Source organism: Phoxinus phoxinus (assembly GCF_949152265.1).
Source record: "Phoxinus phoxinus genome assembly, chromosome: 10".
NCBI lineage: Eukaryota > Metazoa > Chordata > Actinopteri > Cypriniformes > Leuciscidae > Phoxinus > Phoxinus phoxinus.
In genome coordinates, this window is record NC_136885.1 from 11,826,331 (window position 1) to 12,102,339 (window position 276,009).

The 276,009-nt window shown below is 38.9% G+C and overlaps 6 protein-coding genes across 12 annotated transcripts; 4 read left to right on the plus strand and 2 right to left on the minus strand.

Annotated features, from left to right (window-relative positions):
- Window positions 1-80,711: 80,711 nt before the first annotated feature.
- LOC307005764 (C-C chemokine receptor type 5-like) lies at window positions 80,712-90,375 on the plus strand. The gene is made up of 3 exons (XM_079626216.1): window positions 80,712-80,945; window positions 84,298-84,381; window positions 87,804-90,375. Exons 1-3 carry the CDS (start codon window positions 80,939-80,941, stop codon window positions 88,817-88,819), a joined length of 1,107 nt encoding a protein of 368 aa, XP_079482342.1. The 5' UTR covers window positions 80,712-80,938; the 3' UTR covers window positions 88,820-90,375.
- Window positions 90,376-92,365: 1,990 nt separating this feature from the next.
- On the minus strand, window positions 92,366-101,957 carry LOC307006007 (uncharacterized protein). Its single transcript, XM_079626592.1, has 7 exons — window positions 101,868-101,957; window positions 101,053-101,386; window positions 100,781-100,891; window positions 100,510-100,619; window positions 99,812-100,022; window positions 99,121-99,246; window positions 92,366-92,472 (listed from the first exon to the last, which is right to left on the minus strand). Exons 2-7 carry the CDS (start codon window positions 101,315-101,317, stop codon window positions 92,450-92,452), a joined length of 846 nt encoding a protein of 281 aa, XP_079482718.1. The 5' UTR covers window positions 101,318-101,386; window positions 101,868-101,957; the 3' UTR covers window positions 92,366-92,449.
- Window positions 101,958-113,590: 11,633 nt separating this feature from the next.
- tcaim (T cell activation inhibitor, mitochondrial) lies at window positions 113,591-131,754 on the plus strand. 7 transcript variants are annotated; one of them, XM_079626088.1, is made up of 12 exons: window positions 113,593-113,782; window positions 115,112-115,157; window positions 115,278-115,410; window positions 115,902-116,052; window positions 116,703-116,765; window positions 118,014-118,269; window positions 121,252-121,374; window positions 122,665-122,762; window positions 122,858-122,949; window positions 123,886-124,118; window positions 125,953-126,084; window positions 130,277-131,754. In XM_079626088.1, the coding sequence occupies exons 2-12, from the start codon at window positions 115,126-115,128 to the stop codon at window positions 130,500-130,502; spliced, it is 1,539 nt and encodes a 512-aa protein (XP_079482214.1). In that variant the 5' UTR covers window positions 113,593-113,782; window positions 115,112-115,125; the 3' UTR covers window positions 130,503-131,754. The 7 variants fall into 7 exon arrangements, with proteins under 7 accessions (XP_079482216.1, XP_079482214.1, XP_079482217.1 ...); XM_079626085.1 differs by having other exon boundaries at window positions 113,614-113,782; window positions 116,700-116,765; window positions 130,277-131,749; XM_079626089.1 differs by having other exon boundaries at window positions 113,671-113,762; window positions 130,277-131,749.
- Window positions 131,755-135,900: 4,146 nt separating this feature from the next.
- Window positions 135,901-172,902, plus strand: trim71 (tripartite motif containing 71, E3 ubiquitin protein ligase). The gene is made up of 4 exons (XM_079625957.1): window positions 135,901-137,448; window positions 160,362-160,529; window positions 166,629-166,763; window positions 166,906-172,902. Exons 1-4 carry the CDS (start codon window positions 136,732-136,734, stop codon window positions 168,355-168,357), a joined length of 2,472 nt encoding a protein of 823 aa, XP_079482083.1. The 5' UTR covers window positions 135,901-136,731; the 3' UTR covers window positions 168,358-172,902.
- Window positions 172,903-178,342: 5,440 nt separating this feature from the next.
- Window positions 178,343-198,079, minus strand: cnot10 (CCR4-NOT transcription complex, subunit 10). The gene is made up of 19 exons (XM_079625948.1): window positions 197,905-198,079; window positions 197,320-197,414; window positions 197,073-197,234; window positions 195,683-195,833; window positions 195,426-195,565; window positions 194,188-194,274; window positions 193,931-194,014; window positions 193,688-193,805; window positions 193,279-193,428; window positions 192,958-193,163; window positions 191,301-191,422; window positions 190,828-191,007; window positions 190,571-190,651; window positions 183,900-184,013; window positions 181,549-181,679; window positions 181,425-181,460; window positions 180,357-180,484; window positions 180,132-180,207; window positions 178,343-179,970 (listed from the first exon to the last, which is right to left on the minus strand). Exons 1-19 carry the CDS (start codon window positions 197,921-197,923, stop codon window positions 179,804-179,806), a joined length of 2,247 nt encoding a protein of 748 aa, XP_079482074.1. The 5' UTR covers window positions 197,924-198,079; the 3' UTR covers window positions 178,343-179,803.
- Window positions 198,080-214,427: 16,348 nt separating this feature from the next.
- Window positions 214,428-222,687, plus strand: LOC307005895 (uncharacterized protein). The gene is made up of 7 exons (XM_079626404.1): window positions 214,428-214,550; window positions 215,704-215,804; window positions 215,991-216,185; window positions 218,592-218,687; window positions 218,817-219,000; window positions 221,600-221,800; window positions 221,917-222,687. Exons 2-7 carry the CDS (start codon window positions 215,706-215,708, stop codon window positions 221,955-221,957), a joined length of 816 nt encoding a protein of 271 aa, XP_079482530.1. The 5' UTR covers window positions 214,428-214,550; window positions 215,704-215,705; the 3' UTR covers window positions 221,958-222,687.
- Window positions 222,688-276,009: the final 53,322 nt, after the last annotated feature.

The window sequence follows — 276,009 nt, forward strand, 5'->3', positions numbered from 1 at the left end:
GTACAGAGAGAAGCAGACAGGGAAATAGTAGAAACTGATGTTTATTCAACAGTGGCATGGAGTGGAACAGCAGATGAGATTGGTGAGTATGCAATGGAGAAACAGAACAGGATGATGAACTTTGCTGGATGATTATATAGATCTCTGTTAACAGATGGCGGGACTGGATACGGTAGCCGATGACTGGAGAAAGAAAACGGATGTTGGGAATCGGAGATTCAAGGGTGAACTTCAGGTATGGAATCTTCAGGTGAGTAGAGGAGTCTGTACGTTCAGGTAAGGACGAGACCAGACAATGAAGTGAAGGGGAAGTGTCTTTTTATGGTGTGAGTGATGATGATGTGCATGTGCGAGGAATCAGAAATTCTGGGAGAGTGAAAGACAGGGCGGATCTTGCTGATCTGGTGAATCCGTGACAGTATTGTCCATAAACACATATACACCATCAACATGCAACATGCAACACATTAATAAACATATGAAACTCCAACACTCTATCCACTCTACACCAACACTCTATAACACTCTAATCCTGGTTCTTCATCACAAGCATATACGTAGATGCATGGTTTTAATTTTACATCTTAAAAAATTTACATTTAAATATAAATAGATTACTTAATATCATACCATTCTAAAGTTTATGATCAGTAAGCACTAAGCATAATTTATAAAGCATTCAATTGATCAAAAGGGACAGTAAAGACATTTATAATGTTAAAGATTTCTATTTTTAAACAAATGCTGTTCTTTTGAACGTTCTATTCATCAAAGAATTCTGGGAAAATGGTATCATGGTTTCCACAAAATTGTTAAGAGGTGCAATATTGTGTTTTTAACATATTAATATAGTAATAAATACTTTCTTGAGCATCAAGCCACAAATTAGAATTATTTCTGAAGGATCATGTGAAATATACACTATATTGCCAAAAGTATTGGGACATCCCTCCAAATCATTGAATTCAGGTGTTCCAATCACTTCCATGGCCACAGTTAATAAAATTAAGCACCTAGGCATGCAGACTACATGGGTCTGCATGCCTAAAGAATGGGTCGCTCTCAGTAGCTCAGATCATTCAAGCGTGGTACCATGATAGGTTGCCACCTGTGCAATAAGTCCATTTGTGAAATTTTATCACTAATAAATATACACTACTATGTAAAATCACAAAGTGGTGTCAGCGCATGCTGAGGTTCCACTTTGGCCGGAGTTTTTAGAAATAATCGTTTTCTGTGATAAAAACGGGGGTTTCGTGTAAATGATAGGCCAAACCGCAGGGAAATATCTGCGTCTTCCCTTCGTGTAAACGGGGCCTAAGACAGTGGGCCTCCCTTTTTCACAACTTACCCAATGGCGCCCCCCTCCCCCCCCCCCCCCCCCCCCCCCAAAAAAAACACACAAATAGCAATGTCAGACTCTTAACTCCTCTTAACTTTTATCATTGTTTGTGTTAACATACAAAGTGCTGAAAAGTGCAGTTAGGCCTCATTTACACTGTCTATCAGTGAAATGTGAACCAATTCCGATTTTTTGCTCATATGTGACACAGATCGGATGTCTTCTATGACCGTGTAAACAGGAACAAAACGCATGCATTCGGATATTTCGAGAACGGTTTCAGGCCTCATTCATATGTGGAAATAAATCAGATATAAATCAGATATGTGCCAATGCGACTGGCATGTAAACAGGCAGATCGGATTTTCTGAGGCGGTTAAATGACGAGAGCAACCCCCGACGCACATTTGCAAAGGGACGGATGGCCCGACGAAACATCGTAGGAGAGGAATGTGGACAAACTTTGACACATATCAACATATCAAAGGTTGGCTTGCTTATCCTAAAATTTCGGACTAATATTACTAATATTACTTTCGGACTAATAAAGCCAATATTTAAACACAATATGCTCCCACCAGTCCTGAGATCTCTCTCGCACACAATAACTGAAGCAGCATATGCAGGCTGCAATGATGGCACTTTTCGTCCTCCTCCACCTCAAAATCATGGTGATGTTTGGCGAACTTTGCATATTGCAGAGCTAGCAACAAGCATATTTCGTGTTCGTCCATCTGTGCAAGAGAATTTAACCCTTCAAGCATGCGCAATGTTTCAGATGGCAAGTGTAACATGACTAGGATACAATTGAAAGAACGTGTAAACGGACGGTCAAAAAATCGGATAAAGTAACAAATCAGAATTGGGCATCAAGACCTGTATTGTAAACGAGGACTTATTTTAAGAATAATAACAATTTAACTTTTTAAAATTAATTATTAGGCTATAATTTTAACCACTCGCCGCGCCTTCCCTGGTATGCCCTGGCGCCCCCCTGGGAAGGCGCGCCCCACACTTTGAAAACCCCTGCTCTAGAGTAGTGGAGACGTGTTCTCTGGAGTGACGAATCATGCTTCTCTGTCTGGCAATCTGATGGACGAGTCTGGGTTTGTTGGTTGCCAGGAGAACGGTACTTGCCTGACTTCATTGTCCCAAGTGTAAAGTTTGGTGGAGGGGGGATTATGGTGTGGGGTTGTTTTTCAGGGGTTGGGCCCCTTAGTTCCAGTGAAAGGAACTCTTAATGCATCAGCATATACATTTTGTGACAATTTCATGCTCCCAACTTTGTGGGAACAGTTTGGGGATGGCCCTTTCCTGTTCCAGCATGACTGCGGACCAGTGCACAAAGCAAGGTCCATAAAGACATGGATGAGCGAGTTTGGTGTGGAGGAACTTGACTGACCTGCACAGAGTCCTGACCTCAACCCGATAGAACACCTTTGGGATCACTCCTAAACCTTGTGGAAAGCCTTCCCAGAAGAGTTGAAGTTGTTATAGCTGCAAAGGGTGGGCCAACTCCATATTAAACACTACGGATCAGGAATGGGATGTCATTAAAGTTCATGTGCATGTACAGGCAGTCTTTTGGCAATATAGTATATATTTCATATATACTTTTTTCTGGATACTTTTGTTAGTTATTTTGTTACTATATCTGTTACTATCAATATCCCTTCTGTGTCTTGCATTAAACAGAACTTAATATGTGATAAATACCTGCTGTACAGTAATGCCCTCCAGAACACAATGTGCTCCAGGCTTACAACTCTCCCATTTCTAGCCCTCAGTAGATTATAGAGGTGGTAAAATGTCCATTTACACAACCCTGCGGGGCATGCTGGGGGTAAGAGGCACACTGTCTATTACACGCTAATGACATCAGAGGAAATCTGATTTCAAGAAAAATCTGTGAGAGATAGGGAGAGTGAGTATAGGCTGCAGTAATGGCTTTATGATTGGGCCGGTTCACAAGTATCGTCTTCACACACGCTTAAAGACCACACACACACACACACACACACACACACACACACACACACACACACACACACACACACACACACGCATATTCTAATAGCCATGATTTCCTGGGACACATTATCAGTGAATAGAACTAAAGAAAACTTGGTGTTTCAAAAACAATAAAGAATTTAATTACAGAACTATATGTGAAGGTTTTAGGATGCATGTAAAAGTTTTAATGTGATTTTTTTATATGCCAATATTTTTTCAAAAATACTTTTTTTTTTACAGTAATTGTTAAAGCAAGTGTTACGTGCTTAAGAATGTATACGGGATGATACTGTTGCCATGTGTGCGGGTAGCAGAAACAACCAGGAAGACCAGAATTAACGTTGAAAACTTTTAATTTGAAGAGGTATAAATTACATTACAAAAACACATTATAAATGTAAAAGAAAAACGAATAATCAGAAAACAAGAGTGTCGCCAAATCAATGAAATAATCAAAACATAATTCCCATAACTATTTAACCCAAACCTCCAAAACGTCTCAGGTTACAACTGTAACCTATGTTCCCTGAGAACAGGGAACGAGACAATACGTCATCGACGCTTTGGGGAACACCTCAGGCGTGACAGGTGTCTGAAATCACAATCAAATCACGGCAATCACATTGACCGGCGACAGCCCGTGAATCATTAATGTGAATGATTAACGTGCGACCTGGAAGTATATAAGGGCGCCTTGCAAACATGACAAATCATCCTTCGTCTGAAGGGACTGTTTGGTAGGCAGGCCCCGAGGCATGGCAGGGAGACGTATTGTCTCGTTCCCTGTTCTCAGGGAACATAGGTTACAGTTGTAACCTGAGACGTTCCCTTTCGAAGGGAACTCGACAATACGTCATCGACGCTTTGGGGAACGAAATACCCACTCCGCCATGCTGAGGGGAGTGCATGCCAGGAGGCAGTGACAACTGTCAGAACCAGCAAATTCAAATGAAATGCAAGAACCATTCACCCTCAGGTCACACTGGGCTGTCAGTGACAGCATTCCCTACGGTCATAGCCCAAGCTATAAGCCTAACAGGAGGCCCTCCAAAATGATGTTTTACCAGAGGCCTACCTAGGCCTGCTCAAAGGCCTAGGACCACAACTTCAATTTTAGAAGGGGTCCCTTCTAGGGAATGTGGCTAGGGAACCCGAGGGAACCCCAGCCAGTCACTATTCGGGGAAACTACCACCCGAAATGCCACCAGGACGGCCCGACCTGGTGTCACTAAGTCGGACACTTCAGTCTGGCCAACTTCCTGTCTGTCCGGAGACAGAGCCTCTGGACATTTGCCTTAGGTAAGGCATCCAAACCGAGGGACTGCGAAGCTGGCAGTGAACCACTCGGCCCGGATCTCAGAGACGGGATATCCCGGAGAGTATGACTCAGCATAGTGCTTTACAACCCTTGCCAGCGAGGGGAGTTTCTCTACTCGATCCACGGATCTACCCAGTGTTTGTGTTTCATAACACCGAGGAGGCCTGTGAAGGCCTAGGTTGACGATTCCAAGGGGGCCTGCTAAGGCCAGCCAGCTAGGGACTCGCCTATCAGGGAGGCCTGGTCGGGCCTACTAGCTGATAGCGAGTCAATTCTGCTACAAAGGTACACTGTTGGGAATCATACTATACCAACATAACTATTGGGTCCACCCACAGGAGGCCTAATATGGCTAGCTACCTGGTCGCGGCTTTAAAGTATGTCCCACAATGTTGGGACTCACCTCCGAGGAGGCCTGTTTAGGGCCTACTACCCATCAGTGAGTCAACTGCCCGAACCACCAAGGCCAGCCACATGAGGTGAGCTGGCCTACAGAGCCCTCTTGGGGGCTGCCCATTCAGGAGGCCTGCTGAGGCCTACTACCTAACGGCGCAGCCTACGTTGGCAGATAAGCTGTTTACACAGCGCCTACAGCATTCTGGTACCTAATCACATTGCCCATGGCAGTATACTCAGCAAGAGCGCTAGCACCCTTTAAGCAAGGGGAGTACAACATACGCCACTCTGCCTCAATGGAGGCCCCAGAGTCAGGGGCCTACCATCTGTACGCATGGGCGTCAGCACATGGCAATGCTCTGGCTTCAAGGGAGCGTACTTCGTTACCAAAAAAGAAGTGAAGGCTAGAACTTTCCGCTCAACCCGAGCCATAGTGGTGCGAGGTAGGATAATACAGAACTGAAAGTGAAGGACTCAGACCTACCCTGTATCACAGGGGAATACTCTCCACCTCACCCTGAGGTTTACCAAGGTGCGGGACTGCCAGTGGCTCTAGGGGTGACAGAAAATGTATCTGTGCCCAACCTAGGGGAGTGGGGCTTGTTTGTGAGCCAACCACCTACAACCCGACGCTCGAGCAGTAGCTCAACGAGGTGAGTGAAGCCTATACTGGCGGCCCAGATCCGATTGCTAGTTCTGCACGGCAGGGTCGGGCAGACAGACCCAGTCTCTTCATGAGGTGAAAGACGGCCTAACCCTGCTCAATAAAGACACATTGTACAGGGGAGGCCTATTTGAGGCCTAACCCAGGATCTTTATAAACCATGCCTCTGCACCACGCTGCATTACTCTTGTCGCCCCAGAATGCAGAGAAGGGGGCGGGCCTTGGCCTAACGACTCCCATTGGAGGAGGCTGTCATACAGGGATGCTAGGAACCTATATTCACAAAGTGAAGGTTCAGAGGCAGAAATGCTTAAGCAGAGCGCCTCCACTATCCCTGGCACAGCCTAGGCCAGCTACAGAGGCGGCCCTGGTGAGGCCACTTGCGAAGTGAAGACTTACCAGACAGTTATTTATGAACATGGGGTCTACCACCTTTACATGCCTGAAAGAGGCACTCTCACTAACCAAGCAGAGGCGGGCCATCAGAACGTTGTTCTAACCATGAGCCCAGCCTCAGGCCTGATGTAGAAAGCGTCTGGGGAGTCAGGAGAGGGCTAAGATATAATCACGCCCTCAGGGGGAGGTGATCCATGCCGATCCTGTTGCAATCGTGCTGGATCACCTCTCTCAGATCCCTCTTCTTGCGGGAGTTGCACCTCTTCTGCAATCTACTCCTCCACGGAGGAGGCGCACGAGAGGCAACACTGGCTCTCTGGTCCTGTCTAAGGTCCCCGGACCATGATGGGCCAGGCCCTCCCGTCTGTCTGGGTGTGGATATGGATCTCAGCGGTATGTAGGTCCTAATACAGCTGGGCGCGCCCTCGCCTCTCTGAACTTTCCAGCCACCGCCAACACGGAGGTGCCGAAAAGCTCAGAGGGCGAAACCAGTGAATCGAGGAGAAAGCCTTTCTCTCTTCTCCCCAATGTCGGCCAGGTTCACTCCGTGGCGCAGCTCAGTAACCGCCTCAGGGGCCCCACCCGATTGGCCTGGTGTACCTGCAATAACGCCATGGTGTGCAGGGTAGCACCGGCCTGACCCGCTGGCGTGTATGCTCTGCCATTAAACTGGCAGGATTGGAGCTCTCAGTGTCGACGCCTGCCAGACACGAGATAGTTGCAAACATCTCGTCAATGGGCGGCATCGACACATACCCATGCTCTCCTATCACCCCAACATCAGTGAGACTAGCCCGCTGATGTCGGTGGACATGGGCAGAGTATGGGTTCTTCCATGTCCTCTCGATCTCAGTATGAGATCGGGAAGAAATGAAAGGCTCACCTGAGCTGGTGGTTTTATGACCGGGGAAAAACCGCTCTCATAGTGAGCGATTTTTCCCCCAACGTGCAGCCACGGCAGCTGAGCCTGCTCGCGGAGCGTTTCCATAACACCAACCAGTTCAGCATACACAGGGCAGGGTGGCTGAGAAGATTCAGGATCTATTTTTCCGATTACCTCATCAGCCATCTCCTGTTTGTCCAGAAAAGCACTCACTGCTTACTCTCGTCAGCCGCCACATCGTCTGAGAGGATTATACCCCTCTCAAGGCGATCGGCGGGCTTCATCTGGGATCTTTCAGCCAGACGCTGAGCCCTCTTCTCTCAAGGAGAGGGCCAGACGAGATCGGACCGTTCTCAAATAAAAAAACGCTCGCAATTGTACAGGCAGTTCCCTCAGGAACTGCCTGTGCGCGCTCTTCCATCCCAGACAGAAAACGCACAGCTGAAAACACTCAGCCTTCTCAGTGCATTTCATAATTACCTTTTGATTTTCAAAAGCGGTTACAGACAAAACAGTCCCTGAAGACGAAAAGATGATTTGTCATGTTTGCAAGGCGCCCTTATATACTTCCAGGTCGCACGTTAATCATTCATATTAATGATTCACGGGCTGTCGCCGGTCAATGTGATTGCCGTGATTTGATTGTGATTTCAGACACCTGTCACGCCTGAGGCGTTCCCCAAAGCTTCGAAAGGGAACTAAGAAAAATGCAGAAACAAACCCGAAATCTTCAGCGTATACGCCGCCTTAAATAAACTACGCTGACTAAATAAAAATAAATACAATGCGTGGCGATCACTCTCCAACTAACTAACAGAAAACAATGCTATCTACCGTGGTCTTTAACCCTTATGTGCTGTTGGGGCTGTTTTCAGCCACTATGGGGTATTTTTGAGTCTTATTTTGGCCATAACTTTTTCCGTGTTTCAGCAAATGGAATGATTTTTGGTGACAAAGCTTATTTTTACACATATTTTAGGAAAATGCTTTGAAAATTTAAAAAAACTTAACAGTACACTCTGGGCAAATTCACTACCCTTTCGTTATGTTCGTGGCTGAAAACAGCCACTACTTTAAACTGCTGTAAAAATTGATCAGATAAATATTTTTTTGCCATTTTTTTTGCATAAATCTATTAATCAACATCAGTCCTGTTCAAAACTACTAAATGTTTTTAAAAAAATCAAGATTTTAACTCTTTAATTGCCAAATTCATAAATTATGTCACTGATTTGGGAGGGGAAAAAACACAAAATTACTTATTTTCAATATAAAATGTGATTGTGGACTGGATTTTTTTTTACCTTTTATCACAGTCTTGGACATGTCAAAGATTAGAAACAACATTGGTTTTGATGCATTGTTAGTTTTTGTGCAGCATCAGATTTAAACTTTTTCTCCCTCATTTACTGTTTGTGGCTGTTTTTGCCCCATTGACTTCCATTATAACCACATTTTTTGATTGCAAAGCCATGACACCATAAAATCATGCATTTTTGATTGTTGGTGGTTTTCCCTGTTGGGAAGAGGTAAAATTTGTAATTTTTACTGTTGATAACCAGGTGGCACCATTAACCCTTTAGGTAGGCCTGTGCAAAAAAAAGCTTAGTTTCTGGCTTTTACATGGAGTTATATGGAGTATAATATCATAATAAAGTGTGTGTGTGTGTGTGTGTGTGTGTGTGTGTGTGTGTGTGTGTGTGTGTGTGTGTGTGTGTGTGTGTGTGTGTGTGTGTGAGTGAGTGAGTGAGAGAGAGAGAGACCTCACCTTGATGCGTCTGAGAAAATCAAAATATGCAACTCAGCTCTCAGAACTACATGGAGTAAACAAAAACAAAAAAGGTGTATTTATGCATCTGCCTTTTGATGGTGAGAAATGCAGACTAAACAAAAACTAAGCAAGTGTATTTAAACACTTGCATGCAAGCCTGCTGGTCATTTGATGGTGAATAGAGCAGCAAGCAACATGAGAAAGGGCTTGACTTGTAGTGAAGTTTTAGAGATGAGTATGCAGCCTGACCCCTCCAGCGAGCTGCAGGATGTATTGTCTTCTCCCTCTGACACCACAGACTCAGGAGAGGCAGATCCTGATTTGGATGTGGCACCCTCATCATCCTCTCTAGCTTCCACTGAAGGCGAGGAGGATTCGGAGGATCCTGGGTCTGGGTGGATTGGGAGAAACGGCGAAGTGTGGTTTTCCACCAACGCGGAGACAACTCCCTTTCTTCAGCCTGCCAGAGGCGTGACTTCATGGCCGACGAGATGATTGACCTCATTGTCAGCATGACCAACCTCCAAAACGCAGAGCTCTGCTGATTTCTTGAATCTTGAGAGGGACATGGTGGCTCTAAAAATCGCACGACCACTGCGATCATCCCACAGGCAACGTGTGGACTCCTCTCTGGACCTGTAGACACCGGCCATAATCAGTAGCCCCATGTAGGCACGGAGATCTGTGGAGTCCACCCCGGTCCAGTTTCTCATTGTGCGGCGCCCGTAAAAAACAGATTGAACACAGAATCAATGTTCTGGACCCTTGCGATGGCATAGCGCGTCGGCCATGAAGTCACGCCTCTGGCAGGCTGAAGAAAGGGAGTTGTCTCCGGGTTGGTGGAAAACCACACTTCGCCGTTTCTCCCAATCCACCCAGACCCAGGATCCTCCGAATCCTCCTCGCCTTCAGTGGAAGCTAGAGAGGATGATGAGGGTGCCACATCCAAATCAGGATCTGCCTCTCCTGAGTCTGTGGTGTCAGAGGGAGAAGACATGCATAATCATCTCTAAAACTTCACTACAAGTCAAGCCCTTTCTCATGTTGCTTGCTGCTCTTCTCACCATCAAATGACCAGCAGGCTTGCATGCAAGTGTTTAAATCCACTTGCTTAGTTTTTGTTTAGTCTGCATTTCTCACCATCAAAAGGCAGATGCATAAATACACTTACTTTGTTTTTGTTTACTCCATGTAGTTTTGAGAGCTGAGGTGCATATTTTGATTTTCTCAGACGCATCAAGGTGAGGTCTCTCACACACACACACACACACACACACACACACACACACACACACACACACACACACACACACACACACACACACTTTATTATGCTATTATACTCCATATAACTGGAATGTTAAAGGCAGAAACTAAGCTTTTTTTTTGCACAGGCCTACCTAAAGGGTTAATGGTGCCACCTGGTTATCAACAGTAAAAATTACTAATATTACCTCTTCCCAACAGGGAAAACCACCAACAATCAAAAATGCATGATTTTATGGTGTCATGGCTTTGCAATCAAAAAATGTGGTTATAATGGAAGTCAATGGGGCAAAAACAGCCACGAACAGTAAATGAGGGAGAAAACGTTAAAATCTGATGCTGCACAAAAACTAATGCATCAAAACCAATGTTGTTTCTAATCTTTGACATGTCCAAGACTGTGATAAAAGGTAAAAAAAAATCCAGTCCACAATCACATTTTATATTGAAAATAAGTAATTTTGTGTTTTTTTCCCTCCCAAATCAGTGACATAATTTATGAATTTGGCAATTAAAGAGTTAAAATCTTGATTTTTTTTAAAAACATTTAGTAGTTTTGAACAGGACTGATGTTGATTAATAGATTTATGCAAAAAAAATGGCAAAAAAATATTTATCTGATCAATTTTTACAGCAGTTTAAAGTAGTGGCTGTTTTCAGCCACGAACATAACGAAAGGATGGGAATTTGAACAATGCACAAGGAATCCTATTTATAGAGGCCAACAATCAGTAGAAGACAAACTCAGGAACACAAACGAAAATGAAACCTAAATGCTCTAGTTGGGCTACTGCATACAACACACCACGTTTGAATTAGTGTTTAATCCAGCCATCGGTCACACGTACACAATGCATTTAATACGAGTTTCTAGTGATCTAGCTCGTAGATAGTGATCTAGCTCGTGATCATAGTAATAATAACAAACCCAGAAGGAGTGTTAATCTCTGAACCATTGCATAAGCATAAACATAAACATTAACGTGATCTTGGTTTCGACAAACAGCTCAAGGCGTGGGTGTTGGCTGAGATCTGGCGCTGATCTTCCTCGCTCCTTGTCAATGGGCCCTTTAAACCGGCGGAACGTCAGTGGATTGGTGGAACGTCAGTTCTGATATGTAACGTCGTGACGTCACATATCTGATTGGCAGCCAATGATCACAACGAATGGAAACAAAAGCACAAAAGAAAAAGAGAAAAATACTCAAACACGTGGAACGTGACACAAGTCACATTTATTATAAAGCAGCTTCAAATTAATAAACAAGAAAATAAGTGTTAATGTTGTAAAGTTCAACAACTTAATGGTAGGGTAGGCAATTTTCGGAGAGGCTAGCAATAGCAAGCTAGCTTTGAAAGCATAAGATCCCACCCTCTCTTCAGAGTATCTCCAAAACCACACCTCCTCCAAAACACATGAACAGGAGGGCACAAAGCGTCACAAGAGACGGCGTTAGACTTCCTCCTGTCTCAAAGCATATAAAATTACAATAATAATGAATATAAACAACTTAAAGAGCACGAACCTGTACCACCTGACTGCCACAGATCATTTCACTGTTGATAGTGTTTCCATTGTAACGCATAAATTTGAGTCCTGAACTGCTCAGAGTATAACTGTCACCGTTATGTTCAGTTAGTTTCTGTTTTCATGGACGTCTGTCTAACTCTTACAATGATTAGCTGTATCTGCAGGACATTGATCTCTTGCATATTAATTGCAACAGTATGATGTCCACAGAAATATGCTGTGCTAAGGTTTCGAGTCGCACATGAATAAATAATGTGGTTTCAATAGCATGTCAAATCAACAAAATATGACAACAATGTGATGGTAAATTTAGTGTTTAAACGTTGTGCGTATTATAGGGCAGTATCCACAGGAGTAAATCACGCACATCTTATTTTCATTACGGGTGCTGGATCACAAGTATGATCCATGTAGTAGTAAGTAACAGATCCGCACACCGAATAAGCTCCCATTCAAAAAAATGTATTAGTGACGTTTCGGGCCTACATGGCCCTTCCTCAGACTAACAGGAAGTATACAAACAGTTACCTTTTTTAAAGTCTGTATCACGTGATCACACCATCACACAAATTGGATACACCCATCAACATACATTGATATTTACCCATTTATACATAGTGTCCAACACAGATTAAGAATTAAACATTTACATATTTACATATTGATTCCCCCTGTTAAATTGTCTAACATATATATTTTAACCATATCTCTTATTCCAGTGTAAAAAACACATATCAGATGGTATATCATTTAATCAGAAAATTACATCATTTAATCAAAAAATACAAGGCAGCTGTTTTTTCAACATTACATTCTTTGTACAGAAAAAAATAAGAAATTCAAAGAGACTATATGTATTACCATTCAAAAAGACTTTCCGTACGTCAAGAAAACCATCTATGAAAAGACATAGAGAATCAAACACATTATTCAAAAATCCATATTAAGGTAAAAGTCAGATGGGGATTCTGACAATTTTTAAACTTGATCAGACAAGTAAAAAAGCATCTGTTATAAACTCACCTATTCGGTGTGCGGATCTGTTACTTACTACTACGTATTATAGGGCAGACCTACATCATCTAAATAACATCCATCATATTGAGCTTGCTGTCATGCGTTTAGAGATGGCTTTCTACATAAAAGACCGATTCAATGCTACTAGCCAAGCGTACAAGGTGGCATGAAACCTACCCTTTGGAACCTTGTGTCACCTATGATGCCTTAATAAGTTCAGCATAAAACAGAAGTTGTATTTTCTTCCCTATTGTGACATGTCAGACAGCTTCTCGGACAAGAAAAAATGTAGGGTGGAACTTGGTTTGTGTTCATTGGGAATTGATTGGATCGTGGCATCGTTATGGTTTTCTATTGCTGTGATTTCATGCGAGTGACAGGTCGTCCCACCCCCACGCCGAAAAACACAACATCAGAGAAGAGATGTCACTGCAAGAGGGAGGGGAAGCTATTTTGATTAAAGATTATGAGGGAACTTGAACTTTAAAAAAAATAAAAAATAATGATGTGTATGGATAAATAATTTATAACAAATACTGCATTTTTGATTTCATACTGACTTCATTGGCAGCTCATTAGGTTTAGTGTAGGTTGTAAATTATGATTTTAAAATTGATTGATAAAAATAGATTTAAGAGCCAGTCATTTTAATATAATATTACAATATTAGGGGAACACTAATTACCATAATGCTGACTTCAAATGAAACACAACACATTTATACTTATGTAGTGATTTTATGTTAACTTTTATTAATAAAAATAATAATTTGTTGAAAAAAAAACTGCTTATATTTTTAGTTCACAATTTCACAGTCATTTTACAGTATTTTATTTACATCATATTTCCAATACAAAATATTCCAATCAGGCTCACTGGAAATACGTGCCCGTGGCAACATTTCTACAAAATAATTATTATTTCTTGGATGTTTCACAACGCTTTTAAAGTGAAATGTCCAGTGAGTGGGGCTAAAAGTGCATTCAGTTTTTGAATCTGTCAACTATCAATGTGTCATTATTACATTGGTCATATGCCGCAGTCCGGAAATGAAATGTCCGGTGAATGGCTCTAAAATGTTACCACATACACGAAACTCTTCCCTAAGTCTAATCGATAGTGTTAACAAAAGCAAACATGAGAATGTGAGAAGCAAACACATTTGCTATAAAGCAACCATGCATTTGCTTGTTTCAAATTTGAGGTCTTTTATCGTGACTCGTGTTTCACGGGACTCGTACCCAAGCACTCGGCATGTGCAATGCAATGCTGTACCAGGTGAGCTACCATAAAAGTTTATTTTTCAAAATGTATTACTTTACCAGACAGCAATTTAGTGTCGGCCCAGATCCGGCCCACATCTGGTATATGTGGATTTCACGTGTACCAGATATGGGCCGGATCTGGGCCGACACTATGTTGCTGTTTGGGTTACAAATCATGTGCATTATGATAAATGAGTTTTAAGGTCATAGCATAGTATTGTGCAAGCGATTGTGTGAAAATAGATATTTATTGATCGATAATCTGCCCTAATCATAATTTGTGTCAAAAAGGAATAAACGTGTGTTTTACAGCCTCCAGTGTTTAGTTTAGCTCGAAACTGCAGTGAATTTATATGTGTGTATGTTTTTGGAGTTTTGCAGAAATGTAGGTAGAGGTACGCGTTTTCAATCGACATAGGTTGCTAATTTCTGTTAAAGCTTCTAATATCCTGGCTTTTTTTGATGTGCTGTTGTATAACTCCTCAATCTTATTTACAACACACATCTGTCAGGATCACGAATGGATTTCTCCATAACAGTATCCTCTAATGTCTATTTTCAGGTTTTTGAGGACACGGCAATCATTGCTGACTAACATTCATTTTTAACGTTAATGACAGCAGTGTCGCGTTCCCTTTTACTGCAATTACAGAACAGGAGGAATTGTCCTCAGCTGAGGTTTCAAATTTGTCTATTTAATCCCACAACCGCTCTTGAGAGAAACCTTATTTGATCTCTCTTTTTCTAAGAGGATCGGATCTTTACGTCTCTCCGCATTCCGAGGTAACGGGCTAATTTCCGTATTTAAATATTCATGTATGCAGACGAGGCAGGGTGAGTGCGTTTACACCTACACAGGGTCTGTGATAGACAGACGGTTTGTTTTACAATGAGCTTCCCCCCTGAGGGAGAGAGAGGCTAAAGGGTGGATTTCGTTCTGAAATAGCAACATTAAGGAGGCATTCTGGGGCCGCAGATGAGAAGAGAGTTTGATTGAAGGTTTGTCGTGGTGGGTGATGGTGGGGGTTGCAGGCAGCAGAGGCCGAGAGAATCGAGTGATGAGTACAAAACCACCAGCAGGATTTATCCTGGATTATGATGAAGAGTCTGAAAACTGCACAGGCATGGAAAGAGGTTTCTGTCTCTCTCTCTCCTCCTATCTCTCTCTCTCCTTCTGCCTTCTCTCTCGTTTTTCCCTTGTCGCTCTTCGCTGGGTCAGCAGAAGCATTTGGAAATGAAATGGGTTTCTTTATGGCAAGTTTACAAGGAGTCTCTCCCTGTTCTGAAAGCATTTTTGGAGAACACTTAGAGTTAATTAAGGTCCAATAATTTGCAAATGGACTGTGGATTCAGATGCAGACATTTTTCACCCCAAGCTTTCTGCTGGTGTACTGAGAGAGAGGTTGTTTTATAGTGGGGGTTTGCAAAAGAGATTGTCCCCACTCCGTGTTGTCAATAGGATACAATGAGAACTACAGCATTAGACTAAATTTGATTATAGACACATTACACTGGTGCCTGTCAGACTTGCATTCCAGAGTGCATGACCAAACCAGGGCTGTCTCATAAGTTGCTGTAAGCGACTTTTAGCCTTCACCGCTTTTGTGGCATTCTCACTTCACATCGGCAGAATATGTCAAAGCCTTGGCAATCTCTTGATATTATCATGCGTTTGAATGGTGCACAACACCGAAGTGGCATTAACCACAATATGCTTAATTATTTTGTTTTGCAAAAAATAGGCTTCAACATCCCTGTAACACTACATAGGACAAGTAGTTTGGAGGATGGATGGATGGATGGATGGATGGATGGATGGATGGATGGATGGATGGATGGATGGATGGATGGATGGATGGATGGATGGATGGATGGATGGATGGATGGATGGATATAAAAACAGCTCTCACGTTTGAAACAGCTCTCTAAAAAAAATGTTCTAGAAAAGTTTGCTTCGGCTTGTAAACACCTTCAAACATTGTTTATTACATAATAGGTACAGTAGGTGTGCTCTGTGACCCACAAGTGGACATTTTCTGCAGTTCATTTCTTCTGTTCATTACATCTAGGTCAGACAAAAACATGAACACACTGGAGAGCTTCCACTCCTCAATGAGGTTTGTTTTATAGGAGTTATTGAAGTTGTCATTAATTGAAAGCGACACTGACACAGTTTTCTTAACTGCTCAAATCTTCTGAAGCTTTGTGAGAGTGAATAGAAAGTAAAAACGTCCTACATTTGCGCCAGAAACATACTTTACGCAAGTATGCTACAGATGCGCAGACTTGGTCAACGCACTGCTAACACACAATTAGTGCAACATACGTAACATGCTTTTGCGATGTTCTGGTGGAAACAAATAGTTACTGTATATGTGCAAGCTTTCTCCACCTCCTTCCCCTGGTCGTACAGTTGTTTCATAATTAGCAACATCTATACATAACATCGGTCAGGCTCTCCGGCACTTTGACATCAATTTTATGGAATCCGCAATGCATCCTGGAATGCTTAATCTGTATTGAAGAACTTTCCATGTACAATGAACAGTTTTTAAATGCTTAAGCATTTAATCAGGGGTAAAAGTCTGTGCATTTTAGTCTAAGTCAAGGTCAATGAAACGTAGTCAAAATTTTCTGTCATGCTGCATAATGGTTAAATCGATAATTATTTTGCTCGAAATTATAATCACAACGATTGTTGTCATTTGATAAATGTATATATACATTTTATCAGAATTATTGCACTTTTACCCATAAGAATATATTTTGAGAATGTCAACTCATAGAAATTGTTTATTTGACCTCATCTAGTTTCGTGATTTCTTATAGGCTATTTATTATTAAATTAATGTTCTCAACATTATGAAAGCAAGAAATGTATCTCTATTTATCTTTATAGAGGCATGGTGGCCATCTTGGCCAGAGACGAGGGCTCAGGCGTGGTGGCGGCCATCTTGGCTGAGAGTTCACTGGTTGGAGTCAATGTATGTGCTGTCCAAACACACCAAAGAGCTGTGGCGACGATCATGTCAAGTCAAATCAAGTCATCTTCATTTATATAGCGCTTTTAACAATGTTGATTGTTTCAACAAAATACTTGTCTTGCCTATAAATTTTAATACAGAATTGTATTTTATTTTATTTTATCACTTCGGGGTAGGTAAGCGAACCGAATTTTCCCACAACGCTTTATCTGTAGAGTGGTAAAGGGATCCTCCATATGGAGAGGCTAGTTGGCACTTCAGCACTGCGTTGTCATCGGGTCCAGTTAAAGGTCCTTCGTCAGATCTGGATCCGGCAGGCTGCGGGAAAACCTCGGGATAAACAAAGACACTAAAATTAGCGTAGATTCCATTCTTCTTATGATGTAACGAGTACATCAGGATTTAAGGGAAGTGTTCCCATCATGAACACTGTATCCTCAGAAACAGTCTCAGGTACAGCGGCCACCTTGTCTGAAGACACTGGCATGGTTGACCTGGTTGTTTCAGGCTGGGCAAGCATGACGGGAACATTCTCTGGCTGGGCAGGCACGATTGGAACAATCTCTGGCTCGGCAGGGATGGCGTGAAGAAGTTCAGGCTCGGCAAACATGACATGAAGACCCTGGAAGGGTGGTCTCGGCTGAACGAGACCCTGGAAGGGCGGTGGTTTCGATGGGACAAGACACTGGAAGGGCGGCGGTCTCGACGGGACGAGACACTGGAAGGGCGGAGGTCTCGACGGGACAAGACTCTTGACACAGTGGGGAGACAGGGACAGAAGGGAGATCTGGGACTACTTCCTCAACGGTGTAGGAGGATCCACTCAACCACAGAATGTAATCAATGTAACTTTTTAAGGAACACGTGGTGGCAGCAGCAGGTGGCCCATCATTCCATGGCACCCGATACGCGAGGAACTCCTCGATATAGTCCTCGATGGGGCGGTGATCCTGGGTGATGGTGAGGAGTAGGTCAGCAGGATCTTGTGGGTCTGGGTGTATGCCCATCGTGCTGCAATCTGTCATGTTCTAGTCTTCTGTTACGGAACAGAGGACCCGGAGACAGAAGGTCAAATGATTGAGTTTATTTCCAGCAATGGGTAGACAAACAGGATAATGGCCAACACAAGCGAGAGGAGAGCACAGGACTCAGACGCTGGATAGGATCTCTGGAGAAGAACATAGGAGAGGATCGCTGGAGGTAAACGGGAGATAAAAGGTCATAGAGGTTTCACACACATTGGTAAAACGAGACTAGACCATGAGGGAACACAAGGTAAGTGGCTTTATGGTAAAGTTAACGAAGGAGATTGCCGACAGGTGCAGGTGATTGTGAAGGAGGTGCAGGTGTGGGCCAAGGAGGATGCTGGGAAATGTAGTGAAGGAATTAGTGACCGTGACACCCTTCAGAGCATCTCCAAAACCATGCCAAAGCCAAGCCACGTACAGCAGGGAGCAATCACGAGAGACAACGTTAAAATACCTCATGTCTCAAAGCACAAAACATATATAATGAATACAATAATATACAATAATAATGAACATAAACAACTTAAAGGGCACTGACCTGTACCACCTGACTGCTGCAGATAAATTTCACCGTTGATAGTGTTGCCATTGAAACGCATAAATTCAAGTCACGAACCACTCTGGCAATAAGTAACGTCACGGGTTTCCATCTCTTACAAATTAAGGTAGTAATATGGCATGAACGCAGCATAAGCTCATTGTTTTTGGTTCTGGAGGGACTGTAAAAGGTGGCTGCTGTTTCGGTTGCGGTGCTCGGTGACTGACGTCTAGCTAACTCTGCATAGCATGAAACACGCTGATGTCAGAGCGTGCAGGGATAGAAATACATACGTTGACAGGCAAGTACTGTAGGTCATCGTATGGTTAATCGTATCACAATGATTGGAGAGACATTTTATGGTCCTACACATTCCACTGACAATATATATGCATATGAATACTTTAGACACTTTTAACCAGCATAAAAAATAAAAATAAAAATCTGGAACAAATCACCTACCCTGCCTTTAAGTAAAACACCGGGCAGAAAATGTATCCTTTTAACAGAAAATCTCTGATTGGGGGATTTAAAATATTGACATCTGGCAACTGCAAGCATGAAAAATCATAGTGGCTTGTTAAAAACAATCTGTAGCCTAATATGTTGTCCCCTCTTTTTCGACAAATCAAAGAGAGGTACGAAAATGTATTTTTTCGTCAACGATATTGCATGTTGAGTCACAGTTATCGTTCAATGATGCCGGTGTCATCTCACCATCGACTATTATGCTGCCTTCGTGTGCTATTGGACATTTCCTACTTCCCAATTCTGAAGTGATTACGAGATATGTGAATCAAATCTAAATTAATCCTAAATTAAATCTGTTCATCATATAAAGCAATCTAGTCTCTTTAGTAAACTTAGAGTAAACCACTCAATATATATTTACATTATTTTACCCTGTCTTTCTGTGAAACGCAGTGCTGAAGTGCCAACTAGTCTTTCCCTATGGAGGATCTCTTTACCACTCTACAGATAAAGCATTGTGGAAAATTTGCGTATCTACCCCGTAGTGATAAAATAAAATAAAATCCTGTATCAAATTTATAGGCAGGACAAGTAGTTTGTTTAGGCTTGGTTTGTAGAGAATTACAAACATGCGCACATATATTCAAACACACATAACTATAGAATTAATTATTGATGTGCACGTGAGCGCCATCAGCGTTTCTCACAGGTTCGCGTTTAAAGTCTGTGTAGAGAGAACGGTGTCGTCTTAGCGGCCTCTAATTTAATAACAAATTATCCTTTCGACGGAAGTGAATCAATCAAAACTAACTTTAGCTGGGAAATAACATTATTCAAGAACCGCTATAAAGCCAAAACAACCTGTTACCTTAAATTATACGTTTATCTCTGTAAAGCAGCTTTGAAACAATCTACATTGTTAAAAGGCAAAGCGCTATATAAATGAGGATGACTTGACTTGACTTAAAAGCTTTGGTTGAGTGGACTTTCAATGGATATACCAAAATCATGAAAGAACATTATATGTTCTGAAAATGAACAGAAGTCTTGTTGGGTTTGAAACAACATGAGGGTGAAAGATGACAGAATCTTCATTTGTGGGTGAACTATCCCTTTATAATTTGAAATATAAATTATTTGTGCCTAAATGTTTGACTTGTAATGTAGGCCTAAACTATATGCAATTAGTACTATGTATACGGTAGCATGTAGGATTTTAAATACAAATTTCTGCTTAAACAAGCAGTTAGCTGTAATGGGATAGAGCTGAAAATTACTATTGTAATAGACATAGCACCCATGGTATCAATGACTAACTATAAACCATTTATTTCCAGTTTAATTGCCATTGTAATGCAAATATGTGCCCTACGCCTGTGGTGGATCCAGTAAAACCCCTCTGTCTGTTCGTATTTGAGTCTGAGTCTGGCTAATGTGTCCTCTCAGAGGCAGCAGCCTAACAGCATATTAAAGAGCAGAGCCCAGTTTAACCGGGCCGGGATGAGCTGTGCATGTGGGAGAGAAGAGACTCTGAGGCTGCTTTATAGCAATTAGATGTTACGCTGCTTTTTCCTTCTCTTGCCATCCTCCTTTTTTTCCCTCTCTCGTCTCCATCCCCCCATTTATCTAGCTTGTTTTGCCTCCTCCAATGTACTTACGCCACAACCAATGTGCTTATGCCACCAACACAGGGATCAATTTATCCTATTGAATGAAGCCTGTTTCCACACTGTCCTCTCTAAACGCTTATGTGTATGTTTAAGCTTATTTGCTGGTTGGCAGTTTTTGCACATCGTATGATTTTTGAATGAATTTTAGACATTGAGATTATAAATCTGGACAATTTACACACACACACACAAATACACTGTTCCTTTCTAGGTTTTGTGTGATTAATCGTTTCCATTTCTATTTTAGTGACAATGTCCTATACGCTGTACACTGTAAATACTGCGTCTGTGAAGCTTCTTTCTTTTAACATAATCAATGACATGGGCCTTATTCCCAAAATAGCATTTCTCTGTCAGCTAAAAATAGCTCGAAATAAAACCTAAAGAGGAAGCAAAGCCTGGAAGAGAGACCTACCTTTGCAGTGCACAAAGAGCTCTGCTATTGATAGTCCTTTGCAATTGCAACTGTCACTAGCTCTGTTCCAAGACCTAGCAAGCTGCCTATTATGGCTTCTAATGAGAAGACTGTTCAAAATGAGGTAACTGAATTAAGGGAGCTTCCACGTTTGCCGTTGTCCAAGTCCGAGCGCTATTGTTCCCGTTGCCCCCCCCCCAAACTAAACTTGATTCTATAGCGAAACCTGGTGCACTTACATTCATTGTACATCATCACAAACATCCACGCCACACGATAGAATACAGAACGTGGTCAATATATTGTGTTTTTTATTAATTTGGTGCTATTATGCGCAGCAGTGTAAACGACACTTGTGTTTGCTGTTTTGTTGAACTTAATACATCGTCATACAGCTAAAACGCGTCCCCTGGTTACTTTTCTTCCTGAACAAGTGCGCACCCGAGTCCGTGTTGCTTTCACATTCACGTGAGTCGCGCCAAAGTTCGAGGGCAACCAAACTCAGACCACCTCCTCCAGGTAGTCTCCGGTTCGGTACCCCGGTGCCTGGTCCGCATGACAGGTTTTTTTACACTATCAATTTTTTTATGTGAACCGTGGCATGTTTCGAACTAAACTGCCAGTGTGAGAGCACCATAAGCTGCCATCTACCTTGTTTAGGTGGAATTGTAATGCTTTTCTGTCTTTTGTGGAGAAGACAATTGTAGACTGCATTTAAACAAGCTCAATGGGATAGGCTTATGATGATAATACACCAATAATCAATTCAATACCAAAACCTATCTCATAAAAATTCGGTGTTAAACAAAATATTTCGCCCAAAATTTGTGAGCTATAAGGTTTTCATATTAGGATATCATAGTTCAACGATTTAGTGTTTCTGAAACCGTAGCTTAAACAAACATTCGCAAACAGCATCGTACATTTGTGTTCTGCGATCTACAGCTCTCAACATGTGTTTAAAAGCATATAGTTTCTTGTTGCTAGTATGTCATGTGGACTTGACTAGATCAAGCTCTTGCAACCTACTGTATTGTTTTTCATTCCATATAGCCTATATACATATTTCATTCTCCATATTTTAGTTTGTCAAGTGAATTACATAACTATTTTTGAAGAGTGTGTATGTGCAAATCAATATTTGTAAATAAAGCATACGAGAGAACCAAGCGAAGTAGTCCTAGCTAAGTAGTCCTCAGATGCCAGTAATCTGACATTAATTTTATCTTGAACCGATTATTTAGCACAATTTATTACTCCATCTCCTGCGTGATGTCATTAACGATGGTTTATTCTATTGAACCAAGGTGTTCGAAAGATGGATGTGCAACTTAGTTACATGGTTTCGGGAAAGGAAACAGACATTTGTAGCTAGTTAAATTCTCCAACAATGCATCATGGCAGATATTAAAATGTAAATGGAATAGAGTTGATCAGAAATATTATTAATCAACCCAGGCTCATTGGGAAAATGTGCCTGGTGACATTTCTGCAAAATTATATTATCTGAAACAGATAAACAATAATCTGGCAACATTGTATTACATTTGGTTGTTTTACATAGTGTGGCAGTTCGGAAATGAAATGTATTGAGTGGCGCTAGAGGGTTAATGCTCTATCAAATTTTAAAATAACATACAACCTACACTAAACTCTACCCTAAACCTCACTAACCTGAACTTTAGCTTCAAGTGTACTAAAACTTCACATTTTAATTCTGTGTGATGGACAAATAAGAATCAAATCACTGAGGGTGCATCTGAAATTAGTGTGGGTTCTCTTGTAAAGTGCAGATGTAATGTAGTAGAATAGCAATTACAGTGAGACATTTAAGATCATTTACGAGTCATTACTTTTACAAATCATTGGAATAGAATTTCAAAAATATTTCGATACGAATATTTTTATATGAATGCAATGTTAGTCTGCATTTACATTGCTTAATGCGTATTCATTTTGACATGCCGTATTTTTGTCCTGTGTTATGGTTATCCCGCAGTGAATCCCGCGTTTATATCTCACTTCCGATATTTTGCAGCGTGGCATTGGCCGCTGGCATTTTAAGTGGGTAATGGTTTCTGATTGAAGTAAATGCCTTTGATTGGCCATTGCGTTAAAGAGATCAACAAATGTTGTCTCTGATTGGCTACATTTCACATCGATGCCAAAACGTGTTGTAAATAAAACAATTTGACGTTCTCAGAGCCAAAACACATAAGCACTGGATCGTTTGCCGAATCTGTTTCGCCAATATGATATTATTGCAGTATCACCTGAGGCTGCTTAGCATTTGACTAATGTTTTTTTTTACCAATGTTTTAATTATATATGAATTGGCGGACCCCTTGCTGTACCGCTGCGGATCCCCTGTTTAAGACCCTTTACTTAAAGTAGCTCTACTGAACAAATGCCTACACATGTAAACATAATGGACTGTAAGATTATTTAGAGTTTGAATAAATCCGGGTTGTTTTTATATCATTTCCTTATTTCGCTACAATCTAATGTCTTTGTTTTATTTCTGTCTGTATATTTACTGAAATCAGAATCGTTCTCACTCTGTTAGACTAAATGTAGCTGCAGCAGTCTGGATTTGTCACAAATCTCTTATCGTACTTTGCCAGCATTATTTTGTCAGCTAGTGGTCATTGTATATGAAATTATTTTGATAGTACATCGCAGGAGATTTGGATGTTATGAGGTAGCCTGTCATATTGTTTTCTGTTGTTTTCTGTGATGGGTGACATATCCTGGCAATTTAAGTGGTTTCCATGTCGATTGTGGTGATCTGTTAGTTGGTGATTCCTCATAGCTATTATAGGTGGACTAGCTAAACTTTTTTTTCACTATATCTGTGTACCCACACCCCCTCATCCTCTCTCTCTCTAACTCTCTAACTCTCTGTCATTGCTTTGCCCTCTTGTGAGCATTGGGTGAAGCATGCCAAGTTGCTCTGCCAGGATGCCATGTGCTTGGCACAGAGGAGAGCGCCTGTGAATCAGCCTTTTCTCTGAGCCGTACCCCTAGTACTGCAGTGGGAACCGCACGTACACACACACACACACACACACACACACACACACACACACACACACACACACACACACACACACACACACACACACATAGCGGGAAAGAATTCAGGACAGTACTGTTCTCTTTCATGCTTTATTTAGCAAAATCATAACACTACATAATGCTCTGTTTGTCATATTTGGGATTTAGCTTGTAAACGTCTCACTGATGCGATCACAACTGTCAGAAAAGAAAACATTTCAGATCAAATTATGTTCCCCTCAAACGATAAAGTTATGGAATTCATGTTTTCTTGAAAAAAGCCAGGCATTTGTGCATTTGGTTTTAGGGAAATCAATGGAATTCAAATGATTATTTCAGGCCTGTCACTTATTTTTCAATTGTATTTAATTGCACATTCCTAGTTATTAACTCAATCAATATGTGTAATTTATGTACACAGTGGCCTGTTATGCAAAATAGCACATTTTCACAATCATCAAATAAACTGTGATCTGCTACAGATACTGTAAGTGTAGAAGTGGCATTATTGTGTTATTACATTGGTATTACTTTTTAATAATGCTGTAATTACATCAATATGGCATCATACAAATCTTTAAACTATTCCACAATATATAACTATATTTTAGGTCATCTTTTTCCAAATCTTAAATCAAATTAGGCTATAGATATCTAAAATGATATAAAGATCTAGAGCTAAAAATAAAACACTCAAGGCCCTCTCTCAGGGGCAGCAATGACCCTGCTGTAATTCTGAGATTCATATTGATCTTTTTTAATAGAGAGATGATGAGGCTTCTATATGCTCATGCATTATCCCTTGCTAATAAAGACGCTCTTGCCAACACTTATTTGATGCTTGAAATGAGCATGTGTCTATTGATAGGATCATGTAAAAATTAGCTATATCAACATTTGTGGACCCTAGAAAATACTGAGCAAATATTATTTTAGACACTAAGTGATCTGTTATTTGCCAGACTTAAATTTTAAATCTTAAATTTGCTAAAGAATAAATTATATTTACCAAATAATATTAACATTAGCAGTAGGTGAAAAGTTGATTTTGCAAGATGAACACTGAATATGTTAAACACTAAATTGAAGGAAACGAGAATGAGAATACACACATACAGTACAAAAGCACACACGTATACTGTATCACAAACTAACAGTGATGGACAGTAACAAAGTATTTTACTTTGGGACTGTACTTAAGTACATATTTCAGGTAGCTGTACTTTATCAGAGTATTTTTTTTTTTTGAGAAACTTTTACATCACTACATTCCAAAGCATAATATCATACTTTTTAGGATCCCGATATGCTCAGGTCGAAGTTCTTTTTTGTTCTTCGCTTAGATGTAAAATGAAGTTTGAAATTCGTGACCGTCGATATACTGTTAGCGAACATGCGACGCTAACAGTAAAAATACGCATTGCGCGCTTTCCTCTCAATGACAAAATATTCATAGGCCTACAACAAAATGAGAAAACAGCAAGCATTTTAATAAAGCATAAGAAAAGCATCTGATCAAGCAACGTGGATGTTTGTTTGCACGCGCTCTGCAATTCGGCACTCTTGTAAAGTCACATCACGTTTATTTATATTTCATTTTATACAACAGATTGCTTAAAATCAAGCAGCTTTAGCGTATTAAACATGGACAGTGTCAGTGTTTTGTTTAATCAGAAGTACAATTTTCTACTATAAAGCGACTTTCCAGTGTGTTCATGTTTTCACTCGCAGACGTCTGACATTGATGGACTGAACAGGAGAACTAAACCGGAAAAGATTAGCACGTCAAAGAAGGCGGAGCTTCAGAGCACACTAACTATTACATAATCGCCACAGACCAATAGTAATACAAGTGTTTATCAGCTAAAGCAAACTTTTCCGGAAACTCCTAATTTCAAACTTTGTTTTGGCCTGATTTTGTTTGAAATGACGCCACATCAGTTCGCTCTTCGATTTCGCTTGAAGTATATAGGGCCTTAACTACATTTTATAACATAACAAAACATATCATTCCTTGTTATTTCAAACTGAAGTAATCGACACCTTCTTGTGAGATCCGATTCCTAAACACAATGTTCTTTACAATGAACCTGTTGAATCGGTTCTCAAATCACACTGACTGATTCATTCACGAATTGGGCCGATCCGATTGCAGCTGTTCTCAACACAACAACTCACTGATTTAATCATCCAGTCAAAGAGCAAGTCTTCAGAATCACTGAATGTTCATATCTGACTCAAAATGAGCCTAGAATCGGGAGATGTGTGTACGACTAATGGTACAGTAGCCATATCACCCAGTAGCCCAAGACTGGTTGCCCACTGAAGCTAAGCAGGGCTGAGCCTGGTTAGTACCTGGATGGGAGACTCCTGGGAAAACCAGGTTGTTGCTGGAAGAGGTGTTAGTGAGGCCAGCAGGGGGCGCTCACCCTGTGGTCTGTGTGGGTCTTAACACCCCAGTGTAGTGACGTGGACACTATACTGCAAAAGAGCGCCGTCCTTCGGATGAGATGTTAAACCGAGGTCCTGACTCTCTGTGGTCATTAAAAATCCCATGTCCTTCGGAAAAGAGTAGGGGTGTAACCCCGGCATCCTGGCCAAAATATACCCAGTGGCCTCTGTCCATAATGGCCTCCTAATCATCCCCATATACTGATTGGCTTCATCACTGTCTCCTCTCCACCAGTAAGCTGGTGTGTGGTGGGCGTTCTGGCGCAATATAGCTGCCGTCGCATCATCCAAGTGGATGCTGCACACTGGTGGTGGTTGAGGAGATTCCCCCTTCTATGTAAAGCGCTTTGAGGTCTCAGAAAAAGCGCTATATAAATGTAACAAATTATTATTATTATTACAAATTATTACAAAAAGTTGCTAATGCTGAATTTCAATATTGAATATTGATTATTGTAAATGAAAATCAAATGGACAGGTAAACGGGCGAGCTGTTTAAGTCAATTGTCCAGTTTTATATTTTATACCATATTTACAGTACATAAACAAAATTCCTTTGGTATATTTCGTAATTTTCACTTGCTTGCTCACTTGAATAGCAACGTTTTGATAGTCTATGTTTTGGTAACTGTACTGTTTGGTAACTGTAACTTGTCTGTACTGTTACTCAAGTACTTGATTTGTGTACTTCATCAACACGGCAAACTAACGACACAATGTGCTGAAGTCATGTGCAGTGATCTGTAGTTGACTCATGTCTAGCATGATGATGGCTGCTATTGGTCATTGCTTTCCAACCAGTCCTGCGGGAGCACTTGGCCCGGCTTTCTCTGGAAACCTGTCCAGTATTCTGGGAAGGTGGCAGAGGCTGGGGAAAGGGAAAAAGGCTGAACAGAAATGCTGACTCATTTTAGAGCTGATAAGGGGGAGCTGCGAGACTGGAGACGTGAGTGAATGCAATTTCCTCTACGGCTCAGAGAAACACTCATTGGTTCAGCAGGGGTCAATAGGATGGCTGGTATGGAGATTGCACTTCCAGGCAAGTCCAGTCTGGACACATAGACATTTACCAAAACCCATCACTTGCCGTAAGTGCTTCTAACCATTCACTTGCGATCCACGTTCCTCTCCCTCTACAAACTTCCAGTTCTCTTCCTACTTAATGCAAATAGAATGGAGGCGTGAAAATAAACTTAACAGCAATTTTACATGCCCTATGGACGTGCCACTCTGTAATAGCTCGTGTAAACGTGAAAGCTAGCCCAGATCTCTATTATGACTCAGAAGATCCAAAGCAAATGCTAATGGATGCTTTCTGTTATGTAATTTCAATGAAACCACTGTCCTGGAGGCAAAATGGAGTCTGTTAAGAAACCTCAGACAAAAGAAACAACCCCAAGGGCGCTGATTTTCATATTTTATGTTAGTACATCATTGAAGTGTAACAGTGTATGATACATTATTACAGGTTTTTATATGTTTTTAACGCTATTATAAAGAGAGATATCATAGAAATATACTTTCAATTACGATTTGTGATTTAGATTACAGACCACTGGCCTGCAAATGTTGTTGGTTAATAATTGTGCTTTGGAAACAAAGGGGTCTTTCAGTTTCAATTTATTTTGATGTTCCCTTTAACACATTCTGTTGACTATAAGTAAAGTTACACCAACATGTCTACTAACTCTCATTAGAGTGCTAGTAGACTAGTAGGGTTAGATTAAGTTGACATCTAGTTGCAAAGATACTTGTTGTCAACAGAATGTTCAAAAGGGAACATCAAAAATAGTGTTACTGTTCTTTCTTAAGTTTATAATTATGTTATACTCTATGTATTATATATTATGTTTTTGTACATGAAAAATATGCTTTTTAAATATTACATGAAACAAAAATAGGGTTAAATCTATTAATTCCTACAGCTGGTATATGCAAATGGTTATCTCTACCATCTCTGTTCCTGGTGCTGAGAATACCACGAGACAAACTTTTTTTGTGTAAGCATGAGGTCTAGATATCAAGTCAATTTTAATTTATGTATTACTATTAATCTGCAATCCAAGTTACTTCATAGTTAACATATTCTGCTACAGTGTAACATGTATTCCTTTTTTTAGTTCTTTCACATCACGCTTGTTGTGTTTTATGGGTTCCTTGCTCTTCTAAGCGATGTTGTTCTCATTAAAATTAATAGTAAACTCCTCCAAGGCCAGAAGGGGCGGAAAAAGAAAGAAACCACAAAGTGATATGAGAGGCATAAAGGAATCATTGGTATTTTGCCATGGACAACATTTAAATGCACAGTAATAGTAGACTGTCTGCTTAATATCTGCTAACACTTTATTTTGATGCTCCTCAACAGATATTCTACGGACTATAAGTAACTTGCAAGTTCATGTCAACTTATTCTACTAACCCTAACAGTCAATTAATAATCTACGTACTTATAGTTTTTAGAATGTCTACTATTGAAATAAAGTGTAACTATATAAAGATTGAATTCTGCTCAATGATGAAACTGACCAAATCATAATCAAGTATCCCAGAGAGCTGTGTAATAAAAAATAAAATATACTCTGTGACATGCACTCATTGCTATTCCTGTAGCCATTTCTCAACATTCATGTGTCATTATGCCTGACCATTCAGAAAAATTGTCTACCATTCTTTCCTTTTTCCAGACACAGTGTAGGTAGCAATTTACAAAAGAATAATCAAAAATTTGTGAGGAATCATTTGATTTATTTGTGACCTAATAGATTATTCATTGATTATAAAAAAGCGAAGAGCTCAGTCTGTTCATTCTAGTTCAAAGATGTGTCCTTTGTTTCTCTCTGTTCTCTTTCACTCCCAATGTTTTTCCAACTGCAGTGGAGTTTGGCTTTAAATAGCTGAGCTTTGACAATTGTCTGTGTGCTACCCACACACACACACACACACACACACACACACACACACACACACACACACACACACACACACACACACACACACACACACACACACACACACACACACACACACACACACACATACATCCTCTCATCCTACTCAGGAGCAGGAGGGTTGAGCTGGGCCTGAGACATCTGGGTGGATCTCAAACAGGCGTGTGGGCAGCCATGCATTTCAAGAGCCAGGGAAACTGACAGCCTGCTCTTTACTTTTCAACACACTCACTCTCTCTCTCTCTCTCTCTCTCTCTCTCTCTCTCTCTCTCTCTCTCTCTCATACACACACACACACACACACAGCCATACTGGAAATCAGTTAATGTCTATATCAGACTGTAAGCCACATTTAACAAGCCCTCAGTGAACGATGAGCCTGGTGTTTGCGCTGGCTTCAGCATCTTGTTGGAAATAAGCTGCCCCTAAAACCGGAACTTGATTCCAACTAAACCTACTCCATGAGGCGTTAGTAAACAAATCTAGCGCTAATTTGCAGGACATATATCCACACTACACAACCACAAGGGGTAAATTGCTAACTCATTGCCACTAGCAGTGTTGGAGAAGCTTTAGTTTCAATATAGTTTGAAACTGTAACTTGTCAAGCTAAAAGCAATTAACTATTTTTTCCATCTTTGACAAGATTTTCTGTCATTTATGACACAACATTTCCATTGACACGTTTTTCCAGCTTTCCATGTTTTCACTGTTATATGGTAGGGGGCGCTGTTACTTATCTTCTGAAAGAGTACAGCATCTCCGGATCCTAAAACAAGCGAATAAGACGATCTGCGTAAACGAGAAGGAGCGGATAGAAGATCACTTAAGCACAATTAAGCTAACGTGATCATTATACGTTCAACAGCATAATCAAAACTACCTTATGTTACCGAATGAAATGTGATGTCAAACCCACAAAGGGTATATGACTGCAAGCTTTAGGCGTCACTTTTTAGAAAGAGCTAATAGTTATACAGTCAAGCTGCACTTTTGAAAAGTAGTTCATTATACTCTACAGGTACTAACAAGATTTAGTACAGTAACTACACTGCAGCTATTTAAAAATATATATATTTTGCAAACAGTATGTGTGGTTTCGGCTGGTTCTTAATTTGATAATAACATTTAGAATAAACTTTATTGCATATTTTATTGGGGATGAATCATCAACAAATGATGCGTTGAGCATAATTTGCATATATATATATATATATATATATATATATATATATATATATATATATATTTCTTGTTATTTCAAACTGAAGAAATTGAGACCTGATAACTGTGTCCTATTTGTGAAAGAATCATTCTTTTGAGACAATTCCTTTCTATTGGTTCACAACTCCCACTGAACTATGTATTATATTGAACTGATAAATGATCCAGTTGCAGCTGCTCTTGAGTGAATGACTCACTGATTTAATGATCTTGTTTGAGCGAATCTCTCTGAATTAGTCATGTTCTTTTCAAAATCAGCCAAGAACTAGGAGCAATTTGATTCTCAGCTTGAGTCTGTGAAGGGATTTAACTGATGGTGCGAAAAGTAAGTTAGTGATGTTGAATTTCAGGATCGTTTACTGTAAAATAAAATCATATTCAGGTTTTAAATGACTGGAAGTTGCGTGTGAACTACGTAAATCTGCTGTAAAATGTAAAGATCTGAAGCTCATTGTATGAAATGCTTGCGTACTTCATCCACCACTGATAAATTTACACTAAAAACAAGCATCAAAACTAGAAAACATGATGATTTACGCAACAGCATAAAAATGTGGATGTACAGCAACATTTAACTAAATATTTAACTACAATAAAGAAGACTGATGATGATTTACTGTATTTATTTGATCCTTGAATCGTTTATTTAGAAGAACCATCGGTAAAAATGTATAATAACTGCACGCTATTAATCATTAATTAAGCATTAGTAAACAGCTAATTCATCATTTATAAAGCATTAACAGACATTAATAAGCAGTCCATAAATACAGCTATAAATGCTTTATTCTTGATTTAAAAGCATATCTATAATGTGTTTAATAATTTTATTTTCATACTTTATTAATGATCTATTTATAGTAGGCTATAGCATTATTTACACACCAGTTATTTAGGAGTTGTCAGTGGTTCATAAGATCTCTTAGAAAGTATAAGTAAATGACTAATAAATTATTTAAATGTACATTCATACATCTTATTATTCAAACATATAGTAATAGTTACTTGGTGTGTCAATAAATGCTTTATTAACATATATTTATACCTGTATTAACCCTGTAAACTATTTTTGTGAGCTCATCTAAAGTGAGGACTATTCATGCCTTGTAAAGTATTTACAAAGGAGATTTAAAGGCAGTTAATATTTCTATGTTCTGTATCACTGTGTTGTTTGTTTCTTTTTTCTGTTTGGAAGACAAATGAGTCTTTAAATCTCCTTTGTAAATGCTTTACAAGGCAAAAATAGTCCTCACTTTAGATGAGCTCACAAAAATAGTTCACTGACCAAAACTAAATGCTTTATAACTACCTGCATTTACTACATTTACTTACAATTTCTAAGTGATCTTATGAATCACTGACAACTCCCAAATAACTGGTTTGTAAATAATGCAATACTTCATTTAGAAATGATAAATAGATCATTAATAATGTATGATAATACAATTATTAAACACAGTATATATATATGCTTTTACATCAATAATAAAGCATTTATAGCTGTATTTATAAACTGCTTATTAATGTCTATTAATGGTTTATAAATTATGAATTAACTGTTTACTAATGCTTAATGAATAATTAGTAGCGTGCAGTTATTATAAAGTGTTACCGAACCATCTAACATGAATCAGATATTATGTATAAATATTTGCCTTGGATCGCTCAGCCGAAAAGCTGTGTGTAATTCCCTGTGTGACGAAACACAACAATTACATCTTGTTGTAAAAGCTACTTGTTACTGGACAAACTATAGTGTTTAAAAAACAGTTCTAATGTCACATTACTGACATATAGACAAGACAAGTAGTTTGTTTAGGCATGGTTTAGGGAATTACAAACCTGCGCACATATATTAAAACGCACATAACTATAGAATCAATTCTTGATGCGCACGTGAGCGCCATCAGCGTTTCTCACAGGTTCGCATTTAAAGTCTGTTTAGAGAGAACTGTGTCGTCTTAGCGGCCCCTAATTTTATAACTAATTATCATTTCGACGGAAGTGAATCAATCAAAACTAACTTTAGCTGGAAAATAATATTATTCAAGAACCGCTATAAAGCCAAAGCAATCTCTGTTACCTTAAATTATACGTTTATCTCTGTAAAGCTGCTTTGAAACAATCTACAATGTTAAAAGCGCTATAAATGAAGATGACTTGACATATAGTTAAGCTAGTAATGTTAATCTGCGGAATTAACTTCTGCACACCACTCTGCTATCTTCAATGATAAGCTATGGTGACCCTGATGTCCAGCCTCTGAGAAAAAGCACCGGTGGTCTCCATCTTTTCAGAAGTGTGAGCATAAACATTAGCAGCATCTCTGCCGGCTCAGTGGGGGCTTGGGGCAGACAGATGGAATCTATTAGAAAAAGAGCTGGTCTATGGAGCTTGTGATGGCTTACACACACACACACACACACACACACACACACACACACACACACACACACACACACACACACACACACACACACACACACACACACACACACACACACACACGCTCTATTTAGACTGTAACATTTGCCAAAGGGGATGTCACATGATGTAGTCAAATCAATGGAGCTTCCTCATTCGCCATCACAGGAGGAAATGTATATTCCCACATTCTCTTTCTTTCTCTTCTCCATCTGTCTCTTTTCTCTTTCTTCATTCATTCACCCTCTGTGGTTCTCTTATAGATCATATAGTGTAATAGATGATGTTTTCCATTCAAATGGTTCTTTGCAGAGGGAAAATATCAAAGATGCTGGGACTAGTCACAGTTTTTACTCTTTTACTTCAAGTCTTGTCAATAAAAAAAAGCTATTTCACTATTATTGTCCAGGAAAAAATATATGGTTCATCGGACACGTATTAACCAACAGCGCGGCATGTTTTCAGACTATAATGGACAAGCTTTCACAATGGAACTTGCCATTAAACAATTGAACAGTAAAACATTTAAGGCCCAGATATTCTCACAGCAAAGATATTTTTCATTCATCGCTTAGGGATTAAAGAGAAGTTCAAAATACCTGAGCTTCGGTATACTGTTAGTGAACATGAAGCAGCCCTTATATGAATATGTGGACAAAATCAAGACATATAAAAGGACTGGTGAGAAACAGCAGTTAAGAAAGCATAACAATCTCTGCAACAAGCTCTGCATTTCGGTTGCCTCAAGTTGTTTCAAACCTGTATTAATTTATTTCTTCTGCTGAACACAAAGAAAGATATTTTGAAGAATGTCAGTAACCAAACAGTAGTCTGTACCCATTGACTTCCACAGTATTTTTTTTTCCTACTATGGAAGTCAATGGGTACAGACTACTGTTTGGTTACTGACATTCTTCAAAATATCTTTCTTTGTGTTCAGCAGAAGAAATAAATTAATACAGGTTTGAAACAACTTGAGGGTGAGTAAATGATGACAGAATTTTAATTTGAAAGTGAACTATCCCTTTAAGCTGAATATTTATGTAATGTTATCCGTGTTATATTTAATCTGCAACAACAACGTGAACTTTTATAAAGATCCGTCTGACCATTAACTTTTAAATGCATCGTTATGCATGAATATGAGGAGAGTCTCCGCATTAATGACCCGCATTTCTCTCCGATATAGTAGGAAATGAAATGTGGAGGATTTTATCTTTGAGAAGATGATTGACAGGTCAGTTTACGTGACAGGATGCGTGTAACTAAGCGACAGAGAGCAACCGTTAAAGACGCTATTTTATGACGTGACAGTATGTCCTAAAGCTTGTCTACTCTTCTACTACACACTCAAAAGTATCTACTTGTTCTTCACAAAAAGAGTACATACTTTTAGGTTGTAGGTGAATTGAGACGCAGCAAACGTCCAAATCAAAGAAGGCGGAGCCTCAGAGCACATCTGTTATTGATGACATTGCTACGGACCAATGGTAGCTTGAAAGTGTTTACCAGCCAGGAGTGCGTTTCCCGTACAACGATGTAACTCGCTGCTTAACTACCATAGTACAATGCATCGTTGAAGAAATCAACTAGGTCACGACTGTATCCTGAAACCATGTTGTCTCTAATTTGTTGTTCATCCACGTTGTTTAATGTTGTCATATGAGTAATAACTGCTTTTAATTAATACGTTTAAATTTAAATTAATGCTATATGTTTTGCTATAATTTACGGACATGGCATCTGAGGACTAATTCAAATTTTTTGCTTTATTTTCAGATTCAATAGGCTCGTTCTTACGTACTAGCATGTAGGCACATGCATGCGCACAAAAATGACGCTTCAAATCTCGACAAACTAAAAGACGACCAAATGACATTTGTATGTATTCGAATTTATTTTGCTCAAGGTGATGATTTATTAAGTGCACATGTCATGCAAACAAAACCTATTTTTCTAACCACAGCTCAAGAGCTGTTGTTCCCAATGTTCGTTGAAATTATGGTTTCGGGAAACACCGACTCATTGAACTATGCAGATAAAGACATAACTTGCTGCCATATTTGACTAACGATACTGCTGTACAAGCGGTTGCAAGCAGTTGTACTCCGGAAACAAACTCCTGATTTTGTTCGAAATTACTTCTCACTGGTTCATTCTTCGATCTCACTTGAAGTATATCGGGGCCTTTCTGAAAAACACAACAAATAAGGAAAAAACAAGAATGGTTTAACATACAAAAATCATTCACAAAAATCATCCTAATTTAAAAGGATAGTTTATCCAATCCAACAAAAATTCTGTCATTATTTACTTACCTTCTGTCATTCTGTTCGACTAGGGCTGCTTGATTTAGAGCAAAAGTCATAATCACAATTATTTTGCTCAATATTGAAATCACGATTATTTAACAGAAGATTATTGGTGTGTGGTACAATATGATCAAAGTCTTATTTCATGACATGAGTCATTTTAAAAGTCAGTGAAATTTCACAATTATCGATACTTCAGCAACAACTATAGGTTAATTAATGCAAGAAAAAGTCCTCAAAACAGTTACAGAAGACAAGTAAACAGTCAGCAATAAGAGCAAATAAACTAAATTACAAACAAACTGGACAAAAAATACAACAAAAAAATCTACAAATTAAATGAATAGTGCTTTAGGTTTTTCACGATGTACTAACAGTGGTATTCAGATAGGTAATAGCCTACAACAAATTGAATAAATTAATCACATGTAAAATAACACTGTTGCATGTATAATCCTTATTAAAACTACAGTTTATTCATTCAAGAGAATTGAGTGTTTTATCTTTTTCTTTTGTTGTTGGATTAACCATAAGGACTGCAGCAGATTTATTAGGCTGTTGTCACTTTAAGAGCTAATGCATGGATCCAATATATTATAACACACGTGCTCTTTCTCAGTGTTTACATTCACATAAGACATAACTGACCATGTTCACGAGGATACTTTCCAAAACTGCATTTCGACATATTTGTGTTTAGGCTATTTGTTCGTATTGGTGCATATCCGAAGCCCACAGTATACTTTGCTTATGCGCGTTCCGCCCCGTCTCGGAGCGTGCGCACAGGAGGCCGCCTAGGGAACAGTATCTCTTTCGTGGCTAAATACGCTTTTAATAACAGTTTAATATCAAGCACATCCCCCAGTTTAGCAACAGTAGACTGCATTATACGGCTGATTTGGATGTCAAGTTTGGGCTTTTAGGGAGGAGCGAAAGTGCACCGCTGTGAAGGAAAGGAAGCTGCGCTGGATGAATGTGGCAGCGGCACAATGATCATTTTACTTCAATTATCTTGTTTTCATAATCGTTGGAAATCGAAATCAAAAAAACTATTACGATTAATCGCACAGCCCTACAACAACAACATTTCTCAAAATATCTTCTTTTATGTTCCACAGAAGAAAGTCATACATTTGGATTGGCATGGGTTTGAACTTAACAGACATTTTAGGTGAACTATCCCTTTAAATTGGTTTTGAACTACACTAGGTGTTACATAACAACTGCTTGAAAAACACACATTTGTGTAATTGACTTTTGACTCCTCACCTCATAGTTACTGAGTCCTTCACCATGTTACAATCAGCAATGGTCTCCCCTATATGCTCCATACATATCTTGATTCAATCTGTCGCCGCTCCCTCTCTATCCCTCCCTCTGCTGTTAATTCTCTTCCGTCTTGCTGTCTAACCTCACCACTGTCTCATGATACATCAAAATCAATAGGGCCATCACAAAGAAACGCATATATGGCCAATTTCCTCCCACCATCCCCCACATGCTTTTATTCTCCTCCATCCTTGCATCAAACTCCAGTAGTGCTGGCTAATCATATCCCTTCTCTGGCATGGCGGAGAAGACAGGAGGCAGACAGACGTTCCTATAGGGTGTGCCCGCTGCCAAACCGCCTGAAACAGCCTTCCTTGTGTATTTCAGAAACACCTCTTTAAAAGACTGAGAATGAACTGAGGGTAGAAAGGCAATCTGATGGCGTGAATGAACACAGTAGCCACCGGGTTCATGCACACATACGTACACCGATGCATGCAATGCTTCTTAATGCCACACATGGTGCATTTAAAATCTTGACATAGGGAGTATTAACAAGGTTAATAATTGCTAAAACACACACAAATATGCAAACGCACACACTGTTAGTGTCAGTAGCGTGGGGTGGCAGTGAGGCGTGTAAATGCGTTCACTTTGTTGGGGGTAGGGGGAGTAGAACCATATTCAGTCTTTATTTTCACACACACGCACCACAGTCTTTTACAAACACTTTTAGAAACGCTTAAATCTTAAGCACTAAGACATGTGAATTCAAATGCGTGCTACTCAAACCATTTAGACACACACGCAAAGCTAGGAAACGCACATTAGAAACGACCAGAAAAAGGCATGAGAAGCCTAAATTTAAACAGCTGACAAATAGGTATATCAAGATTTCACGTTGTCAAACAACATTATATATACAAATGCAATTAAACACATCACACTTGCCCTCCCACACCCACCTGCCAATCAAATTGCCTGTCATCGGGAGCCTTGATGGATTTTGGCTGTTTTACTGCAGGGATTTATGTCAATCAAACATGATACAATACGCCCAACCGACTCGCATCAAATTATCTTTAGCTTGCTGCCCAAGGTGCTCAGATATGTCACAACACCCATGGTTTTATTTAATCCCAGGGATCAGGTTCAATCTCTATAATCCTGACTGCATACATGTTGAAATTTGAGCCCTTTTTGCTTTGACCTATCGAGTTCTGATTCGATAAGTTCTGGATATGGAGATATGGCGTGAGGAACTCTACCGTTTGTGCTGATCTCTCCGAACATATTTCTGTCATTGATTTTAGAGACTGCCGAAGACAGTGATGGGTGATGGGACAGCTAATGTAGCCATTCATGCATCTTCACACACCGATCCACGCACACGCTCAATTCGTTTTCCGACAGATAAATAGACGAGAAGACACCTTCGCGAATAGAAAAGTGCTTTTAAGAAGCTATCTGGTTTTCTTTTTGCTCAAAAGCCAAAGCGGAAAACCCCACCCAACAAACCCAGATGCAAGAACGCAGCCGCGCACAGTCGAAGCCACACATTCTGCGTACAGTAACTGCACTTGCATGTCATTTCCTCCAAATCATTTCTGGTCTAGAAAATACAATGACTGTGTCATGATTTGGAGGAAATGATTTCTAGTCGGTGAGTAAATGAAAGACTATAATGAAGCACGTAGTGAGAAACAGCCTACGTCATCATGGCGTCAACCCCTAGGCACATGATCCCTCAATTTAGTGCCATTAGCATTGATTTATTTTTTATCTGCTTGAGTGATAACTTACTATATCAAATAAGCTGTTTTTGCATGATAGACCCTCACTTTCTAGTGCGCACAGTGACTCTACTGTCATGTACACCAATTTTACCCCCACCGCAAGCTCGCACATGCTGCTTTATCAGCTCATGCACAGCGCAGTGATGGTAGCGTGCTCATTCTAGCATGTCTCGATGACTTATCCTAATCCTTATGTCTTAGGCAAATACCAATAGTTGAATCAATCTCCAGTGTGAAGGCATTCCCCTTGTTTCTACTCTTTTTTTTTTTTTTTGCTAGAATTTTAATGAAGACAAGGCGGGAGCTCCAATCAGAAGGTGGGAGAGACCACTCACAGTCAGACGGAGGGTGTCGGCGATCGTATAGATGGAGAGTGCTCACGGCTTCCTCTCTCCCTCCCCTTTTCCAGTTCCCCCTCTTGTCAGCGCTCTCCCGTGGGTGGTACAACCTGGCAGATTACAAAACACCCCTCCCATGTGTCTCCCTACTCTCTGTGCCAGGGTGAGGCTACCGATCGCATTCTCCTGGAGCGTGTGAGTGTGTGAGTGGAGGTAGGAAGCAAGGATGGAGAAAGAAACATAGTTAGTGAACAAGAGCGAGAGGAAGGAAGTATGAAAGAGTGTGTGTGTGCGATCAGAGCTGGGAACGCTCATGGAAGCGACGGGACACAATCAACACAACTGTCTGCAAAGATCATGAGGGAGTCCGATGGGTAAGTGCAGGCGCCAAGCACACACACACACACACACACACACACACACACAGACATACATGTAATACACACACTCATTGACATTGTCTATGTGTGTATGCTCTAATGCCTGAGGCCCTGCAGACCACACTTCCTTTATTTGGAGTGTGTGTCTTGTGCACATCACCGGTGATGCCCTTTAAAAGTGCATGTCCTCTCTGTATAACGGTCTCTGTATCACATTTTTGTGCCAATCTGTCCACTGTAGCGCCACACTAAGAACAGTGACTTCTCTGTCAAGCCGTGATGTGGACGAGGGACTGTCCCTTTGGGTTCCCTCAAACAATGAGACTTTTCAAAGATGCCCTCGGAATTTTTCAGAAAATACGGAAAACGCCTGTGGCCGAGAGAAACGCACACCTTTACGCGATCAATTTTATGGAACACCGCAAAGGCTGTCCAGAAATCACTGCGCAAGCCCTGTTCACACCGCAAAGAATCGGAAGCGGTTCACATGCAAATACATATATACGGACACGTATGTGTTCATACAGTACGCACTCATTCTCACACATACACCGTTGGGTGAGATAAAGCAGTGAGTATAAAACCAGCTGAAGTCATTATGAGTATATAAGTCGCCTTTTCATCTAGGCGAAGGTGCAGGAAGCAGCTCCTCCATAGATGCAGAGAGATTCTGTAAGCCCTGCCCTATGGAATTGATAGAGCCATTTAAGGCTAGGAGTGAGAGACAATGCAGAGACCCCGTAGATAAAGTTTAGCCTCTGTGCTTAGCTGTAGTTTTAATGTGGGGAAACCTGGGAGGCCAATGTCTCTAAGAGAACTAGTCAAAGGTCAGGTGTGGTCGCACTGTCTAGGCGGTAGTCGACTCTTCCTGTTGGCCTGCATACAAATGAACCTTTATCAAAATACGATCTGTGCTACAAATTCACCGTGCAACGTTTAATATTCACATCTATGTATCTAAAATGCTTTTTGTGTATGTGCTATCGGAACATCTATGTGTCTGTGTATTTAGGTAAAGGAAATGTATGTGTGCTATGCATCTCTGTGTGTGTTTGTCAGTGGGAGGCTTCATTAGTGAGCTGAGGGAACTCAGGTACATTAGCCCGCGTCTCTCACCTGCGTCCATCCTCACAGGAGTCTACTCTGACATTTCCTGTTCTCAGCTTACCATAATGCGAAAGGCCATTTGCCCCGTACTACCAAACAGCATCCACAGATATGCACTTTATCGCAGATATGCCAAAGAAAATTGTCTTACTGAATGTATGCTCATTTCTGATCATTAGTGACTATGAAAAGTATTTACCATTCAGCATGAATTTAGTTTATCAAAAAATAAAAATTGTCTTACTGAATGTATGCTTATTTCTGAGCATGTATTTACCATTCACCATGAATTTAGTACTAATTTCTGTACTAAAGCAAAGATTGCTGAATTTCTCTGTATTGAGTTGAGCGTTACGTATTTAGCACAAGGATGTCAGTGTCAGCCGACTACATTTCCATTATTCACGGACACGTATGCGTATCACGGGCACATATGCAAGTGTGCGGTGCACATTTAATGCCATCTTGTGAATAGAATTGACAAATGATAATGGTAACTTGATGATGTAGAATGAGCCTCATAAAGCAATAAGATTCCGCCCGGCGTGTAATTCATACATGGGTTTGCATGATGCCCTGAATAAATGGACCCTATTGTGGCACCTAGCTGCTCTACAAACAGCGATTTGGTTTGGTTACGCTTGTGCATTTCTCTGCTCGCATGTTCATCACACCCTGAAGAAACACTAGCATAAAATTTCAGCATATTGAACCCTTTCAAAATGGCCATAGACCGAATTATATTCAGGCCTGTTTCTCATTATCTTAATTGTAGATGACTCATTGACATCTGTCAAGGTTCATTTTAAGCCATGTTTAAAAGCGACTTGCATTGCTCCCTAAACAAAACATGATTTAGCTCTCATACACATTATTTGGATTGTAGTGCTTGTTCAGTGTACCATTTGGACTCAGTTGCGCTCCATATGCTCACTGTGGCTTTGGGTGTGGTGCGTACGCAACCGAATGCTGGACTAACCGTGAGGATTTACCTAAGCTGTGTGTCTGCGAGCGGTTGTGTAACGCTGTTGGTTTTTTCTTGTATAAGAGGCAATTAATGTAATTTGTAAATGAGCGGCACTGCAAAGCAAAGGATGCATTTAAGACCAACTATTTCTGACTGATACCTTGTTATCTGGGATATATGATATAGAGACCCCCAAGCATGCATGGCTGACTTTTATTCCAATGTCAGAGGCCATTATAGCAATACTAATGAGTAACAGTGTTCATACTGTATATACAGCTGCTTTAGGGTGCTGGAAATACGTATTTGTATTTGCAAAAGACAAGAGTGTAAGACAAAGACAGACAGAAAAGGGGAACATTTTTTTTGTATTATCCGTCTTCAGTATTCTGCATTTACTTACACGATATATATATATATATATATATATATATATATATATATATATATATATAATCTATATATGATTGAGCTTTTTGGATCGTTACATAATAATAGCATTAATCTATCTCTATAATACGAATCCATCCTTGAGGATCCGCTCACAAAATGGCCGTAGAGGCAGAGCTGCCCACAGGCTCTGTGATTGACAGAGAATTCCTCCGAGGATGGATGTGCGCTATATGGTGAGGAGCTCAGGAAGTGTGTAGGCAGAATCACCAGCGCACCAGGGAGGTTCCTCGTCTTTGTTCTCTAAACCATAACCGTTAACAAAGGCAGTTTGAAAGCAATTCATTTTCTAATTAATGAATTTTCCGTCTATGTTTGTGCAATGCGAATTAGGTTAGACGCGTTTTAAAAGATGTCAGGAGAAAAAGGTGTGTGTGTGTGCAGTACCTGTACGTAAAGCGAGTGAGTGTCGTTTTCTTTGTATTGACTGAGTGGAGGTTTTGCGATCAGATTGCATTACATGTTGAACATTCAAGGTTTCCTTAACTCGTTTTTTTTTTTTTTTTTTGTACAGTGTTACAATGGCCAGTTTTATAAATGACACATAATTAATATTCATGAATTCATAAATTAGACATTCATTTCAGTGATCTTTCTATTGGAGAAACAACATTTTTGCAATGCAAAAGCACATATTAGAACTGATTTATCAGTTTAATTTTCTCTTTTTTAAATTTGATAAGTTCTACCCATTCATCTAGTATTTCATGTTATCACAGTCATTTTAATATACAAAATTATTCAGCTACTACATTAATACAGTAATCAATCACTGGATAAACACATTTATATGACCAATTTTTGTCTCATAAAAGTAATTAACCTCCAACAAGCCTCTTTAAAATCTCTTTAACACAACAATTGCCCCTTTAAACAAGAGTGCTCAAAGTGGCAATAAAGTATAGAAAACCCCCCATTTTAATCTGCAGAATATTGATTTAAAACAAGCCATTATTATTAACGTCAATTACGTTATTATGAAAATCGCCTTTACGTGAAGGAATGTATTGGCATGCATTATTCTATTGGTTAATCCTCAGCACAGCACTCGCTAATACAAAATTCTATTCAGCGCCAGAATAATGCCGATATCAGACAAAAGCTTCTCAGCAGAGCAAATGCACAATACCAACGCTGATTAGTCTATTAAAGAGATAACATGCCTCCCATCCCCCTCCACCCATCTCTATCTCTCTCTTTCTCTCTCACACACACTACCTCATTTTTCTCATTGATTGGTTTCCTATGCCGGAATTAGCCTCCTATTTCCGTTCCTGAGCTACATGCTCTATCCAGTGGTTTTCAAACCTGGTCCTGGAGACCCCGCAGCATTGCACATTTTGTAGGTTTTACTTTAACACACTTGATTCAGATCATTAGCTCGTTGGGGACTGAACTGTGTGAGGAAAAAAAAACACTACTTTCTTTCTCTATTTTCATACATTTATCAAGCAGTTTATTCATAGTATACTGGGATAATATCTCTTTACAGACACAATCCAATTTGAATATATAAAAAAATAACGCGATAAAAATGCAAATTTTGTAGTTTATTAGTAATATTTATTCTGTTTTTTTAATTTATTTTTATTTTACAAAATAATGCAATGCATTTCAATTATCTTTACATTTAGTTGGTCAGCAAATATGCTATTAATTACAATTAATGTCATACATTAATCGGCATATCTATCGTTAATGAAATTATAGATATAGTGTTCAACAGAATGATGGCACATTAGAGAGCAAGCTGACTAGAGGCCGTTCTCTCTTTGCTTGCTCTTATGAATTCTGACACTCATCCATGATAAAGCAATGCAGCCAATATTCCATGTAATGGAACCATTAAAAGTTATTAATAATACAGGGAGGGTGATTGTGTGTGTGCGTTGAGCGTCTCCCCGAGGGCCTCGTAAAACAGACGTGCTCTATATCCACACTATGCGGTGTGTGTAGGGTTTCCCTCCATTTGTTTCATTTACATGCACACACGCACCAGCATGCGTTTTCATGTACATACTTGCACCCAGGCACACGCACGCGTGTCATGTGACCCGCATTGGAGTCTCCTCTGAGTTCTTTGTGTGCAGCCTCTCACGCTGTCACACTCAGACACACCACACACGCGTGTTCCTCTATGTGTGTGCATGTTCTCTGCTGCTCCTGCATATCTGCACACACACTCGCTGCGTGGGCTTTGTGTGGGTGGAGAAAGTGGAGAACAATGATGGGTTCTCTTGTCTGTCTGGTCGCTCGCATCAGGATGTGTGTGCGTGCACCTGTGTGTTTGTGAGTCTCCAGTGTTCTGATGCACTTACACACGAAGGTAAGCACTTTCTTCTTTTATACTTTGCTGTCTTTCACCTAGTTTCATTTCCTCGAAGACTCCTGTAAGATTTCCTGTGTAGTACTACACTTGATGCTGCACATGGTTTGCTATTATATCATTTTCTTTAGATTATCAGCGAATACGAAATGAACGATGGAGGTTTAAACGACAAAATTCAGTTCCTCAAGAAACAATTCCGACGACTGCCTTTGTCTTCACACTACCTACATGCCACATGATCATGCATTTCTTAAATATAAGATGGAATTTTATCATGCTGGGAATTTGCTGGGAATTAACTATTGATACATTTTTTTCATCTCTATCCATTATTCATCCTCAACGCTCTCATGACTGTAAGAGCAGTCATTCATTTACCATAATGTGGCAGGACCAAACCATGTCGCTGATTGTGAAGCGCTTCCCAAAAACCCACATTCCATCACACTCGTTTACCGAGGGGTTGTCTGGCCTTTCCGCTCTCTCTTTCTCTCCTCCGTTTCTCCCTCCTCTCATTGTCCTCCTCAACTGCCTAGCGGAAACGTGCCGAATCCGCGCTCACCTATTTCCATATCAAAAGGTGAGGTATCACCGCGGGAGTTACTGGTGGGAAATTTTCGTAATTATTATGACAAGGATAATATTAGTTCTGTTTAACAAGGCTGAGTTTGATTGAGGTTTAATTGAGCTATTTTTATAGGTTTCACCTTGGTTTTATCTGTTCGTAGCTCTACCAACTGTAAGAGCCTTTATCAGAGAAGGGGTTTTTTTTTCCAGCTTTTCAGATGCCGGTGCCAGAACTAAGAGGAGGTATTGTGCACCATTCTTATCTGAAGAACAGGACTTGGTACACAACACAATAGTGTATGCTCGCCTTTTGTTCTTTATTAGGAGCAAATCCTTTGCTTTTTGGTCCATTTGACTCACACATGTTTAGCTTTGTCTGAAAAAGCTGATTCACGAAAAGAAAAGAATGCAGAAGGAAAGAATGTAATGAACTACAGTGAATCAAAATGTATTAAAATAGTAGATACAGATTATTTATATGCCAAAAAAAAAAATCTTCTAAGATGAATTTGATGTAAATTTGGTGTATTTGCCATATATATATATATATATATATATATATATAATTTTACATATATGGGTTAAATGATTGATTTTGGACTCAAGGACAAAGCACAGAATCGACTAGCCGGGAGTGGTGATCCACTTTAAATGAAATACAACGGCCGTATTTCTCAATGCTTTGTAGATCACGGAGTCATCGGTTCTGTGTTCAGTAGAGTGGAAGAATTTGGCTTGAACTGTAGACTCAGCCTCATATGAACTCACTCCATCTCTTCCCTTCAGTTCATCTCTCTCCTCCTCCCCCTCCCATCCACTCCCTTTACTTTCATTTCTACAGCTTAGCATGCTCCAAAAGGGTCAGGAGCGTAAATCACACTACAAATCCATGTTAAAACTGCTGAAGATTTACTCGATTTTATCTTCAGTAGGAGCTATACCTTTTTCTGCCCGAGACAGCGCGCCTAACAGCGCGTCAGGGGAAATTGGGATTGAGAAATTGATGTAATATTCAGTTTCTCAGTTGCGCAGGGGAGGGTGAAAGCCTAAAACTAGTGAAATTTATCCAACATCTTTTTGTGGGTATTAATTGGGACAATTTAGTATAGCTTTGAAAGGGTTTTTTTTAAATGCGTGATTTCTGCACCACTAGCATCAACAAACGGAATAGCCAATAGAATTAATGTTTTCATAATGTCAAACAGGTTTTTTAAACACTCACCAACTGTCATTGGGCAGATATAAAGCTGCTATTGGTTAAGCCGACAATAAAATAACTATTTTACATTTTGGCGCATTGGTATATGATTTAATTCGTACGTTTTTGTGAGATCTGTTTGCGACCAACTGAAGTTTAGGTTGAGGTTTACGGCCAACATCGTGCTTACATTTCTTCTAAAAAGCGTATTTTTATATGACTGAAATCGTACAAATTCATACGACTTCACCACTAATGTGCCAATGCATGAAATAGCTACATTTTAACATGAGATTGGGTTGGTTGAGCAATGTTGCTAATTTCAAAATTCACCTATGAATGGCCTACTTATATGAGACTCTTTTCTAAACTGGGAGCCATTTTCTCGTAACGTTCTACATGGAAAAAATTTTAAATATTCATTTCTTCTAAGTTGTTGGGGCTACTGGTGTGGGGTGAGTTTTCCAAAAGCAACTATGATTGCAAGTTCCGTTGTTATTAACATATATCAATGGAACTTGCGACAATATAGCTAAAAATGCTCAAAACACTGTTCTTTGACTCCACAAATGTGCAGGTCCAAATCCCAAAGAGTTCTAATTTGTCATTTATGAATAATATTAGATGAAAATTGTAAAAACAATCAATATTTATGCATTGAAATTGCATTGCCAGTGTATAAGAGGATTAGTTACATGGCATTAGTGTGCTGTCGACATCATGAGTGTGTCGACACTCGGATTATGACATGAGGATAATTGGCATTTTTCATGGAATGCCAGAAGACAAGCTGTGATGGTAATAATGAAATTGTGCACTCGAGGCAAAACAAGCAAACAAAATGGACATCAGGTAACAAAGATGAACATTTTGTCCTAAATCAGTGTTGATATGCCATTGAACTGTTCTCCTGCGGGTTTATGTGAAGCGTGGATCAGAGCAGATTTCGGAAACGGTTGCCGTGAAACCTGAATTGCCGTGGCTCTCTAATCCAGAGAAGAGCTCTTCACGCGCTCTTAATATGTGTGCTTTAATCGACGGCAAGACCTGAATAACCGCAGCTTTGAAGTAATTCTGTTCCGCACTCCCTCTCTGGCTCTGCACTGACCCTTTCTCCTCACCGTATAAAAAACAATTGCACATTCATATTCGCACAACTAACCTTCACACTTTATCCGTGCAGCCATCAAACACATTAGATCCTGCTCTACTCTGCACAGTTGTGATAGAGTGACACACAAAGGGCTTGTAGCACTAGTTTTCACAGCCTGTTTTCTACAGGATGACATTGCTTGTGCCCGCGGCAGTCTTAAATGGATTTCACACCCATACCTCCTCAGTGGGGGATTTTCTGCTGCTGGGCCCAAACTTAGCCACAAACTGTCAGCAATTCTACATTTGCTGCTTGAGGATAACAGATGCTTCCTTTCCATGATTTCTGACTGCGGAATGTATTCAATAGGGTGTATTTTACTAGTATTAGTAGTATCATTCAAATATGGGCACTTTTGTTCCTGTGGACATTTAGAAAATCACTTTTCACACTGTCATTATTTAATTTGTCCACGAACAATGTCAAACAGTGGACTGACATGCATCACAAGAGAATTATGTTGCTTTTGTCATAAACATCCTGATATTTTTCACCACATCTCAAGTTGTGTTTGATGATATCCTGAAAAGATCATATAGGGGTGTTACTCAAAGGCAAGGGAGGCAGTATGTCCTCAAAAAAATTTGATTAGAAAATAATTGATGTTACAAAAATAAAACAATGCAAATATTACAAAATGTGACATTAACCCTCTGGGGTCGGCAAACGCGCCGGCGCGTTTTGCTGATTTTTATTCACATAGCAGCAACATAGACTTAAAATATTCCGTCATTTATGTTCATACAGACTTAAGAAATATGAAATAATAATCTGTGAGATGTCTACTTTTGTATGTGTCCACTTACAATCAAAACAAAACGTTGTGCTTTTGTAAAATGTAAGGTGTATAAATCACTCGTTTTTCTAAAGTAGCACTGTTCAATTGTGACACCAGCGGGTAAAGTTACCGTGGGACTCGTGCTTCCCCTGAGCCCATTGACTTTTAACAGACGCCCTAAAGCGTGCGGTGGGTTTGGTGGGGGGTAATTGAGAATTAATGGGGTAAAGTCACATGAGAGAAGGCAATGGGCTATGATTGGGTAATATTGGTTATAATTGGTTATGATTGGTTAGTGCGATAAATCCCGCCTCCTGTTTTCTTGCGCGTTCGCAAATCGGCCTTGAATGAAGACACTGATGGAGTTAATGGAAAGACTACTTAAAAAGTAAGTAAACAACTCACCCAATTAGATATCACTGCTTTATGTCACGTCAAAATCGAACTTGAAATTGCCTGGAAACATGATGATTGTGGGGGTTTAAGTAAGCGAACAGATTGGTAGCCTACATTGTCGTGTCTGTGACCAGTGTTACCGAGCTTCATGACTGATGAAAATAAGTTGACTTTTGAAAAGAGCAGCTGAACATTAGTTCACTAATAAAATATATTGTTTGAATTGTTACTGCCTTAAGTTATTCTTTTGGAATAAATGTAAAAATGTGCAAAAACCCTAAATTGATGTGATTTATATGAATTATGTGATTTTAATGAATAGAACATTAATTATATAGTGTAAAATGACCAAATTGAATTGTATTTACTATTAATGTTTATTTCACCAGGAAAATGTTAACAATAATCTGCAAAATATCAATTAGATATAAAGGACAATGGAAATATTTAAAACTCATCTGACACTAAAATCTGTGGTTATAATTATATTAATAAATCAAGTTATTAAAACGAAGTTATATATTGTAATACTAACTTAAAATCAACCTTTTGACACAGTAAAAACGCACTGTAATGATATTTCACTGGTTCTGATGGAGAAAACAATATTGTCACCTTACTGTTTTTAACGCGTTTTACGCGCGTAACGCGTCTTTGCATTGACTTAACATTGAAATCACTCGCGCCTGACGCGCTATTCGCGTCCGGTGTGAACGCACCATTAGCATTTTTCATATGGAAACCTGCTTTAGAAAAGGGAATCTCCAATAACAGACATTTACTTTTCCTTTGATCATTTCACCTGTACAAACACACACATATACACGCGTTCAAATGCATATACTCACCATTTATCCATTCAGATTTTCTTAATTCCCTCTCTCTGAGAAACAGACTTCAATCGACTCCCGTCAGACTGGAATATAACTTAACAGCGGATATGAGATGAAAAATAATCCCTTGAGTGTCAAGGGTTCTGGAAGGGGAGGCAGATGAGGGAAGAGGGGGGAAGAATCAAGGTTTAAAATGTTAATCGCAAGCGTTCTGTCAGGTCTGTCTTTAACACTCTTGTCATGTGTGTCTTCAGTTGTTTCTCTCCTCGGCTCTTTCTTCGGTTATATTCATCACACTGCACTGAACTGCTCACATGAATAATTATCTTTTAAACACTATTACACTCTGAGTCACTCTTTATGTAAAGCGATGTGTTGATCTAGATTGCTCCAGTATGGCAAACTATATTTTTACACAATTTAGAACAGGCAGCAATCATTTGCTCCATGCCCCTGGGTGTCACAATAATTCTGTAAAATTAAAGTCTCCTTTTTGGCTGCTCCAGTTTCTCATCCTAATTTTAAAAGGATGGACAGATAGTCTTTTATCAGCTTCCACTGAGCTGTGAGCGCTTCTTTACTCTGCTAGAGAAATATCTGAAGATCTCAATTAAAATCATCAGTGTGATGCAATTAATTGTAATTATCTCTGTGAAAATGCTTTTTTTCACACTCATTCGTTTATTCATTCTACCTTTTTTTTTTTTTTTTTGTAAGAATTCCCAGTCATGGATTCTTGTCTTTAAAATAATTATGTTAACAGTCATTTTTATGATCAAAACAATTATACTCATGTATGAATCATAGACAATATCAGCTCGAGGAATACCATTTCCTGTAATGCAAGAAGCGAAGCCTCACAGATTGAATCAGCTTGCAGGAAGCCAGCAATTATGTGAAAGAAAGAAGGTTAATGTACTGTACACTTAAGCGTCTATCAGCCTGTAGTCCACACCACAAACCATCTTTTAAAGACACTAATGGCGTTCTGTCAAACAATCAACATGCGTGTGCCTCGTAAAGGAAAAACAGCTGTGCTAGGCAGTCTAGCTGCTCTCTCTCTGTGTGTGTGTGTGTGTGTGTGTGTGTGTGTGTGTGTGTGTGTGTGTGTGTGTGTGTGTGTGTGTGTGTGTGTGTGTGTGTGTGTGTGTGTGTGTGTGTGTGTGTGTGTGTGTGTGTGTGTGTGTGTGTGCGTGCGTGCGTGCGTGCGTGCGTGTGTGTGTGTGTGCGTGCGTGTGTGTGTGTGTGTGCGCGCGCAGCCGTCAGCTGATTCGATAGGCATTCCACAAATACTAAGTCATACTCAGATCTATCTCAGTCTATCTCAGAAACTTAAGATCAGTTTCAAATCTATCTATCTATCTGTCTGTCCGTCCGTATATTGTATAAATACACTCTAAAAAATGCTGGGTTGTTTCAAACCATTTTTGGGTAAAATATGGACAAACCCAGCCGTTGGGTTAAATTTTTACATTACATTTTTAACCCAACATTTGGGTTTGTCCATATTTTACCCAAATTTGGGTTGAAACAACCTAGCATTTTTAGAATGTATAATGTATAAATCATTTTTTTCAAGAACAAACGAACAAAATATTTATACATTATATTTTATACGGACGGATGGACAGACAGACAGACATTTGCTGCGTCTCAATTCTCCTACTTATATTAGGCCCTAAAAGTATGTACTCTTTTTGTAAAGAAAAATGATATAGATACACTCTAAAAAAAATGCTAGGTTGTTTCAACCCAATTTTGGGTCAAATATGGACAAACCCAAACGTTGGGTTAAAAATGTAATTAAAAAAATTAACCCAACGGCTGGCTTTGTCCATATTTGACCCAAAATTGGGTTGAAACAACCCAGCATTTTTTAGAGTGTACTATTGAGTGTGTAGAAGAAGAGTACAATCTTTAGGACTATCACGTCATAAAATAGCGTCTTTAACGGTTGCTCTCTGTCGCTTAGTTACACGCATCCTGTCACGTAAACTGACCTGTCAATCATCTTCTCAAAGATAAAATCCTCCACATTTAATTTCCCACTATATCGGAGAGAAATGCAGTCGCACGTTGATCTGCCAGTCGCAGGTCTTTAATGCAGAGACTCCTCATATTCATGCATAACTATGCATTTAAAAGTTAACGGCTAAACGGATCTTTATAAAAGTGGCAGATGAAATATAACACGGATAACATTACATAAATAATTTTTATCAGCTTAATTGTTGATTATTAGTCACTCAAACCCCTTTACCATTTCCTCTCTACTTAACCGTTGGTCACGCACATCCGCCATGTTACACTTTTTACTCATGTTTGTACTTCCTCCTCCAAAGCGCAATGGGTTGTGGGCAATATTAGCCGTTATAGTGAGCACGGATCCACACTTCAAAAATCCACCAGAAATAGTAGACCATCCGGGGACTTCTGGCATACTCTTTTCAACATAATATGCGGACACACTTATTATAATATCACATAATGTTTAGGATGGATAGTATGGACTTTGAGACGCAGGGAGACCTATTTATCAATCGATCTATTTGACAAAATCAGCATAATAAAACAATACAATTAATTATTTAACGAACATAAGTGAACAAACTCTTTGGGGGAACATTTTAGGGGATTTCCCTAGAAACACAAAACAATATTTCACATTGAGTGATCGAAAGATGAGTCATCGCTGCATCCGATGTCACACGATCACAAATCATGAGTCCATTAGTGAATCTTCTCTTCATGACAATGATAGCCTGACTAATACATTCATGTGATTCTAGCAGTGCAAAGTGAAGGGAGAATTATTCATGGTCCAGTTTGTCAGCTTTTGTCCTTGAATCGTTTAGTCAATTAATAAAGAACGGGTCCGGAACAGCACCGAGCAGACAGCTGGAGAAAACCTGCGCTCGATCAATGAGTGTAATCATACGGTTTAAATCTCATATCGAGCCCGAGTGCGAGTCGGGTGATTAATGACACTGTTAACTCTGAAAAACGAGTCTGGCTCCGGTTGACCCTCCCCCTCATGGACAAAGCCAGAAATACACCGGTGTCTTCTTCTACTGTCTTTCTGTTTCTGTGTTTATGTCCTCTTACTCTACCTTTCTCTCTCTCTCTTGCTCTCCGCCTGCTGTATCTCTCTCTTCTCTGTCACTCTCACTCCGTCAGGGTGAAAAAAAGTGCTTCAAACCTGCTGATCAAATTGTTTGGAATATTTTTTCCCCCTTTTATGTGTATTCAAATGTGTGTTAGACTGGAAGTGCTGTCTCCTATATTTCCCTCAAGCTAAAGCGTCCAGGATTCCCGCACTGCATTTCCGAATCATTTCATGCACATTTAACCTTATATTTAAAACCAGTCAACCGAATCTCCCTTTAGAAACTGAAATTGACATTTAAATATTTAATTACAGCTCACCACTTTTTAAATCAATTTCAGAGACATTATCCCGTACATTAGTTTTGATTTGTTTGCTGTTTTATAATTCAGTATAATTGTGTCAACAATGAGTGTCAAAAATATATAATAGTGCCTGTGTGATACTTTTATCTGCACAGTAAAGTTTAAACAATAATGTTTCTTGTGTTTTTGTGTGTGCTTTTTCTGCAGAGTGGAACTTCTTGAATGATGTTACACAAGACCGAGTGGATCCTCTAAAGGGTAAGCATTGCAATAATGATATCTAATTTTGTCCATATTTTAATTATTTTTTGGCATAAAACCAACCCATATGCATCACTGAAAATCTCATAAACAAGTGATATCAATTTCTAACTATTTTTAGTTGCACTTTATTTTAAGGTGTCTTTGTTACCCTGTAATTATTCATTTATTACTACATTTATTATATGATTATACTATTTATAATTATTAATTATAATATTTATTATTGCATATTAAGTACTATGTGTACAGGGTTAGGATTAGGGTTTGGTTTATGGTTAGTTGCATATAATTAATTATAATTTATAGTTATTACTATAGTAACAACATGTAACGTATATAACAATGACACTGTTAAATAAAGTGTTATCCTATTTTCTTGTTGTTTATGCTTTCATCATTATGAACAAGCTGAAAAAGTATCAGCTGACACTAAAACGCATACTGTGCTTATTGTTGTGTGAAGAAACACATCAACATTTTAAAGCTACACTAAGACATAATGCAAAAATTATAATTTTTACTGTATAAAAGTGTAGATTCATACTTGTCTGTATGAATCTGCAACAATACCTCCATATGATCAATGATGAAGTAACTTAAAATAAAAGTGAAACCAAATGAATACAATCTAATTCATATATAAAGTAATATAAAATTCTGATTTAAGTTATACACTAATAGTAAAACTTATATTAGTTATAAAGTATAACTTATATGAATTATTAATACTCGTATAATATTATTTACATATATTTGCTCAGATTTTTTGGTAACACTTTGCAATAAGGTTCCATTTGTGAACATTAGTTCATACATTAGCAATACATTTGTTACAGTATTTATTAATCTTTGTTAATGTTAGATAATAAAAAAATACAGTAGGTTATTGTTTGTTCATGTTAGATCACAGTGCATTAAAACAAATACAACTTTTGATTTTAATTATGTACAGTATTAGTAAATGATGAAATGAACATTAACAAAGATTAATAAATGCTGTTCATTATTAGTTCATGATAACTAATGCAATTAACTAATGTTAACTAATGAAACCTTATTGTAAGTTTAAAGAGCTACTATATATATATATATATATATATATATATATATATATATATATATTACAGTTCTTCTCATCTATGGAGTGTAAATTAGTAGAAAAAACTAATTTATAGCTAAACTTTACTATAGTCTAGGCTACATACTAAATAAATAAAGTGAAAGTACGCATTCCTTGTAAAGCTAGAAAATCAAATGTGTGCATAAACGAGTTCATGAAAATGTTCTATAATTTACTCTGTGAATAAAAGATCCCATGTTTGCTTTGTCATCTTTCCGCGCGCGGGCCAGCTCCGCAGCAGCAGTTTCTGTGGAGAAGCTCAGTTGTGTTTCCTTTCCTCTCTTTGTTTGGACTGACAGGTAGAAGAGTGGCCGCGTGTCCATTGTGTCACTGTGTGTGAGAGCGAGTGTGTGTCTTTGAATGGTGTGAAAGCACCGGGCTGGCATGCCTAGAGATCTTTTCAGCAAATATAACCCCCGACAGCATGCAGGCTTCCTTTCGTTTCTTTTATGTCCTCGGTCTCTCTCTCCTCGCGTTGTTCACCGGTAATCAGATTATCAATCAAATAAATTCAGTCTTTTTCACAGGCTTTGGTTAAATCTTCTTGCTTCCTGTGACTGAATAAAAGTCAAGACTGAATAGAAAATACAAACTTTCAATCTATTCACATTTTGACAGCTATTTGTTTATCTCAGTGCATTACATGTTGTTGGTTGATCAAATATACATTTTCCTGAAAATCTTAGAGGAAGTTCTCAGTTCATTGCTGAGCAAATTATAATTCTAAAAAAAATTAAGAACAGATCCTAATTTGTCAATTTGCAATTGTTAAACCTCTAAAATGTACAAATAAATATTTTAGAAGCTAAATCACAGTTAATTCCAAAGTCCTAATTCAATTTGGATTAAAAAGTGGTAATAATTATTCAATAGAACTTAGTAGTTAATAATTTAATCATGATTTCAGTCATGCAGAACTTTAATTGTTTAGAAATATATTATCCAACAAAAATATAAAATTACACCTCATGGTAACACTTTATTTTATAGTGTCATTGTTACATGCTACATGTAGTTACTATAGTAATAACTATAAATTATGCATAACTGCATGCAATTAACCCTAAACCAAGCCAAACCCTAATCCTAACCCTAGTAAGTAAGGAGTAACTTAATATTACTCAGTACTTAAATGTATAATTACAGTGTAACAAAGATACCTTAAATAAAGGGTAACACTTTATTTTAGTGTCCTTGTTACATATTACATGTAGGCCTACTTACCATAGTAATAATAGTAAATTATTCATAATTACATGCAACTAAACCTAAACCAAACCCTAATCCTAACCCTATCAGTCTTAAATGTATAGTTTCAGTGTAACAAAGACAGGGTAACACTTTATTTTAGTGTCCTTGTTACATATGTCACATGTACTTATAGTAATAATAAATTATGCATAATTAAATTTACAATCACAACCTAACCCTCAACCAAACCCTTATCCTACCCTAACCCTATAGTATAGTGTACATGTTGTAAATTAAAATTACTCTGTACTTAAATATATAATTACACAGTTACAGGTACACCTTAAAATAAAGTGTAACCAAATAAGGTGTAACCCACTTTATTTTAAGGTGTAATTATACTTTTAAGTACTGAGTAATATTAATTAACTGTATACTATGGGGTTATGGATAGGATTAGGGTTTGGTTTAAGTTAGTTACATTTTGCATAATTTATATCTATTACTAACTACATGTAACATATGTAATAAAGACACTGTAAAATACAGTGTTACCAAATATAATTCTAAGTTTTTTTTGTTTTTGTTTTTTCGGTAACACTTTACAATAAGGTTCATTAGTTAACATTAGTTAACTACATTAGTTAACGTTAACTAATAATGAACTGCACTTATACAGCATTTATTCATCTTTGTTAAGGTTAATTTCGACATTTACTAATACTTTATTAAAATCTTGTTAACATGAGTTAATGCACTGTGAACTAGCATGAACTAACAATGAACAGCTGTATTCATATTAACTAACATTAACAAAGATTCATAAATACTGTAACAAATGTATTGTTCATGTTAGTTAATACATTAAATAATGTTTAATAAATGAACCTTATTGTAAAGTGTTACCGTTTTTTCAAATATAATTTTAGAGCAGCTGTTAAAAGCAGAACATTTAATTTTTTTAATACTTTATTTTACTGGCATTTAGTTGTTTTTGCTCTTGTGGTTTCTGTTTGCTTTTGCATCATGCTAAGCTGTTCCTTTATGTAGCCATTTCCATCCATCGTTTTTTCAAAAACACAAAACACACCTTCATCCATTTCCATCCATTTCTACACTGAACGACCGAAGAGCTCCGAGCAAATGCCTTGTTGGACCGAATTTTTTTAATGCCACTAAAATTGCAACATTATTTTTGAACCATTTACCAACCAATTGGCCATCATTAGCCATAACTGCTAATCGTTACATAATGCAGTTAATGTTGTGTGCCTCGTACATCGTGCTAGAGCGGCTTTTCTCTGATCCGCCCACTGTAATGGGTCTGCAGTCTCCTGTCAATCAAAATCTACTTCTCCAAGATGACTGATTTTTATCATGTACTGTGCGGCTCAACAGATCCTTGTCGTTATGGATTTTTAATAGCGATGATGATAAGGCAAGATGTTGATGGGGGAGGAGGGGAAGGGAATGGCTGCAGAATGACTTGCATTTTGTGAATCCCACAGGGAGGCCTTTAGCGGGACTAATTAGCAGAAGACAACTTTAATGGACTTTCTCAAGCATTCCCAGTGAATGTCCTCGCCGTCCGTATGCTCGGTTTAGCAGGGCATGAGCTAGAAGGTTATTTACCTAATATATTTTTAATGCAGGGAGTAAATTATATTACACCGTGTATTTTTTTATTGCAGGGAGTCCCAGCTTTTAAAAACGCATTATTTTTGCCAGTTCGTTTAACAGAAATGCATTGAATGTGTGATCACACTTGTTTAATGTAACCAGTGATTTTCCCTCTTGGATTCAGTGGACACATAGTTGTGGTCTGTTGGTCTGGAGTCACGACTGGATTTGTTCATAAGCTTTTGTGAACGGGTCGATAAACAGAAGGGTTGGTGAACTGTGTTCCGAAGTGCAGTATAACTGAGGAAGAGTAACTCTCTCCTTTCAGATTCATGCCATGTCATCGAAGAGAGTACTTTTTCTTTTTTCTTTTCAAATTGCAACACAAACTCCTTTGAGTTATGTACTGTCTTTTCAATTACATTTTTTAAAATAGTTTTTTTGATCTGTCATTCCTTTTACTCTCTTTTGTTTTGTTTTTTGATCTGTCGTTCCTTTTACTCTCTTTTTTTGTTATTTGATCTGTCGTTCATTTTACTCTTTTTTTGTTTTGTTTTTTGATCTGTCGTTCATTTTACTCTTTTTTGTTTTGTTTTTTGATCTGTCGTTCATTTTACTCTTTTTTGTTTTGTTTTTTGATCTGTCGTTCCTTTTACTCTCTTTTTTTGTTATTTGATCTGTCGTTCATTTTACTCTTTTTTTGTTTTGTTTTTTGATCTGTCGTTCATTTTACTCTTTTTTGTTTTGTTTTTTGATCTGTCGTTCATTTTACTCTTTTTTGTTTTGTTTTTTGATCTGTCGTTCATTTGACTCTCGTTCGATTTGTTTTCATCTGTCATTCCTTTTACTCTCTTTTTTGTTATCTCTTTTACTGTCTTTCTCTCTTTTTTTGCTTGAAACACAAAGCCCTTTCATTTTTTCCTTTCCTTTCCTTTCCTTTCCTTTCCTTTCCTTTCCTTTTCTTTCATTTTCTTTCCTTTCCTTTCCACAACAGACAACAGAAGTCATAAAAGTGCTGCGACATTTCTTTCCTCCTATGACTTTGTTGTGCTGCATGAGAGGACCAATGTAAATGGAATCTCTCTTTTTGTTTTAATCTTGCACTCTCACACACGTTCACACACACACACACACACACACACAAACAAACATCTATCTCTCTCTATCTCTCTCTCTCTCTCTCTCTCTCTCTCTCTCTCTCTCTCTCTCTCTCTCTCTCTCTCTCTCTTTCTCTCTCTCTCTCTCCCTCTCTCTCTCTCCCTCTCTCTCCTCTCTCTCTCGTTCTCTCTTTCTGACTGCAGTGCCACGCCTGCCCAGCACACAAATACTCTCAGACCTGTCTGGATACAGACGGATCCAGATAAGCCCCAGCCTACGGTTACAGGTCTAGGCCTATTTAAGAATCTCCATTAGAATTTAGAATCAGAATTCATATTTGCATAATAGGTTGGGGATGGCAATGTGACTAGAAAGTATTTCCATAAGTGAAATTAGACAAAGCAGAAAGCAAACGTAGCATTTAGCATTGCTAACCGTTTTACGCCGAACAGCAGCGTATAATGTGTGATAAAGACAGCCATTTTGTGTGTCGAGTCTGTGTGTTGCTGTCTGACTACAGCAGGGAACACAGAAATGGAGAAACAGCCGTGCAGCGTCGAATCAGATCGGCTTAAGTGTGTCTATCTGCATTCTGTTTTTTAATGATTGTAATTATTAGATTTAGTCTTTAGAATCTTTAATCGAATATTTAACATCTGAATGTTACCTTGCAAACAATGGGAAATGTGTTTGAAAAAGTAAAAAAAAAGGAGATTTGTCTCTTTTAAAGGCATTGTTGTACAAAGCACACATTCTCGGGGACTATCACTGCATGCCATGCGTTTTCCGACAGTCTGGAGATCACAAGGCCGTCAAAGAAAGTTTGTGTGTGTGTGTGTGTGTGTGTGTGTGTGTGTGTGTGTGTGTGTGTGTGTGTGTGTGTGTGTGTGTGTGTGTGTGTGTGTGTGTGTGTGTGTGTGTGTGTGTGTGTGTGTGTGTGCTTTGTCCACTTGCAGAGGAGTTGTTTAATGTATGAATCACGGTCCAGACCAGTAGCTCGTCACAAGATTTCACTAGTAATGAGCAAACTGCCTTCCGGCTTAACAGATTCAAGAAATTGATCCGCTGACTGTAGGTATTACATTATTTTCACAGTTAATTTATTTCTTATCATTAACATTTTGCTTTTCCCTTTGATTGATTGGGTTGATAGTCACGGACAGTTTGATTTACGCTTAAAGATGAATCCGAAACGGTCACTGCATAGTAGTAAGTTACAGAAAATTCACTCTGGCCTGATTACATTTACCAATTAACAGGTCATATTTACAGTCAACTAATAACATGTCTAAGCATGTTTGAAGCTCAGCAATTATTATTAGCTGTTGGAAATTAAACTATATTTGGGAGTAAAGTACATTCATGTTTATGAATCATATTGAGGTTTTCAAAATGGCATCCTTGGGTCCCTAAAATGTCCGGCAACAATATTATTATTATTTTTTACCCCAAAAGTACATAGGGTTAGATGGACTGATCTTTTTTTTCCATTCCGCTTTTCAATGCAGTTTTGCCTTTGGCAGCTGCAGTGAATGTGATAAGAGTATAAACCGCATAGCTGTTTTTTTCTGAAGCTTTTAAAATGACCATCAAACACACCCACACACACACACAAGTTTGTTTTGCTATACTTGTTGTGAGGACATTCCATGGGCGTAATGGCTTTTAGTTTAATTACTCTTCCCTTGAAAAAGTAAAGTAACGGATTACTCTGAATTTTTCTCTTTTTTAATTACTGTTACTTCTGATGTAATTTAATAAAATTCTGTATACAACAATTCTATATAAAACAATAGTAGATTTAACATCAAAATATAATGTTAAAATGTAAGTTTTAAATGTATATTGTTTATTTAAAAGAAACAAACGTGCAGTTTTGTGTCTGTCCTTGTATTATTCAACTGGTTGCGTTTGATACGAGATTTATTAGTAATAAGTAATCCAATACTTTATTTAGAGAGAGTAATTAGTGCATTAATCTAATTAAACTGTAGAAGATTTAGTAGCTAGTAATTCATTACTTTTTTCGAGTAACACTGTAAGGAATAATATTTGACTCTTTAAATGACTTCATATATTAGTATTGCATCTTCTGATTAGAGTTGTATTTTGGCAGAGCGTCAGAAAGACACGTCCAGCATGTGTCTGATTCTGTGTCGCTGTAATGGTTTGATTGATCCTTCTGTTAGGTTTCCTGCTGGGACTTCGAGATATGTTGAAACGGCTAAGTAAAGTCCCAGAATGCGGGCAGGGCGGACCAGCGCTCTTGCTGACTAAGCCTAGCTGTCAGGAGAGCTCAGAAGCAACGGGTCGGTCTGTCAGGGCTTTGATGGCGTGTCTGAGGAGGCAAGGCTTCCTGGGATTGTGCCATGGAGTCCTCCACAGAACTCGGCTCAGGGTAATTTCCTTAAGAGCTTTAATTACGGCCAGGAGCCATTAATGTTTGGGCCAGCGTTTAGCAAGCAGAACAAGCATGACAAACTGTCCATGATTCCTGTCTGAGGAGTTGTTTGCTTAGCAGAAATTCGTAATGTTCTAATTGGGTGTAGTTAAGCAACAAAAGATGCAGTACACTACAAAAAAATAAAAATAATCCATGGTTAAAAAAACGGCAGTCGTTGCCATAAAAGGTGGTTTTGAAGATTCAAATGAAATGTACAGTTTTAAAATATATATGTATTTTATCAATTTAAATAATGCTGATATCGAAATCACGAAAAAAAAAAAAAGACAAAAAAAAGACAACCACCTTAAAAACAGAGGTGGTAAAGAGAGAGCCTTTTCTCTTACAATACAAAACACAATAACACAAATGAAACTAAAATAAGGCTAAAACAGTCATTTAACAAACAGGGGATGTAATATAAAACTCTAATGTGAATACCTAATAGGAAAAAAAATACGAATAAAGTTATTTCAATAAAAAAATATGTCCTATAGCTGTCACACCGGGAATTTTGGGAATGTCAATTTATGTTTTTTTCCCTGTAAAATGACAAGATGACTTGTTCTTTTTCACTTTATCACGTGAAACGTCCCTTTATGTATTACAGTTTTAGTACTACTGTGGATTTTTGGACATACGGAGGAATTACCCTGATATTCTTGGAAGTATTTTAAACCACCATTCAAATATCATAGTACTGTACATGAATTTATATCAAACATTATGGTATTTACCATCATTGCACCACATATCACTGTAAAAAGTACAATCAACTTGGATGTTTTTAGTCATTTCAAAATAAATTACATTAAACTGACTTATAAAAAGTTGAAAATTGCTTAGCTTATTTTGATGAGCTAAAGCAATGTTAAAACATAAGTTGTCATAACTTATTGATTATATATATATATTTACAGTATACTGTGCTTTATTCGTATCATGTGTCTGCTATAGTTGTAAAAAAAATGGCAGATTCTTTCACATATTATTTTTTATGTGTTATATGTAGTGACCACTGACCACTTAAAGTACGTACAGTATATTGAAATATGTTGTTTTTGATGTGAAACAAATTGCATGTATTCTCTTCAGATGTTTATTTATGCATCTGTTACTTACTATACTGTAAAGAGTGTTTTGTCAGGTAATCTACAATTCTGAAAGCTTTCATTATAAAGTGCACTTGCACATTTTCGCATATTGTAACGTACTGTATATACAGTAGGCTATAATAACATGTGAAAGGATGAGACATTGACGGTATGCAGCGTGTGGGATGTGTGTGAGATAACTGAGTTAGTTCTGATGTACCAGACAGACTGTCAGAAGAACAGCTGGTGCTTCAGAAGGAAATGTCCAGAGCGCCGTCCATCAAGAGCACTGCACAAACATCACTGCAAAAATACCTCTGAGTTACAGTGACTCTCCATTATCAAGATCCTTCATCTCTATATGAGGAGGAGTTGGGCTTCAGTAGTCATTATTCTTATCCGCATTAACAACTCAAAACAAAATGGAATAAAACTAAATTTCAATTGAAATACAAATACAAAAAAATTTGTCACAAATGTTGTTAAAATGTTTTACAGCTTGAAAGATAATTGCCATAAATACTTTGGTCACACTTTAGATTCGGTTCCAATTCTCACTATTAACTACGACGTTTGCCTCAATATACTCCTATAATTATTGTTTATTAATAGTTAGGTAGTTGTTACGTTTAGTTATTGGGTAGGATTAAGAATGTAGAATATGGTCGTGCACAATAAGGCATTAATATGTGCTTTATAAGTTCTTATATACAGCCAATATCATACTATTATGCATGCTAATAACCAACTTAATGGTGAGAATTTGAGCCTAAACTAAAGTGTAACCAATATTTGTATAAATTATATTAAACATTAATACATAAACTTATTTATAACTGTAAAAACATCCAACATTAGTTAACTACATTAGTTAACATAAACTAGCAATGAAGATTCTTCTAAAGAAAGCATTAATTAATTAAGACATTATTAAAATCAAAAGTTGCAACTGTTAATATTATTTAATGGACCTGAGATAACACGAACTAGCCATGAACAATTGTATTTTTAATACCACTTTTTTGTTATTGTATTACTACTTTATTACTATTTTATTACTTGTTGACTACCGCTAATGAAGATTTATAAGTAATGTGCAAATGTTTTACCTATTTTTATGTAATACAAGTTCATGTTAACTAATTGAAACCATATTGTATATTGTTACCAAAACGATTATCTCATTATTAAGTATTAAACTGTTATTTAGCTGTTTCAAAACGTATCAAGTATCAAAAGCCCCACACTGTTTGATGTATTAAATAGTTTGGAGTTGTCCCATCTCATTCGCTTAATTTCCAAAAGATTCAAATCAGTCACTCTAGCACAGGAGAGAGCTGCACGGTTGAAGATATCAGAGGAATTAATATTAAATGCACACAAATCGTTGAGGTCAATTCGAAAATGAAACTTTATTAAGGGTATTAAAATCCTCAAAGACTGCTGGCAGTGAGTAGAGAGAGCGCATGATTAGTTCTGCTTGCCTTAAAGACGGATCACATGACACTTTTGAACACAAAAGCTTATGCTTTTACAGTTCCCTGCCCAAAGTTTTAAAGCGTGCCTGCATGTATTTTCCCTACGCACATGCCTTGGTCTATTCTTTTTATGGCTTCAACTCTGCGCTGTGACAGTCTGTGTTTGAAGGACATTGGCAGACATCCAAAAATCTCACGGCCTTTTATTGAAACCTTAAAGGAGTTCTTGGCTCAAAAGGCCTTATGTGGGCTTTGTCGCAATTAGATTGACCATAAAGGGCATGCGAGCTGATGAAACAGGATTAGAAGAGGGGAACGCATTGCCTGGATATTATATGTTCATCTGTGCAGGAATTAACATGGATTAACCTGCGATGGATAGAGACGGGATAGTAGAACAGTTTAATAATTGAGTCACATGAAAAAGACGTTTTTTTTGTGAGAACAAAACTCCATTGAATTAGTTCAACTCACTTAAGTCTTTGGACTGAAATCAGAAACATAAGTGGCACACTCATAAGACCTCAACCCTGGAGGTTCTGCTGTAACTGGGCTGGAATTGTCAGGAAGTCCACGTTCCCCGGTGTGGTGAACACAGTAATTGTGCCTTTTGTTCTCGCGCTTTGCGAGGAATATTAACAGCAACTTCAACTTATGGAACTCTAATGCATATTAGTATGTGCTTATTCATTTGTCTGACAAAAACAACAACTTGTATTTAAACTATTATACGGGAAGTGACAATAGATTGAGGATGGATGGATGGATGGATGGATGGATATGGATGGATGGATGGATGGATGGATGGATGATATGGATGGATGGATGCATGGATGGATGGATGGATGGATGGATGGATGGATGGATGGATGGATGGATGGATGGATGGATATGGATGGATGGATGGATATGGATGGATGATATGGATGGATGTATGGATGGATGGATGGATATGGATGGATATGGGTGGATGGATGGATATGGATGGATGATATGGATGGATGTATGGATGGATGGATGTATGGATGGATGTATGGATGGATGGATGGATATGGATGGATATGGGTGGGTGGGTGGATATGGATGGATGGATGGATGGATATGGATGGATGATATGGATGGATGGATGGATATGGATGGATATGGGTGGATGGATGGATATGGATGGATGATATGGATGGATGGATGGATGGATGGATGGATGGATGGATGGATGGATGGATGGATGCATGGATGGATGGATGTATGGATGGATGGATGGATATGGATGGATATGGGTGGGTGGGTGGATATGGATGGATGGATGGATATGGATGGATGGATGCATGGATGGATGGATGGATGGATGGATGGATGGATGGATGGATGGAGATGGATGGATGGATGGATGGATGGATGGATGGATGGATGGATGCATGGATGCATGGATGCATGGATGGTCCGTCCATTAGTTAATATTATTTAATTAACATGAACTAAGAATGAGCAATACTTCTGCAGCATTTATTCATCTTAGTTAATGTAAATTTCAACATTTACTAATACATTATTAAAATCAAAGGTTGTATTTGTCAACATTAGTTAATGCATTGTGAACTAACATAAACAATACATGAACAGCTGAATTTCTATGAACAAACATTAACAAAGATTAATAAATACAGTAACACATGTATTGATCATTGTTAGGTCATGTTAGTCATGTTAATTCATTAACTAATTTTGGAATCCGGAAAAAATTATAACAAAATTACATAATAATTATACATTTATACACATGTCCTAGGAATGTATTGCTATATTCAATTCAATTAATTTGTATTGCTTTTTTGATAATACAAACATTTTCAAAGCAGGTTTACAGAAAGGTGACTGTGCCAGTTGTCTTTAAGTTGTATTTTAATCTAAATCTGATGTTATACAACCAGTCAAGGGTGCATATATGATGCTTTTTCTCTTATTTTTTGATTGACAGGTGGATCCGCACGGAGCGATGGATGATGTGTTTAGACCTCTATGATGGGGCAGGGCAGCTGGTGTTGTGAATCAGGCCGCCGTGGTGAAAGGGTACGGCTTCTTCACAACACCAGGGTCTCACCTCATCACACACCAACGACACCATTCACACACTCGCGCACACACCTGACTGAGTGAGAGGATGCCGCTTTCCCATGTCATAAAAATGAACCTGTTTCTGCAGATGACAGATGAAGTGTGTGGAGTTATATTCTCAATCTCTGCTCTGAACTTTCAGATATTTTAGTGTATTATGTGGCTCATGTGTTTCATAGTAGATCATGTCAGCAGACTGAATTCTTATATTGGACAGGTAAGTACAGTGGATTTAATTAAAATGACACTGTTGATATTAATGACATGAATTTAATATCACTGTGAGACTGGAATTTCATTTAAATGTTTTAGCAATGAAGGTAAACTCTAATTTCTTGCCATTAAAATGACTTTGGAATGTATGGGGCAGAAGTGGATTGGAAATTATGTAATATGTAGAATAATAAAAATAAAAGTGAATGACTGTGTGGATTTTGTTTACTTAAAATGAGATAAAAGATCATTTTTTATCACATTTTGTTACTAATTAAATTACTAAAATCTAAAGGTCAATAAAACAAATAATAATAATAATAAAGTCCAATTACCTGGTTTGGACTTTGTTTTGTCTTTTACACGTTTTGATTTTCTATCATTGTTAATTTTTGTAAATATAATTATTACTGGTTATCACATTAAATATCACATTACATTTATATATTATCAAAGCCATAAATGCAGAACATATTCTACCAAGTAGTACAGTACATTGTTCCTGGATCAATATCTTTGTTGATCCTAGAACAACATTCCATTCAACCAATCAGATTTGAGGGACAAGTTTACAGTTTATGTCAAGTTTAGGCTTACAAACAGGGTTAGGTGCTTCTACATTGTGTTATTCACCTGTCATCTCCCTCTATCATTTTAGGGATAGATTTGGGGTAGGGTTAGGTTTAGGGGTAGGGATAAGCTTACATTTTCTGACAGGAATGTTGTTCCAGGATCAACAAAATATGAAATGCATTTAATCTGTCAAAATCAATAGATACATTTTAAAAAATGTAGACAAAGATGAGTACTTGCTCCCTCTGGTGGATTCAGACCATATTAACCTCACCATTCAAAAGGAAATGTTTCCCTATACATCCTACTGGGCAAAAAAAATAAAATAAAATAAGAATCCAAAAATTACAAAAATGACTACACACCAAGCTATGAATTGTCTAAACCACAAATTATTGGGCAGGAAATTCACAAAATGTAAGCAAATGCACTACTTAAAAAGTAATTGCTGTCTCAGAAATACATCAACGACGGATTGAAGCTTTTGGCAGAATATGGGAAGTGTGGAGTGATTAATCACAATGAAAAGAGTTATATAAATATAATAATAATAAACAATATAATGAATGCATCTCTAGCACAGTGAAGCATGGAGGAAGGGGTGTCTGTGTAGAGAGGCTTTTTATCTGCTGGTATTGGTGAGCTACTTGAAAAGTCATTTAAGTCATTTATAGCAGAATGGCTTGCTTCCCGCAAACGAAAAGTTGTTTTCTAAAGAGGAATGATTATGTGGTATTTTTCAACTAGACAATGCCCCTGCCCAAATTGCGAAGACAACTAAAAGTGGCTTGAGAACAAGTCCATCAGCCTAATGTTTTGGCCTGGTCAGAGTCCAGATTTGACTTTTTGGCCTCAAATTAAACTCAAAAGAACTGGTTCCTTGAAATGTTTCAACCACTCATGAACTCTTTTTTTAATTGTATATTGTAGATCGGTACAGAGTCAGAAATGCTGTATCTTTGTATGTTGAAGCTGCCGTGACAATGCAATTTCCTGTAAAGGATCAATAAAGTAACAACAAACAATCAAACAAACTGTTTGAAGCCATTAACATTGAGTGGAACAACACTGACTCCTCTTCCTGTAAAAAGCTGTCCGCAAGTTTACCCACACGTTTAAAATATTTAAAGGGAAGTACTTGTGAAGTTCCTGATAATTTCCTGACCAGTGATTCGTGATTAAAATGGTTAAGACCATTTGTGTGTGTGTGTGTGTGTGTGTGTGTGTGTGTGTGTGTGTGTGTGTGTGTGTGTCTGATATATAGTGCTGCTTTGAGGTATGAAATGTCCAGTCCACCTCCTCAATCTAGTAATAGCATTGCATCACTATTGTTTCCCTGAGGGTTTAGACACACACAGACATCAACACACCTCTCTCCTCTTTCTCCTGTGAAGAGGTGCTGATACCACTGTTGACAGGACCATCACAGCATCTGTCTGGCTCAAGTCAGGGCCACCCTCCAGGGCCCTATAAGTGTGAGCAAAAGGCCTTGCTCGAAGGACAGGTGTCTCTCAGGGTCCAGTCATGGATGCGGGCATTGTCTCTGCAGAAGTAGCCCTACAGGTATATCAAAAAATATCTGATTTGTGAATCCTGCTCTGGTCATTGGAGAGTGACCAGATCTGTTCTGACCCTACTGAAAAATGCAGGCAAGATGTCTGGCGGCGACCCAGGACATGTCCTCATGGCATGTCTGCCTGCAGCTCGCCAATGGCTATGTCCTATCCATGCTGACAGTCAGTATTATGGAATGTACAGAAATCTAAGTGTTACTTAATTCTTACAGTGAACGGATCAGCATTTTACACCTTCATCTCGCAGGTTTACAGAGTTCCCAACAAGTATTCCTGTATTGGCATGTTGCAATGTGTTACAACAGCAAGTTTCTGCCAGAAACTGCATTCCAGAGGAAATAAAGTGGGGCTCGTGCGAGGGAGGCAAAGAGGTGATAAGCACAAAATAAAAGGTAAAAAGCAGCTATCGAACAGTGAGCTGGGCCTCTCCTGATAGCAGTGGAATAAACCATATCGCCCACTGATCCTCTGACCAACGGCATGCCTCTGTAGAGCGCACAAACAGCTCGAAGAACGCCTCTGTGTTGTCCTCAGCACCCATCTTCTGTAACGGGACGTGTGGAGGCGGGGCAATGCTTGTTGGAGAGGTGCCAGTAGCCCCCTGGGCCAGTACACTCCGCAGAAGCTGTCGATCCCCCTGCTGCTCCTCGAAGAGAGACTGAAACCTCTGGATGCTCCAGGAGAGCCTGATGTTGTGCATGGTGGATGTTGGCGAGGGACTTGACTAACTCACCCAGCGGCGTGGACTGGACAGCGTACTCCCTCAAATGCTCCTGGGTTTCGGCACCAATGTGAAAAACTTTTCTCTTCCCGGTCTAGAAATGAGGCAGGCAGGGTCTGAGAACGGTTGTGCAACAGATCTGTCTTTATTAACACACTCCTTGATAAACAAACAGAAAGCATGAGGGCTTTTTAGCCATCACGAAAGAGTTTCAAAACAATAATCCTTTCCTCTGGGTTAAGCACGAAACAGCATGTTTCACAGGCAGCTCTCCTTCACTCTCTCCAAGCCCAGCTTTTTATCCTGTCTCTTGATTGCAAAATGAGAACACCTGTTAGATGTAATTAACGAGAGGCGTGTCTTCTGTCTGCAGCAGCCAGTCGCTTAAACCACACTCCACCTTCCACAGATACGTAACAAAAACTTTTAAGCTGGCTATTATTAAACCGCTTGTTAAAAAAACACAACTTGATCCTACAGGATTAGTCAATTACAGGCCGATCTCGATTCAACCTTTTCTGTCAAAGATACTAGAAAAGGCAGTATCCTCACAACTATGTTCCTTTTTAGAAAGAAATGGTATCTGCAAGGATTTCCAGTCAGGATTTAAACCGTACCACAGTACTGAGACAGCTCTCGAGTCACAAATGATTTGCTCTTATCATCCGATCGAGGTTGTATCTCTCTATTAGTGTTACTAATAACATTCATTTGAAAAGACTCGAAAATTGTTGGTATTAGTGGAATTGCATTGGCATGGTTCAAATCATACTTATCTGACCGTTATCAGTTTTGTAGTAGTAAATGAAGAGATGTCATATCGATCACAACTTCAGTAGAGAGTACCACAAGGCTCAGTACTAGGACCGTTGCTGTTCACTCTGTACATGCTACCTTTGAGAGATATCATTAGGAAGCATGGCATTAGTTTTCACTGTTATGCTGATTATACTTTGCTGTATGTTTCTTCGCGCCCTGACTAAACTTACCAATTCACAAAATTAACGGAATAGCTGATATAAAAAAAAATGGATGACTAGTAAATTCATAGTTCTGAAAAAAACGGAAATTCTAATTATTGGACCAAAAACCTCCGCACGTCAAAACCTAGAATACTGTCTAGAATTTGATGGATGTTCCGTCAAGTCTGAGCCTGAGTTTGCTCTTTGATAGCAATCTTCTTCTTATATAAAAACGCATTCTTCTATCTGATCACAGGACTTCCTGCTCAGCTACTGTTCGGACGCTTTTGCTTACTGCTCCGCGCTTTGCTCTATCGCTTTTATATTTTTATATTTTATCTTCTTTTATCAACTAATTTCAACTCCAGCAAATCAGCACAGTGCTCAAACGCTTGGATTACAACAAAAAAGCTGAATTATTTTATTCGACCAGCCTCCCACTGAAAGTTTACATTCCGGGGAAGAGAAAACACAACTGCATAAGGATAAGAGAAAATGCCTCTTCTGGAATCTACTTGCTGCAGCAATTGCCACAGACTTTTACAAAGGATTGCAGTTCTTGAAACAAAGTTATTTGCGGGACCACCAAACCAGACGGAACACACAACAGAGCTCCGTCATGGACGCCCTCAGCATACAGCCGGTGAGTTTCATGAATCTACTGCTCCTCCACAGGCCATACTGAGTGTAGAGAAACAAGCCGATCGACTTACAAATCGATGGCACTATCAGGGAGCGAGACCCAAAGGCACTCGAGACATCAGATTGTCACGAGTATCACATATTGCCGCAATAGCATCCTCTACCCCAGACACGGCTCTGACAAGGATTGCAAACACTGGTCTCCTACCACCGCCTATACATCTTGAGAATAGATTTGAAGTATTAATGAATGTAAATGGGGAATCTCCAAACGTGATGAATGTGATCGAACACAGACTGGATAAGCCAGTAGCTAACACTGATGCTAACCTGCGCTCAAGGTCGAGCAGACAGCGGCACTCAGCTCAGAGCCTAGCCGAGCACACGACTCTGATAGTGGGTGACTCCATTATCCGACACACTAGTAGCAGGGATACAACTACGTGCTGCCTTCTACAAGCAACAATTTCTGATGTAAACAGGGAACTTGAGAACATTCTGATGAAACATAAGACTGCAAATCGACTCATCATTCATGTGGGGAAAAATGATATTCATAAAGAGCAGTCAGAACTCCTTAAGAAGGATTTCAATGAACTGTTTGAAACACTGAAAAGACTGAAAGTACAAACATTCATAAGTGGACCACTCCCAGCAAGAGGAACAAACAGGTTTTCACGGTTGCTTGGGCTTAATACATGGCTCCAAAAAACCTGCAATATAAAAGGAGTGAACTTCATTGACAACTTCAATCTTTTCTGGAGTCAGAGGCAACTGTTCCAACAGGACGGCCTCCACCCAAACAAACTTGGTTCAAGAGTGCTAAAGGACAATATCTACTTCTCCCTCAATCATCCTTCTGCAGTGTGTGCCAATCCACTCAACCTGAATGGCACACACACACCTGGATACAGTATGAATGACCACAGGACTTCACTCCAGCACCTGAATGGACATGCGGTTGACACGTCACACAAGGACAATGATAACACCACTCAGCCACAACAACTTCTGCTCACGGACACAATCTCAGCTGAGCCCTGCCCACAGAGCTCACCACAGATAGACTGTGACATACTAGAACTGCTCCAAGATTCAGCACCCAAGGACGACTTCCTGGAAAACAGCCAGGGAAACCAGGACAGCATATTACAGCCTCCGATAACACCAGAACAACAGCCCCTCTCACCAGACACGCTATCTCTATCTCCACCATCTCCACTTCTGGGCTTCTCAGAGAAAATGGAAAAACTGGTCTATGCTGGAACCAAACTATCCCACTCTTTTGCAAGCCCACAGATATCAACCAAAAAACAGCAGGCCCTAAAACCACCAAAGCCTGCAGGCCCCGCTCGCCCTCCCCCTCCTCCTGCAAGAGTTCTTCGGTCTCTGCCACAACGACAGGGCTCACACCCTCCTCCTTCTGCTCGAGGTGAACTAAAAACAACTGATACCAGCTCTCAGTGATATGTGCCGGGTCCCCGCTATGATAACAGTAACTTTCTCAAATGTTTACAGAACAAGCGGGAACCCTGTGTGCCTGTATCTTTCTCTATTGCTGTTCGATTACATGATAGAAAGTCTAAGGCCTTCAAAAGCCGTACAGCAAACCCATCTAATCTGGTGCCTATTACACGCCAAACTAAGACTGCTGTGTGTACAAAAAGTAAGACTGTCAAGTTAGCACTTTTAAACATCTGCTCACTTAAAAACAAATCACTTCTAGTCAATGACTTAATAACCACATACAACCTGGATTTTATGTTTCTAAATGAAACTTGGCTAGAAGACAACTGCAGTGCAACTGTCCTCAATGAAACATCCCCTCCTAACTTTACTTTTATGAGTGTCTGCAGAGCGGGTAGGAGAGGTGGGGGAGTAGCTGCTCTTTTTAAAGATGTCTATCAATGTAAGCAAATATCATTTGGTAATTACCCGTCTTTTGAATATCTGGGTATTGTGTTAAAAGGTGCTCCACGCATTTTACTTATAATTGTTTACAGGCCTCCAAAATACTCTTCAGCCTTTTCTGAGGACTTTACAGAACTGTTATCAACCATTTCCTCAGAGTTTGACTGTTTTGCTATTTCTGGAGATTTTAACATTCACATAGACAATGCAGAAAACAATATGGCAAAAGAAATCAAAACTGTTTTAAAAACTTTTGATCTGACTCAGCATGTACATGGACCGACACACAATCGTGGACACACTCTAGATTTACTTATCAGTAAGGGTCTAAACATTTCATCGATTGTTATTAAGGATGTAGCACTGTCTGATCATTTCTGTATTTTCTTTGATATATTGATCTCTCCTGCCATTGAAGCTAGATCTGTGTCTGTCAAAAAGAGATGCTTAAATGAGAACACTAGTGTACTATTTATGAAGGCTATATCTTCAACACCAAGCATATCTGCTGACTCTGTTGATTTTCTCCTTGATTCTTTTAACTCAAAAGTTAAAAGTGTAATTGATGATATTGCTCCTGTGAAAGCCAGGAAGAGTGGTAGACAAAAAGCACCTTGGAGAAACTCAACAGCAGTGCAAAATATGAAAAGACAATGCAGAAAAGCAGAGCGCATGTGGCGGAAGACAAAACTTGTAGTCCACTATAACATCTACAAAGACACCATCCATGCTTTCAATATGGAATTAGGCAAAGCTAGACAGACTTTCTTCTCAAATATTATTAACAGCAACTTAAACAACACACGCAATCTTTTTGCTACTGTAGAGAGACTGACAACCCCCCCGAGCCAGATTCCCAGTGAAATGCTCTCAGACAGCAAGTGCAGTGAGTTCGCTTCTTTCTTCTCTGAGAAAATCAATAATATCAGAAAGGTGATCAGCACATCCTTGAGTTGCACTGGGGTCAGACAGATCAGACCACAACCTGAGAAAGTAGTTACTATGTCTGATTTCAAAGAAATTGATGGCAAAATTTTAGAAGAAACCGTACAGCACCTTAAAACATCAACCTGCGCCCTTGACGCTCTTCCCACATCTTTCTTCAAAAGTGTGTTAAACAGCTTAGAAGCAGATCTGCTAGAAGTGGTAAATGCCTCACTTCTCTCTGGAAGTTTTCCAAACTCCCTGAAAACTGCAGTTGTCAAACCCCTCCTGAAAAAGAGTAATATGGATAAGACTATATTAAGCAATTATAGACCGATCTCAAATCTTCCTTTCATTGGCAAGATCATTGAAAAAGTTGTTTTCAATCAGCTGAACAAATTCTTAAGCTCGAATGGATACTTTGACAATTTTCAATCTGGTTTCCGATCGCATCACAGCACAGAGACAGCGCTCATAAAGATAATTAACGATATTCGCTTAAATACTGATACAGGCAAATTATCAGTGTTGGTGCTACTCGACCTCAGTGCTGCTTTTGACACTGTCGATCACAACATACTTCTTGACAGGCTGGAAAACTGGGTGGGTCTTTCTGGGATAGTCCTAAAATGGTTCAGGTCATACTTAGAAGCGAGAGGTTATTATGTGAGTATAGGAGACCATAAGTCTGAGTGGACATCCATGACATGCGGAGTTCCTCAAGGCTCAATTCTTGCGCCACTCCTATTCAACCTGTACATGCTTCCAATGAGCCAAATAATGAGAAAGAACCAAATCTCTTACCACAGCTATGCAGACGACACACAGATCTACTTAGCCCTATCGCCAAACGATTACAGCCCCATTGACTCCCTGTTCCAATGCATTGATGAAGTAAACAGCTGGATGTGCCAAAACTTTCTTCAGTTAAACAAAGACAAAACTGAAGTCATTGCGTTTGGAAACAAAGATGAAGTTCTCAAGGTGAACGCATACCTCCACTCTAGAGGTCAAACAACTAAAAATCAAGTCAGGAATCTTGGTGTGTCTCTAGAGTCAGACCTTAGCTTCAGTAGTCATGTCAAAACAATAACCAAATCAGCATATTATCATCTGAAAAATATTGCAAGAATTAGATGCTTTGTTTCCAGTCAGGACTTAGAAAAACTTGTGCATGCTTTCATCACCAGCAGGGTGGATTATTGTAATGGACTCCTTACTGGCCTTCCCAAAAAGACCATAAGACAGTTGCAGCTCGTACAGAACGCTGCCGCCAGGATCCTAAGCAGAACCAGAAAATTTGAACACATCACACCAGTCCTCAGGTCTTTACACTGGCTTCCAGTCACATTTAGGATTGATTTTAAAGTAGTATTACTGGTATATAAATCATTTAATGGCCTAGGTCCTAAATACATTGCAGATATGCTCACTGAATATAAACCCAACAGATCACTCAGATCATTAGGATCACATCAACTAGAAATACCAAGGGTTCACTCAAAGCAAGGAGAGTCCGCTTTTAGCTATTATGCCAGCCGCAGCTGGAACCAGCTTCCAGAAGAGATCAGGTGTGCTCCTACAGTAGCCACATTCAAATCCAGACTCAAAACACATCTGTTTAGCTTTGCATTTACTGAATGAGCATTGTGCCACTGTTCGATATTAAAGTTTTAGTCTGAGAAAGAGCTAAGAATGTGAATGCTGGGCTAAGGAAAGTGAAAAGAATGTGCAAGTAAATGAAAGAAAAAAGAAAGTTGATACAGGGAAGTCGTAAGAAGATTGAAAGAGAATAGAAAGTTGAAGATTGAAAGAGAATAGAAAGTTGATAGATGGTAAGAAGATTGAAAGAGAAAAGAAAGTTGATACATGGCAAGTCGTAAGAAGATTGAAAGAGAATAGAAAGTTGATAGATGGTAAGAAGATTGAAAGAGAAAAGAAAGTTGATGCATGTAAGTCGTAAGAAGATCCTTTTAAAAGAAAGATCTATAATAGCTACCGGTCGATATAAAATACGTCCGACTGTTTGCACTGTATTTTTTTTTTTTTTTTTTTTTTTTCCAAACTGTGATTCAGGAAGATTTTATTAATTTTTAGGGCTGTCTGATTGGAAGAGATTTTGAAGGGGAACGGGAGAGCTTCACTCCGACGAGGCGAGTGAAGATTAGCTATACTATGGAGAGTATAGAGGTTCGCTGTTTGTTTAAAACAGCAAAAGTGAAACGTGCTCTGTGGGGGCCCAGTGGGGCAATACTGGTGTGGTACACCACCCCAGCAGAGGACGTCCCTGGATTAGGTCCAGTGGCACCGCAAACCTGCTCAATCGCTTCCATCTCAGATAGGGGTGATTATTAATTATCAGGGCTGTCTGATTGGAAGAGATTTTGAAGGGGAACGGGAGAGCTTCACTCCGACGAGGCGAGTGAAGATGATCTATACTACGGAGAGTATAGAGGTTCGCTGTTTGTTTAAAACAGCAAAAGTGAAACGTGCTCTGTGGGGGCCCAGTGGGGCAATACTGGTGTGGTACACCACCCCAGCAGAGGACGTCCCTGGATTGTAGGTCCAGTGGCACCGCAAACCTGCTCAATCACTTCCATCTCAGACACGGTTTTAATTATTCTTTTTTCTTTTGATTATTTTAATTTCTTCTATGTAAAGCACTTTGAATTACCACTGTTTAGCTTTGCATTTACTGAATGAGCACTGTGCCACTGTTCGTCCGACTGTTTGCACTGTATTTTATTTTCTAAACTGTTTTAATTATTCTTATTTATTTTATTATCTATGTAATTATTTTTATTTTTATTTCTTCTATGTAAAGCACTTTGAATTACCACTGTGTATGAAATGTGCTATATAAATAAACTTGCCTTGCCTTGCCTTGCCTATCTTAAAAATATATCTAAATGATGTCATATTCTCTCAAATGCAGAACAGTTAGTTAATGCATTTATGACCTCAAGGCTAGATTATTGTAATGCACTACTGGGTGGTTGCCCTGCACCCATAATAAACAAACAACAGCTGGTCCAAAATGCAGCAGCTCGAGTTCTTACCAGAACCAGGAAGTATAACCATATTCGCCCGTTTCTGTTAACACTGCATTGGCTACCAAATAAACATTGTATACATTTTAAAATATTAATGATTACTTACAAAGCACTAAATGGTTTAGCTCCCCAGTACTTGAGCAAACTTTTAACGCATTATAGTCCTTCACGTCTATTGCGATCTCAAAATTCTAGTGTTTCTAGCCGGTTGATAATACCTAGAATATCAAAATCGACTGCTGGCAGTAGAACATTTTCCTATTTACCACCTAATCTTTGGAACAGTCTTCCTAATATTGTCCAGGAAGCAGACACACATTTAAATCTAGACTAAAAACACATTTTAACCTATCATACACATAGCACATTATCAACTTCTATAATTTAATGTTAGGCTGTATAAAGGTCAGCCGGAACAGGGAACACTTCCTATAACACCTGATGTAGGCCTACTCGTTACATCATAAGGATAATATATTATTACTAATATTAGTCTCTCTGTTTATCCCGACGTTTACCATTGTCCAGGCCATTTCCAGATCTGATGAAGGACCTGCGTCTGGACACGATGACAACACAGCCCTGAGGTGTCAACTAGTCTCTCCCCTGTGAAGGCCTCTTTCCCTACCCCTTACCTCTGTACAGAAAACATCAAAATGATTCCAGTTCGCATGGATCCGCGAAAATGACTAAAAAGTATGTATTATGCAAGCCAGGCAAGTAATTTGGCGATGTCAATTTGTAAAGAAAGACTATGCCTCTGGGCGCATATATATATTCAAACGCACAGACGTTTACACGGAGATGATAACTTTTTTTCAAAATTGAATTTGTTAATACATTAATAAGATGGACCTCTGTCCATTTAAGCAGGACTCTCGGATACAAAGGTCAAACCTTATCTAACTAAGGAATAAAATACTCTCACACCGATGTTAATCTATATGTAGGACGCATTACAGTTTTCAATTTATGCATAAAAAACTATTATATTACAAATGAAAGGTTGTGGTGGCAACACAATTATATCACTGAATAAGAGTCAAATATATAGCAATTGTCTCAAGAAAATGCCAGCAGTCATACAGCATACAAAGTGGATGCAGAGTGTAACAATGAAGGAAAGACATCCTTCCTCCTTAATAGATTTGACTTCCCCAATGTTATTTCCCTTAGGCCAATGGGAATATTGTCAACCATATGGCAAGCCGTTTTAACATTTAATCCTTAAAACCTAATAGTATCTATTTTCATGCTACTAGTACTTATTTTTTAGATACTAGTATCTATTTCATTAAGTACTGGTACTTATTCATTAGCTACTAGAGCTTATTCTGTAGGTACTAATGCCTATTCTTTAGATACTAGTGTTTATTCATTAGATACTAGTTCTTATTTATGAATAGTCTAGTATCTATTTATATCTAACTTGTTGTTTAGTTACTAGTAACATTTAAGATCAAATATATCCTTACCAAGTCTCTGATGTCCCCAGAGTGTGTATGTGAAGTTTTAGCTCAAAATACCCCACAGATAATTTTTACAGCATGTTTAAATTGTCATTTTTTGGAGGCTGAGAAAAACACATCGTTTTATGTGTCTGCTTTAAAGGTGAATGAGATGCGGTTCCACGCACAGGGGGCGCAGCCTAACCAGCTCCCTCAGAGCCAGGACAATCTCATCTCACAGAAAGATGACAATATCAAAACAGAAACTCACAGTAACGGTGTTCCAGTCGGACAATAATGTCCACAGAGCTAGAGAATCAGCCTGTTCTCACCCAAATGCGTCTCTATAGCACGCAGTGTGTTTATCGTGCAATTTATACGCGAAAATGAGTTTTTACATGGATATGATACGCAGTTTTGCGCGTGCATATGATACGCACTTAATTTCGTGATATACACACGCACCCCACACCACTAATCCTACCCAAGCGTATAATACACACGCACCCTACCCCACCCTAAACCCAACCATGTGCTATCCATGCGTATACTATGCACGTAAAAACTCATTTTCGCATATATATTACACGATAAACACACTGCGTGCTATATAGACGCATTTGGTGAGATCGGGTTGAGAGAATATATGCTGAATAGAGATTGAACAGGTATGTTTATTTTAATTACGTTTATAATTTATATGTCATCTGCTCCACTATTAATACAAGCCTGCTGTAGTTAACCCCGTCTGAATGACGGCCAAAATATACTGATGAGTTCAATTAAGTTTATTGTACATCACACAAAAGATGAAGCGTTAGTTTTACTGCAGAAAATCACTGTAAGAATAAACACAGTATAAGAAGTGTGCCTTAAAGGAGAACTCCGGCGCAAAATGAACCTTTGGTCTAATTACACATTCTTACCTAGTCAACCGTTATCTGAGATTTGTTTTCATGATTATCGAATGTAAATAGTTTTATCTCTAAAAACAGTTTAGCCTATAACGCTAGTATATTGGGCATTGAGTAATGACAAATAAAAATCGCTTGTTAATACCACTAACAAGGGTCAAAATAGCCCCACACTAACACGGTAGCATAATGAGGGTCCCTACCTTCAAACCGAAGCATTGAGAACTTTGACAGTGTCCAGACAGTTTAATAAGAAGATATTTTATACATACAGTCAACTTCACGTATACAGGGAGAAGCCATCGTTGAAAAACAGACTCTCTCAGCCGATCTACGAACGCCGATCCAAGTGCGCTGGACCATATGAGATTCTACACAGTTCAGCGCACTTGGATTTATAATATTATTATAAATTAATATTAAACAGATTCCTAATCTCTGGGGGTTGTGGTTGTTTGGCTGGTGGGTATGAACCGGTTTTTGCTGTTGTTTGGATTTTATTATTAATAATAATAATAATTTGTTACATTTATATAGCGCTTTTTCTGAGACCTCAAAGTGCTTTACATAGAAGGGGGAATCTCCTCAACCACCACGAGTGTGTAGCATCCACTTGGATGATGCGACGGCAGCCATTTTGTGCCAGAATGCCCACCACACACCAGCTTACTGGTGGAGAGGAGACAGTGATGATTAGGAGGCCATGATGGACAGAGGCCACTGGGCATATTTTGGCCAGGATGCCGGGGTTACACCCCTACTCTTTTTCGAAGGACATCCTGGGATTTTTTTTATTGACCACAGAGAGTCAGGACCACGGTTTAACGTCTCATCCAAAGGACGGTGCTCTTTGGCAGTATAGTGTCCCCGTCACTATACTGGGGTGTTAGGACCCACACAGACCACAGGGTGAGCACTGTACATTCAAAACAATAAATGTAAAATTAAACATATATCTTTCCTTGCGTTCATGTTAACCAATTAGCTAGATAAACCAACAAAACCAGTTACTTACGGAAAATCAATCTTCTATAGCCTTAGTTTAGCCTACCCTGGAAATCCAGAGTTCTTGCGAGAGCATAATTTGAATTTGCTCAGCGAGTAGCTCTGGTGTCGAGTAATAAAGCTAATTAAATATGCCCCTCTATCTGAGCTGCACCAATCACATCGGGTTATCTGATATAGGCGGGCCAGAGGCGAGATGACATTAGTCATTAGTAAACATTGCAAGATGGTTCGAGCATTAGAGAGGAAGATGGTAGGTACCGACCGGTGGCTTAAATGCCAACACTACGCCAGTCAAGAGAGCTCAGAGCCGCTACTATGGAAGTAAAATAATGCCAAATGTTTTTGAAATAAAAAGCCTGTTGAATTGCATTACTTGCAAAAAATATGCATTGCATTAAACATGCTTGCATTTTAATGCATTGTATTTTTAGGGCTTACATTTTTATTGGCTGAAATTCAACATGGTTGTATATTTAAGCTGTGAATATTTCAATTCAAAACATTTCAAACAAATTTTCATTAATACAAATTCAATAATCCATATTCACCTTTCATATTTTACTTCCAAAATATTCAAACTGTTTAAAAATACAACCAATAATATTCAACAGAAAATTTTCGGAAATATTCCGCTTTACAAATTCGCTTCCACAAATTCAGTGGTTCAAATTCGACAGTAAATTCAACATTGACATCCAGGAACTGCAGGAAAAGCAGTAGATTACCGAGCATAATCTCCATCTGCTGTTATTCAATCTCACCAGCAGGGAGTGCAAGCGCGTCTTGTTGACGAAGACCAGAGCAACATTTCTAGAGAGAGGGGTTAAAATTTAAGGGATAAGTATAAATTAAAGGTTCCAGCTGTTCGCACGACTATAAAAAGTCAGTGCATTACAAGCAGTGGTGTGAAATTGTGGAATGGGCTGTGCACAGAACTAAAGAAATGTCCAAATATAATCCAGTTTTTAAAAAAAGGTACAAAGCAATGGTTTTCAAAAAATATAGAAAAGAAGAGGGCCTTTAAACAGTTGCAATATGTGTTCATTGATGTATGTGTATTGTTTGATTGTGTGTGTGTGTGTGTGTGTGTGTGTGTGTGTGTGTGTGTGTGTGTGTGTGTGTGTGTGTGTGTGTGTGTGTGTGTGTGTGTGTGTGTGTGTGTGTGTGTATATATATATATAGAGAGAGAGAGAGAGAGAGAGAGAGAGAGAGAGAGAGAGAGAGAGAGAGAGAGAGAGAGAGAGAGATGTTTGTTTGTGTGAACGTGTGTGAGAGTGCAAGATTAAAACAAAAAGAGAGATTCCATTTAGTGAGTATAAGATAAATGTGATCAATATAAATAAGATATAAATATTTGGTAAATGAAATAATAATAAAAAAATGTACTAAGTTATGGAAAAGGGGTAGGATTAAATAAGTGTATACTTCTTCCTACTCCTTTTCAGACATGTCTATGTTGCCAAATGTTACTTATTGTTAAAACCTACTAGCATCTACTTTCAGGCTACTAGTAGGCCACTTATTTTTTAGATACTAGTAGGCCTATCTATTCCATTATGTACTAGTACTTGTTCATTAGCTACTAGCATATTCTTTGGATACAAGTACCATTTTAAAAGTTATTCATTAAACTAGTTCTTATTTTTTAGACACTAGTACATATTGACTAGACACTAGTACTTATTCATTAGATTCTAGTAACTATTAAATTGGTAAGTACTTATTTATTAGATACTAGTAGGCCTACTTATTCATTAGTTACTAGTATTATTAGATAGTCTACTAGTACTTATTCATTAGATACTAGTACCTATTAAATAAATACTAGTATGAAGAAATTTTATTTCAGACATATCAAAAAAAGAAACCAAACAAAACCAATCAAAACATCAAAAAAGTTTACTAAGAAGTTGAATAAGCAAAACTTTCAATTAAAGATTACATGTTAAACCGGCTTGCCATAGGCGTACTGCATTTAGCTGCGGATTGTGAAAAAAAAAACATGTTGATATCAAGTCCGAGTTCATGAGTTCGCCTACCAATCGTATAGAGGAACACAGCTTTCACTCTCAGCCAAACTAACATTACTAGCCAATCAGAAGTAGAATGCGGCGGGTCTTGGAAAAGTTGTGGTTGGGAAGATCCAGCAGCTTCAACCGAGTCCTACGCCGGAGCGGAAACGTCACGTTGGAGAGTAGCAGGCAAACACAGTCGGCAGGATGGAGAGTAAGTTTATGAAGCATGCGTCCTAATTGATAACGGTATTAAAACATAAATGGCGCTGGGTGTGGATAGCACCACCCATGATTTTATGATTTTGGGGTGTGTAAGGGGGATTTATTATTTTGTGTTTCCTAACGCTTTACAACAAGGGTGCGTGTGCTACCATTTGCAAATGTAACACATAGCCTATTACATTTTAAATTTGGTATCATTAATTAATCAATATCTTTTAAAGCATACATTTTTTTACTATCTTGAAATACATCATTAGAAATGTCAATTTTTAACTAGGAAGGCAATACCACTTTTTTCCAGAACTAGGCGATACTGATACTGGGTACTTTCATTTCACTTTCATTTCACTTTCATTTTTGGTACTTGTCAATAGTGTATTTTCACTGTATTTGTCATTTTTAAATATTAGTTAGAGAAAAGGAATATGAATCATATTCATTGATTTATTTTTGTTTAGCAAATATATATATTTCCTTCAGTTACTTTCATGCTTAATTATGCATTTTAAAATGTATTTAGCCTCTGTATCACTGTTCATTCTGCTCTATCATATTTTATCCTTTCTGTAGAACAGCACATTTTTATTGGCCTGGTTGCGTCAGTGGTTCGATACCAGTGAAATATCACAACAATGCTATTTTAGGCTACAATTTTGATACTGCAAAAACTACTAGCATAAGTAATGTAAATTTAAAACATTATTAAAGACAAGTAAACAGACAGTAATAAAATAAGGACAAATAATCCAATTAAAAATGGCAAAAAAAATTCAGGTCTAACCTTGTTTTTCAGGAACAGAATTTGAATAAAGTAGGGTAATCAAATGTACATTAACACTGTCTTCACTGTATAAATATAGACATATTTGTTACTAAAGTTACAAAAGTAATTAAATCGAGAGCATTTGTTTGCATGCTATTTGTTTGATTAACATTAAAAACACAGCAGCAGGTTTATTAAGCTGTCCCTTGAAGACTATGGATCCAATATAATGCACGGATCCAATATTCTGTGCATACATTTTATTTTTTTAACTGTTTACGTTCACTTAAAACATTTTAAGTGTTTCCGTTCACTTACGTTTACTTTTACTACGTTCAGTAAAACAAGTATGTTTACTAGGATACTGGCTAAGACGGACATTTTTAGGGTGTGCGATATTGACAAAAAAAAGTATATATCTATATTTTCTGAGATTTTATAAATAACGATGTTTAGACAATATTTTGTTATTGTGCTTTGGCCTAGATTTTTTTCCTTTTATGGAAATTTTTACCTTTATAAATCCATTTGTAAAACCTAATTATATGCATTGCACGCACCATCTTTTGTGTCAATTTCCTAAATTTAATCAAATTGAATTATAATAATAAGACACTGTTACCAATCAAATTAAAATAGTATCAACAAAATTAGTTTTGCAATGGAGAGGAAACAGAAGCTGTATTTGCAGTTAGATGCATTTACACATTTAATGCAGCTCAGAGGGACATGAATGCATTTAAATTGCAATTACAAAAGCATAAATAATGTTTTGAAGTTTTATAGTGGCCATTACATTATTTAAAACAGTAATATCCTAAACTAATCCTAATCCAAACTATATATTGTTTGAAAGCTTACAATCTCTAGTTTTTGGTGACTGATTTTTCAAAATAAATTACAGAGGAGCCGTAATTTATCAATTTGCAACAAGAATATTTTCATATCTAAGGCGTGTTCAGGCCTTTATTTTGAAATAGTGATGACCATGAAAAATCATGAAAGATTGGTAGATCCCTCAGTTTGTTTTCATGCCAAGAGTTCAAAAGATGGCATACATTCAATTATTTCAGAAAAAAAGTCTGAAAATGTTTTAAATATAAAGAAAAAAATAATAGATTCACCATTTGTGATGTGGCAGCGAGATATAATGCACATACGTGTTCTTTTTATGATTGAATTAATTTCAAAATCTGCCAAACTTCCAACACTACTTCTGAATAGGATGTCTACTTCATAAATTGTATGAAAATTGTAAAAATAATGGTTCAGATCACTCAAACAACATACATATGGAAATGAAGGCGCCCTTATATGGTAATGTCAACTAGTGAAAAAGTTTGGTACTGCGCCCAAACAAAATCTCACTGAAAGCTTATTTTTTTACATATCAACCTAAAATTTGAAACACAACTTGTTCAGATTTTTGGCTTTGATTTTTTTTTTTTTTTTTTTTTGCTGTTTTAGGGTCCACCAGGTTTTGAAAATATATATTTTATATAAAATATGCATAATTAAATTTTTAACATTGTACATTTTCATAAACTCAAACTTCTATCATTTTTTTTCTGTTTAACTTTCTTAATTTATTTCACTTCTACAAAAATCTCCCAAGTGTCTTCTTAAAAACAAGACCAATCTTTCTTTCAAAGAAAACCAAAGCATTCTTGAATTACAACCATTTAAGTTCGGAATGTGCATTTTCATGTCTATAAAAAAAAAGGGGGGTGCCTGTTAAGGGGTTAAAACATAAAACGATGAATATTGATGATACTTTAAATGTGAAATTAAAACAGTTAATGTGTGAATCATTAAGATTCAACTGATTCATTCAAACAGCTGATTCATTCAGGAACGTATCATTTGATTATCTTAATCTATTTTATTCATTGAATCATTGATTTGTTCAAAAAAGCTGATTCATTCACTAAGGAAACACCGCGGTGTGTTGCTCAGAGACGCACTTACAGTGCTGTGGCTTTGTTTGGACTATTTCCGTTGGCAAAATAGAGCAAAAACAGGCAATATAATAGTGTCTAAAATATAAGTCACTCAATATTGACTTGTTTGTTAAACTTGTATAAAACACACATATGTGGGGAGATGTGGAATGGATAAAAATAAGAGGACTTGAATACGCCCATTAATGGCATGTTTGAGTCATGCTCTTAACAAACTATGTTTTATTTCCTCTTTACATTTATGAATAATAAATGTGTATCAATTTAAACTGTACAATACTAAACTGCATTTTTTTTTATTGTTTGCTGAGGCTAAAGAGGAAAGTTGACAGTGAAAATAGGGCATACACAGAAGAATGGAGAGACAACTATGCGTTCATCCTACCTAGTTTTGTGACTGCAAAGCCGTCAGGCATCTTATTTGCAACGAAGTTGTCGCTTTCGTCACATTTATTATAGGTTTATGAAGATTGTGTTAAGTTCACTTAAATTAAAAGTTGTTACATTTTTGAAGCCTATAAATGTTAGAAAAAAGTACAGCTTTCAATTACACTGTAATTTGAATATATGAATATATATATATGACTTTTCATTTTGTTTTTTGTGTGCCATCCAAGCTACATCAACAGATATCTATGCTGACTACTATAACTATAAAAGAGAAGAGATTCCTGGAGCCCCATGCTACAATTGCAACACTGGTAATACTTTGATTGAGGCAAATCATATTCAAATAATGTTTGTTTTTTTATTGCCAAATATATATATATATATATATATATATATATATATATATATATATATACATCACTATATTGCCAAAAGTTTTGGGACGTCTGCCTTTACATGCACATGAACTTTAATGACATCCCATTCATGATCCGTAGGGTTTAATATGGAGTTGGCCCACCCTTTGCAGCTATAACAGCTTCAACTCCTCTGGGAAGGCTTTTCACAAGGTTTAGGAGTGTGATTATGGGAATTTTTTACCATTCTTCTAGAAGCGCATTTGTGAGGTCAGGCACTGATGTTGGACAAGAAGGCCTGGCCCGCAGTCTCCGGTCTGAGGTCAGGACTCTGTGCTGGTCAGTCAAGTTCCTCCACACCAAACTCGCTCATCCATGTCTTTATGGACCTTGATTTGCGAACTGGTGCGCAGTCATGTTGGAACAGGAAGGGTTCACCCACAAAGTTGGGAGCATGAAATTGTCCAAAATATCTTGGTATGCTGATGCATTAAGAGTTCCTTTCACTGGAACTAAGGGGCCAAGCCCAAACCCTGAAAAACAACCCCACACCATAATCCCCCCTCCACTAAACTTTACACTTGGCACAATGCAGTCAGGCAAGTACCGTTCTTCTGGCAACCACCAAACCCAGACTCGTCCATCGGATTGCCAGACAGAGAAAACGTCTCCACTGCTCTAGAGTTCAGTGGTGGCGTGCTTTACACCACTGCATTGACGCTTTGCATTGCACTTGTTGATGTAAGGATTGGATGCAGCTGCTCGGCCATAGAAACCCATTCCATGAAGCTCTACGCACTGTTCCTGATCTAATCTGAAGTGGCTGAGTTGCTGTTGTATGGGGTTATTATTGTTGCAATATTCCAAATAAATAGATTAATATTCACAAATAAATGTAAAGAGATTCACAAAAATGTATCGAATGCACAAATTAATAGGTTAAGATCCACAAATAAATGTAAAGAGTTTCACAAAAAATGATAAAATTCACAAATAAAATGAGATTTGCAAATAAATAAAATATTTACAAATGTTTTCTTATTTTACAAACACAACTCTGCCTGGCATTTATTTGTGAATCGGTTCCTGTGCATTTGTAAATCGCTGCACACATTTGTGAATCGGTTCCTGTGCATTTGTGAATCCCCTCACGCATTTGTGGATTTTGAAACAGTTCTAGCGCAGACGTGCAGAGAAATCCACAAATAAGGACTCCACCCACCGCCTACTCAAGCCAATCAGATAACGGCCACATCGAGCTGGCCAATCGTAGCACGTTATCGCTTCAACCAATCACGTTAGGTTTTACGCTCGGGGCGGGAAGTGGGAACTTCAACTGATTCTTGCATCAATGAAAGGAGCACTGGAGCGCAGTAGTAGCGCTGAACTGTGTGTGGTAAAAACACTCTGTTTTCAAAAGATTGTTGGAGTTTAAGGCCTCTTTATATTTCCATCAGGATACACTCAGGGAATTATGATAATCAGAGATCCCGAGCATCATGAACAGTCTCTACACCGGCAAGAGGCGCGACACAGCGCGTCAAAGGCAAATAGGCACTGTCTGTTCACTGCTGCCGCTGCAGTTTCAAATAATGTAAAACTAGCATGTTTGAAATGTTAACACATATTCCCTATGTGACGTCTGCTTAGCTTTATATGCATAATCGTGCTCTTAACGGCTCTGATCGTAGCCTGCTTATTGACTAGTGCTGGTTACTTAAATCATATTTCGTGATAGTGTACTGGACGCGGGGCATTCATTGATAGTAAACGGATGCCCGCACTTCTGATGTAGCGGCTACTTCACGCAATTAGGACAAATGTTTTTGCACATTCGCTTTGCCCAGTGTAGATTGCCTCGCACAGGGTAGACACGATGCATGACATTATACGATTTTGCCTTTTAAAGCACAATCGCAGTGACAAATAGCAATAGGATATAAATAAATGTAATGTAGAATACCAAATATAAGCCCAAATGTATAAATACAAAAACATTTGTCCTAATTGCGTGAAGTAGCCGCTACATCAGAAGTGCGGGCATCCGTTTACTATCAATGAATGCCCCGCATCCAGTACACTATCACGAAATATGATAGTAACCAGCACTAGTCAATAAGCAGGCTACGATCAGAGCCGTTAAGAGCACGATTATGCATATAAAGCTAAGCAGACGTCACATAGGGAATATGTGTTAACATTTCAAACATGCTAGTTTTACATTATTTGAAACTGCAGCGGCAGCAGTGAACAGACAGTGCCTATTTGCTTTTGACGCGCTGTGTCGCGCCTCTTGCCGGTGTAGAGACTGTTCATGATGCTCGGGATCTCTGATTATCATAATTCCCTGAGTGTATCCTGATGGAAATATAAAGAGGCCTTAAACTCCAACAATCTTTTGAAAACAGAGTGTTTTTACCACACACAGTTCAGCGCTACTACTGCGCTCCAGTGCTCCTTTCATTGATGCAAGAATTAGTCAGTTCCCACTTCCCGCCCCGAGCGTAAAACCTAATGTGATTGGTTGAAGCGATAACGTGCTACGATTGGCCAGCTCGATGTGGCCGTTATCTGATTGGCTTGAGTAGGCGGTGGGTGGAGTCCACCTATTTGTGGATTTCTAAGCACGTCTGCGCTAGAAGTGTTTCAAAATCCACAAATGCGTGAGGGGATTCACAAATGCACAGGAACCGATTCACAAATGTGTGCAGCGATTTACAAATGCACAGGAACCGATTCACAAATAAATGCCAGGCAGAGTTGTGTTTGTAAAATAAGAAAACATTTGTAAATGTTTTATTTATTTGCAAATCTCATTTTATTTATTTGTGAATTTTATAATTTTTTGTGAAACTCTTTACATTTATTTGTGGATCTTAATCTATTCATTTGTGCATTCGATACATTTTTGTGAATCTCTTTACATTTATTTGTGAATATTAATCTATTTATTTGGAATATTGCAACAATAATAACCCCATACTGTTGTTCCCAATTGCTTCCACTTTGTTATAATACTATAACAGTTGACCATGGAATATTTAGAAGTGAGGAAATTTCACGAATGGACTTATTGCACAGGTGGCAACCTATCACAGTGCCATGCTTGACTTCACTGAGCTACTGAGAGCGACCCATTCTTTCACAAATGTCTGTAGACGCAGTCTGCATGCCTATGTGCTCAATTTTATACAACTGTGGCCATGGAAGTGATTAGAACACTTGGATTCAATGATTTGGAGGGGTGTCCCAATACTTTTGACAATATAGTGTATATATTATATTATATTATATTATATTATATTATATTATATTATATTATATTATATTATATTATATTATAGACTCATCATTGTGTTCTCTGTGTGCCCTCCAAGCTGCAGTGACAGAAGGCTATGATGAGTACTATGACCAAACCCAAGAAGTGATCACTGGAACCTCATGCAACAATGTCAACGCGAAGGCCTTCAGTGAGGTTTTCCTTCCCACCCTGTACAGCATAGTTTTCATTGTTGGCTTCATTGGAAACGGCCTGGTAGTGTGGGTCCTGATCAGATACCGTCAAAAAAAGAATATGACAGACGTGTGCTTCTTCAACCTAGCCCTATCTGACCTGCTCTTTCTTGTGTCACTCCCTTTTTGGGCTCACGGTGCCATAGACGAGTGGATTTTCGGCAAATTCATGTGTCATACCATAACAGGCTTCTTCATGATCGGTCTCTATGGCAGCATCTTCTTCATGGTCCTAATGACATTGGATCACTATGTCGACATCGTCCATGCCCACAGTCTCTTTTCCAGAAATCGGTCTGCAAAAATGCGTTTGATTCTGGCCTCATTTGTTTGGATGCTCAGTCTGTTTGCATCCATCCCTAATATTATTTTTGCCAAAGAGAAAAATGATTCAGGCATCAAAACATCCTGTGGAACCGATTTTCCTGAAGGTACAGCATGGATGTCATTGACTTACCTTCAGATGAACCTCCTGAGCTTGATTATCCCCCTGATTATTATGAGTTTTTGCTATTCCCGGATCATCCCCACTCTGCTCAGCATACAATTACAACAAAGACACAAAGTCATCAGACTCATCCTGGCTGTGGTTGCAGTTTATTTCCTCTTCTGGACTCCATACAACATTGTCATGTTTCTCATGTTCCTGCAGAGGAAAGGCTACTTGCTTTCTTGCAGCTGGCATACTAATTTGAGCCTTGCCATGCAGTGGGTGGAAACTATCGCCTTAAGCCACTGTTGCCTCAACCCTATCATCTATGCCTTTGCTGGACAGAAGTTCAGAAGAGCAGTCCTTAAAGTCCTAAAAGATCAGTTTCCATGTTGCTTCACCAATTGCACAAATTTGTCTCGACAGTTATCTGAACGCAGAAGCTTCTGAATATTCCTCGACACAAATTGCATAGAGCAAACTTGTTCCTCCAGAGAGTTGTTTTCATTCTGAGTAGTGTAGCTTATATTTTTACCATCCCTAAGTTCCCCCTTTTTATTGAATGTATCAAGTTTATCTTGAAAGTTGTCTTTGTTCTCTTTTTTGACACTTTTGTTTGACAATAATGATGTATGTTAACCTTCACAAGGATGCAGACGCACTGAAAAGTATTCTTTGTTTAAATTAGCTCAAAGTTACAGTTGTTAATATGTTTCAGGAGTTATGAATATGAAAAACAGTCGCTTTTTTTGTTTGAAATATGAGTGTCAGCCGCTCCCATTAAGAAAAAATCTTCTGTATGGTTGTCATGAAAATGCTTGACAAAACAACGTCCCTCAGGGCTTTTAGTTCAAAAGCATACATATTTGGAGAAAAATTTATAGATTCTCATATGTTTCATACTCATGTGATTATGTCAAATTTCTATACAGAGGAGTAATATTTATTCCATTTTTACCCAAAATGCACCAATGTAACCATTATGAGCGCTAGATAATCTGAAGTACTGTTTTCAATTCATACTCACAGCCTGAGGCACATTTATGCACAATTATGGTGAGTTCAAGTCCTCCTGGGAAGTCGTGTTTTACGATGGTAGGTGCGTTCAAGTAACTTTAGTCGGAGTGGTGTACTTTCTCTTAATTATTTACACAAAAATACAGCAAGGTTCTTAAACACTAGTTCTAGAAAATTAAGAACAAAGAAATGTGCATAATGTGTACTTTGTTTTTAATTAATTTATGAAGCCACTGTAATCTTTATCGATACATAATACATTGTTATATTATAATGCCATCATATTCTGTGCAGGCAATTATCTTACTTTGCTGTAAATATAAAAGCCTGACAATATCACTGCTAAATACCCATAAGTATTGTGGTATTTCGCCATGTTTCTCACAGACAAGTCCCCACCTCGTAATATTAGGGCTTAACGAAAATCCAGAGCTTCCCACTCGTATTTACGACATTCCAGGAACTCCCTGACATAAACAAAGCTTCCAGAGATCGCTATAATATTCAGATAGACACTTTTGAAATATGGTGTATGGTTTACTACTAATTAGGCTACTGCATAATTGTATATGTTGTGCCGTAAAGCAAATTATCTGTGATTCTCGTAAGATTTGGCGGGCACCACCTCTCAAACCTGCATTACTGGTTTTGCCAGCAGCCCTATACCAGTTCGTTTACCATCGAAATGACTTTGAAGCTGTTATATTAAATTTGTGCCCAAATTTTTCTGAATGGTTTCATGCATATAGTCGTGTTAATAGTGTCCTATATGAACATATTCTGCATTTATTTTCCCCAGGTTTTTTTTTTTTTTTTCTTGAAAATCGTATTTGAATGTGCGGCAACTATAGTTGCCGGTGGGCAAATATGTTGTATGCACCCCCTCAATGTAAAATATGAATAGGAGGAGAACATTTGGCATCATGGAAGAGGTGTTAGTGAGATTCTTAAATCTTAAAACACAACAAACAATAAATCCATTTGTCTTAACCCTTGTGCGCTGTTCGGGGTCTTTTTGACCCACATTTCTTACTTTCATTCATGGATAACATGGATAATTTGACACGGTTTAGTGTAAGATTTTTGCACATCTTTTGGAAAATGCAGTTTTTAAAGTAACAAATTATCACTTAACCAGTAGATGGCTATTTGCTATTTGACTAACTGAAAGACATCTTTTCACAATTTTTTCCAGTTGTATTCATATACATAGCCTATTATGAATTAATAATAATATGTAGATATGAATCTAACTGGAAAAATTTGTAAAAAATATGTCTTTTAGAGCTCTGCAGCCATCTACTGGTTAAAGTGATATATTTTTTTACTTTTAAAACGGAATTTTCCGAAAGATGGGCAAAAATCTTACACTAAACCATGTCAAATTATCCATGTTATCATAATGAATGAAATTTAGAAATGTGGGTCTTTTATAAGGTGAATTTGACATAAAAAAAAACTGTGTTTTTTTTTATATCTTAAAATATTTTTCTATATATTAAAAAAACATTTTTTACATTTACACTCAAAAGTTATTAAAAAGTGCTCTATATCAGAGTCAGCTAACTTTTTTAGTCGAGGTTCACTTAAACTAGGTTAATCAAGAGTAGTAGGTCATCCTGATACTTTTTGCCTACTGTTTTAGGAATACTATCAATTTGGACATACTATTCTCACATACTTTTTTTCACATTTACAGTAGGGATGTAGGCATATTCAGATGCAGCATCAGAGTATTTAAAAAAATCTCACTTAGCTGTCAAGAGGACTTGCTGTAGTTATGAATGTGCTATATTACCTATCAGAATCCTTAATCCCTTACGAAAAATATGTTTATTCAAGTGTGCTATTAGTATACTTATAAACTAAAAAAAAAATATATGACAGTATACTTTCAGTGTACTTTTTATTCACTTCTTAGAAATATACTTAATTGCACTTAAAGGATAATTCCGGTATTTAACACCTTGAGTCTATATTGTAGTTTGTTTTGGATGAACAAGAGTGTTGAACAACATTTTTTTGACAATGGTTCCTCTCTCGAGTTTTTGACTATAATAGAATTGGCCATGGACCCATTTAACATTGGAGTCAATGTGCATGTCCGAAAATGTCATTAAAACAGCCAATAATGTTCGTTTACAAAACTGTTAAACTCACCGAGTGGTTAGTGGTGTTCGTTGATGATTATAAACAATATATCGTCGAAATATATGATTCCAATCCGTTTATTTTGCTATAGTGGAACTATTTTTTCAACAATGGGATTTTACAAAATGACGAATAAAACACGACAGAAACTGTATTTCGCAACACTTTTTGTTTCTGGAACATCAACTAACATCACTACCCTGCTGAAAAAAACAATAGAAACCATTACAGAAATTTTAATGGATTCCACTACAAAACCATTACAAACCATCAGCTGTTAACCATTAAAACCATTACGAAATGGTGTCCATTACGTAGTGTGTTTTGGGCCATATTCCATTAGGATCTATTGGTTTGTATAGGTTTCCAATTTCCATTACAAATTTGTATTGGTCTTGATTTGCACATATTTAATGGTTTCCATTACAGTTTTGTATTGGTCCTGATGGTTTCATTACAAATTTGTATTGGTCTTGATTTGCACATATTTAATGGTTTCCATTACAGTGTTGTATTGGTCCTGATGGTTTCATTACAAATTTGTATTGGTCTTGATTTGCACATATTTAATGGTTTCCATTACAGTGTTGTATTGGTTAAGATTTGTATGTTTAATGGTTACATGCTTTTAGCTATTAATAATTAGGACATTAATTATAGTTTTTAATAAATTAATTTGAATTATTACTACAATTATACACAATTGATATAAACTGCACACCAACTTTTCAATAGCTTACAGCACAGGTTTTGTTTAGCAAAGAATGAAGAACATGCACCTGAAATTAAAATGATATACATTAAGACCTGCTTTTGTACTCAACCCAGCTGGAAATAAACATCGGACACAAAACATTATTATTACATTTTATTATTCACAATTCTTCTTTTACATTGGTACATTGTGTGGCTTCACTGGGGCTGACTGATTAGACCTGCAAAAAGAAAGGAGAATTCATTAGGACAATGTACCTCTTAAACCACATTACCAGTATATAAGATTATCTATACATTACGTAAGGGTTAATGCCCGACGAGGTGTCCATTGTCAGGTTTTAATGGACGACGGCGAGGTGTGAACCGGCCAACGCGCAGCGGAGGACCTGACAATGGACACCTCGAAGGGCATTAACCCGCTTATACCATGGTCACTTGCCAAATAACACATTTTTAAAACATTAGTTTATATTTTAATTAGTTTTACAATCGAAATCTAAAGTTACAAGTTACAAACAATAACTTGGTTTCCTTGGTTACGCCTGACAGTTTATTTAGGTGTCCTCTATCACTTTTTAACGGACACCCTGCAGCCAATCAGAATCGAGTATTCACCCAGACCATGGTATAAATATTTATATATTCATTCAACATCTTTGGGCGTACTTTGCGCAGATTCAAGATCTTTGTAAACTTTGTCCACTAGTCATGTAATGTTCAGCATTACAGTCATCTTTTATTTAATCTTCTCCAGGTGTAGGTTTTAAATTATAAAACAGATAGTTCAGGTTAGGTATGCACCGAAATCAATTGTGTGGTCTGTTCACACACAATCTCTTAACATAAGGATGTTAAGAGGATAAAAGCAGGTTCAAAATTAGACCCCATTGAAGTCAATGGGGTGCACATTTTAAAAGAGGATAACACAGTGTAGGCAACACCGATTTTTGTCGTTGTTCTCTGTATTGACAGCACTCCAAATTTACTAAAAATTGACCTCAATGTTAAAATTGACCGGAGTTCTCCTTTAAGAGGATCCTAGACTGTTGATATGTGTTGAATAATATTTTTTAAGTGAATATGTGATGCAATCTCGTTTTGGTGAGTGACAGAGAGGAGTAGCTCACAGCTCGAGCACGTTAGTTAGCCGTGGGCTAAAGCTACCACGTCTAATGTTATCAACTCATTGTATCATGAGTTGAGACAATGAGTGATTTTTAAGTGTCGATGTGTTAAACAACTGTCGAAAAGTTGGATTAACGTTAATATGTAATTTGAGATGCGCATGTATATGATTTGTTATAGAAATGTTCAATCAGAAATTAGTTATTGTACGTTTGTGTTTTGCAAGGCTGGGTTTTCTTGTTCTCCGTTTTTTTCCTATGTGAACGTGATCGGCAAGTGTATCCTGTTTTGTGCCATAAATAATCATTTGGAGATGAATCGTCTGCCTAGTCAAGTGGATGCTGTTAAATGTGCATAAACGACGAGCTGACCAGTGCTCCTGGACCCGTTTCCCATTTGAACCGTAATTTTAAACCATCAACTGGTAGGATATTTCCCATTTTCTTTTGTTTTTTAGACTCAAAAGACTTTGATTCGTGGAATTGGTTGATTTTATTTATTTTTTGCTTCTGAAATGGAGAGACTTTGTTTTTTTGTACTTGAACTGATCGAGAGTAATGATGGGTCGTTCGCGAATGAGCGAGTAACCCCAGAGTGCAGTCTGGACGATGGGGCGGGGCGACACTTCTCCGCCCACCAACAATTTCATTGGTTTATAATACAGCAATCTTATTGGAGTAGACACTTGAGGCATGAGCATGCGCATTCCTTTATGTGCGAGACTGCGAGTTTATGAATGATCTTCTACGCAGTTTGGCCGTGGCTACTATGCATGGCGATTTCAGTAACGATCAATTAAATAATGTTTTTATTAACTTAATACGAGTTAAACAGTTAATACGAAATAATAAGTTAAATGAAGTTACTGTACAACAAACAATCCCTTCAATGCAGACCGTCGTGTAATAGCCTATACGTGCTGCTAAATCTGGGGAACGAATTCTTCATTCGTGGCCACGATACCTAGGTCTATATCAAGTGAAGTCAAGTAAAAAAAAATTGTATAGCGCTCAATTCACATCGTTTTATAGCAGCTTTACAAAAAGTAATATAGGCCTAAGCATTGATATTGAGCAGTTTTAGAGCTGGGCGATATAAAGAAATATGTTGCTGATATAAATCATACGATGTTTTAGATTTAGCTAAATTATATTTATTAATTTACCCAGCAGATAAGTCAATGGCACTTTAAGTGAGCAATGATCATGACTGCATTAAATTACTAGCATTGCAAGGAGAGATAGCCTATTAGGCTGATAGTAGACAATATTTTCCGAATGTCATGCAGGGCTGCATCATTTTACATCATCAATTTATGCTACTTCAATTTTCCATTAGGATTGGTGAATAGAAACAAACTCGGGATTTTACACTAGCCTACATAATGATAATTCACTGTATTTTAGTAAGACACAGTTCCGAAAGCGACAAATAAGACAATAATTTAAAAACCTGCAGTACTGAAAAGTGACAAGTGAAAAAGTGATTCTACTAAAACAGATATTATTATGTCGATCTAGGCCTATAGCAAATATTATTATTTATGTGCTCAATTTAAGTAGGTATAAATAAGTAACTATTTGAAGTAGGCTAATGTTAGGCTATAGGCCTATGCAAAGATTTACAGCGGTGTTTTTTTTTTAATAGTTAGGCTACAGATAGCCTATGCCAGTGTTAATATTGGAAACTATTTTTTAACAGGCAAACAACAAGGAAATATGAGTTTGCCATTAAACATTTTATTTGCACTTTGTGCCAAAAAATGCAAGCATTGGAGAACTAATCTCGTTTAAAAAAATCAACAAAAAACGGTCGAGCTTTAAATTTAAAAAATGTAAATTTAAAATTTTAAATCAGCTGCTTGCGTTCGGGTTTGTCAATGTCTTTCCTTTAAAGGGTTAGTTCGCCCATTTAAGACATGAGGTTGTATGCAATCCTTACCAGCACTATAGTGCATACACACTGACCCACTCTGTGGTCACCTCTCTGGTCAGAGTTCTGGCCGCTGGAAGTTTTTCAAGAAAGTAGTCCTGGTTAGTTTCCGGGGCCACAAAACTGCGTTTTTACGTGAAAAAATTATTTGCGTTTCAAAGCTTGATTAATTTACATCACAAAAAACACGCCAGACAAAATTCATACCTCAGTTTTAATCGGCACTATTTTCTTTCCATTTCTATCAATCCGCGCTGCTGTCAACGACCACACTGCGCACGTTCCAGGTAAGGATTGCATACAACCTCATGTCTTAAATGGGCGAACTAACCCTTTAATACAGCGATTCATCATAATTTGCGTAAAATCCCGAGCTTGAGCTGATCCACCGACCCTGATGGAAATATGAAAACAACTCTAGCCTACACTGAGGTGCTGTCACCAAGCGTTCGTTTTTAAACAATAACTTTGTCTATTCTGTGTCTTAACAATAAAACATTAGCCAATAGATCTTAACAAAAATTACCATGGTAAACCGATAATAAGATACGATTAGAGTTAGCATTTAATATTTCTTTAATATGGACAAATCATTCACAAAATAGTACATAAAGAATGCGCATGCTCAGGCTTGAATCATCTAGGCCAATAAGATTGCTGTATAATAAGCCAATTAAATTGGGGGTGGGCGGAGCGACACGTGTCGCCCCGCCCCATCGTCCAGACTGCACTCTGGGGTACTACGAATGAGCCGGTGTTGTGCCAAATTTTTTCGACTCCCTGCCAGAATCTGACTCCCCCTCACGTGCACGCGCAATGACGTCACTTCACTTCACGTTCTTTTAATCTCCATGTCAGTCTGTCAGTTCCCTCCACACATTTAAATGTAGGCTATTTACAGTAGTTAGTTTGTGTGTGTGTGTGTGTGTGTGTGTGTGTGTGAATTAAGTAAGGAATAATTGACGACAGGCCGTTGAATTATTAGAAAAATAATGCACACCCGAGGTGGTAATGCGGTCACGACACGAAGCAGAGTTACACCTCGGGTGTGCATTATTTTTCTAATAATTCAACGGCCTGGAGTCAATTATTCCGCTTATACTACAGTTACCACACCTCGAAATATTGTTCAGATGATGTATTTCAAGACGTTTGTAAAGTTTTTGTCATTAAAACGCTCTTGTATGTAGGACTAATTCCTTGCGCATCTAAACCCATCCTCCGTTGCTGATTCCAGAACGTCATTGTAGAGTTAGCGGAGGTTTGAGCCGCTGATAGCAGAGTAATGCTGGACACACACTTAACCACTATATATATGAAAACCTTTGTTCCTTTATGTGCTATTATAATTTACTCAGAAATGATTTACTATGCCTTTATTTCTGTTCTGTTTTGGGTCAATTCTGCCACAGTGCCACAGCAAAAACAGTTTATAGAAAACTGCAATAAAAGTGCAATTAAATAAATTGCATACATTCCAAAAAATGCTAACATGTAACCTTTTTATGTAGCATTGTTGGATCATGTTATCAAATTTTGTTTATAATAATTTCAAATTAGATATAGTAAGATTTATAATGTACAAGCCTGATTGTTAAGGGTTTTTTCTTTTCATGTCAGAACCATAGCGTCAATGATGATTGACAAATTGCATAGTTTGGATTGGCGGTATGGTTCTGTTCTGGGCTAAAACTCCCTGCATATACATGCAATTCAATAATTTTATGAATACATAATTTGAGAAATTAGTCTGATTCAAATGGGAAAGACCAAACACTGACTGGACGAGACGGGGAGCTGGGGATGGAGGAAGGTTATTAGCTCCTGAGAAACGCGACTTCTTTATGGATTCTGTGATAGGCGTCGTATACCTGAAGAGACGTGGATCAGCTGAGTCAGCTGATGTGAGCTTGAGACTACAGCTGATACACTGGCATTGAGAAACCATGTGCAGTCCATGATAGATCATTAGTTCTTAATATAGAAATAACAACATACTCTATTATGTAAATCTAACAAGTGCATAGTATTTACTGTGTAATTGACTTCCATCAGTGAGTGGGGAATGTGGTCAACACATTAATGGTGAAGTAAAAACTTTTAATCAGTACTCTTGGCCAATTCCCTAATACTTAGGATAAAGGCCCCAGGAAGTGCTGTCGCCTTGGTTTTGATGTGGCAGTGTGTCACATGCCCATGATACATGAATACCTTTTTCTCTCATGAATGACCTGTTATCAATGGAATAGAACTACTCCACAATTCTTTTTGTCCATCCAATGTTCATTGATGATTTTCCCCATTATAAGAGTTGTTTAAAAGGTTGGATAACAATTATAGTGATTTTGTGTCACTTTATATGCCTATAGTTATATGTTAATCCATAAAAGGAACAAAGGTTTTCATATATATTTGCTTCTTTTTTCTTTTTGAACACTCAGTACCATAGCAGTTGTCCTTAATGTCCTTAAAGATGCAGTCAAGAGAAGAGACCTGCTGCACCAGCTCATAAGTTATCTCCATAAAAGAGGTGTTGGGACTTTTTTCAAACCTTTTTTTCTTCCTCAGCCATGAGATCTAATAAACAGTTGTTTTTGTTTTTTTGGCAGGTGCACGTAGGCCTACTGTATGGATTAATTTAATTTTAATTTGATCTAAGAGCCGGCTCTTGTAGGTGAACGTCGGTAGCTGGCTCGCATATATCTGAAGAGCTGACTCTATTTAGAAAAATATAGCCAAATTAAGCCAATAGAAATTAAATCATTATGTAATAAAAAAATAATTAATGATTTTAATTTTATTTAAAATAATTGACTAATTCAAAGAACAATAAAAAAATAATTAGGCTATATAGGCCTAAAGGCGCACACACATTCGTTTTAGTGATGGACAATTCGGCTCTTTTTCGTGAGCTGGAATCGGTATCGGCGAGTACTTGTACCCATGTACCGATCCAATACCATTTTCATAAACAATAACGTTACCTAGTTATTGTTGCACGCTAGCTTTGCTTAACGCTGCAAATCGGAGATCAAGTCTTCTTCGCTGCTCTAAACAGTGGTTGCCCGCGGCAACACAGGGAGTTGTGCTGTGTCGCCACAAGCAAATAGAAATAAGAAATAGAAATAGAAATAGAAATGCACGCGCTAGCAGTATGTCCGCTGTTTGGCAATATAACCGACAAAATTATCGAGTTTATTGTTCTGGATTACCAGCCACTGTCAGTTGTCAAAAACGTTGGATTTTGCCGCTTCATTGAACATTTGGAGCCCCGGTACAGTTTGCCTGGTCGGAAATACATCTCTGAAACAGCGTGAACACAGTTCATGTAAACTAAAAGATGTGCAAACAATCAGCTTTACTATCGACATCTGGAACTGCGACGCGACCCTGCTGTCTTTACTGAGTTTGACAAGCACACTGGGCACAGTGATGCCGTCATCTTTAAGTTTTAAAGAGATTGTTATCTTAAATTATTCATATATAATTTTTTTGATTCCTAGATTTATTTGTTGTACTGTTTTTTTTATACAGTTAAGTTAAATTGTTAAATTTTTACTAAAATAAACATTCACGAGTGTACCTTTACTTCTTCTCACCGCTGATTCCTGATGGTTTAGGACAATTACACCGAGTCGCACCCTGTCGTGTCAGAGAATAGTACACCTGCGAGCGTCAAGTATAAATTCCTCATCCATTAGGGATAATGAAATTCGTTGCCAACTCTTTTAATAATTTTATTTTATTGATTCGTTGTTGCAGCCCTAAACATTTCTATTACATTAAGAAATAGGTATTTAAATACTTACCACTAATAGTTTTTGTCCGGTTTATGTCACTGATCTTCTCAGCCAGGTATTTTCGGACACTTAGGAGGCGCTTATTGATGTCCTCTGAGGTGTGACCCCTTTCCTTCAGCCTCTGAGACAGACACTCTGTTTGGAACACACACATGCATGCACGCACACACACACACACACAAATAAATAAATACATTTTTTAATTCAAGTACTGATCATGACTAATGATTTAACAAATAATTTGTAAATACAAAGTGTTTTGTGTACAATGTGATAATGGAATGACTATAATTCGAGGATGAACTGGGAAAAAAGAAGCACCAGGATGCTTCTCAGAGTAATTAAAACATAATTTAATCATTTTAAATCTGACCACACAGGAAATCAAGTAGCATATGATGCTTGAGAAGTCAAATCTGAAGTCATACAGAGACAACTTAAGGAGGTAGAGCACACAGAACCACAAAGCTCCAGAGGCCGGTTGCTCCAGCTGGACATAAACCCGGTTGTCATTTTAGGCAATCAATAACATGTGAGAATGAAGCGAGGATGCGGCTTGAAAATAATGTTTTATGCAATGCACGCGGTGAGTCACTTCAGGAGGAGGCGACGCGTGCATTAATGTTGCTAAACAGTGACATAATGCACAGCGCATTGTGTTGAGATTTAATTATATTCTAGCTAAATCTGACAGTTTTACCTTTGACAGCTGATATCTTTTCAGGACTCAGAGGTGGTTTTGCCTCAGCAGATTTTTTAGCGTTGCATTTCATGCCGGTAACGCTCCTCTGTTTGAGGACTGTGGTACCCCATATAACAACAGCCAGGCTCTTACAGAATTTCGAGTCACCCTCAACTCTCCTCACGACGTCCCATTTTTCTGTGGGTATCATGACTCCATGTCCCAGATCCTGAAAAAAAAAAAATATATGCATAAGAACATTTTAGCTCATTTAAAAGTAGAGGTCGACCATTATATTGGTTTTACTGATTACTTGGCACCAATAGGTAGCAGGTAGCTCAGGGGACCATGGCGATGCAGGTAGTTTGAGGAGTCATGTAGGACTAGCCTCCGTGGCCTTGACTCTTGGCTCGGCCACGATGGATGGAGAAGTATGTACTTTTTTGCGTATTCCGTGGTCGGGTATTATTTAAATGAGGAACATTATGACTTCATAAGATCCGGAAAAATTGTATTATGAATTTATAATGTATGACTACCATGCTGTTTCATTGTGATTAATTGTGCAGCCCTAGTTTTAAATAAGTATACTAATACCACACCTGAATAAAAAACTTTGTAAGGGTATACAGGGATAACCTGGCTTCTCGGGACTCCCCTGCTTCGCATTAAAATGATAGGAATATGTAGAGTTTGTTTTACAGTCTACAAAATACCTTGCCATCCCTGTGTCTTTGCTCCTCTGCTGGTTCTTCTGGACCGTGAACTGGCTGCTGTGGGATGGGAGTGTGGCCTGCAGAAGAGGTCTGTGGCTCCTTTTGTGTCACTGTAATATCAGAGTAAAGGCCCATTCACACCAAGAATAACTATATTAGTTGTTTTTATCAATCACCACCTATAACTTACATTTGAATGGATCCAATTCTTTCTAAGAACTTTAAAAAAATGCATGTAAAATTAATAGCCAAACAGTTTTGAAATGCTCACTTTTGAGTATTGTAGCCGTTTGGTCCTCTGCTGGTTCTTTTGGACCGTGAACTGGCTGCTGTGGGAGTGGAGTGTGGCCTGCATAAGAGGTATGTGGCTCCTTTTGTGTTACTGTAATATCAGATTAAGCAACAGTTTTTGTAGTTTTGTTGCAATAAAAATAGAAAAATAACAGGCTATAAGTTGCCTTTAAAAGTGTCCAATTCTTTATAAGGACATGATGATCTAATATCTATGTTAAATTAATAGCCAACCAGTTTGAAAATGCTCACTTTTTTTGTTTTGGAAGAGCTCCTCTTGGAGATGAAGGTTTAACCGCCTTAGTTGCTGCAGTTCAGCTTTCGTGTCCCTATTCTCTTCTTTTAAACATTTAATTTTTTTCTCTTTTTCTTCATCACTCATCTCCTCCTCTCGCATCCTTTTTTTGATGTTGTAGTACTTGTCTTGCAGTTCCTTGTGCACAGCCATGGGGACATACTCATTGTATGTTTCATAACTGCTCTGGACAACTTTTTTTTTTTCTTTTAGGATTTCCATTAAATTTTTCCTTTTTTGTAAGCTTTGGACTGCTGCCTTTTTTTTTGTCTTGTCATTTGTCTTGTCACACTATAAAATAAACAAAAAAATAGTTTGTTAACAGAGGAATTTGTGGTAAAAAACGTCCCTGAAGGAACGACCCACCCTCCGATGCAGCTATCGACAACTGATCGTCGTGGGGAGCACCAAAGGAAACGACTGGTACACACCTCGAAGTAGATTGGCCTCTCTAGCGAGATTCCTATAAGTCGGTCTGACATTAATCATAGTGACCAACTGATAGGGAACTACATTTCCCATGATGCTATTCAGATAATTTCACCAATCAGAAAACCGAAACAAGCATAACGCAAAGTGTGTAATGTTGTGATTCACCTCATAGCTTTGATTGGTTTGGTTCATGACTTGCAACACCACTTTAATGGAGACTATTTTTAAATCCCTATGGGATAAATGTATGGAAAAACTACCTCTGAAACTACGCTGCTGAAAAATGTGCAGCAATAATGCACTCAATTGTATTAATTTAGAGATGCATTACATAGCTTACAGATGGATTCGTGGAGCTTCTGGTAGATGACCATTCCTCATCACTGTTGAGTGGGGGTATTGAGATTCTCTCACGTTTTAATTCCTCTTCAGACTCTGAAGAATAGAAGAAAGAAACTAAATACAAGTAACAACAAACCAACAACAAAAAAACTCACAAAAATAACTAGGCTAGTTCTTTGTCAGTCACCAGTAAAGATGTTAGTGGTTGTTATCAGAATCTTTTGCAACAGTAACTGTAATACCCACATCTATGTTTCCAGCAGTGCAACAAATATTTTTACTAATATAAGTTAATAAAGATACAATTAGGGGGGTATAGACAAGAGTAGCTGGAACATCAACTAACATCACTAATCACTCGGTGAGTTGCACAGTTTTGTAAACGAACATTATTGGCTGTTTTAATTGCATTTTCGAACATGCACATTGACTCCAATGTTAAATGGGTCCATGGCCAATTCTTTTATAGTCAAAAACTCGAGAGAGGAACCATTGTCAAAAAAATGTTGTCCACCACTCTTGTTCATCCAAAACAAACTACAATATAGACTCAAGGTGTTAAATACCGGAATTATCCTTTAAGTATACTTGACTTATACTGAGAGAAAAGTCTATAAGTATATTTGGCCTATACTTGTACTCAATCTTTTGATCGAGATATAAAGTACTTAAAAGTAAAATACTATAAAAATGTATTTTAAGTATTTTATTTTAAGTATTTTGGCTTGTAGTTGTGTTTATTCTTTTGATTGAGGAGCCTATTAAATACATAGTAAATATTAAATATATAGAACAAATGTATTAATTACATAAATACATTATCAAATAGTTTTACATACTGTCCTATAAACCTACATTGTTTGAAAATATAGATTTATAGAGAAAACAGTTATGTTCCTAATTCTGAGTATCTGAATTTGTGTAGGCTAGACCACTAGTAGTGTACATAAAAATGTACTTCAAATGTACTTTACTCTTTCCCCGCCATTGACTTAATTTTTTCCAGCTATCCAGGTTTTCACAGGGGTGCTGAAATTGTACAGCTATGAAGAGCATTGCAGTTATCAAGCCTAGAAATGACCAGGGCCTGGACGAGAAGTTGTGTTGCATGCTTAGTTAGGAAAGGCCTGATCTTCCTGATGTTGTGTAGTGTAAACCTGCATGATCTTTGTAATGTGGTCTGTGAAGGTCAGCTGATCATCAAATATTACTCCAAGATTTATGACCGACCTTGATGGAGTGATTGAGGATGAATCTAGCTCAATGGTGAAATTGTGCCGTAGAGATGGATTGGCAGGAAAGACTAGAAGCTCAGTCTTTGCCAGGTTGAGCTGCAGGTGATGTTCCTTCATCCATGCTGAGCTTGAGATACGTGAAGCTACTGTCGGATCATCTGGTTGAAATGAGAGGAAGAGCTGTGTGTCATTAGCATAGCAATGGTAAGAGAAACCATGTGCCTGTATGATGGGTCCCGGTGATGTGGTGTAAATGAAGAAGAGGAGGGGTCCAAGAACTGAACCTTGAGGAACACCAGTGGTCAGTTGATGTGCTTTGGATACCTCGCCTCTCCATGTGACCCTGAAGGACCTACCTGTGAGATAGGACTCAAACCAGTGGAGTGGAGTTCCTGTGATGCCCAGTGATGGGAGGGTGGACAGAAGGATCTGAGGATTCACATTGTCGAAAGCACCAGACAGATCCAGGAGAATGAGAACTGATGAGCTTTCGTGATCCGCAGGACTTCTGTGACCGACAGTAATGCAGTCTCGGTTGAATGCCCTTTCTTTAGCTTAAGCAAATATAAAATAACGTGATCATCATACATTGAACATATGAATTCAAAACTGCCCAACATTACTGGAAACGAATATGAAGCTTTGGTGGTGTTGTTGGACTCGATCTACTCCATCTGTGTTTTGATCATCATTCTGAATCCCATTCGGACAAAGTTTTTGACAAAAATAGAATTTTCTCCGCTTTTTGTTTAAAATGTTGATTTTTTATTCATCTTACCCACATTCAAATGTTGATTAAAAAAAGGATGCATGAAGCTAAAATCAAATGTTTTTAAAAGGTAAAGAGTTTAAGTAGTTATTTCAAGTATAAAAAATAATACCTAAATATGAACATAGTGTAGCTGTCACAGGTCCGGGCTGCAGCAGAGAAGAAACAGGTTCTAAATGCAGCTTTATTACAGTTTTTCTCGATTGCTTAAACACTATAACCAGGCTTTTGAACTAAAATTTCAAAACCATAATGACATTTATCAAAAAGCACACCCATTTCCCTAAACTATAAACACAAATCCCTTCATTTCTCATTGCCTACACCATGTGGTCATTTAGAAAGCACTAGTATTCAGTATTGTTCACTCAAGTCAGCACAGCTTTAGCTCAGTTAGCACACAATTGCCCAGGTGAAAACACTAAGAGTCAAAATTTAACACACATCAATCAGATCCTTCAATAGATAGATATAAAAGGGCCCGAATCAGTTTATTTAGTTTTGGAACAATAGATCCAGAAAGACATGAAGAAAGAAGTCGAGGAGGGATAGGAGGAGGAGGAAAGGTAAGGGGAAGGGCAAGAAGACAAGTGGTCTCGGATGAAATTCAAGCCACTTTAGTTGACCATGTCCTTGTCCATGATATGACTATGAGGGAGGCTGGGCTATGAGTAAGGCAGAATTTGAGCCACTTCATCGTCACCTCCATCATCAGAAGCTTCAGGGAGGTGTGGTGGCAAACACATTTCTGTCACTGAATAAGAGGCAAACATTTCCCATTGTCTTTGATGAGGTTTATTTTCTACCAAGAAAAGGCCAGCAGTCGTACAGTCACACAGAGTGCCTGCAGATTGTGACTGTCATGATTCTGCCATCTAGTCCTTGTCTTTCTTTAAGTCTTGAGGCAGGATCATGACAGACCCATGTTTTATGTGCAAACACATGGCCTTGTTGGGCCATGTGCTTGTGTTGTCTCGTCTTCTAGCCCCGCCCTCCTTGTTATCCTCGTTTTGTCATTATTGCTTTACCTGTGTCACCTGTTATATTATCATTAGTCTCGTCTTTATTGCTTTACCTGTGTCACCTGTTATGTTATCATTAGTCTCCCTATTTAATCCCCTTGTGTTTGCTTTCCTGTGTCGGTTCATTGTTAATCCTTGTCAAACCTTTGTCAGTCTGTGAGTATCTCGTGAAGAGCTGTTGTCCTGTTGCACCATTGCCTGTATTAGTTGTTTGTTTTTTCTTGTAGTTATCTGTCACAGTCTAGTTAGTCTCCATTGTCCTGTCTATGTTTTGCCCCCTCGTGGGTTTTGTTTTCCCTGTTATTTGTTTAATAAATCGTGTTGCCCTGACTACTGTCTGCGATTGGGTTCGTACTTCCTCACCACCATAACAGTGACAGTGAAGGGAGAGCATCCTTCCTCCTTTATAGTCTTGACTCCCAGACTGTTATCTTTCCAGGCCAATGATGATTTTTCAACCATACGTGGAACATTCTTAGACTTGTTCATCATATTTTATCCTTTAGTGGAGGCCCTCCTGTCACGACCTTTACCATTCCAATACAATTCCATATTTGAATAAGGTTTGTGTGTGCTCTATTACTGTCATATGATGGTCACACACATACGTAAGTAAATATATATATAAAAAAAATTAGAGGAGAGAGTAAAAAAAAAAAAAAAGTACTTTTACAAGAGTACATGAATGAATAAAGATTATGCCAATGTATCCATTGGTTGTGTCTTTTGTGTTCATCATGTGAAAAGGTTTGTGAGGGGGGGAACCACAAGCAACACAACTTAACAGTTTTGGAAATATTGTTTTGAATTTATTACACCAGTGTGTAAGACTATGTTGTAGTGTGTGTGATTTTGATGGCTTGTGTGTCCAGTCTGAGGACAAAGTTTGGTTTTTCAGCAATAGTGAATGGTTTTGAGTGTAGAGCTTCATTTTGACCTGAAAATAGGATGTTTGGGGAATTGGGTGAGACGTTATGGATTTGTGTTTACTGTTTTGAGAATATGAGGCATAGTTTCAAGAAATGTGTTTAAGCAATCGAGAAAAACTGTAATCACAAACTCAAACTAACAGAAATACTCAAAATACTCAGAATTCTAATACACAGAACATAACAACCAACCAAGCTTACAGTGCTGTCGACAAACAACTAGACAGGACTAAACTCAAGCTTAAAGGCACACTATGCAAGATTTGTACCAACCCATTTAAGCCCACCGGCAACTATAGTTGCCTCAGTGGATAGTTGTCATTTTCCTTTTGTAAGTATTTTTCTAGATGTTATCCATGTTTAATGTCTCAATGACATGCAAGCAAACAACCAAGTAAAGGATTTCAAGAAGAAAAAAAAGGTATTCACTTCCTTCCTGTCATATGAGGCTGTCAACTTCCTATCCCTACTTCCAGGAAGCATGGCAAAGGCAAACCCTCCCAAAGAAAGGTCATTTTCATGTTAATAATAAGATTTTTTTGTTGACATATATATATCCACATAATCATGAAGGTCTAGAATCATCCAAACAAAACACATCTTACAAGAGATCTATAATTTTTTGTATACTTAGTCAAAAGTCCAAGCCTTGTAAGTACATATATCATGGGAAAATGGATTATACTGTGTTAATAGGTTAATAAATCAAGGTTATTGGTCTTGTTTAGTGCATAAACATAACTTAACCCTTTAAATGACATCTGTATGCACTGTTATTTTTGATATTTGCCATTTTGTTATTTGTTTTTTTGTTTGTTATATAGATATAATGTTTTCTTCATTCTATTTATTTGTATTTATTTATTTATTTTCATTTAACTTTTTGATACACAATGCCCTGGTATGGCTGCACTTTGTTCTGAACTATGTTCCACCACTTTAACCCTTGTGCGCGTTTCGTTTGTGGTTTACAGTCGGGCTGTTTGGAGTCTTAGAGACCCCAGGCAAAAAAATGTAATATTGTAACAAAATAATTGTTTTTTTTGTTTTTGTTTTCACAATGTCATTTTACTCAGTTTATTAATGTTTTTACTTCACATTTGGACATTTTTACTCCACAAAATGTATATAGATACACTGTAAAAAAAAAATGCTGCGATTATTTAGCACAACTTAAAATCCAACATTGTTTCAACTTTAAAAAGTATGTGTTCAAGCTTGACTTAAAATATTAAGTTTAGTTAACTTAAGTTTAGTTTGGTTAAGTTGGATATTTAAGTTATCTCAACAAATTTTAACTAATCGCAGCCACATTTTTTACAGTGTAGACAGAGGTTTCACTCTTTAGATGTCCATCCATCCGAGAGTCCAAAATAACTGTATATAAGACTTAAGGAACTCTATGTCAAGTGGATTAGACCCAGGGAGAAAACCGGCAAGGAGGTGGGTGAAATGGTAATTTTAGTATCTTCACATGCTCTCTCCTGAACTCCAGGTCTAGGTCGTCTGGGAACGGGACCCTGGGACTGCAGCAGAAATCTTGTCATTGGCTGATCTCTTTGTGGCTGCAAGGAGGAAGAATCAACCTTGGGCCTGGAAAACTGGTAGTGAGTCTCGACGGGCCCAGTTCCATCAGAAACCAGTGGCTGGATCGGGTATGTCTCCCAAGGGTGATTTTCCAGAAATTAAACCGCATAGAATTTTAAGAGGACCAGCCGTTTGTTTCCAGTGCGGACACAAGACCAGCCTATGCACACAATTCAGCTAAACTTGCTTATTTATGCTATGTTCCTAGTGGTGGGGCAGCAAAAGTAAAAAAGCCAAATGTACTGCTACAGACAATTACAGTGACAGTAAATGGTAAAAAACTAAAGGCCCTAGTCGATACTGGGAGTGACCAGACCCTGGTGAGCAGGAAATTTGTGGCTCCATCTTTAATGAGGTCCTCTAATAAATTACCCATCTTCTGCATTCATGGCAAGGAAAGAACAGTGCCCACTGCAGACCTATTGAGGTAGAAGATCAAACCTACCTGTTAGAGGTAGGGGTAGCAGATAATCTTCTGTATCCCATAGTTTTGGGTCGTGATTTACCAGTACTCCTAGATTTAGTCCAGCCCTCGCAACAGTGCAATGTGGTGGTATCAAGAGATATGTTAAAGCAGCCAAGAGGAACCAATACAGATTCTTTCAACTGACATTTTATGTTGCAGACTTGGAGATCCCCAAAATAAAAATTAATCTCCAAGCCAAAAGCGACAAGCAAAGCTTGAATATAATGCCTCCCGATTGATCGATTGACACCACATGTTCAGCTGCCTACCAATATAATTCAATTAAAATGGAAAGATGCCAGTCTTGCTGCCTGCGAGAAAGCAAACGAGGAAAATGCAGGGGAGAGGACTCACAAAAGACAAGGGTGAGTGTTATTTATTTGTCTAGGGCATACTCTACCATCAGATTGGTGAAACAGCTGGTGGTACCACAGGGAGGGGAAGTTGTCCTTCACTTGAGCCATTCAGTTCCCTGGGCTGGCCACCTAGGGAAAAAGAAAACCACAGCAAGAATCAAAATACACTTACTGGCCCTGTCTGGAAGTGGATGTTGCCCAGTACTTTAGTAAGTATCTATCAAGCGTCCATCGAGAGTGCCCCTCCAGCCCCTTCCTGTAATCAGTACACCGTTCAAAAGGCTGGGCATGTATATCGTTGGCCTGGTGGAAAAGAGCCATGCAGGTAACCGGTTTCTACTGGTGATCACCGATTATGCTACGAGGTACCCAGAGGTATTTCCTTTAAAGTTTATCAAAGCCAAATATGTCGCAACTTGTTTAGTTTAGATATTTTCCAGAGTTGGGTTGCCTGCCAACATTCTCAGTGACTAAGGGACCATGTCCAATCTCCTGAACCAGGTCTACCAGTTGCTGGGTATCAAGAGTTTGCGTACGACAACCTACCAACCTCAAACTGATGGACTCACCGAACAATTTAATCAGACGTTAAAACAAATGCTTGAAGTCCGGGGACCTCTGACATTACTTAAAGAAGTCTGGGAAGGATACCACGGTAAGAGTGAGCCTAATAAGATTCTGTCTTATGTCTTGCAAATGAGGGAACGTCTGGAGAAAATGAGGGCATTGGCCCAAACAAACCTGATGGAGGCCCAGAAGCACCAAAAAGCATGGTATGACCAAACGTGTAAGAGGGTTCTTTGGTCGGAGAAAAATTGCTTGTGATGCTGCCGAGTAAGGAGAGTAAGCTGTTGGAGTAGAGTTGCTGGAGGATGGTAAGCAAGTGATTTCAAGAACCAGCTAAGCCCCACCACGTGTGAAGTGGTCACTCCAGGGCAAGATCGTGCTAGTCGAGTACTTCATGTAAACCATTTAAATAACTGGGTATCTCGACCTGAGAGCACAAGTTATGTTGATTCAATGGGTGAAGGAGGAAGGGTAATGGGAGGACCAGAGGCCTCATTTATAAAACTTTGCGTAGGATTTGCGTCAGAAGTGGCGTACGGATGAAACATAGGACGTGCGTACGCACAGAAATATTCAGATTTATAAAACTGTGCGCATGCACATCCTACGCAGTTTTCCCTTAATAAATCACAATCAATTCTAAATGTAGCGCAGCTTTTGCGGCTTCATGTCACGCCCATAGTTGCCCATAAATAGTCTGTGAAACGCCCACAAGTTAATATTCATATCATGGCAAACACAGAGAGGAAATAAAAAAAAACATAACTTCACTCAATGTGAAGTAGAAGTTATTGTTGGCGAGGTGGAAAAGAGGAGAAATTTTTTGTTTGGAGGGCACAGTGTGGGCATACTAATGCCAAAAAGACACTTGAGTGGCAAAAGGTTGCAGACGCCGTAAATGCTGTAGCCTCACAACCTCGGACCGTGGCCGAAATAAAAAAGAAATGGTCGGACAAGATCAGCCATGGTGCGTCATTACGCATTGTGATGGGGCATTTTATTTCCATCCATTTAATTGCATCTGACAAGCTACAGATGTCGGTTATAATCTAGGTGGAAATGGGAAATAGTTCAGTGCAAATGTAATTTCTTGCAGCTTTCTGAATGGTTGAGACATACGTCATATCATACGTTATTTTATCAAAAATAAAACAAACTAAGGCATATGCATGAATACTCCGTAGCTGATGAAGACATTTTTACTATGAAAACAACTTTCCCCAGTGGACAATTAATACATCTATCTATCTATTTATCTATCTATCTATACATCTCCCTAATTATCTATCTGTCTATCTAATTGCATCTATATCTGCTCCGCCAGACGGACACATTGACGAGAATATCAGTTTTGTACATTTTGTTCTGTTTACCATATTATTTATGAGGATGAATTGCATAACATGCCAATATTATTGCAGAACTTATTTCACTTTTCTTTTTGCAAATTGCAAATTGTTAATTTGCATTTCTGTTGTAATTTTCGTTTGATTTTGTTTGTTTTACACTGCAGATCGATCGAACGGGTGTTCGTAGGCTGTTAATTATACGACTTGCTTTGCGAAGTCTTCATGTTATTTATGAGAGGCAGTATTGCCATTTCTTTTACACAACGGTCTACAGTTTCACACACTTTCACGTGTTTCTTCCATCTGCCGACGGTGTCGCCATTTCTCATTTCACCCGTTTTTGTGCGTACGCCTGGGTCAGAGCTTGCATGAAGGACCGCACATTTTCCTGTGAAGTTTGCTTTTTATAAATACCAATTATTGCGTAGAGAGCGGCGTACGCCTTCTTTTGTGCGTACGCAACGTTTATAAATGAGGCCCCAGCACTTGCCTCAACCAGTAGCTTGAGATATCAATCTGGAGCATCTGCCTGAAGATCAGCAATCCCAGGTGAGAGCTCTATGTACCCCTGAAATCTTCTCTGAATATCCTCATGATGTTATATCATGGCCAGAGGAGAACTGGCCCCCCGACTGAGCCTGGGTTCTCCCAAAGTTTTTTTTCTCCATTCTGCCACCTGATGGAGTTTTGGTTCCTTGCCACTGTCACCTTTTTTCCACCTTTGTTCCACCTTTGTTGCCATTGGCTTGGCTTGCTTAGTTGGAGACATACAATTTTACATTTAATTTAATATTCAACAATAATATTGATCTGCATTCTGCCTGCATTGACACAATTATACAAGAACTGAACTGAGCTGTACGATGACATCACGGTTTACTCCAGAGCGCTATATATATATATATATAAACTAAATTAATAACTTTTTAAAAAACATCACTGAACTTAAGCTGGACTGTGATGCTATTTTCTTCTGGAAACAAACTTGTTTGCATTATTTTCCTTTTATCTCCTTTAAGCTGCTTTGAAACAATCTGTATTGTAAAAAGTGCTTTATAAATAAATGTGACTTGACTTGATATTAAAGCCTGATTCAGCTGTTAGACATTTGAGTTACATAATACCTGAGAGACTCCAAGACGCCTTGAAGGAGGAAGTGAACGTTATGCTGAGATAAGGAATTATTGAACCCTCTAAGCGAGTGGTGTCATCTGGTGGTCCTAGTACCGAAAAAGGATGGGAGTATCTGATTTTGTATTGACTTCCGGTACTTGAACTCTGTATCACAGTTTGATTCATATCCTACACCCCATATAGATGCCTTAATTGATTGACTGGGCAAAGCCAAATACCTGATGACCATTGATTCTGACGAGCATTCAGGACACCATGGGGGCTATTCCATTTCCGAGTTTTACCCTTTGGCCTGCATGGGGCACCAGCCACCTTTCAGAGGCTTATAGATCATGTATGATGGCCTGTGGCTTTCATTAGCCGCAAACTCTTTCCAAGGGAAGTTCGCTATTCTACACCAGAGAAAGGGTGTTTGGCAGTTAAATGGGCCCTAGACTACTTGAGATATTACCTACTGGGAAGGGAGTTCAAATTAGAAACGGACCATAAAGCTCTTATATAGGATAAGATATAGGCTATCTCTCCAGTTGTTGGAAAAGATGAATGATACCAATGGGAAGATCACACGGTGGTCTCTGGCTTTCTGGTTTACAGTCGAGTATGTTCCCGGCAAGTCCAATGTGACTGCTGACTACTTCTCTCGTTGTATATTGGCCATCTGTTGGTTATTAGTATAAATATAAATATATATATAATGTTTTTGTTTTTTTAAAGATTGCGCCAATATTGCAGTATATTTGGAATATATTCATGATAGTATAGAACAGTACAAATCTACAAATGTTCAGAAGGATGTATATTGGTAATATTGGGTTATTTTTTTCTACCCAAATCCTGGGTTGACCCTTTTTTGGGGGTTATTTTTTCAGTGTTTGGGTAGTTTTTGTGTTACCCAGCTCCTGGGTCAGGCGTAACACACCCAATGTTTGGGTCGATGTTTTGTAACCCATATCCTGGGTCAGACGTAACAACCCAGTGTTTTGGTAGTTTTTGTGTTACCCAAATCATTGGGTCGGGTACAACAACTCAGGGTTTGAGTTATTGATTGCGGGGCTTTTTGCGACCTCTTCAGGAGAGAGCAGCTAAGCTCCATGGTGTGTGTCTTCGGTAAAATACAGGTTTGTGTAAAAAATGTAGGGCCCGAGCACCAATGGTGTGAGGACCCTATTGGAATTGCTCTGTTTATTGTATCTGAAATGCCTGATGCCTTACATAAAATGTTATGATTTTATTCCACAACAACAAAAGATACAGAAATGATTGGGAACTGAAAATATGTTTTCAGAACTGTACACTGATTGTTTATGGAGAGGTTATGGAGTCAGTCACAGCATATTTCGGCTACTAGTGAAACGCAGGACAGCAGTCTGAAGTTAGAAGTTCCCCCGCTAAACATGATACAAGTGCCGCACTGTAAAAAACAAATACATCCCCAAGTCAAAATTTTCTAGTGACTGATAACATCTAAATTTTTTACTTAGTCTGACATATTATTTCTCATTGAGCCAATGTTAACAGACTATTGCAACAATTAATTCAATTTATTTTACAGAATTTCACTTGGGCCAATTAAAAAATTTAGATGTGACCAGTCATTAGAACATTTTGACTTGGAGAGGTTAAATTTTTTTTACAGTGCGGCACGAGATCCACCACTGTTGCGGTGGAAACGGGACAAGGTCGATTACATTTGAATTACTTCTAAATTTTAGATGTTTACTTCTAATATTTCTTAAACAAGCTTAAATGTATGCAATGTGTGTTAAAAACTATATAAAATGTTTAGTTTAGCCTTGTAAGTTTAGAGGATTTAAGTTTATCTGTAAACATAATCCATGTATGACGTAAAAAAAAAAAAAAAAAAGATAAACAAATAGATAGTAGCCTACTTTAGTAAAAATAAATCAAAGTATGATTGATTAAATCCACCCATTATGATGGATTAAATAAACAACCCAATTTGCTGGGTAAAATGAACCCAACGTGTTCTGTCCCATAGCCTACTTACCCTGCCCTTGGGCTGAAAATAATTTGGGATTTTTTTCAACCCAGTGTTTTTTTAGAGTGTAGGGCAGGCCTACAATTCAAATAATACAACAATAGAAAAACAAATAGCCTAATATTAATCCCATAACAAGTGAGTAGCCTGCAATGCAACATCACATAAAAATCGAAAGTAGGCAAACATTAATCCATTTTTTTATGTGTTCAATTGACTTTGTGGTAAATGTTTTTGATTTTCTAAGAAAGAAAGAAAGACAGAAATATCGCAAAATAACCTATAGATGGCACTAGGACTGTCTGAATGCTCATTGGAATACACAGGAAAAGATGGACTGACGATTAGTTCTGCCTGGTTCATGTTTACCAAAGATAGGCAGTTGATTACTCCTGTCGGGATGATTGGCCTGAACCACTGTCTATGGCCTGAACGGAGTACAAGAGTTCAAGCTGAGTTTTAACCACAGCGAGCGAACATGTAAGATTGCATAATCACAGGTAATTCTATGGTGTTTTGGACATTTTTATCTCATGCTGACATGAATTGTGTGTGTGACTGATTAAGTCTTGGACAGTTGTGTGTATTTTAAGAGCGCACATAGTTTGTTTTTTCCCTTGTTTACAGTGTTGATCAGTGTTTATGTGCTGACTTTAGTGTATTGACTGCTGATTAAAACTAAAGTGTGAGTAGTATGCTGTCTTAGGGTGGAACCTTTTCTCGTCGTGTTGTTTATTTTTGTGAGTGACTGTGATTACACTACCCACACAGTATGTAGGTCAAGAACACACACGTCTGCACCTCCTGACTGCTAAGTCCAGTCAAGCCTTTATTGTTGTTCATCCATAATATATATAAAGCGTGAACCTAATTCGTTTTACTGTCATTGTGATTATGGTGGCGTGTACCTGGTTTTTCAGAATAAGAAATTAAATAAAATATAAGTTTAATCCATGCATACATCAAATAAGTCTAATTGGCCCCATAGAGTTTGGATTTTTGGTATATGAATAAAATAAATTATTCCGTTTTCCAGCATCTTTTGTATATTTGAACCCTTTCCAGCAGTGACTGTATGATGGACAAACTGAGGACAATTGAGGGACTCAAACACAACTATTAAAAAAGGTTCAAACATTCACTGATGATGTAGAAGTAAACACGAGCACAGGGGGTGAACACTTTTTGAATGTAAATTGTACTTAATTTGTATTCTGGGAAACACGCAAGTATCTGCTGTTGCTTCCGAAGGGCAGTACAAAAAAAAAAACTGCCCTTTTTTTTTTGTAAAAAAACTTTGAGGTCATCAATTGTCCTCAGTGTGCAAAGATGGATCTCAAAATCATGCAGTCACTGCTGGAAAGGGTTCAAATATGCAAAATATGCTGGAAAACGGAATCGCAAGAACAACCATAACAAAACAAATACCAGTCGTGGATCATCAGGTAACGATACACAGTATTAAGAATCAAGGGTATGTAAACTTTTGAACAGGCATGTTTTTATCAATTCAGCTATTTTTTGTCTTGTGGACATCTTTTATCTGACATATCTTATTCAGGACAGTACTAAATAAAAAATAACATGCATTTTGTATGATCCCTCTTCTTTTGTTAAAATTATTCGCATTTTCATACGTTCTGCAAGGGGTTCATAAACTTTTAAGCAGCACTGTATTTAGACACACTTTTTACTTGTTTCTTTTACATCATGGGGGGAATGATTAATTGATTCTGCAGACATGCAGTATAATGATTCTCCTCCTCTAACCTGTTGAAGAGAGTCTGTCATGCTTTTCTTTTCTCATGTGCCTTGATTTCTCTTGCCAGAAGTAAGTAACGTGATGTATGTGACCAGCTTCCTGCGTTATATTAGGTACGTTTTATCCAAATTAAACAAAAAACATATTATGATCCGTATAGACAGCTGAAAATGTACAATGTTTTATTATTCCTGTCCTCATGCATCCAACCAATATCATTCTCATTGTTACAGGCTTGGAGGTAGATGCGTTTCTGCTCATGTCATTCAGAGGAGGAGTCTCTCAGGAGCGGATGCCATTAATGCCCTGCGGCCCTTTTACTTCGCTGTACATCCTGATTTCTTTGGCCAGCATCCAAGAGAGAGAGTAATAATATTTAAATAATTATATATTATTATATACACAAACATTTTCATTTAAAATGCATCATAATAATGCTTGTTATTTGTAAATATGGTAACACTGTACAATAAGGTTTCATTTGTTAACATTACGGTAGTTAGTTGTCATTGTGATTTATTAACTAACTTGAACTAACCATGAGCAATACATTTGTTACAGTATTTATTAATCTTTGTTAAAGTTAGTTCATAAAAATACAGCTGTTCATTGTTTGTTCATGTTGGTTCGCAATGCATTAACTAATGTTAACTTTTTATTTTAATAAACTATTAGTAAATGAAATTAGCATTAACTAAGATTAATAAATGCTGTAGAACTATTGTTCATTCTTAGTTGGTGTAAACCAATGAAACCATATTGTAAAGTGTTACTATACATTTTTCCCCCCGTTTTCCACATTTCTCTGCAGAGCAGTTGTACGGAGTTTTTTGTTTGTTTTGTTTTCTGTGTTATAGGAAGTGAATGAAAACTCCCTCCAAAGGCTAAATGGTTATCTGGAAAATCTTCAAAAGCCTGGAGCGAGATCCCCCAAACCCACAAACCTCACTTTTTATGTCAGGGACACAAAAGAAACGGCAGACTCCAGCGGTAGTCTGATAGCCTCAGGTAACACCAGTTCACCTCTGATTCACAGTCATTTTTACAGTCTCCTGAAGCCATGTGATAACATTGTATGAGGAACAGATTGTAATTGTTTGTTTTCCTTACTAAAGTCTTTAATTCCCTATTTTGACAGTATTAAGCAAAGTTTTCATTCAAACGTTTGGTGTCTAAAATATATATATATATATTTTAATGTTAATGGTTTTATTCAGCAAGGATACAATGAATTGATAAAAAGTGACAGAATGTAAAAAAATGTTTTTATTAATTTATAAAAAAAAAAAAAAAAAAGTTTCCACAAGAAATAGCACAACAGTTTTAAACATTGATAATAATAAGAAAAGTTCCTTAAACACCAAATTGGCATATTAGAGTGCCACTAAAGACTGGAGTAAGGCAGTGTGTCCACCAAAGTGTTTTTAGCCAGCTGAAAATGGCAGGCGCTCTTCTGAAAACGCCTACAGTGGGTCAGTGCTTCGGTGGCGCAGTGGTTTGGTTGCTATGTTCGGTGAAAGTGTTACTAGCTTCTGATAGTTTATTTCTAAATATAAAAATATCGACACAATGTAAAGTACTTGTTCTGGCCCATCTTTTAAATGTTTTTGTTCTGTTGTTGTGTTTGTTGTTGTTGTCTGTTGCCGTTGTTCAAGCAGGATGTGGTGGTTGGTCGGTGTGGTATTTGTCCCGCCTCTCCTTCACTCTGATTGGATGTCTGGGTAAAACGTTTTTGAACTCTCTGCGTCCGGAAAAAAACGCCAAGCATTCAGCGTTAAATAGAAGCTCAGTATGGAAGCTTGTTTCCACCACAGAATAATAAAAAAATACAAAAGGTAATTACGACTTTTTATCGTACATTTCTGACTATTTTTCCTCGCAGTTTTGAGTCAACATATTTCAATTCAGACTTTTTTTCCTCACAATTGTGAGAAATAAACTTGCAAATCCACGGAAAAAAGTCGAGTTTATAACCCGTAATGATTCTGAAAACGAACCCTGGTGTGATTGCTCTGTTAGTGCGGTTTATTTGAACGCTACCATCAGAGCCCTGGTGCACATCAAACAAGCGGACCAAGACCCATCAAAAGGTTTCAAATTAACTTGTGCGGTTTGAGTGAAATATAAACGCAACATGGATCAAAGACATGTAAACAAACCAAAAACAGGACATGATGTCACAAGATGCAACCCTAAAAAGGAAGAAATGCTCAAGCATACCTGTTTTTTCTCATAATAGTCGTGATGTTACACTTCACATTTCGGTACAGGCATCAGAACCACGTCTCCTCGCAACAGATCTTCGCTTGTGTGTGTGACGGGATTTATTTCTGCCACTGTTTTGACTCCTTTACACATTTTATAAGCTCTTCACGAGTTCTAAGCTACATACAACGAGCGCATTTATCCCAGGATGTTCAGTAAGTTCTGTCATGAAATATATGCAAAAGCTAATCAATCAGGTTGTAAACATATCCCTGTGCATTTAGGTTCGGTGTTAAAATGCCAATGTGAACGCTAGGACTACCGGTAAATGTTTTGATTTTCTTTCGGTCCGGACTAAACAAACCAAGCAAACCAAACTACAAGTGTTAACACACCATAAAAGTCGCAGAAACAAGCTTCCATAGCTCAGCGCCTCGTCACATGGCGTTTGCAAACAATTGAGAAAATACGTTGGCCTTGGGAGAAAAAAAAAATCCTTTTGGTGGACACTCAGCCTAATGGCTGCTGACAATTCCTGTGTTTTGCCATCACAGGAATAAATTACATTTTAAATATATTGTAGCAATGTTTCACAGCATTACTCTTTCCAATGTATTTTTATTCAAATGTATGCTGCCTTGCTAAGCATAATGTACTTTTTTTTTCAAAAACATTAACAAAAAATCATACCGACCCCAAATGTTTGAATGGCAATGTTCTGTTTCCAATGCATGATTTTAATTGAAGAACCCTACACTTCCCAGGATTCCGGTCGGTGAGTTTCACCCTGCAGTCTAAGGATGTTCTGAGCACAGTGCTGGATGTCCTGAGGTCCTGTAGCCTCTCGGTTGAACACATGCAGGATGTGCTCAAGGCTAAGACCAGGAAGAGCTCAACACAACAGCCTGAAACGGCTTTCTATCGGCCTATCAAATGGGACAAGACGTATTACACTTTCACTGGCTTCAGGGACCCAGAGCAGGAGTTAGAGCAAGCCAAGAGAGTGGAGCCCACACTGAGGTATTGAGAGAGAAAGAGAGAGAGAGACATTTCCTTCGTGCCAATTCACATTAATCTTTCTTTTTTAAGTCAGTTTAGGTTGCTTATTCACTCTTTGCACTACCACATGGCCATTTTTGGATGAACTGAACCGGTGTCAGACCACCTAACTGCTAGACGAGTGCTAGAGGGGTCCTATTATGCCTTTCCACTTTTTTAACTTTAGTTAGTATGTAATGTTGCTGTTTGAGCGTAAAAAAGATTTGCAAGGCTACAAAGCTCAAAGTCCATTTCAAAGGGAGATATTTTATTTAACAGAATCCTCTTTTCAGGAACTACAATGAACGTTTGGACAACAACGTGATTTTTCAGTCACAATGTTCCTCATTTAAATAATCCGCGCCCACGGAATAAGCAAAAAAGGTGCGAGGCCTGGTTGAGCTGCATCAGAGAAGGCTATGTCAAAGAGACACTGTTTTTCAATGTTTCCAAAACTCATTTGTTTGACGTTCCTATAAGGCTGAAGAACTTAGAGTGGTTCATTTATTTTAAACACCGTTCCTGAACATTATAAACACAACGTTTATCTGTGCCCTGCACATTTTATGGAGAACAGCTTGTTTTCTGTTGCTTTGTAAGCTCTCGCTTTTGTAAGACGGTTCACTGCTCCTTAGGAAAATGAACCATGGTTTTGTGATCGATAACTTTCGATAGGTTTGTGTTACCTTAGTTTTCCGACAAATATCATGATTAAATGGTGGATAACATCGTACAGTATCTATAATGTATAAGAAAAGTACAAAAAACATGCCACTCTGAAACGTCCTGTGAAATCCGTGCTTGCAAAGTCTCTGCATGAAATCCGTTCTGCATGATCCTCTTGTTCGTTAACATTGTCAGGGTCTGAATCGGGCTCGAATTGGTTTGAAATTGACGTTATCCTTATTCATGTTTACATTAGAGAAGAACTTGCAGTTATGGAGGGGCAGGACATTTTTTTGAAGTGGTGCCAATCTTAACACACTAGGCCAGGTAACCAATCACAGCACATTTCGTATTTTGGCGGAAGGGGCTTCATCGAAATCGGGGTGTTCGAGCCAGACTGGGGAGAGAGGAGCTGGAATAATGTAAAATATGTGAAAAATAATGTGTTTTTTGAACAATCAAACATAAAAATATAGTACACCCCAAAAGCAAAATCAAGACTCAGGGTTCGAACAAGGATGAGTACTGGAAACCCCTTAAAACCAGCCATTTTTATGAAGAAGTACTTGAAAAGTGCTTGAATTATTGAAAGACAATATATATATTTTTTTTTTTTAATTTTATTGATAAAACAATCTTTTCACAGAGAATTAAAACTCCTGTCCGTCTGATATATATATATTGCATTGCAGTCAATGCATGTGCTGCACTTTGTTTGTACCATTTTGTTCTATCTATTTACCTTATTTAGAATTTAAAAGATAATAAAGAAAGATATTGTTTGATAAATGAGATCTCTGATTGTAGTCCTTGGGAAAAACAAAACAAAAGTAGTGCTTAAAGTCCTGGAATTAGATTGTACAGTGTCTGTACGAACCCTGAAGACTTTGTGAAAGGGCATTATGGACCCCTTTAATGTTCAATTTGAAATGTTGTTGAACTCACGAGACACAAGTGGGTGTATCACAGCGGTTAGAAAGAGCCCAGCTGGCACCTTTAGTGTCACACCAGAATCCTTGTTTGTGTTTTTACATTTAATCATGTCCGTATCCATAGAACAATTCTTCTTAAGCCATCATTTGTATATTACTATCTAATGTTTTTTTTTGTGCCATTAAGTACAATGAGTAATGTGTACATTGAACCACAGATGAGCCCAGGCTCAACAGAAACCCATAGCCTGAGATTGAAGCATTGGAAACACTGAGGCTGTGAAATTCAATGAAAACCTTGGCACACACTTTCAACTGTACAAAGCTTACTGTATCATATTTGGTACGCAAATTCATCATGATCAAAACTTGTTGTACTCAGTCTACTACATGCCTTCTGTCTTCTAATTGATAGTTCATACTTTTTTTAGCAAGTTAAAGGCCTTTTTAATATAATTCTAAAAATGTCCTCTTTTAGGTTGTGGTTTCTGTGTCTTTCTGCAGTGAAATTTTTAATGATTTTTATAAAGTATATAATAACTTTTATATTGTTACTAATATTTCAAGTCGAACATTTACTGGACTGAAGTAACTTGGGTTTACTTCTATTGATACTCGATTCTGATTGGTCGATCGCACCATCCAGCGGTGGTTTTGCCTCCCACAGTAAAAACTACTGAGCTTCAATCATAAAACTAAGCATGTATATAACAACATAATTAACATATTTTTGCATCGTGTAAGTAGTCTGCTATACTGTTATGAAGGTCTCATCGATTTACATAAGCTATTAGAATTTCATCTTGCTTTGTGGCCATGTAAATATCAGCAACTGCACCATATTTTATGCTCAGTTTGGGCCTTTGAATAAAACTGAGGTGTTTGTTTCCCTCAAGTATGTGCTCCATATTCTCACTATATCATACTATATAAGCCATAAAAGCCTGATGTATAAAATCTGATACTCAACAAAAAACAGATAAGATTCAATAAACTGTTCCATTTCAAAACATGTTATTTTCCTGGTTATTATTTTATATGTGAAGCTTTACAGGGTTAAATCTGAACTTGATTATTGTTTGCTCTAGTGTTGCATGGTGCAGCGATAATGGAATTGGCTAAATCTTATCTGACCCATTTTAGAGGAGGAGCTTTGAGCTTTGTGACAACTTTAAGAAAGGTTTTTGGACACTTTTGGAAACCTGAAGAGTATTGTCAAATACTACATGTAACATGAAAAAAGAGCTATTATGTCAGACAAAGTTCATTGTCAATATTCTTTAATGAATCTGGGATACTGTATGTAATGTTTCATTGAACTCAAGCTGAAACGTTGTTTCACTTTCTTTCTTGTGTTTATCTTCAGTTTCTGGCTGAGAAACAATGAGCCGGAGGCCACAAAGAAACAGAATGCCAGTCTTCCACGCCGTGAGGAGCTGAAAAGATTGAAAAGACTGCTGATTCAGAAACTTGGTTTGTTGGATATCAGGTCAGCTCTAACTCAGACTAAGGTGCACTTATAGTCTGTAAAGTGCTTGGTCATTTTTAATCACCAAGTATATTTTAGTTTAATGTTAATGCTCAAGACTAGCAGCCCTGTAATCGATAATTCTTCAGTTAATGGTGAACTTGAACTCCTTAAAACCGTTTAATCAATGTTAAAACATTTATCACATGTCACCCTGGAAAGAGTACGGTCATTAGTCAACCTGTAAGTGACATTTTGGTTATAATGTCTGTTGGTGTGGCTTGCTTATATATATATTTTTTATTTTTTTTATTTGGAGTTAGCTAGCAAGTTGTCAATTAACTTTGAATTTATAAGATTAAAAACTTAAAACTATTCTCAGATGAAATAAAAAAATAAATCAAAAAGTGACTACATCATTTACAAATAAAGTACTAAATATGTTGAAAATGTGATTTTTAAGAAGTAAAATAAGTTGTTTACTTTAAATCTATTATAGAAAAGATTTAACCAAGACATATATTTTGAAAAGAAATGAAACAATTCTGAAAATGATCTTTAAAATTAGGGTCATGTAAAAAGACACACACACACACACAGACACAGACACACACACTCAAATTAAAGCTTGATTTGATCTTGATTTTGTTTTCTTTAAAATCATCCAAGCAACTGCAGTTCACCCATATAATTAATGGTTCAGTATATTCATCAAGATATGGAAAACCTCTCAAATATACACTAACATACATTTTTTTTTTATCCTTTTAGTGTACTAGGATGTATTCAGTTGATCAAAGGTGATGGTAAATTCAAATGCTATACAAGATTTCTATTTCAAATTAATGCTGTTCTTTGAAACGTTCCATTCATCAAAGAATCCTGAAAAAAATGTATTATGGTTTTCACAAAAATATTGAGCAGCGCAAGTTGCGCAACTGTTTTAACTTTTATGATAATAATAATACAATCTTTCTTGAGCACCAAATAAGTATTAGAATGGTTTCAGAAGGATCCTGTGACACTGAAGACTCAAGAAATGGCTGCTAAAAATGCAGCGTTGCATCACAGGAAGAATGACATTTTAAAATATTCTAAAACAGACATTTTCACTATCATTTTCAAATTGAAAATGAAATGCAACTTAAAAAAAACAACCATATACTTTTAAACGGTAGTGTATGTCTGCTAATGCAGGTATGTGTAAAACTAAGTGGTTGACCTGTTGGACACAGTATCTTGTGTTGTGTTCTTACATCCAGCTGTCAGTGTTCACCATGTTTAGTCGTCATGTGATTCTCTGTCCTGTAGGTGGCAGCGCAAATGGGGAGTTTCACACAAATGCTGTCAGCTGCAGAGTCTGGTTCGTCTCTCCACACAAAACCCTGAGGCTCTGCACCACCTGAGAGGTAACCATGGAAATAGAATTTATGAAATGGGATCAGATGGATTAAATGTTCAGTGGCACAAGTATTTACTCAATTTCCTCTCTCCCAAAACATAGGACACACAATAGTTTTTACTGACCAATCAGGGATGAATGCCTCAGGGCATGTGATGCTAGGAACAATGGATGTCCACCATCAATGGTCAAAGGTACAGCTTTTTTATTAAACCAGTGTCAAGGTAATATTTACTTTTAAAAAAGCTTAAATGGATAGTTCACCCCATAATGACAATTCTGTCATTAATTTCTCACTCTCATGTCGTTCCAAACCCGTAAGACTTTCACTCATCTTCAGAACACAAATGAAGATCTTTTTGATGAAATCTGAGAACTTTCTGTCCCTCCATAGACAGCTACGCCACTACCACTTTGACGCTTCAAAAAGTTTATAAAGAGATCGTAAAACTAAACTAAATTAATTGAGTGGTTTAGTCCAAATATTTTGAAGAGACTTGATCACTTTTTTATGATGAACAGAGTGAATTTAAGCTTTTTATTCACATTTAAACATTGATCAGCGAACATAAACAGAAGCTCAACTGAACCTGTTTGACGTGCAAGAATGAACCTCATTGGTTCATGGGGAAGCTCAAACGTGCTGCGTAACACGAGAGTGAACCTCATTGGTTCATGAGGAAGCTCAAACGTGCTGCGTAACACAAGAGTGAACCTGATTGGTTTATGCACGTCAAGCAAACATGCTTGAGCTTCCGTTTACCACAACTGATGTGTGAATTGATGAATGTTTATATGTGAATAAAAGCCTTAATTCAATTTGTTCATCATATAATAAAGTGATCGAGTCTCTTCTCAAAATGTGGACTAAACGATTCATAGACTAAAGCTCAATTCATATGGATTAGTTTTACGATCTCTTTATGAACTTTCTGAAGCGTCAAAATGCTCGATTTCATCAAAAAAGAACTTCATTTGTGTTCCAAAGATGAACGAAAGTCTTACGGGTTTGGAACGACATGAGGGTGAGTAATTAATGACAGAATTTTCATCTTTGGGTGAACTATCACTTTAAAATATCATGGCAAACATTTATGCTGACTATGAGGCTCGTCCATGTGTATCCTCAGCTCTTTGAAAGATTACAGAGTTACAGAAGCCTGTTCCAGCAGTCGGATTGGCTGAAGGAGCGCATCAGTCACCTTCTGGGAGGGATTCAGGTGATCCACATCAAGCGGTTGGGTCCAGCTCTGCCTCTGGAGGAGCACTACAGCACCCTCAACACCTTCCACAAGAGACTGTTGCCTCAGCGCCTCTACCTGCACCCCCGCAGCCTGCAAGGCCTCACGATGACCTTGGAAAAGTAAATACTCGTATACTTTCAGTCCAGCCATTTGCTCATGTGTGGTTCCTTTGTTTACAACCTTCAACTATGTAGGGCAGGGTGCTCAGAAATGCACTAGATCTCATCACTAAAAGCACGATTGAGCCTCAGTGATAGCAACAGTGCTTACGGGAAGACAAATCTTAGTTAACGTGAAATCAGAGTAGTTACTTTTTTAATAAGTGTCCCTGGATTTGTCCATGTTTTATGAGGGCATGTATTTCAAAAGAAAACAAATCGGTAACTTTTTTTTATGGTCCCCTTAAGACATTTTACTAGCTAGTAACTTTGCAACTACATGTCAATTAACTCTCATTAGAGTATTAGTAGACTGCATGCTTAATATCTGCTAACACTTTATTTTGATGCTCCTCAACAGACATTCTACTGACTAAGTAACTTTGCAAGTACATTTCAACTTATTAGTAATACTCTAAATCTCTACTTATACTCCGATGACAGTTAGTAGACATGTAGGTGCAACGCTACTTATAGTCAACAGAATATTTAAAGGGGACCATCAAAATTCAGCAACTGCACCAAAATGAATTACCAAAAATTCTTGTATCAGATTGTTGGATCAGGAAATATTTTCTCCACCTCTGAACCAACTTTTTTTAATTCAGAATTTTTTTGACATAGTTTTTGTAAGATATATTTTTTTGTGTGAAAAAAGTCTTTATGCTCAGCAAGGCTGCATTTATTTGATCAAAATAAAGTAAAATAAGTATTGTAAATTGTAAAATATTATTACATTTTAAAACTAATGTATTCCTGTGATGGTAAAGCTAAAATATCAGCATCATTACACCAGTCTACCATTACTCCAGAATTTGTTGCTCAAGAAACATTTCTTATTATTTTTATGCTGAAAACAGTTGTACAAAATGTTATTAGTAGAAAGCTCAAGAGAACACCAGTTATTTAAAACAGATTTGTTTAGTAACAGTGTTAAAATGGAAATCTGTTGTAACATTGCCTTTACTGTCATCTCAATTTAATGCATCCTTGCTGAATAAAAGGATTAATTTCTTTTTTTTTAAACAAGCATGCAAAAACAACCTTTGAACAGTGGGATATTATAATTAAAAATATAATAATAAAAAATGATATAAATATAATAAAAGGCAATAATTTAATAGCCAATGAAATCTGTATGGGTAAAATCTAACTGCCCTAACATTGTGGCCAAAAAGGCCAATTCTCGATTGACAGGCTTTAAAGTAGCTGAAGATCTGACATAAATTGCAGATATGATATTATAGTAGATGTTTTATTTGTGTCCTCCCGGTTATTTATTTAATTAGCTATTTTCTTCTAGTGCCATCAGCCAATCAGAAACCACCCGACTTATGATAACTGCAAAAATAATTACAGTATGTGCTTAGAGTTAACAGAACGTATTGTCCGTTTGTGTGGCCGCTTACATGGTTATCATTGTAGTAATAATTATGAATAGGCCTTTAGATTCATCAGGCGTTTGTCTCAATTGCATTTGGTGCAGCAAGTAACATTACTAAAAAAGTATTATTGTAGCTTTAAATGGATTGCTATGGGAAATATGTATTGTACAGAATAGTATTCCACTGAAAGGATAAGATACAGATAAAAATGAAACAGAAGAGAGACCATTCTGGACTGTTAACAACAGATTGTAGATGAATGGCATCATCTTAATTCCTGCGGTTTTCTTCTGTTCTATTCATTTCTGTCGTGTTTCTGACTGATACATCCTCACTGTTCACTGAGAAGGCTTTGTGCTGCTTAATGTGCCGTCAATCATTGTTTTTACTATTCTGTTCTGTTGCCATAGTGACCGCTCCACCCCCCGCCTGCATGAGATGGGCCACTTCATCATCCCCACTATGTGTGACACCCTCCAGCTGCAGAACTTCCTCCAGAGCCAGGCCCAGGAGGCCCGGAGACGCATGCAGCGGAAAGACAAGTGAGTGCTTGACCTATCGGTGCTCATTAACATGACATCACAATTGACCATTTACCGTGTTAATGGTATTAAAGGGATAGTTCGCCCAAAAATGAGAATTCTGTCATCATTTACTCACCCTCAAGTTGTCCCAAATCTGTATGGACCCCATTGACTTCCATGGTATATATTTTTTTCTTCCATACTATGGAAGTCAATGAGGTCCATCAACTGTTTGGTTACCGACATTCTTCAAAATATCTTCTTTTGTGTTTAACAGAACAAAGAAATTCATACAGGTTTGGAACAATTTGAGGGCAAATGATGACAGAATTTTCATTTTTGGGTGAACTATCCCTTTAATGTGCATGAATCATCAGTAAATTATTCTATAGACCAAACATGTTTGTTTTCATTATTTGAAATTGAATCCATTATTTTTAACAATCCAATCCCAAGTCCCGATGGATAAAATTGAACTACATTATTTGAACTATATGTCCTGTTACACTTAGAAAAACATCTCAATAAAGAAATGAAGTGTTGCAACAGCTGTTTTATATTTTATATGAAATAAAATATAAAACAGCTGTTGCAACACTTAATTTAGCATAATGATTGTTTTTAGACACTAGAATTGTTGTCTTTGAAATTCACACCACCATTTGCTCAAAATATATTTATTTTCTTTTTTTTTTAGTTTAAAAGAAATTAATACTTTCAAGGACACATTAAATTGACAGTAAAGACATTTATAATGTCTTTATTTATAATGCCTACGGATGTTTTCTGTTTCAAATAAGTGCTGTTCTATTGAACCTTCTATTCATCAAAGAATACCGAAAAGAAATTGTATCATGTTTCCAAAAAGTATTAGACTGCACAACATTGATAACAATAAGAAATGTTTCTTGAGCAGCAAATCAGCATATTAGAATGATTTCTGAATAATCACATGACACTGAAGATAGAAGAAGAAATGGCTGCTGAAAATTCAGCTTTGCCAGTTTAAGAATAAATTACATTTTAAAATATATTCATATATAATAATAAGTGGGGTTTTTTTTATCAAATAAATGTGGCCTTGGTGAGTATAAGCGACTTAAGATAATATATATATATATATATTTATATATGTATATGTGTGTATGTGTGTGTGTGTGTGTGTGTGTATGTAATTTTAATTTGTTTTAATCTTATCAACCACAAACATTTGAACAGTAAAGTATGTTGGACTTTATTCATTACTATTTTAGAATGACTGGTATGATTACTGGTATATGTTAAGATAGTAAAAAATTAAATAAAAAATATAAACTTAACTAATAAGCAAACCTTCCAAAATGTCTTCAAATAATGCATCTTGAAAAGTTTTGTCTCGTGGCTCTGATGATGTTTGGTCTTTTTTATGCATAATCAATACAAACACAAGACAAAATAACTTAAGAATTATTTTGGGTTAACTTCATTTTGTAACACTTTATTTTACAGTGTCCTTGTTACATATGTTAAATATACTTACTGTAGTAATAACAGTAAATGATCCATGATTACATGCAACTAACCCTAAACCTAATCCTTCCTAACCCTATAGTAAGTGTGACATGTGGTCCCACTTTATATTAGATGTCCTTAAAGGTAGGGTAGGTCAGAATTGTCTAAAAAAAACTTTTATTCAAATTTGTTTAAACTGTCTTTATATACCAATGCATAATTAAAATGCAAGTACTCTGAAATAGAGAATATAAAAAACCGAGTGACTCTAGTGTATTTAATCTAAAATAAACACAGCTCATTAATTCCATTCACTCCCACCTAAAAACGGGTGCGCGAGTGCGCGCACGTGGGCAGAGCCAGTAATAGCGGCGGTAGTCATGGCGACGGAGAGTGACAGTCGCGCAAGCCAATCCTGTGATTCGTCCCGAATGGAAATAATGAGCTGTGTTTAATGAAGATTAAACGGTCTAGAGTCACTCGATTTTTATACTCTTTTTATCAGAGTACTTACATTTTAATTATGCATTGATATATATAGAAAGTTTAATCAAATTTGGTAAAAAGTTTTTATATAAATCCTACCTACCCTACCTTTAACTACTATTTAATTACGTCAAAAAATAAGTACAATGTAATTATTGTGTTGATACTGTATTGCAAAACACTTTTGCTGCTATTGAGGTGGGATACAGGTTAGGTTAGGAAATGTTTGGTGGTCTGGGTTGGGTTAAGGTCTGAGGGAGGGGTCAACAGTGTCATTTTAGATGTAATCACATAAATTAATGAAATAATGTAAAAACACTTATGTGCACAATAAGTGCATTGTACCAAATGATTAATTTGAATGTTAGTACATAGTAGTTAAAGACACCGAATATAAAGTGGGACCGAATATGTTGTTAATTAATATTACTCACCCGTGTTGGGGAAAGTGACTTTTAAAAGTAATGCGTTTCAATATTGCGTTACTCCCTAAAATGTACTAATGGAAAGTAATGCATTATGTCAATTTTGTCTTTTCTTATCTGGGCTGGTTCTATTTTTGGCTAATTTAAAGGCCCTTTGAGTGAAATGAATAAGCCTCAGGCTGAAGGAAATGCAAATGTACAGTAGAGGGCGCAGCTCAAACAAACCTTTCAGATGTGCTGCCATTCTGGACCGCAGAGGAATAGAATGCAAGAGAATAAAGTAAATGAAAAACAAATTAAACACAAATGTAATGTTAGTAATTTTCGCTTATTGATATGATTGAATTGGATAATCAAGGGTCGCAGTAGAGGTACAATGTCAGCAAAGACATACACACAGTACAATGTCAGCAAAGACATTGGTTAATAAAATTAGATTAAATACATAAAGTATGTTTGTGTAATTTAGCATTGAATTATTGCAGGTTTGGGTAATATTGTGAGTTTGCATTTTACTGTTTTTATTCATTTTGAGGAATACTGGATCTGTTTGTGTGCAAGTGAGATGAGTAAATGCCTGTTTACTTTTAGTCTACAGTAACCATCATGTTGCACACTGAACTTACTCCCAGTTCCTCCTCTCAGCATGGGGACAAGAGAGGTGTCAGTCGATAAATGGGAAAACAAAGTGACTTGCGTTACTTGTTTGAAAAACTTTGTTGTAAATATATGCATTACAAGTAACTCGCGTTTCTTCAACACTGTTACTCTGTACTTAAATATATAATTACACTGTAACAATGAAGTGTTAAATAAAGTGGGTTACACTAATTTTAAGTGTCATTGTTATAGTGTAATTATATATTTAAGTACTGAGTAATGGTAATTAATGTACTTACTATAGGGTTAGGATCTGGTTGAGGGTTAGTTGCATGTAATTATGCATAATTTACTGTTATTACTATGATAAGCACATGTAACATATGTAACAAGCACTCTAATATAAATGTAATGTAATGAAATGTAAAATGTAAACTTTTATTTTAAGGGGTCCCTGTTACAGTGCAATTGACCGTTCGCCCCCCTTAGTTACTGTCGCTATGTCCGACAAGCCACGCCGCTCTCATGCCACGTTCTCACGCAGTGAAAAATACATCGCGGAGCAGAGAGGACACCGACAACACACTGACAGACAGGACAGAGCAGGTTACTTTTTGGTTACTTTTGATATTAAACATATTAAATAAAGTCTTGTCTTTCAAATTTGGTAATTTTTTAAAAGAAATTTAAACAATAAATACCGTTTTGTGGCTCTTTAATGTGCCGTGACAGATCGCTGTAGAGCCTCAGTTAAACTAGACTTCCTTCTAGTTATTTTATAGCATCAAATATACATGAATGAACATAAGAAGGAATGTTGTTTTAACTTTGGAAAGGCGTCAGTACACTCCGTTTTTCAAGTTAAAATCTTCCCATGTAAATCTACTAATTCTCCTGACTGTTTTGTCGGACAAAATGGCGGATGCCGAAGTATGATTGGTCAGATCACCTGTCAATCAAGCTCCCTGCGAAGGGTCAATTATACAGTTATGTACTGAATAAAAACAACTTGTACTTACTATAGGTTTAGGAGTGTTTGTTTAATGTTAAGTTACTTGAAGTAATGCATAATACACTGTTATTACTATGGTAAAGACATGTTAAAAATGTAACAGGGACAGTGTAAAATAAAGTGTCACCTATTTTTGTATTGTAGCCACTGTTTAAAACCGTCTTTCATTAAAATGCCAAATGCTCCATGTATGCAGGTTGGAGGCAGAGGAAGAAGACCTGATCTGGAGTTGTCTGCAGGATCTGTCTCTGCGCAGTCTGTCTAAAGAGCCCAGCGTGTCGAGCAGTCAGATGATCCCCTGCTGCAGGCGTCTGATGGAAGAGAGGTCTCCTCAGATGCAGGGCCTTCGTCTCTGCGTCTCTCACTTCTATTCAGTCATGCAGGATGGGGATCTGTGTATTCCCTGGGACTGGAAAGGCTGAAGAACGCTGCACTTTATTACTCATGTAGTCACTGTAAGATTTTGAGATTTTGGAAACGGCCTATTGTGTAGGCATACTTATAAATGCACTTTGGTTCTGAAATAGCTGCACATGGTGTTGTGCTTTTTAGTCATTGGGCCACAGTAATGTGATGTTATAACTTACCACAGAAAGTTGATTATTGATTATTTTCACTGCCAACCGTATACATTACTCGTGAGCATAACACTTAGAAAAAAACATGGTCATAAATTTGTAAAGCATCATGTCTCAATCAAAATAGCTTTTGAAAGTACTCATAAGGCTCTTTTTTGCCTTGAAACAATCAGTCGCTGTATTTTAACATGCAACTTTGAGTTATTATACACACACACACACACACACACAGGTTGATTCTGGTTTTCACTGTGGTGCTAGATTGATGCTCCATATAAGTGACTGCTTGAGTCTTTATCATTTCAAGACCTGAATGTTCCTGATTCACAGGAGATAAACTCATGTAATGCTGCCACAATCTAAAATGCAGTCAAAACTCTAATAAAGTGTTTTGAAAAAATGATTTGTTTTTCTAAATACTGAGTGTCTATATTCACAGTATTCAGAAATGGAAAAGTGTTCTCTTGTGTAGAGTCTGTTATCAATCCTAAATGCTGTAATACTGTCAGTTTTTAGATGTGCGTCTATATTGTTTGCTGCTATTGCATTTTAAAGCTTTATAATGTGACATCTGTATGTATAATAAATATCCAACTGTGTAACCACAAAGTTCAAACAATGGTTCAAGTGTTCATGGTTACTATTGTTATGTACATATTTGGTTTACAATGTTTTTGAAGATTTTGTTCATTGTGACAGTCCATGAATTTCCCACTCTAACAGATATGATATGTAATAATTCAGTTGTGTCAATATGAATGTGTATAATACTAATATTATTTTATCACATTTTTATTCGTATTAATGTTGAAAACAACCTTTCTGCTTAATGTTTTTGTGAATATCACAATAAAGCTTTTTTAGGATTTTTCAGTATCAATTTCTTTTTTCCCGTACCGACCCCAAACATTTGGTTCATGAGAGTTTCCACAAAAATGGTTGTCAACATTGATAATAATAACAAATATTTATTGAGCACCGAATCAGCATATTAGAATGATTTCTGAAGGATCATGTGACACTGAACACTGTTTAGCTTTGCCATCAGATAAATAAATTATATTAAAAAAATAAAAGTTATTTTAAAGTGTAATGTTTCACATTGTTGCTTCTTCTTTTTTAAGACTTCTTTCAAAACATTAATGTCAATTATTCTAAAACTTTAACTGTTAGTGTAGATGTTAAAGCGTCTCAAAGTTGAACTTGCAGGCACCCGCACATTTTCGAGAATGATCTCATCCCTGCATGACTGAATGTGAATCATCACTTTCAACTGTCACTTGTGAGTGTGTTCATGGTCTGCGTCGCTGTACTGTCTGCTTTCAGACAGATTTACACAGGAGGATTGAGACAGAGGTTATCAGCAAGCAGATCACAGTCCAGCCAGAAGTATTTGCTTCCCTGTGGGCAGGGAGGATTTTCTGGTTTCTTCTCATTTTAGTCATTATTCATCAAAAACTGCCTGAAGTCTGTAATTATCATTAAGAATGAAACTGTTTGAAAATACTTGAATGTCTACTAATCAACCGTTGTTGTTGTTGTTGTTGTTGTTGGAGCTGCAAACAAACAACCAACACTGTAAAAAAATCTAACCTCCAGTCCCCAATTCAAAAATTTCTAGTGACTGTTCACATTTAAATGTTTCAATTGGCCCAAGCGAAATCCTGCAAATTGATCAAATTAAATTTGCTGTATTTCAATTGGGCCAATTGGAAAATGTAGATGTGACCAGTCACTAGACAATTTTGAGTTGGGGAGGTTAGAATTTATTTTACAGTGAATTTCATATTGTAGATAGATCTATCTATAGATAGATAGATGGATGGATGGATGGATGGATGGATAGATGATAGATAGATAGATAGATAGATAGATAGATAGATAGATAGATAGATAGATAGATAGATAGATAGATAGATAGATAGATAGATAGATAGAGAAATATAAGTTATTTAAATTTTTTATAATATTTCTCAATATTACTTTTGATCAAATAAATGCAGCCTTGGTGAGCATAATATATTTCTTTCAAAAACGTCTTAATTTCAACATTTTAACCAATTTAGTAGGGTCTTTATTGAAGGATTGGTGTGTTTTTGTATTCCAATACTTTGCCCCAAAGGCCATACTTATGGAATAATTTGGGTAATATTATTGGGTAATAACGCAATAATATATCTTTCTGCCAACATGTATTTTCAGCGGTGTATTTCAAAGCAATATAGTGAAAGCTATCTTGGAGACTTTCACACGCTAAACAAGAGACTGATTATCAATTAGTCAGGACAACAGTGATCCGACAGGGTACGACAGGACAGGACTCTTTGTTAGGTAAGTGGATATAAATGTAATCCCGTGATTAAGACGGGCCTGCAAGAAACCCCTGCTGATAACGAATCTATCAATTGCATTGTTGAGGTGTAAGCACATTAAGCCAATCAAAAATGGACAATCATATAGTTACATTGGGCTACGTCACAATACAGTCACAAAGGAACATTCACTCCTGACCCCAAAGATGATTTGGACTTTAATAAAACAATCCATTAACATGTCCATGAATTAATTGTCAGAAAAATCGAATTCTTTCTAATGAAACTATTTGATCCTTTAAGATAAAGTCACCTTTATTTTTTATAGCGCTCTATTATCTTTCAAAGCAATTCAAATTCTGCTGTAAAGCAGCTGTAGCAAGTTAAGAGTATTGATTAAATTCGGTTCAATAACTGTGTAAAGTTAATTATGAAACAACTTTATGATCCTTGATCCAAGATCTATGATCCCTATATATATATATATATATATATATATATATATATATAGGGATGTATCAAATATGATACTATGAATGTTGAATGTAGCTCATGATATATTTACAGTATATACTGTATATCATGAGCTACATTCAACATTCATAGTATCATATTTGATACATCAGGCTTTTATGGCCATTATAGGACAATATGGAACAAAAAAACTCCCAAATGGAGTAAAAATATGCAATTTGATGATATTTATATGAGCAAAAAAGTAAGAAATTATGATAGCTTGTAATGTAAATACGTGCTCTTTAACAGTATAGCAGACTACTTACACAAAATGCATATAAATATCATATATCATCACTCTTTATCTCCTAATGATATGTCTTAGCAAGATTACATTTAAATGCTTTAATGATCAAAGCTCTGTAGGTCTTTAGAATTATACTAAAAGGCCTTTTAAAAAGTACACTGTAAAAAAAATCCATCTAAAAACTTAAGTTTAGTTTAATCAACTTGGTTGTACAAGTCATTTCAACTTAAATTAAATTATAAATTGCTTTAATTATTTTGATGAGTTAAAGTAATGTAAAAACACCAAGTTGCCATGACCTATTGATCGTATATATATTTAAATATATATTTTTTAACAGTGACTATAATTCAGAAAAACGAAGGCATGTAGTAGATTGTGTACAACCGCAAAGTTTTGATCATGTTGACAATTAAGAAATTAGCGTTATATGGTTTATAGGACGAGCTATTTCCTGAGCCTGAGAAAGAACCAGCGCTTCATTACACAGATCCACCCTCGCACGTACACATAACCCCGGGCCACATTGCCTGTGGTCATTTCCACCATGTGACATGACCCTTTCCTTGCTTTGCTTGGTTTTGCTGAGCCTCTGCCCTCACCCAACCCCCCGTTTTCCTCATGTAGATCAATGGAATGTCCTTGGGATGGCCAGAGCGCTGCAGCTGAGTGTGGGCAGCCTCCACTACCCCTAATCCCAGCCATAATAATGGGGTCAAAAGGTCCCTCCCAAAGCCCTGTCTTTCAGCCTGGCATCCCACTGCTTTATTGGGCAGCCTGCATCTGGAGCCTAAGCCCCACCGAGAAGCTTCCTCCCTTGTCACAAGAGCCACCCCAGCACCCCGTCCTAAGTGCCCATAAATGCGCACAAAAGCCAGTCCTACATGTGGTAGCTATCTATTACAGGAGGGGCCCTCAGGAGGCGTATAGCATCGATTACAAAAAGGTTGAGATTGATTTCATAGGTTCAGGTGTGGGTGGGAAATTAGCATGTACTGTTGAGAGATGGCGGCTGGGAGATTTAATGAGAAACAATTAGAGAACAAAGGGATCTTCATGTCCTAGAATGTGTTTACCAACCTTTTTTGTCCTATAACCCCACGGCCACATCAATAATGCTCAATCAGCCCTTCATCGACACCGAAACAGAACTGTGTTCCTTTTAAATAACATTACACTGTCATCGTCATTATTAGCTGAAAAATCATGCTCATTGTTTTATTTAAACAAAAAGAGAAGATAATATAATAATAATAAAACATATATGCCAGCGATGTTGCTAAAAAAACAACTGAAATATGGAAAATAAAATAAAACTTAAAATATTATGCTCGATACCATTTAGCATTGATTTCCCTTCAAAATAGAGCAGACAAAATCATGAGTCATTGTTTTATTTAAAAAAAGAAGATATAGCCTATTACAATTAAAAAACATGTAATATTATTAAAAACAATCAAAATATTAAAAATATTAAAATTAAATAAACGTTAACATAGCCTTTTTTAACAAAATGTTTTAGTCATTGTGTTGTGTTTATTTTCATTTTTTTTCATAATATTGTAATATAAGATTGTATTGATTTTTATATCAGTTTTAGTTATTTTAGAAGCCTGTATCAAATGTACCCAAATTAAAATTAAAATGTTGTCTTGACAAGCTGAAATTACCATCAGTCAAACAAGTTACATTTAGCAAAGGAACCTATTCACATTTGTAAAGGCAAGGAGCAAGACACATGCAGGAACATGACAAACATGGCTGCAGTTCAATACAATATATATATTGACAGAGAGAAACGTAAGCTGTGGTATTTCTGTTGTTTCTTAAAATACGTAATACAAATAAATTAACTGAAAGAGGGTCTGGTTTTTCCGCATGCGCAGATACATAAAACTACAGCAAAAGACGAAACCATGTAAAAAAACGAAATATATTCTATAAAAACAACAACAAACAAAACAAAAAACTACGGGATAAATCCTAAATAAGATATTATAATTAGTCTCTTTGAGTTTGAGCACCAGGTATTCTGCTGCCCATTAAAAAAATGATTTTTTTGGTCACTGAATATGTAGGCTACTATTTGATTAGTCAATGCCATGCTTAACCCCGCCCCCTCGCAACACAAACCCCGCCCCTCTAAAGTGTTCTCAGGCGGAAGTGCGCGCTGGGCTTTTTTAGTATGGACGCGTTCTCTTGATGGTCACGCGCTGCAGAATTGTCGTACGCGCGAGCGTCATTCCCAAAGAAAATGAATGCGGATTGAAGCGGCACGCGAGGAGAGAGCGTTTGTTTTGCGCTGCAAACGCGAGACGAATATGGGCATTTGCATTTGAAGCATCGGGAACGAGTGGAAACCAAAGGTTGAATGGTTACTTTATTCCCCCAACCAAACTGTTACTGTTAGCGGACTCTGAGAAGTTAAAGGGGCTTTTTCACCTTCAGCCTCATCACAGTAACAGGATTTTTGAGGGGCGCTCCGTGCTAACGAGCTACATGGGACATACTTTGAATTATTTAATTGCGGCTCGCGCAAGCGCGAATCGAGAATAATGACGCGCAGATGGTAGACTAAAGCGCGTTCATGGAAAACGGACATATTTGCGTTTGGAAAGGGAAAAACTGACAGTGTATCGAGCGCGTTTGGCCCCTCGTCATGCGGCGGTGGGGGAGGATCGGAGCAGGGACCTCGCAGCGGATTTCATGTTTCGCAACAATGTTAATGCCCCACAACGAGGGATTATAAGGCCCCAGAATGACACTTGCTTTCCAAATGGTTAAAGTGCACTCGAGAAGTTGCGTATAGAGTTTGTTCTGCGAGCGGCAACAAAACCAGAGCGCCCAATTTAAATGCATCAAACGGGAATGCATATATCAAGTGTCGTTGAATGTAGCTCACAGTGCAGCATGTAGCCTACACTCTATGACTACATTACTTGCTTTGAATTGATCAGGGAACCATTTCGGCAGCCTCCGTGTGTCTTAACGCGTCTTTATGTGTGAAGTTATTCTGTGGTCCTCTGCACAAATGGCGTCTTTCCCAGACTCCGACCTGCAAACATGTCCGCTGTGCAAGGAGCTGTGCGGCTGCTCTGCTCCGATCTCCTCCAATTCATCTACCTCCTCCTCTTCCTCGCAGACCTCCAACTCATCTACCTCATCCACCAGGAGACTGCACGTCCTGCCCTGTCTGCACGCCTTCTGCAGGCAATGCCTGGAGGGCCACCGGAGCCCCGGTGACCCTCTCAAGCTCAGATGCCCCACATGCGACCAAAAAGTGTCTTTGTCGGAATCAGGCGTTGACGCGCTGCCCTCCTCCAACTTTCTGTTCAGCAACCTTCTGGATGTGGTGGTCTCTGCTGAGGAACAGGGCAAGAACGGGCGGACTTCATCGGTGGTCCATCATGGTGGTCTTCTGAGACCCCAGCACCTCTCGGACCCTCAGTGCAGCTCTTGCGATGAGGGGAACCCCGCTACCTCTCACTGCCTGGACTGCCAGGAGTACCTGTGCGATAACTGCGTGCGGGCCCACCAGAGGGTCCGACTCACCAAAGACCACTTCATCGAGGGGCTGATGGAGAGCTTACACCTGGCCAACCGCACCATCAACTCCAACACCCCCGTCAACATCTCCCAGTCCTTCCATAACAGCTTCTCCATGCTGAATGTGTTCCAGGAGAGGGTGGAGTTCTGCCAGCAACATGATAACGCGGTGAGTTTGATCTACAATTCACTGCACGTTCCGATTATTTTGTCTAGTGGTTAAAGATCCGAGCTGCTCACTGGAAGGTTGTAGGTTCGAACCTCACACGGGTTGCACCAAGAACCGTCACTGATGTTTCCACACATTCACTGTATACGTGCTTTGTATAAAATAATCTGCTATATTGGTTCTTTTAATATGAACAGTCAGGTACTAAATGTTGTCATGCACAACTTTGCGATCAATGATTTATTCAAGATTTAGGGGATCATATGGAATAATTTAAAGTGAACCGTTTAAAAAAAAAAAAAATCATATTGGTTGACCACTAATCTGGGGGTTATGTCATCTAAAATTTATTTGCAGGTTACAAGCCTGTAAAATTGTTATTGATAGAATTCCGGAGATAGAAAAAAAGACATCAGCCAATTAATTTTTCCAGCACTAAAAGTGTAAGTGTTTCTAGAAATTAATTGAATTTAAATCAGCTTTAAGATATTATATATACATCTTAAAGCTGATTTAAATTCAATTCATTTCTGCATACTGGGAAAACTTAAATTGAGTTTTTATATATATATTTATTTTAGTATAATTTCAGCTTTTTTAAATATGTAATTAGATAATAAATAATAATGAAAACAATCATTATGAATTTAAATTATTTAAAATGATTAATGTCAACGATTAATTGGTAACACTTTACAATAAGGTTTCATTAGTACATATTTAAACTAGACAAAAATGCACTGGGAACTGATATGAACAAACAATGATCAGCTGTATTTTTATTAATGTTAATTGAGATTAATAAATGCTGTAACAAATGCATTGATCATTGTTAGTTCATGTTAATACATTAATGTTATAAATGAGACCTTATTTTAAAGTGTTACTGATTAATTTATGCCTTTACATTTATTTATGCAGTTATTTTCTGATCTAAATGGTTTCAAATATCTATAGGGTTGGTAAGCATAAAATGTGTAGGCCTATTTCTAACTTGATAGTGATAAGCTGTTGTATCATAAGTTACTATTTATTCAAACCACTAGTCTTATTATATTGAAGTGCAATTGTATTGAAATACACAATTGTGAATAATATCACTTCAAACACTGATCATCTCCATTTATGTATCAGTTCAAAGGGTTCATATCTGTTTTTAAAAGGTCCATGTCATTTCAAGAATTCCTGACCATGCATCTGTTTGAAGGTTTTAAATAACAGGCCCTTTTCATGTTGGAAGTTATTCTTTCAGACTTTGATCACCCTGTCATGATGCTTTCTTGAAATCACAGCACTTTATATTTCTTACCAGTGTTATGGATTCCAAAGCAATATGCAGAGCAGCTGCGTATAGTATAGCTTCAGGCATCCATATGTTTTCTAGATTGATGTGAGAGCTCTCACTGCTGTTTCATCGTTTTTTTTTTCCTCCAGATTTTTTAATACGGGACATGCTGTTCTCTGTTATTGCCCAGTGCCGCACGAACGTCACAGGCGTATATACATTCACTGTTTTTACCTGTGGCCTTTGCACTGGACTTCACACTGGCATAGAGAACCCAGATTGTTAGAAAACAGAGTCTTGTCTTGTCAACACTAATTTAATGAGAAACATACTTATTTTAATTCGGAAATCATTTTTCACAGGTGTTAGTAATTTAGCATACATGTAGAATTTAACTTTTTATATATCATTTTACTTATGATTTATATATATGTGTGTGTGTATGTATATATATATATATATATATACACACACACACACACAATTTAAGTTTAGATTTTTTTAGATTATATAATTTCAGTTTTGAGAAAAAAAAATAATCGTAAGATTTCAATAATAAAAACATAATCATGATGAATTTAAAATGTTAATTTATATGATTAATACATGCTATTATATTTATTAATCCAATGTTTATTTCTGATCTAAATGGTCTCAAATTAAAGTCTGTGTACACATGAATGTGTTTTTTATCTAATTAACTCGTTCAGTGTTTTTTTTTTGTTTTCTTTAAAAAAAAAAAGTTGCTAGTCACTGCAAGCATTTTTGACAATTTTCACAAAATTGAATATCGGAACATGCATGTATCAAAAGAATGAACAGAGCCTCTGCTTTTAAATAACAAAAAAAAGTTTACATTTCTCAGTTAATTACAAAGAAATGGCAAGTAAAACATTGAATTAAACGTGAAATTTTCGATTAGAAGGACTGAAATATTATTTTCTTGTAAAACTCTAATCATTGTGAAGTTGACATGTTATCAACATTTCATTTGTCGGTACCAACACTAGTCAAATTTCACAATTTTCTGTACCAAATTTGTAGCAATTTTGTTTTAATATTTTTTTTTATTTAACTAAAATTTTAAATAAGTAAATTATATTAGTTCATTTTTAATGATAATGATTATAAGTAAATAATCCATTGAACAATATTTGAAAGCTACATTCTAATGTGTTAAATAAACATTGCATTAAAAGTATCTAATGACAATGTAGTAAAATAATACAATGAACAACAAAGAAACATAATACGGGTAAAATAACAGGTGACAGGTCTGTTGCACTTACACTGCAAATTTGAATACTGTTGTCCCTTCTGAAAATTTGCACTGTATACTTAGCAGTATGAAAAATAAAACTTTATTTAAAATATGAATGGATTATACAGAAAGCTGTCAAAGAGCACTCCCTCTATAATCAATAAGGCTGATATCACTTGAGTTCATCCGCAGTGCATGCTCACTGAAAAAAAACGGTCTTAGTTACACTTACTACTTCTGAACAATAATGGTTTTACTGCGTTGTTCAATTCTACATTCCATATTTTCCTTCAACATTAACAAAATAAGTATTATTAATATTCAATATGCCATGTTTCTCTTTGAATATATTTTGTACCTCGTAGATTAACTTTTGTTGGTTTGTCTGCAAAATAAGCCTACATAAATTCATCACATATGTGTATTTTCTCCATGTGCTGGGAGATTTTATAGTATGTTAATAAGTCTGTATGCCGGTGGCATCAGCTGTGTTAAGCACTCATCCTGCTTCCCTCACATATAGTCCACAATGCACTGGACCAGCCAGAAACACATCACACCGTCCATCAGCGTCCACACAGCAGGACTCTGGTTTCGCTGAGCTGTAAACAGCATAGCTTATTCATGTTCCTCTGACATTATGATCAAATTAACTGATTTAGTGCCTAACTCATCATGACTAATAACATGACATAATTCAGTGTCGTATCCGTAGCCTACTGAGCATGAAGTGATCTCGGTAGCCAAGGCCATATTTTCCAGCAATAATTTCTCTTATAGGATCAATTTAATTGCATAATTGAGATAGTAGCTATAGATTTATGTGGCGTGTTGTTGGCTTCATAGATGCATATGTGCTGTTTATGGAAGAGGAATATAGAGCAGTGTGTGTATGTATAGAAATGATTTCTGTAGAGAGTGGAGTTAAACCTCAGTGGGGGGGAAACCGGAAGCTCTTGTTCTGAGGCGGTCTGTGGAATGCTATGACATCAGTTCCCAGAAGCCACCTGGGAGACCAGTGCGATTCTTAATCATTGTCTACATCTCTGTCTGGTTGGTTTGGTTAGAGTGAACCGACCTGGCCATTAGATGCTTTTTACATTCCTGTTTCTGTGTGTGTGTGTGTGTGTGTGTTTTACGGTGAAGAAATCCTCCTGGTCAAAGGTCAAACAGTAGTGTGTGTAAGCGCACTGGGCTGGTGGGTAACACCCAGCCCCATCCTCCTCCTGAAGCGATTTAGAGTTTACATTTAAAAGCGCCTTCAGCCATCATGACATCTGCTCCTTTACTTAGACCTATTTACACAATGAAATAGGAAGGCTTTTTAATATTTTTGAATCGTAAGTCTGCAGATGTGAAACATTTTGCGCTCATAAGCCTGAATATGCTGAAACCCGATCTAAAATCCTCATGTTCACCTCTTTAATTAATGGAAGGACTAATGGTGTCCATCTCTTTGTTTGAAAGTAATTGCCTTTGCATTATTCATGCACTGTCCACAGTTTGCACTATCGACTCCTTTTGTTGCGTAAAGTACTGGTCTATTAGGATACATTTACACTGCAAGCATAATGCCTAGATGCAATACACTTCGTCTTTTTTTGTCTCACCCATTTACATTCACTTAAGGCATAAATGACTAAATGAGAATTCTGTCATCATTTACACACACTGTGATGTTGTTTTAAACCTGTATGAGTTTCTTTGTTCTGTTGAATGCAAAATAAGATATTTTGAATAATGTTGGTAACCGAACAGCTGCTGGAGCCCATTGACTTTCTTAGTATGGAAAGAAACCATTTTGTTACCAACATTCTTCAAAATATCATCTTTTGTGTTCAACAGAACAAAGAAACTCATACAGGTTTCAATCATGGTGAGTAAATGATGACAGCATTTTCATTTTTGGGTGAACTATCCTTTTAACAAGGTCTAATATATCTGGAGAAAGCTGTCAGCATGTCCCATTCATCTCAATCAGATAATGTTTTAGCGAAAATGAACAAAATGTCGATTGTAAGAACATATTTTAATTTTTGTATTTAATTCTGATAATTTTCCATGAAAACTATGACCCAATAATAAAATGCCTGTTACAGTTCTTTTTAGGGCCCAAGCCTTGAAAAGGTGAAGGCCCTATTGTTTTCCTTAGGATTCTTCTTCTTTATTATTATTTTACTACCTTTTGAGCACTTTTGGGGGCCTTAACGTGCTCAAAAACTCTTGAAACTTTGCACAAATGTCAGAACCCGCGGCCATCAGGGCGTGGCAGGGGGGCTCGTCAGCGCCCCCTGGAACGCGGTCCGAAAACTTGGTCCATAAATCAAACACGCTTGCATGGAATAATATGAAACTCGGTACACTTATAGATCTCATCGGTTCATATATTTAAGATTTAAATCCGTCCTTCGTATGAGACGTTAAACTGAGGTCCTGACTCTCTGTGGTCACAAAAAATCCCAGGATGTCTTTCGAAAGAGTAGGGGTGTAACCCCGGCATCCTGGCCAAATTTGCTCAGTGGCCTCTGTCCATCATGGCCTCCTAATCCTCCCCATATATACTAATTGGCTTCATCACTGTCTCCTCTCCACCAGTAAGCTGGTGTGTGGTGGGCGTTCTGGCGCAATATGGCTGCCGTCGCATTATCCAGGTGGATGCTGCACATTGGTGGTGGAGGAGATTCCCCCTTCTATGTAAAGCGCTTTGAGTGCCGAGAAAAGCGCTATATATAAATGTAATAAAGTATTAGACCTATTATTATTAAATCAACTTTTTCACTCACCAGCCAATTTGGCCACTAAATTAAGTAATGGCTATACAGAACTTCAACTAGCCAGAACAAAAATATCAGAAATAAACCAGATTATCAAAATTGCTTATAAATATAAATATTAGTATTATTAAATCTGAAACGGAGTTATTGAAAGACTTTCAGGTTTACAACAGTCTATCGTTATTTGCAGTGTAAATTACCTTGTCAAATAAAATTGTAATAAAACAATTTCTTGTGACTTCTCTTATAAAACATTTATTTCATTGTAATTTCCGAATATAGCGCACTCCAAGGTGAATGTTTAATGATAAACGCATTGAAGATCTGGACAGACTGTCATTTCATAAAGTGATCAGCTGTTTCTTCAAAGTCAGTGTACAGAATTCAGTGTATTGAAGCTTCTCCTCATTGACATCCATAAAAAAGTAGCCTCAGACATCTTTGGCCCTATTTTAACGATCTAAGTGCATGGTCTAAAGTGCAGGGCGCAAATTCACTTAGGGTCAAGGCCGGACTTACCATTGGGCTTGACTGGGCTGCAGCCCATGGGCCCTGCCCAGTAGGGGGCCCCCTCCCTTACCAGTTTTCATTTGTTTGTTTTGTTCGGTTAACTTGTATGCCAGATATCCAGAAATGATTAGCCGTATTTCCACTGTCTGGCCATGTGCGAGCGAGGGCTATAATCAGCCCAAAGTAGTGACTTGAGCACTTGAAAACAAAATCCAATACACTTTAGTGCGCACGCACACGCCACACGCGTCTTTCCGCGCTCACAGAGTAGTTTGAAAGACGGAGGGGAGCACAGGATAAAATACCCGGGCCTTAATATCCTCCGACTGAGAGCTTCGAGGCCATAATCAAACGGCACAACCTGATATTAATCTTTATTTCACAAAGAATAACATGCGTGTTGATCCATCTGCCCCATTGCGATCGGCTACTTAACAGCTTCAATGCTTTTAGTCCAAAAGAGCGCACATTTAGAAACATCTGGATAAATTATCATATGTCTCATTGCTTTACTGAGAATGATACTTTCTATAATATATTTTTTTTCACTAAATTATGTGCTCTGGAGAGTTTTGAGCGCTCTCTCCATTGCCATCACAAACAGGAATAGGCATATAGCCTACATAAAATGCACTCACGGTGGTTGAGCGCGGTAATGTTAGTTTTAGGTTCGATATTCGCCGGACATTTATTTTCCTTTGCAACTGTTCTATATAGGGTCGGCAGTCTTACGAAGATATATCAATAGCAGAATTACAGTAACCATTGTATATCGACATTAAATATTCATTCAAAAGCACCTACGTGCGCTATAGCTGCATATGCTTTGACGCGTTTCCACAGCGCATGATGCCCAAGGGAACATCTGCCAATTACACCAACTGCGTTAAACGCAGCCTATCATTTTTATTATTTAAAATTACTTTTAACATTTAAAAACAGACATTTTCAAATTCCAAAGCTTGAAGAAGGTTGAATGCCTGTGTCTGTGGGTGGAACTGTGGGAGGGGTAGTAATGTGGACTGGTGTGCATAGCTACACCATGGTAACACTCTTGTCCCAAAAAGTATTGCTATACAACGATATTCAATATGTTGTCCCACGGTGAGTAATTTTTCCCTGTTGCACCTACACAAAATGGGTTCCCTCACCTGCCAAATCCCACTTTAACCACTGATTATGATGACTACTTAATATTAGCCTACCACTAAACTTTGACTATAGGCATGTTTCATATTAATTGTTCTAAGAACCTCAAAGCATATTTATTTTGTAGCGTAAGTAGGGCCCAAACATAAACTCAAGCCCAGGGGCCCCCAGCACCCGAAGTCCTGCCCTGCTTAGGGTGTGTCCGAATCCACTTTTGCTAGTTTAATGACGGGAATTTATGTGTGTTAAACCAATCAGAGTCTCATCTCCCATTCCCTTTAAATGCCAGTTGCGCTGGCGCCCATGGCGGATTCGCTATTTACTAGGGCTGCAACGATTAGTCGACATTGTCGACAACGTCGACAATAAAAAATTGTCGACAAATATCTTTGTTGTCGAGTAGTCGTTTGATCTCACGTGACCAATGTATGGGCCTGCAATATCACATTTTGACCGCTACGACGCTGTAGCGCTAGAGTGTAATGCAGCCGTTAAATGCTTTTGCGGTAGAAGAAAAAACAGCGCGAATTACATAGACAGTAAATAAACGGCGAATTATGGCGGAGTGTAAACGAGTTCGGACCAGTAAGGTGTGGGAAAGTTTCACAAAACTGCCAACTAAAAATGCTGTCATGTGCAATACATGCAAGGCTGAGCTTGCGTTTCACGGGAGCACAACATATGTTGGAGCACTTAAGAGAAAGCATCCCGGATCAAAAGGAGCCGGTGAGAGGTGAGTGTTCAATCTCCAGGTGAAGCTAACAACTAACTAGTTGTAAATCTCTTTATTAGAGAATGCAATACTACCATTAATAAAAGTGATAATATTAAAAATTATAATATAAATACAGTAATGTGATTTATTTTGCATAGAATAAAGCTTGATCGAGCTTAGGAGTCAGTCAGGGCTGTTTTTATTATTGTAACACTATTAGGTAAATACGTTAGCTATTACATTAATATAAACACAATGAACTAACATGAACAAAAATGTTAACAAAAATTAATAATGTTACAAATGTGCTGCTCATATTAGTTAGTTCATGTTAGTAAATACATTAATGTTTACAAATTAAACTGTTACCTTAGTGTGAATTGCTTCTAGATTTCAAACTAAACACCCAGTAAAGATGATGACTAAACAACAGTTTAATCACTAAGAGAGTTAAAATAAAATGTTTTTTCTTTGCAAAAAAAGATCTTTTCTTTGCATTCCTGCAACATCCACTCCAGCAGACAGGATCTTCTCAGCTGCAGGAAACATTTGCTCACAAAAAAAGAGCAAGCTAAACACGTGAACATGTTGACATGCTGACCTTCCTTCATTTTAATTCAGCACTTATTTGAAAATCCAAAAAAGCCAGTGCAGAAAGGACACGAGTTACTTACTGCTTTTCATTAAACTAACTGAACACTTGGTTTTAGAAATAAAGCTCTTAATACTGCTGCCAAGAGATATTTACATTCAAACATATTTTTGTCTGCAATGCAGCTGATTTATTTTTGTTGACCTGTTTAGTTGGAGGTTCATTAAAGTTCATTAAAACACCATTTCAAAAGCCATTTTCATTATTTTTTTTTTTTAAGATTATAATATGTATAACTCAATGTTTTAACTTATTGAAAAGGCTGAATAATCATTCCAAACTTACTGATTAGTCGTCAATATAATCGACGATTAGTCGATTAATCGGTCCAATAATCGTTAGATTAATCGATTATCAAAATAATCGTTTGTTGCAGCCCTACTATTTACATGACGGAATTTGATAGTGGAAAGATCGAGCGCTTCTCCAGAGCGCAAATGGAACTACTCGTGCGCGAGGTAAAAGTGCGCAAGCATGTTTGTCCCTGTGTGTTTAATAAGCAGTGTATGCGCATTGTGGACCCGCCTATAGGCGCACATTATTAACGCGCTCTTTAAATAACTAAATAAAATATCACGCCATTGACTTTAGACCAGGTTTCAGTTGGTCAATGGCGCAGTCTATTTCTGTTGCCTCAAAATAGCAACGCGCTAACAATGCACCTGAACACACTTCGTTTTCAGACCAGCACACCCTGGGCGCGCAAATGCATTTGCTATTTAAACAGCGTGGAGCATGACGTGAAAATAACAGCGTCAGACTGAAACTTGCAAAAAACACTTGCGTCGCGCTTGGCTCCATTGACATTTTCATAGTGTCAGGGTGAAAATTGAGGCTTTAAATCATAGGATGTTCAGAATAGTACTTAGTTTGTGCTATATGTTGACTGCCTGCTCTTGGTTAGTGGAAGCATGGGAAAGCATATCTGAAAGCTTGTCTTCTTTTGCTTAAGGCTCTAGGTTAGGGGTCATCCCAAATAGGCAAAATGGATTCTATGTGGGATTAGTTGGGTCAATGAAGTACCATAGAGACCAACCCCTTCCCTGCTCCTCTTATGTGAACTATCCATCATTTTTCTGACATGAATGCAGATTCCTTTCCCTTTAGTTTAGTTCCCAACACGAAGTCACTGGAGCTAAGGATGAGTTGATTTGCTGGACATCTTCCATGTTTCCATAATGTGATCATGCTTGCTTTTGGCCTGTGCTGAAAGTTGATCAATGAGAAAATATTAGAATCAAAAGTCTGGTTGTGTAAAACTAACTTGTCGCTTAGCTGAGCAACACTCTTTAAACTTTTTCTTTTTTTATATGCTATACATTACTGTTCAAAAGTTTAAATGAATACTTTTATTCAGCAAGGATGCATTAAATTAATCGAAAGTGACAGTAAAGTTTCTGTAAAGTGAAAGTTTTCAATTTCAATAAAATCTGTTCTTTTCATAAAGGAAATGTATCACAGTTTAAGGAGCACAATTGTTTTTATCATTGTTATTAGTTAAAGCTTCACTGTGTAGGAATTACTCCCATCTAGCCGTGAAATTACCAACTGAATCTTACTTTCTAGCCCCTCCCATTCCGAGGGCGTTTTAACAAAAACACTCTCGCATTTCTAGTCCGTACAGTTTTATAAAGAGCATCTTTAAGAGAAAGAGCACGAAGTCACTGGAGCTAAGGATGAGTTGATTTGCTGGACATCTTCCATGTTTCCATAATATGTGATCATACTTGCTTTTGGCCTGTGCTGAAAGTTGATCAATGAGAAAATATTAGAATCAAAAGTCTGGTTGTGTAAAACTAACTTGTCTCTTAGCTGAGCAACACTCTTCAAACTTTTTCTTTTTTGATATGCTATACATTACTGTTCAAAAGTTAAAAAAATTAAATGAATACTTTTATTCAGCAAGGATGCATTAAATTACTTTCTAGCCCCTCCCATTCCGAGGGTGTTTTAACTCCTACGTATTACGTATCCTACGTATTATTTCAAATCTGCCGGCAATCGCGAGTAATCTCCCCCTCGCATTCGTCACGGTGCCACTGAGTGTAAAAACGAGAAAGGCGAAGCTTGAATTTCCAGGTATGTCCCTCTTTGGCTAATGTATTTTCAAGATTGAGGCGCAACATGGCTTCTGCCATCCGAGCAGCTTACCCGTATGTATTATAAATGGCAGATTCTACGCTTACGAGAATACTTGATTAGTTGGTAGAGGTAATTATACATTAATGAGCACATATAATTTTGAAAGAACAAAGTGTTTTTTGCTAAGAATCAACTTAAAAAATGACAGTGTAGCTTTAAAAAAAAATCGTATTACCATCAAAGGCAATGGAAAAATTGCCAATTAATCAGGTTTTACACAAATGATGACAGACTCTTTCAGCTGTAAAAATTACCAAATTAAACTGTGATACAGAAAGGCCCATATGTAACCCATCAATGTTTTATTGCACTGATCTAGAACACGTTGTTTAATTCCTCTCAGGAACTCCATTACCTTGTTTTTTTTTTTTTTTTTTAACCATATTCATTTGAACTCATCTCAGTGCTTTGCTCTGGTGGTCCACTCCTTTAAAAACGAACTGGACTCCCGGGAACCAAGACGCAAGCCATATGCAAGAGTCTTTCAGGGGTTAAGAGGAGTTTGCAGAGTGGGTTTTCCTACTACTGAGGCAACATTTAAGAGGAATGTGTGTCAGCACATTATGCAGTAGATCCCTCACTGATACAACATCTAGCTATCTATAAGACTTCCTCTATATATTTTCCCATTTGTAGTCAAAAACACTCTCGCGTTTCTAGTCCGTACAGTTTTATAAAGAGCATCTTTAAGAGAAAGAGCTTCACACATGGTTTTAACATGGCATACTACGTTCCATCCTCCCCCAAGCCCTTCATGAAAGCATTTTAAAAGTGTCTGGCCAGAGGCTCTGCCCAGAGCTGTAAAGCAGGATGCAGTGAAAGAGCAACATATGTCTGAACATTTAATGCTGTTAGAGGAAGAAAGACAGATGTAGCCAGTCAGGATGGAGAAAGGGAGTGCACTCCGAAGGACCCACTGTGGAAACTTTTAGTAATTCCACCAGTCAAAACAGTCCGCAGCAAATTTTACCAGACGACCCACTTCTCCGTCTAGACTTCAGCTGTTTTATTTCAAGGCTCAAACAGCAAGATTTTTTTATTAAGAGTTATGTAGCTGGCCATTTGTCACATTGAGACAACAAACAGACCTTTTGGTGTCATGGCCAGTCCATCCATTGGACAGCCGATGAATTTTATAAGCCTGAGATGGTATTGGCCTGTATGTGAGCTCGTTGAATTTATTGCTTCATTCGTGGAGCTGCTGGAAATGCCAACCTGAAATACAGTAGTGTGTGGCACTGGACAGTGATGCATTCTAACGCAAGCAATTCAAGGGCCTTTCCAAGTCTGACATCATCATTACAGCTGTTCACCCTTCACCTCTGACATTTCTACTTGCGTATGTGGAAAGTAGGTCTCCTTGGATGTGTGTGCCGGCGTGAGCTTTGAGGGGTTAGACGGCAATCCAGATGGAGTTTCTTATCCCCATTTCCATAGAATACATACCAGCAATGCCACATGGAAGCACTTTCATAATTTTCAATAAGAAACCTCTGGCAGCTCATCAGAGAAGCTGTTATGGTATGCCGACTATGTTTTAAGATAGTGATGGGTCTAGAGGTCTTTTTATTATTTGTGGGTACTGGACTAACTTCAACTTTGATAAATTTTTTTGATCTGCATACTGCCACATGGAGAACAAATACAATTGAATAAATACACTTTAAATTAGAGTCCAATTCTCACTATATTAACTATGACTTTTGCCTCAATAAAACTTAAATTACCGCTTATTAATGTTTGTACTGCTGTCAATCTGAGAACGTTCATCCAGTTGTGTACTGTCAAACAGTCCTGTCATAATAAAGGCAAAATAAATATATAATAGATTCGTTTTTAAGTAAAGAAATGTAACAAAAAAATACAGGAATATATGAAACAAACCTAATATTAAGGCTAATTAAAATAAATATTTAGAAACTGTGTGTAGATTTAAGGGAAATTAATGTCAATAGAAAACCTGTACTTGGAGTTGATTTGTGAATTTATTGGCCTATGTTATGCTTTCCATTTATCAGTGGCAGCACAGCAATTGAAGAGCTCATTGGGTCTCATTCACCATTTCATATTTGTACACATAGGATAATGTTAAGTAATGAAGCCCACGAGACAGGAGTAGCAAACTTAATCCATCTTGTTTACTGATCACTTCAGTTCTCCACACATTGTCATTACAAAACACTTCAACTGTTCATACTTCCTGTTTCAAAATAGTTGTCAACAATGCAATTTACTCATGAACACAACATTTTTCCCTTTTTTAAAGAAGTTACATCACCAATGCAAACACATCCACACATCAGATCCAGAACAGCACATCAGATCTTCGTGACATACACTTCGTACACCATGCATGGTCAGATACTCGGGAGGCCGTGGAGCCATACGCACACGTTGATCTGATAATCACGCCAAAGCAGCTGATACACACACATTCATAAGTCAACACCATTGCTGAGTATTTTCACCTTAAAACGGCAATGAACCATAAAGACGATCTCAAAAACACGGTTTGAAATTGCTGCCGTTTCTTACGTCACAAACTACCTTGTTAACCAGTCATGTCAACGTGCGGGCATGCTTTAGCATATCATCATGACTATGCTGCGAAGCAGGGGAGTCTCAAGAGATGCCAGGTTATGGAAATATGAAAAATCGATAGCAATCGATAGCGATATAGCGGGTGAATATTTATGTATATGATGTATATTGTTATAATGAACTATATGCATTTCTCCACTGACTTTCTGAGTTGTTTAAAGTGTTTTGAGAGCTGATTTTTAGAAGGCAGCTGTCTGTCTCTGAGATGGCGAACGGGAACATGGTTTGTGTATTATTACCAACACAATAGCAACAAGCAAAAGGCTCATATTAATTACTGTTATGTGTCTGACATTGTAGAAAGCGATACATGAAAGACATTACCATTCTAACACATCAACTTGTATACGAGCCTGTATAATTCACTCTTCCTCTTCTTCTTCTGAATCAGTTTCTTGTTCAAACATACATGGCTGAATTAAACCAGTATTTCCACTTGCCATTGTGCAGCGTTTACTACTGTAAAGTTGACCGAGTGGATCTCTGAGCTGGTGTGAGTGGAGGCGGAGCTATTTGCATATTTATGTATCCGCATATACGAAATGAAGCAAGAGTATAGTTACATTCAAGCTATTTTAAGGCATGAACAAAATAAATTTCACAGGAAAAAACATTTAAATATGTAATTTGGGTGACCAAAGATGGGGTACAGGGGTACTTTAACCAAATAGCTTCCGGACATCACGTTTAGGTCTATGATATGAGTGTGTGTGTAGGAAGCAGTGTTCTCAGCCGGAGAAGTTGTGCATGGAAATGCAGCGTGATAGAAGCAGTCCATGTCTTTCCATCACTAAAAGAGCATATGTCTTTTGGCAATCTTGAGTGGATCAGTAAACTTTGTGTCCCATAGGAACATTCAAGGTGTTCCTTACCTTTATCACCCTGCTGAAAACAAGGAGTGTGAGCACGGTACACCTGGAAGAATTCAGTAACCTGTGGTATGTAAGCCATGGAAACCTCACAGGTGACAAATATTCCTTCCAGAAAAGCAGCAAAAGCAGCAGATGTAAACTTAACACCGTTTTCAGTAACAATACTCAATGGATTTCCATAGCAGCTGAACACTGACCGAAACTAAACCACACAATCTGTAGTGGTAGTGTGAGTAAAGGAGACCTCATTTGCTGTAATAGTTCAGGTTTATAGCAAACCTGCAGTCGGATGTAGCAGTGTCAAATAGGGCTGTCACTTTTGAGAAAAATCTAATTCGAACGGATATCAAACCCCCCGCCCCCATCCAAAATAACCCCCACCGTAACGGAGATTCAATCACAAATTTATGAACAGTCTGACAGTCATAAACAGGAAGCACTTCACAAACAATAACGTGACAACTTAAACAGCAGCAGGATTGCTAGAAACACCAATCTATCAACTTGATCTGGGGGCTGTTCCATAAAAGCCGCTTAGAAAAGCGGGGATTAAAGTCCAAAACCCGACTTGAATAAACCTAACAAATAAGTTGGGGCTAAAGCGGTTTCATAAAAGGTAATTCAAGTTCACGCAATCCCACTAATTTGATCCAGGTTTATCTAGTCTAGATAACTGCGTGTGCACGCGTTTCTTAAGCAGCCCTGGAGGTCGATCATAGATCAAATCGATCCACCATCAAACTGCATATATTTTGTGCTGTTTTATGCGTTTGAGACATGGTGTTTGCAAAACTTACATTTCGCCGGAATATTCTCCATCTGAAAATCTTAGAAAGTCGTGCAAATATAGTTCCATTTTGCTGTAAACTTCACATTGAACGAGCGCTGCTGCGCGCATGCGCGCCAAATCGGAGCGCAATAATTCTGACTAATATACATTTTGCTTGGAAAATGAATAGGCTATGCAATATTTTATAACACCAGAAATATCTTCTAATTATAATAGTTTATCTTTAGGATGTTGGATCAGTTGCAGTGAACTTATATCTCATTAAACTCATATATTTTATACTTATAATAAAACAATTGAACAGAAGTAGGCCTAATTCAGGGAAGAAATTAAGAAACCAAATATAATAAAGATACAAAATATAGTTTTGAGTTTAGGACCTAAGCTACTTAAAAAAGATGACTTATACTTATTTAATTAGAATGCTGAGAATTACAGCTTTTAAAGCAATCTTTTTTTTTTTGGAGAAAGCAAGAATGTTTGGTTAGATTTAGTTTATACAGTGCATTATGGAGAGGATAACATGAAATTAAGAGCAAAAGTATAAATTTTGAAAAGATATGTGCAACTCTAAAATCAAAGAATATTCCATAAAATAAAGGAATACATATTAGCCTATAACTAAATAACCTTCCCTCCCTTAATTCTAGTTATTTGTTATTTTATTTATTTACTTATTTAATATTTAATATTTAAATAATATTACTTTAACTTATTATGAATTATGTGTCATTATAAGAGTTTGATATAAATATGTGAATGTTTGAAGTGTCTAACTATGTACTTAATGGTTGTTCTAATTGTTTTTATGTGTTGGTTGGTATTATTACAAGAAAAAAGTAGAAGTAAAAATAAGATTTATTGGGGGAAAATATTATGTCTTTAAAGGAACTGTCCATTTGTATAATTGTGTTAATGTATTTGAATTGAAAGACATAATAAAGTACATATATATATATATATATATATATATATATATATATATATGCTAAAATATTGGTTGTTGGACATTAGATGTGCCTTATTTAGAATTTTAAACCTACTATTTAGTGTATTTTTAGGATAATAACTGTAAAGGGACTATTGTAATGGGGTAAATCAAGTGTAGGTTAATACAATTAAGCTTAGATTCATCTTACCAGTTTAAATGTATACTGTGCTTTTGTAATTATTTCTTTTAAATGTTGTTTCATAAATTTTTTAAACTATCTAATTAAATCACAAAACATTCAGCCAGTAAGAAAAGAAAACCTGTAGGATATATATATATATATATGTATGTATGAACCCCGACATATATATGTTTTTAGGTCTATATTGTCTAATTTATGATTGTAGCCTTAAGTTGATTTTCTTTACTGTATATTTATTTTTGGACTTATAGTGGTTAATAGTCAAATAATGGTATGAGAGATTGTCAGTAATTGTGTTCCTATTGGTCAGTGTTAGAGGATCTGTGCAACAACTGAGGCTTAGCCTGACAGTTAGCCTGCCCTGGACCAGGCTAGTTTCCCAGCATAAGTTGCCAGGGTAACTGAGTTTGAACTATTTTAAGTTTGCTTTATGAAACAGAATCAACCGACAATAAGTCTGACTAACCAAAATAAGTCTGGCTTATACTCTAATCTTGGTTTATGGATCAAGTGCGGCTCTCTTTTTATTGACCATGTTCCCCGCGGTGGAGAACACGCGTTCGGAGCGCACAGACGTGCCTGGCACACACGTATTTGTGCGTCAATGTTGAGAGAAGAACCTTATCTTTAATGGTTACTTTACAATCTACGGTGTAGAACCCAAAATATTTTCAGACACTACTTTTTAGATGAGTTGGGGTCTTAATTGTCCGCTCAGGCTAGCCGTTCTGTGCGTTATCTTCCATTTTCAAAACAGGGTGGCTATGGGCTATTATTCGCTTGATTTGGTCATGGGCCTATGCTACAATATGTTTAGAGCGCCCGCTACTGGATGAGATGACAAACAATAAAATAAAAAACAAACGGTCTAATGGTTATTTATAGTTCAATTGCGGATATTTCACGTCATGTTCGAATGCATATTCGAATATCGAATAAAAAGTGACTGCCCTAGTGTCAAATGGTCATGGTCCATCTGGCAGCGGCAGCGGATGTGTGTGACTTTACAGTTGTGTCATTGAGCTGACAATCGTGACAGGAACAGACAGCATCATGAACCTGAGCCATCCTCAAAAGCAGTTCAAACACAATACACACCTTTTATACGGACTACGTTTGAACGCAGATTTTTTACACAGTTCAGATCAGTTTTGTTTTGGAGATCAGTTGCTAGCAAGTAAGTTATTTTCAGTTTAATGCTTTCACTCTTAAAACCTAAACGAGTGGAAAGGCCAACATCAACAAAGGATTGAGGCCTGTCACTCAAAGTATAATCTCATTGATACAATCCAATTCCAGTGCCGTTATAGCATGACCACTATTTCTGATACAGTGCTTTCATTATTTAGTTTATATGTGAGGTTACGTGTTAGCAAAGCTTGACTGTTGACTCAGCTAATGTAATGTCATATATTGTTGTGCCAGCCTTTCTTATGGGCAACTAAAAGTGCAAAGGAAATACAACTCTTCATTTAGTAAAACCAGACCAAACCTCAGCCACCTGCACGGCATGTCTGTACAAACTCATTCACGCTTCACTAAAACACTTCACACGCGCACTCCGGAATCCAATGTGCCAGAGGCCAGCTGATTTTGTTTTTGCCCCTCGTGAGCAGCCAATAAGGCCATTTAAATGGGCAGACACCTCCCACAGCGGGTGGAAAGGTGGAGGGCCATGTGGTTCTGTGTGTAGAGAGAGAGAAAATTTTGTCCATGTGTGTTTTGGGAAAAGAGAGAACCTCAAAGGGGATGTGTGACTTCCCAGAAAAAAAGATTGAAAAGCAGAGGGCAGTTTAAGTTTGCCTGACGGTTACTTCATAGTGCTTAAATTAGCGTGGTCCTCTGTGGTCTTTAAACAAAGTTTTGCCCTTTAGCCTTGACTTTAAACCTACCATTGCCTGTCATTCTAGATTTAATGCTGGTGTATATAATTTAACTAAAAATATTTAGATGGGAAACGTTGTGGCTATAATTTAAAAATGCATTATTATAGAATTGTTGATCTTGAAAGTTATATTGTCATTCTTACAGCATATGCATCTGCTTTTTTTGTAGCTTTTGATATGATGGCAGTTGTTCTGTCAAACATGTCTGCCATGGGTAATCCCTCTTCCTCAACTGGACTTTGTCATGGTGAAAAACAAAGGAAAGTTGGATTTAGTTTCTTGCAAACCTTTTTTGCAACCGAAGAACACTCGGTCATGATGAGGGTGCAAATCACTTTAAGATTCACAATCCAATATTATGATACTTGGACCATGATCTGCTACATAGTATTTTTATTTTGTGATACACAAATTATTAAGATACACTTCAAATGTCTTGTATTATACTGCAGTAACGTGGCATCACTTAAAAACAAAATCAGATCAGGCATGTTCTCTGTCATGCCATAAAGCTAAAGTGAACCCATATGTGTGCTCCAATGTGGTCAAGGCATTGCGAATTTGTTCAGATACATGTATTTTCTTCATCTTTATGCATTTTGCAACAGTTTACTTTTGTAGTTTCTAATGCATGCATCATGATTACAATTGCTCCTCATATGCATGGATTTGAATAAACTTATAATTATTAGTCTTCAGCGCTAGTAAAAATTTTGTCAGCTATTTTTAATTTAGTCTTAGTCCTGTCAAATGGACATTTTAGTCGACATAACCCCGGTTTCACAGACAAATGCGTAAGCGTAGTAGTCCAAGACTACAAAGCATGTTTGAGCTGTTTTAACTGAATGCAACTTCCACTAGCATATCTACAAATATGTCAGTGCCATTGTTGTCTCAAGATGCAGACCAGTAAGTTTTTTTTTTTCCTCCTAAAGCACGTTTATAAAAGCTACTTAAATGTCCTAATTAAACTAGGGTCTAATCCTGGCTTAGTCTAAACCTTGTCTGTGAAACCAGGCTTAAAAATCTGAATATTTTAGCCTAGTTTTAGTCAATTAAAACATTTGTTGCATGATGGTTAAATTGATCATCAATATTGTTTTGCTCAAATTATAATCACAACTGTCATTTTCAACTTTTTTTGAGATGTATTTTTTACAAAACAAGATGCACCTTCAGTTTTTTTTTTCTTAAATGGTTTAAGGTTTGTTTGCAGATTTAGTCACGAACATGCAGACTGACTGAATGACACTTTTAATTAAGCAGTCTCAAATGGAGATTGCTAAACTCCAGCTCACTGTTTGTCTTTGTTTTTAGAATTAAGTGGCGCTTCCGCATTGTAGAGAGAGCGCAAGCGCAAAGTTGAAGTAAAACACCAGGCAGAAAAATAATGAATGAAAGCTCGTAGTAGAGGCTTGTACAGCAAAACTACGAGTTTTTGGTAAAGGTTTTATATTTTAACTGTTTTTGGCTCGTCTTTTTTTGTCAACGATGTTGCATGTTGATAGTCACAGTTATTATTTAGTGACGTTAGTGTCATCATTCTCTTATGATCTTAGTCATAGAAAAAAAGGTAATTGACGATACATTTTTCGTCATGGTTTTTAACAAAATTAACACTATTCAGCAGCACATACTTTGTCTTGCAACATTTTTGGCACATGCATGAATCATTAATAAGAGGTGGTGTATTAGATTCTGATACATAGAGATTCTGGCTTGTGATTATTTTATTTTGTGTTGGTGTGCAATTACAAATTACATTTTAAGGAGGGACCTAAGCCATATCTAAGGACTAGAATGTCAAAACTGGAGATTTGGTGGTGAACCTTTTTGGCCCACCCAATATTGCGCTTTTTTTTTTTTTTCTCAGAGAGAGGAAACTCTATCTTTTCACACCTGTTTTAAAGGAAAACTGGTGGATGCCACAGGCACAACAAGAGGCCCCAATCCTGAGAGAGTCAATGGGTGTGGTGAAGATGCAAAGATAATAGATGTTAATGCATAGACAGGAAAAGGAGCATGAGTATTGTGTCAAAGATTCATATACCAGTCCTTACAGTGACAGTTTTAGTGTAAAGAAGCCGCCAATCGGAAAGATGTTAATCTGTATCTAGCACACTAGAGGAAAAAATGCACCAGCCACATAGCCATTGAAAATCCCATGCCCTCATGCGGTTTTCCACATCACCGGGGACAACAATTTCCCATTAAAAATGCAAATAAGTAATAATGGCAAAAAAATGTAAAACCGTTCGCCATTAAAAATATACTTTGGACTTAACAATTGGTGTGAAGTTATTTTGAACAAAATCAGAGTTTGTTTGGAGTCATTTTGGGGAGTTTGAAACTGCTTTCCAAAGTAAACTTTCAAACTACCATTCGGTCCGTGCCGATTGCGTAATAGTTGGGTGTGCTCTGCGGCTCCACATTCTTTGACATGGACATCTTCTCAGGTTCATTTATTCAGTCTGTCGAGGAAAGACGCAAGTAAAATATGAACACACTGGAGAGCTGCTTTATAAATAGTACATTTACATTTATGCATTTGGCAGACGCTTTTATCCAAAGCGACTTACATTGCATTATCCTATACATGTATACATAGGTATGTGCAATCCCCAGGGATCGAACCCACAACCTTTGCGTTGTTAACGCAATGCTTTTAACACTGAGCTAAAGGAAAGCTAGTTTTAGTAGTAGATTTTTTTTTTTCATGTTTAATACTATAAACCTGCTTGATTTAAAATAGTATATTGTTCTATATAAATAAATGTGACATGTCCTGAGCTGACTTACCTTGAGTGCCACTATGTTCAGATGCTTTCTTATTTGCTGTTTTCTCACTGCTGAGTATTTTGTCATTGAGAGGAAAGCATGCATCACATATTTATATATTCATATAAATGCTGCTTCAGTGCTTCCAGCAGAGAGGATAACAAAAAATAACTTCCCCATGACTATATTGGGGCCTTAATGCAAAGTGGCTGGATCCATCAGCTGCTGCTAATAGAGTTGTGCTACACATTGTGCCTGAGAAAAGCCATCGGAACATGGGAATCCTGGGTGGTAGGTTTCCTCTCCGCCTCTCTGTTGCTTCCTGATAATTCCAGTCACTCTGAAAAGCCGCTTCCCAAAAAGTGCTTCCATGTGACCTCTGTTCGCACTAGCGCAGTTGTAGCATCTGGTCCACAGAGAGGGGACCCGCTTTTTACGAGCAGGTAACTCGAGTGGAATCGCGACTCTAGATTTACATGCAGCTGCTGCAGCCGTATAGCCGAGTGAGATATAATTAGCGTTTGATCTGGTCTTTGGTAAAGTCATTAGGTTGCAGGAAGGCGGTCGAGCGGGGTTTGAAAATGAATACTGTACCCGACACTGAGCTTGACCCTAAGGAAGGTGAAGAATTTGTTTGGGTGAGATGGAGTTCAGGTCAATTACACGGTTTTGGACTTTAGTTATTAATCTAAGGAAATTGATCCTGAATGGATTTATCCAATGCATTCTCTTAAACATACTATATTTATTTTTTACCATTTTTTTATTTGTATTATTTGGATTTGATATTATTTCATATGTATTCATTTATTTTCCTTAAGTTAGAAGGTTTTTCTTTTGATTGAAAGTCTTGTTTATTTGATGTCAAATATCTTAAAACAACAATGAAGTGACTCCCAAATGGATCAGAGGATTGACAGAACAATAGACTTCAAGCAATCCATCAGCAGGCTGTCGGAACACAGGAAACCCGAAGCAGGGCTGAGTTCCTGTTTTGGGGGAGATCTTTTACTTTGTCAAGTTATTTGAAAGACTTCAGATTCTTTTTTTGCGTGTAATGGCATTCTGGTTTAAATAAAATGTTCAGTTTGTGGCAGAATTAAAGTAGTCTTGATTATTGAAACTATGCATGAATGGAAGTAGCATTTTGTGAGATTCTCTACATATTTGCTATGAAACCATTTATTGACTAGCTTGTCTGAATGATTAGAAAGCAAAACCTTGACAAAACACAATGTAAACAGTTAAAGCACAGCACGTCGTCAGGCTAATTTTAGATTCAAAATTGTCAAATATTAACTTTTTTTTTCTCTAAGTAAACTAGTTACCAGTAGGCTAATTGACTAGTTGGTGTTGGACTATTGGGACTCATCCCTAGTAGATATAAAATAAATTTAATACATTGTAATGAACAAGTAAATAAGTTCATTTTTAATCTTTTTGCTCTTGAGTTAAATGTGCTGGTTTGAGTGCGCTTCTATAACCATATACGTGATAAACACATCTCCCTATTACATGTAAACATTTATAGTCTTGGCAGTTGACCAATGTAACTGTTTATGAGCTCTATGGTTTTAGTGTAAGCATGGCCTTTGCTTTCACATACACTGATTACATCTCACACACTGCCTGCTTCCTTTTCACACTTGTTGAATTACATTTTACATTTATTTTATTTGTACTATAAATCCTAGAGGAACACATTTACAATTTGGATCACACTGCATGTCAGACTTGCCTGCGGAAACCATTGCCGTTTTGGATTCAAATTAAGTCTTTCAAGCAAGTCACATTTGTTGTTTTTGTTTTAAATTCCTTTTTTAGTCATTTGAAAAATTCCAGCATCCTTTATTATTATAAGGGAAATATTTAAATATTGTAGCTGTAAGGCAAAACCAATATTTTTCAGGAAATGGAAAAAACTATTTTTTTTTTAAATGAAACCCTGCATTATCAAAGTTTATAATGTGGCTTTATATATGGTGAGACACTTGTCATATTAACATGTTACCAACAAATAAGTTCAGAGGGTTTTCGATCAGCGAATTTCTGAGAACTTTGGACATGTTTTGTCATTAGAACGGCAGTAAGTGCATCGTTTTACGTTTTCATCAATGTACAGGTTATGAAGTTTATATGTAAATTAAAGATTTTCTAAAAAGTGACCTTAAAACAAGATTCATAAACGTCAGGATGTTTGTATCCAGTCAATCCCCTGCCAAAAACACATTAAAGGAGGATTATCGTCGTCATTATCACTGCTTGAGTCTTCGACTGCAGTACATTGCATGTGAATTTCTTCGAAGACTCTATAAATTGTGCTGCAAATCCGTTAATTTCACACCGTTTGTATTTCCGTTCACAGGTGCTGCGTTTTTTCTGCGACAGCTGCTCCGTGCCGATCTGTAGGGAGTGCAGCCTGGGCAGACACGCAGGTCACAGTTTCACCTACCTTCAGGAAGCACTGCAGGACTCCAGAGCGCTGACAATCCAGCTGCTCGCAGACGCACAGCAGGGCAGACAGGCCATACAGGTTAGTGGACAAACAGTCTCTAATAAACGGACATCAGCACAAACACCTGCTGGCTATTTTCTTTTGTTTATCATTCCTGCTGTTTTACTTAAACCTCAGTGTCTTTTTACCAAGTGCAACAAGACTTCCACTCGCTTCATTTTCTTTACTCTGATTACCAAAAGTAATAAATAAGGACAATAAATAGATTTACAAATATAATTGAGTGTTGTTTAGTGTGGTGACTTTACAGTCCGCTGTCATTGTCATTTCTTCAGTGTCATGTTGAGCTGTTGTCTTTACTGCAATTCACATAACAATGTGGGGTCGGTAAGACTTTTTTTTTTTTGTAAGGACGTAAAATTTTATTTCAAGAAATCGTTAAATTTATTATACAAAAAAAAATCTCAAAAGAAGACTAGACCCTGATCAGGGTTCTCACAAAAATATTAAGCAGCACAAATGCTTTCAATATTGGCAATATTGATGATGATGATGAAGATAAGAATAATAAATGTTTCTTGAGCACCAAATCACTATATTAGAATGATTTCTGAAGGATCATGTGACACTGAAGACTGGAGTAATGATGCTGAAAATATAGCTTTATCACAAGAATAAATTACATATAGTAAAATATATGAATATATATGTACAATTCATCCATCTAGAAAAGTTGTACCAATACCTAAATCAAATATTTTGTTAAATTTACTGACCAAGAAACTTTTTATTTTAAATTGATTTCATTTAAGTGCTTTAATAGTAATGCAAGTTATTATATCTGCTTTAAAAACGTATTGTGCAACTTCCCTATTATGTCAACAGTAAATGTAGTATTGTAAATGTTTTTTTGTCCATTTGTTTTATTAAAGTTGTATTTAGTCTCTAATATTCCATTCAATGTTAATTATTTCCTGTTTATTTTCAGTGGTAGTGGTCATTGTTTCATTGTCACTGTGTGTTTTTATTTTTATTTTTTTGGACACACACATAATCACACTTACAACTTACATGGCCGTAAGTGAGGGTCCTTCCCTGTTTTTAAAAAGAGGCTGTAGAATCAAGCTGACTTTCTATTAGCATCACTGTGCGCGTCACCCCCACTCGGCCTGAATGAAGAGAATAGAAGAGGGACACTGGCCCAGTACTCGGTCACTGCCTCTATTCACACCCTGATGGCCCTTGCAGGGCGGATCATTAGTCGCACACAGAGGAAATGTTTCTATTTCTCTCAAAAGTAGCGCTGCGGGTGGGGGAGAGAACGGCACCCATTAGGACTATTCAAACCCATCCTTCTTCAGGGACATGGAGTCGGTTGGCAAGGAAACTCGAAGTGAATTTGAAAGTGAAAGGCAGAAGAGATGGGTTTCAGTTAAAGGCACTAAAGAGAATGAATTCCAATGGCAGTTTATGCTTTTCAAACGTGCCGTTTACATTTGAATACTTCCCCCGACAGTTTACCCACACTTGACTTTTTTTTTTCCCTTCTCTAGTTTATACAAAATATCACTAAAGGGGTCACACTGCACTTTTTGTTTCATTGACTTCCATTCAAACGAATGCGGATGTGTCAGACCCGGAAACGCAAGCTCATGCAAAAAGTTTTGCATTTTGCTGTGTTCCAAAATTCAAGTTTGGCGAATTCTGAGCTGCGAATTCACATCACGTGAACACGTGTGACCAGCAGCAGATTGATGCGTCATGGCGTGACCTCTTGGGTGAACTACAAGAACGATATTTTTTGCAGTAGAGTAGTTTTTTTTTTTTTTTTTTTACATTTTGAGTGTATTTCTATGTTGAATTCATGTTTTTTTTTTCTTCAATCTGAACAAAACACAGTGCAGCAAGTAGTAAAAACAATTGTGAACATTGTGCAACAAAAATACAAATAGTGCAAATGATTTTCACAAGCTATATAAGTAATTACAAAAACCCAACTGATGATCTCTTGGCTGTGGCAGTTATCTCCGTCGAAATCGATTCCATCAGGAAATTGTGTAGCGACTCGTTTGAAAACATACATTTCAATGCCTCAGCCGATGTTTACCGCTGCTTTATACTTGTTTTTGGTTTGTGTTATGCCAAAGTTATACTTTGTCAGAGAGTGCTCTGCAAATCTTTTTTTTTTTTCATGCATGCAAATACTTTCACAAGAAACATTCTAATTGGTGGTTCAAAAGACCAAAACCTATGTTTATTGGTTGATTAGATGGCTGTTTAACCAATTGGGCACAGGGGTGGGACTAAGCATCAATAATTGTTCCTGTTTGGCTCAGATGCAAAAAAAACTGCATGGGTTTCTCTGACGAATCAATGCTAATCAAATTCAAAATCAGAGCCTCTGATTTGTCTCTGATCCAACCGAGACAAATGTGATACAACTGAAAAGCCTGGAAAATCCTTTTTAAAGCATACAGATTGGATTTGTGATTCAAAAGTTATTAAACATTTAAAAACAATAGTTAATATAGCGGACGGGCAGCTGTATCGGTCTTTAAGGGTTAAAATTACATGAGATTGAATAAATTATAAAATAAATAAAAAATTTGGGTGAATGATCTATTTTAATATTCGTACAGTGACGTCGATGTAGTTTTATTTTTTACATAAATTTATTTCTTGAATGTTACCATTTACAGTAAATAAATACGCCTACTGTAGATGCAAATATTAATGCACTGTTTATTTAAATTTGTCTCGTCTCGGAAGTTAAAATAATAAAATGTTGGTTGTATCGCCCACCCCTACTTTGAACTAAATGGTCTGTCGCTCATTTTTTTCTTTTGTTACATTGTAAGGCAAACATTTTTAAATGGGGAAATTAGTTTAACTTCTCAGTGACTTGCAAAATAGTCTTAAAAACCAACGTGAAAAAGAATCGTGATAAGATCAATGATTGTATTGTCATATTGTCCACCCCTAGTAGTATATTTGGAAAGTAGTGATCTAGTATTCCATTCCGAAGATAGCCCATGCGTTTACAATTATCTAAACCTCTCCTAAAGCTTTATCAGGCTCAGCCTTATAGCATCAGCTGAAAGAGCCTGACCTGTGTTTTCATGCGCTTGATTGGCTGCTTGTTCTAGTGTGCCTCTAATCCTGTTACTGGATGGTGTTAAATAGGAAGCCTCTAAACGTTTATAGGTTTGAAAACGCATGCAGAGTTTAACAATGGCTTCAGCCCGAGGTCGTAATCTCTATTCTGGGAGCACGCTGCCCATGAAGGGCCCGCTTCATAACCAACCCCTGACAGCTTAGTCTTTCTTAGCGCTGCATAATCTCATTTAGTGGATTTTAGCCTGTTATTTTGCAGCTGCTTATTTCTTCCCCCCCATTCCGTATCTGACCCTTGATTGGTTTGCATTCGATTGACAGCTCAATCTTAGAATCGGGAAATCTTGGAGGACAATTGCAAATATGGAATGTGGGATAAAAAAAGAATTTGCTAACACATTTGCTAACAAAATATACAAATAATAACTATATATAAATATATATATTAGGGCTGTGCGATATTGAAGAAAAATGCGATATGCGATAACTCCTTAAATAATGCGATATTCGATATGCGATACGATAATGCTTAAAGGGTGTAAAATAAACTTAAATTATCTTTAAAATATATTTAAAATGATATAACCTACATGTGTTTCACATTCTTTTTATGACAAGAAAACATCCTGATAACTTCTGAAAGTGAACATCAGTGTTTTACTGTAGCATAAGAAGTGTTATTTTAACATCAGTGTAAACCACAGGGTTTCAGGTTATCCTACATTAGGTTTATTTAATAAAAGATACTGAATCATAAAATATAAAAATAAAACATTGCTTAGTTTTCACTGTATGAATGAAATATATCCTGATACTTATTAAAGCTAAAAAAACTTTGTCTTTTGTTCATGACCCCATTTATTGCAAGCTGTTGCGATATGCATATTGCGATATATACATTTGCAATATTTCGATATATTGCACAGCCCTAATATATATATATATATATATATATATATATATATATATATATATATATATATATATATGTATATATGTATATATGTATATATATATAAATATATTTTATATCAGATAATATACGGTAATGCTGCAGAATATTTTTGCAACACAAGAGGACAATGCCAGACAAAGATTTCAGTGCAAAGACTATTATTATTATAAGCATTATTATTGTTACATTTGTGTCCAGAAAGCCTGAAATTTGAATGATTTTGTAAATCATTTGTGTAAAGCTGTTATGTTTTCGCTGAATGTATAAGACCCCTGGACCCTCTTTGAACCTTTTGGTTTGGTTCAGATTAGGTAATCTGGTTTTCTGCTCCACAGTAAATGACATTCTTTCCCACACTTTTTTTTGGTATTTCCTCTCAATGTGTGTGAATTTCAGGTGTCATCACAGATTAGATTTTGTATGATCAGTCATCCATAATCTTTGAAATGACACAATGCTTGAGTTGATAGTGACCAAAAAGATAACTTGGGGTGCTTTACACTGGCAGTTTAGTTCGAAACAGGACGACGTTCACATGGAAACTGGTAATGTGAAAGCTGTTATGTGGGTGCAATGGAACTGTAGCTCTATTGGCATGAATGTGAAAGCAACTCGGACTTGTTTTAGAGCAGGTAAAGCACTCAGAAATCATGTATGGGATGGCAGTGCTGATGATTTGCTTCGGATGCCAGGGAGAGAGTGCAGAGTGAGTGCAATCATAGCCACAAATGAATGGCTCGGAATCAGCTTTCTCCTCAAAAGAGACCATTTGCAAGCCTTCATGTGATGCACATACAGTGTACGCTGTGTCGTTCACAAATTAATTTAAAAAAACCCCCAATACATTCACCTGCGTTCTGTTTTGAATCATCCGCCATGCACGTTTGTGATGTAAGATTGAACACAAATGCGCCAGGGTTCGATGGAATCAAGTGAGTGTGAAACGAGACCAATCACACTCGGGCCGCAGAAAAAGTGCCCAGTGTGAAAGCCCCCTTACATTAAAGTGCAATCCCTGAAAGCTCAATCGGATTTGGATGTAAATTAAGATTATGATATGTTAGGATGGCAGTTTAGATGTTAGCTGACATGCATAGGTAGGACTGTGCACAGATTGCGGTTTAAGCAGATGTTGGAGGTCATTGTATTCAGGATAGTTTTTATCCCTCTTTTGTGTGATATCACAAAGGGCGCCTTTATTATTTCTTGGAGCCTTACAAATGAAGACATTTTAGCTGTTTTGTTTGGTGGAGGAGAGTTTGTCATTTATTTTTATTTATTAGTTTAGACCTTTTTGCTGTAATTTTATATATTTTCGTGTTCTTTTAGGTGGTAAATAATTAAATTGCAGAACAAATGCATGACTTTGGAGCCATTGGCTCATACAGCTATGCACTAGAAGTGAAATGACTTTGACAGTTGTCAAGATCCAAATTCAAATGTTGTAGTTTGTAAACCATGACAACCTAAAGAACCCAAACTTCTGAAATGCCGTTCATATGTGTATGGATTAATTAATTAGTTGATTTAGACCAGGCCCTCAAGATCTACTTTCCTGCGGAGTTTTGCTCCAACCCTAATGAAACAAGCTAATCAAGGTCTTACTAGAGAGGTACAGGCAGGTGAGTTTAATCCAGGTTGGAGCAGGAAAGGGGAGCAGAGTTGAGAACACCTGATTTAGACATTAAGGTTCACCATCGTCCAGCATAGTTCGTTCTTCATAGCTCTTTAGCCTCTGTGTGCTTTTTGTCGAAGACTGTTGAAGATAGACCTTCTAAAGATGTAATCAACTAACAGCTAATTGACTGAAGAAATTTAATGAATCCATTATTCATCACAAAGTTTTTGGGTTATCTTGCTACTGTGTTAAATTAATGCAAACTTTAACTTTTCGGCAAAGTTACGTTACAGTCTGTGCCCTGGAGCTATTTATAGAAGCAGTGAATTGTACAATCAGCTATTTTTGTGCAGTCTTAATATATCAGTTTTTTTTCTTTCTCATGACTATTTCAAATAGTCCAAAATGGAATAAACCCTGTTTTTCAGTTAATTGCAAGGTTCCCCACAAGGGAGCATGTGTCTAATCCCTTTCTTTTCATTTCTTTCAGCTGAGCATCGAGAAAGCACAAGCCATTGCTGAACAGGTGGAGCTGAAGGCTAAGGTTGTGCAGTCCGAAGTAAAAACGATCACTCTACGTCATAAGAAAGCTCTGGAGGAGCGCGAGTGTGAGCTGCTCTGGAAGGTGAATGAATGAACATTTAATGCATGGAGTATAATAATACCTTTTGAAAGTCTGTCTTCATATTTAAGTATAAAATATAGTCCTGACTCTGCTTTGAAATACTTTTTGAAAGCTTCAGCAACCAAATTTGTTTCCTGCACAGGTGGAGAAGATCCGCCAGGTGAAGGCAAAATCACTTTACCTGCAGGTTGAGAAACTACACCAGAATCTCACCAAGCTGGATAGTACTATCGCCACAGTGACGCAGGTTTTAGAAGAAGGCCGTAGCATAGATGTCCTGCTAGCACGCGAGCACATGTTAAATCAGTTACAGGAGCTTAAATCCCTCCGCTGCTTCCTACAGCCCCAAGAAGACGATCGCATCATGTTCACCCCTCCAGACCAGGCTCTTCTTATTGCCATCAAGTCCATGGGCCTCATCAGCAGTGGAGCCTTCGCCACAGCTTCCAAAGCTCATGGTGAAGGCCTCAAGAGAGCACTGCAAGGAAAGCTAGCTTCCTTTACTGTCGTAGGCTATGATCATGATGGTGAACCTCGGTTGTCCGGTGGTGACAGCGTCTCAGTTGTGCTTATGAGTCCGGATGGTAATCTGTCCAGCGCAGATGTTTCTGATCACCAAGATGGAACGTACACAGTCAGCTATCTGCCCAAGAGCGAGGGTGAGCATTTGCTCTCGGTGCTTGTATGCAATCAGCACATTGAGGGAAGTCCATTCAAAGTGATGGTCAAGTCCGGTCGCAGTTATGGCGGTGTTGGCTTGCCCATTGCAACCTTCGGAGGAGAGGGCGATGGGGACGGGCAACTGTGTCGTCCTTGGGGCATCTGCGTGGATAAGGAGGGCTACGTGGTGGTTGCTGACCGAAGCAACAACCGTGTGCAGATCTTCAAGCCTTGTGGCACGTTCCACCACAGGTTTGGCACTTTGGGCTCACGACCGGGCCAGTTTGACCGCCCGGCTGGGGTCGCCTGTGACAGCCAGAGGAGAATCATTGTAGCAGATAAGGACAATCACCGCATCCAGATTTTCACATTCGATGGCCAGTTTCTTGTAAAATTTGGCGAGAAGGGAACCAAAAATGGGCAATTCAACTACCCATGGGATGTTGCCGTCAACTCTGAGGGAAAGATCCTGGTTTCGGATACACGCAACCACCGCGTGCAACTCTTTGGGCCTGACGGGACTTTCCTTAACAAATACGGATTCGAAGGTGCCCTCTGGAAACATTTTGACTCGCCTCGCGGTGTGGCTTTTAATCAGGAAGGCCACCTCGTCGTGACCGACTTCAACAATCATCGGCTGCTTGTCATCAGGCCCGATTGCCAGTCAGCACGCTTCCTTGGGTCCGAGGGAACCGGAAATGGCCAGTTCTTGCGCCCACAAGGCGTAGCCGTTGACCAGGAGGATCGTATTATCGTGGCTGACTCCCGCAACCATCGCATTCAGGTGTTCGAACCCAATGGCAACTTTTTATGCAAGTTTGGGACTCAAGGGAGCGGCTTCGGCCAAATGGATCGCCCCTCTGGTATAGCCGTTACCCCTGATGGAATGATTGTGGCTGTGGACTTTGGAAACAACCGAATCCTCGTGTTCTGACCTTTTATTGTTTGAAATACGAAACTGTAGCTGTGGACAAATGGAAAAGGAGATTTTGCACATCTATCATGAGCAAATGCAGTTTGATCTTTGCAGGGTGACAACAGTTGTGGATAGTTTTGTACGATTCTCAGTGATTGTGTAACACCAAATGCTTGCCGTTACAGCACAACAGTTTTGACTGCTGCAAGCTGAGTGTTTTGCTCTTGGTATGTGTCTTCAAATCCTGTTTCTTTTTTTTTCTCAGGGAATTTCTTGCATTCTTGAAATATTTTCTCTCTGCATCCCACCTACCTCATCTAGCTTATGTATGAATGTACTCACGTTTGTGCAGAGACCTAGTCCGTGAAGTTTTATAAAGAAACGTCTACCTCAGTGGGTTTTTTTTTTGTTTGTTTGTAAAATGTGAGGGGAAAAAAACAAAACAAAAACAAAATGAAGCAATGTTTGGATATTTGCACAGTTCGCACAATTTTTTTTCCTGATTGTTACTGTGCAAAGAACGCAAGTTATATCCCTGAATGTTTCTCATAGCGATGGACAAAAACAGAGCTGCATGTTTTGGCAGAAACATAAGGATAACTTTTTGATATATCTACTGCTATGTTTCCTTTTTTTTGAATTTTCGTGTACATTTTAAATCGAACTTCATCTTTATCTCGTACCTCATCTAAACCTCTTACCTCATTTACCGTATTATACCTCTGGGTCCATGAGCCTCATTACACATTTACCTCACTTTACGGTCTTTTCCATTTGAAAATTATGCAAGCAGTTACCAAAAAATAATTTTGTATAACTAATGAAAGAGACTGCTAAACTAGGCAAATTATCTGAATTTAGTAATTTAATAGGACCCTCATGATGTAATCAAGAGTTTGCAACAAGAGAAATGCAACTGCAGAAGAATAGATACCCATGATTATTTTAAATGTGTTATGATAAAAAAAAGAATGAAATTGAGGATGTTCTTTAAAGAATATCTTCAGATCTATTTTATTTTTGGGGTGGGGCAAATTGAAAGAATGTAGACACTAAATGGAATATCTAAGTGTAAAAATGGCCTAGCCCTTATCTTTGTGTTTCTATTATTATTTTTTATTTTTTTTGTCTCTTCATATGAACAATTTAGGCAAGGTAAAATTTGTTCAAATAGAGGCACGTGATTGACATAACTGGCTAACAAGGATATAATCCAGTTCCTCTCATACTTGGGAAACTTTTTATAGTGCTTTTTCGATGTTGGATGTATTTTGAGGCCAAGTTTGTAAGTCTCATTAGAAACCGCTGCATTAGATCACAAGTTGGTTTTTGATGTTCTATTGATTACAGCATGGCCTACAGTGCTTCCTGTGCCAGTTTAAAGAAAGATCTCCAGGGAGACCATTTACTCCGTCAGTGTAACATCATTTGAAAACACTAAGAATCAATTGAACCCAGTTTGAAATCGAATAGTTTGTGCCTGACTTGTGGGTAACCACTTTAAAGCGTTGTTTGCTTCTGTGTTCAATTGATTACAAGGAAAAAAAGAGGAAGCAAAGCATTAGTAGGAAAGAAAAATAATATATAAATATATAGCACTGGTATACAGCAGAACAAAAGCACATGGCTCTCCCATTATAGTCTGCCTGAACTTCTTATGAAAGTTTATGACGACAGGAAAGTATCTCTCACCAATGTTGTCATACCTCAGCAAGTTATATGAAGTTATGCAAAGAGGCAATGAGAATCATTAACCACTAAATTCAGAGTTGTTTATTTGTATGTTTCTGTTCTCGCGGGCATCATGTGCATGTGTTGGATATTTTGAAGTGGGTGAACTGTAAGAGTGTGTGTGGTACCCACTTGTTGTCTGGACCGTACATGCATGGCAGGCCCACTTACAGAACCAACCCTTTTGAACCTTTGGGGTTAATTTGCATGATGCTTTCCATTTTACACTTGAGGTAACATTTAAAATCAGAAATTGTGGGAGAGCTGGATGACCTATTGGAAAGTGGTCATGGTGCTTTGCCCCAGTGTTTTCCTGTAGGTTGCAGTTATCTTGTGTCCTGTCATAAGTATTACCGTTCTTGCATGTAGTTGCCTGTGCCTTTTGTGATGCTAGATAAATCGAAATCGAATGTCTTTGCCAAAGGGTGACTAGGAAATAGGCAAGTGCCAAAAATGATTCTGAAAGTCACGATTGCATTAAGCGTTTGCTTTTCATTTATAAAGTGTATCTTTCTTTACTGGTCTTTTCTTTATGTATATTACCTCAATATGAACTTAATATTAACATCAAATTGTGAATCATCAGGCATATTTATGTTGCAGCTTAAACGAGAGATGTGCATTTTATGGTAATGTTGCTTTTTTCTACACATGGTAAGAGTGGAAAGCAGTCAGTTAGATTTATGAAAATTGATAGAAATCTGCACATTAGACCACAATAGAGGAATACAAGGACCAGCGTGGGTAACGGAAACCCATTTGATGGATGTAAGAAGCTTATGCAATAAAGAATGAAAGATTTGCTGCTTCCACCAACACAGATCTTCCCTGTCTTACAGTATTAATATCACACTTGATCTGATTAGTATTTAGCTGCAAAGTTTTCTCCCTGAATCCCTGCTCTCTTTAAGAGGGAACTTTTTTTTGCATGCTGTAAAGGTCCTTGAAGACAGGTGGATGTTGGAAAACAAGGGGAGGGAGGAAGAAAACATGGACACTTTTATAATGTACCGAGAAAAAAAAAATCAATTTACGTGAATATCATTCGTTTGGTCGTGGTGAATGGTTGACTATATGATTGTACTATTTCTAGATAGCTTTACAGAGTAAGAGTAAGGTACCTCATTGAGCTCCATTCAGATGCCTTACCACAGCTTCTTAGCTTTAGCATCAGAACTGGAAAACTGCCAAAGACCTCGTTCAAATGAAACCTCAGTGTGTGGATGTATTTATAAATCGATTGTTCACGTTTGCCCAAAGATTAATATGTTTGGCATCGATCATTCTTGTATTTCAACACACTGTCAATATCTTAACATAGAGGCGAAGCGCTCGCAGAACACGTCCCTGGATGTTGGCTTTTGTGTGTAACACGAGTTTTTGAGCAGGTGCCCTACAGGACCAAAGATGGGAAAATGTTTGAATCCAGCTCCCACAGTTAATGATAAACTGATCTTCATCTGTGTGGTGGTAGCGTTTATATTTGGCAGCCGTTTTGTGGGTTGTGATGACGGAAGCGAGATCAGTAAGCCACTATTTAAAACCCCTTTAGCAGTGATTTGGATACTATTGAAAGTGTAAGTTCTACTTGGAGATACAATTCACTTTTGTAGGACTGATACCGTATGTCATCTACATACTTTCTGCCTCAATGGACATGAAAGTCGCTGTTATCAAACTCAGTCGGTGTCTTTGAATTTCAGATCATTGCAGGTTTTTCTTTTTTCTTTTTTTTTGGACCTCTGGTCTCTAATTGTACGGGTTTTGTCACCATTTCTGGTGTATTCCAGCTTATGACTTCTTACTGGGGAAAACAGAAAATGTAAGTTCAGAATTGTGTGGTCATAGACCCTTTTATGATTGTATTATCTTATGAAAAAAAAAAGATGTGTATACACATTAAAACACCTCAGGTAGCTTTGTAGAGATTTGAGATTTGATTAAAAATTCAATATTTGTTTCTTACAGTTTGATAGTGAATCATTTGTTAGTACCTCATGAGCTTTTTGTGTGTTGTTTTGATGGTAAAAATGCTGTTATTGAATTCCATGGGATCCTTTTCAACCATGTCACAGTTCAGTCAATGAGGGGGTGAACAATTCATAACCTTAATACCAGCATGTCTTGGTTTTGTGTTCTTTACACAGTCCTATCTTGATTTTTATAACTATATAACCCCATGATGGATGGATATACTATGATTAAATGTGTTTGCATTCAAAGGCTGCTACAAAATTCATTGCCTTGAGATGATCAGAAATGCCTTAAGGCTTAGAACATTGGTTTTCGAGAACTTTGAGGGCAACAGCCTGTCTCAGAAGACATTTAGACCCTGTGTCCCTGGCACTGAAATTTGATATGTACATCAATACTTTCTAAACTCCCTTAAGTCACAGTGCTTTTAAGAGGCTTGGCTGTGAGACAGGCTAAGCAAAGAGGTGTGGGGAGATTCTGCCCCAAAGCTCTCACCTGGAATCAGTTTTGCCTTTTAAAATACAACGATTAGGGTAGAATCAAAGTAGCAAATGCTGATTCCAGGTCAGTTGTCCTGGATGATATTGGCTTAGGAGCCCTCTAAGAGGCCCACCACTCTCTCCATCTCTTTCTGTTTCATAACCCGCCATCCCACCATCGGTCACCCTCTCAACCAAAGCAACAGAACAGTCATTTATTACTCTGAATAAGACTGACGAGACTATATGAAATATTTAGTGGTCTGCAGTCTTGTTCTTTCGTCTTTGTGGACTTTAAACATTTCCTATGCATTTTTTTTTAATTATTATTATAAATGTTTGGTTGTTTACGAATAAAGTTGTACCTCTTTGGATCCTGTATTTGTGGTGAGTGTTTTTACTTTTTTAATAAAGTAGAAGTAACAACTGAGCCATTGAATACTAAACTCTGATTTTTAAATCCTATAAAGCCTACTTTATGAAAATCATGCTAATTTAGATTAGATATGATAATGTAAACATAACTTGTTGCATTGCCCATAATAAAAACTCCAGAGCTTTGATCATAACTAAGTTTAAATGTCAAAGACATTTTATTGGGTAATATAGAGAGACAATGACATTTATATCCATGCATGTGTTATACTGTTATAAAAATCTTGTTGATTTATGTTACAAGCTAACAGAATTTCAGAAAAGGTCACATTGGTGAGCGGTTTCAAAGCACTAAAATAAACTCCAAAACACCATTTGGGCCAGATTTTGTTCAAAATGACATCACTGTTTGTTTTACCCAAATTCCCTTTAAGAACATAAGGGCTTTGACTGCATATTTTGATTGTTTCTCCTTAGTTGATTAAAGGGCACCTATTATGACATTTAAAATGTTCCTAATGTTGTTTAGGGAGTCCCCAACAACAGTTTTACGTGCATGCAATGTCAAAAAACACTTTTGTTTTCGTATGATATGCATTTATTTTTACCTGATTTGCTCACCGACTCCCAAATGATTAGTTCAACGACTCGTTTTTCCAAACCCCTCCTTTGCGCGACGCTAATCTGCGTTGATTGGTCAGATGACCCAGCAGTGTTTACAGAGATAATACTTATTGTCTTATCAGTCTTTGTTTGCATTAGCCCGATGCATAAACATAACGCTTTTACAAAAAAAAAAAATGCAGTTACGTTACTACGAGGTATTACTCTATTCTTTAAGACAACTCCGAAAACAACGACAAACACTTCACATATCTCAATACAATTGTCATTGAAGACCTAGAAGCTAAACGGTGCTTACACAACAAACAAAATAATTAAGCATGCTACATAAAACATAAAAGCAACAATTATTAATAACACTTACAGGTTGTGATACGGAGGGGGAAGCTGATGCAAATACACCTGGAACTGAACCTTCCTTCAATATCAGCCGGCTCGCGAATCCAAGTTTGATTGCATTTAAAAAGCAATCGTCTTCAAAATGGTGCGAACAAAGCACAAGGCTCGGACTATACTTCTGTGGTATAGTTGTATATATGAATTGTAGCCACTTAGTCTTCAAATGCTCCTCCTTGGGCAGATGAAAAAAGTTGGCTTTTGAGCCGCACTTCAGAACACAGCGTCTCGTCGCCATGACATTTTCCCTGGCCTTGGAGCGCAATAAGTGGGCGTATCGTATTCAAATAACTTGACAAGTTGACGTCATCTAGTCAGAGAAAAAGCTTCGGTCTTCTAACGATTCATAAAAATGACTCAGAGTCGACTCTTACTTTTGAAAGACAATAACTTTATATACGGTGCACTTTCATATTTTAAACTTTGCAGGATGTTTTTGTTCACTTAGATCTATGTTACACACTACATGAAAGGTACATTTCAAAATTCCATAATAGGTGCCCTTTAAATTCCGCAGTTTGTAGGTACTACATTTGATGAAGGGCTTACTTGGTGACCATTTCTTAAAGTACATTCTGTAAGCGTGTAGTATGAATGCAATCTGGACATAAAGGACCTTTCCAAATACCCACTCTTGCGGTCTTGGCTGCTCGAGAGTGCATGTATGTAACAGGAAGTAAGTGCAGAAAACAGTCCCAGGTCTGAGAAGTGCCAAAGTGCAGTACAGTACACTTAACACACACTAAATCCACTTTAGATCTTTGAGGTTAAGCTTATCCCGTCATTTATCACATTCAGGAACTTATTGGGCACGATTTTGCATCAGGTCTATGAAAAATGTTCAGTGTAAGTTTAATTAGATGTTATTTAGGCCCGGTTCCACAGACAAGGCTTAGATTAAGCCAGGCTTAGGCCTTAGGTCAATTAGGGCATTTAAGTAAAGCTTTACTAAAAGGCGCTATATAAATAAACTGTGTATTTCTCTTCTGTAAAACACTTTTTTTTTAAACACTGTGGAAAAAAAAGTGGCTTTTATGAACATGTCTTAGAAAAACAAATACATCACTGGTGTGCATATTGAGACAAAACAATGGCACTGACATTTTAAGATGCATCAGTGCAAGTTGCTTTCAGTTAAAACAAACATGGATTTTAGTCTAGGACTAGGCGTAAGCCTTGTCTGTGAAACTGGGGGATAATTTGTTTGCTAAATGTGGCACATTTTATTGGTGCAGATATATGTAGTGTTTGAAAATGAAGCACCACAATCATGCAGTGATAAAGTGTGTCCCATTGAGTAAAGCAAAGCAGTGCTTCTCAAACCTGTCCTGGGGAACCCACACCATTGCACATTTTCATCCTAAACCGTATGTGAAATTAAAATAAGTCTGTCTCAAAGCATATTATGTTGAAAAGAGTATGCCAGAAGTCCCCGGATGGTCTATTTCCGGTGGATTTTCGAAGTGTGGATCCGTGCTCACTATAACGGCTAATATATTACCCACAACCCATTGTGCTTTGGAAGAGGATCCAGTTCAGAACTACAAACACGGCGAATATGAGCGACCGATGGTTGAGTAGAGCGGTTAGATAAAGGGGTTTGAGTGACTAATAATCAACATTTAAGGCGTTGATTAAAATATTTATGTAATGTTATCCATGTTATATTTCATCTGCAACAACAATGTGAACTTTTACAAAGATCTGTTTGGCCATAACTTGTAAATGCATATTTATGCATGAATATGAGGAGAGTCTCCGCATTAAAGACTAGCAGATCAACATGCTACCTTACACGTTTAAGACGCTATTTTATGACGTGATAGTTTGTCCCAAAGCTTGTCTACTCTTCTTCTACACACTCAAAAGTATCTACTTGTTCTTCACAAAAAGAGTACATGTTTTTAGGGATTAGTATAAGTGGCCGAACTGAGACGCAGCACAAGTCTCTTTTTCTGTGTATACTAAGCTGAGTTGAATCAGGTGTGTTAGATGGAGACATACAAAATGTGCAGCGATGAGAAGCATTGGAGTAAACAAAAATCGTCTTCAAAAAAACCTCCAGAAATACAGTACAGTGGTCAAGTGCAAAAACCGCAAGTGTGGGTATTTGGACAGGCAATACATCCAAAGTTGGCATTGTTATGTGACCTATGGGTGAGATTTTAGCGCAAACCCCACCCCACAACTGCTTTCATTGGTCAACTAAAGCAGTCACCTGTCTAAAAAAAGGTCAGATTTCATGGACTCAGTTTAGAGTTCTGAAAAATTATGAATGGATCTGATCGCGACAAAGAGAAATGCAATCCGTCTGGATGTTCTACCAACGGTTTACTATAGTTAAGGTTAGGGTTTTGTGTAGGCAATCAGAACTGGGGAAAAGCAGTTGGGTCAGTTGGGATGTATCTCCTCCATTTACAAATCCTCTCCAGAGACCTTATGGGATAGTAAAGTGCCCTTTGGATGTGCACTTAAAGAGATAGTTCACCCAACAATGTAAATTATCCCATAATTTACTCACCCTCAAGCAATCCTAGGTGCATATGACTGTCTTGTTTCAGCCAAACACAGTTATATAAAAAAATATCTTGGCTCTTCCAAGCTTTATAATGGGAGTAAATGGTACCTTGGCTTAGATTGCCTTTAAAAATCCATCATAAAAGTAACCCATATGGCTCCAGGTGGTTAATAAAGCCTTCTGAAGTAAAGCGATGCGTTTTTGTAAGATGTATCCACTTTATAAATTATAAACAGTGGCTTCCGGTAACAGCCGAACGAGAGTCTAGTTCCAGTGGAAGAGTGACCTCTGACCCAACGGATGACGTAGGATGTAGGTGAAGTGTAAGCTTAGGTGAGAGTTGACGCCTCTCGCGGTTCAAACAAATAGGGCTGGGCAACAAATACAAGCCGCACCGACATTTCTAGTGACTTTCAAATGTGCTCTGAACGAAATCCACTAGTTCGTGCTCATGGTCAAAGGAATATACTTTTGCTGTGTCCCAATTCAAAGGCTCCTTCAAATGTAGCCTCGAAATGCGCCCTTCGTTTTGCAGGAAATGGAGTTTATATATATATAATATATATAGCGGTTCAAATGTTTACTTTTATCTTATCAAGATATGATTTTATATAGTATAAACTCTTTGTGTACATAAATGGAGCAAGGTTAACATATTTACACAGGTTGTGAACCCCGTTTTGTTTGCGTTAACTTTTAAAAAAATGTCACAGTTGCTAGGCAACAATAACACTCTTCCATAGGCTATTTACCAACGCTCAGTCTGAGCTTTGTGGCCTTTGAAGTCCGAGTCCTTCGAAGGTTGCAGCCTTTGAACGTGGAAAATAAAGTATACCCGGGTCTTAAAAATGGGTGTCAAAAGGGAGACAGGTTTTGGAACAAAGCAAACTGATTATATTCCTGTAGATAAATTGTTTTTGTAAATATAGTGACAAATCCAATAAACCTTTTTCAATGTAGTTTAGAAATGTGCAGTCTGAGGAGCTTTCTTTGTTCTGAATGACGGTGGAGTATTTCGCTGACAGCCAAGGAACACCCCTCTTGCTTGTGATTGATGCAAGCAACCTCAGGATGCCGTATACGACATTTGACGACTGGAAGGGAGGTATTTGAGGCCATATCTGAGCTTTCATTCGTTTACCTTTAATGAAAGAGACCATGGAAAAAGATCTTTTCTCTGATAGCATTTAAAGACAAGGTAATGGTAACTGCACTTTAAATCACTCTGTGAAATATTTGTCATCTTGTTTAAAGAGTACTATCACAAGGAGTCTTTGTTTTGTCTAAATTACTTAACAAAAGCCTCTTAAGGCCACCAATGCTGTTTGAGAAATGGGCGTCCCTGCATACCAACAGGTCAAAGGTCAGAACGGGGCAGGGCGTAGCCCAGAAGGTCAGCTTGAGCCTGCAGGAAAATGTTTGTCGTCTGGCAGATGGGGCCATTCCGGGTGTAAATAACGATAAGAGGTTCAATTGGGCTGGAATGTTTAATTCAAAGTTTTTGGAGTATGTTATCAGTCTATTTGCATGATCCAGATCCGTTCACATACATTATGGCTGCCTTTAGTGAGTGAAACCACTTATAAACAGCTTAAGTTCGCAAATTATTCTTCTCCCCTCTAAGTCAGCCACAGATCACGGATAACCAACAGGCATTTGCCAAGGGCAGGGGTTCCCGAACATTTTTATCAGCTGAAGTATCTCATTCGCACATGTATTGTTGTTATATATATATATATATATATATATATATATATATATATATATAGTGCGACACTCACTCACTAATGCTGCCTTCACGTGCAATCTGAACACGTCTACTTCCTGTTCCTGAAGTTGCGATTACGAGCTTGTCGCATTCAAGTGCTTTGTTGTTGGAAAGAACAGGAATGGAGGACACCAGGTTAATTCTTGCATATTTATTGGGAAAATCTTATTTCAGCCAAAATAAGATTTAGCGTCCCGTTCATTTACAATCATATAAACATTCAATCGCTATCTAGTCAGCTTGCTGACGATTCTTGAACTTCGGTCAAATACAGGCTATTTCCGCTGTGTATAAAAACATACAATACACTTCAGAGGATTATTTATATTTGTAAATATGCTCTATTTTAACAGCAAGACAAGGAGATGTAGCTGTTGTGGAAAAAACTAATAAATACAAGTCACAGCAGCAATATTTCTCCCCTCCGCTATGTTTAAAATTTATGGCTCACTCATCTCGGGAACGTGTCATTTTTTTTTTTTTTTTTGGGAAGCACGTTGCCACACCCGTACACATAGCTCAGATTCACGCTTCACATCTATATCATTCATCTTCGGCCGCTCCAAGGGGTCACCCACCTACAAATCCCAGTTTATCCTTTAAGGATGCATAAAACAGCATGGCTATAAATAAGAACACTTGCTCAGCTGTATTTATTATAAGAAACCAACAGTTGACCTCTGACCTCTGCCTGCATTTGCACAGCTTTCTTATCCATGATGCAGTAAAAATAGTCAAAATGTGTTTTTACGAACATGAAAAAGCCTCTTGGGGAACAATCTATTGAGCTGCGTTTTGGCACTGGCATCTGGCTGGAAAAAAACCCCATAAAGGCTTAAAGAAGAGCTCTTTCTCGAGTCCAAAGCATCATTGACAGGACGTCAGATCAGAGAAACAATGGGGAGAGATGTGGGTGGAAAAAGAGGGGGTGTGGGGGCAGAGGGATTTAGCATAAGAAAGACCCTGCATGAGAAAGGTGATGGGCCACCCTAAGGAAAAAGGGCAAAAAAGGAGAGACCACACATGAAAGAAAGCCGACATCTGTCCACCCACGCCAGGGACGAGCTTTAAGAAATCAGGACATTTATTTGAGTCTTATGCACCAGTAGAGAAGGAATCAAGTTATACAATTGAGATATTTAAAAGCTTCTACATGTTAAAGGACTGTTTTATTTTTTATTTGCCATGACTGATGTCAGACAAGTGTCCATGATTTTATGCTAATTACATCTTAACAGTGACCTTTGGTCCATCGATTTTTAACATCCACGTGATCTTGATTATCGCAATATAAGGGCTCCATGCAGATTTTCCAGAAATAATTTACTCATAATCTGTATAATTTCATATATGGCAGTTCGTCACTGACCCCATTAATGTCACACCACTAACAAGTGTAAATAAAATTTATTTATAATTTCATAGACCCCAAAACACATACATATTTCTAACCGACTGCCACAGACAACCAGTCTACAACTCTCTTGCTTGTTTTTTCCCCCCCATCATCCATCTTGGTTGCTGCAGCATCATAAATAAAATTAATAAAAAAAAAAGAGATGTGTTTGTGCATGTTTTTAGGGGTTTGTGTCAGTGGTATCACTTGCGCTGTACTTGTGTAAAGGAGGAGGGGGTCTGTATGGGCTGTACTGGCTGTGATGACTGGAAGGGAAGTGGTTTCTTACGGAGGTCTGGGGAGGAGATGGGCATGACGGAGGGGAGGAGCTGGTTCCGTTTGATGATCTGTAGGGCCAGCTGTGTGTTTCCTGTGGAAGCAACAATTACAGTTTTAAACCATTAATCAAAAAAAAAAAAATAAAATTTGACAAATGATTCCAGGTGAGGAAAGGTGACCAGCCACCCTCAAGAAATATAGAGACATTTCTCAGCAGGCACTGTGTGATTAAAACCTGTGCGAGTGACTCACCGTTCTGCAGTTCTAAGTAGACGCCCAGTAAAATGGCTTCCGGAGGAATCTCCTTAGTGTTCACCATTGACGCAGCCTATATAACCGGGAATCAGAAAGCAAATGGATTGGACAGTGTTTAAAAACTGTATGCATGTAGTGTCCAGATAGATAATTGCATTATTGTGGTTTTTCAGTGGTAAACTACACAAAAATGTGAGTGCTTCACATGAGATGAATGTTTACCTGATGGAGGCACTTGCGGGCTTTCTCGTACTCACTCCTCAAACAATACGCACTGCCCAGGTTGAAGAGCATTGTGGCCCGGGCAGAACTTACTGAGCTGGGGTAACATAAAGGTGTCTGTTTCCCTGCTGTAGAACACCAAAAATAAATAAATGCATACATAATAAACCAGACTATACACTGTCTTACACATCTTAATGATCTCGGGTATAATTGAGGACAATTAATCAGTGCATGTTATTCTGATTGTGAAAGTTTTTAAATCATATTTATAAAACAACTTAATAATAATTAAAATTATGGTATACGGTTAAATGGTAATTTTTCTCTGCTTGGGTGAAAAGTAGAAACCAATTCTACAAAAGTGCAAAGGAATTATTGGTAAAACTATTTTAGTGTCCCTGTTACAAGTACTTACTGTAGTAATAACAGGAAATTATGCATAATTACATGCAACTAACCCTAAAGCAAACTAATTATATAGTAAGTACATGTTAATTAATATTATTACTCTGCACTTAAATGTATAGTTACACTGTAACAAGGACACCTTAAAATAAAGTGTAAATGAATTATTTTATAAAAATCTAGTTTAACTTCTTAAATAGATTACAAAAAGTTTAGATTTCTAATATTTCTGTTTTTGAAAACCGTAACAATATATTGCACCTCAAATACATTATGAGTGTACAAATTTTATTGTTTAGCTTCAAAATGTCTTTAAAAATACTTTATGGTGAAATGTTATCAAATATTTATAATGTTTTCACAAATTTGTTTCACTAACTTACAAAAAATATAAATATTTGTTTTTCTTTTTTAGAATAATAAAGATCTACTACCAAACTACCTATTTAAGGCTGTCTTTAAAAGAATTGTATCTTTTTAAATGAGGCTTTTCTTTTTTTTTATGATACCAGGACAGCTGTAGAACACAGATACTATTTACTTTATACCCCCCAAAAAATATCAAAATTATTTTTAATTCAGAAATTAAAAACATTTATCATACAAGAGGTATACATTTATTTTTTTAATTAATTAATACATAAAAATAAAAACACTTACAGGACTCCACAGGCTCCAGATCTCCTTTATCAGAACCTGTCATTAACAGCACAGGCACATGTCAGAAACCACACATCACATCCTTCGACATTTGTATGTTTTGATTATGTGCTCATTTTCATACCTTGGTCTTGCTCGGTGGATGACACACCTAACGAAACGTCGGTAACGTTCTCTGGATTGAGATGTGCAATGGCGTCGGAGATTCGGTCCAGAGAGATCAGGGCTTCAGCAGCATATAGGTGACCCAGGAACCTGAGAACACACGCACCACACAACTCATCAAAAATGTATTATTGATCAGCTAAATACATTATTTAAAGCCACTTCTCAAGACAAAGACTAATGCTAAACTGACTGCTTTACACTGCAGCCGCTGATACCCCACTTAGTCTCAGCTTCATCTGTGTCTGAGAAATCTAGCTGGAATAAACCAAACCAGACCCGATTACGATATCATGTTCTGGACAGTCCAGGGGCCTCATTTATAAAGCTTGCGTACGCACAAAACGGGGCTGAAAACATGCGTACGCCAGTTCCTGCGCAAAAGGTGGGATTTATAAAGAAAAACTTGACGTGAAAGTATGCGCACCTCCACGCAAACTCTGACCCATGCGTACGAACGTTTTGGAGACGGAGCAGTTTGGCGACACCGATGGTGAGCAGGAGTTAAATGTCTTTTTGGTCACTTTTAGACAGAAAATCTAAATAAATTTATACATATACAGAAAGATAATACAAATATAATTTCACTCACCAAGACTATCACTTGAAGCAAATATCCACACCTTAAATGTCCGCGCCAAGCGAGCGCGTTGGGCCGTTTAGTGAAACTGACGCATATCTAACGGCAGATGAAGTAAAACTGTAAATCTTCATTATGAGTCCTAATCATAAATAGGCTACAGTGCGTGTTCTCAATAACAGTTTAAATAAAATAATGATTTAAACTATGTTTTACTTCTGATATAAACATTTAGATGCCATTCTCATTAATGAAGTTAAACTACATGACATTTACTGAAAAGTTAAAATACATATATATTCAATAAATAGCCTATAAATATTTGTTGTAGATGCAATGCTTTTGAACACTTTTCCTTTGGCATGCTGTGTTTTAATGTTTTAACTACAGAGATAATTGCTTATCATGATAATAGCAGATTGTGCAAATATAATGCACAACAAGGTCTATCTGTTTCCATTACTACTATAAATCAATTAAAAATACTATTTGGCCAGTGGAATGTAATGTAATGTGACGGCACATCCTTATTTCATATTTTCCTAATGTCTTGTATATTAAACATGTTATCACGTGGATGAATAATCATATGCAAATGATATGCAGATGATGATATGCATAGTAAAACTAGGCGTTGTAAGCTCCATATATGGTTATTTTGGGGAGGAGACGCATGTGCGCACAATCTTCCGCTGAGTGGGATTTATGAAGTGAATCCTGCGCAGGTTCTGGCGTACGCACGGTTTTATAAGTCTGAATATTTTTTTGCGCACGCCATTTTTGCCTTTTGGGCGCACGTACACTTTTAGTAAGGATTCTACGCACAGTTTTATAAATGAGGCCCCAGGACATTTACAAAACAGCACGTCAATTTAGGGGGACAACATTTTTGAAAAAAAGGTCTGCAAAAGAGCAGGGTAATGAACTACGGTTATGTTCACACTTCAAATGTCAGGTCCAGACTCCAGACCAGAGTTTGATTGCTCCCCCCTCTCCTGCTGTATTGTGAAAAATATTATTATTTGGGATTAAACCACGGTGCGTTTGCATCATCAAAGCAGCAGCTTTAGCAGTTTACTCCGGTTGCTTGGTAATGACGACAAGAAGGAGAAGGCGACAAAATGCATAGCGTTGCTCACCTCACTATTAGATTTTGAGCCTTTGGTTTTGTTTCGAATCATATGTTATAAACAGTGGTTCATTTCAGAGTTTTAGTACAATTTCACATGAATTGTACCCCAGACCACCAGTTTTAGCAAACTTAGGTTTGGAAAACAGTTCACATCATCCAAAATAATTGAACCTGGGTGCACACCAAAAGTGCTAATGTAAAAGCACCTTAAAAATAAAACCATAAAAAAATCTTCGTCACTTGAAATAAAATAAATTAAACAAATTAAAATGTAAAAAAAATAAAATAATCTAGTTGCTGTGGAAACATCTAATTTTCATTTAGGTTAAGTTGATGTTAACTAAAACTGAATTAATAATTAATAAAAACGATATACAAATGACAAAACAAAATGAACACTACAATAACACTGTAAAAGAATAAGGCATTTTGTAACTTTTTTTGCAAGGAAAAACATAAAATAAAATAAAAAACTGGTTGTACCACACATCAAACATCCCATTACTCAGGACTGGCCATTTTAGGAGGGTAAATATTTGCTGAATGCTGTAAGTGGACCCATAAAAGATGTAAATCAGCCGGAAGAAGAGAGACTCACTTGAGCGATCCTGACAGCTTCGTCTGATGCAAGAGCTTTTCTGCGTGGTTAAGAGCCATTAAGTTGTCCCCAAGAGCAAGAGCCACATATGCACTGCAGGCTAGAATTGAGCACCTGTGAAGAGAGACGGGCCAAAGAGAAGTAAGCAGATGAAACTAACCCAACCAATGTGTCATCTGCCTCACGAGTAGTGTAAACGGGGTCCAAATAATTTAGTGATGAGGTGAGTAAAACGCATTCAGGTAGTCAGTTTAATTGCAGATTTTTTAAAATCAAATTTAAGACTTTAAAACTTAAAATAAAATACTATGTCCATACAGGGTAAAAAAAATAAAAACATACAATCTCAAAATAAAGTATGCATCTATAACATACAAGTGTACTTGACGCTAGAGCTCGATCACGATTCTCTCACTATTATGAAAAGATAACTAAATAATAACATGTAATATAATAGAGGTTCTGACAAAATGACAATTGCTGCAGTCTTTAAAAATATTCAGTGAATTATCTTTTTTTTTGGGGGGGGGGGGGTAGGTTTGAATGAATGAATGAATGATTCAATGACTTACCTCAAAGACTTCAACTTGTCTCATTACTGGATGAATCAGTGTCTTTTGAATGAATCTCATGAATGAATGATTTAACGATAAAAAAATGTAACAGTCCCTTGTTGAAACTATGTAATTGATCATTTTATTTGAAGCATCAAAATACTTTCAAAAGAATCGTTGTAATTTAGGAATGAGATTGCATGGGTGTTTCAATCAAGATCGCGATCTTTAAACGATAAATCGTGCAGCTCTACTTAACGCATTTTCCGGAATATCTTGCATTTTGTTTTATCATCCGAAACATGCTGTGACTTATATTCCAAAGTTAATTATATCATGCAATTAACGCAAATCAATGAAACATGCGACCATCGCACACATTTGGATTTGTGTTTAATTAAGAGTTTATTTAAAAATGTTTTGCATTTCTGAATCTAATAATAAAATGTGACTTTTTCTCAACAATGCAATGCAGTCGTGTGTCTCTGTGAGTTTTTCATTTAATTAACAAATACATCTTATTGTGTCCCCAAAAGACCAACAACAAGCAAAAAAGTTTAAAAAGATAATTATATAAATGATAATTAAGATTTTGATATTTGAATTAGTCTACACTTGAAACTTTAATGGCCTGGTTTCACAGACAGGGATTATATTAAGCCAGGATTAGGCCTTAGTTCAATTAGGAAATTTAAGTAACTTTTATAAATGTGCCTTAGAAAAAACATTACTGGTGTGTATTGAGACACAGACACAACACATATTTTAAGATATGTCAGTGCTTATGCTTAAACCAGCTCAAAAATGCATTTTAGTCTGGCACTAGGCTTAACTCTCGTCTGTGAAACCGGGGGTAAGACTTTTTAAGGACCACCATCACATTTAATTCAGATTGAGCGAAATCGGATCAATTGCAGTGTTTACATGAAGGCTTTTCAATCTGATTGAGCCATCAATCAAATTAATACTATTTTATTGAATGCAAGCATAGCTAATGATCAATATTTGCTGTAAACAAATAATTTGCATTAACACAATGCATTCCAAAAAGTAGGGACTAAAAATGCATACAATGACAGGAATGCAATTGTTTACAGATGGAAATACATTTGTTTAGTACCTAGGGGTGACCAGGCACTCCACTAAAGTCCATCCTAACTATATCCAGCACTAATTTATTACATTTTAACAGCTCTCCTATTATGACTAACATTAACTATGCATTAAAACAGGTCAAATTTATATCAACTTCTGAATAAAAGTGAGTGAAATCTTTACTGCCTGGTGAGTTTTAGGCCTTTTTGCTTATAGAAGAGTTTTATTTTCCATAAAAGTCCTTTTGTTTGCAATTCGTTTACCTTTTATAAATTCAGTCTTAATGTGAACAGGCCACAAAATTGTGGGCACACATGAACTACTGCACGTTAAAACTAACTTTAATGAAAAATTATTTGAATATAATATTTGCTTAGCTTCCTAAACGGCAAGCTTCGCTGACAGGGGAAAACAGAGAAATGCTCGATGCACTGAGTGGCTGCCTGTGACACAATAGCCAGCAGGATTCCAGGAAGAGCCCTTTGAGTAAATGGTGCTCGGGCTCATAAAAGTGTCAGTGTATCAGGGTGTCAGTGCAGGGTCAACACAATCCACACACCACACCCCTTCCCTTCACAGCGAACCACGTCCGGCCAGCCCTCTGGAGCAGACTGTCCCGCTGGATCAAAGATGAGGGGGAAGGGGAGAGTGTGGGATGGAGGTGGGGTTGAGGGTCTAATCAATTCCCGAGGCAAAAAAACAGAGTAATGCGAGAGTGAACTGTGAAGTGGGGGTGTAAAATAAGAGGAGTATTGTGGGCTGGCCGGGGGAAGGGTATTCACAATTATAAGTATAAAAGGTATGCTGCCTGAAGCAAAGCTTGCTGCCAGAGGAGTCTAACAGAGACTGTTGGTTAAAATAATGGAGGTTAACTGGCTTTACTGCAATTACTAATGTAACTAGCAATTGTTGCATTTTATGTGATTTGTGAACTAAATAATTCTAAACCATTATGAAAACACTATGGAAGACAACAATACAAAAAAAATATGAATATGTAAGGTTTGGTTTTAGACAATTCAAACTGACGGGAGCTAATGTTAGCCATGTTTGGAATAGCATACTACAATTTGTGAATAAAATCTGCCTGTAATAATTTATCCCCGGAAGAATCAAGCTGTCATTTTGTTTTGTGTTTTAAAGATTTTTCTAGGCTCATAATTTACATGTCGCAAGTTAAGATGTTGTTACTCAAAATTGGATGTAAAATATAACGGTTTAAAAGGGTTTCTACAGGTTATATCAAGGTAAACTTAAGACTTTTTAAGACCAAGTAAAGGAAATTTAAGGAATAAAAGGAACTCAATACGTCAATATGTCGTCTAAATGTAAATGTCTAGGGAGAAACACAATGAGTTGTATTTTGCAACCGAGTTTGAAAATACAACTTGCAACAGATATCCATTACTTTTTCATTTATTTCACAAAAAAAGCTTGAACTCAACCCACTAGAAAATGAAAATACAGGTGAAACTCAAAATTAGAATATGGTGCAAGTTCATTTATTTCAGTAATTCAACTTAAAAGGTGAAACTAATATATTATATAGACTCATTACATGCAAAGTGAGATATTTCAAGCCTTTATTTGTTATAATTTTGATGATTATGGCTTACAGGTATGAAAACCTTTTCACAATATTCTAATTTTGAATTTGGGGTTTTCATAAGCTGCGATCCATAATCATCAAAATAATAACAAATAAAGGCTTGAAATATCTCACTTTGCATGTAATGAGTCTAGATAATATATTAGTTTCACCTTTTAAGATGAATTAGTGAAATAAATTAACTTTTGCACGATACTAACATTTTCAAGTTTCACATGTAACTTTTACTGTACTTTCTGATCACACTGCAAACAATTAATGTTATTTCTGTTCTTCCAGTACAACTGTCTAAAGAGTCTTATCAGGATGCATTTACTGGAGATACAAAATGACACGAGATATGAAATCAGAATGAAGTAAGAAACAAAAATCTACCAATAGGCTCAAAAAAATCACCTTAATTCAAAATGCTAAATGTAATGCCATGACTTTATGAATTTAAGACCTTTCTGTTCTCATTTAAGGCCTTTTTATACAAAAATTAAGACTTTTTAAGGCCTGCAGAAACCAAGTAACATAATTAAACATGCAACACGTTGAGGTCATTTGATAAAAAATTTAGGATACCATTGCTTCAAACTTTCACAAACTAATTTTTATATATAATAAATACTGAATATGTTTCTAACAATGTACAATGTGTGTAAATATGACAAAAACATTGAGAGATTTTAATTCAGCCCAATGAAGGATTTGGTTTTCTGTGGTGGCAAGTGCCCTAGAGGAAGACGTCTGTGTTTTCTTACTCTGTATTTCTGTCTTGTTTTCCAGTACAAGTTTCACCACTAGAGGTCGGTAATTCAAAACAATCAAAAAGACGTAGCTTGATGACGCACTGACGGAGATTGGAGTCATGGGAGTTGTCGTCTTCACCTCCACAACCGTTTTTGCTTTATATGTTTTATCATTGGCGACAGAACCAGCAGCAAACGATAATTAATAATTGTGGTCCATCACAGATGTGCAAAACAAACAACTGTTGCTTGCTAGTTGCTACCAGAGATCGTCGGCTTTGGCGCGATAACTACTACTTTCTGGATTTTGTCAAGCAGCGCACTGTGTTTCTACCGACAGCTGAGGGTAGGGACAGGCAAAACTGGTTAAAATTGTGGATTTCTCTGAATTTAAACATTGTTGGGAACATGTGGGGCAATAAAAGAACACAATTCAACAAAACATAACATTGTTCTAATGGTTTTTGGATATTTTAATGCAAAAATCTTACATAATATACCTTTAACATTCATAAATCAATTTAAAAAAAGCAGAAAAACCAAATTAAGTTTTTTAATCTTAAAGCTACAATATGTACGTTTTTTCGTCCGCTAGGGGTCGCTAACCTCTTACAATAACAAAGGCGTATGTTTATGACGCAGTGACAGATGAATGATGGAACTAATAATGTTAATGGATGAGTGAAAACATTCATGTTTTTAACATTACAGTGGTATGAAGCAGGTCGCGATTGCTAATAATAGACAGATATCACACGCGAGTCCCGCGGATATAAAGGAAAAAGGATATTTGATTCTACTGAATTACCCGCAAGTGCTGAATTACTACTCGCACAGGTCAGTTTATTTGACGTATTAAACTTGTGTGGTAACGCAACGCTGTTTCACTTGTTCTAACGTTACAGCATTTGAGTGTGTTGAAAGTTATAATGTTATTCTATGTGTTAGTTCGTTTGCTATATGAAACTAGCAGCTTACTAGTAAGCTAGATCAACATTAGAATAACATACAGATTATGTTCTAACATTTCATCATGTTGAGCTATATATACCATTGATTTGTTTTATGTACATTTGCTCACGTGTCTAATAAAGAATGTTCAAGAGCGGTGTCGCAGTCAAGTCGTGACTCGTGGAGCTCTGTCAAGTCCAAGTTTGTCACGGACGTGGAGCTCTCGGCATCTCGAAAACGCCACGCCGATATTGAGCCTCATTTTAGTTCTCCTTTTTGGTCCCAAAGTCTGCTTGCCATGGTCCATAATGTTTGAAGAACATTGAAAGAAATAAGAACAGCGTGCCGCTAAGCGTTACGCACTTCGCAGTTGTCCACGTCTGTCGCCATGGTTACGGCATGGCTATGGCATTACGAGCGGAAAACCGAGGATAGCGGGTATATTGCGTCATTGACAGGCAAATTTTTTTTCCGGGACGGGCCATTATTTAAAATTGGAATTTCTCTGAAATAAAAAAATATTTTGAGACTTTTGGGATATTGTAAGTACACAACTGCAGGAAATATATCATACTGTGCAAGTGATTTTTGGATATTTTATTACAACATTCTTACATATTGTACCTTTAAACTAGAAAAGAAATCTGCCAATGTTCTTGTTTACTTAGAAGCATAAACTCTCTTAATTTTGATTTAACATACGACTTAAAGGGGGGGTACAATGGTGTTTCATGTATTCAGAGTTGTTTACAGTGTTAAAGAGATGGATTCTCATGCTAATAATGGCCAAAGTTTGAAAAGTTATTTTGAACGAATAACAGAGAATTTCTGTGCTGAAAATCATACTTCCGGGTTGCAACACGTTTCGGCTGTTTTTTTTCTATCGTAGATCTAATGACGTAGACCAGAGTGGAACTCCTTATATGAGCATTGCTCTCGGAAAAGCGCGTTCACGCACACGTCGACCAGAGGAGAGAAAGACCGCGCTCATCGACGCGCTACTACCGGAAATCATCATCAGCAGCGCTAAATAGGAATGGTTGATGTCAAGAATGTCTCCAAAAAAGTGTGTTTTGGGATGTGAGGGAAAGTTTACCTTGTTCAGCTTCCCAAAGAACCCAGTGTTACTGGAACAGTGGATGCAGTTTGTATTTCCGGGACAGCAAAGGAGTGTGGCAAGTGCGGTTTTGTGTTCTGGTCATTTCAGTGACGAATGTTTTATTAACAAGCCCCAGGTCGTCGCTGGATTTGCAAACCGGTTGCAATTCAAACCTGGCGCGGTCCCAGTGATAAAACACCCCATTCATGTAAGTACAACGGTATCAGATTTATTTCTTGTGCTGGAAATCCCCGCTTGACGGTTTTTTCCGGATAGAATCGGAAAGCTGTATTTTTAGTTTATAAATATGATGAAACTAAAGACTTTTTGGAGATATGAAGGACGCACTATTACTCTATAGGTACTCAAGATTAACATGAGATTGACTAAGTATTTTACCCCCCCTTTAATATCTAACGTAATTTTGCTTCTCGAGTAAAAGCTTCTTGATTTAGGAATTTAAGATTTTTGTACAGAGCAAGAAAATCTCTTTTGCACTGGCTGACAACATTCGTCAAGCAATGGGCTGAGCCAAATCAAATGTGTTAAAGCAATCTTTCAAATCATCTTCAGGCTCTTTTTTATATGAAGTGAGAAATTAATTCCAGAAAAGTCTCCTGTAACCTCACCTTAGATTCTCCACCTCCTGCTTTCTCAAGGGTGATGAGGGAGCAGCAGGAATGAACTTGTCTCCCTCTTGGGTCTTCCCACTGTCAGTCAAAGAAAAAATCCAAGTCACCAGATCATCACTATCATCAAAGGGTGAGAAGAGGGTATCTGACAAGTTCTGAAACGTGTTCAGCAAATTCAATCTTCAACTGTATTCAATCTAGTCTGGGATCTGTTTTGCCAGCATCTGGGTTTGCATGCATGCATGTACATGTACCTGCAGGCATCGCTGGTCTCGCTGCCGCTTTCTGTGCTGCCCGGCTGACTGCAACTCTTGGAGCCGTTGTCTGGTTTGCTGTCGTGCTGCTGGTGCTCAGGCAGCAGGAGCAAAGCGTTACGCAGACAGATTGCTGCAAACTCCATACTGGCCACTGGGATTGCTGCTGACTGGCCTTCACTGCACACACACACAGGTATGCAAACACATTTTAGCATGGAAGTGCATCAGAAATACTTTTTAATAAGATGGAAACCTAAAAGGCGTGATGCACATTTGTATGGAGTCACTTGATATCTTTGAATGCTACTCCTGTGAAGAAGTGCACCAGGATGACATCTTCTGGAGAGACTCTGACATTACAGTACTTTCACCAATTTGAAATCTAGTTACACCCCTCCAATCAGGCACACAATCTCACACGGCTACTTTTCTAATGCCATGCCCCATTAAGTTAAATCAATCTTCCTCACCTGTAGATGGTGTTTTGTGTGGACTGTGATGCTAGAACAATCTTGCGATGGTAGCCCTGCCCAACAACAGCCTGCACAATCCCCTTTTTACTGGGTAAACCTTTTGTTTCCTGCTCCGTGCTCTGAAGGAAACAACAAAAAGTTTATTTATCAAAGTAACAACTTCAAAATGACATGGATGTTATAAAACCTCAAATGATTCTCAAAATCATCTACTCATTAACCAAAGCGTTTCCTACTTTAAAAGAAATTAAAGACTTGGGCTGCGTTTCTCAAAAGCCTCATGATCCAAGTTGATCTTAGAGACCATAAAAAATACATCACCGTCTAAAATCCTTAATGCAATTTAGTGTGGAAAATATTATTTGCAAATATATTTTACTTTGGTGTCATTTAAGTATTTGGGTGTGAACAGGCCTCTACACGAGGCAAACCAAGTGTACAGTACGGTTCAAAAGTTTGGGGTTGGTAATTTTTTTTTTCATTCTAATGTTTGAGAGATTAAGCTTAAAGTTGCATTCATTTCATCGAAAATTGAATAAAAAAGCCACATTGTGATTTCTTTTCTTTTTTTTACCATTTAAAATAACAGATTTCTACTATATTTACAATGTATTTTTTTCCTGTGATGGCAAAACGGTATTTTCAGTAGCCATTACTTCACAACCAAAATTATTTTGTTGCTTAATATTTTTTGTGAAAACCAAGATACATAAACTTTTATGAAAAGCATTTATTTGACTAACTAAAGTTACTTTTTTGGCTACTTTGTACTCTGAGCATCAAAGATAATTATAATGTAATTATAACTACATTTTTTAATAAGTATATGTAATCTTTACTTTAATACATTACATTTGTGATGAGTAATGCAATTACTATTCACATTTCGATGGCACCTAACTTTTCCTGCTACAAAAGATGTGATGTCGCCATCTACAGGGCATTAAAGGTACTATATCTTCAACAAGGCTACTTTACGTGATATGAGTGCATTAGAAGGAAGTTGCTGAATTGCAGGTGTTTCATAAGAGATGAGAACACGACTGCAGCCGGTGATGAGGCTGAAACCAGCACGTCCAGTGAAAGTAGACTGACTATTTCATTTGACTAAACATTATTTTATGTATCTGTTATATTGAAGAGACCTTATTGAAGGATATTGGTTTACTAATGCCATTTCTGAGCACTTGAGCTTAACTGACACGAGTGTTTGCAGACATTTAAGAGGCTGTTGTGTCGACCTTGATTTATTGAAATTTTGAGGTGTTTAGAAAATACACATGATTACTCTCCTCACAAATCAACTGTTTTTTTGTTTTTTTCACTGGCATGTCTCTTAGTTGTTGAGAGCTAGTGCATCTTTGAGCCTACATTCAGTGCGAGTAAAATACCTAAATACGGTTAAAATCAGGTAGACTTTTACTCAAAAGTGGTATTGGAATTGGTGACTTAACTTGTAACGGAGTCGTTTCCACTGTAAGGTATCCATACGTTTACTTGGGTATTGTTTTCCGGTACTCTTTACATCTCTGTCAATCTTACCAACCCCAAATTTTGAATGGTAGTTTAAGTATACACATATTCCAGCCACATTTTGAAAAGCAAGGGGTTCTTTCATTTTACATTTTAAAAAAACGTGTGTTAATGTCAGTACCCCTTTATTAGCTGTGATGCAGCACTCTGCGAGCCTGAGCCAGAGTCGAGGGCTGGAGTGATACACCTGCACCGCCTCCATCAGACACTCAAACGCTGCCAGCGGTCGCCCGATATGAAGTAACTGAATCCCACAGTTATACAGCAACTCATAGCGCTTATTAGCTAACAGAGCACACATGGGGATGCCCGTGAACATCTTAGCTGCTGTGGAAAAAAAACAATAAAACAACATTAATTTAAAAAGGCAACACTTTTTTTTCCTATTATGAAATTTACATCTATTATGATCAGGCATGTAGAAGGTATTAATTTCTCTTACCCTGCCCATTACCGCCATCACCAAGCTGGGCGCATGTGTTGTCATTTTCTTGAAGTGCTTTTTTAAAGTAAAACAGACCCAGGTTGTGCTTCCCCATGGCAAAATGGATACAACCAAGATTATTCCAGAACATACACCTCACACATTCACCTTCAATGGAGGAAAAAAAGGACAAATCTGAGCCAAAACATTGCAGAAGAGAAAACCTTTTGACTGGAACATTTACTGAAATTTCTAAAGTGAATTTTACATCTCAGACACCACTTCTTGGAATAAACAGATTTAAATGATTAAATGAGATTCACATGCATCGATTAAATGGAAGAGAATGGAATGGGATCCATTTTTTTCGTTTTAAAGCACATGTGGGTGGTTTTTAACTATGATGCACATTACAGAAGTCATGTACCTGTTTTTAAGGGTCCTGGATGCTCTGCAATATTTGAACTGTTGAGGAGTTTCACAGCTTTACGATAATTTCCCCTCAAATACTCAAAATTACTCTTCAAGAAGAGTGAGGGCGCAGACTGAGGGAGGAATGTGTAAATACAGACGATCAACAAAAGTTACATTACAAGTGTATTACGAAACATGTGCAGGTGTACCTGACCAACATTTACAGTATGCATGTATTGTGTGAATGTGAACTCACATTTCCAGATGTGTTCATTACAGATTTGATTTCCCGTTTGCAGGCCTTGAGTGACTTCATCTGGATATAGGCTCGTACTTTATACTGCACACACAAACATATCCAAAACAGCTTGATTTGTAGACAATGTTGCAAGCTGATCAGCATTATATTGTTTTATGTATTAGTTTAGAACTAATTAACTGTGCAACTCTATTGCAAACCATTATTATGTCTAATCGGGAGTGCTGTAACATTCATTATTCATCTGCTCTCACCTGGTGCATCTTTGATTTAGCTGCCTCGATCATAGCTGTGAACTCTGCCTTCAGAGCGGCGGATTCCTTATTCATGCTGTTGGCGCTCTGTAAATGACACGTGATCCAAAAAGTTGAAGTTGAGAGAACAGAATCTGGAGCAACAACTCCATTTAGCATCTCACAAAGTGTCATTGTTTTTAACCCATTCTTCATTTTCTAGGGCAGAAACTGGTGAGCTACAGCCAAAGGTTTGGTTAACCAAAAATGTTTGTTACTCAGGCAGATACAAATATAATAAGGCACACTACTGGTCAAAAGTTTGGGGGCAGTAAGATTTATTTTTTGAAAGAAATTAATACTTCTATTCACTAAGGACACATTAAATTGATGAAAACTGACAGTAAAGACATGTTACATATTTTTATTTTGGTAACACTTAAGTTCTCATTAGTTAATATCATTTAACGCATTTAGTATGATTGAGCAATACATTTTTATTTATTAATCTTTGTTATAATTAGTTAATAAAAATTACAATTGTTCATTCATGCTATCTAAGGTCCATTAAATAATATGAACAAATACAACTTTTGATTTTAAATATGCATTAGTAAATGTTGAAATTAACATGAATTGAAATTAATAAATGCTTTAAAAATAGTTTTCATCATTATGTCATGTTCATTAATATAGTTAACTAATGTTAACAGATAGAACCTTACTGTAAAGTGTTTATTTCATTTATTTCAAATAAGTGCTGGTCTTTAAAAAAAAAAGTTTGCAATCAAAGGAATAAATACAATTTTAAAATATATTAAAATCAAAAATTGATATTTTAAATTATTTATTTTTTTAAACCACCCCAAACCTTTGAAAGGAAGTGAATTTGGTCTATTACCCACAGTAGCATTCTCATTGTAAACTATGCCAAAACATAGCATAATTAAAACATATCAGTCATTTCTGAATTCAAGCTTATCAATAAAAAGAAGAAAACAATGATGGACAAAAATACAGCATGACAAAAAAAAATACAAGCCTGTCAAAGTAACAAATAATGATTATTTTGTAGCACAACCTGTGCCATCACAACCCTACAATGGTTTATCAGTAATGTTATTTGAAAAATGCTCCGGGTGGAAGTTTTTCTTACAGATGTTATCACTTTAAATATAACAACAAGAACTAGCGAGACAGGAAGAAACTATCAAATACCCAAAATTATTTGGAAGATAATTTACATCTACATCTCTCACCTCTCCTTTGCCATTTTTGCTGTTCCCTTCCTTCACGGTGAGTTTCTCCAGCACAGCCAGCAGGTGCAGTGCCTTCTCTGGCTGGAAGGTGAGCAGGTACAGATCCACCAACAGGAAACAAACGGCCTGAGCAAACTTTTCTACTGGGACAGAGAAACCCATCAAGCAATGCCACACTACTGACACAAGAACTCACTGCTGTACAACTCAACTCTCTCTGCAGTAACAACAGTTTTTATTTGCATTCTGAAACATACCAAACGGTTCGAGAAACTGGTAGAGCTTCTCCCCAATGGATATAGCTTCTGAATACTGTCGCATGTGGTAATGGATCACTGCTTGATTGTAGTACAGGATACTGTTCTCGACATCATCCAAACCATCAATATCTTCCACAGCTGCATGCATCTGCAAACAACGATTAATCATCATTAATAATAACATTATAATAACTAATCACTAGAACAACAACCGCCAAACACGGGTGGATTTCAGCTGTGGCGTGTAACGCAGTCACTCTGGCTGGATGAATTTTATATATAATATACATACATTTTTCAATTGTAGTCTTTTAAAAAGGTATCTGAAATATTATCATAAGTGCAAAGTAGTGTTGTCAAAAATACAGATTTTTCGATACTGTAATACCGGAAACGCTTCCAATTCTAATTTTCCGCAGGATAGATACATGATACCAGCTGTGCCTTTTCTCTCTCTCATCTCTCCGAAAGCGAGTTTACACACAAACCCGCCTCCCTTCACTCACACATTTATTTTGCTCCGGATAAATATAGTTGGTGTTACAGGGCTTGAATTTTGGCGTGGGATTGTGCTTAATGCAAATAATTGTACTCTTTCCCGCAGATTTTGTGCTCACACGCAAAGTGCGGGCACATAAAGCCACCCCTCAGTACAAATTTGAGTTCTATTCGCTGCTTATTGCGCTTTAACAGTCAAATACACACAAAATGTCAAAATTAAAACTCATATCTTCAAGCTTGCCCAATAAATAAGTATCCTCGACACTGTTTTCTCTGTTCTCCACTTTCTCAGCCCTATTTGCTACTTACTTTGTCGTAATTATATGCTTTGATAAATAGTACAATATGTTTTTCTTTGATTCATGTCAATTGTTTGTCTGTTATAAGAAGATGGCCTTTGTATCTGTTTGCTTGCTGTTTATTTGTTATTTGTATTGCATTGTGAAGCGACCTTGGGTTCTTGAAAGGCGCTATAGAAAATAAACATATTAATATTATTATTATTATTAAAATGCCGGTCTTGGCGAGTATTCACGTAAACACAGTCAGTTATGTTGTGAGTGAACGTAAACAGTTGAGAAAGACACATGTGTAACAGTATAATAGATCTGTGTGTCAGGTCTTAAAGTGACAGCAGCTATGATTAATATGAGTTAATATTAAAAATATCTATATGGCAGTTTTTCCCCATGGTATCAATGTCAAAATTGTGGCCAGTGAAAATGCTGAGTGGCTAGTAACTTTGGTTACTTTGGTAACTTTGGAAAATCACTACCCAGAGTAAAAAAGTGAATGTCAAGCCCTGACTATAATTGCTGGCCATTTTTATGACATTTGTTGAGCAACATTTGACAATGAAACAGAGACTAATGTAATACCACCATACCTGGTTTTTCAAGGTCGTTAACATCTGCTTCAGGGTGCTGGTTGTTGTCTGCCCACTTTTATAAAACTCAGTGATTGCTTTATTCATTGTAATCTTGTAGTCATCTTTGTTCAGCTCCTGGAGGTTGTCAAGGTTTCTCAGGGACTCATCATAGCTTCCAGCCTAAAGAGACATCACCACAATATAACATCAACTGATATTCATGCATACAACCACTTGCTCAGACAACTGTATTATAGTTATTTACGTTAAAAGCCTCAAAGGCATTGGTTGCCATCTCTTTCTCTTGATCTGAGATCCCAGGGGATGAAATGTTGTCATGTTTCATGTCACCAGCTTGATCTTGAGAGGAAACAGATGCAGTTAAACGACAGATGATTGAATCAACTCGTGCAAGTCCTACTGACAACATTCACTACTACAGTTTTATGACTGCAAACTACGCTTTAAACCTTTAAGACAAATATAATTTGATCTTCGTAATGCAAGCTATCAAAACAAGGTAAATTCAAAAGCCTAACTGTCAGAAAACGATACCGTTAATATGCTTAAAAGCATTTCTTATACAATAAACCACTTATACAAACATAACGTTAATTAACATTGTATTGCATGAACAAACAGTATTAGGCCAGTTCAATGACGCAGTTAACTATCTGTTTAGGTCTCGTTATAACACTAATTATACATTTGTAACCTAATACGTTAAATGTATACGAATATAAAAATAAGAATTTGTTTGTAAAAAAAAAGATCTGTTTACATTCCGGGCAGCGTTCAAGAACAGCTGCAGTGTGTATCAGACTGACTGAATATTATAAACGCCGCTCACCTGAGCCTGTTTCAGCCATTACTTCAAATGTATGGACGCTAATGCGCTTTTACAACGGGTAAAGATGTAAGTTAAATCCACTATTTGAATATATAGAAAGAAAAAGTGGAAGGTGTGTCTCTCCAGAGCAGATTCAGAACTCCGCCATGAATATTACCCACAACCACCGCGCGAGGTTTTTTTTTTTTTAAACCAGCCTTTTATGTACGCGATCGCCACCTATCGTTTTGGAGGATGAACTGCAGCTTGCTTAACCATTTCGGACCCGAATTGCTTTTGTTCAATGTTGAGGTCAGTAGGCAGGCTATAGTAGGCCAGACCTTTAGGTCAATGGTTTCCAATCCTGGAGTACCTCCAGCACTTCAAATTTGAGATGTCTCCCCAATCAAACACAACTGATTCAACTCATCAGCTCACTATAGGCTAACGATTCCAAGACCTCAAATATGTGTGTTAGAAGAGAGACATCAAAAATGTGCAGTGTAGCTTTAGGATATTTTGCCATGAGTTCCATCGGTAAGTTCCCTTTGGGTTTTTAGAATAGGCTATTTATGCGCAACCAAAGGTCAGTATCTTGTTCTAACCAAGACTAAAAACTTCGATGATAACTAGCATTCACAACAACAACGGATTTGTTTATCCCAAATGCATGCTTCGTTTATGTTCTGTCAGCATAATACTGTGCAGGATGACTGCAGGGATGACATAGGCCTATTTTTGCAGGCCAAAACCCATAATTTAGCACTTACGGTTCTATCGTCCTGAAGTCATGGCTTTTTTATGGGTTTTTTTCGTTAAATGCCTGAAATAAGGTCAGTTAACAAACATTCAAAATATGTTCATGTTTTAATGTAGCCTACCACATAAAATATATTAAATACCTGTGTTTATTAAAAAAAAGAAGATTTTTTTTTACTTATCTTGAAAAAGTGGCTAAACAAGGTTGTTGGGGACATAAAGGTCCTCACACCAAACAGATTAACTCATACTAGTCCACTTTCACAGCATCATTGTGTTTAAAATTGTGCTTTTGCAAACTATTCTAACTCAAACTTACAGGAAAATATATATTTTTTTTAAATCAAGACTGAAAGAGTTGTCGAATACTAAATGGTGGTGATGCTGAAATACAACTGTTGTGTAGTTAGGCAATTGTATTTAGACTTCAAAAAGTGGTGTTCATTTGTGAATATTATAATGTAGGCTACAAAACGTGTACAAAACAGAATGTTTTCTGCAATAATGAAAAAAAAAACGATGGAGGGAACCAGGGTGAGCTTACTTTCAACCAACAAAATTATGCGATCACTGCAGCACAGGATAATGTTTGGCTAATGGTTAAACTGAGACTGACTTTTCTTTACCAAGAACTTAAAACTTTTTAACATGATATTATGACTTATGTGAACAATGTTGTCTCTTTACTTTTAAACAGGCAAAGTATTATTTATGTATAGTTTTAAGATGCACTACATAACTGTTAAGTATATTTGCATTGTGTCACAGCGTCATGCTTCAATTCAAAGAAGACTCGTTATTATTTTAAGGAACAACCACAGTTCTACTTAGTATCCAATCTAATGATTCCGATATGCAATCTGAGTGGCACCAAATTACAAACACCATTTAAATTTTTTTTAAAAATAACACCTGTTATGACCATTGAAATGGATGGAGAGGCTGAACCTTTCTGAAACTCTTGTAGAAACCACTAGATGTCGATAGTACCAAAGAAGTTGAATTGCTCCATCACTGTCCACTGTGCCATGAGAGGGGTTTTGGAAGTCAATCTCCGGGTAATGTGGAGAGGTTTTTATAGGACTGAAGCAACATTGGTTGCGTATGAATTTAACCATGCCACTGAATAATGTTCTGGTGCCAATAATAAGACAAGGTTTGTTATATTAATTTATAGATGCAGGTGGACAACTGTAAAACATACCATGACTGTCTGATCAAATACTGACCCAGTCAGGAAGATGATGACAGCATCCCTCCCAGAGACAGTAGCATTCCTCACAAAGACAGCAACAATCCTCCCAGAGACACCAGCAAGACAAAGAAAAAGCGAAAGTGTGGGAGCTTACGGCGCGGAATTTCAGTTCTTTCAGCCGTTTTTGAACTCCATAGCCGTAACTTGTTAATTGACGACCAGGACAACCATCTAGTATGCCAGTGCATTACAGTAATCCAGTCTAGAGCTCATGAATTCAAAAATTAGCTTTTCTGCATCAGAAAAATGTTTAGCAATGTTAGAGCAGAGGTGGAAGAAGGTTGTTTGAATTTTACGAGGTGGCTAATTCATGACCTCACTTGTACGAATTAGTATGATTTTTGCTAAATCATACATATTTTACAAGTTAACAAATTCGTATGTATTCGAAAGAATGACCTACCCCTGACCTATGGGGTTATTATTGTTGCAATATTTCAAATAAATAGATTAATATTCACAAATAAATGTAAAGAGATTCACAAAAATTGATCGAATTCACAAATAAATAGATTAAGATCCACAACATTTTTTAAAGAGTTTCACAAAAAATTATAAAATTCACAAATAAATAAAATGAGATTTGCAAATAAATAAAATATTTACAAATGTTTTATAATTTTACAAACACAACACACATTTGTGAATCGGTTCCTGTGCATTTGTAAATCCCCTCACGCATTTGTGGTTCCCTTTCGAGAGTACTCTCGTGTTGCGTAAGCTAGCTTACGCTACGGGAAAACCCCTTTTCTCGAGAAGATTGAAGCCTAAAATTATCCTTATAATTTGCTTTAATTTAAAACGCACTTGCTGCAGCAAGCAGACCCAAGCGAGACGGCTCGCGCGCTTATTGGCTGCTCTGCAGCAATTGCTGCAACCTATGGAGAGACGCGGCCAGCATGAGAGCCAATAGGAGCGCTTCGCGCCCTCTATGGGCCATAGCCCGCAAAAATGGGCGTGACTTAATACTATAAAAGCGCGCGTCGCCCATAGATGCCTTGATTTCATCTCCTTCAGCGAAGAATCCTCTTCGCTGACTCCGGAAGAAGCCTTCACGCCGTCGAAAAGCACTTCAGCGGGACTGCAGGACTGAGGAAGCCGGCTAGGAGTCTCTCCCCACGCCGCCTTCAGACGCTGTTCCAGCTGCGCTATCTGGCACGTTATATCCTTTTGCAAAGCACCGTCTGTGTCGCCGCTGCGTCACAAATGTTTTTTTCTCTCCCTCTAGCTATCGCGTGCGTTGTTTCAAATGCCCCGCGATTCCTGTGCCTCGTGTCGGGCTCCCCTCACGGCTGGGGACCGCCACATGATCTGCGTTTCCTGCCTGGGGAGGGACCATGCCGGTTTCGCGCTCTCTACAGGCGGATTCCCGGAGTGCGACGAGATGGCCTTAACGACCCTGCGGGCTCGATTAGCCTCCTTCAGCAAAGACACCACACTGCCGCTCTCAAGGGCCGCGCCGTAAAAATCGCCGTTCTCAGAGAGCTCCAGAGGCCTCAGCGGTCCGCGAGCTCACGCCGGCTAACTCCCCGCGTGCCTCGCTGTCTGAGTCGCCTTCACCGATCGTCCCTGACGGTCAACGCCCTTCCGCTGCCGTCCCCATTACCTTCGCTGTGCCTAAGGATGAGGACGTCGACGAATACAGCTGTTCGCTCGCCGCTTCGGGAAGCGAGGACTGGCCAGGCTCCGTTCCAGACCCCGCCCCTTCAACCCAAGCCAGCGCTAGTGACACTAGAGCCAGCGTGGACACTGAACTTGTCCGCCTGCTGACAAAGGCAAATCATCGGCTTCCTCGACGCTCTCCGTTGTGGACGGCGCCCTGGATAAAGGCTATCAGCATCTTCCGCCCATTGAAGACGCTGTATCGACGCACCTTTGCCCGCCCTCCTCTGGATGGCAGTCTAAGGCTGCACACCCTTCTAAAGCCTGTCGAACTACGTCAGCCCTCGCCGGTCGCACTTACACCGCCGCCGGCCAGGCTGCATCGGCACTCCACACCATGGCGGTGCTTCAGGTGTTCCAGGCCAACCTTCTCCGCACTCTGGACGAGGCCGGCCCCGACCCTGAGGCATTTAGAGATCTGCGTAGCGCGACGGTCTTGGCCCTGCGGGCTACCAAGACCACCGCGCAAGCGATCGGCAGAAGCATGGCGGTTCTCACTGTGTTGGAGCGCCATCTGTGGCTAACGCTCACGGACATGAAGGACGCGGATAGAGCTTCCTTCCTGGACTCGCCCATCACACCAGCGGATTTGTTCGGCCAGTCCGTCAAGGGCTTCGCGGAACGCTTCACTGAAGCTCAGAAAGCGTCACAGGCCTTGCGACACTTTCTGCGTCGACGCTCGAGTTCTGCATCAGGCCGCTCAAAGAAACAGCCGCCTGCTCAGACTTCAAAGTCGAGCCGTCGAAGGCCGCTTCCCCCTGGAGGCCCGAGACAGAGGATTGCGGTGACCCCTGAGTCTCCAAAGCCCTCCTGACCACGGGGGGAAAATGGCGACGGTTAAGTCCCGCTGCGGCCGGGCCACCGTCGAAAAGCTCGCGCACTGTTTCCCCAGTTCCCGCTTCAAAGGTGACTGTTCATATTGCAGCAAACGAGCCAGTTGCCCAACATGCTCGCCTGCACACAAACGCCGTTTTCACGGCGACCCAAATAAATATAAAAGAGCAAAATGTCTGTTTTTTATCCGGTTTATGCCAAATGTGTTTTAAATGTAGGAATTGTGCCCACTATTCAGTGCTCACCCCTACTCATAAACACTGCCCGTTCAGTGTCCCACACACACTTAGGGCCCCCTCCCATGAAACATTTCCCCGCTCTCGCGGCATGTGTATCATATGTAGAGCAGTCGCCCATAACTCTATGCGCGCCGCCTCATATACAGTAAGCGCTGTAAACACAGTGTCACAAGCACAAACAGTTCAGGCCACCGGATCCCTTTCACACAGCGATCCGAGCCTAGACATCATTCTACCCCTAGCCATACGTGCAAAAGCATGGGAAATCATCCTGGGTGTATCAGAATGGGTGCTACAGATAATAAAGCGAGGCTACTCGCTGCAGTTCGCACGCAGACCCCCGCGCTTTCGAGCCATGGTCGAAACAACGGTGAAAAAATAAGTATCACATCTACTTCGCGCCAAAATAGCGTAACTGCTGAGAAAAAGGGCTATAGAAACCGTCCCTCTAACACAGAGCGAGGGGGGGTTTTACAGTCGTTATTTTCTCGTCCCGAAAAAAGACGGCGGTCTCCGTCCCATCCTAGACCTCAGACTTTTGAACAAAACACTCATGAGGCGATCGTTCAAAATGCTGACGACCAAACAGATTCTCGTGCAAATTCGCACGGGGGACTGGTTTATATCAGTGGATCTGAAAGATGCGTATTTTCAAATACAAATAGCACCCCGTCACAGGCCATTCTTGAGATTCGCCTTCGAGGGTCGAGCTTATCAGTACACTGTCCTACCGTTCGGCCTGTCTTTAGCACCACGTACGTTCACGAAGTGCATGGGACAACAGGGCGTGCGAGTTCTGAACTATTTAGACGACTGGCTAATTCTAGCTCAGTCAGAGGCAGAACTGATATCTCACAAAGTTTTGTTACTCAGTCATTTGGACAATCTGGGTCTCAAAATCAATTACAACAAGAGTTTATTGTGGCTCAGTCAGAAAATCTCTTTTCTGGGGATAGAAATAGACTCGGTTTCAATGAAAGTGCGGCTTACGTCACAGCGCGCGCTCTCCATCCAGCGCCTAGCGGCATCATTCAGAGTCGGCAGCACCACGCCTCTCAAAAATTTTCAGAGGATTCTGGGTCGCATGGCCTCGGCATCAGCAGTGCTACAGCTGGGGCTGTTACATATGTGCCCCCTCCAGCTATGGCTGAAACCCCGAGTCCCGCCTCGCGCTTGGACAACGGGTCGCCTTCGCCTCAGGGTTACTCAGCGCTGTGTCGACGCACTGGAACCCTGGAAGACAGCCGACTGGTACCAGTCAGGCGTCGACATGGGAACTGTGTCGAAACTGAAAGTAGTCTTGACAGATGCATCCAACCTCGGTTGGGGGGCCCTGCACGAGGGCAGGCCGATCTCCGGTCTATGGACAGAGCTCAGCACTCCGGAGTATGGGCTCAGCACAACCTGCGCTCGCTGAGAGCGGCGCATGTGCCAGGCATTCTGAACTTGGGCCCGGATATGCTATCCAGAGGCAACGTTCCCCCAGGGGAATGGTCTCTTCACCCCCAGGTGGTTCAGTTGATGTGGAGCATCTTTGGCAGGGCGGAGGTCGACCTCTTTGCCTCAGAAGACAACGCTCATTTCCCAACATACTTTTCAAAGAACAGGGCCCACAACTGGCCCAACCTCCCGCTCTATGCTTTCCCACCGATCGCGCTGTTACCACAGATCATCGCACGAATCAGGGAGAACGGGTGCGCGGTGCTCCTAGTCGCCCCGCTCTGGAGGAACCATACATGGTTTCCGGAGCTGACGTAGCTAGGAGGGACAGCCCCGTGGCCGGTCCCAGTGAGGAAAGATCTCCTCTCTCAGGCCAAAGGGACGCTCTGGCATCCCCACCCCGAATTGTGGGCCCTGCACGCATGGGCTCTTAACGGGTACCCGTTAACCTCCCGGAGGGAGTGTTAAACATTATCACAGAGGCTAGAGCGCCGTCTACTAGGCGTCTTTATGCTTTAAAATGGTCAGTGTTTTCGAGCTGGTGCTCAGCACGAAACATGGATCCTAAAAACTCTGGAGTAACGGAGTTACTCCCCTTCCTCCAAGAGCCGTTGGACGCGGGCAGGTCCCCCTCCACGCTCAAAGTATATGTGTCGGCCTTAGCGGCTTTCCTAATGCCTGCGTCTGGTCAATCACTGGGGCAAAACGACCTAGTCTTCCGTTTTCTTAAAGGAGCTAGGAGGTTAAACCCTCCTCGACCTCCGTCGGTTCCCGTTTGGGACCTTTCCAGGGTCCTAGAGGCCATGAAAGGTGATCCATTTGAACCAATGCAGTCGATAGACTTAAAATATCTCTCGCTCAAAACCGCTTTCCTGATGGCCCTTGCCTCAGTTAAGCGTGTGGGTGACCTGCACGCGCTCTCAGTGAGCTCCACCTGTCTTGAATTTGGGCCCAATGACTGCAAAGTCATTCTCAAACCAAGACACGGATACGTTCCTAAAGTACTTGCCACTCCGTTCAGGACGCAAGTCATTTCACTGTCAGCTCTCCCGGCATCTGACGGTGAGAGTGATGTGAATTTTCTCTGCCCTGTCAGGGCCTTGAGAATTTACGTGGAGCGCTCCGCTGTATTCAGACAAACGGAGCAGCTCTTTGTATTCTTTCGGTGGCCGCACTAAAGGTTTGGCTACCACTAAGCAGAGCCTTTCACGTTGGATAGTCGATGCTATTCATTGGCTTATGCTTCCAAAGGCCTCTGCTGCCCTCTGGGCGTCAGAGCTCACTCTACTAGAGGCATGGCCTCGTCGTGGGCATGGTCCAGTGGGATTTCACTACAGGATATCTGTACGGCGGCAGGCTGGGCCTCTCCGTCTACATTTATCAGGTTCTATAACCTAGAAGTTCCCGCGCTACAAGCTAGACTGTTATCAGTTTAGTCGCGCTATAACAGTTATGCTGTTCGACTTAGGTCGGCATACTGTGATTTAATGTGTCAAGCATTCCTAGTCATGTAGCACTTAGGGTCCATTCATATTCGGCCCCATCCCTACATATTCCCTGTTCAGCCCTCCGTGGCCTGAACTTAATTCTCGTCTATGAGCCCCGGGCACTGCCCTGGAACGGTGATGAAGGGAATTTTTTTCTGTGAGCACACACAGCGTTTTACACGGGGTTTCGAGAGTACTCTCGAAAGGGAACGTCTCGGTTACTAACGTAACCTCTGTTCCCTGAGATGAGGGAACGAGTGTTGCGTAACCTTGCCGTGTTGTGCTCCGTTCTGTATCGCTTCAGTCGATGAAAGCAAGGCATCTATGGGCGACGCGCGCTTTTATAGTATGAAGTCACGCCCATTTTGGCGGGCTATGGCCCATAGAGGGCGCGAAGCGCTCCTATTGGCTCTCATGCTGGCCGCGTCTCTCCATAGGTTGCAGCAATTGCTGCAGAGCAGCCAATAAGCGCGCAAGATGTCTCGCTTGGGTCTGCTTGCTGCAGCAAGTGCATTTAAATTAAAGCAAATTATAAGGATAATTTTAGGCTTCAATCTTCTCGAGAAAAGGGGTTTTCCCGCAGCGTAAGCTAGCTTACGCAACACTCGTTCCCTCATCTCAGGGAACCGAGGTTACGTTAGTAACCGAGACGTTTTATTTACAATAATCTAGCCTTGATGACGCATGAACTAATATTTTCACATTTGTCATTGAGAGCATATGACGTAATTTATATATATGTTTAAGATGGAAGAATGCGGTTTTACAGAAACTAGAAACGTGACTTTCAAATTAAAAATTTGTATCAAAGAGCACACCCATGTTCCTAACTGACGAAAAAGACAGAGCAGCCATCAAGCGTCAGACAGTATTTTCGGGTAATTACGTTTTTGTCCAATAATTAGAATCTCTGTTTTTTTCAGAATTAAGTAGGAAATTACTAGTCATCCAGTTTTTTAAATCAGCTATGCATTCCGTTAATTTTGTGAATTGGTAAGTTTTGTCAGGGCATGAAGAAATATAGAGCTGAGAATCATCAGCATAACAGTGAAAACTAATGCCATGCTTCCTAATGATATCTCTCAAGGGTAGCATGTACAGAGTGTAAATAAATAAAAATAAATGGTGTGTAGCCTATAATGCAATTCTTGATTTAGAAATGATAAATTGATCATTAATAAAGTATGAAAATACAATTATTAAACACATTATAGATGTGATTTTAAATCAAGTATAAAGCATTTATAGCTGGATTTATAAACTGCTTATTGATGTCTATTAATGCTTCATAAATTATGAATGAACTGTTTACTAATGCTTAATTAATTATCAAAAGCGTGTAGTTATTATAAAGTGTTACCAAAGTTTCGAGTGGTACTGTGCTTATTGGAAGCACAAATATGATCATGCAAAATCCCCAAAACAAAAACCATTCTATTCTATTTTGAACGATGGCTAAAACTTTGTATTACTAGCACCTCTCGTGTGTATTGCCTGAATCGCATGTTGTATTCCGCAACTGTCAGTCGCTTTGGATAAAACAATTAATTTGCTAAATGAATAAATTTAAGTCTAAATTGAATCACACGTCAGGAATTTTACCACAAACATTCCTCCAGTAAACAAGTTGATTTAGGTGCAGGCACAATCTTTTGATTTGTACATTCTCCATGCTTTCACAACGAAGATTGTTATGTAGTGATTGGTAATCACATGATTTCTTGTGATTCTTGGATCACATGTCACTTAAGGTGTGGTTGATTTGTAAGCTGTGGCCTGAATTTTTAAGGCCAGACAAGTCAAGTCAAGTCAAGTCACCTTCATTTATATAGCGCTTTTAACAATATAGATCGTTTCAAAACAGCTTTACAGTGATAATAAGAAAATATAGCTGCAAGCAGCAATTATCGGGGCCAAGCACAAAGAAGACAATAAGACATGCCAACATGGCTGGGAGTGTCAGACCAACTGCAACAATGAGAAATGAAAGACATTTAAAGATGATTTTAAGCAAAATGGCTGAAAAATTACATATACAGTAACTAAAAGTATGATTTACTGGATTATCAAGACACATACCGAGTTTTGTAATGGTACACCAATGCATTCGTAAAGTATTGCATTTAATATTATGATATTATATTGTAATTAATGCCAATGTCATTGTTTTGTTCTATTATAATGCCACCAAGTGGCACAGTTCCAACACTTTTTTATGTGTTCTCAGAGTGAGCCCATACATGTGTCAAATTTAGTGAAAATATCTTATTTTGTTTTGGAGTTATAGACATTTATATGTATGAGAGCATAAATATTTACCCATGGGTGACTTTGATTGGATTTGTTTGCCACTTACTATCAAAATTTTGGGTGCAAGCCTTATAAAAAAGTTTATCTCATGTGCGCACATGCATATTACGTGTCTAGTTTATAGGTATGTGCGTTTGAATATATATGTGCGCAGGCATGTAGTCTCTCATTACAAAATGACCATAACAAATTACCTTAAAAAGATAATTGTCTGGCCTTAAAAATGTATAATACAGAATTATTTATAGATTCCGCGTAGCCATGCCAACTGGAATTATTTTGACAATGTTTTATCTGTGCAGAGGTAAAGGAAAGGGAAGGAGGCCTTCACAGGGGAAAGACTAGTTGACACTTCAGGACTGCATTGTCGTTGTTTTAGGCGCAGGTCCTTCATTTGTTCTGGATACGGCTTGGATCCGGCGGACTGAGATAAACTTCAGGATAAACAGAGAGACTAATATTAGCGTAGACGCCATCCTTCTTATGATGTAACAAGTACATCAGAATTTATGGGAAGTGTTCCCGGTTCCGGCTGACCTAATCTATGCAGCCTAACATTGAATTGTAGAAGTTTAGAATGTGTTATGTGAATGCTAGGTCAATGAGATGTGTTTTGAGTCTAGATTTGAACTGACAGAGTGTGTCTGCTTCCCGGACAATGTTAGGAAGACTGTTCCAAAGTTTTGGTGGTAAATAGGAAAAGGATCAACGGCCACCAGTCAATTTTGATATTCAAGGTATTATCAAATGGCCAGAATTTTGAGATCGCAATAGACTTGATGGACTATAATGCGTTAAGAGCTCGCTCAAGTACTGGGGAGCTAAACCATTTAGTGCTATGTAAGTAATCAGCAATATTAAAAAAAATGTATACAATGTTTAATAGGGAGCCAATGCAGTGTTGACAGAACCGGGCTAATATGGTCATACTTCCTGGTTCAGGTAAGAACTCGAGCTGCTGCGTTTTGGACCAGCTGTAGTTTTATTAAGCGAGCAGGGCAACCACCCATAAGAGCACTAAAATAATCTAGCCTTGATGTCATGAACGCATTAACTAATTGTTCCACATTTGTCATTGAGAGCATAGGACGTGACGTAATTTATATGTTTAAGATGGAAGAATGCAGTTTTACAGAAACTAGAAACGTGACTTTCAAATGAAAGATTGGGATCAAAGAGCACACCCATGTTCCTAACTGACGAAAAAGACTTGACAGAGCAGCCGTCAAGTGTCAGACAGTATTCTAGTTTATCACGTGAGGAAGTTTTTGTCCAATAATTAGAATCTTTCAGAATTTAGTAGTAGGAAATTACTAGTCATCCAGTTTTTTATATCAGCTATGCATTCTGTTAATTTTGTGAATTGGTAAGTTTTGTCAGGGCATGAAGAAATATAGAGCTGAGCATCAGCATAACAGTGAAAACTAATGCCATGCTTCCTAATGATATCTCTCAAGGGTAGTATGTACAGAGTGAAAAGCAATGGTCCTAGTACTGAGCCTTGTGGTACTCCATACTGAACTTGTGATCGACAAGACATCTCTTAAAGCTGCAGTCCATACGTTTTTTGGGTTAAAAATTATCCAAAATAAATTTTTGAGCAAGTACATATCCAGCCAGTGTTCAAAACTATCTGCTCGCCTTTCCTCGATTCAAAACAGTAAGCTTGTAATAATGTTTTTAATTCCAGTAGTACTGGTGGATTTCTGCGGGAAATTCGAGCATGTCTTTGCGTCATTACGTCACATCTGTACACATAAAGAAGGTGTTTCGGCTAGTAGGCTTATTGCATGTGAGGATGTTGGAGGTGGATAGCTATAGCCTTTTCTCACAACGCTTGATATAATTAAACTTATCAATTTGATGGCGGATCCAGAAAGGTTCAAACGACAATCACCAGTGACAACTGGACATTCACCCGTTGTAAAATGCAAAAGATTTCGGAGTGGCTACAGAAAAAAAGAGACTGCAACTGGGCCATGTGAAAACAAGAATAAATATCAGAAGGGCATTAAATGTAGCCATGCAATGCTGATGTTGTTAACATTAAAATTTGAAAACAAAGTATAATTTGCACAGTTTTACGCAATATGATAAGCGATAGATTTAAGATTAAAATCAGCGCAATTTAATCAGATTTAATGGTGGTAATTTAGATTTAATCAGCGCAATTTACTGCAATGCTTTTTTCCCCTTAGTTGGTCAGAACAAACATGGATGTTACTTACTCTTTCAGATTACATTTTCCGGTGAAAATTCTTATGTTGGTCATACTTCCAAAAAGTAGAATCTGTGATTCTGAATGACAGTATCCACACCAGCGTGGCAACTGACAGCCCTTAACTCACGTAAAGTTGATAATGCCGCGAATAACTGCAATTACTTTGATATACTGACTTTGGAGCTTTGATATACTGCTACAAACTGGTAACGGTCAGATAAGCATGCTTTAAACCATGCAAATGCAATTCCACTAATGCCAAAATCATTTTAGAGTATTTTTAAAAGAATGTTGTGGTCAATAGTGTCAAATGCAGCACTAAGATCGAGTAACACTAATAGAGAGATACAACCACGATCGGATGATAAGAGCAAATCATGTGTGACTAATGAGAGCTGTCTTAGTACTATGATACGGTCTAAATCCTGACTGAAAATCCTTGCAGACACCATTTCTTTTTAAAAAGGAACATAGTTGTGAGGATACTGCCTTTTCTAGTATCTTTGACAGTAAAGGTAGATTCGAGATCGGCCTGTAATTGACTAATTCTGTAGGATCAAGTTGCGTTTTTTTAACAAGCGGTTTAATCATAGCCAGCTTAAAAATGTTTGGTTCTTATCCTAATGACAGAGATGAATTAATGATATTAAGAAGAGGATCTATGACATTTGGAAGCATCTTTTTCAATGGCTTAGTCGGTATAGGGTCTAACATACATGTTTTTAGATGATTTAGATCAGTGGTTCTCAACCTCTCATGCAGGGACCCCCTGACAGGCCATGTTTCTATTTTAACCCTGAAATGGAACACCTGATTCAATTAATTAAAGGCTTAATGAGTAGTTATTAGAGTAGGAAGAGTAGGAATTAGTCAATTAATCAATTAATCAACTACTCATGAAGGCTTTAATTAATTAAACTCATTAAGCCTGAATGGAGACTCCATCCCGAGACGATGGAGTTTATTTGGAGGGAATTGGGTCAGGCGGAAGTGGATCTGTGTGCCTCTCACGAGAACACTCACTGTCCGCTGGTTCTCCCTCACGCATCCAGCTCCTCTGGGACTGGATGCCATGCTGCAGACGTTGCCGAGGCTACGTCTGTACGCATTTCCCCCGATCGCTCTGCTCCCAGGGGTTCTAGAGAGGGTACGGCGGTACGGGATCAGCTTGCTCCTAGTAGCCCCGTACTGGCCGGCCCGAGTATGGTTTTCGGACATCATGGCTCTTCTAGCAGGCCAATCCCGATCAGGAGGGACCTTCTTTCTCAGGCCGAGGGCACAATATTTCACCCTTGGCCGGAAATGTGGAAGCTGTGGGTCTGGCCCCTGAGGGGGACCAACTCGTAAATGCTGGTCTCTCAACTGAGGTTGTTGAGACCGTCCTAAACTCTAGAGCACCCTTGAAGACTACAATTTCATCTTTTAATATAATTTCATTATTTAATATTATATATATATTATTATTCTTTATTAAATATTCATAATCAGTTGTATTATCTTATGAAGTTTAAAATGCATGAGTTAGACTATAGATTGCATGTACAGATGTGTTTAAGGATCATATTCTAGACACAGACACAGGGAGAGAGCTGGTAGAGTTATATTTTGCTTAGAGGTATGCAATGTTCACTTAGCAGAGATGTTAAAATGATGATACTTCAAATTCGTACAGTTGGTATGCTCTTTGCAAGAAAATTAATGTTTCAACTGATGCAAATGTACCATTTGTATACCACTAATGTATACACTGAAGAAATTGTTTCTTAATGTGGATAGTGGATTGTACCATGTGTAAGCATTAGATTAACATGTTTTTATACCTTACAAGGAAGCTGAAAGTCTCTCTGTGATGTATATAAAGCTCAATCTTACTGTTACTGCAGAGAAACACTGAAACACTCAGACCTGGCATGACTATAACATCTTCTCAAGTTTCTCTCCTGACATATAAGAATAAAACATTTTCTTGGCAAGATAACTGGTGTCCGGTCCCGTGAATCAAATAATAACGGGGAAAAGGCTTAATTCTAAATCTACACCCCATCCACGAGGAAACTGTGTGCATTAAAATGTATTCAACGTATGGTGCAGAGAACTTTACATTCATTTAAAGTAATGTAATCGTCTGGTTTTAGCTAGGTTTCTGTCAAACAAAGCACATCTAGGTTATGATCTGTAATCATATCATTAATAATAAGTGCTTTTGAAGAAAGGGATTGAAAATTCAGCAACCCAAGCTTTATTATTTGTTCATCTGTATTATATCTGGTTTTTATTTGTCGAACATCAATAACATTTTTACCCTTAAATGAGTTTGGGAGTTTTTTGCATTCCCTATAGGTTGGGGAAAAGACATAGTCTCTGATGATATGTAGGTGAAATATTCTCTATGTGTTGGAATTTTTCTGGCTTCTGTGACGTGAGACAGCTAGCAGACGGTCGGTTTAGCCAGTCTGTCTGCTTCCTGAGCTGGGCCCCATATAGTCAAGGATCAACTTTAAGAATATGCAACGCATTCTCATCCTAGTGCGTCATATACTGACACGTTTGACATTTCGTCTACATCCAACGCACATGGCACCCTTTAGCGTCAATATGACACGCACAGAGCTTTGTTCGGTTATGGTTGGGTTTAGGTCTGGGGTAGGGTAAGGGTTAGACCGCTAGGAGGCGCCTTCTGGCCCATATCTATCTGAGTCTCATATTGACGCTAAAGGGTGCCATGTGCGTTGGATGTAGACGCTAAAGGGTGCCATGTGCGTTGGATGTAGACGATATGTCAAAAGCGACAGTATATGACGCCTTGGGATGAGATCGGGCTGGAATATTTGTCATATTACTAGAGAGAAGAGTGGCACCATCCCAGGAGAGATGGATACCATCTCTTTTCAACAGGTCAGGTCTGCCCCAAAAACGTTTCCAATTGTCTATGAACCCATATTATTCTGTGGACACCACTTAGTCTGCTAAGTATCTCATCACCCCGGTGAACAGGAAGGGGGCCAGAGCATATTACAGTTTCTGATATCATACTTGCGAGTTCACACAACTCTTTAATGTTAATTTTAGTAATCTCAGACTGGTGAAGTTGAACATGTGACTATGCTGGCTGGTGTCTCTATTTTCACGTTCCATGTAAAAGAAGGGCTTCTTATTTCTTATTTGTGCATCCTCGTTACCTTTCCTCGCTTCCTTTCCTCGCGTCGCAGCTCCACCCCCTGTAGGATGTGAGGAAAGGCTGCAAGGAAAGAAGATGAGGACGGAGGAATTGAATGAAAGCTTTTTTCTACATTGGAATACTTGATCACTTGAGCGTCACTCATCAGCGTCATCAGCAGCGCTCAAAGGGTCTGCCCTTATGTTGTTGAAGTTTGTTTATTTAAGAAATTCATAATAAATAATAATAAAGCAAGATACCCTGTTGAAATATGTGTGATGCGTGGTTTATATAAACTGCAAAGGTAAAGTATAAATTAAAAAGATTGTGACCGATGAGAAGGTGGAGGAGAATTTATATGTGCGTCACGTTTAGTCGATAAAACTCTTCCGCATAGGATACACCTGTGTATCCTCGCTTATGACTCCTCGGGAAGCCTCCTCACTCCTCGATCCTCGCCTCCTCGCAGTGCAATTGGAGATTTGAGCTGTCCTTCAAGATGGCTGAGCTCGATCGGTTTCCGGGTCATAGGATGGAGGACGGAGGAGCGAGGAGACGAGAATTGAGAAGCACCAGGGAGATCGCTGGAGACTCCCTGTCACTGGGAGATCCCTGGAGACCAGAGATCGCTGGAGACCAGAGACAGGGAGTTCACGAGAGACAGGACAGGGAGATTGCGGGAGACAGTCCACATAGCACAAACATATAAACAATCAAGGTCAGACAAGGAACTGAGGTGAGATGAGTGCATTTATAGAGGAGGTAATGAAGGGGATGATGAGATGCAGGTGAGTGTGATGAGGAATGACGTGTAGGTGGGAACCAGGATGAATGCTGGGATGTGTAGAGGATGGTGGCTAGGGTGATCTGTAACAGATTATGGTTTTAATGTATTATTTTTTAATTTATTATTTTGCCTCTATTTTGATGTTTATTTAATCCATTAATTAATCAAAGGACTGAGATCACTAAACTGTAAAAAAAAAAAACCTCTACTCTTCTTTTTTTTTTTTTTTTTTTTTTTTTTTTTTTATTAGCGTTCGTTTAGTTTACAGATGTAAAGTACACAAGGAAAAACCACTGAGCAACACTACAACATCCTACATAACAAGATGAGTGTGATTAAATAAATCTACATAACAATCTGACCACAATTGTATTTCCTCATTCATTCCATGGGGTGTGCTCATTTCCAATCTTGTTTGGTGGGATTTGACTTCTAATTAAAGTATAAAGATCAAGGAATTTATTAGCCTACTCATTTTCCAAAGGTGTGAAGATCAACTGGTGAAGACATCTACAGGTAAATAACTAAGCATATCTTATGCAAAGTTTGTGATTTTGATTAAGGTTTACCTCATTTATTTAATTTTTGTTTGTATTTTGATGTTTATTTAATCCATGTCAATTATTCAAGTTAATAGAGTTAAAAGTCTGAGACCACTACACTGTAAAACAAAATATATATATAATAATAATAATAAAAAAAAATCCTTAAATTTTTTGCATGGGCTTTTTTTAATTTTACTTCTAGAAGTTGAGAACTTTTTTAATTTTCTAAATAGAAATGCATTGGATGAATCAATTGGAAGACACCAAATTAAGTTTACTAATTACTTCTAAAATAAAAAAAGAAGATTTTTTTCACAGTTACATTGTACAGTAAATTGCATTTTTATATTTTTATATTTAATATACTAATACATATACTCCCGAAAGACAAGGCTAAAGCCTAGTCCCAGACTAAAATGCATGTTTGTGCTGTTTTAACTGAAAACAACTTGCGGTGACATATCTAAATATTTCAAGATGCACTCCAGTAATGTTTTGTTTTCTAAGGCGTTTATAAAAAGCTATTTAAATGTCCTAATTGAACTAAAACCTAATCCTGGCTTAATCTAAGCCTAGAAAACCAGGCCATATATTAATATATAATTTTAATAAATATATTTTTCATAACAAATTTAAATTATCAGAATAATTATTTGAGATATTGCTCTAAAATTATAGAAGATTTTAACTTCAGAAAATTTGGCATGAATACCACAGGTTTGTGCAAGATCTTGTGCTTCAGTGGAAGGAACAAAATCTAAGTCAAATCTAATATTTGTTACAATGAGTGCAGAATCTATATTTGTTATTAATTTTACCTTATAATATTTCTTTGATTTACATTTTTCAGAACCCTAAAACTTTGTTAATTTTAAATCAAACCCTTCTATTCTTAAACAGTTAACTATTTGTTATTTCAACAACTAATTGTTGAGTAAAACATACTTGTTTGCAGAATAGTATTTATTATTGACAACATTTAGTTTAATTATGAAATGTTTTCCATAAATAATTAATTCCATGAATGTGTATGATATACGATGTATCATTTTAATTCAGATTAATTTTATTAAATATGTAATCTTTGATTGTAAATTTGATTGTATATGTAATCTTTTCCTCAGACATGGAGAGTAAGCTGATGTTTTTAGTGGTTTGCGTGATAGGCTGTGCAGTGTCTTGCATTAAGGCTCAAAACAACCTATCAACACCAACAAATTTGACTGTAAGAATACCATTTACTCCTTTCCACAATTATTTGGTTCAAACACCATTATTAAACAATGACAGACAAATAGGTAATTTGTTTATTATCAAGATGTGATTGTTATGAAAGCAGTTTAGGCTGTTGATGTTGACAAAGGCATAACTATTTTTTTTTCCTGATTTTTCCCCCCCTTCTTATTCATAGACCAACATCACCCGCAATGAGTGTGGAAAAACCAAACTGTGCGTGGACACCCCTAAAGGATGTGATCCTTCGGGTAGCTCTCCGTGTTTCTTCACCTCAGTCGTCTTAACTAACACCAACATCACTGTTGAGCTCAGTGGCTACTCTACCGGTTACATCGCTTTAGCAGGTGGACTGACACCTAATATATCACAGGTATACAAAGCACATTTTACAACACACACACTTCAATGCCTCGTGGACCATACTACCTTAAAGCAAAGTCGATAACTTGTCTTGACCAAAAGTCATACAATTAAAAGCCAATGTGGTGCTCAATAAACATTTATTATTATTATATCATGTTGAAAACAGTTTCATTCAAAAGAATTAGATACAAAGAGAGTTGAGGCAGGGTAGGTTTGTGAGCCCTTTTTTATTCCTCCTAGACCTCCACAATGAGGTGTCAAGATAATGGAGGAATTTGTATTCAGCTCGTACAGTCTCTCCCATGAAGTCCCATCCCCTCATAGAGAGTCTATGACAATTATATTATGCCACTCTCGAATTTGCATCCCATCTGATGAAGTTGAGGGAAGCTTGCGTATCTTGTCTTACTATTGAAATCTTGGCTTAGGGAGTGGCACCACAATTTTCGACAGTTTATTAGTCATTTTGGATGTACCTTTGGGGTGACGCAATCTGACTTCGGTGCATCTCATTGCCATGCCTAAGGTTTGCCTAGAAGAAAAATGCAGTCAGATTTACTTTATAGACATTGTTTGTGTATCTGTCACTGCCTGTTTAATTTGTGTTTAATCAAGCCCATAATGGATCTTATTTCAAGCAATGTGCGAGTAGTTAATTCCATATTTTGTGCGGTTTATTTGACTATCGGTCAAAAATTTGGACATTTTATTTAAAAAATGTATTTGAAGAAAGTCTCTTGTGCTCGCTGTAAAACAGTAATGTTGTAAAATATTGTTACAATTTACAAGAACTATTTTGTATTTTAATATATTTTAAAATGTAATTTATTCCTGTGATGACAGAGCTCAATTTTCAGCAGCCATTACTTCAATCTGTAGTATCACATGATGATCAATAATTATTAATTATTATTGATAGTGAATCATTAATAATGGCTCTTTTAAGAATGTTGAAAAAAAAAATAGTTGCTGCCTTTGTGTAAACTGTGATCCCTTTTTCAATTAAATTAATCAAAAGTAACAGTAAAGACATTTATAATGTTACAAAAGATTACTTTTTTAGATGTTCTTTTGAACTTTCTACTCAAACAATTTAGAAAAATGGATCAAGTTTATATTTTAAAATATATTCAAACAGAAAACAGTTCTTTTAAATTGTATTTACAATATTACTGTTTTTAGTGTTTTTATAATTACATTTGTATAATTACAAATAATACAAATAATACAGCCCACATGTGCATGCCTATAGACTAAAGACTTACAGTAATATGCATGTGCATGCTGTCACCGGTTTCACAGATTTACGTTTTTGTCGATAACTGTATTGTTTTCAAAAGCTTGCACTTTGAAACCCGGTTTCAAAAGTTTGTGTGTTTAAAGGTGACCTATTCTGCCCATTTTCACATGATGTAATATAAATCTCTGGTGTCCTCAGAATGTGTCTGTGAAGTTTCAGCTCAAAATAGCACCCAGATTTTTGAACAAATTTGCCCCTATTTGGGTATGATCGAAAACACGCCGTTTTTGTGTGTGTCCCTTTAAATGCAAATGAGCTGCTGCTCCCCCTAGAGCCCACTGAGCCAGAAAATATATGCTGCACAGAGCAGTATCAATTTATACTCAAAATGAGTATCATTTTGTTTAAATACTGTTATAATATGCATAGCTGTCTGTCTTTTATGACACTATATTTTCATGGTGTGATATTTAATTTAGGGGGTCTTACTACACTAAAGTGACTAAAGAGCTTTTGTAACTTTAATAAGGATTAATCCATATATACTTTAAAATGTATGCAGTGCCGTTTGATAACTTTATTAATTTTGTGTATATTTCCTACCTTTTAGACAAATATTTAAAATATACTGTCTTTATGTTGTTTCTACATTCATTTGGAGATTAACTGTGAAATTATTACATTATAAATTATATATTAAAAACAATAGTGATTTTAATGGCGATTAATCACAGAACATAATGTGTGATCAATCTAGTAATTTTTTTGCAATCGATAAAAATAAATAATAAATAAACATGAATAAGTCTTATTCATGTTTATTTTTATTGAATATAAAGTAATTTTTTATGTTAATATCTGCGCAACCCCCCCCCCCCCTCTTGGAAGGTCATCACTAACATACTTCCAAATGATAAAATAACACAAAACAATTTCAACATACAAAACATACAGTAGCCTACATACACATACATTTCAGTCATACATTGTTTGTTTTTCCAACCTAGTCATGAAACAAAACTTCAAATAATATTATGCTGTAAGTTTTTTTTTCTGGTGTATCATATGCAGAAGAATACTGTTCTTAAATTACAGAGGCCGTCTGTGTGGTGCTACATTTTCTCCTTCTCATAATAACACACACCCCTCTTTTTTTTTTTTTTTTTTTGGCAGGACCCTAATATCATCTTTGTCTGTGGCAATAATAATAGCAGTTTTTTCTTCCAAACTGCAATACTCACGAACAATACACTGAAGATCAACAATATGGTAAGGATAATCTTTGTGAGCATATTGTTTGAGCACTCCTACAGACCAATGGCCTTTTACATTTGTAAAAAAATTCAAAATGATCAAATTGTCAGATTTTGATATATGAATCAATATCCTTTTTTTCAGCCTAATGTAACAAATATCCAGGGTTTGATAAAGCCAAGCTTGATTCAGTGTGTTTTCACCATCCACATTGATGTAAACGTCACATTCTTCCTAAGCAGTCTCAACACCACACTTTTCAACATCAGCAACATTAATAATACCAAAACATTCTTGTTCGTTGACATCTTGAATGGTTCAACCAATGGTGAGTTTATTACATTACATTACAGGTTGTTATAAGATGTGTAGCTAATGCTGAAATAAATACATTTCATTAAAAAAAGCTGTAATACAACAGCGGGGTCCAAATGTTTAAGACACTGAATATCTGGCATTGAAAAAATTACGTACAATTATCACAAATATAAAGAAATCTTCTTTGGTCCTGACGTCCAGAAGCTGTCTTGCTAGCAAGTTAGCCCATTATGCAACAAATCTGGGTGTTATATTTCAGATCTCTACTTTGATTATCGAATCCGCTTTGTCATTAAACATATTATTATTATAAATAGCTTCTACTAGTTGTGAACTATTTCTAATCTTAAATCATTTCTAACTTGATTAGTTGCAAAGGGTTATCCAAGAGCAGACTATTTCACTTCTTTTCCCAGTCCTCACTAACACGCTTGCAAATAGTGCAGAATGCAGCTGCAAGACTGTTGACTTGTACTAAAAAAAAAGGGAATCACATTACTTCAGTTCTGGACTTGTTCCATTGGCTCCCTTTCCATTTTAGAATTCAGTTTAAGCTTCTACTAACGGTTTATAAAGTCTTTAATGTTTTTTTTATGTCCTTTTTGCAGCACTTTGGTCAATGTAAGCTGTGTTTGAAGTTTTAGAAATAACATTTACCCATGCAAACACATTTACGTTGTGGCAAGGTCTGTGGCACGTTGCATTTCTGCTATGGCAACGTCGCTGTCTACATGCTCGCAATATTTTAACAACGTACTGTAGAAACGTAGATGCGACATGCAGGGGGCTAGCAACGTTGTTGCGCGACATTCAGGATGAGAGACGACGTTCTGACAATTAATTTCTTTAATATGCTATACACATATATCCCCCATTTAGCATGTTATGTTTTGTGGTTAATTTGTAATTAGTCTTATGTTAGATAATTATAATACTTTTTAATAGTAAATTAATTATAATCAACACCTGCAAGTGTACACTTTGAAGAGTAAAAATGACATAGAAGGTTAGCTAATTCAACTTTATTAAGTATATTGTAATCATATTGCATTTACAATAGTCATACATTTCTGAGGAAAAAAAAACCATTAGGCTATAGCCTATACACGGAGTGACTAACATTAGCACGAGCAGACATATATATACAAAGCAGACACATAGACAAATATAGCAAAGAAACTAGTGAGACGACAAATCAAACGAAAAATAAACAGGTGTGCGAGCGGTTCCAAAAAAAAAAAATTATCTGTGCAATTCCAAAAAAAAGGAAAAAACATTAACGTGCAACAAGTACGTGCTTATGTCGCTGCCTGTTCAAGAAGTGCTGAAATCCATTACTCATCATTAAAGTAATTTTGGCTTCATTATGGCTTATAACTTTTGGCATAAAGTTAAATATGTGCCATACCTGACCAGAAGATGTTCAAATAAATGTCACATTAGACAAGGAAGTTGTAGGTTGTGTTTGTATAATTTCGTATTTTGAGGATGTAAATTAAACGCAATTCTCACGTATCCTTGCTTGATGATGAATGAGACGGAAATTTAAAAGGCGCTTCAGGGCAGTGACGAGTACATATGTTGTCCAGTGGTTGCCAGACCCCATAGGCACAACCTTAAGCAATGGCCCTGAATGGTGGTTCAATGTCAACATTGTAACAACATTCACCACACAACGTAGGCTAGTTATAGCAACCTTTTGGCCATGTTGTTAAAACGTTCTTAGAAGGTTGGTTACCTTGTGCCAACGTTCTGTGTTTGCTGTGTTTTGTAAAACAATCCAGTAAAAGTTTGATCAAATATTGTAGATTTTGCTCTAGGTCACTAATCAAATAATTAAATAAACAAATTTGTAACATGACCTTTTCATGGATCCTTAGTGTTACACTTGGTTGAAGCAGAGGCAGAAGCAGGATCCAAGTGCAGTTTAGATAAACTCAAAACTTCACAAATACAGGGAACAGGAACACGGCTCAGGACAGAACAACCAAACACGCAACAATAACTGTCTCAGAACAAGACTGAACACATGGTTTAAATAAATAGGGAAACAGATGAAGAAACTAGACACAACTAACAAGACTAACGAGACACACCTGATGAAGTAGAAGAAAAACAGGTATAGGGCGGAGGAAGACAACTCTCTAAAAAATGCTGGGTTGTTTTAACCCAATGTTGGGTCAAATATGGACAAACCCAAATGTTGGATCAAAAAGGCAATTTAAAAAAGTAACCCAATGGCTGGGTTTGTCCATATTGGACCCAAAATTCGGTTAAAACAACCCAGCATTTTTTTTAATGTAAACTGAGACTAATTAACAGATTAACTAAATGAAGACAAGAAAAGAACTCAAAACAGACTGACAGTGTCACACTTAGGTTTTTCTTAAAAAGTCTCTTTCAGCTTAATTGCTGCTGTCATTAAAGTAAAAGGTGGACATACCAAATATACTAACACATTATAAAATGTTTCTATTAAACTTTCACTCAAATTGTCGCCTACTGGGGGAAACGTATATTTTTTACTAGTGGCCTCAGATTTTTGGTCCCAACTGTATGCATAAACCCTGAGCTGATTATAGACTGCCATTTTGAAATTTGTTTTAAAGGAACTGGGCTGGGAGCACCAACAAGTGTACTTGAGTCCCCTGCTCTGATTAATCTACGTGATGTCAATTCTACTAATGTTGTAAGAGCCCCAGCTAACACCACAGCTAGCACTACAGTTGGCACTACAGCTGGCACTACAGCTGGTACTACAGCTAAATCAAATGCAGCCAGCATCTCACTCACCAGCCTACTGAGTCATGGTAAATACATTTCTCAAAAGTTCTCCAATGATAAATCACAATTTATTCAACAATAACTTTTATTTTCTAAATGCATACAGTTCAAATAACTCTCTCTCTTCTTGTTATGACTACAGCAGCAATTTGCTTTCTCAGTATCTTCTTGCATCTGATCTGATGAGACCCGAGAGAGACCTGATGACTAATCATGCTTTAGAGTAGAATATGCATATAGTAGTAACATAGGCATGTTACCCAAAATTATTTTTATTTCCATTGGCATCTTTATTTATCTGATTCTTTCTATAAGATTATTCACAAACATATAAGAAACCCATGTGTGTTTGACATATACATGGTGTTAGGTACTGTATGTTGGACACATAAAAAGCCAACTTTTGTATTGTGGTGTTGTAATGATCTTCTAACATTATTTACTGATAGTGGAAAATGTACACTTGTATTTTGAAAGAGATTTGATGTTACATTCAAAATAATTTGTTAAAATAATATATAAATAATAATTATAAATACAATAAAATTTCTATGTTATTAAACTAAAATCATTTTGTTGGTAAATGTTTACTTACTATGCTTACTATAAATAAAAACATATATTGAGATGTCTCTTTAAAATATACATAATATTTTCTGTCATATAATGTAAGGGTGGTTTCACAACAGTGTTTAAGGCTACATGTAACACACATGTGATTCAACACACTGAGTCAGGTCAATGGCCCAATCAGAAGACGCAGAGTTTGAAGGAGGCAAAGCACACAAACAAACAGGATTTGAGTTTTTAGAATTTTTCTATTTTGTTGTTATATTTTCGTAAATGATTAAAGAGTTGATGTAATGAACAGTTAAACAATAAATGAGACATGATATCACATGGGGGGAAAAAGATGAATCACACAAAATATCAAACTCTTATCAGAAAAGGGGAAAAATCTAATCTAATCAACATAACAGCTGCTAAATGTATGCTCTGATTATGGGATTAAATATGATGTGCAATATAATGCAAAGAAGAGTGTTGCCATGATATGTAGAACAAAAGGGGATTTTTTGGCAGGGCAAGTACTAAATGTACTGCTGCACTAAAACTAAATATTTGGGACATATCATTAATGATGAAATGTGTGATGATGGTGATATGTATTTATATGGCCAAGCTAATATGTTGGTAAGATACATGTTATATGTGTTCAGATCAGGTTAAGCTAAACCTTCTTTTTAAAAAAAATTTTTTTATTACGAACAAAATGTAACGATACAGTAGCCACAAGAATACTACACAAAAATATAAATAAAACACGTACACTAGACAAAAGACATATCTTGACATTACATTGACTTGACATATTTTGATATGACAAAACATTTAACAACAGATAAAAGGTTGAGACTTGTTGCATACAGGTTAACTGAAATTACAGGAGTTAAAGTGGCGGGTGGGGGGGGGGGGGGGGTAATGAGTGTGTGGAGATAGTTGTGTGTTAGTTTGTGTGTGTGTGTGTGGGTGTATATAAGGAAAAATGTAGGTTTGTAGTTTGGCCGGTAATGTAGAAGCTGGATCACCTCGGAGGGTTGCAGAGAAGAGAGAGAGAGAGAGAGAAAGAGAGCGAAAGAGAGAGAGAGAGAGAGAGAGAAAGAGAAGAAGAGTATAATAAACAAATAATAATTTTTATTATTATAAAATATTTTTTTATGATTGAATAAACAAACTGCCTGGGCACTCATAGCCGCGTTGCCGCCCGGTCCCCGAACAAGGTATACCATAGTGAGATGGCAGAGGGAGGACCCACATGTGATCCGATCCCCCGGCCCCCAGCACACATCCCGCCCCCACGGACACCCACATCCCGACCTAAAACCTTTTAAGAGCATATGTTTTTATACTGCTCCCTTGTGGGTTAATTTAAAGGGGTGATGAATTGACAAGAGGTCTTTTGACATATAAGAGGTCATCATACAATAAGAATATCCTGAAAGTTTCAGAACTGAAAACTTCCTTGTTTGTCCAATAAAAGCTTTTGTTGACAGCAGGCACAGCGAACGACAGGTTTTTCAAAGTGGGGATATGGCAAGCCGTTTACAGTTTTTTACGATTGCTTACACACTAAAATTAAACTTTTCCCACAATTATCAAAACCTTACACTCAAGGAGCAAAACACAAGGCTAGGTTTGCACAACTGTAAGCACATTGTCACCTTCACACTATTTGCAAAACATTACACACAGTGATTTGCAAAACACTAAACACGCTTATACATCAGACACAGAAGTATATCAAAATGTCACTTCCTTGCAATTCCAAAGCACTGACTGTCAAATTACCACACCTATGAGCCAATCTGTTAAACACACCAATCAGGTTTAAGCACTATAAAAATGCAGCAGGTAGGTTCACCTGCCTTCAACCAAAATGGACGGAGTCAGAAGAAGAGTGAGGGTGAGAGGAGGAGTACACAGAGGAGGAAAGGAGGTAGAGGATGAGGCAGAGGCAGAGCTAGAGGTCGAGGAAGACCTGAAGCAGGAGGAGAACTTGCACAAAGAAGAAGAGGACCAAACTTATCAAATGACATTCCTGCAACATTAGTGGACCATGTTGTGAACCACGGATTGACGCTGAGGGAGGCTGGACTGAGAGTTCAGCCAAATCTTAGCAGATATACAGTGGCAACTGTCATCATTTTTTCGACAGGAAAACAGGTAAAAGAATATCTGTCTACAGTTACAGTAATCAGCCGCTTATTGTATGCACCATATCAGCACTTGTGATACCACTTCCTGTGACATTGTACAGTAAGTTACATGTATTACAGTTCCCTTTCGTCCTGGGAACTCCGACGTGTCGTCGGGGAGTTCCCTGATGAATTGGGATCTCGCTAGGGAGACCAATTGCCTACGATAGAATTAAAACGAGCCAATGCAAATTGGCATGCAGGAATGCATTCCGCAGCCCGCCTACCAGCGCGGGTATAAAAAGCAGAAGCAACGCATGCATAGTGCTTTTAGCTTCGGAGCCGACCGGTTGTGTCCTCTCTGAGTGAATGAGCTTTAAGATTGTATCTTATGCTCAACGAGTCTGCTGTTTCGGGACGGGATCTCTCTGTGTTGGTGAGACGGCGTTTCAGCGACCGCGCGATTCCTGTCCCCGGCTGCGTTTACACGCTGTTATTTCAAAAGCTGTTCTCACAGCTGGTAAACGGTTGAGTGCGCACAGCGGGCTTGCAGTTTCCCCGCTGTGTTGCCGCGTTGGGTCCCTGTGTGCTTCAGCACAATAGAGAGAGTACTTTCTTCCTGAAAGAGCAACACGAGTGAAGATAGCGTCCTTTTCAGGATGACGTTTCACTCGTGTGTTTCTGGATGCGATCGTTTCCTGTCCTCATTTGACGGCCACGTTCATTGTTTCACATGCCTAATCAGTGTGTGAGACCATCGTGGGTGGTTCACGTCCTCTCAGCAGTGCATGACCACGTCGGCACGTTGTTCGTCTCCCCTTTTTAAAGGCTCGAGCCGCTCAGCGTGCCGTGTGCCGTCGAGCGCCGGCTGACAGCGCGGGTTGTCACGGCAACCCAGCGCGCGTCATTCGGCGCTCTAGATGCGCGGTCGAGACTCGTGTACCTCTACGAGGTTGAGTCCCTTTTGCTTGTTCCCCAATCTAGTTCCTTTTCTAAAAAGGAGAGGACTACTTTGGCTAATGAGCATTTGGTGATCACAGGGGGTTACAGTGCAGAATGTCTCGCCAGGTGAAAGACCCTCACGAGCTTCCCGCTCCTCTAGCGCATCGCAAACATGCTGAGACTGTGTTCGTGGGTGGTTTATGCTTTCTTATGAGAGCATGACCACGTCGGCACGTTGTTCGCCTTGCCTGAAGGCTTGAGCGCCCAGCGTGCCGTGTGTCATCGAAACGATGGCCACGTTCACTGTCTTGCATGCCTGGTGACGGCCACGATCACTGTTTCACATGCCTAATCAGTGTGTTGAGACTGCGTTCGTGGGTGGTTCATGTTCTCTCATGAGTGCATGACCACGTCGGCACGTTGTTCGTCTCCCCTTTCACGTAAAGGCTTGAGCCGCTCAGCGTGCCGTGTGCAATCGAGGCTTTCGGATGGGATTCTGGTCCTTCTCATGGGGGACCAAGCATTTCATTCGGGGTTCCAGGGGAGGACAGATGTCGATCGCTACATCGGAGAGAGGGCTGTTATACTTTGAAAATGATGCGGAGTTCCTACTATAATAGTATGTTCTCATGCTGAAGATTCTGACTTGACAGCTACACTTTCCTGGGCTATTCTAAAGTGTCTGGGTGAGTGTGACATTTTTTGGCAGTATGGAAGCATTTTTGGTGCTAATATGGCAAGCCAAACATGCCTAAATCTGCAGAAGTTTTTCCTCTCTCACTACCCCTGCACATTCAGTGCACGTGGGTAGTTCTGACTCGGGGTGGAGCTGCGCTTGTGACTGACCGTGATTAGTCACAGTGCTGGCCCTCGGGCAGACGATGTCCACACTGGTGGTCCAGAAGCGCCTTAAAACCAGCCTGCTCGGGGTTCGTTTCCCCTCAGCAAGAGGATGGGAAACGACCCTGAGAGGAGCGACCCAGAGTATGTGATATCTGCTCTTCGGGAGTGTGTGTTATCACCACTCCTTCCCCCGGGGGAGGGCCGGGTGGAGAATTTAATTTCTGTTCCACCGCTGGTCATCCAGTCAGCGGTACCCAAAGTTTGAGCAGTTCACTTCCTCTGAGTCACTCACGGGCCCCAGCGCTTAGATGACAGTGAGGGCTACGGCCTTGTCACTCTCGTCTCTCGCTGGGCTCCCCCCGGGCCTCGCTCCTCGTTTCCCCTCATGGTCGGGACTGGCAGTAAAATAAGACCTGTCTCCTCCGTCCGAGAGGGTCAGAATGGCAGTGTGCGCCGCCCCGAACGGCGACACTCCCGCTCCCCTCTCCCCAGCTCGCGAATAGCAGTGACGGTCTGCAGCTGGGCCCGGAGGCGCAGAGACCAGGACACGAGGAGTCGGGGCCTCGTTCCTCATCTCTCCCCCTCCCTTCGCCACCGGGCAGCCCGCAGCAGAACGCCCACGGGCCTTCTCTGCCGTCTGCCCCCCGGTGGAAGTGGTTTGGTGTCGAGTTTGACGCCCAGACCCCGCTCTTGGTTGCTACAACGCCACCTGAGCCGGGTCCCTGTCTTCCACCTCGCTGCCCCTCCGCGGGTACGCCGGTGGTTCGGTTAGGCACGTTGGGGCGGTCTCTAGAAGCCTGGCTAGCGTTTCCGAGTCCGTCCCAATGGCTCATCCGCACCATCCGGTTCGGCTATGCAATTCAGTTTGCACGCCGGCCTCCCAAGTTCAGCGGCATCCACTCACCCGTGTGCAGTCAGTGGATGCCCCTGTCTTGCGGAAAGAGATCGACGTCCTGCTGGCGAAGGACGAGGTCGAGCCGGTCCCTCCTGCCGAGATGAGGTCTGGGTTTGCAGCCCCTACTTCATTGTACCCAAGAAAAGCGGTGGGTTACGGCCAATCCTGGACCTGCGAGTTTTGAATCGGGCCCTGCACAAACTCCCGTTCAAAATATTCACGCAGAAGCGCATTTCCGAATGCATCCGTCCCCAGGATTGGTTTGCAGCGATCGACCTGAAGGATGCGTACTTTCACGTCTCGATTCTTCCTCGACACAGACCGTTTCTATGGTTTGCTTTTGAGGGCCGAGCGTGTCAGTACAAAGTCCTACCCTTCGGGCTGGCCCTGTCGCCCCGCGTCTTCACGAAAGTCGCGGAGGCGGCCATTGTTCCCATGAGAGAACTAAGCGTTTGCAATGCGTTCACAGGGACATGGTGTTTCGGCACCTCAGCCGGTTGGGGCTTCAGGTCAACTGGGACAAGAGCAAACTCTGCCCCATGCAGAGGATCTCTTATCTCGGTATGGAGCTGGACTCGGTCACTCGGACTGCGCGCCTCACGGAGCCCCGACGACACGTCGGAGTTCCCAGGACGAAAGGGAACGTCTCGGTTACGCATGTAACCCTCGTTCCCTGAGTACAGGGAACGGAGACGTGTTGTCCCTTCGCCATGTTGCTGTACCTTCACGGAGGACTGGACACTGTTCGGCTCCTCAGCGAAAAGCACTATGCATGCGTTGCTTCCGCTTTTTATACCCGCGCTGGTAGGCGGGCTGCGGAATGCATTCCTGCATGCCAATTTGCATTGGCTCGTTTTAAATCTCTCGTAGGCAATTGGTCTCCCTAGCGTGATCCCAATTCGTCAGGGCACTCCCCGACGACACGTCTCCGTTCCCTGTACTCAGGGAACGAGGGTTACATACGTAACCGAGACGTTTTTGCCTATTGCTTACACACGTTTTGCTAAATTTGGCTCATTGTGTCAAAACTACACACAAGCGAATAAGACACAACACTGGGAAATAAACCATCTATGTCAAATTGAAACTGCTATCAAAACCTAACAGTCCTTTGTCAAAATGTCACTCTGATGACAACATGATACCCACTTGCATCATATGAATACACTTTCAGATCAGCAGCAACACACTAGTCTACTTTATATAAAAAAATAAAGTCTTTTGTTTTCAATGTTTTTATTCAGTTCCACAAGGACATGTTTTCACAACAACCAAAAAATTAAATACTGAATTCAAAATCATTACATTACAGTAGTATATTTTACAGTACAGTAAAATCAGTTAAATCAAAAATAAAACAAACAGTACACTACTGTAAACACAGAAAAACACAATTGTGCGCAAGTGGGCTTATGGATCCTGCTGCCTGTTGGGGTCTGGCCACAGGATCTCATCAACATCACAAGCAATGTCTTCTCTCGCTAAGCATCTGGGAAAATATGCCCTTGTGTGCTGAATCCATCCCTGGATTGACCTCACCTCAATGTCTCCACAGGCCTGTTCCATTGCCTGCAGAAGAGGCATACGGGCATGTGGTTGGCGGTCGTATATGCGCCATCTCCAAGCGGAAAAAAAATTCCTCTATAGGATTTAGAAATGGCAAGTAAGGGGGCAAGTACACAACTTCAAATTGATCATGGTTGGTGAACCAGTTTTGGACCAGAGCAGCTCGATGGAAACTAACATTATCCCAGACAACAACAGGCTGATCTGGTCCATCCTGTACAACTGCATCATGAAGTACATCTAGAAATGTGATTATGTGTTGTGCATTATATGGACCCAGTTTGGCATGATGGTGCAGTAGCTCTCGAAGACTTATGGCACATTGTGTATGTGATATTTCCCCCTCGCTGCCCCGGGACGTGCAAAATTGCCCTTTGGCCAATTATATTACGTCCCTGTCTGTTTTTGCTAAGGTTGAATCCAGCCTCGTCAATGTAAATACATTCATGCGGCTGGGCAGCTCCATCCATGTCCAAGATTCTCTGTAACAAAAAATGATGTTTTATTAACAAGGTTCGGGAGGAACACGTTCTAATGATCAAGCAATCAAATAACTCCAACCAGCTGTCATCAATCAGTAATCAACAGATCCACTCAATCAGCATGAGTAAAGCCTATAAATATTCACAGTCAACTCACCCTTATTCCTCGACAGTTTTCAGCATTTGGTTCTCCGTTCTGCAAACGATGTCTCAAATGCAACGTTCACCGTCCGATGACGAGCTCAACCGCTCTCCGGTTCCTCCGCCGCCATCAGCCGGCCCTAGGACCAGTTCTTCTCCGCCTGATATCGCCTCTGAGCCCCAGGCTTCATCTCGCGGGCGCCGGTCTGCACAAGCAACCCCCCGCACGCCAAGACGCCGAGGCCTGCCCTCACCTCCACCAGCGAGGACTCCAGCTTTCTCCCCGGCATCCTCCTATCATTCGGCCGTACCCACGATTCCACCCATTGGAAAGTGGACAGTCATGAGTCTGAGACAAGCGCTGATAAATTCTGATATTCAGCCTTCACGCAGGATGAACAAAGCGCAATTGTACAATCTGTACGTCACCTTGCAGTCATCCAATCTCTCTCCCAAGTCCACCCCAGCTTCCACGGCAGCCAGCAGGCTGAGAAAAACCCGGGAGGCCCCGAATCCGCCTCGCCAGACACCGTCTCCTCCTCATTCAAGATCCGGTTTTCGGCGTGCATCAGCCCGCAGTACCAGGCCTTCAGCGAGCCTGGGCCGCGCCCCAGATGCCACCGCTGCGAGCCCTCACTCGACTCCCGCCTCAGCTCAGCTTTACACCGCGGCGCTTCCCGCCGTAGCGCCTTACACAGCTGGGCCCGCCGGCCCACCCCCAGCCTCCCAGCTTTTTCCTCCCGCTATTTCCAACTCTTTTCCTTTGCAGTGGCCTCCGGCTCCCGTAGCAGACGCTAGCGTGAGGCTGCCTCCGCTAGCGGCGCAGGCCCGGCCTTTCAGTCATCTTCCCGCGACTACTGCTAACTCCTCCCCTTTTCAGTGGTCTGCAGCCCAAGCAAGCGCGAGGCTGCCTCCGCTTGTAACTGAGGCTCACACTTCTCATTCATATCCTCCTTTTCCCCCTCATGTTTCTTTCAATTTCCCTCCCCAAGCCCCTCAGGCCGATTTAAGCGTGAGGCTGCCTCCGCCGATAGTCGCAGCCCCGGCTTCTCTCCCTTTCAGCTCTCTCTTAAACGTAAAATCTAACTATTCTCTTTTTACAGCTACACCGATGCCTGTCCCACAAAACGCCGTCGCTCTGGAGCCTCCACCAGTGGCCCACAACATCCGAGCACAGATCCTGGCAGGTGCAGACATAGACCTTTCACATTTACTTTCTCTGCTCCCCGTGTCCGATTCTAACCGCCAGTTGGACTGCGGGGATTTTTCAGTGACTTTAAAAAATCAAAACATGCATTCATCACGTTTACTTTCGTTTTCTGAATTCTCCATCGCTTTCAGCCATTTCACAGAAGTCATTTGTTCAGCATTCCCTCATAGGCGGCGCGAACTGAACGACTATTTAGCGCTCATGGCCGAGCTCGCGTTGTCTTACGGGGGAGGGCACTTTTTAGCTACCACAAACTCTTCTCGGCAAAATGCGCTGTTAGAGTTTCCCAGTGGAACCAGTGCCCTTACTGGGGTGCACTCGACACCGACCTTCACAGCAGAGTATTCCTTGGCTGCAGGAACATTTCTTGCGCGGTCTGCAGGTCAGTAGCTCATTCCACCATATCATGCCCACAAGTTAACCCCTCCATTCCCCCTTGCTCAAACACAGCACCAGTTAAATCCACCAGTCATGTACCAAGACCGGCAACCACCAACGCAAATCCCCACGATGCCGATTTCAGCTCTAGAGCTTCTACGGATAGCAAACAGCCTTGCAACAATTTTAACGCTGGCAAGTGCACCAGGCAGCGTTGTCGATACTTGCACATATGCAGTTTCTGCGGCGGCGCCCATGCCCGTCCTGTATGCCTTGTGTTTAAAGATGTCAATAAAAAATCCAAAAATTATTTATCGACTCCCGTGAATATTTCTCGCCTTTCTATCGAACTAGCTCACCACCCGGACTCCGACTTCACTGAATATCTGCTTTCCGGCCTCCAACATGGTTTTAAACCTGGAGTGGTTTGCCCGCTCTCCCAAAACGTCATCTGCGATAATCTCCAATCGGCTCTCGCCGAGCCCGACGTAGTAGATAACCTGATTAAAAAAGAAGTCGATTCAGGCTTGTTGATTGGCCCTTTTGACGATCCTCCATTTAAAGTTTTTCGCATCAGCCCCATTGGCGTGGCTACGAGAAAGTTTTCAGGTAAGAAACGTCTCATAGTTGATCTGTCAGCTCCGCATAATGAATTTTTCCCAAGCATTAACAGCCTGATCCCACTTGACGAATTTTCTCTCAAATACCATGACGTAGATCACGCAGTCGACCTAATAAAAATCGTGGGTCGGGGCGCTTGGCTCGCAAAAATTGACATCACCTCAGCTTTCAAAGTGATGCCCATCCACCCTGATTCATGGCACTTATTCGGAGTGCGCTGGCAAGGGAAATTCCCGCCGTAATTTCCCTTGCCAGCAGCCCCAAAATTTTTGACATGCTATCCGAAGCTGTTTGCTGGATCTTGTCAAACAACTACGCAATTCCTCACCTCATTCACCTGCTAGACGATTTTCTAATCATTTCGCCTTCCAGTGCCATTCCAGCCGCTCATATTCTCACAGTTCAAAGAGTTTTTTCCGAGCTCGGAATCCCCATCGCCCAAGAAAAAACCATGGGTCCCGCCACATCCATCGAGTTCCTCGGCATTAACTTAGATTCAGTTAAATACCAGGCCTCCCTGCCCAAGGAAAAAATCGACAGAATAATTCTCATCTCATCTACCCTCGTAGACCATTCAAAGTGTTCCAAACGCGAACTCCTATCCCTGCTCGGCCACCTAAACTTCGCCATGCGCATCATTCCACAAGGACGCCCTTTCATTTCTCATCTCCTCTCTCTCGCATCTTCAGTGCACGCGCTAGAGGATCTTATTTCCCTAACTGCAGCGTGCCGAGACGAGCTCAGGCTATGGATAACTTTCCTTAATCAGTGGAACGGCCTGTCTTTTTTTTATAAGAACCTAGTTTCATCCCCCATCGACATCCAGCTATTTACAGATGCAGCCCCCTCAGTCGGCTTCGGGGGGTTTTGCCAAGGTCGCTGGTTCGCGTCTCCATGGCCCCCCCAAATCCAGGACACTCTACAGTCGTCCGCACTCTTCGAGCTTTACCCTCTCGTAGTAGCAGCCTTCCTGTGGGGAAAGGAATGGACTGCTAGCAGTATCTTAGTGCATTGCGACAACGAAGCTACAGTCCAATGCATTAATAAAGGCCGTTCCCACTCATCCGCACTGATGCCACTTTTAAGACGTCTAATCTGGATTTCAGCGTGTGATCAATTTATTTTAATCGCTAAACATATCCCTGGGTCAAAAAATCAAATCGCTGACTCTCTGTCTCGCTTTATGTTTCAGAAATTCAGGACGCTGGCTCCAGAGGCGGACAAATTCCCAACTCCAGTACCTCATTATTCGGAATTAATATTCCCGTAACCCACTCGTTAAAATCCCTCCTCGACACATCGCTCGACACCATTCTTCAAGCAGTTTCTCCCAGAACTCTTCAATCCTACGTGACCGCATGGAAATGTTTTAAAACTTTCCACTTTTCCTACAACACACCATTTCCTGATTTTTCTCTCCTTTCAATAACCTCCTTCATCTCTTACCTCAACAGCGTTAAGGGCCTCCAAGTTGGGTCCATCAAAGGCTACCTGAGCGGCATCCAATTTTTTCACAAATTGATACATGGCACCCCCTCCCCGGAAATTAATAATTCTCAAACCTCCCTCCTAATTAAAGGCATCCAACGATCCCAGCCCACCCGCCCGGACACAAGACATCCCATCACGTTAGATATTCTCACTAAATGTATTTATACCCTGCGCACAGGCTACCAATCCCTTAACACCTCTCGCACGCGATGCCATGTTTATTTTAGCCTTTTTTGGTTTCCTCAGATGCTCGGAACTGGCTATCACTTCCCGATTTGACCCAAAAGTCCACCCAAGCATCTCAGACCTATCAGTACTTGACAGCGAAACAATCTCCTTTTTGATAAAACAAAGCAAAACAGATCAAACCAAAAAAGGTCATTTTATATACATTTTCAACCTTTCATCACCAATTCAACCATACCAAACCATACTGGCATACCTCCAACTGAGAAACTCTCAGGCTAAATCCCATCTCGAACCCCTCTTCGTGGACGACTCCAACAAACCTGTGACACGCTTTTGGTTCCAAAAGCACCTCAAATCCGTTCTCCAACAATCAGGCATCCCGGCAGAGAATTTCTCCAGCCATTCCTTCCGCATCGGGGCAGCAACCTCAGCAGCTCAAAAAGGCCTCTCTCAGCAGCAGATCCAAACCCTTGGAAGATGGTCCTCAGACGCCTTCCAAAGCTACATCAGAACCAACCGATTCCACATTAAAAAAGCCCACCAAACCCTCAGAGTAAAAAAAAAAAAAAAAAAAAAAAAAAAAAAAAAAAAAAAAAAAAAATTATAGTGAGTATTGCCCTGTACGTCGAGCATATAGGTCTTCTCTTCCTCCGTCCAGCGAGTATTGATCTCCCAGCGGACACAGCGAGAGCCTCTCCAGCCAAACTTGTCTCCTCTTTCTCCGTCCAGCGAGTATTGATCTCCCAGCGGACACAGCGAGAACCTTTCCGGTCAAGCATCCAAGTCTTCTCTTTCTCCGTCCAGCGAGTATTGATCTCCCAGCGGACACAGCGAGAACCTTTCCGGTCAAGCATCCAAGTCTTCTCTTTCTCCGTCCAGCGAGTATTGATCTCCCAACGGACACAGTGAGAGCCTTCCCGGTCGAGCATATGTCTCCTCCTCCTCTGTCCAGCGAGTATTGATCTCCCAGCGGACACAACAAGAGTTCCCCAGGCCAGGCGACTTCGTCTCCTCTTTCTCTGTCCTGCGAGTTTTAATCACCCAGTGGACGCAGCAAACTCTTCCAGTCAAGCATTTGCGTTTTCTCTTTTCCGACGAGGCTTACCTGTTCCTATGCCGTGACAATTGCCACAAGTACCCTCCCGTTCGAACATCCATACTTGCCTTCCCGCATGCCTGCTGAACTTACCCGCCCAAGACTTTACATATTGAACCCCCGTCGGACGCTGCGAGAGCTCTCCTGGCCAAACAACCAGGCTCTTCCTTGAAATGCCAGCCCGCCAATCTCTACGCTCTTTTTGGGGGGTCTTTAAACTGGCGGCTGTCCTTTTGCTCACTTAGCTTTTTGGGGAGTACTCTGGGTTCGGGCCCAAATTCCGAGCTCGGAGCCCTCCCCCCGGACAGCACGCCAAATACGCATAAACCTTTACTCTCTGATCATTCGTAAGTGTGAACTCGTGAAATTATGTTTTATTAACAAGGTTCGGGAGGAACACGTTCTAATGATCAAGCAATCAAGTAACTCCAACCAGCTGTCATAAATCAGTAATCAACAGATCCACTCAATCAGCATGAGTAAAGCCTATAAATATTCACAGTCAACTCACCCTTATTCCTCGACAGTTTTCAGCATCCCTCCACCACCCCATCTCCTCACACTTGCATGGCTATCTTCCTAACCAGAGACGGGGGGAGTACTCTGGGTTCGGGCCCAAATTCCGAGCTCGGAGCCCTCCCCCCGGACAGCACGCCAAATACGCATAAACCTTTACTCTCTGATCATTCGTAAGTGTGAACTCGTGAAATACATATTGTGGATGGCTTTACTCAAAGCACACACCTACACTACTACACATACAGAACCGATCCATCCCAACACACAGGTACCTGTGTAGCTTTCTGAATGTATCTATGTGGTACTAATACAGTTGTACATATTGATCTTTTACTGGACTGCACCCATTCTTTATTGTAAACGTAAAGGACTGAAACACTTACCTGTACATATTCATGTCGAAGTTCTTTGACCCTGACACTGTTCCTCTCAAATGGGACCATGTACAATTGCTTCATGGTTATGTTGAGCTTTACCAAGATGCGTCTGATAGTTGTAATGCCCACTTGATTTATATTGTTGAATACTTGCCTATCTGCATGTATTTGTTGCTGTAGCTGGTGGAGACGGATTGCATTGTTTACTCTGACTAGGTTAACAATGGCAAGTTCCTGCTGTTGGGTGAACAGGCGTTGGCGTCCACCCCCAATAGGTCTTCCAGCCATTCTGTAGAAAAATGCAACCACAAATTGTTCTCGTTTGCTTCTTTTTTACAGTACTGTGTATACTGAACTTTACTGTATTTACCATACACAGTACTGAAACATCTCAACGCGTTATCACGGTATGTTTCACAAAACTACCACTTTTGTTGGAAAAGGAGCATTAGCCACCCTGGAATACAATACATGTGATACAGTAACGTGATATGGTACAGTACTGTAAATACTCTCTAGATACAGTCTGAGTAGAGTTGAAGACATACCTGTTTTCCAGTCGGAATGTCCCTATTATGGATGAAACTGTGAAGCGGCTTAGATTAGGATGGACTCTCTGCCCAGCTTCCCTCATAGTCAGGCCATGGTTTATGACATGGTCCACCAAAGTTGCTATTATGTCATCCGAAATAATGGTCCTTGCATGGCCTCTTGCATGGCCTCATGGATGACCACGTCCTCCTCTCTCTCTCTGTCTTCCTCTGCCTCTAGCTCTCCCTGCCTCCATGCTTGCAAAGTTCTCAAAATGGCTTAACTGAGGCCTTTTTGTAGCTGGCTGATTGGTGTTCAGTCAGTTTTGTAAGTAAGTATTTTCAGGTGTGTGTAAGTCTTTTCAATTAACCAATGTGTGTTGTACTGTATTTTGAATAGATGTGCTTTCCCAATGGTACCCTGAGATTTCATTTGTGAACTAAGTGTCTTACAGTATGTATGAAATAGTGTGTAGTGTCTAGGAGCAAGGGTGTTGCAGAATTGCAACTAAAGTGCAAAGCAGCGCTTTGTTTAAGGTATGGTTACACTTTGTTTAAGGTATAGTAACAACAATTTTAAGTTTGGTTTAAGCGTGTGTCTATAGTGTTCAAGCAACGGGCAAAAACTGTATTCTCTACATAGGATTAAGGGTCGGGAACGACAAGGAGGAAGGGGGCCCATATTCATGCAAGAACAAGAGAGAGAGATAATAAACATGTTTTTGGCCAATAATGCTATCAGGCTCAGAGAACTACAAGCAAACATTATCGGTGACCATAACATTTTCAATAATGTCCATCAGGTCTCTCAGTCAACACTGGCACGCATCCTGAAAAGACATCAAGTTCAAATGAAACAAATGAAATGCCTTTTGAGCAGAATTCAGAGAGGGTCAAACGGCTGCGGCATGAGAATGTGGAGGTTTGTATTGTTCACTTTAGCACTGTGATGTTGCATACTGCACACATGACTTTCTTACATTGACTGTATACTAGACCTATCCTGAACTACACAATCTTGTCTTTCACTGTATTTCAGAGAGTTTTGCAGATGGATGCTGAGGAGATCCTGCATGAATTAATATATGTGACCCGCTCTGGCGAAATGAGTCATAAGTTGCAACGTTCCATTTGAAGATATGGGCCGATTATGTGGAAAAAACGTGATTTTTTGATCATGTGACACTGAAGACTGGAGTAAGGATGCTGAAAATTCAGCTTTGAACAAAGAAATACATTATATTTTAAAGTATATTAAAACAGAAAATCATTATTTTAAATTGTAATAATATTTCACAATATTACTGTTGTTTCTGTATTTTTGATCAAATAAATGCGGCCTTCTTCCAAAAATATTAAAAATGGTAATGTGTCAAAAATTCCTCCGAAGGAATATCAATAAAATCATCTACTCCTGCCATGATTAACACCACCTGAACAATGCACAACAGTAATCAGTCCACGGTAAACAAAATAATGTATAGTATTGACCTAAATAGTGCGCAACACGGATCACAAAGTAACTTCATACATAGAACATCCCCTCTAAACTGCCTAACCCAATCTACATAACTCAACCCTAGTCTTCAGGAGTTACTTGCAGTGGGTATTTATGCACCAAAACCCAGTAGTTTGGTTAAGCGACCAGCAAGCTGGCAACTTCGCCACAACCATGGACGTGCTCCCGAGACAACCGCTCCAACCACTTTTACCCCGCATTACATTTATGTGCACACGAATTCTAAAGAGAAAAACGCGCTATACCTACAGGGGAATTTACTCAATACATACATATGCGCAAAAAAAAGGTCAACACTTACCTTCCTTGTCACGTGACTAGACAGATACCAACGATTCCAGCACCAAAATACAACCCGGTTAATTCCCTTGCGTAGGTTTCCACAAAACAAAACGAATAAAGGGAATCCCAGACTAAACATGACCAACTTGAAAACCCCCAATTTACCGCATAATTTCCAAGTTGGACGAGCCCCCAATTTGTTACGGCCCGGCTCAAAGGCCACAACAAATAGAGGAAACCACGCTCAACGGATCACCGGCAAAAGATGTTTATTCACAAAAAGTAAGTTAACTGAACAAATATAACAAATAATTGTTTAAAAGACTCAACAGATGGGGCCGGCAGATCATAATGCCAGGTTAACTAAACAAACAGAACACAACAAAGGAAAACCGCCAGTGTGCTGGGGACCAGGAGAAACCAAGCAATCAAGGACCCAACAATCAGGAAGGGGGATGAGGTTTTATGCAATCTGGAGACAGTGGCCAGCTGCCTCTAATCCCCCTGATGGCCTCAGCTCCACTCTAGCAGGAAGTTCACCCTGTAACAACACACAGACATACCCCTTTTCCACCAAGGCAGTGCTGGTGCCGGTTCGGAGCCGGTGCCTATTCGCGAACCAGTTCTTTCTGTTTCGACAGCAAAGAACCGGTTCTCGGCCAGGAAAATTGGTTCCAAAGCGGCACCAACTCTTTGCTGGACTAGAACCGTTCTTTTGCCATGTCATGCTGGGGGCGGGGTTATTGTGAGCAACAACTCGACGGTGACCGCCGGCGCCATTGCTAAAAACACAGCGCTTGCAAACGTTAGTAGAAATTATTGCTGTAAGATGGAAACTAAAGCGAAACAGTGGTCGGTGGAGGAGACAAATTGTTTGTTGGCGGTATGGTCCTCGGCAGAGGTACAGAAAAAAATCGAAGGTGCTTCAAGAACAAAACCTGTGTTCGAGCAAATCCAGAGGGAGATGGCTGCAGCGGGGTTTAACAGAACCATTGAGCAGATCAATAACAAGTTAAAAAAACTAAAAAAGGATTACAGGGACCAAAAGAAGGAGTTGGGTCGAAGTGGTAATGGACGGCCACGTTGTAGAAATCCTCATTTTGAGGTTCTGGACTCGGTTCTCGGCGACAGACCAGCGTGCCAGATCACCGGGGCATTAAATTCGGCCACTGCCATGTTTGAAACTATGATGGATGAGACGCCGCTGCAGGGTATTGCCAACAGCTTTTCTGATTCCGGTAAGATTAACTTTTCTAATGTTTTACCTTTGTTACAAACCAACTAGCGCTATACATTTCGTATCTTGTTTGTTTAGCTACAATGCTACTTAGTAGCTGTGCTTGCTTGACCAATCAGCTAACGTTAGATAGCATGCTATTGTTAAGTAAGTATTACATGGCTACCTACCAAATAAATCAATAATTTAACACAACATATTGATTTAAAAAAGAGTTTATTGATTTAAAAACGATTATATTACTTATTAACCTAACTGCGTCCATAGCAACGCACTGTTTGCATGGCAACGGTCTGTTATCCGTTATTAACGTTTGTGATTAAAACAGGGTCTTATTTTTTGTTGTTTTTAGAGTTGTTGGTTATTGATGACAGTGAATCTGACCGGGAGCTACCGCTACCACTCCACTGCAGCTCACCAGTACCGTCTTGCAGCTCAGCAGCTGAAAGCTCATCATCTGCTTCTTCCAGTCAGCAGACCAAAAAGGGTAAGGATTGTTATCATCAAGAAACTGAAATATATTACTCTTCATTAAATGTGAATACATTTGCATGAAGTGCCCAATGAACTAGTGGTAGTGTAACGTTAGGGATATGATAGTAGACATATGATAGGTGTATCAGTGTAGTAATACAGTATAATATAATATTATTTTGCTAATAAGTTGCATTGACTCTTGTGTTTGATTATTTACAATTGCAAAATACACAAGCAAGATCTGTGTTAATTGTAGTGGGGGTTTTTTGTGCACAGGCAAAAGGAAACGAGACATGAATGAGGAGCTGCTGGAATATTTCGAGAGGTCTGATGAAAGGTTCCTGCTGCACTGCAAGGACATGAATGATACCTTGATGAAGAAAATGGATGCAGACTCAACTGCTATGCTTGGACTCATGGAGCGTATGGTCATGATGATGGAGAGGCAATCCCACTGATGACTGCTACTAAATCAAAGAAACCATGTTGCACACTGCACTGTACACACTGTAATATTTAAAATATGTAAAAGTTTTTGCATAGTGTATTTTTTTTTTTTTAAATGTTTTCTACAGAAACTTGTCTGCTGTAGTATAATTAATCAACACAAAAACAAATGCAAGTTTAAAAAATTGTTTTTATTTACATTTGTGCAGATTAAGCACTGCTGAATTTCAGGAAACCAGAAAGAGAGAACTATTAACTCAGCAAGTATGTTACATCTGATGTTATGACAGTTTAAATATTTAACAAAAATACAGCACAGGTAGAATTACAATGAATTAAGAAAAAAATAAATCAGTCATCTCCTCTACAAAAGTACTGTATTAACGCAGCTCTGATGTCAGCCCCTTCTAGATTACCATGTTCAGGTACCGCCTGGACAGGAGGCTGAATGTTTATAGGCCTGTCTTGATGCTCCTCTGTAAAGTTGTCCCCATGTTCCTGACAAATGTTGTGAAGCACACAGCAGGCGAGTGTCATTTGCTTGCTCAGCTCCAGCCTGCAGTCGTTTCTTTTTAGGAGGCACCTCCATCGACCTTTAAGTCTCCCAAAACACATCTCCACAACTGAACGTGCACTGCTCAGCCGGTAATTGTAGGTCTGTTGTTCATGTGTCAGTCTGCCAGTGTCTGAAAAGGGCTTCATGAGCCAGTTCTGCATAGGGTAAGCTGGGTCACCAATTAAATAATGTCCAACATCACACCCAGAGATGTTCGTTTTGTTTTGGCCTAATAACTCCCCGTCATTTAGGACTTCCCACAAATGTGACTGTCTTAGTACTCTTGCGTCGTGAACACTACCTGGATAGCCAACGCATACATCCCAGAAAAGACCTTTACCATCAACCACTGCTTGAAGAACAATGGAATGCCATCCTTTCCGGTTGTAATAGTCTCTAGGGTACTCCTCTGGTGATATTATAGGGATGTGACTTCCATCTATATCTCCAACACACTGTGGAACTCTCCATCGATTTAGAAAGAATGTGGCCATTTCTACAAACTTGTCAGCGTCAGGAAATGTATTGTGCACAGGAAGCAGGACCCTGTTGACTGCATAGCAAAAGTCCTGAACACAGTTAAAGACGGTGCTGAGGCCTACCCCAAAAAGATGGCTTATGGTCCTGTATTCGCTGTCGGTGGCCAGTTTCCAGATGGCAATTGCCACTCGTTTTCGGATTGTTACACACATACGGTAATTTGTGTTCCTTTTCCCCATATCAGGCTTGACTCGACCACAGATGTATTCAAATGACTCCCGGGACACTCGGAAATTCTGCACAAACTGCTGAGCGGTGAAATCCGGAACGATTGTGTCCCACCAGTGTCGAGATCACGGGTGTGCCCAGACAACAGGGGGTCTCCGTCTTGCATTGTGCCGCAATACTAACGTTGCCTGTAAAGATAAAAATCTTTTTAGTTGATTTCCAATGTAATCGATAGATAGTCTGCGCCACCGGTACATACGGTAGCTAATGTTAGGGACATTAGAGCTAACGGCCTTGCTTTTGCTTCAAGAGCTAACATCAATAATAAGAATCAAAACATGTTATATAATTACCCTTTTTCTCGAACGTAACCTCCGTCTGTAGTAATCCAGTCGAGCTGCACAAATGTGTTCTATGCGTCGTCTTCTAATCCCAAGAAAGGATCGCATAGTCAGGAGAAACATTTGCAAAAAAACGATGTAGTCCGCCATTGTAAATGTTTATGTTTGAAGTTGGCGCAGCCGCGCAAGCGTTTCTGGGAAAGCTAAGACGTATGGCAACGTAAACAGTGACGTAACGACGTCGTTCGCTGGGCTCTCTAGTTCAGTGGAAAAACAAACAGGTTCGGAGAAGGTTCGCAAGTTGAACCAACTTTGAACCAACTTTGAACCAGCACCAGTTCCGAACCAGTTCTTTTTTGGTGGAAAAGGGGTAACAGAGACACACACAAAATACCCTGGCAGAGGCCCTGGGGCCATCACAAGAGGCAGAAATATCATTGGCCACAGGGCTATAATCAATGTCCCAGGGCAACATGAGGGTAACATCACCCTTTGCGCTGCCATTTCACAGCATGGGGTTCTCCTCTGTCATGCCAAAATGGGCCCTTACAACACACCTCACATTCTCGCATTTTTGGACCGATTGCACCACATCGTCACAGCAGGTCCCAGTCCCACAATGCACCAGATACAATACACTGTCATCTGGGACAATGTGTCACTCCACCGCTCTGCTTTGGTCCAGAACTGGTTTCAACCCCATCCACAGTTGACAGTACCATACCTTCCACCATACTCTCCGTTTCTAAACCCTATCGAAGAGTTTTTCTCTGCATGGCGGTTGAAGGTTTATGATCTCCAGCCCCAGGTACCCCTCATTCAGGCCATGGAGGACGCCTGTGACCAAGTCGACGCCGCAGCTGTGCAAGGATGGATTCGACATTCAAGACGGTTCTTCCCGCGATGTCTTGCTAATGAGGATATTGCTTGTGATGTTGATGAAATAAATTCTCTGGCCAGATCAAGCTAGGCGAAGAGATAATGTATAGTATGTTTACTGTAGTATTTTCTGTACAATATTGTCAGTTTTTTTAGATAATTTTTTATGTTTGTTGTTGTTGTTATTTACTGTAATTGTAACCTGTACTGGATACAGTATTTTACTTTTGTCTGTTAGTTGCTGAGCTAACAGTGTTATGCACACTACTGTAGTAGCATGACAACTGGGACATGTTTTGTTATCTGGACCTCAGTCTGCAGTCTTCCTCAGTCTTCCTCAGTCTGCAGCATTGGTCTTGTGTAGTGTTTAGTGAACTATTGTATAGTTGCACTTTCTCTGTGTACTTAATTTACAGTACTCTAATCACTGAGAATCAGACTTGCTAAAAGTGTTTTAGGTTAGCAACAGCAGTGTGTAACTGGTTCTAAAAGATTGAAGTCATATGAAATGTGTGTTTCGTATGGTAACAAAATATTGTTTTTATAAAGTCGTGTATATTTTGACAAAAGTGTTCCATTTTGCAAATGATCTGAAGTGTTGTGCTACTTTGGTGTAGGGTTGTGTTAATTGTGAGTAGTGTTTTGACAAACAGGGCCCTGTTTTCAAATTTGTGCTTGAGCAATTGAAAAAAGCTTACTCTGTTACTAACGTAACCTCGGTTCTATCTAGGGAACGAGTACTGCGTAATATCTTACGCTAGGGGAAAAACTCTTTTCCACGAGATTTTGAAGCCAAAAATTATCCTTAATTTTGAAATAATGTAAAACGCGTTGCGGCAGCATGCAGACATAGGCAAGACGGCTCGTGCACCTATTGGCTGCCCTGCGGGAACTGCAGCAGCCTATCGAGAGGGGCCTCTCGTGACGTCAGATCCAATAGGGGCGCTTCGCGCCCATTACGTCACGTCCCGCCGAAACAGGCATGGCTTGGGCCTATAAATATAGCTCGACAGGCTGATATACTCTGATTTTCATCGCCGAAGCGAACCAGAGCGTGTTGCAGGCATGGCAAAGATACGCAGTACTCGTTCCCTCTCTAGAGAGAACCGAGGTTACGACAGTAACCGAGTACGTTCTCTTACGACAGTACTCTCGTACTGCGTAATATCTTATGCTAGGGGAACACAGTGTAAAACGCCTTGCGTGCTGAGATCCAACACCAAAGTCCCAAGTGCAGGTGCCCGGGGCTCATATATTGCACGATCACCAGGGACTCGCAGAGAGTCCGGGAAGAGGGGCTGGAACAGCATCATTTCCGTAATAAGTAGCATCTTATAAGGATGAATTCGAAAAAAATCGGCCTGGACTGAAGAATATCATGGGACTTACATTCTGCCTATAGGGTTATTTAATCGATCAGCGAGCGGCGCTCAAGCACTTTCAGTAATCTGAGCCGACAGCATCGAGGCAGACAGTACTGATTTATTAGACAGAAAGCAGCTTAACCTGCAAAGCGGGAACCTCTAGGTTGTAAAACCTTATAAATGTAGACGGGGAGGCCCAGCCAACTGACATACAGATATCTTGCAAGGCAATCCCACTAGTAATTATTCCAATAGTGACTAGTTCTTATTTATTAGATAGGCCTACTAGTACTTATTCATTAAATACCAGTTCTTATTTATTAGATAGAGTGTTGTGCAAGTTACTTCCAAACTGTAATACATTATAGATTACTTGTTACTGTTATTTAAAAGTAATTCATTACCTTACAATATTACTGTCTCAGAATTGTAATGTGTTACATTAGGCCTACTCCTGTATTACTTTTGATTTACTTTCACCAAAATAACTACAGAAGTAGAACTTAACACTCTAAAATGACAAAATGTACTACAGAGCATTTTACATCCAGTAGAAGGCGATATAATGTAGCATAATGACTGTAGGCTTTCCAGGCTACTCGGAATATACTCATATATATTATATAAATCAAATCAAATCAAAGTTTATTTATAGAGCACCTTTTTACTGCAGGTGTTCACCAAGGTGCTGTACATACAGAAAAAACAACAAAGCAAAAAACGACAAGTAACAAGTAACTCTCATACTGTGTTATATGCAGTACCATACAAATATGTTTTTTAATGTGATTTAAAAACTGCAAGTGAAGGTGCCTGCCTAATGTACAAAGGTAAATTATTCCAGAGTTTCGGGGCCATCACTGCAAAGGCACGGTCACCTCTGTTCTTTAATCTTGCATTGGGAGAAACCCAATATATCACTTTTTAGACAAAGGTTGCATTTTACTATTATGTTCTTCTTGTCCTTATCTCTGACAAACTCGTAGTAATGCGCATACGTCCATCTCGCGAATGTACAGTCTTCTTCTGCCATCTTCACCCAGTAGCCGCTTTTCCACTGGCCAGCGCGAGCACAGAGGCCGAAATCATGCCTCACTGCACTCCTGTAAAACACGCACTAAACGCCTTCACTGGACTATGTCAGACAGATGTGAAGTTTGGATCATTTTACTGACTCTCTTGTTCAATCTCATTCATCAAAATAAACGAATCTTTTTTCGAGTCATTTCGGTCATTTAAGGGGCTTTAAATGTTATACTTTTAACAGGCAAATTCCACATCCACCTACGCAATCTTGATCATATTCTGAATAAAGAAATCATTATAATGCAGTCAAAATAATTTACAGGGAACATAAATAATTACTTTACCTTCCGAGTCTGTCGTTGTCACGTGACAGACGCAATGAACGGATCGTTCATTAACAACGCTGTCATTTAGTCTTTATTCACAAACTTGGACACCACATTGGCTATTGACTGACCACAAACAGGTAATAACTTACTTGCATTTTTCATTCGTTAATGTCTCGCAGTCTTGCTTTTTTGTTTTTGTTTTGAACAATTACATTTTGGGCTAAAAGTGTTTTGTAACGCAATCATTACTGAACATGTACCTGTTGTGTAATCACATGAAAATAAATGAGAGCACATCGAGTAGCGAACAGTTCTCTTTACTTTTCATTCCCCATCTTACAACCAACTCCTCCTCTCCACCTTCCTACTTTCATATCTAGAACAATATCTCTATCTAGTGGACATTTATAAATTAGCAACGTAATAAGAGAACACAACATCTCCGCCTGACTTAATTTGTTTCTATCTGCAGTTATAATGAACATTGCTAAACAATATATTCAGTCGTTTTGTTTTATTCATTAGGTAGTTCTTATTTATTAGATACTAGTACTTATTCATTAGTTACTAGTACTTATTCATTAGATACTAGTACCTATTAAATAGATACTAGTACTTTTTAATTTTGTTACTAGTAACAAATTATTATTTTTTGTCATTGACTTCTATGGGGACCTGTCATTCAGATATCAACTATTCAGTTCTGACTAGTATGTAGCCTATTCCAATTCTGATTAGTACATATATATTAGATACTAGTAGTTATTCATTAGGTAATAGTACTTATTTTTTAGATACTAGTACTCATTACTAGATACTAGTATGTATTCAATAAATACTAGTACTAAGTAATTAGATACTAGTAACTATTAAATATATACCAGTACTTATTCATTAGCTACTAGTACTTATTCATTAGCTACTAGTACTTATTCATTAGCTACTAGTACTTATTCAATAGATACTAGTACTTATTCATTAGCTACTAGTACTTATTCAATAGATACTAGTACTTATTCATTAGCTACTAGTACTTATTCAATAGATACTAGTACTTATTCAATAGATACTAGTACTTATTCATTAGATACTAGTACTTATTCATTAGATACTAGTAGGCTACCTATTAATTAGATACTAGTACTAATTAATTAGCTACTAGTACTTATTCAATAGATACTAGTACCTATTTATTAGATACTAGTATTTATTCCAAATGTTACTAGTAAGATTTTTTATTTTACTAGTACAATTTTTTATTGAACTCTACCGTGGCCGTTCTGACTAGTCATAACATAAGACGAGTAAAAAAGCAGTTGTGGCTTGTAAAATAAGAATAGTTACTAGTAACAATTACAAAAGATACTAGTGTCTAATAAATAAGTACCTAGTACCTAATAGTATCTAATGAATAAGTACTAGTATCTAATAATAAACTAGTATCTAATAAATAAGAATGTATCGGTTACTAACGTAACCTCAGTTCTCTCTAGAAGAGGGAACGAGTGTTGCGTAAGCTAGCTTACGCTACGGGAAATCCCTTTTCTCAAGAATACTAAAGCCAAAAATTATCCTTCATTTTGTATTATTTTAAAACGCAAAGCCACACCATTCTCTTACGAGAGTACTCTCGTGTTGCGTAAGCTAGCTTACGTTACGGGAACCCAATGTAAAATGCTGTGCGTGCTGAGAATCGTCTACAACATTGTCCCAAGGGCATGTGCCCGGGGCTCATATGGTAGGTGGGTTATATCACGGCAGACGAGAAGTGGGCCTAATGAGAATAACAGAAGGCAACACAGTCGCCTACTGAATGAATAGGTGCTTAACACAATATGACAGTCAGGATAGGCCTTAGTCAGCCTTAACTGTAGAATGGCAGCTAGACTGAGCACAGTCCACTCTGTACAGGAATGCTAAAGCATAATACGCTGTCTGGCCGAAACTGAGTTGGGCAGAACTGCAGATACTTTGTTTAGACTGAAAACAATCTAGCCTGTGAAGGATAACAAATTTTAAGAATCTATTTCATTTTAGGTTTAACTGATGATTATTGAGTTTCCAGCAGTAGATTCCGGCCAGACTTGTAAATGAGTCAAATCATTGAATTCTCTCACCTTTTGTTCTGCAAATTACTTTCAGAGCCATTTGCTCAAGGTACAGCGGTGCCTTTGTCTCTATGATAATGTTAAGGTTTGAGCAATCAAGTCAGGATGATTGGATTAGCAATACAATAGCTGATTGGCTCGGTTTCTCTAGAGCAATCTAGAGAACCTGCCATACCGGTTTTTGCTGGATAAGAAGACTCCTCCCCCTGGGAATGTATATAACTACAATGCAATACTGTATTAGAGTTAGACTGATGTTGGAAGACCGTTAGGTCTAGACTGATTTTGGAACCCGCAGCCGCGTGCAATAAAGAAGAACTTCTACTTGAACGTGATCCAAACGTCTCCTGGTATTTGCTTAGAAGAAAGAAAAACTTTACTACACCTGTAGGGCAGGAACTTCTAGGTTGTAAAACCTTATAAATGTAGACAGAGAGGCCCAGCCTGCCGCCATACAAATATCTTGAAGTGAAACCCCACTGGACCAGGCCCACGAAGAGGCCATGCCTCTAAATGAGCTCTAACGCCCAAAGGACAACGAAGGCCATTCTCGCTGTCAGACCCAGGGAGAGCTGACAGGGAAATAACTTGCGCTCTGAAAGGAGTGGCAAGCACCTTGGGGACATAACCATGTCTTGGTTTGAGGATGACTTTGGAGTCATTAGGCCCAAACTGAAGGCACGTAGCACTCACAGAGAGTGCGTGCAGGTCACCCAGCCGTTTTTAAGCGGTTTTAAGTGAGTGATATTTTAGTCCCACAGACTGTAGTGGTTCAAAGGGGTCACCTTTCATGGCCTCTAGGACCGTGGAATGGTCCCAGACAGGAACCGAAGGGGGTCGAGGAGGGTTTAACCTCCTAGCTCCTTTAATCCTCTGGGGACCAAGGTGTTTTTGGGGTCCTTAAGATGTTCTGACATGCCCTGACATTTGTGCTTTTTTCAGTTGCTTATAAACATATTAATGGCAAAGGTGTAATTACACTCTATCACAAACAGGGCTACCATAATATGTGAGCAACATGTATGTACATGTTTGTATTTTTGAGAGAATAATGTTTATGCATGGTTATTCAAAAAACAAAAAATTAAAGTGTATGAAATAACGCCACAAAACACATAGTAAATATGTGTTCACAATACTTTTGAGTAATGGAAGTTGTCGCCTAGAGTTTTTCCTTCAAAATGATCTGAAAATCATCCTGCCTAGTCATTCACATAAAACAATACATTGATTTACATTTTGTAAAACACTTTTTGTTTGGGAAGGCAATATGCGCAGGGGCGTGACTGATCCAACACCATCATGTGTAGTCAGTGGTTCATACCTGAGAAGACAATGGCCCGCATAATGACCCCGCATAATGAGCTTGCATATGTCACAGTGTCTGGTTTATGTTCCTTGGGTCACCACTAGATGTCCTCCTTCCTCACGGTGTCCATCACACTAGTGAACTACATTTCCCACGATCCTTGTCTTCTCATTGCACTCGGCTGTTTCCTAATCACTGATCATTGCACTCAGCCATTTCCCCATTATCATTGTCTATTCCCTGTGTATATATACCCTGTCTGTTTTAGTATGTGTCACGGAGTCCTTATCTATTATCACGCCACTTCGGAGTCCTGGTTTCTTGTCTGTTCTTGTTTTATGTTTGGATTGATCTTTTGGTTTTGACCCCTGCCTGGACTGTTTGTGAGTACGGATTTCCCCAAATAAATACTGCGCTTGGATCTACCTTTTCCTGTGTGTGTTCGTGACAGAAGGACTCCGTCAAGCCTAGATCCAGCAGTATGAGTTCCAGCTTCTCTTCCCCAGCCATCGAGCGGGAGAGGAGGGATTGTTTTAAGGGGACCCGTCTGGTTATTTTTCGTGGGACCCGGGGAGGTCACAGAGGAGGAGGAGGTGGTCGAGAACAAGGCCAACTCCACCCTCCACCTTGGCCCCCCTTCGGCCCTGGGTTGGTGAGATCCAGCCCAGAGTTCCACCCTCCGCTGATTTCGCCCAGCCCAGAGCTCTGTTCGCCGTGGTGCCCGTCCAGTCCGGAACCGGCACATTTTCGCCAGAAACGGCGGAGGAGGAAGAGCTTCAGCCTCCCCAAGGACCCGGAGGCCGTCCCCTCCGAGCAGCCCGCTGTCGTCCCGGAGGCCGTCCCCTCCGAGCAGCCCGCTGTCGTCCCGGAGGCCGTCCCCTCCGAGCAGCCCGCTGTCGTCCCGGAGGCCGTCCCCTCCGAGCAGCCCGCTGTCGTCCCGGAGGCCGTCCCCTCCGAGCAGCCCGCTGTCGTCCCGGAGGCCGTCCCCTCCGAGCAGCCCGCTGTCGTCCCGGAGGCCGTCCCCTCCGAGCAGCCCGCTGTCGTCCCGGAGGCCGTCCCCTCCGAGCAGCCCGCTGTCGTCCCGGAGGCCGTCCCCTCCGAGCAGCCCGCTGTCGTCCCTGAGATTGTCTCGGAGCCGCCCACCATCAGTCCTGCCACGGCCAAGAGAGCGGTCTACCTCTTCTATGCGGTGGCGGTACTGCATGCGTGGAGGAGGCACAGCACGTCTGCCGTTCCAGAGACTGTCCACGTCACGTCTGCCGATGCAGAGACGGTTCCTGTGCCAGACGCTGTTCCCGTAAGTCCTGCCATGGCCAAGAGGGCTGTTTTCCTTTTCTATACATTGGCAGTACTGCATGCATGGAGGGGACACACGTCTGCCGAGCCTGGATTTCACATCACGTCTGCCGAGCCTGAGCTTTACGTCAAGCCAGTTCCCGGGCCGGTGTCTGTTGCTGTTCCTGAGCCGGTGGCGTCTGTTGCAGTTCCTGAGCCGGTGGCGTCGGTTGCAGTTCCTGAGCCGGTGGTGCCTGTTGCAGTTCCTGAGCCGGTGGCGTCGGTTGCAGTTCCGGAGCCGGTGGTGTCTGTTGCAGTTCCTGAGCCGGTGGTGTCTGTTGCAGTTCCTGAGCCGGTGGTGTCTGTTGCAGTTCCTGAGCCGGTGGTGTCTGTTGCAGTTCCTGAGCCGGTGGTGTCTGTTGCAGTTCCTGAGCCGGTGGTGTCTGTTGCAGTTCCTGAGCCGGTGGTGTCAGTTGCAGTTCCTGAGCCGGTGGTGTCTGTTGCAGTTCCTGAGCCGGTGGTGTCTGTTGCAGTTCCTGAGCCAGGGTCTGTCTCTGTTCCGCCTTGGTCTTCACCGCCATGGCCGCCCGAGGGGTCTTCACCCTGGTCGTCTCCGCCGTGGCCACCCGAGGGGTCGTCTCCGCCATGGCCACCCGAGGGGTCGTCTCCGCCGTGGCCGCCCGAGGGGTCTTCACCGCCGTGGCCGCCCGAGGGGTCCTCTCCGTCCTGGCCGCCAGATGGACTGTCGTCTCCGCCCTGGCCGCCAGATGGACTGTCGTCTCCGCCCTGGCCGCCCGATGGACTGTCTGCTTCGCCACGGCCGCCGGTTAAGTTGTCATCCCCTGTTCCTGTTCCCCTTCATGGTCCTGGCCCTCCATCCCTCCCCCTGATCCTCCACCATTCCACCTCCCGCCTGGACTCTTGTTTTATTTGTTTTTTTGTGGGTCTTGGAGCGTCTGGTAGCCGCTCCGTAGAGGGGGGGTTATGTCACAGTGTCTGGTTTATGTTCCTTGGGTCACCACTAGATGTCCTCCTTCCTCACGGTGTCCATCATACTAGTGAACTACATTTCCCACGATCCTTGTCTTCTCATTGCACTCGGCTGTTTCCTAATCACTGATCATTGCACTCAGCCATTTCCCCATTATCATTGTCTATTCCCTGTGTATATATATACCCTGTCTGTTTTAGTATGTGTCACGGAGTCCTTATCTATTATCACGCCACTTCGGAGTCCTGGTTTCTTGTCTGTTCTTGTTTTATGTTTGGATTGATCTTTTGGTTTTGACCCCTGCCTGGACTGTTTGTGAGTACGGATTTCCCCAAATAAATACTGCGCTTGGATCTACCTTTTCCTGTGTGTGTTCGTGACAGCATAATGAGCCTTTCATTCAGGTGTGTCACACAAGAAAGAATGTGAGGACAAAATAAATAAATATATATCTATATATAATCCAAATATAAATTAAAGTCAAAAGCACATTTTTAGTACATAGTCATACCTGGAAACAAATCCTGTTCAAATAGGCTATATGAGCCATTCTACAGAATTGGTTCAAAGTTAGATTTGGAAACTTTTCTTTTTTTTTTGCAAAACATTTTTTATACATGCAAATTGTAAACATTTCTAGTAATTGTGCAGTTAATTATCATACTGTATTTTCAGAAAGTTTTGGAATACATCTTCTGCCCAAATGTGTCACTAATAAAAAACAATAATACATAATTTAATGAGAAGGCTTATATTGACCTATAAAGATTATTTTACATCTACCTTGTAAATATATTTTTTGCTATTTTATTAAAAAGTGTTCACATGTAAATCAACAACAATTACAATTTTAACAATATTTCACGTGTAATCTTTCTTTTTTTAAAGTATCATACATATTTCAAAGTTAAGGCTTCATTAGTTTGATATAGCCTAACGTTATATTGGAACAAACACTATAACATCTATAGTTTATGAGTTTATTTTTGACAAAACATAACATATGAGCAGAAACTGGCTAAAAAAAGCTTATTTGATGTCTATTTTACAGTAAAAACTTTATAGTCTACCCAAAACTAGTCACAACTAGTAGCAACAGCGTGCATGTATGCTGTTCATTCATCACACACAGAAACGCAATTCATATTTAAACAGTCTTTTTGTGGTTTACAGACACTATTCCATATCGCGATTACAACAAAGCATATAAGAATAAAAAACGTACTACTAATCCTCAACTGGATCCATTGCTCCTCGAAGTGAAACCAGCACTTCTGAGGTAAGTTTCCCAGGATTATTCCTCCTTACAGCCTCGCAAGATGACACAGTACATTCATCTGATTAAACTTGATGTGTTTTATCGAGCTGATGTGGCCGGTTTGCATGTTTGCATGTATTGCCTCAGATCATTTGCGTTTGAATAGCGCACGCTCTCCGTGAGCGTGGTCACATTAAAAGACAACGAGCTATAATGAGCTGAAATGAGAACTCTCTCTTTTTATATAGATTACATAAGCAGAGGATATTTGTTTTAGTTTTGAATTAGATCATTTAAAAGTACACTTAAATGATTATAAAGATATATTGCTCATGCCTGGGTGAATAGTATTCGCTGAGTTTTGTTTATGTTTACAGACGTGCACTAGAAAAAAAGTTCACGGAAACAGAGAGGCAGAAAGCACACCCTTTTTATTTTCTTTATTTTACAAAAGCACAATGTTTTATTTCGATTGTAAGTGGACACATAAAAAAGTAGACATTTAACAGCTTATTTTTTCATATTTCTTAAGTCTGTATGACCAAAACCTAAAAAAGTATTTTAGGTCTATTTTGCTGCTATGTTAAAAAAAACCGAGCAAAACGCGCCCGCGCATTTGCCGACCCCAGAGGGTTAAGGGGTGGTGGCCTGGCTGCTGTCTACCACAGCAGCATTCCAGTAAGGACTATTGACTTTCATGTGACTTTAACCTTTGAATATTTAGTTTTCAAAGTTTCTGGTACATCTTCAATGCTCATGATTCTCTTGTCCGCCTAAATCAATGTCAAATTGAACTGCATGAACTGTTAACCCTATCCTCTACTTGTCCCCTTCAGTTATATTACTTGGTGATTTCAACGGACATGTTGATACTGACTGTGCAGAATCCCGTGAACTCATGTCAGTGTTTGAAATTGTTTCAATCTTGTACAGCATGTCAATTTTGCTACTCACTCAAAAGGTCACACACTGGACTTGGTAAGCACTACTGGCTACGTAACGTTTCCATGCTTGGTTCTCAGATTGGACTGTCTGATCACCACCTCATAGAACTAAACTGTGAAATGCCTCTTCCCCGCCTTAAGGTGAAATCCACCATAACTTACCGTAAACTTAATTTGGTTAATCCATCACTGTTTTCTGAATCTGTACAAACTCATCTCTCCGACATTACTGATCGTACTAGCTTCCTTGATATCCTTGTCAAATACAATACCTCTATTTCCACTGCCCTTGATATTCACACCCTTCTTATAAGTAGATCTGTGCCTTCTACTCATACGTCTCCCTGGTTTACCCCTGCACTTTGCAATCTGAAAACTGCTGGTCGTCGTCTTGAACGCCTTTACAGGAAAACCGGTTTGACTGTGCATCTTTATGCTTACAAGGACCATATTCAATCTGTTTGAACAACTGCATGCTATAGTTATTACTCTACCCTTAATAATAATGCATCCTCTTGACCCAAAACTCTGTTTTCTGTAGTCAATAAACTCACTTACCCTCCTGCACCTGTCATGAGTAACTCAGCAGACCTTTGTGAGTCATTCCTGCACTTCTCCCAAAATAAAATCAATAACATACATAATCTATTCCCAGTGATGGGAATAACGCCGTTATAAATAACGCCGTTACTAACGGCATTACTTTTTCCAGTAACGAGTAATCTAATTGATTACTCTTCTCATCTTAATAACGCCATTACCGTTACTGCCAAAAAATGCGGCGCGTTACTATAACTGATTGAAGCTGTTTTTTTTTCATTAGACCAACTAGATCTCTGAGTGAGAGGCAAATACTTGTTTTTACTGTTCTTCCTTGGTTAGTGGGCAGAGCACGAGACAAGCGCATAAATGCTGACGATTGGCTGAGGTAGAGTCAAATTTCATTGTAAGCCAATCAGAGGTAGAGTTGGGCGGGTGTTCGAAAGCACGCATAGTAGTGACGGGCATTCAGCTCTTTTGACTCAACTCACTGAAAAGAGCCGGCTCTTTTGGCTCACAAGCGGCTCTTTAACCCCCTGAGGTCGGCAAACGCGTGGGCGCGTTTTGCTCGTTTTTTTTTACATAGCAGCAAAATAGACCTAAAATACTCCGTCGGTTTTGGTCATACAGACTTAAGAAATATGAAAAAATAAGCTGTTAAATGTCTACTTTTTTATGTGTCCACTTACAATCGAAATAAAACATTGTGCTTTTGTAAAATAAAGAAAGTAAACAGGGAGTGCTTTATGCCTCTCCGTCTCCGTGGACTTTTTTTCTGAAGCACTTCTCTAAACTCAAACAAAACTCAGCGAATACTATTCACTCAGACATGAGCTATATATCTCTATAATCATTTAAGTGTGTAGTTTTAAATTATCTAATTCAAATCTAAAACAAATATTCTCTGTTTATGTAATCTATATAAAAAGAGCGAGAGATCAGCCGGTCTCATTATCGTTCTGGCACCTCATTACTCCGCTAATGTGACACGCCCATCGAGAGCGCGCGCTATTCAAACACAGATAATCTGGAGCAACACATGCAAACCAGTCAACGCCCACAACAGCTGGACAACACACTCGCTGTGAGGAATAGCTCTGCTAATAATATCGTGATTATCCTGGAAATTTTACCTCAAACGTGCTGGAGTAGCCGAACAACGGATCCAGCTGCAGATCATCAGTAAGTGCTTTGTTCTAATCGCGATATGAAATGGTGTCTGTAATCCGCAAAAGACTGTTTAAATTTGAATCGCGTTTCTGTGTTTGAATGAATGAACGGCACATGTGCATGCGTTTGTTTACTAACGTTACAGCTCGCGCGTGTCTGTGTGTGAATGAAATATCTATTGCCTACTGAGATTAGTAAAAATCGACTGAATACGTTGAAATAAAATGTCTTTGTATAAGCAACATTTTAAACTGCAAATTAACATTTATGCCCTAATATAGGCTATATTATAAAAGACGATATGTTACAGACGAAATATGAAAGACAACATTTCGTTTTGGATAGATTATAAAGTTTGTACTGCCACATCAAAACCTAATTTCCAAGGTGCAAACAAAATCTTAAAAGGTCAATATAAGCCTTAAATTATTTTTGTGTTTTATTAGTGACAAATTTGGGGAAAGGATAGCCTACATAATCCAAAACTTTCTGAAAATACGAATGAGAATTAACTGCACAATTACTAGAAATGTTTACCTTGGATATTATACAATTTGCAAGCATTGGCCTACACAGTTTGTGGAAAAATACACTTTTTTTTTCAAGATGTTTCCAACTCTGAACCAATTCTGTAGATGTGTGTGTATGTATGTATGTATATATATATATATATATATATATATATATATATATATATATATATATATATATATGTGTGTGTGTGTGTGTGTGTGTTGTCTTTGCATTCTTTGCATTCTGTGTGGCTCAGTGACACACTCAGTGAAAGGCTCATTAGTATGCAGCATTAGCAGGTCTTCTTTGTCTCCAGGTGTGAATGAGGACATTATTCATGACCTTGTTGGATCATTCACGCCCCCCTGCATATTGCCTTTCCAAACAAAAAGTGTCTTACAAAATTTAAATCAATCTATTGTTTAATGTGAACGATTAGCCCGGATGATTTTCAGATCATTTTGAAGTAAATACTCTAGCCGACAACATCCATTAGTCAAAAGTATTGTGGGAATATGTGAAGTTGGTCGTTTGTGGTCTTATATCAGAACATTTAAGTTAGAGTTTTTTGAATAACCACGCATAAATAATATTCTCTCAAAAATGCAAACATGTACATACATGTTGCTCACATATTATGATAGTCATGTTCGTGCTAAATAGAGTGTAATTACACCTTTGCCATTAATATGTTTATAAGCAACTGAAAAAAATACAAATATCAGGTCATGTCAAAACATCTCAAGGACCCCAAAAACACCTTAGACTCCAGAGGGTTAAATGACTTTGACTATAATATTTACATTTTTATTACATAATTATTTAATTTCTATAGGCTAAATTTGTAAAAATAGAGTCGGCTCTTTAGATATGCGAGCCAGCTCCCGACGTTCACCTAAAAGAGCCGGCTCTTAGAATCGGCTCATTCGCGAATCGCGAACGATCCATCAAAAGCTCATTCGCGAACGAGTCGATCCATCATCACTAACACTCATTCGCGAACGACCCATCATCACTAACGCTCATGAATTGCGAACGACCCATCATAACGCATTGTCGGACAGCAGGACACACAAGGAACAACACAAGCCAGTCAGTCAACGAGAGACAGCGACGATAATGGAGGCTAGTCTCACTTTGTCCCACAGCAACATTATTATTATTTTTTAGATGTGTGTACAATGTTTCATGTTTCTGTTAATAATGTATTGTATTAAGTGTCCATTTCATTATAATATATAGATTTATCATAAATAATTGAACATGCACATGTATTTTAAGTTCCGTTAAAGAGGGGTAGAGGTGGGAACACATTTGAGCATTTAAAATTTAATTTTACTTGAAAGTAACGCAATAGTTACTTTCTTAAGTAACTAGTTACTTTTCAAATTTGTAACTGAGTAACTAATTTAGTTACTTTTTGGAAGGAGTAATTAGTAACTGTAACTAATTACTTTTTAAAAGTAACTTGCCCAACACGGTCTATTCCAACCTATGATCTCTCCTGTCCCCACACACGACTTCCCCCTTGCTCTTGCTCCTGGTACTTTCACTGATTTTGCCCCTCCAACCCCTGCTTATATCTGAGTTAATCAACAAATCAAATACGTCTTCCTGTCATCTTGATCCTGCTCCTACTACTTTACTTAAAAACTGTGCACCTATTATTTCATTACCCATTTCATTTCTCATTTCCCAAATTCTCAGTACTGGTGTTGTTCATCTGGAATTAAAAACTGCTGCCATCACCCGGGTCCTAAAGAAACCTGGTCTTGACCCCTCTGACATGGCCAATTACAGACCAATCTTGAAGCTGCCTAAGAAAGTGGTTGCTGCTCAACTTCAAACATATTTGTCAACTCATAAACTGTACGAATGTTTTCAATCTGGCTTTCGCACCCTACATAGCCCTGATACAGCACTTCTTAGGGTTGTTGAAGACTAAAAGTTTATACTATAGATTGCATGGACACATGTGTTTAAGGATCATATTTTAGACACAAAGAAGGGAGCTGGTATTATATATTTTGCTTAGAGGTACGTGTGCAATGCAACGTTCACTGAGCAGAGATGTTCCAATGATGATGATGAATCTTCAAATGTGTACAGTTGGCATGTTCTTTACAAGGAAAGGAATGTTTTTCAACTGATACAAATGTACCACAAGCCGCGTTTCCACCCTTCAAATTGCACAAATTGAAATTGCGAATTGAAAATATGCTTAATGGAAACCCGTCAATTTCGTATAAACTTTTTTTGCGATAAATGGGAGTTTTTTTTTTTAATTGACGGGTTTCCTTTAAGCGTATTTTTAATTCGCAATTTCAATTTGCGCAATTTGAAGGGTAATCCATGAGGTGGTTTTTCACATAAATCGCAAAAGTTTTACGCAAATCTGTAATGGAAACATGCCTACAAATGTATACGCAGAGGGATAGTTTCTTAACATGGAAAGTGGATTGTGCCATGTGTAAACATGAGGTATACGTTCCATTTTTAAACATAAGCAACATGTTTTGCTACCTTACAAGGAAGTTGTAAGTCGCAGCGTCATGTATGAACTCTTACTGTACCACCCCAGAGAAACATAAAGGCATGAGGGGGTGAGAGAGGAGAAACACAGAGAAACCATTTGCAGCTGGGCATGATGGGGTGAGGGGATAGAGAAATGGGGAACATAGAAATCTGGAATGAAGACCACCTCGCATGTAACCTTATTATTCTATGCTTGTTTCTCTCGTATGTCTGATGTATATTAAATAATAAATAAGAGATCTATTGGCAAAGTAACTGGAGTAGCTTCTGTGATTCAATAATAAAGGGGAAAGCATGATTTTCAAATCTACAGTTGTCAATGATCTCATTATGGCCATTGACTCAGGCTCCATCTGTATTTTAATTATTTTAGACCTTTCCTCTGGATTTGATCTCATCTCACGACTCTCTGCTCTTGGGATTTCTGGCACTCTCCTATCCTGGTTCACTTCCTGTCTGACCGCCCGCATTACATCTCTATCTGCCAGACTAAGTCCACTACTGCCTCTGTCTCACACGATGTTCCCCAGGGTTCTGTTCTTGAGCCTCTTCTCTTCATCATCTACAAGCTTCCATTAGGTCACATTATCCGTCATCATGGCTTTAACTTCCATTGCTACGCAGATGGCATCCAACTTTACATCAGTTCTCAACGCAATGCTCCTCTCCCCACTAATTCCATTTCAGCTTGTATTGATGCTATTAATAATGATTGGATGACCAGTAATTTTCTCAAACTCAACACTGATAAAACAGATCTACTTCTTGTTGGTTCACCTCAAACTATATCCTGTTTCTGTGTTGACAATGTTAATATTGCTGGTATCTTGGTTCAACCTTCCACCACTGTTAAAAACCTCTGCATAATCTTTGACTCCTTTCTTCCTCACATTTCCTCACTCACTAAGTCTGCCTTCTTTGACGTAATATTGAGCGCTTATGTCCGTTTTTAAATACCAACGATGCTGAGACCCTAGTTCACGCTTTCATCACTTCACGGCTTGACTACTGTAATTCTCTTTTCTATGGTTTATCCAACACATAAATGAGTAAGATCCAATATGTTCAGAACTCTGCAAGGTTGGCTTCCATATTCAATACAAGATACTCCTTATCATATTCAAAGCACTCCATGGTCTTGCACCCCCGTATATTTCTGATCTCATCCATACCTACTCCCCATTCTGCACACTTAGATCTTCTGATACAGGTCTGTTGTTCATCCCACGGCATAAATTATCATAATTTGGTGGAAAGGCATTTTGTACCGCTGCCCCCACTCTCTGGAATTTTATTCCCCAACACATTCTCGAGCTTCCATCATTACATGATTTCGAAACCCACCTTAAAAAAATATCTTTTTTGCTTCTTGTTTTTCTGATCCCTGACTGTATGCTCTGATTCTTGTCATGTTTATCTTTTTTAGTTTAATTATGTTACGTATTCAGTTTATCGGTAACACTTTACAATAAGGGTGCACTAATAAGCATTAATTCATGCTTAAAGGTAGGGTTGGTAATCCTGTTCAGAAACATTTTTTTTTATACTGGGTGAAATGGTCCTTCCATTCTGATAGTAGTCAATACATTATGTGTTCAGAAAAAGGAATGAAACAAATCTGACCTCTGTAGCAGCTGTAGGACAGTAAAAAGTCTGACCAATCACTGCCATTCGGTGCGAATGTAAAGAACCAATCAGATGCCTTCATGTCTCGTGCCCGAGCACCACTGCGTGCACAGCAGTGATGCGCGGGTCAATGTATAAACAACCCGCACCCGACCGACGTTTTCAACTAACCCGCCCGCAACTCGGACCGCAAAAAAAAGAAAGATAATATTGTACCCGACCCGCGTTTTTTAAAGTAGCTAGTAAATGCTCATCGCGTCATGGGCCACAGACGGAGGAACTAGGGGTGCGCATTTTTCTGAATGCTGTATGATATAGCCTAGTGTTTTGTAATAAAGGCTTGATTTATTCATTTATTTCGTTTCATTTTCTTAACAATTAAGATGCTGCATGTGTTTATCCAGTCTAATCGACGTGTGCGTCTCTCCTCGGACTTTCCCAACAAAAATCCCGCCCCCTCTCAGCAAATAGGCTACATAAAACTGACATTACTGAGCTATATGCGTTTAAAAGTAGCCTATTAAAATGGCACAATGGCATTGCTCAGTTCAACGCGTTGGGAAATCGGGCATTTTGTCCCGCGTCAGCTCTTATTCAAAAGTTAATAACGCGCTCAACATTCAAAAGGTAAATAAGGATTTCCCACTGTCATCTGCAGACTGCTCGTGCATCATCCTCGCGCATTCAGACAATAAAGTGTAGACCTATGTATTTCATAGAACATTGTGTCTAGTACTAGCTATATAAATTACAAAGATAAACGACCCGACCGACCGCGACCCAAATATCATTAAAAATATTTTTGGATGACTCGTAACCGCGGGTAACCGCAGGCACCCGCTCATTTTGGATCAACCCGCGCATCACTGGTAGGTACATGCAGCTGACTCCAAATGTGGATGCGCGTTCATGTTTGTGGGGGGGCGTAGCTTTGGACGGAGCACTGACAGGAGGGGGCGGAGCTTAGAAGAGGTGCCACTTTCAAATCTGGCTAGCTCTCCAACATTACCTACTCTAGCTTTAACTAATGCACAGATAATACTGAATTAATATATTACTAATGATTATCTAAGCTATTCATTAATGATTGCCTCATTAGCAACTAATGAAGAGTCTGTCTGGTTAACATATTAGTTCATATATGAATTGTTATTAATTAAATATGTAATTGTGGATTAATTCCATAATCACTTATTTTATTAACTAAAGTTCATTAATTTGTTAATTACCACAATAAGCCTAATATGCATTAATACATTATTAATTACAGTATTAGTAGAGTGTCAATTACTACAATTACTAGATTATGAGTTAATAATGATGTGCCTCAACAAGTAAAGTCACAACATAATGATTGTTAGCTAATGATTAATTAATAATTAATGACCATCACTAGAGTTCATAAAAGCTGTTTATTAAACACTGGTTTCCAAAAACATTGTAGTAATTGACACACTACTAATGCTGTAAATAATAATGTATTAATGCATATTAGTTTACCTGTATTATCTGGAAGTTGAAATATAAGGCTTTGGCTCATTGTGGTAATTAACAAATTAATTAACACTATTAGTTAATAAAATAAGTGATTATGGAATTAATCCACAATTACATATTTAATTAATAACAATTAATATATGAACTAATATATTAACCAGACAGACTCTTCATTAGTTGCTAATGAGGCAATCATTCATGAATAGCTTAGATAATCATTAGTAACTACTAGTAGCTACTGTTATGTTTATTTTATCATGCTATGATAGTCGTCTTTGTCAGGTGTGTGGAGATAGATAAGACCCGAAGGCGTGAATCAGATTCAGTTATCTTTTAATAGAAACAAGGCAGGCCGAATGGGCAGACAGAAAACAAGTCTCTTCTAAATATAATGTCCAACAGAAAGCGAGATACAGTATAACAGCAGGTCTCTACTTAAATCACAAACAGAAAGCAGCGCTGATCTGCAATGTCTGGTCAGGTTGGTGAAATCAGGGATGCTGGCGAGACCACGACACGAACCCACAGCAACTCTCCTCAGCAGGAAAAACTGGCTGAGCACAAAGAGAGAACACAGTACAAGAGGTAGACACCACACAGTGTAACACTCGACAGGACGGGACAGTGGTCAGGACATCTGTAGACAGAGATAGCGATCAGTAACATACGTGACAGTCAGCAATAATCCGACAGAGGAGAAGAGAAAGAGGGGACTAGAAATAGAAAGACTAATGATAGAAGATGGGAAACAGGTGAGGAGAGAGGGGAGAGGAAGATGAGGTGACGAGATACAGCTGGAGAGAATGAGCGCGTGTAGTAATGGGTGTGTGCGTAAACAGGTGTGGGCGGAAGGGTGTGTGTGTGTGTACACGTACAAGGGAAAGGAAAAAACCAGGAGGAGGAATAAAGAGAGAGGGAGACAGGATCACGACAGTCTTATTCCTATAGGTAGACGTGGATAAGCAAAAAGTCAGCTGATGCGAGCATGACTGACATGACCTGCCAGAACTAACAGTATGTTGAGGGTCCGTCAAACTATCAATCTCAAACTATCAATCTCAAACTACTGCCAAGCTGCTATGGGCAGACAGGGGAATTGAAGCCTGGTCTAAATGAGCACTCTATAGTATTTCCATTAGCTGTCACTGTTGGCTTACTATGGGTACTTGCACAGCAAAGCGATTAATTACTACAGTTAAACCATTTAGAGTGGGAAGGAAACCCTTAGTGTTTGTTAGTCTTTGTGTAAACTTTTTTTGAACATTTACTATTGTAACGTATGACCCAGGACTGTAAACACCCTTTACGAAAAAGAAGTGTATTCAAGTGTGCTATTAACTTCTTTTAAACTAAAAGTAAGAAAGTATACTTTCAGTCTACTTTTTATAGCATATACTTCCCATAAATACACGTTATGTACTTCTCAGAAATAAACTTCAAAATTGCACTTAAAAATACTTGATATACTGACAGAAAGGTCTAAGTATATTTGGCCTATACTTCTACTCAATATTTTGATCAAGATATATTTTAAGTAGGCCATATGGCTTGTAGTTGTGTTTACTCTTTTGATTTAGTAGCCTATTAAATACCTTTTTTCACATAGTTTTTAATACTGTCTTATAAACTTACATTGTTGGAAAATATTGATGCACAGGTATGTTCCTAATTCTGAGTATCTGGATTTTTGTGTATAGGCTAGACCACTGGTAGTGTAGGCTACATAGGAATTTATTTCAAATCTACTTCACTCTTTCCCAGCCATTGACTGAATTTTACGGATATCCATGGTTTTCACTGTCTGTTAAATATATATGGACATGATCCTGAGGACCCCCATGAAAACGAGATGTTTCATCTCATGGGGTTGATCCTCTAATAAATAAATGTTCATAAATAAATAAATAAATATGGCAGGGGGTATTAGGGTATGCTATTAGACATCTTCTGAAAGAGTACAGAATAATCTCCTGATCAAAACATAGGTAAAGAAGAAGCAGAAACAAGTGATAGAAGATTGCTTACGCAAATGTAAAATAGCACGATCGTCAATGTTCAGCTCATAGGACTTGATGTTAAAATCCCTTGTAATCAGCACTTCCTAATTTTATTTGGGGAGAGGGGTAAGAACGTCATCAGGGTCTTCAGGTGGGCACCCTCCTTCACCGGTGTTTCGTTGATAGGCCCACGACACCTCCAGAGGGCTCAACGGCAACACCTGGCGTCCCAGGTGAGCCCCCTTCTGCTTTTACCCCTCTTTATTGTTCTTTGCAGCCCAATTAGGATCCTTCCTCTTTATCCAGATCCACCTGCTGCTTCGCTCTGCTGCCTCCGACAGTGATCTGATGGCTTTCCTGAAGGCCTGCCCCCGAACTCCTACCCCCTTCAGGAGCCTGGCTGTGGATGTGGCCACAAAACCTCTGCAACCAACCTCTACCGGAAGTACCTGTATACGCCAGCCTAGTTGTTTTGCCTCCAAAGCTATATCAGTGTACTTCAGTTTTTTTCGTTCATACGCTTCTCCTACTGCGGCCTCCCATGGTACAGTTAGTTCCACGATGAACAGGGACTTCTGTGAAGATGACCACAGGACAAGATCCGGCCTGAGTTTGGTGTTTAAAATCTCAGGTGGAAACTTGAGTTGTTGATCTAGGTCCACTTGCATTTTCCAGTCCCGTGCAGTGTCTAAGAGGGTGCTATTCAATCTTGCGGTTGGTTTTGCTGGGCACTGCCCTGCTCTGACGAAGGGAATAGTGGATGAGTTCCTTCCGGATGCTGGTTGAGGGAGGGCATTCATTGCAGGGCCTCAGAGGAGTCAGTGTGATTTCAGATGACATTCTTGTCTATGGGTGTGGCAACACTACAAAAGACGCAATGGCAGATCATGACAAGAACATCTCAGCCCTACTACAGAGAGCTAGGGAAGTCAATTTGAAGCTGAACAGAAAGAAACTGCGGCTGAAACTCCCTAGTGTGACGTACATGGGTCACCTCCTCACAAATGAAGGTTTACGCCCAGACCCACAGAAAATAACCGCAATCCAGAACATGCAAACACCGACTGACGTAAAATCCCTCCAAAGGCTTTTGGGGTTTGTAAACTACTTGTCAAAGTTCCTGCCCCGTCTATCAGACATATGTGAACCTCTCAGACGGCTGACAGACAAGGACGTTGAATGGACGTGGCTACAAAAGCATGATACTGCTCTGGAGAACATCAAAGATTTAGTCCCTGTACTGAAATACTATGACATTAAAGAGGAGGTCACACTACAATGTGATGCCAGCGAGAAAGGCTTAGGGGCAGCTCTCCTACAGAATGGAAAACCTGTAGCATTTGCGTCCAGGACACTGACCCCAACATAACAACAATATGCTCAGATTGAGAAAGAATGCCTAGCCATTGTCTTTGCGTGTGATAAATTCGACCAGTATCTGCATGGAAGGGAGCACATTACTGTACATAGTGATCCCAGGCCACTTGAAGCAATCTTCAAAAAACCCTTGCTGACAGCACCCAAGCGGTTACAGAGGATGCTATTGAGGCTACAGAGATATCAGATACACCTGCAGTAAAAACCAGGCAAGGACTTGCACGTCGCCGACTTCCTCTCTAGAGCACCTCAGATGAGCATGACACACTCACAAATGCAGACACCAGCCTCAGTATATGCAATGGGTCTTACCTCACATGACTTTGAACAAGTTAACCATTCCAGCGACATGAATATCTCCACAAAGACACTGGAAACCATCAAAACACACTCAACCAAAGACACGCTGTGTCAAAAACTACATGCCTGCATTAAAACAGGGAGGCCCAACCACAAAAGTGCTGTTAACAGCTTATTGCGACCATTCTGGACTTTCAAGGAGGAACTAGCCAGTGACAGTGGCCTAATATTCAAAGGACAGAGGATTCTCATTCCTGAAGCTCTGCGACCTGTTTTTTTTTAGAAAAAATCCACACTGGACACTCTGGAATTGAGGCTAGCCTGAGAAAGGCTCGTGAGGCCGTTTTCTGGCCTGGCATTACAGATGAACTCAAAAACTTTGTCAGGAATTGTGCCACATGCAACACTATCCATGTGAAACAGCAAAAAGAAACATTGATTCCACACAAAATACCTCACCTTCCATGGTCTAAAGTAGGAATGGATCTATTCAATGCAAATGACTCCGTGTTCCTAATCATGGTTGATTACTATTCTGACTACTGGGAGATGCCAGATTACACCTCATCCACAGTCATTGAGTGCTGCAAAAGACAGTTCAGCAGACATGGCATTCCCCTTGAGGTTTTCACAGACAACAGACCGCCATTCAGTGGCATGGACTTTCAAGAATTCGCAGAGGAATGGGACTTTACCCATGTCACATCATCACCTTATCACAGCCAAAGCAATGGTAAAGCTGAGTCCGCTGTAAAAATAGCGAAGACACTGATAAAAAAGTCCACCTTGGAAGGGGGAGACCTCTGGGCAGCAGTTCTGGCATGGAGAAACACCCCAACAGAAGGCCTCGATAGCTCTCCAATCCAAAGGCTCATGTCAAGGAGAACTCGCACCACATTGCCTACTGGAGAGGCCCTTCTGCATCCTACAGTGGTACGGGAAGTTGTCACAAGAAAAATAGCCAAGCGAGCAGCAGTGAAGCAACGCTATGACACTACAGCACGTGACATGCCTAGCATAATTCAAGGCCAGACAGTGCGGGTCCTTCTTCACCCCAATAACCCAACCTGTACATGGGCGCTTGGCATCTGCATTGATCAGCTCAGCGACCGTTCCTACATACTGCTAGTGAAAGGCAAGAAATACCGTCGCAACAGGAAAGACATTCGTCCCGTGCCTGAACAGCTCAAAGTCACCTTACCAGCAGACCACCCCACTGTAAATGATGACTACTGGGGGACAACAGAAGTCTTTTCAGAGAGCACCGCACAACAAATAACAAACAAAGAAGCTACCGTACCATCCACAGTCCCAGTTCTAAGACACACAAGAACCAGGTCGAACATCAAGATGCCTGTTAGATACTCTGAGGACTATGTTATGTAAAAAACAAAAACAAAAAAAAAACAGAGGAAAAGGACGATAAAGATTGGAAAAACAATGTCATGCATACTTAACTATTAATTAAGCTAATCACAAAATAACAGATAGTTTTGTTCAACCTGTTAATCTGTGTAGCGCCTCTCTAGCTTGTTTCACTATAATGAGAGGTGGCTATCCTGAGTTCTTTAAATTTCTTTTCTATAAACTATGTGAGTTTCACTAATAAATGTATCAGTATTCAACTTGTGTGTGTGTAATTATTAACTCATTGTATTAAATACTCTTTCCCTCTAAATTACTATGTAAGCGGTAATATCTATACTTTAACAGAAAATGAAATGTCTTTCAAGTACTTTTATCTTATAAACACTTTCACATATAACCAAAAAAGTACCCCTTTTCCTTAATAAACTTAAAATATCAGTCAGTAACCACAACTGTTTTATAAAAATATGACAGATTTAGTTAGAAAAAGTGTATCAGAAAATAAAAAGATATTAATAAACTCACTTTTCAGATCACAGAGGCATTTAAATTCACATTCAAACAATAGGGCCCAAGAAAATAAAATAGCCGGCAAAACTCTAGTTTAAATTTGAAATACCCTTCAAATGTTCAAATGATGCAGGCCTGAATGTAGCTCGGGTACGTTGTAGCCTTAAACCAAATGGCTGCTTCACCACACGGGCCAAACAAAAAATGGTACCTTATACTCAACGTAGATGCAACCTCACACGGACAGGATTAAAGGCATCAGCAACAGGAAACACAAAAAAAGTTGAAGAGAAGAGAAGATGGTTGAAGAGAAAAGTCACATGGTCGACGATGCGGGCAAAGTCCACCACTCGGTAACGCTATCCGGCTCCGTCAGGGTCTTTGATCATCGTCAATCTCACAGTTCCACACAGGCTTAACTACTCGAGGTCGCTGGTCGCTAGCTTGTTAGCAAAGTCTATGCAAAACACTAAGCACTAATTTCAGTCTTCGTGTGCAGAGTATGCCACTCACACAGACAGAATTATACTATTACAGTTTCTTATAAGAGTCCTTGTTGAACACTTTCACTAAAACTGGTGCATTAGCTACGTTAACATTCCATGTTTCTCTCACCACTCGCGCCTCTCGCATCTCTCTCGTCTCTCGCGTCTCTCTCACCACTCGCGTCTCTCGCGACCTCAACCGTGATTGGCTCATTACAAAACTTTCAGAAATAAAATAAATTCACAAAACATTGCTGTAACTCTTTCTTTCTATTCTTACCGGCATCATTAACACATCTTCACAAATATTATTAACCAAAAAATATTTAACCTTTTAAATGCTGAATTCAGTAAAACATGAACATTACCCAATATACATTTCTCTCATTGAGCAAAATTATAACTTCATTGCTGGTCAATGAACCTTAACTTTTTAAACCTTAAATTATATTTATTAAACTAATGAAATTATTTAGTCAAACTTCTATATCTTATACTAATGAATATATTTTAACAGGGTTACATCTGTATAATGGGTTTTCTGATTAAGTTGGGTTATGTTGTGTTCAATTCCAAGAACGTTCCTTTGTTATGTGAAGGGAGATGTTACAATATAGGTCAGTCAATAGAGGGCACCAGTGAGCTATCATAGGATGGGAGGATCAACTAGGCGAGGGAAAGAGAAACGACTGATAACTGTATAAGGATGGCTATGTGAAAGAAGCTAAATAAAAGCTTGTGTTTGACCCATCACGAGACTCTTTGAGTAACATGAAACAGTATTTTGCACCATTTTCCGCCACTAGTCTGCTGTTATAGTCACTAATTTGATTCATCATCATTCATATGCAGCTCAACCATGACAGAAGACCAGACCATAAAATGATATAGTAATTGCGGCATGTTTTTTTTTTTTAATTGGTGTTTTTTGTAGTTATTGTTCCCCATCAATTGTTCCCTACTGTTTATTTTGTACATAAACAACTGTCCCCATTCAGGGAGACATCCAATCAAATTTGCAGATGATACTTCATTAGTTAGTCTCCTTCATGGGGACCAGGAAAGTCATGGACCTGATTTAAATTAATTTATTTATTGGTGTGACATGTCAAACCTTAAGTTAAATATTTCAAAGACAAATGAGATGTGTATTGATTTTAGGAAGGAGCCTTCAGTTAGTGTGACCACTATTAAAGGGAAGACGATTTAGTGTGTTAAATAGCTCAGGGTTGTCTTTGATCACAAACTGAGGTGGGATAAATGGACTGAAGCTGTGAACAAAAAAGGACATAAAAGACTATACATCCTTAGGAAGATGGTGTCATTCAATGTCAGTGTCTCAATCTTTAAAGTACTTTATAATAAGTTTATTGAAAGTGTTTTGACATTTTGCATTACCTGTTGGTTTGAAAATGTCACAGTGAAACAAAATAGTTCGCTTAGGAATATTTTGAGTATTGTGAGTAAACTACTTGGTATCCCTTGTGGGGATCATTCCTGCATAGGCAGTACAATTCTTAAATGAAAGGTAGTGTTTATTTATTTTTTTAGTAGAGTTTAATGAGCAGGTTTACTGAGTGATGATGATTATTTTCTTTTTTGGGGGAGGTTTTCATGTTTTTATTTTTATGTATATTGTTGGTTCTCTGGGTGTATGCATGTTAAAACACAAGCAACAAAAAATTCCTCATGGGGATAATAAGGTAATCAATCAATCAATCAATCAATCAATCAATCAATCACCATGGACTCTAACTCATTCCTGTTAATCTGCCTTGAGCAGCGAACTTACTACCTCGAGGCACATGTGACAGAATTCCTCGTCCTAGCACATCAGTCGAGCTTCCTGGACATCTGCCTTTGTTCATTTTTCTTTTCTGCCGTCCTGCTGCTTGACTACTCAAAACTTTTCCAACACCAACTGAATGTTACATGCAGATCTACTTTCCTGCAGCGATTAGCTCAAACCCTGATCTAACTCACATACCTGTTCTTCTCCAAACAGCTCCACCAGTGATAACAGAGCATTTCAATAGAAAAGCTTTGTCTCTATCTCAAATATTGCACATACAGAGACTGTAGAAGATTTTATAATTTAGAAAATAAGTAATTTAGCTATATATTTGTACACTATTATTTCCTCTGTGTGTGACCTTGGTTTGACTTCCTGAAGCCTGAAGAAATCCCTGGAATGTTGCTTGCAGCAGAAAATTATATTCTAGTATGTCACATGGTACAAGACTTTTTACCACAAAATATCTATAAGGTGTGTTACCATTTTTGGAAAAGGATGTATGTGCGAGCTGAGCAAAAATCTGGAGTTGTCTTTTGCAGAGGATGCTCGGCTTTGTAAAATAAAGTCTAATATTTCTGGCATCAAAGATCTCTGAGAAGTGATTTTTCACACAAAAATAAATAAATTACTATAAGAGAAGCAGCTTTAGTTCCCTTTCAGTCGAGAACGTCAGACGTAGTCGACTTCGACTGAATGGGGATCACGTTTTGGGAGCCTATCTTCTTCGTACGACTATTTAATCAAGCCAATTCAACATGGAAGTGGACGCACGCACCAGTTGCCTTTCGCTTCGGAATACTATTGTTTACAAAACAAGCGAGTGTGTCGGTGTTCTTGCGGGAAGACCTCCCAGTGTTGGTGTTAAGTGCAGCGGTGATCGCGAGCTTCTCAAGCTCTCAACTGCATCAATATATATATATATTTTTTGAAAGATGTAAATTCGCTCGTGCGTTTCTGGATGCATTCGTTCCCTGTCTCTCTGTACGGTCACAATTGTTGCATCACGTGTTTGGGCTTACAGCACGCTGAAGCAGCTTTTGTGGAGTAGAGTGGAGTGTGCTGGTCCATCTGTAATGGGTGGACCGTTTGTTTCACCCGGGTCTCCTCCAGAGGACAGGACGCTGATTGCAGCTTTGGAGGGTGAGCTGGCCTCTGGAGATGACTCGACTGCGTTATCTCCCTCTGGGAGTGTAGCGTTGCTCGAGCCGGATCCAGAACTGTCAGCTATGCTGATGTGGGCCGCTAAGGCTGTCGGGCTCGAGAGGATCCCTCCACCGTGTCCCGCTCAGTCTCGGTTGGATGATTGATATCTCGGGGCGGGCCGTGCTGGTTCTCAGCCTGCCGCCCCAGTGCCCTTCTTTCCCGAAGTGCATGGAGAGCTTACTAGGTCGTGGATGGCACCTTTTACTGCCGAAAACTATAGTTGTTCTTCCTTCTCGCTACCTTTGAGGGAGGAACGGTGAAGGGTTATGAGGCTATCCCTCCAGTGGCCGCTGCATCTGGGGGATCCTTGTCTCACCTCGCAGGCCTGTGAGCTCGCGTCAGGTTTGATGGTCGGAGCTTACAGAGCTTGCGGGCAAGCCGCCTCCTCTTTACATTGTTGCAGGTCTATCAGGCCAAGACAGTCATGGCATGATGGCACCCGCATTCAGACCCATGGAAAGATTCCAGCCCGGTCCTAAAAATGGATGTGGAGGTTTAGGTGGTTACCGCTGGAATATGTGGTAGTCCCCATCACTTCTGTGAGAGCACCACCTAAGAGGAAGTGTTGCTCATGCCGAATAGAAGTGGAACCTATTCGTTGAGTGAGTCTTCTCAGGAGATCCTGATAGCGTTCGATCATTTCAGTGGTCTCTTTCCTGCAAGATGGGTTGAAGTGAGGCTGTGTCCTCCATCCTTAAAAGGATGTTGCCTCTCTTTTTCTCTGACGCACATCAGGATGCAGTAGCTGGGAAGCACGTCCTGATCGTCAGGTTCCTGAGGGAGCAAGGTAACTGCCTTGCACCCCTCTTTATCCTCTTGGGCCTTATCTCTGGTGCTACTGCACTGCAGAGACCGCCCCTGGCAGTGAGTTAAAAATTCTGTTTTAAAAAAAACAGTTCTCCTGCTCGCATGGTCTCTACTAGAAAGTAGGGATTCGCTATCTTTCAGTCAACGGGTTGTGCCTGGAATTTAGGCCGGCTAACTCTCACGAGCTGAGACCCCGGCCTGGATGTGTGCCCAAGGTTCCTACCTCTCCCTAAAAGGTGGGACCAGGTGGTGAGCCTGCAAGCGCTGCCCCGGAGGAGGTAGACCCAGCCCTGGCTTTCTCTGTCCGTCCGCTTCACTGCGGTTATACGTGCACAGAACACAAGCCTTAGGACCTCAGACCAGCTCTTGTCTGTTAAGGAAATCAGCAGAAAGGGAAGGCTGTTTCCAAGCGACATTGGCCCACTGATAAAGGTGGCTGCCTTCATCTTGGTGTAAAAACCCGAGATGCACGTGTCCACTTACGTGGTGAGCTCCTCTGAAGTGAGTGTGTGCTACCGCCTAGGCGTTGACACAGTGTGCTTCGCTGACAGATATTCTAGAGTTGGGGGCTGGAACCAGGACTCGAACACCTATGTTCGAACCGCTGCTTCTCGTGGGCTCCCTTCTCATGAAGCCAGTTTAACTTGAGCCCGGTTCGAAGTGTCGGCTTGCTGGGCCATTCCCCTCCTTTGGACTGGATACGTGCGCCATTCTTGCTCCAGTTGAGTTCCTTTTAACCGAACCCTGTCAAGTTCCTCCATACCCTCTGGCGACGCACGTGGCGGAGCGTCCGAAGCCAGGCCTACCACTCGTATGCACTAGTGGAACTTGTGCTAGGCTGGGTCCATATGTTGAGATCCCCGCGGTGATCCCATATTTGTATTCTTCCACGATACGGCTCCCTACGGCGAACCCGTGTCTTCCCTTGGCAGAGTTTGTTGCCGTCACTTGTCTTTTCTAGAATGGATTATTGCAATTCCCTTCTTTATGGTGTCGATGCCGGAGCAATTATGCATTTACAGAAAATCCAAAATGCTGCAGCTAAAATGATAAAGTCGGCAAAGAAATATGATTCTGTGACTCCACTATTAATTTCACTAATATGGCTGCCATTAAGTTGTAGAATTGTTTATAAGATCCTCATAGTAGTTAAGGCCTTACACAAATTAGCTCCAGTGTATTTATCCAACCTGGTGACAATTTACACCCCTTCTAGATCCTTGAGATCTGAAAATAAACAGCTGCTCTGTACCACCAGGACTAAATATAAACATAGGGGTGATAAAGCTTTTTCTCGAGCAGGTCCAAAACTATGGAATGACCTCCCACAATCGATTAGATCTGCCAAAACCCTATCCATGTTCAAAGCTATATTAAAAAAACATCTTTTAAAGTCGGCATGAAATCAAAATTGACCCTATTTACTTTGTTAGCGGATATTACTAGTCTTGTGGTGAACAATTAATCCGTGCAAGTTAATACACGGAAAAAAATTGTTTGCCGAAGTTATCTTTAATCAAAGTCTGAAAAGTTACTTCCGGGTCTGGAATGGTTCTTTTTCTGATGACATAGGCTTGACGGCTTGGGTTGGTTAATCGCTTAACCACTCCCCTCAAACCGTTACTCTGCTATGGGCGATAGATGGAGAGGAGGAGCGCTAAAGTAAAACCCTGCCCTCTGTTCAATATTCCGTTTCACTCGGAAATACGTCACAACACTTGAGAAAAGTCGTTTGCAACTTCCGGTTCACGCAGACTTTAACTTAATGTTAGCCTACGTGTCGCCACCATACACATCAGCATAAATGCTCCTGATGAATGATTTGTTATTAAAGCATTAATTAACATTCACAAACCACTGTTAATTTAACATAAAAGCAAGCAGGCTGCGTGCATGGTTTGCCATGACTGTGTGCTCCCTTAAAATTAACTTTTGCAAATAACAATCATGGTCCTGGACAGGAACTTGCACATTAAATGGTCATGAACTGGATTGTTTTATTATTTTATAATGTTGCCTAGGGTGCCCTTATAATGTTAGTATGATTCTTACATCAAATTTTTTCGTAATTTAGAAATCAAAGGCATTTTTCCAAGCCTGATTTTAGCCTCTTATTTGAACGCTCTGTTTTAAGGGGCGTGTCTGCTGTGAGACTTCAGTGTAAACGCCCACTGCTGTGATTGGCTGACATGTTTGCATATGAAATAGCTAGTATTACATGTGGAACTCTCTCGAAAACTTTTACTACGTTTTTACTATTACAGCTATCGAGATTAACAAATCGTGAAAAGTATTGTTTAAAGCATTAAATTTAAATCTATTCCATCAGATGAAAGGTTGCAGTGAAGAGCACTGAGCAGATTACAGACAGTCTGTTGATCACGTGAATAAAGATCTATTGCCATTTTTGCACTCTCACGAATGCCTTCACCAAATAACAATGCGAACACGATGTAAATACAGTAAGAGCTTCGTTGTGCAGTGTAACAGCGTCATTGATTTCATAACGAGTTTTGGCAAGTGTCCAGATAAACATGTGCTGTGTGATTGACAGCTTGGGCGATTTGGAAAGGGAGCTTTCTTTGATCGCTTTCTGTATAATTTAATCACAATTTAAATACGATTATTTTCATCCTACTAAGAGAAACGATGTGAAGTTGATCGTTTAGTCACTGCTGCATAAACAGTATTGAACGATTTTGAGAGAAAGATAATCTGTCTAAACTTGAATAATTACACATCAGAAATCACTGATCACAGATCAGGCATTGGAATAAACACATGGTTACTTACATGTTTGTGGCGTTGCTGGCAGATCTGTGTTGTAAAAGTCTGTTTGCAAAGCCTGTGTCGGACTCGGAAATTGTGACTGATTTATTAACCACGCATTCCTAATATTGGAATTGGCACAATATTGCGTAAACGGCATGTTTAATGCTTGCTTGGTAGCTCAAACTGGTTTAGCACTTTGAAAAACTTGTTGTTCGCTGGGCCTTTATTGGACTAACAAGGAAGTTTTCAGTTCTAAAACTTATAGGATATTCTTATAGTAAGATGATTCTCTTATATCAAAAGCTCAAGGAAAATTTGATTTCTCAGTTCATCACCGCTTTAAGATAAAATCGGATTTTCTCCAGTCATTGATGAAAAGCAAGCTAACAAAACTTGCAAACTAAAGTTAGTGAAGCGGCCAGAGGGATTGTTCTGCAACCACCTAAGCTCTGCTCACAAAAAACGTCACCATAACTGAAAAGGGGTCTATAGACCTTATGTAGCCCCGCCCCTTTTCAGCGCTGCACTCGTTGTCTTTTGTCTTCCGGTCCGCATTTTCACAGCGATCTTGCGTATTTATGAATGAAAGGCTCGTTTTAAAATCTTCCCGATCTACTGACATTTGTTAGGACATCTGCTTTAAACATTACAATCCTCATCATAACTTACACTTTACATTCGTTAACTTTACATTAAGTAAATCCACTTCAAAAGCGAATTACTCCTGGACAGCGATGCCATAGAAATATACAGAGCGACCGCAAAAACGTAAGTTCAAAGACAATATTCTAAAGAGGGCTGCGCCCTCGTTTCTCTGGCGCATAGCCTAAGGTCTATAGTTTACTTTAATTGCGGTTATAATGTATTTGTCATCATGCTTTTATCCACTATTAGTACAAGCCTGTTGTAGCGGACCGTGTCCGAATGATGGCCAAAAATATACTAATGAGTTAAATGAAGTTTATTGTGCATCACACAAAAGATTAAGCATTAGTTTTACTCCAGAAAATCACCATCAGATCTGAGTAAACACAATAGAAGTGCGCATTAAAGTCTTATCCATAAACTCTCTCTATCTCCCTTTTATTCTCAACAACAACGAAGCTGCTCCAGCGTCGAAACAATGGCGGACTGTGTTTAGCTATAGACAGTAAAAGAAATGGACACAGCGATCCCATAGATTTCAATGGAGAAAAGTGAAGCCAATTAGAAGCACTCACTTCCTGATGGCTGGGCGTACTGCGCAGGCTCAAACTGAGTTTGACGACATAGATGTGACATGAGCAACCTGTCTGACAGTTGTAAGTTTTCTAGTTGCTGTGCCGAGAGAAATCTGAATCATTCCCTTCCAAATCTCGCAGAGACGGAGAGCATGAGTATTAGCTGTCCATGAGCTAGTAGCAGGAGCAACTTTATCACTCTCTATGGGCTTCTCCCTTGACTTTATCGGACTTTATGCCTCCATGTCCCCCCGATTGCTTGCGAGCTTCTCCGCTGGTCTATTCTGTAATTTCTCGACTGTGCGACAGAGAGTCGTGTGGTTATGACGCAATCGTTAGCCAATTTTTACAGAAACGGCTTCTATGGGGCCATAACGTAAGACAAAAAGTAATGGAGCCTCTTATATATTATCGTGTTTCTTTAGAAATAAATAGTGGACAAATGGAGTCTTTGGACGCCTCAGATGTAAAGTTATTCCCTGTCAAAGTGACGCCAAAATTAATGGGAGTCAATGGAATGCTAACAGCAGGTGATGTTCTGCTACAATGGCGGCCCCCGGGGAAGCTTCAGTTTCCGGCTGATGGATTACCCCCTTGTGTTTAGCTCACTCAGGGAGGGTCTATGCTCAAACTGCAGTGTCAATCAACAGTCGTGGGAGGGGCCTGTGAAAAAGTATGTCACCTTTCCCCCAAAACTGAGAACGGCTTGTTCTGAGAAAGTGCTTATAATTTATGGGGATTTCAATAAAAGCTCTGGGTGGATTTTTTCTCCCTGTTGGTGGTTGTGTATACTGCAAAAACACATTTATGTTCAAATGCCATGTAAAAGTTCATTTTGCATAATAGGTGCTCTTTAAAAATCAGGTGTCACTACTAATTGTCAGTCATCACATGATTCATTTCTTAATTATCTCATTAACCTTAACGGCTTCAGTGTTATTTTACCACCCTGTAGTCTGGACACATTTGTAGACTGAGGGGTGTTAATTTAATGGGGTTTATGTAAGATTATGGATTTAATAATTTTTATATATATATATATATATATATATATATTAGGGCTGTCCGTTAAACACGTTGTACATATATATATATATATATATATACAGTATTTGTATATATCAAAATATTATTTTGATAAGCGTTCTTTTAGTTTACAGATTTAGTTTACAGATTTAAAGTACTACATAATAATCCGACAACAATTCACCTTTGGCTAAGCCCCGCCCCCCTTAGTTACTGTTGCGACGTCCGTCAACTTCATCTGGGCTCTGGTTTGGCATCAGCATGGCTTATGCTGTGACGGCTCTTCCTGCTGAAATTTTATCAAACTTTTATAAAGCAGCAAATAAAGTGTCCGATAGAAGTAGGCAAAAGGGGCTGCAATATGCGTTCGAAGGCTATATTCAAGACATACCGGCGAAACGCAAGCAACAACAAGGCATCCAAATAGAGGCAAAAGCATAACGGTCACAGTCAAAAAATGAACCACCA

What these genes read in the sequence shown, in the direction of transcription:
- LOC307005764 (XM_079626216.1), top strand. An exon ending in ATGCTACAATTGCAACACTG is followed by an intron (nt 84,382 to 87,803) that starts GTAATACTTTGA and finishes GTGCCCTCCAAG; the next exon opens with CTGCAGTGACAGAAGGCTAT.
- LOC307005895 (XM_079626404.1), top strand. Translation starts at nt 215,706, where the DNA reads ATGGAGAGTAAGCTGATGTTTTTAGTGGTTTGCGTGATAGGCTGTGCA. An exon ending in CACTGAAGATCAACAATATG is followed by an intron (nt 218,688 to 218,816) that starts GTAAGGATAATC and finishes CCTTTTTTTCAG; the next exon opens with CCTAATGTAACAAATATCCA. An exon ending in CACCAGCCTACTGAGTCATG is followed by an intron (nt 221,801 to 221,916) that starts GTAAATACATTT and finishes TTATGACTACAG; the next exon opens with CAGCAATTTGCTTTCTCAGT.
- trim71 (XM_079625957.1), top strand. Translation starts at nt 136,732, where the DNA reads ATGTGTGAAGTTATTCTGTGGTCCTCTGCACAAATGGCGTCTTTCCCA. An exon ending in GCCAGCAACATGATAACGCG is followed by an intron (nt 137,449 to 160,361) that starts GTGAGTTTGATC and finishes TTCCGTTCACAG; the next exon opens with GTGCTGCGTTTTTTCTGCGA. An exon ending in AGGGCAGACAGGCCATACAG is followed by an intron (nt 160,530 to 166,628) that starts GTTAGTGGACAA and finishes CATTTCTTTCAG; the next exon opens with CTGAGCATCGAGAAAGCACA.
- cnot10 (XM_079625948.1), bottom strand. An exon ending in TAATGAACACATCTGGAAAT is followed by an intron (nt 193,806 to 193,930) that starts GTGAGTTCACAT and finishes TTCCTCCCTCAG; the next exon opens with TCTGCGCCCTCACTCTTCTT. An exon ending in TCCAGGACCCTTAAAAACAG is followed by an intron (nt 193,429 to 193,687) that starts GTACATGACTTC and finishes CCTCCATTGAAG; the next exon opens with GTGAATGTGTGAGGTGTATG.
- tcaim (XM_079626085.1), top strand. Translation starts at nt 115,126, where the DNA reads ATGTATGTGACCAGCTTCCTGCGTTATATTAG. An exon ending in CACTCTGATTGGATGTCTGG is followed by an intron (nt 116,766 to 118,013) that starts GTAAAACGTTTT and finishes TACACTTCCCAG; the next exon opens with GATTCCGGTCGGTGAGTTTC. An exon ending in TCCACCATCAATGGTCAAAG is followed by an intron (nt 122,950 to 123,885) that starts GTACAGCTTTTT and finishes GTGTATCCTCAG; the next exon opens with CTCTTTGAAAGATTACAGAG.
- LOC307006007 (XM_079626592.1), bottom strand. Translation starts at nt 101,317, where the DNA reads ATGGAAATCCTAAAAGAAAAAAAAAAAGTTGTCCAGAGCAGTTATGAA. An exon ending in AACGGCTACAATACTCAAAA is followed by an intron (nt 100,620 to 100,780) that starts GTGAGCATTTCA and finishes CTGATATTACAG; the next exon opens with TGACACAAAAGGAGCCACAG. An exon ending in AAAGATATCAGCTGTCAAAG is followed by an intron (nt 99,247 to 99,811) that starts GTAAAACTGTCA and finishes TGTTCCAAACAG; the next exon opens with AGTGTCTGTCTCAGAGGCTG.